The 243,793-nt window shown below is 40.3% G+C and overlaps 3 protein-coding genes across 16 annotated transcripts; 2 read left to right on the forward strand and 1 right to left on the reverse strand.

The window, feature by feature from the left end:
• The first annotated feature begins 28,489 nt into the window (after window positions 1-28,489).
• Window positions 28,490-189,171, forward strand: PPP1R9A (protein phosphatase 1 regulatory subunit 9A). 13 transcript variants are annotated; one of them, XM_068934881.1, is made up of 20 exons: window positions 28,490-28,585; window positions 30,280-31,971; window positions 117,602-117,734; window positions 118,230-118,350; window positions 124,339-124,443; window positions 140,556-140,691; window positions 147,420-147,575; window positions 153,201-153,254; window positions 155,633-155,862; window positions 157,242-157,338; window positions 157,462-157,633; window positions 166,160-166,317; window positions 166,850-167,150; window positions 171,339-171,426; window positions 171,524-171,601; window positions 175,073-175,274; window positions 177,960-178,079; window positions 180,064-180,087; window positions 181,294-181,476; window positions 182,488-189,171. In XM_068934881.1, exons 2-20 carry the CDS (start codon window positions 30,505-30,507, stop codon window positions 182,698-182,700), a joined length of 4,038 nt encoding a protein of 1,345 aa, XP_068790982.1. In that variant the 5' UTR covers window positions 28,490-28,585; window positions 30,280-30,504; the 3' UTR covers window positions 182,701-189,171. The 13 variants fall into 13 exon arrangements, with proteins under 13 accessions (XP_068790982.1, XP_068790988.1, XP_068790992.1 ...); XM_068934880.1 differs by lacking the exon at window positions 28,490-28,585 and adding an exon at window positions 28,669-28,924; XM_068934884.1 differs by lacking the exon at window positions 28,490-28,585 and adding an exon at window positions 28,669-28,924 and having other exon boundaries at window positions 167,054-167,150.
• A 1,503-nt stretch (window positions 189,172-190,674) lies between these two features.
• LOC104143695 (serum paraoxonase/arylesterase 2) lies at window positions 190,675-209,520 on the reverse strand. Its single transcript, XM_068934894.1, has 9 exons — window positions 209,365-209,520; window positions 204,994-205,064; window positions 199,909-199,964; window positions 198,378-198,543; window positions 197,455-197,581; window positions 196,446-196,646; window positions 195,677-195,758; window positions 195,030-195,158; window positions 190,675-194,083 (listed from the first exon to the last, which is right to left on the reverse strand). The coding sequence occupies exons 1-9, from the start codon at window positions 209,436-209,438 to the stop codon at window positions 193,925-193,927; spliced, it is 1,065 nt and encodes a 354-aa protein (XP_068790995.1). The 5' UTR covers window positions 209,439-209,520; the 3' UTR covers window positions 190,675-193,924.
• Window positions 209,521-218,957: 9,437 nt separating this feature from the next.
• ASB4 (ankyrin repeat and SOCS box containing 4) lies at window positions 218,958-235,947 on the forward strand. 2 transcript variants are annotated; one of them, XM_009674291.2, is made up of 7 exons: window positions 218,958-219,162; window positions 223,259-223,648; window positions 224,413-224,699; window positions 228,358-228,657; window positions 231,414-231,904; window positions 233,778-233,891; window positions 235,137-235,947. In XM_009674291.2, the coding sequence occupies exons 3-7, from the start codon at window positions 224,423-224,425 to the stop codon at window positions 235,323-235,325; spliced, it is 1,371 nt and encodes a 456-aa protein (XP_009672586.1). In that variant the 5' UTR covers window positions 218,958-219,162; window positions 223,259-223,648; window positions 224,413-224,422; the 3' UTR covers window positions 235,326-235,947. The 2 variants fall into 2 exon arrangements, with proteins under 2 accessions (XP_009672586.1, XP_009672587.1); XM_009674292.2 differs by lacking the exon at window positions 223,259-223,648.
• The last annotated feature ends 7,846 nt before the right edge of the window (window positions 235,948-243,793 follow it).

Genomic DNA, 243,793 nt, shown 5'->3' on the forward strand with positions numbered 1-243,793 from the left:
AGGAGTCTTTACACCTAGAATGATGGCTGGAGGGGGTAGTGCACAAGTTTGGAGGGTTAGCCTGACTGATGTACATTTGTCATCCTTTCTCTGATACGTCCCCTTTCTGTATGTGCTTGTGAGTACACATGGTCACTCTGACAGGAACTGGAGGTATTTAGGCCTTTATAGCTTGTGTTCTTTGGAACAGTGAAGGTTGCAAGGCAAAAAGTAAGATGATGAGGAGAGAGGAGGCCTGTAGAGCTTGGTCAGGGATAGAAAGCTGAGACGTTAATTAGAATTTGGGGAAAATCAGTGAAAGAATTTGGGTCTGAGAAGCCAATGAGGAATGTGTCTGAAGTTCAATTCTGGATGGGCTGAGGGAGTAAACAAAGTAAGGGGAAATATTAAGCACCTTGTATGTGTTGTTAGTCTGTCAGATATTGTCACCAGCTCTCAGTACTTTCTTTTAAACAAATTAGTATGTTAGTTCTGCACTATCACTACTTTTTTTGTAGGATGTTGGAAAGGAGGGCAGACAAGTATCTGTGGAAATTAAAATGAGAGCACTAGCCTGTAATTACTTCCATGTTTAGCCAAATATCAGAAGCCAAGATAGAAAGCAGCTGCTTGTTTATTTACTGTACTGAAGGTGACAGTTCTGTTTATCTTTTTGCTAAAAGGTTTTATCCAGTAAACAGATAACTTAGCCAATAACATGATGAGTTGTACACAACCTACTGAATGCTCTAGACCTCAAGGAAAGTAGTGATTGGAAAACCACTTTTTTCCATTGCATTTTCCAAGTTAGTAAATGGAATCATAAAAATAAGATGGCAAAGACAGTGGATATTTAGAAGCAGATATGTAATTTCTGCCAAAACTGGTACTTTGCTACATGTTGTTGTAACCATGCGTGTTAAAAACTGTTCAAAAGAGTCTGCGGTATGTGAAGATGAAACAGAGAGGTATCCAATGATGTGACATGCCCAAAGTTGCACTGCATTGTAAGGGACCAGATGGGGAGTAAAACTGAAGTATTTTAAACTTCAGACCGGTTACAGCCCCAATAAGTGACTTTGTACACTAAATGGTTCTTTGTCATAGTGCAGGGGAACACCCCTGCGCTCCTTATTTTTTAATGTTGTTGGATCCTGGTCGGCTGTGTCAGCCACAGGAGTTTTGGGGCAGTGTCATCTACGTAATATTTTTGAGTATTTGTTGGGAAAGGCACAAATGGCTTAATTTGAAACTACAAGCTTGCTTAGGACACAGGAAGATAAAGTTCTTTTTTACTGAATAATTGCTTAATTTTACAAAGACTAGACCACTTAAATTATCTATCTGAAGAACGATTTCAAGTCTTTTCCCGGTACAAGTACAGTTCCATTTTAAGCATGCACCATCCCCTGAATCATAAAATTATTGTGACGAGGCAAGCTAGCGAGTCAAGTCACTTGGTTTAATTAGAGATTTGCTGATTATCTTTTTTGAAGGGGGGAAGGAAGTTAATGTGTGTTGGTTTTTTTTTTGAAGGAAGGGAAAGGCAGGAATTTAATTTGCTTTTACAAGGAATAAATGTCCTGTATTATATGAATTAAAGACATATATATTCTCAGCAAACTGTCAGAACAAAGACAAAATCTCAGCATGGAAGAGCTTACTGTGTAGGAGGACTTTTGTGTAGCAGATCAGCTGCATTAAGCTAGAAATTAGTGTTTAGTTCTGTATGAAGTTCTAATGTGAGCATGTCACACAGACTGTGTAGAAAACTGTGGTGGAGCGCTTGTTGCTCGGCTCTGGAGTACTCAAAAAAAACACTTGGGCAAAGAATATTCTTAGAAGAATGTATATAGAATAACGATATGCATGATAGCAGTTTATTTTGGTAAGGAAACAGTAGATGTTTTCTGCAAAGGGATAGGAAGTGACTCTACATCATAGGAAGCATTAACATTGCCAGAGTGTAGTCAGATTGGAAGTGCCAATACAACTGAATATGGGATTGAAAGAAAAATCAGAAATATCGGAAAGAATAGGATAAGCAAAACTGGAAATAATATTTATTTGTCAGGATGGAGGAAGCTAGTGAGGTGATTCATGGCTTGTAAGAGGGATTCTTTACGGAAATAGTTTGTAGCAGCTGCAGGAGTATCAGATAGTTATTTGAAAAAGCAGCAAAGAGGAGGTAGCAGTAACTTAGGAACTTTAGAAGAAATGCGATCAGAACTCAGACAAAGGTTTCAGCCACAGGGAATGAGAGAAAGGGCTTAGTTATTTTTCAAGGATATATTGTAAAGGAGCAATCAACAGGACTTGGCAAAATGTTCAGTATGGTGGGAGACAAGAATGACTAGAAGATGATAGATGTTTTTTTCTGACAAACAGGAGGATGTTGGAGCTGTAAAAGCACAGAAAGGTATTTCTGAGTAGGGGCAACTGCTGTGAGGTTATAAACATAGTCAGGTGGTGAGTATAGTTGAACAGATCTAAATACTCCCATTGGAATTGCCTGATATGAAGATCCTGGTGTTTAAGTAGGTGTGACATAGCAAATTATGGCTCTTAATTGGTATTTCTGGGCCTTTCTCTCTTTATACATCTTAAAGCTAGGCACAAAGATCCTTTAGTAATTGTACAACAAAGACACTTGGCACATATGGGCCAAGTGCGTGGTTCTTGTACAGATAGAAAGTATAACAAATTTGCGTAAATGTGACAAGACAGACCCTAGGTTTTAGTAAGAGCTCACTTAAATTCCTGTTCAGTTAATGAACAGCTGAGTTTAAGTGTTGATAGTGTGATAGTCACAGCATGACTGAGCTTTATCTTAAAGCTTTAAATACTGGGACAGGAATATCCACAGAAGGTATTCTCTCTCTGAAAGATTCCACTGATTCACAAACCTTTAGAACTGCTAAAGAAACAAAAGTGACTGCACAACTAGCTGTTCTTCCTGAGAATATTTAGTATTTTTGCCAGAGACAGAAAACTTTGTATCATCAGCTCCTTTTGAGTGTGAGTAACTTGAACTCGTTCTTGAACCAATCTAGCAAAGCTTTGGCTTTATGAGTTAATATCAGCAAGAAAAGAAACAAAAATTATTTTCCAAAATGGAATGTAACTAGTGAAATTATATTTATCTTTGAAAACCTGATTTTTTCCCCCCTCACATTTATTTATAAGGAATTGTATTCTTTTGCAGCTACTTACGTGTTGGGATCGCTAAGACTATTTAGTGAGTAAAATCGTGATTAGATGTGAGGTAAAGCTGTCAAATTGGAACCCTACATTCTGCTTGCTCCTTTTCCCCTCCCTCTCCACCCATCCAAAAAATAGTGAAGAGGTCTAAGTCTTTGTTAGCAGTGTGGTTATATTCTCATAAGCTTACAAAGCATAACAACCTCCAAAATGAATTCTGTCTCCTTTGCGTGGCTCTGGACACAGCCACTATAGTTATACATAAAGTGGATTTTGCACTGTTCCTACTGAAATTCAAATGCAACTCAAAATATTTCTAGCCCTTGACCACAGTTTTGCACATCATTAAGTGGGTGAGTGAGCCCTTCTTGGCAATCATCACAGATGCTTCTTTTTCCCAAAGAATAGTAAACACTTGTTCTCTCTTTGCATGACTGACTTTCACAACAAAGAAACAAAGTTCTCTCTCTAAATCTCTTTTATTCAGTATTAGCTGCAAATTGTGTAGGACACTGCACGACTTTGATGTGCTTGTTGAGAAAAAGCTTGTTTTTCTCAATGATGTTGTGTAGCAAGTTATAATGGAAAGGCAGGATAAGAATTGCTTGGGTATAAAGTGTTATACATAATTGCTTATGTATAAAGTGTTAACATCAGACTCTTTGAGTCCAGATTTCTTCTGCCACAACAGCCATCCATTATTACTTCTAACTGTTTCCTCACCCTAACATAAATGACCCTCTACTGAATGCCATCTGCAAGAGCACTTATTTGCCAGAGCCACTGGAGTTATTCGAGCAGTACTTTCTGAATAATTTACAGAATTATGGGTTATTGTGCTAATATGGTTCAGTAAGTTCACTAAGTTAAAAAGAACTTAAATGTTTTCAGGAATGCCTAAGCCAGATATAGAACATCTTTATCTGAAACTGGAACAGCTCAGCTGAGTGGGTTTGTTTCTGTGTTTCACAGTGGCTTTATAGTCTGTGATGAGGAAAACTGTTGTTCTTTAAAGCAGGGTCAGTGCACAACAAGTGGGTGCACGCTATAATCTGCTCCCAGCTTTCTCGAAGGTAGAGAAAAATGGCAATGCGTTTTGCAGGTAGTAAAGTATGATCTTGTGACCAAATCCCATAAATGTAGTGTTATAAGAGATCTTGTGTCTTCCCTGCAGTGCCTGGGGGGAAAAATAAAATCCTGTGGGATTTTCCCCTGGCCACCTAAATCAAAATTTTCAAAGCTAGATGCTTACTGATGAGTATGTAGAACCACACCTAGTCAAAAGTTTTGGGTTTGTTTTTTTTTTTTTTGGTAACAGCAGCCAGCTAAATGTTAGGTATGTAGGCTCCTTTTCTAATCAATGAAGAGAGAGAGGCAGTTCCTACCAGGCTAAGGTGGGTTTCTTAAGATAAGTGAGATGACTGCCTTACTGAAGATGTGTATCATGAGGTTTCTAGCAGTTAACTGGCTAAACTTAAGGGAAATGAATATCTTCCATGATGAAAAGCTTTTTGAACAAGTATCTAAAAATCTAGATGCTATGTTATGTACTTTCTCAAACTTACATCAACAGGTCAGTTTTATTACTATTTACTATTTTTTACTATTTTATTACTCTTTGCTATTACTGTAGTATCTAGGAACTCTATGCATAAGGTGCTTGAGGCTGCATAAGTACAGAACAAGAAGCCAGTGCTAACTCAAAGAGTTTACATCTAAATGTAAAACAAGAAATGACCCATCAACAGCCACATCCACATCATCAGCCTCAAGTTTTGTAGCCATCAGAGCAAAAGAGCTTTGCAGAGTGAACTGAAGGTTAGTTAGGCTTGTAACTTTGAGGCTGTTTCAGAGGAGCAACTCTGAGGGAAGAGCAGCTGTGGGGGGAGAGAAGCATGCAGATGTCTGTTTGGAAAGCTGATAAGCAGCCGCTGTGAGCTGATAGGAGGTATGAATCAACTCCCCAGGACTGTTACTAACCACCCTGTTGACCTACTCAGGCTATGTAGAGTTTTAGAAGAACTGAGCACGTATTTTGTGGATAAAAGAAGGGGGACCCATTGTATATAAGATGCATGATAATTTTTGTTGCTTCATTATGAATGTTTGTCTGTAGGTAAAAGTCCATTTTTCAGTGTAATAAAGCTACTGCTGTCGTCGGCACAGAAATGGCTGGCTGGCTGGGTATCCGTTCCAGACTAATTTTGGGATTCAGTCTTGTTAAAAGATTTTTATTCTATGATGTCAGATTTATGACTTCTGGGGCATGTTTTCTATAGTTAAAAAACACTATTTTTATGAAAAATATTTGAATTAAACTTGAGAAATATGCTACCTTGTCTCCTGAGACCAGCTAGATGAGTATTTAGAAATCCTGTGGTATTATTTTTTGCAAAGGTTAGGTAGTGTGGTGTTGTGGTTACTATTTTCTCTCATAGTAAAAGTTTTTTGTTTTTTTTTTTGGCATGACTAACACGTGGATTAATTAAGGCAAAACATTTTTATAATAGTAGTAGTAATAGCTGTTATTTGCCCTTGCACAGTCTTACTGAACTACCAGCATCTGATTCATGGTTCAGCATGTTGAATACTTAATTCCTCTGTAGCTTTATATTTTTTAAAAAGTGTTGTTTTCACATGAGAAATAACCTTATTCAAAAACACTGTTTCTATTTACAATTTAGAAAGTGTATTTTGTCTATTGGGATGATTTCTTCAGTCACTTAAAGCTCTGAAAATATGTTAGCTTTCTGTATTGTCACTGGAGACTTTGAGGGAGATACCAAAGTATTAATAATTAAAAGAAATTAATAATCTTTGTCTGAAAGCTAAGTAATATTTTATGGGCTCAGTAAGACCTTTTTTCATAAAATCAAAAAATAAAAAGACAAGACTATGCAGCTAGGGTGAAGTATTATGCTAGTTCATGAAAATGTATAATTTTGTAACAAAAATCTCTTTTAGTCCTCTGTGAGCTAACGTGGAGGCCATAAATATAATTTTATATTCTGGAAATAAGCAAATAAGACATCTTATTAAATAGAATTACAGGGTAGTTCAGGTCAGAAGGGTCCTCTGGAGATCATCTAATCCGACTCACCTGCTCAAGCCTGGTCAGCTAGAGCAGTTTGCTCAGTGTGTGTCCAGTCAGGTTTTGAATGTCTCCAAGGACGAAGACTCCGCAAGCTTTCCGGGCAATCTCTTCCAGGGTTTGACAACCCTCACGCTAAAGAAGTTTTTTTCTTATGTTTACATGAAATTTCCTGTATTTCAGTTTGTACCTTTTGCCTCTTGTCCTGTTACTGGGCACCAGGAAGAAGGATCTGGCTCTGTCTTCTTTCCTCCCCCTGCATCAGCTCTTTTTGCATATGGATAGGATCCCTCCTGAGCCTTCTCTTCTTCAGGCCAAACAGTGCCAGCTCTCTCAGCCTTTCCTTGTATGAGAGATGCCGCAGTCCCTTAATTATTTTTGTGGCCCTTCACTGAACTCATTCCAGTATGTCCATATCTCTCTCATACTGGGGAACCCGGAACTAGACCTTGCACTCCCAATGTGGTTTCCCCAGCGCTGAGTAGAGAGGTATAAACACCTCTCAGCCTGCTGACAATGCTCTTCCTAATGTGGCCCAGGATGCTTTTGGCCTGTTTTGCCCACATCTTACAAAGTTTGGTCTGATGGAAGCAACATAATCCTACTGAAGTACCAAAATAGTGAAATTTGGACAGTATTGTCCCCATACCTTAATCCAGTTTTCTCAGACATCAGCTGTGCCAGGTGTATCCATCATGAGAAGTTAGTAGGAAAAAAAGTTGCTTTACACAGGTATTAATCCCATCACCAGGATGGTGCGTATGACTTTTGTGTATTACCTTCAAATGAAAATCGCATTAGCCTCAGAGACAACTCTTGTTGAAGTCAAGGAGCAGAATTGAATCTCACTGATTCTGGAAAACAGCTAAGTTAATCTGCTCACAGTTTATGAATCCTGAACTGTATAGGGGGCATCTTGGCTCCAGGAGAGTAGAGGAAAATAGGCTGCTTGTTCTCCTGTCTGCTGCACTTTGTCTGGATGAGGCAGAGCAAAGGGAGCAAAGATCACATCTTTAAGAGCAGCAGAAGTTGTGCAGCTGGGATGCTGGAGATGTTGGAGTGCAGGGTAGGACAGACAGGGAAGGGAATAAAGATGGCAACAAGCAGGCAGCCTGTAGTGGGAGGGAGATGGGAAGACTCCTGCGTAAGCACTGGGTCAGCTTGCCTCTGAGGTGAAGGGAAGGAGACTTTAAAGGGGTACAGGAGGGGACTGGGTGGAGGTGAAAATGGAAAGCCTTTCAGTTCACTCCCTTGGAAGAGCAGGCGACGGGACACTTTCATGTAAGGCACTGGCTTGATTTGGAGTCCTTCACACTGGCCTGTAGAGCTATTCTTGAACATACCCAGGTGGTGTAAGTGCTGACTATGAGAAAAGCGTGGAAATTTCTTCTGAAGCCTGCTGCTGCTGCTGTTTAAAACAGTTTGAAATAACCCCCCTTTTTTTCAGTATGTGCTGTTTGACCCAAAATTTCTCTCACTAAGCTACTGCTGTTTCCTGACCTTATAAAATGGCACTGCACGGGAGTTACACACTTCACATGCTATTCCAAAAGATGGCAACCTTAGGCTTACAAATTAGGCCCTCTGCTGAATAGCTCTAAAGCTCTTAACACTTCACGATGGTGAATGTTCGAAATTTCTGGGTTCTCCAAAACTGGGCTTATTGGTATCCATCTGTCCTATTTTCCTACATATAAAACAGAGTTTATGCAAATCAGTTGAAAAAAAAGGGGGAGGGGCAACTGTCCAAATTTATTTGTGTGCCTCAGGGAAGGAAAGGGTAGGAAACCCTACATCTGCTGTCTCTGGGTTTCAGTCCTCTGTTATCTACAGCAGCGAGGCTCTGCTATCATTGTGTGCTAAAATGATGTGAATATAAAGGGATGCCGAGGTCTGTTCCTGTGACACACTGATAAAATAGAGACAGGGTAGCAAAATCATGAAAAAGGAACTATTTAATTTGATCAAAACCTTTATTTAGTGCATTTGTTCTTATCTTAATGAATTATTAAGGCTTTATACACATGCTCCACTGGTCTTGTCCATATCAATGTTCTTTAAATGGCAATTACTACCATTCTGAAACTCTGTATGATTCTGGATAGATAAACCTCTTCATGTGAGACAGAAACATGGACGCAGACGTTGCCTCTTCGTATTAGATTCATTGTCACATCTTCGTAAATCCAGCTTTTCTTCTTCTCTTGGTTAGTATTTGTCTTCTGGTTTGATTTTTGCATCCACTTTGTGCTTTATTTTTTGTTTTCATTCGTGAACTTCACTTGTGAGTAGATCTGGAAAGAAACTTCACAGACCCTCTCATCAAGAAAATGCCGTTGTTTTAAAATGTTTTGTCAAATCATGTAGATTTGACTAAAGTCACACTGACAAAAATAGGAAATTTTGATGCTGAAATCAAAACGTTGTTTTTACAGCAAATGTTTCTTTAATTTAACAGGATTGGTACTTATTTGGAAATGAAGCATCTTGCTTATTTTTCAGAAGCGATGTTTGAAAAGTACTGGATTTGAAAACTCATGTCCTTTCTTGTTTTGGCTTAAATCTGGATTTTAAAATCTCAGTTTCTGAGAAGCAGATATGCCATTCTCCAGGCAACTCTAACAGCAAGATTGAAATCTGAGTCCAGCTCTATTTCATGCCAACAGCTTTTCATTTCTGTAATTGTTTATCCTCTTCCCCTCCCCTAATATTTATATCTAATTTTGTTTTTATCAGTTTTTTATGATTTCTCCTTTCTTACTTCTGCTGCACCACTGTGGGGGAAATAAGTACTGGCCTAGGCTAGTACTTTTATTGACTTTCCCTCTTGCAGGCAGCAGAACTGGAAGAGGACTTTAAAGGTGGTGCTGCTGTTTATTCCTTTTGTGCATAAAGATTGTGGTTTTTGCAGTGTAGCCTATAGGGATATTTTCCTCCCACAAGTTGGTTGCTTGGTCTATTTTAACCAATTCAATATTCTGATTGTTTGGTATCACTTTGTGTTACTCTTTTCTTCTTGACTGGGTTTGCTGTCTGCACAGGTGAGACTTCAGACAGTAGAGATCTTACCTGTATCAGGTTTAGCCCATGCCACAACCCTCATTACTGTGGTGTCTGAGCATCTCAGTCTTCAGTGCGTTTATCTTTGACACTCCTGTGGGATAGAAAGCTTATTTTTTCCTGCTTTTAACAAAAGGGAAACTGAGGTCCAGAGAGGTCAAAGGCTAGATGCAATACAGAGCACAGAAATGGCAAAGGGCTCCAGCACATCTCTTTAGGTGTGGGGCATCAGGTGATGTAGGGGGCGTTTGGGGACGTTCAGAGGGGCGATCCGAGAGAGCTGGCGTTCTCAGCAGGAAGCCAGCATGAACCAGTCCATAGGAGCTGGGGCACGTCTGAAATCCTGCCTCCCTCTGCAGCTTTGGCATCCAGCTTGGGGCAGCAGGCACCTCCTCCCGTTGGCACGCCGCCTCTCCTGCCTGCATATCCAGGGCTTGTGCTCTGAGCTCCGCTCCATGTTTTCATCCTTGTCTGCTTCTTACCGTTTTTTATAAAAAGCAGTTGTGGTGGTTTCCCTCTTCTTCACTTCCCTAACACGTGAATCAGCACTTTGAGCGTTAACTCTGGAAGTTACTAGGGCTCACGAGGGTGCTCCCTGGAGCAGGTTGCAGTTGCGTGTCCCAGCTGCTGGGGGAGGGCCCAGCCGAGCAGGCGGCCCTCGCTGGCGCTGGGGTGGGATCTCCTCGCCGGGCCCTGGGACTCGGCGCTGGCAGGACGAGAGGTTCCTGGGGCCAGAAGGAGCATGACTCGAAAGCCTGGGTCTCCCTGTGGGGAGGGCCGAGTCCTGCACTCCACTCCCAGCTTCAGGGCTTGTTTGTGCAGTTTTAACTAAACTCCAAAAACTAGGCCTCGAGGTGGAATCTGCATCTTTTGTCATTCTAGGGCTGCTCTGGCTACTCGGGGATAAGCATGCAATTCTTCGTTTCTTCCGTTCTCCCCCCTTGCCCCCAGCTCAGTCTGACTTCTGGCCTAGCAGGAGACGTAGGGATTCAAACCTCCTCTTGCTGGAACGGCCTCTGACCCAGGCGTCTCTTCTTTTCCGAGTGAGTGTCCTAACCCGTAGGGTACTGTGCAAAAATGAACACTTGCAGCAATTTCTTTCTCTCCGGTTGTGTTTTAAAAGAAAATGTTCCCTTTGTCATTTTGTGAAGTACTCAGGGCTCCTGCTGTATTGTAGGTATGCTCTGAATTCAGGGATTAGGCTCCACAGAGGCCAGAGTGAGACCCAGGGTCTTGGGTCTTCAGCTAGAATAGGCAAGTGACATAGCTGCCAAGGTGCTTCATTTTCCGCTTGCACAGAAACAGAATATTTAGGAAACTTTTAGGTTTAACTGGGAGGTCCCTCTGGGATAAGGCTCTTCAGATGACTGGTTTATGATTTTGCAATTTCTATACAATTATGTAGGTGTTTAAGTTCTCTGTTGAATGTAGCTTTACCTGGCTTGCCCTAGCTCCTATCATAAAGCAAGAATATGATAGAGTACATTGGTGCCCTTACTCCTGTTGCCTATTCTATTTCAAAATCGATAAGAAGACATAAAACAATTACTAATCATAATTTCTGAAGTACTTTATCTGAGAATCAGGTGTCTGTAATATTGCTCATCATTATAACCACTTTTTTCAATCATGCAGCTTGTTTTACATCTGTGTAACTTTTTTCTACAGAAGACAATTAGATTTAATTTTAAGCCTAAGATTTTTTTAATGAAACACTGTCAGTATTGAACCTACTGCCTTTTATTCATTAAGGATCGGAATTTAATAGTGCTCTCTTACGTTTTACAGGAATTTTGTATTTAAATGAACACTTCTGTCTTCTGATTTCTTGAATGAATCCCCTTACCTCTGTATTTTTTTGTTGAGATACTGGGCCAGTTCCCACCGTTATATAAGTAATTCTTGCTCTATCAAATTCATTTATAGCACAGGTTCAATAAAACAGTCTTACTCTTTCAGGGGAGACGATACATGTACTTCTAGTGACAAAATTTTATCCATAAATTTAGATACAAAATCTCACATATATCAAACATTGTCTATTATTGGTCTATTTTCAGCCTACTAGTGTACTCTTAATTTATGTTGATTATATTGGTCTCTGCTCAGAGAAAATAAATTCCCTTATTCCAATATCTTTTTTTTCCCCCTAAAAATCTTATGAACTAAAAATCATCCTGGCGAAATACTCCTTGCTACTTTTCTTTTTGGTAAAAATGAAACTAGTGGATGGACACTTGCCGTCCAAGGCCTAGACGAAATTTTAAAATGACTTCAGATTTCCTGCTGCAAAAACTTAATTCCCTTCGTTATTATTGACTTCTCAGCTGCGCACACAGCCCCTCTCAAACTTCGCTGGGGAGAGTTTCCATGGGAACTGAAGAATGTGCACTGATGAGGCTCAAAACCGACAAATAGCAGTCTTGCTTTTTACCAGTGGGCAAAGATTTACTTCTCTAGTGTTTAATGGAAGGCACTAGAGCTTATTATGTTTTGAAGAAAAAAAAAAAAGACATCTGGAAGGAGGCCAAGTCCGCATTGTATACCTGTAGGGTTCATGATCGCTGTGGTGAAAGAGAAGACCAATAATTTCTGCTGCTCTTTCAGTCTTCCCACATGATGGAAAGGAAAACACTTTGCTAAACGCAAACCTTCAGCAGCCGGGGAAGATGAGGAAGGAGCTGTGGTCATTAGGAGGTTAGATGGCTGGGTGCACGGCAGAGATGCAGAGCATCACAGCAGAGATGAATGTAATATTTTAGAGGCTGTTGAGTGCTCCTGCTGAAAACCATCCTGGGGACTGCTTTCCAAGTGCTACAACTGGTTTATCGCCACAAGTTTAACTCCCTAGGGTTTTCCGCAATGTTGGGTGAACCTAGCAATGACTGAATTTAACGAGCATTATTTTGTGATTGCGATTTGGTGGGAGAGAGGATTAAAGACTGATATTAAGTAATAAATGCAGTCACATTGCAGTACAATAAGATTCTCTGCTAAGTTATCACCTTCAGCGGCATTCTGGTTATTTTCCTGATACACTGAGAATCCACAGGAAGGATCAGAGAGATGGGAACATTGTGGTTCACTCTTGTGGAGCAGTGAAATAGAAAGGATGGAGGAATTTCTACCCCTTTTTAGATCTGTGATAACTGTTACGAAAGACTGCCTCCGAAAGGAGAAGAAGGCAGATTCCATGATCCTGTTCAACCAGGTTCCAGTATATGCCAGTACGCAGGGCAGACTAGAACTGTATTCCTTGCAGAGCCCTAGTCAATCAATACGATGTATTTTTAGAAGAAACACAATTCAAAGCTTGATTTACAGGAGGGCAAATGGCAAGCCAGCTTTTTCTAAGAGTATTTTTTCCCTTAGATTCATATTTTTCTTTAATGTCACTTGATTTTAGTTTTAGTTATTTTTAGTTTTTTAGAGCCTAAGTATTTCATTTGCACTTTTGTGTAATTATTTTGACTTCTATTTCATAAACATAAATAGAAAAAAGTATAACAGAATTTTTGTAATGGTGTTTGGAAATAGCTTTTTTCTTTTTATTTTGCTTTTTTTTGCAATTAGTTGAAATAATAGATCCTGAGGTAGAATAATTAATATTATTTCTGTATATATCATTTATCAAACATAGATATGAATAAAATTTGAATATAATGAAATTAAGAAACCTCATTTCTGTCTCTTAGCAGTAATTAGTATGTTACAAAAACAGAAGACAATTACTATATTTAAAAATCAAGACTCAAATTGAAAATTATTTTTCCTGAAACTTGTGGGTGGGGCTAAAGTGGAACGAGATGCTTACATTTGAAATAAATGTAAAAGGATGTTTTCCATATTAAAAAAAGTATTTTGAAATGATTGTAAGAAAAAAAACTAGTTGCATTACTAGCAGTATGATCAAGTGCAGCTGGAGAATATTTGGGATTGGTGAATTGTTACCCTCTATGTTTGAGTTACTTTATTTGAGCACCTTTATCCACGCACAAAGAGACCCTGCAAGCAGGATGTGTACAGTTTAAAAGTATAAAGCAGTATCCATTTTTTTTCCTGAATTCTAATACCAAATTTTCCAAGACAGATTTTAACATGTCTCTGTGTTTAACTACTGCCCTATGCAGGGCTCATGGTCAAGGGTAAACACAAGTGAAGAGTAATTGCCCTGTTTCTCACTCCTAGCAGAGTTTACTCACCTCTCAGTGCTTGACTGAGACAAGTGTTCACCCACTTCTTTAATGTACTACTAGCCATGTATAGTATGCCGTCCTAGATTTCCAGGAGGGAAGGGCATCACCAAATTTCTCTGTTGCTGAAATCAGTTGACTTAAAGTGAAGTTATGTCAGGAGAGAGACTGGTCCCTCTCCTATTTTTAGCATATTTTAAAGGCTTATTGTTTGTTGTCATAGATGTAGAGTATGGTAACAAGCCACCAAAAGCTAACATTCGTAGGCTGCGTAATGTGTTCCCCACCGCTCTGTGACCTAGGTACCTAACTGCTGACTGCAGATGTTATACAAGGTGACTATTAGAGGAGACACTGAAGACTATTATCACTGATGAATCATAAATCTCACGAACTTCTTATTCTTTTGGGAGAAAGAGACATCAGAACTGCTTCTTGAAGGTCTGGGTAGTGTGATGAGAGAGCATGTAGTGATAATCATATGGAAAAAATAGCAGAAATGGTGGTGGTTCCTAAACATCAGGTAGAAGAAAGCGTAACAAAAGACAGGGCTGATACAACTGACATTTCATCACAATGTGCCCTAATCAAACAGCATCGTTTCCTGGGAGATTGAACAATGCCGCATGCTTTTTAATCACGACTGAAGCTCTCTGCTGTTCTCATGAGTCCTCAAAAACCTGTCTAACTCAAGTGGGTGAGGATCAGCCCACCCATGACATACTGCTGTGGCTTTATCCTACATACAGTATATTACCAAAAATGTTATGTCTGCTGAGAACAAAACCCCCAAATGTGAGAAATGTGGGCAGCATTCCAAGAAAGTGGGCTTGTCTTCATGAGAAAATTATACTTAAAATCACACATTAAGTTGGTTAATTAATTTTAATTAGTCTAATCTACAGACCTGCATCAGAAACTGTTATTTCTTTGCAAATGTTACTGTTTTGCTTGCTGAAATAAGTGTTTTGCATAGATCAGTGTGCTGGTCTAACTGAATTGGTCTGAAATAGCATCTTAAATTTAAAGTGACTTTCTCTGGTAGGTGTGGTTATTACCATAGAGAAGACTCTGGTCTTCTTTACACTGGACTTTCAGTTCCTAGTGTTTATTATACAAATATAGGTGCTTTGGGAAAACCTTCACTGAAGCAATTTGCATCTTTTTCCCCCAAAGAGCACCCATATTTCTACTAAGCTAGCGAAAGACTTGTGCAGTCCTGGCCTCTGAAGCATAGCCATATCCTTCTCAAACGCACATCATAAGACTACGCTAGTGGAATTTTTTGATATGGTGCAAGTCAGAGTTAACAATACAGCCCTTTTTCAGTGAAAATCTTGGAAGAAAAATACTAGTGCAAAATTTGCTCTTGTAATGTGTACTATTGCAATGGAAGGCAAAGTTATCAGATAAATACATTTTTTCTTACCTATGCAAGAAAGGAATGTGTTCCCAGTAAGTAAACTAGGATCTAAGATTCTTTGGAGAAATACAAGCATCAACTGATTTATAATCATTATAATTTTATTTTCTATGTTCTTGCTCTCTGATTGCCAGTCATCTTTGTTTTATTGTATTTTACTATTTGAACTTCATTATGAAAAGAAAAGCTTGCAGAAGCTTTTAAGATGTAAAGAATTGGGTTAGAAAAGGACTATAAAGAATCTTGCAAGAGCTGCTGAAGAGAAGCTTGCTGCTGTGACATTCACATCTAAAGTCAATATGCTGGGGCAAGTTTTTATCTGCAAGGCTAGTCATTTTAAATAAATAAAAGAAAGTCTGATTCCCAGTGAAGGCCAGAGGCATTAAAGTAGAATCGTTTTAATGACCTAGCCAGACAGGTCTGTCAGGAAAGTCTTTATGTAACGTTGTATAAATCAATAATATTTTTTATTGCTTATTTAAAGGATGCAAGGTATGTTTTTATGTTACCTCTTCCAATTATGCCTGCCAAATACATTATACCCTACAGAAGCATTTGAGTTGGCTATTATACAGTTTGGCAAGAAATAGCTTAATGACCATTAAGTAATCTTTCACACAAGATGTCTGTGTTTTTGGAAGATGTTGATTCTATGAAATGCTAACCTGAAAGTGTAAGTAAGGATAGGTGAGAGGGGAATAGAGTGATTTTTGTGTTGAAATAGTTTGACTTCAACTTTCACCGTGGTGGGAAACAGCTCAAGAATTACAACGGCTCTCTATCATGATTCCAGCTACTGCTTGAACTCTTTCAATCTGTTTTTGTATTTTAAGTAGACCTTATAATGTGTATGACATGCACCAGGATTATGTTTACTAAGTAAGCATCAAGTGATAATGTTTGTATCTGAAGAAATATCAGGTCCTCCTCTGACCACATAATTTCGTGAGTTAAACTTACTCAGGTCCCTTTTTAAGGAAAGAAAGGCCTGTTGATTCTAGAGCAATTGGCGAGGCCAGGTCAGGAACGTGGAAAAGCAGCACCCAAGAAACAGATTAAGTGCGTATGATTCAGTATGTATGATTCAGTATGTTGGAAGCATAACATTTCCCAGGACTGATGTGTTCCTGGTTTCGCTGAAATTAAGGATGTCTTGCATTCTGTTGCTGTAGCGGAGGAATTAGGCTCCTGGGAAATCAAGAGATGCCCAGGTGATAGCCTAGTGAAGCTGCTGCAGAATTACACAAGCAATGCTGGCTTAGGCTAAAAGAGGATCTAGTCTAATAAGTGGGGTTACATTTTTGTCCTTGGTAACATGGCCGTGACTTTTACACAGCAGTCTGCGGGGGATTTATGCTGTGTCCGGACTTTTACACAGCAGTCTGCGGGGGATTTATGCTGTGTCCTTTTCAAGAGGCAAAATGTTCCCACAAGCGCTCACAGATGCTCCGTGAAGACTGAATGAGTCCCTGACTGTGTTTTGGGAGATTTGTACCACGATGTGTCAGGACTTCTTGACCTCTCAGAACAAAGGGCCTAGGGGAAAAATGCTCTGCTCACTTCCCTTCCTTGGCTACTTTTCCCTCCAAGGCCCTATGTACCTAACCCTTTTCTGTGTGCATGAGTAAAGAGAAAAGAACAATGCAGGGAGCCTTGCCCCCCGCCTTGTACAGTCAGGCAACGCTAGAGGCTCTTTACTTAAGGGGCACAGAGATGACCTCCTCCTTATTTTCGCAGTACAAACATGACATCCTAATGTGGAAGGCGCAGAAGCTGTTCCCATGCCACTCTCCCCTCTGCAGCCGAGTACAGCAAGACCGTTGTGGGTTGAAATAAGATTATACTTCAGGAAGCGCTCAGTAGTTAGCTTTCCCCTTGTGCGTTTAGTGTGAGCTGTGATTAGCTCAGCTGGGAAGTAGGGGGGAAAAGGTTCCTACATCAACCTACTATGAAGCAGAGTTCTTGTTGGTTGATGGCATTTTGCCACTATTCGGTAGCTATTTACATGGATGCAGCCCCAAGACAGAACTTGCGATTTAGGTCTCTATCCTTTTTCTGTTCAGTGAGTTTGAAAAAAGTTAAAACTTCGCTTACATGGACTTCACTGAATTTGTTTCTGCAGACTTGGCTAAACAAAGAAATAAATGCTTTAAAATTCACCAATTCTGTAACTTTCTACCGCTTGCCACTGGTTAAACATGCAGAATTTAAAGTGTGCATAAAAGTAATTATGGTATAGCCCAACAGTTAAGATTTCTGCTTTTTCAGAAAATATTAGCTTTCATCACTTTGTTACTTTGTACATTGTATTTTGCAGAATCAATTACACTTAAATAAGGCATGTAAAATAAATAGAAAAACAATTATCTCCTCCAAAAACAACCACAATCACTGGTAAGAGTTGTGGATAGTTTCCTAATTACCATGAATGTCTAATTTTAGAACATTTAAGGTAGTGTAGTCTGCAACAATTATTCTTTCTCTAAAATCAATGTCTATTTTATGATGAGATATGGTCTGATCAGTGGAATAGATGTTCTTAATCATAACTAAGATCACCATATGAACTTTGAAAACCTGAATCTTCTCCTTTGTGGCATCTGTTTTTCTTCTCCAATTTTGAGCCCTCCATGAAGAACAGAGACATTTTTGTATGTGTCCTCTTTAAAATTTCTTGTGTAAGAGATGAATCAGTTAGTGAAGAATTCATGACTCATATAACAAATTTCATGAACTTCCCCACCTATGTGGCTTGATCATACCCCCACTGACTTATCTGCTGGAGAACTTTCTGATTTCTTTAGCAAAAAATTATTTATTTACTTTTTGCTATTGCTGCAATCAAGAACTTTTTATTGACTTATTACTGAAATGCATCATAGTCAAGCTCAAGATTTCTAGGATTACAGTCTCTTGACTACTAGAATGACTGGTATGTATCATGGATAATCATATATTCTGTGGCACGAGTATTACAGATAGGTTTAATCTGAGAAATAGTGTGCATTTCTGTAACTATCAATAGCAGATGGTTGGATGTTTCAAGTTTATGCTTTGCTAGCCCACTAAAAATAAAACTGAGAAGGCAGACAGTTAAACAGAGCTACATGGTCAGTCGTCTCCATTACCAAACCAAACGCTTTACATCTACCAAGACAGTTTTGGGGGGAAGTGGAAAGAATGAAGGTGGGCAGTGGGGGGCCACCTTTGCACTTGTCAAAGTAGCAGAGGTCATTCGTTCTTGCAATAAGGTGGTTTGATAGAGCAAAGGTTTTAGTGAAAAAAATGGGGAAAAAAATAAAGGTACCAATCTAGAGACACTGAATCCCTGCAGTTCCTCCTAAGATTGTTTCCCAAGCTGCCATGGGACAGAAAGGATAAACGCCATGTGTAAATGTGGAAAACCATACGAGTTTGTTATGTTCTAATTAAGCCATTTTTTTCTAAAAACATATGTGTTTGAATAGACCTGTAAAATTGAAAAAAGGTGGGGCTGCTTGCACTTATGAAAGTACAGATTTTATGTCCAGCCTCTGTTTTGGCCATGACAGTGTTTTCTCTTTTCAGCTTCATAGTAACAGGAGATGCACGCTGTCCTTCGGAGGATGTTTTACTCACCCTTTTGTAAATTTCTGCTGAAGCCCGGTTTTACTCAGCATATTCAAAGAAATGTCCAAACAATAACATATACCTTTGTATTTCCTTAAAGTGTCTCCTTGTTCTCCTTCATCCCCTCACTATTCAAAGTTTGTTCCCATTTTTCATTCTATTGCCAACATATAGTTCTAGCTATTTAGTGAGTTTGTTGTTATGGCTACTCTATTTGTGAGCTGCACAAAAACTATTTAAAAGAAAAATACAAAATGTTTTAGGAGTTTAAGAGCAATAGGAAATGCTCCAGGCGGCAACCAGAAGGCCAGCCTAAAAATAAGTGCTTAAGCCTTATGTGTGTGTTGTCCATATTTCTACCCCGGCAGTAGAGGCTTAGAGTTCTAAAATTAATTTTCAAACAATCCAGGGCTCTCTGCAGCTTGAGACTTTTACAGTCGTTTCCTATTTCAGTGATCAGGGATGTTCAATATAGTCAGCAAGAAATTCACAGTTCTGTTTAACAGTCCGCAGTGTTACGGAATGTCCTATAATTTTTAAACACAATAAATTCAAGGAAGCTCTAGAATAATTTGATGGTTTAATAATCTTTATCCTAACAGAAGTAGAGTTTGGTGCCTTGGTATAATGCACATTTTGCAATAGTTAGGACAGCAGGATTTAATTCAGTGTTTTCCCTTTGCAATGGAAAAGATTTTTTCTATTTTTTTTTTTCTGGTAAGCTGCCTCAGACATGTTCTTAAACTCAATACAGTTAATTCACCAGACCAACCTAGCGTGCCCTCTGTTCTGACACTTACAAGATTTTTATATTTAGAATTCATGAGAAAATGCTCGTTAAGAAATAATCCATCCATGATAATGCCACCATCTGCTGTCCAAGGAGGAGGGAGAGGAATGAAACTAGGAAGAAAAAAAAAAAATCCTGAGCTCCCTTGCTTGGTGCACACTCCCTCCAGCAATCCACAAATCTGATTGAGGCATCTGCAGGGACTTGGCAGCTTTGCAATTGTGGGAAGTGAAAAATGATCGTAGTTAAACTTATGCCTAGCATTCTCTTATTTTTTACAGAGATAGTAAAATAGTAATGTGGTTCCAGTTTGTAGGCATGCATCTATGTATAGCTTTAGACGGCCTCTCCAGAGCACTCGCAATCTGCTTAGAACATCGTGCATGGGCGAACTGTGCTGGTGACTTTAGGCTGGAGCTGAACTCCCACTCTCTCAGCTGTTTCTGAAGGCTCGGTGCACTGTGTTCTTTTTCCTTCTCTGAATGGCACTGTGCATTACTAGTAGTAGCACCATGACTTACTACTACCTCATACTCTATTAAATATCCCTTTACTTTTTTCTTGAAGTGGAGTAGCAAAGGAGAAACAAGAATTTCTTTACTTGACAAAATTAGCCTTTTCACTACCTCTACGCTCTTGTAGAGCAGTTGTGCAATGCTGATACAATAGACTCTCAAAAGCAGGATACCAGGAAGATGTTGGTTCTCCCCCCTCCCACGCCCTTTCACTTACCCTTTCTTGATAACTTGTGCAGTTTTCGTCCTTAGAAAGCCCACTGTGCAATCGGGGAGGACCTCTGCCGTGCAAGCTACTCATTCCCTCATTGCTCAGCGTGAGCCTCCGCCTTCCTTTTGTTATTTAAAAGCTTCATTCCCTGTTCCAATTATCAGGCCGGCTGGAGCTCTTGGAGTACTAAGCAAAATTGTTTACAAACAGCTGGGATTTTCAGGACTGTCTGAATAGATGGTCTGTCTACCTCACAGCCCAGCCCAACTGGAGCTGGCGACTTCATGCCTGATAGGAAAGGAAGACACTGGAGAGAATATCCATGTTCTAGGCAGAATCCCTATAGAGATATAGGAAAATTTAGTCTTTATTTGTACTGGAATCTATATAACATCAAGACACAAAGCAGCTAGTGCGAAATTAAATTTGTGATTAATGCATTCCAGTATTTCATTCTTCATGTGCCGTTCCTTGCTAGCCTTATTTACATCATTATAGTAAAGGAGCAGTGGGAATCTTGAGCCTGCTGGTATAAAGGCATGGAGACATGCAGCTTCCTTATCTTCTTTTGTTTCAGAGGTAATCTCTTTACTCAAATGCATATTATACCCTATCTGAAAATTCCATTTATTTAAAAAAAAAAAAAGGTCAGGTTCTTTTGTTCCTCAGGTGCCCCTTACAACTTCCACCTTCTCAAATCTGACAGGTTGTTGGCAGTTTTGTACCCATCTGTATTTCCCTTATGCCTCCACCTCCTCACCATCTATTCCTAAACACTGTTTTCTGTTTCACGTGGCACAGCATGAAACTAATCCGGATTGCTGGGTACTAGGTCTAAACTAGCTTAGACCCTTGAAATCTCACTTTTCCTTCCTTTACCCTTTAAGCCCAACCCTCTCTCCCAATTTCTTTACAGCCGTTTTTCTTGCATGACAAGATCGTGCTTGGAGAAGTCAGTCATTTGTAAGAAGCATCTTATCTATAGAAATAGCAGCACAACGCAGAGGAAAAACTACTCATGCAACCTCATTTTAGAAGAGTTTTACCATAACTATTCTACTTGCTGAAACAGGTACAATTCTGCATCCTAATTCTTCTTGGTTCTGCGTCCCTTCCCATTCACTTGTTAAAGGCTCTGGATCTTGGTATGTTTGCTTCTATTAGGCTATCAGATGGCCTGCTTGAAGGACCTGCTTCTGCTGCCCAGATACTAGCATATGTAAATATTTCGGTCCAAGCCCTACTATCAGCTTATTTATGAAGTGATCTTAAGTTATTGTGCTTCCCTCTGTGTGGCTGCAGGCCTGAATGAAAGCAAATTGTCCCCCTTGACAGGGGCCACTGGAGCAGACAGTGGCCTCAGCCCTGTAGCCCTTCATCGCCTGCATCCTGTAGCTCTTCACTGTTGTTGCTATCAAGTCATTTCATGGTAAAGCTTCAAACAATGGGATCAGAACTAACGTGTTCTGTGGAAATGGATGGCATGGCTTGTGTGTAAACATATCTTTGCTTGGTAGCGAGAGTCCTTTTTGCCTCTAACTCAGGCAAAAATTCTCCCAGTGAACCAAGATCTGCTCACATCACAGATGGGACACCCATCCCTGGGCAGACCTGTTCCAACACTTGCTGGTAGAAATCATGGCTTCTACCCATCTAGAGGTGGGTGGCTTTGTCCCTCCTGAGATAGCGTGTGTTTCCTTTCTGGTACTGCTAGAAATAGTTGTCGCACCAGAGTGATGGTAAACAAACAACCGGCCTTCCAGAATGCAGCCCTTTTCTTGCAGGAGAGGAAGTGGAGGCGTTCCAAATAATGGAAGTTTTCCTTTTCCCTGTATCTTGTGCTCCTTTTCGTTTGCACTTACTCAGCATGTCAACTGAATTTTTATTAAAGAAGCAAAGTCATTTTGTCAGTGGTCTCATTCTTATTTTGGATTTAGTCCCTGACTTAAACATCGCTGAAATGACAAGAGGTCCCTCTGGTCTAATGATGCACCTTCGCGTATACACTTACGTAACTAATGGAACATAACTCTTCGGAACAATAGAAAACTCCATATTTTTTCACTCTAAATTGTTTCACAAAATACATTGAAACACATCTGCCACATGTGAGGTGTTGCCTCTTCCATCCAATAGGGAGAGCCAAAGAGCTTCTCTTCAGTGACCTCGATATTTGCATTTTAAGATTTTTTTATATTATACTCCCAAAAGTTTAAGATTAGACCTGTTGTTTGAGGTGTAGAGTTGCAATCTTTCCGTGGCTTAATAGCTTTGCTGGTGCAAAGCTGGCTCCCATTATAGCAGTTATTCTTGCATATTTGTGTCTTAGGCAATGGCCTTCTTCAGTAGAGTTCCTGAAAAGCTGTCTTTTACGACTAACACAATTTCTTGTTCTGTTTTATGCAAATGTTGATGTCATCCTATTCTTCTATAATTCTATACTGTTTATGTGACCATTCCTTCGCTTTCTTAAAGATGTCATTGTAAATTTACAGACTTTGCTATGTTAATGCTTATCTTTTCGTTTTTAAACTTGATGCCAGTGTTCTCTTTTTTTAACGGTATGATAAAGTGGTTACCCTTCTTGACTTCTTTTCTGCTTTACACAAATGCTTTTATTATTAGTACAGAACTCTTACTTACAGATGTCTCTAATTGGTAACTTGGATTTCAATACCATTAAATAATGAAAATAGTTTCTGTACACATTGCTGCACAATGATGTGTTTCTCTGTACCGGCAAAGCGTACAGCTCTTCCAAATTAACTGAATGTTTTTAGCTGGCCTAGTAGCTGATGCCATATAGAACACAGTAATTAAATATTTACTTGCTCTTGTGCACTAAATTAAACTGATTAACAAATCTAGCTTTGAGAGCAAATTTTTCCTGTGGGTATTTTACCAAGGTAGTACTTTTCACCTATCAGTGGAGAGAAAAGCAATCAAAGTATGTGGCAAGTAACCAAAACCTAGTTTTGTTGTACGTTCTGTAAATGACAGATTACTATTTTCAGCTAAGCAGCTGTTTTCTCATTTGTATTTATTTTAATTACTTTTTTTTAAGGAAAAGGGAGAAGCAAATTCCACTAACGCAGTCATAACAGGTCTACATCTATGTTACCAGCAGGGTTTGAACCACAGACTATTACGATGTGAGCTCAATGACAGGCATAGTCATCAGCTTCAGGGTGGAGCAACCTAGACAAGTATTTCCCCGACATGCCAATGTATTGCACACTGCAAGACAGCGCTAGTGTGCTGTATTTCATGATTTCTGGCTTCTATATCTTTCACTGAGGAATCATTTGTTTTTGTCTCCAGAGCGGGAGTACAAGCTCCGAAGTGCCACCAAGTACAAATGGTCAGTCATTTGGAAAAGGTGAAGGCAGAACTTGCTGTCTTACATCTTTCTCATGGCACAGAACACTACTTGATTTGGCAAGGTGGTGAACTCGGCAATCACATTTGCTTGTGTGTTATGTACTGACAGTATCAAGTACACTTTTTAGGTCTGAACATCAAATACATTCCTCCCTCTTCTCCTAGTTTTCCCCTGGCTCATTAAATGTGCTTTCCTTAAGAGTAATAGTGGATATTTACTGCACAATAAATACACTGGAGATAATGCTTTTGCACAGACTGGCAGACCCTGTTAATTTCTGTATTCCCGATTCTGGCTATTGAGAGTAATTTTCTTTTCAACAGAAAATGTGTGTTATAGAAAGTTTTGCTATAATAAAGTATTTATTAATGGTTAATACTATTATGAGATTCCCAACTTTCTACTTTAGATCCAACCATGAAAAATACAACTTCCATATTTATACAGTTAACAGGGAATATATCTCATGCAAATTTGAGGTGTTCTGCTTTGGAATAGTTGAAGTACTAACTTTTCTGACTTTAAATCTTTCTTACTGATGTTGGGATGGAGAGAGAGTTCTCTGTACCACGTATCTACATATGATATCATCTGATGAATCAGATGACTGTGATAGGTACCATTCACCTAGGAATATCTTACTTATTCTGTCAACTAATCGAGGTTAAAGAATGTTTCCTAACATTTTCCCCTCCTGAAGAGCTTAACATTAAATATGTGTTTTGCCAGGGTTTGATTCTTACTAAAAATTTGCATTAGAGTGAACATTTAGTCTTTTCATTTCCTATTTTCTGCAACTAGCTGACATCCTTCTAATTAGGCTGGTAGCTGATGATTGTCTATGTTGTGCTAAAAAACAGAGTTCAGTGTTGAGGGCCAGTGACAGAAGGCTAATGAAATACAGCTCTTTCAACCATTTCTAGCTTTCTATTTTAGCAAAGGCAGTAGTTCAATGTAATTAGTTGTATGTAGTGTGCAACGCTTTTCCTTTTTGAAAAATACTTTCCCATTTTCTTTACTAGCCATAACCGTGCGTTATTTGAACACCTTAAAGTAGAATGTTTAAGAATGGATGTGACAGTATTCTTACAGTAACTCAGAAAGGGATATTGCTGTTCTGAGCTTAGGCCCTCATGATGCTAATATTTGCTTTTCTGTTAAATTGTTAAAACATGAAGTCTTGTTATCATTGCCAGAGCTTCTTTCTTCAGATTTTACAGGACAAAGTCCCCTTTTAGACACTGTTCTTGAGCTTTCAAGTAATTTGATGTTCTGTGTGAAAACAGCACAACCTTCTGAAATTGCCAAATGAGTGATACTAATGAGCTCCCATTTTTAACTATTAATGTCTTCCTGTGGAAGAGATTACAGTCAGAAGAATTACACTCACTGCAACAACAGATTTATAATATTTGAAACTAAATGTTATCAACTCATTATTATAGCTGTGATTGTTGTTTATTTTAGTCTCATGCTACTCTGGTACAGATGGATCCCTAAGTCACCTTATCTTCCAAAATGTTTATATCTCTTTGTTCAGACAAGTTATTTTTCTTTAAATTAGATTATGTAAAAAGAATTCATATTCTCTAACTGGCTGAGAGTGAACGATAAAACTCAGTTCTGCTTATGCTGTGATATGTCTAAAGAAAAAAAACCTCCTTCTCCTCTGCAGTGGTTTGATGGGGCAGCAGATAGACACTTTCTTAGCTGACGATCAGAATAGGTAAATAGTTTCCATTTCTACGTGTATGTACAGATACTGTCTTCCAAGGCTTGAAAGAAGTTGACAAGAGAAAGATGACAGGATGACTTTCTTCTTTTTCCCGGGCCGTGCGGAGAAACTTGCATTACCGCTCTGCTGTGTGAATATATTGCTAATCTCAGTAAATGAGTATCTTTGAAGCACAAGTGTCACTCAGAACAACCCATCAATGACATCCAGATAGTTACGTTCATAAGTAAACATAATCCACACATGAAATGAATGGAAAATTGATTATTTTAAGCCTTGGAGTACTGCATCAAAACTGGTTTAAAAAGAGACTGAGTAAAATTTAAAGTGATGCTGTCAGGTTAAACGACTTGGGTCTCTCTTCCTGTCGTATGTGCACATTCAGAATCATGTGAATGGAGCTGTTGCTCTGGTGCCGTAAAATGACAGCCACGCTCTACCCTATGTAACTATTCAACTGAACAGATCTGAAACTTGCGTTGGTTTGGGAGCAGAGTAGTTCCGTAACTTCAGTGAAGTTATTGAGTTTATCCTAATGTAATAAGGAGAAACTTGGTCTCTTATCTTCCCCAGAGTGTGCTGTGCAGTGTTTTAATGTTGCTTAGGAATTAACAGAAATGTCAATCATGCTTTAACAGAGCCTAAAAATACCTTCTAGTCAAATGGATTGACACAGAAATACTAAAAATGTAAAAGGATCCACAATTCTTGTGGATTTTTATAGTTAGTTGCATGGCCATGCTCATGTATGAGGAGTCTCTCCTGGAAGGTGACATACTAATCAAAACAAGATACATTTTATTATTCTAGAGACTGTATAATACTGTTGGTTTAACATAGGCACTGTGTAAATAAGGACGTAGAATGAAGAGTTTTCGTGAGTGACTAATAAGTTTGAATATCTTAGATGTCAGTAGCCAAAATCAGATCCCCTAAATAAGGTCCAAACTATCTCTGAGCAGCTAAAATTACCAGTAGTTGCCACAAATCTTGGCAGTTGTCAGCATGAGGTGGTGTTGAGAGAACATAAAATTATTTAAAATGGCTTTGTGTTAGCTTCTGTGTCAGAGGCAGGCAGAGTCCTCTTTAACTGCTATGCAATCTACTTAAAAGACATTAAAGTAGAACATAAATGTAATTATAACCTTTCTCAGCGTGAAAAGCTTGAGGTTTCTTGTGTGCTTGATCTGTCAGCAAGTTGCTCCATCAGAGTACGTCATCTCATTCCCTTGTTTTCTACTGAAGTATAATATATGGATTGCATTATCCGGCCATAAAATAACACAAATGTTTTCCTGGATAGATTATTTAAAAAATATATTAATGGGGGGGGGCAGGAGTGCCAATTTTGCTTGAAATTTTTCTGTTAGATAAAAGATTTAAGTAATAATTACAGCTTTGAATATGTGCCACGTAGATACAGTACTGGGTAACTTCTTAATTATTTTCACAGGTGCTAATTACTCTCTTTAAAATTGCTTTAGTTGTTTCATCTCATTTAATGTTGTGTCACCTTTTTTCTTGTGGTAAAATGTGAATTATAAAACTCTTCCATATACATCTCTAGTAAGGACATAGTAAGTTCTTTAACGATTCTGCATGCTTAGTCTAAATTCACAAAATAAAACATTTACATTTCTGCTTTATGTCGCTATTCATTGCTGTTCTCTGTGGAGGGAAAATAAAGGAGACTTGAAGTTCTCTTAACGTATTTTTATCTTCAGAAGTCAAGCAGCTCTCTTAAGTATTCTTATGGTTTTATTTCCACAAAATGATACTAATAGAAAGACACTGTCAAATATGTTGGGCCTCAGATCTGGTATGTTATTTGATGTTAACAATTTAATAGTGAATATCCTGGTTAGTTGTAGCCTTTCTAGTCCTCGCGCAGGGAAACAGCTGTAGGAATCCTCAGCAGAAGAAGCTGTGAAGCAGCAGTTGTTCCATCATCCTTCTGCTTTAGGATACTGTCTCAGAAGTGAAGTTTTCTGCAACTGCTTTTGAAGTTCGGGTATCTATATCCTCAGTCATTACTTACCTCCTGTGATCTCCCTTTCTCCCTGCTGTGCTGCAGCGCTTTGGCATGGTAATGCTGAGCAGCCTTTAGGGCATGCAGCATGCCCCCCCCCCCCCCCCCCCCCACACTCCGTGCTGCGAGCCTCACCTGCCAATAGCCTGAGTGGAAGCCACGCAAAGCATCAGGACAGGCTTCTTCCCAGCGGTGGAAAAAACGCTGTTTAAATGTTCTCGCTTCTGATTCTGCCCTTTAGCATACATTCTTACGGAAATATTCTTTTTCAAGGTGTTTTAAAAGACTGGAATTTTTTTCCCAGTGGGTATTAATGTGTTAGATATTTAAACTCTATTGAGGCAAATATTCCGAGTTGTACCCTTGGTGCAAATGAGAAGACCGACATCTGCACATACCTAGAATGGTATATGGTACACGTGGCTTCTGTCTCATTAAAACTAATGAATTACGTTTGTAAAGCTGTCTACCTTACACCTTTATTTTCAGTCACTTGTATCTTGATTCTGTATACATAATAATGATTTTTCAGTATTTGCAATGTACATCCTCGGGCCATTTCTTGGACGTTTATGCAATTAGTTTAATGAACTTTGCTTGGAGGTTGCTGTGGGATTAGGAGTCACTACCGTCTTGGCTTGCCAATTTTACAGATTCCGTAGAGATCGCGCGCTCCGCAGTTAAGTTTTCTTACTCACTGTTTAAAGCCAAAACATGTTTGTGGCAAATTCACCTAGCTAACAAAACAACGGGAGAAAGCTGGTTGCGGTTATACTGTGTAAGTACAGTAATCTCCTGTCATCCTGCCTCCCTTTCGGCAATTGCCAGAACAAGTCACGTTTACGAGAGTTGTTTAGTGGTTTGTCTGGATTTGTTAGCAGTGCATTACTCGTTTAGGTAGGCTGTGTTACATGCCTTATTTTTTAAGAGCTAGGGCGGGAGCCTGCAAGCCCCGCTCCGCGGCGGAGTCGCGGCGCGCTCGGCTCGGCGCCGCGCCGCCCCCGCGCTCCCTGGCCGCCGCCGCCGGCACCGTGCCCCGCTCCGGCCGAGCCGCCCCGCCGCGCACCCCGCTCTCCTCCGCGGGAACGGGCGGGAGGCGGCGATCGCCAGCGCTGCGGACCCGGTTACCGAGCCGCTTCCTCCGGCCGGGGGAAAACCCGCCGTCCCCGGGCTGGAGAAGCCGGGCGAGCGGAGCCGGGCGCTGCGGCCCGCGGGCAGGCGGCGCCCGGGGCGCGGCGGGGCGGGCTGGGCGGGCCGCTGCGGCCGGGGCCCGGCCTCTGCCGCTCCGCGCCGCCCGCCTCGGGCCGGGCTGCGGCGGGAGCGCGGCCCGCCCGCGGCGGAACAGACCATTGCGGCTGGCCGAAGAGGTGAGGCACCTGTCACCCGCCGGCTGCCGGCGGCCCCAGAGCGGCGGCCGCGCCGCGCCGTGCCGTGCCGTGCCGGAGGGGGCGGGAGCGGGGCTGCGGCGGGGCGCGGCGGCTCGCCTCCTCCCCCGCGCCGCGCCGCGCCGCGCCGCGGGTGTGTGCGCGGAGCCGTGTCGGTGCCCCAACCGCCGCCGCCGCCGCCGCCTGCAATGGCGTTGAGGCGCCGCGGCGGTTGGTGCCTCCTGTCAGGCGGGTGGCGGCAGCGGCCGTTCTCCACGGAGGCGCCGAGCAGCCGGCGGCCGCAGGAGGAGCGGGGGCCGCGCTGAGGCGGGAGGCTGGCGGGTAAGGAAGCGTGCGCGCCGCGGGGAAGGCGCGGAGGAGCCGCCGCAAGGGGCTTTTGTTCCCTGGCGCCCGGCAGGCACAGCCGGGCCCGGCCGCGCCGCGCCGGGGCTGCCGCCCGCGCAGCCCTGCCCGCCGCAAGGTGCTGCCGCCCGCGGCCCGCGCCTTCCAGCCTGCGCGTCGCGGCGCTGCCCTCGGCGCTTTTAAGTTTATTTCCTCCCGCGCCCTTTCCCGCGAGCCGCCAGCGCGGCGGATGTCGCCGGGAGGGCGAGGATAGGGGGCGACTGGCGCAGGTACGCGGGACGGCTGGGCTCCGCTCCGGCCGTTGGCGCGTGCCGCTCCCGGCCGTTGGAGGCCGCGCGCCGCCGCCGCCCCTCAGCTCGGAGCCGCCGCGCCCTGCCCGGCCCGGATCCGCGGCGCGGCCGGGTGCGTTTCGCAGCGCGTTGTGCTGCATCGCCCAACGTGATGTGGCTTCGCCTTGCCGGGGTGGGGGGGGGCAGGGGAGGTGTGTGCGCGTGTGTGCGCCCCCCGGCGCGGTCCGGCCGCCCCGCGCAGCGCGCCGAGCGGGCGCCGAGGCGTTTGGCCGGCCGTGTGGCGCTGCGCGGGGCCCGGCGGCCGCGGGGCCCCCGGGGCCGATCCTGCCGGCAGCTGCCCGCGGGCGGCTGGCGGGGCGCTCCCCTGCGCCCTGCGGCGCTGGCGGCACTGCCGGCGGCCAGGGACAACTTTTCCTAACTAGGTTTCACTTTCTTTGCTGTTTGAGCTGAGAGCGTTAGCTGTGGGTGCAATTTTTCTGTTTCGCTCGAGCTCCTGTTTCATTTTGGAGCAGTCTTTCTGAGTGTGTTATTTGAGAGGGTATTTCTACCATTATGTTTCCCTGAGAGAAGAAGGGTTATCTTGCAGTGCCTCGGGGAAGCAGAACCATCGTGTTTGCATCGAGTTATTTTAGGGTCACATATAAGACACTCGGAGGGTTGTGGGGTTTTTTTGATTCTGCTTTTCTCTTGTCGCTGAGGAAGAGTTTGGTACGATAAAAGTAGTGGTATTTCTCTTGTCGCCTTGTTTTTCCTTTGCATGTTTGTGACGTGATACATCTTTGTGAACAGTTAGACATGATAATCCATGCTTTCACTATGGAGTGATGTTAGAGTTATTTTATAAATTTGCCAATTGTTCAGCAATCAGTTTGAAAAAAACTGTAATTACTTACAAGTGTTCATATGTTTGTGTGCTGCTGGGTTGTATTTTTTCCTTGTTTTGTAAATGTAATTTCAAATAACTATATAAAGGGAAAGTGTCATTTAGATTTAAGGAAGTACAAGTGCATGACATGATTCAGAAAGCCTTACTTTCTGTTGCAGGTTACATCTACGTTTGTTCCCAAAAGCCCTCCTCGGTCTTGCTGCTTTGTCACAATTGACTCCATATGTTTAGATATTTGCCTCCAGATCTTCTGTCAGGCACGGCCCTGCCGAAGAGCAGTGCTGCCTAAGAAACGCTTCTCAACCAGAATCTCAGTTGTAACAGGTTGCTGAGAGTGGTACCTCCGTAATTATGTAAGGTGGTTTTGCACTCCTGAAGTAAACATGATAAAAACAGAGTCTTCAGGAGAAAGATCAACCCTCCGAAGTGCCTCTCCTCACAGGAATGCTTACAGAACTGAGTTCCAGGCGCTGAAAAGCACCTTTGACAAACCGAAATCAGATGGAGACCAAAAAACGAAAGAGGAAGGAGAGGCCTCCCAGAGCAGGGGGAGGAAGTATGGCTCAAATGTCAATAGGATTAAGAACTTATTTATGCAGATGGGCATGGAGCCCACTGAAAGTGCTGGAGTTACCCCTAAAACAAGGGGAAAGGGTGGCCCACCATCACCTCAGAGGCGAATTAGGCCCAAAGAATTTGTAGAAAAAACGGATGGTTCCATTGTAAAATTGGAATCTTCTGTTTCAGAAAGGATTAGTAGATTTGATACTATCCATGATGGCCCTTCTTATTCTAAGTTTACTGAAACTCGAAAGATGTTTGAGCGAAATGCTCATGAAATGGGACATTCCAATCGCTATTCCCCAAAGAAAGAGAAAGTGGTTTCCAGCGAGCTTCCGGATGAGTGGTGCAGCTCTAAATCTCACAGAGGCAGCACTGATTCATTGGACAGTCTTAGCCCAAGGACAGAGACTGTCTCTCCAACTGTGAGTCAGCTCAGTGCAGTTTTTGAAAACACTGACTCACACAACGTAATTGTTTTAGAAAAGTCAGAGAACAATGAAGAATACTCTGTAACTGGTCACTATCCACTAAATCTGTCTTCTACCGTTGCAAGTATCTCCTCCCCTGTTGCAAACCTTGAGGGGTTCAGTCCTTTGAAAGATGCCGGCACGTGGTCTCCGCCAGCCAAACAAAGTACAAGCTTGGCATCCGTTGAGAACTCTCAGCAAAATAGCACACCTTCCCCATCAAGGCAGAAAACGTCTATAGGCACTTCATCGGGTTCAAAACCAACTGAAGAAATAAAAAAGAAAACGGAGGCAAGTGCTGATTCTGTTGATAGCTGTGTGGTGAGTCCACAGGATTTGGTCAATGCACCTGACAGTGAAAGGTCTGTGGACAGTTGTGCTAGGCATAAGTCAAAAACAGACACGGAAGTTTTGTTGCGACAAAAGGAACGATCAGAAAATGCAGAGGGTATCTTTGATAGGCCTGAAGCTTCAGAAATACCAAGAAATTTGGTGTCAGGTGGTGATTTTGCAGCAGATGCCGTTTCAGATGCTGCAGAGTCCCATTTTGATGAGACAGGTGAAAAGGAGGTAAATGAAGATGTGAGCAATTTCCAGAGTTCCCATGTGTACATGCACTCTGACTACAACGTATATAGGGTACGATCGAGGTATAATTCTGACTGGGGAGAGACTGGTACAGAACAGGATGATCAGGATGACAGTGATGAGGATAACTGTTATGAACCTGATATGGAATACTCCGAAATTAATGGATTGCCAGATGAAGATGAAATCCCAGCCAACAGAAAAATACAGTTTAGCCGTGCTCCAATTAAGGTAAAGTTTCCTGCATTTATTTTTTGCGATTTGGTTCATTTTTAAATGCAGCTTTGTTTGAAGCAGATTTTGACGGTTGTCTCTGAAAAGATTGCAGAGCATCTTCAGATGCTCATTTCTGTTACAGTCAGCCAGTGAGCATAACCCCAAGTGATGCAAGGGAGATGAGCTCTGAAGAACTTTGATTATTTCCTAGCATACCTTATGGCTGATGAAGCTAGCAGAAATGAGAATGACAGCTAGGTTTGCAAAGTTTTGAAATTGTGACATGCATGTTTTGATTTATATGGCTATGAATTATAATCCCATGTGAAATGTAGAAGTGGGTATTTGGTGGCCTTAACGCTTGTTGTGTTTTCATTTGAAATTGTAACTTCTTTAGTTTGGTTGGCCTCTCTTACTTTAACTTGCCTCAGATGTTCTTTAAAGTTACTATATTGAAGCACCGTGTCACGAATTACAATGTGCTACTGAAGAGTGTTTTTGTCTCACTAATAGAAGACCGTTAATATTCTATATCTGAATCAATATAATCTTTTCTAATACTATCTTCACTATTCAAACTTGTTCATACCTTTATGTATGTTTAGTATATGTCAGTTTAAGAGGCTACTGAAAGGTAAAAGATGTCATACTGAACAAACGGTGGGTTTCTTGCAGAGTTTTTTGGGTTTGCTTTTAAGTACCTTGAAATTGTAGCTAAGAATGTGGACTGCTCCAGGTATTTCAGCATGGGACGGAATAACTAGTGTAGTGTTTTGCTATACCAGCATTTCACAGCTGAGTCTCAGGGTTAAGTATAAAAGTATTTTACTTTCGAGCTGTTTAATACACGTGGTCTCAATGAACATTGCAAAAGCATAGTCATTTTTCCAGAAATGACTGTTGAAAGAGCCGCATACAGTGGAGTACTTGAAATCTAAATATTCTGAAATTAAAAATCTGAAAATGAAATTGACTTTGTTTTCATTTCATGAGTTTAGGTAATCAGAATTCTTTAACTGAAAGAAGTTTCACTATCAAACTTGAGGTAATGTCCCTTATAAAATTTGTGTTTACGTCATCGGTGGTTTAAGTTAGGGTAAGATGTACTTTTATCAGGAAATCTTAATCTGAATGAAATAACCAGGTTTTTACATCTGTTTATTCCGGGGGGGTGGGGGGGGGGGAAAGTTGCCTTCTGTTCTTCATGCTGTTAAAAGACCATTTTTACACTGAAACAAAATATTCAGAGCCAAGATTATGGATTTTTGCTTTTGTTACTGTTTTATTCAGGCTTGCGTCACTGGCCAAAAATTTTAACAGTGTTTGTGCCCCTTCTAGATTATTCCCATAATTACGCTAACCAAATTTTTTTAAGTTTTCTTGGAGATGAAGTAGCGAGAACTTTTATTACAAGGATTATCGAAGGCCTTTTTTTCCTCTCCCAGGCTGTGCTAACAGGCAAGATGACTCTTCCGTTTTCTCAAAGTCTACTGATTATGTGCAGAAGTTTCTTTAATAGTATTTAACATGGTTCCAGCATATAGGAATTCTGAAAGTGACTATACTGATGTTATTCTTGAAATGGTAGAATTTTTTTAATGCTTTTTGTGAAAGATAAAACCGTGACGTTATTACTTCAGCATATTGCTATGGTCTGTGATCAGGCTGTTTTTGCTCAAAAGAATGAGACAGTTGTGCTAGGTGCTTTAAGTGTATTCTCTCTGAATTATTATTTAGTTATAAACCTTTTCCTTCTCAAAGTTTTCTTGCTGCGTTCGGTTCGCATTACATGTTGTGAAGTAATAATTATAGTCTATCGGAAAAAGCACCCAAAAGTCATGTGTATAAACAATAAAAGACTACGTTTCTCGTCGTTTTTTGGAATAAAGTACTCTTAACAGGCTTACCCAAAGTAAAATAAATATTGTTTTAATTATTTTAGCATCTTCACTGTCCATTGTAGATAGTAGGAAAAATTGAGTAAAAGCTGAATTTAGGGAACAGTGTAGAAGAGAAGGTGATTTTGGAGATCCCCATGTGACTGCTTTTTGTCTTGTCCACATCGAATGTGTGCAGTGTGTCAGTCATGTGGGAAAAACAGAAGTGAGACCATGTGGAGGACTTCTACTAAGAGAGGAAGAACTGCAGCAAAAGTTGTGGAAAATTTGCAGCTGCTAGTTTAGCCTTCCTCTCTGTAATTCCCTCGGCAATGCCAAACAGCGTAAACCCGGGCAGGCTGCCAGTGGCATCAGGTCACTGCCCGGTCAGCTCACAGTGGGCAGAGACCCAAGGGACGGGGAGCTGGAGAACCCCCCCGGGGATCCTTAGGAACTTGGGATTCCCTGGGCTCACGGCATTACCTCTTTGACAGCCTTGCTAATTTGGCACACCACGAGGAGCTAATGACAAATTTTGCCAAGCAGTTTCTGCCCGGCAATATGTATCAGTGGTTGGTTTGCAGGGCATGAAGGACTTGCGTTCTGCACTCTCTCACAGTTTTAGCTTATGAGCTTATCAAATCGTTTACTTTACTCATCTGCTGTATGGGGTTGCTAACTGAATATATAACAATTGTTGAAGAATTTTTCTGCTCTAGGCAATTTATGCATAGCTTATTTCATTAATACTTTTCTGAAACCTCACCCCATGGTTATGTAGCTTATCTGAGAGAGAGGAAAATACAGAGCAATGTAGTAGTATTTTCCATATGGTTGAAAATTGATCCTCTGTTAAAATGAAGTAATTTTTACTTATCAGCTCGGTTAGATAGCAGTGTTAAAAGTCCAATCCAAACAGTTGAACACTCCAGAAGTTTAGTGCTGAGTTTTCACAGTATCATCTCTCTGCTCCTCTTCCACATTAATTACCAAAATTAGATTTTTGAATTTGTAGCCAATGAAACGAGTGGGTAGTTATTGCCTTAAAGTTGTTACTTGAAGATCTTAACAGATTTAGTTAAATACCTTTGGACTGGTTATGGTTGAACCACTTTTTCAAGGGATTTTTCAAGTAGACATGCAGTAAATGTAATAAAAAGAGAGCTGAGACTGAAGAGCAAAAAGCTTTCGTTATCACCAGAGAGAATCCTCCCAGTTCCTTTAGGGCAGACTCTGTGGACTTTGGAAAGTAGTGAAGTCTGGCTAGAAGGATGAGTTAATAAATAAAATCTCATTCATCAAACAGATAAAGATTTCGCCCTGTTCATCATCTGAGCAGGAAAAACCACAGTTACTTAGAAATCTGCTCTAAGGAGAAGCACACAAGTAAATGGTTACAGGAAATTCTGCTCTTATACAAGCTGTAATTTTGCTATCACAGATCCCATGCTCCGTGGGCCATTTACTCAGCTCTAGGATTATGGGATTTGTTTGCTTATCTGATCTCTGTTGAAAATTAGTCTCTTGAGGCATACGCGACTGCCCAAAGGCCGTTGTTGGCTTAGGGAGTTTCTAGGTATTTGGAATGTCACGTCACTTAAGTAAGCAGTTGTACCTATTTTGGGGGGCTCAAGTCAACTTTGAAAAGTAAAAAACGGTCTGTGAGAGTGCGGACATGAGTCTGTATGTTGCTAAAGAAGGTATGTGCATGTTACAGTCTAAGTATTTGTATCACAGTTATGTTCAGCGGCTTCCATCAGCAGTGGTCCATTCTTGTGTCAAGGTATTCTGTATCTGCTCCGTGGTATAAGTGAACCTCTTCAAGGCAAAAGAAGAAGGAAAGAAGTTACATGAGTGTAATGAGAAGAAAAATACGGTCAAACGGCTTTGTCAGGATACTTTTCTACCAGGAACAGAAAAGGAACAGAAACTCTGTGATTTACTGGCTTTCTGTTGAGTTTTGCAGGATTTGCTGAGCGTTCAGTTCCGTGCTGCTGCCCAGACATTGCAGGCTCGTTGGCCAAGGTTTGCCAGCAATACACAATTCATTAGCTGAAGACTTTCCACGCTCTAGCAAATGGAAGTGTATTCATTATCCAAATTGTAGTCCTTTTTGAGCCATGCTCCCTCCATCCTGGCTGGAATTAGGATGGAGGATTAATGTGCACCTTTCTTCGTGTCCCAAGTCCAAAATGTCTGATACTTTAATAGCTGATGGTTGCATCTTCAATTACTGCCCTGTTTCTGATGCCAGGTTCACATTAAACCATTTAAAGATGTGTGCAGAAATCAGCATCTGCTACTGACCTTTCTTTTGCAACTTTCTGCTTTACTGACTTTGCCCTACACAATTGAGGGTGCTAGGGAGGAGAGCGTAGTATGTGATCAGACCCTATGGCTCCCAGGACAGAATTTGTTGCGGAAATAGGGGTTTTGGCCTAAAGGTACTGCTTCAGTCTTCAGAGTTCCCTGTAGCTTCCTTAGGGTGCAGAGGTGATGATATTTGCCTAATTGAGACCTCTCTGCATTTTGGGGGAGGTAGGAAAGGTAAGAAAGGGAAAGGGAAGGCTGTAGCAGTGGCTTTTCTATGCTTCAGCTAATGCTATAGAAGAAGGTTATATGATCACTGGTATCCTTACTTCATATGTTCTTCCTCTCTTTTGTCGTGCAACATAACTGAATTTTATACCCTACAGCACTGCTGTTTTCCAGATTATTTTTTTCAAATTGTGCCTTGTTCAGGAATGTGAATTTGTACTACTTTTTTTTTTTTTTTACAGTGAGCCTTTGAAGAGGTTTTACAAGAAGTGCTGTGATTGTAGTTTAGTATAAAATATAAATGACATTTATATTTAAAAGTTGTTTTGAAGTTTCTTGTGAACTATATGTTGGTATATGTTATTCAAAAACGAGCTAAAGCAGCAAATCTTTCTGTAGTTAGTCCTAGTGAGTTGACTCACTAAAATGTATTCAAGCATGTAAGTGGTGGTGAGGAAAGAATCTAAAACAGTCTGACATTGTAATTACTTTGGAAATCTTTGCTCTGTAAAATGTTTTTATTCTTTGTCTAGTAAACATTGAAATAAAGTATGCTGGAAACATTTGCAAACTGTAGTGTTGAAAAGGAAAGCGTTTGCCTGATTCTATGTTTGGTATAGTGTTTGCCCATTGTTATTAAAATGTTGAAGTATTTAGGATCATAGAAGTCATAAGTGAAGGTCACCTGTTCACAAGCAGTTTGCAGTCCAAGACTACAATCCTGCCAACACTTCTGTTTGTGTTTTAGTTAAGTGAATATGGAGTTGGACTTAGATGATCTCCAGCAGTGCCTTTCAACCTCAACGAGTCTACAGAGTCCCAGTGTGTGGACAGAAAAATAAGGATGTGTAGTTTCCTTCTGAAATGACTAAAATAATACTGTCCTTTTCTTAAATTTAGTTCTCTGCTCTGGTCACCATGTCCGTGCTTTGTTTAAACATTAGGAACAGAAGATAGTTTTTTTTGCTAAAACATGAAACTAGGATTTAAATAGGCTTAGGCTCTGTCACTGATTTGTCCTGTAATACTGAGTAAGTCACTGAACCTTTATGCTGGTATTTGAACTCTGTAAAATGGGCAACAAGTTGTTCTTTGACAGCTTCATTAATTTCAACTTGTGATGCAGTTTGAGATACTGAGATAGAGATTGCTTGTGTAGCTGGAAATATGTATATTCTACTTCATAAGTAGCACCCTTACGCATTTTACAGCCGTTGTGAAGTACAGGAAATTCTACAGACTAAGTAGGACTAGAATGTATTTTATTGTGAAGATTAATGTCTTACTAAGTTTGATTATTTGTAAAAGTTCTGATGATTTAAAAAAAGTTCTTTGTTCTAGTGGTAGGATATATAAAAACATTTCTATGATCTAGTTCTTTATTCCACTTACATCTGCTATGAAGGACCTTGCTAGAACCTTTTATATATCTTTATCATGGAAAGGGAGAAGAAACAAGTATTTTTCCCTGTAAATATTAAGCACTCAGACTGGATGCTCTCAGATGAAGAACGACAGTGAAGAGATAAAGCATTCCAGAACAAGTTGCTGGTTTTGGATATTAAAAGATAAGTCTGTTCTACATGTTTATTGTATATTTGAAGTGTATTATTGAGCTGGAATTGTATGCTTTCACTAGATGAACCTGTTGCACAAAGTTCAAGATGCAGAAGATGGTATTAAATATGATTACTGAAATACAATAGGTGGAATAAGTTATTTGTCTTGCTCAGCACACCATGGAGATGTTAACTCCTGTGTTGGTCACCTAGAAAAAGTCGCTAAGAGTTCTAGAGCACAGTTTTTCCTGGATGCAATGCTTACCAAAGAGTTACTGCACTATACAGAAGTAACATTGCTTTAAACTCGCTTTCGTAAGCATTGAGGACATTCTAGAGGAGGCATTTGTAGAAACCGAGCTTGGGTTGAATGATTGCCATCAGAGGTTTATGCAGCTCAAGTTGGAAGGGTCTTGCAATTTAAGGTTTTGAATTTCAAAAATGCAGACTGAGAAACTGTAGGAAAATAGTTTGAAATTAACTGAACCAAAGAGCTAAGGGAGCTAACAATAGGCTGCTTGGAACTTCTCTGATTCACAGTTAGAACAACTGTATAGGATTTGCATCCCAGGAAAAGGCAGAATGCATGAACAGAAGAATTGCAGACCTGACCAGAAGAAAAGTCAGGCAAGAGAATATCAGAAGCTAGCCAAGAGCATACAGGGAATGGCAAAAGTGATTGCTTAGAAATGAAAGGCGTCATAGAGTTCTGAACTTCTACAGTGAGAGTAAGAGGCTGCCAGAAGTCAAGCTGAGTTTGACCTTGTAAAGGAAAATAATCCAAGTAGTAAAAAGCTATTTATCCATTAAGAATAAAAGAAGAAAGGAAGTGGGGTATTATGCAGTAAGCATGAGGTTATGATTAGAGCGATCATCCCAAGTTTATTTAGCCTTCATTTTTAGCACAGCTGGTGATGCTGAACGTGGAATCAGGATTAAGAGGGCCAAGTGAAATAGATGTATAAAGGTGGAAATTCTTACAGTGAAAATTCTTACAGTGAAATGAAGGCAAAACCTAGAAGTTCCTTGTGCTCAGGTTTGTAGGGAGATAGTTGGGATAAATTGCGTTCTAGAAAGCCTTGTAGCAAACATTTCAAAACAAATAAAGCAATATTTACCTAGAGAAGAGCAATTTGCTATAGCCATTTTTCGGAAAGTAGAGAAAAGGGGATTCTGGCAGCTTGGAAATTATTATTCTCTCTTTCTGTAGATGCAAGGCTGTAGGAAAAACCTTTGAAAAGAATAATCAAAGGCAGGGAGGCAAATGGAAAAACGGAATAAATATGAACAGATTTACGAGAGGTAGGGTATGTCAGACTAAATTAGTATCTGCCTTTGATAAGATAAAAAGAGCTTGTTAAAAACTTCCATAGTCCTGTCTCAGAAAGTTGGAGCGTAGTATGATGCTTGCTTGTGACAGAAAGTGGGGAAGCCCTATCTTTGCACGGAAGGATTACAGTAAAATATGGATGACTGGGAGGTCTTGAGTAGTGGAGATTGTTTTACGGCATAAGAAGCCTCACAGTGGACTAGTGATTCATTTGCAGGGAAAAACAGCTAAGGAGAAAGCCGTTCTGCAACACAGGATGACGGCAGTAACGCGCCGTGTGATGCACTCGTGAGGAAGGCAAAAGGCGTTCTAAATACATGAAGCGAAAGGATTTTTGGTAATGTCATTTTATAACTCACTAAAGAGACTTCACCTTGAAAGTGTCTGTGGGTTCTGCTTAAGATAAGTGAGTTTGCAGGAACAGCTGCAGAAACTTGCTGCTCCTAATCTTTTTTTCTTTGTTAATTCTATCATAAAACAGGGGACTTACGAAATGTATCTTGTTCAGTGACGGATGACAAAGTCTGAAAAAGAACTTAATTATATCTCTGGTATATTCATAAAGAAAAAACACCTGAGGGCTAAAGGGCAGTGCTCCACTTTTAAGGTGGAACTGAGCATTTCCTAGCTAGGATTACAGAATTGTACAGAGTAGCAGGCAATGACACAGGCAATTCCCTTCCATGTGCCTGACAGAATTTTGTACTGTCTTACAGTATCTGTTAATTCTGTTAAAGAGTGGAATTTCCTTCAGTACTGCTGAGCTTACAGGCCATGAAGAATGCATTTAAAAAAGTACCTGACATTCCTGAAGGTAAATGGTACAAAACGATAGCTATTGTTTCGTGGTGTCCTTTTTTATATATAGAAGAATTCTAGCGAGAGCGGAAGTTGATTTTACTCACTAGAATCAATTCAAGAGTTTTGTCAGATCATTTGGATATTTCCAAGATGTCGTGAGGTCAGTGTAAAACGTACGTGCAGAATTTAGCTTTGACAGCCATTTGCCTTGTATTGTCACACATGCAGGAGTGTTTTTTAGGCTAAGCACATCTATAACTTTTTCTTGTTCTCTGCTGTTCTGTCTAGCTCAGTATTCAGTGCATAATCTCAATGGCATAATATGCTGGTTCATGTTGAAAGGATATCTTTTAATAATCAGACTGTGCTGCATTTTGTTTGCTCAAATGTCTGTGTTTCAAATTTATTATTCATATTATGCCTTTAAAAGCAGTAAACTATGGACGCCCTTAAAAATAGCTCTATCAAACTGCTGTCCAGTTTATCTAGATGATGACCTTAATGATAAACAAACATCCCAAGGTTTTACCCAGCTTGTAATCATCTTTACAAGCTTATGATCATCTTACAATCCGATGGACTCTCTCGATTCTGGCATATTTAAATACCTATGTTAGCTCAACTTTCCTACAAGTCCGAAGATACCTATTCATCGAAGTCAACCTGGGAAATTGTCCATTAGAATTTGCTGTGTATGGACTTTTCAAACAGAATACTCTGAATATTTTAATATGGCGTTTTTTTTCACAAGGGCAAACCAGAGAAAACACATGAATCCAGGGATTTAGAGCGCTCCTGAAAAACAATAGTTAGTTATTAGCTGGTGATTTAGAAATACGAGTGCACTAATGAAAAGGAGAATATTTCCGTGTGGCATTCAAGAGCATGAGAGTACCAGGCCATGTAGCTTTTTGTTCTTCTTTGCCCAGTCTTTTTCTCTGAATCTGCCCTCTATAAGTATGGTAGGCTGAGTAGAAATCATCTTCTTGATGATTTCAAGAAGATGATGTTTTACATATTGCTTTCATGTCAGTATTTAAGATTAGGGGGGGAAAAAAAACGCGTTAAACTTAGTTGCAATTTTTTTCTTCTCTCCTTAGAGCCAGTAAAGCAGTTTCCAGCCTTAACATCTTGTAGATCCAAAATAACTTCTAAGACTTGCTGTGTTTTGAGTACAAGTGCCTGACACACTTGTTACCAGGAAGTCTTGACCAGTAAGGCCTCATTTACATTAGAAAAAAGTTACGTTTCTGACAGTGGACTTTGGCAAAGGAAGCAGCTCACTTGCATCCAAGACTACTTCTTTCAATGTTTTCTTTGTGAAATATATTAAATGACTTCTCACATTGAATTATTTATAAAATTGTAAGAATACATGGCTTGGTAAATCAAAGGCAGTGCATCAGTTCCAATAGGTATTTCGTGCTTGTAGTCGTTAACTTTGTTTAAACATGTATGACTATTTTAACAAGAGCTCCGTGAATAGAGTTTCAATTGTTACCTATAGTTACAGCAGAGTGGGGTCAAATAAAGGTTTCTGAGGTGTAAAAGGTGTTTATGTATTTTCTTTCCCCTAAAATACATAAACATTTAGGTAGAGAGGGTCTGGCTTGTTTCTGAGTTGTCATGAAGCTCTATCCCTTCTTTTTTAACGGCAGTAATTTAGGTATAATTGTTAATTGAAGTCTCAGTATTAAGTATGGAGCGATGATATGGCAGCTGATGCTTCCCTGTAGAACACAGTTGTGATGCTGAATTTTCTTAGACTTTGGAAAGGAAATTTAGAAAATGCAGTATTTTACCACTTTGTGAGAAAAACATAAGGAAGAACCTGTGGCTCTGTTGATTTAATGGGACCTTTGCTATTTGGGCACAGAGTGTTACCTTAATTGGTGATATGTGTGGGATGATGTTCTCCTGCATACATAGGCCTATGACCCGTAACAGTGTAGGCCTAGTTTTTAGATTGATAGGAACCTTTTAATGCTTCCTGTTATGAGAACCTAGCCACACCAGTGTTTCCTGTTTGTCAATCAAAATAGCTGTCTAAAAAGGGGTGTTGAAAGGTTTTTTTTGTATGTATTATTTTGTATTCTAACATAAGCAGATTGACCTAAGTTTATAGGTAACATTTAACAATGCAAAAAGATTTTGGAAAAATATTGAAACAAAGATTATCAGTTAAATATTTGTGATTAAGATGATAATTAAAACAGCCTGTACACAAATAAACCTGTTGAGCAGTCATGCTCATTTGCAGCAGAGGCAAAGGCCACTGACATTGAAATAGAGCAGTAGCCTAAATAGTTTTATACATATTCCTGTCACTGTGTTTTTCTTTAGTTGTTTAGCCTCTGTTTAGAATTAGAACCATGAACGTCCAGTTGAGGCCATATACTCAAAAGCTGTAGTTAAACTGATAAGTAATTTCACATTGTGCTGTGCAACTCCAGTACAATCTCAAAATTATTCCCTCCACAGAACGTACTAAGTTGCTACCATCTTCCAGTTTATCTGTGACATCCTTCTGATAATGATGGAAAAGAGCATTTGTTGCTTTTGTAAAGCTCAAGAGCTCTCAGAAGAAAGGCCAGTTTATATTTTTGAGCATGACTAAAAGCAGTTTATAAAACATATAAGAGGTTAGTGGGAAAGGGTTTTTTTTAGTGGCACTTTGAATAAAGGGATTAAAATAGAAAGACAGTAGTATAAAGCAGATTGTTCATTCTTTTGGCCTAAATTTTGATCTATTTCAAGCAGACCTCTTGTGCCTAGGTATGATTTATTTATTTTTATTATTTTCCTTGTGCAAAGGGGTTACTTGTCCCTTTTTTTTAAGCCCTGGGGAGCCCTTGTTGTTAATGCATGGCCTTGAAGAACGCCCGTTTCTAAACTTGAGAAATGTGGGTTCAGCTTGCAGCAGGTGTGTGCAGCTGCCCTTGGCTTGGCGAGGGGTGCGCGGCAGGGCCGGGGCCCTGCAGCCCGGCAGCCCTCCCTGCAGAGGGAGCCCCCGCCGTGCCTCGGGGCTGCCCCCGCTTTCCGAGGCTGTTGCAGGTGCTTGGCGCAAGCGTTGTGCTTGCAGCGTTTGGGATTCGACCAAACCATAGGGCAGGTTTGTGGCTTTTTTTAAGATCTAAGCGTTTACCGCTGCTTCAGTAGCCCCACAGTGTAGCGCTACTTGAGAAACACGATTAAACCCCTTCTTTACCATTCTTGCCTCAGCTGACTTCCTGATGTTATCTGAGCATTGCGGTGTGGGTTGTAGTTTTTTAAATTATTTTTTAATATAGTCTCCAGTTGTCTTCTCTTTCAGGTTTCTTCCTGTATTGATTCTGGACACTTAACAGGCTGCAGTTATTTTTATTGACGGCCTTGGACGTCATTCTAGCATTTATTCTCTATATTGTTGCTTTCTAGGGCTGTAAACTTGACATTTTGCATTACATTTAAAAAAGAAAAAAACTTTTTTCTAGTTGTCAGTTTATGAATTTCTGTCATCGTTTTATGTAGAAAGTGTTTGTTACTTGAAAGACTGAAGAATTTACTGTCTTCTTTTTCTTTTCTAACTGAATTAATTTTGGTACAGTATTATCGGTTTTTTTAAGTCCTTTATTTTCTGTTAATGATATGTGTGCTCTTTTTTCCATGAAAGCATTTGTTAATTTAAAAAGGATTTTAGTTTCTCCTTACATTTTGAGAGATTCAGGTTTCAAATACAGTGGGGGTTTTTTGAATTTCTAGACGATATATATGTGTTCTGCCTGTAAGTGCTAAGCAATACAGTATTGTGCATCTGTGTCCATTAAGCTGTTGGTAGCGATTCTGGTGCGCTTTCAGAAATGCACTTGAAATGTGTTTTTTTCCTTCATTAATTTCTGCTGATTTGTTAACTAGAAGTTTCTTCCTTTTGAGGGAGAACGTTAGTTAAAATGCTGCAGCTTGTGTAACTGGCTATAATTTTGTCTCATCTGTGCTTTTTTTTTTTTTTGATATGACACTGCAATGAAAATGAACTGGAGGACCATGGAAAAATTTGCATTTTTCAGATTTGAACGGACTAAACTTTGTAAATACAAAGCAATTTTATTCATTGTCAGTTCGTTCACAGGTACCTTTTCCCTTTCACTGGCACTGTTTATTTCCTAACTCCTCCTGAGCCGCACATGTTGGCTGTTTCACTCTATCAGAACGCTTCATGTAAATCTCCCTCATTTAGTTTTGTTTGAATTTTTATATCAAGAACTTAATTCAGTCTTTTTATAAGAGATATAGCTGTAAATTATATTTTTTCTCTCTTCCTCTCCCTCTCTCCCCCTCTCCCCCCTCCCTCCCCTCTTCCCCCTCCCCTCTTTCTCCCCTCTCTTCCCCCTCTCCTCTTTCCCCCCCCTTCCCCCCCTCCCCCCCCTCTCTTCCCCCCTCTCTTCCCCCCTCTCTTCCCCTCTCTCTTCCCCCTCTCTTCCCCCCTCTCTTCCCTCCTCTCTCCCCCCTTCTCCCTTCCCCTCTCTCTCCCCCCTTCTTCCCCTTCCTCTCTCTCCCCCCTCCCCTCCCCCTCCCTTCTCTCTTCCCTCTTTCCCCTCTCTCTGCCCTCCTCTCTCCCCCCTCTCTCCCCTTTCTCTCCCCCTCTATCCCTCTCTCCTGCCCTCTGTCTCTCCCCCCCTTCTCTCTCTGTCCCTCTCTCTCTCCCCCCCCCCCCATCTCTCCCCTCTGTCCTCTCTGTGTTGCTCTTATCTGTTTCCAGAAGTAATACATGCAGTTCCTTCTGAACTTTTGCTTGGTGCTTCTTTTTCTTACATATCCCAATTTATAAAATGAAGCAATATTCTTTTTTCTAAGATAATTTGAAAATACATAATGTAAAACCTTCTGTAGGTGGTTACACTTCCTGGAAAAGTGTTACTCCTGAGCAGTATCAGTAATTTGTGGTTCCACAACTGAGCAGCTCTTATTATTAATTTAAATACAGATGTCTTAGGAAGTGAAGTTGCCTCAAGTTTTCTGACTGAGCAAAGCAACTGTTCTTTTGGTTTATATATATTTTTTAAGTGTATTGATTAAAAATTATAAAAAATCTGTGAGTTTGTACAGCTTTATATGCATAGAGGCTTTGTAAATTCTGTTCATTTTCTGGTGGCTCTTTTTCTCTCCATGGATCTTCCTACCTGATGTCACTCTTCTGTGCTTTTGATAACTTGCTGCTTTATTGTGTGAGACAACAAAATACGGATATGTCGTATGTTGCCCTGCAGTTTTCCTTAAACCTCTTCTAGCTGTGGATGGCACCTGAGAGAAGAGGAAGTGTGTGCTCAGGCCCCTGTTGGAGGAGTGTCTCTTTTACCTGGCTAAATCTCACAAGCAGGTGTGCTGCCACATCCTTTTAAAATACACACTTGTACTGCCAAAGAAAGTAAGGAATAAAAGAATGAATTTATTTGCGTATGCAGATATTTGAATAATAACATGTTCTAATTTTTATCAGAAAGCTCTGAAAGAAAATTATTGTCTTAAAAACTCAGTAATTTGGTCTTTGATAATAAACATAATGCTTCCTAGGATTTGGGGCTTGCTTTATCTGCAAGAATGTTTGCAATGCAAAGTAAACCTGCCAGAAGGGTGTAGCAGCAATGGCTCTTAAGGGTATGGTGTGACTTCTCTCTGGTGTAAGGTATTTTTTGTTCTCTTTTAAACAAGACAGCTACTATAATCATGAAATATAAGATCAAATTCTTTTTCTTTTATTAGCACTGGAATTCCATGATACAAATCCACTTGATGACTTGCTGAATAATAGTTGTCTTTTAATGACTGGCTTAAATTACTTTACTCTGAAAATGAAGGTCAAAATTTTACCTTTTGTCTCACCACCTTTGTTTAAAAAAATAATAAAGATTAGCAGCACAGGAGAAAGAGGACCCCCTCTGTTCCCCCTTTAGACCTCAGACTTAATTAAGTTCCTAAAGAGGAAAAAATACTATTGTAAAACAAATTACATATGAAATACCTTGTTTGCTCTGAGATATCTTATCTACTGTGTTCATGCTGTTATCCAGAATTGTGTATTTGGTGCAGATATCAGAGTGTTATGATCAGCCCTTTGTCATGATAGCGCCATGAACTTGATTAGTAAACTAACTTACTAGCTCTGAAAGCAAATTTTCAGTAGTTACAACACCAGCTTTTTCTTCTATGATTCAGTTCACTGAGCTTGCATGCAAGAATTCCTGCCAGCTCATGACAGGGTATCAAACATGTGGTGACAGCTGAAGGAGAGGAAATACTGAATTTGTAGTGACGTTCAGTGCCATGATGTCTCTGAACTAGTGCATCTGCAAAGTATACTGTATCAGATTGGCAAAAGATGGTCCTGGAAACTGTCATTGCAACACAACAATGTCAGGTCTTCTGCAGAAGTTGGTTGGCACACAGGGAATAGAAAATAAGGTATTAGCATACATTCATAACGGAGCAACTGTACAGACATGGTGATGACAATGACTTGAAGTGCACAGGTAATTTTTCTGGTCTTATGCTCCATTTAGTAGCGATAAATAGATTGGGCATGAGGAGTACTGCAAAACTAGCATGCATTGCAGGTATGTGGTAGCACATCAAGTCTAAGAAGCAAATGAGAGTGAGAAAGTTTGGAACATGCAAAAGTCAGTGATGCAGTACTGCAAAATCATGTGGAATGGTTCTTAATATTAAAAAAATTGTCAAATTGAGATGACTTATGGGAACTTTTCTTAAAGATGGACATGTAATTATGACCATAAAAGCTGAGGGAGAACCTCCCCATGAATTGCCTTTGCAGTTGCCACTTGTGCTAAAAACCTATCAGTGATATTGTTGGATATTTTTCAGCTAAAATTGTAACAACATTCACCTCATTGAACTGTGAATTTTCAACAGATTTTTTTTCAGTGATATCCCAGCAATGTAGAAGTTCAGCGTAGACCTGTCTGTAGAACCAGTGCGGTGATTGAGTAGTATTATTTCACCTATTTTACATCTCACCTTACAGCTATCCTGAATCTGCACCACAGACACATTTCTTAATTTCACAGCATGATTAAGGAAAAATTTATAGCTCTGTCTGAAAGTTTCAGCAGCTAATCAGCTAGAAGACAGCCAAATAAGAAAATGACAGCAAAATATTGGTGATGAAAAACCCAAATCTGAGCATTATGTGGTGTACCGATCTTTATTCTTTGCCCTGACTGTATTCCCAAAGCATCAGGCCCTGGAAATTCCGCTCTTTTCCACAAGAAGCCTAAAACAATGGGCTGAAAATGTAGTCTGCTCTCTAAAAATATAGTTACTGCTGAGGTGATCCTCTCATTGATGAGCATTGAGTCAGAAGTATCTACTTCAGGTAGATCTCACAGTAGCAAAACGAAAGCATGAACTGGTGTTTTGCGGGAAACTGATTCACTATTTAGTAGTGCTCAAAAGAATGCAAAGGCACTTTGACAAGATAGCCGATGATTTAAAGTCCCTAACTTTCAGTACTTTTGACGCATTTTTGGATGACAGTTTCTGATAGATGGCATCAGCTCCATAAAAGAAACTGTAGTATCCTCAGTTGAAAGCAGTTCTTGATGAGATTAATCACTAATCAGCAAGAACTTCTTTGCATGATAACATCACAACTCTGTAAGTTCATCAAAGATGCGCAAAAACCCTTGCTTAACAGGTTTGCTTACTTAGTGACCTCAGAGTGCATATACATCACCTCACAAAGTCTGGGAGTTATTTTTGAGGTGTTTGGGAAATCTAGAATCAAATTTCATAAAAAAACTTTAGTTTATAAATGTAATTAATAAAAGAACTTGATCATCTTTGGAAGTTGCCTAGGAAGGGGATTCACACCTACCTCCATCATCATCTGGGAGAGATTTTACCTACATATTACGCTGTAGGTTAATAGTGCGTACAACTATTCTTCCCTTCTTTTTGTTTAGCTGGGGACCAAGACAGTTATTTGCACTGCAAGAATTTGCAGGTCATGGTACTGAAAAGAGAAAGCAAGGGTGAATGTGATTGTGTAGCTTAGTATTAGACTGTTCTCCTTCAACACTGAGGTCAGCCTTGGGATCTGAGACATGCTGAAAGACTCATTAAAATTAAGTATTTTAGGAGCTATTAGAGAAAAAAGGTTCTTTAGCCTAAAGAGGATAAAATTTTAACTACTACCTAGTGAAGGAGTGTTATTACCACTTGGCCTTTTATGTAAAGTGCACCGCTGTCATCTCTTCGAAGCTCTCCTGGATAGGTTTTCAAGAAGAGAGTTAGATCTTTTCCATTCTTTCAGTTAAATGCTACAGTCACCTACGTTGCAGAGAGAGTTTGAGGCTTTGAGTCCTGAGTAAAAGGAGGCATCTGTTTGCAGCTGTTATTAGGCGTGTGAGCTCTAAAATAACAGTAAGTCAGAGAGACTGTGGCGCTTCATGAATTGATTCTTGACTCTAGGGCAGGGCTTTGGTCAGAGTTTATGCTTACTTTGGGGAGCACTACCCCCAGGGCAGCTTATTTTCTCTTAGAATATTATGGAGTTTTTAAGTGCTCACCTCTGGGTTTTTAGTTCAGACAGTACCTATTTTGTTTTGACCAACCAATAAAATCCTAAGTACTTTACTGGACATAGTCACCATTTGGTGATAATCAATAGAGAATGTGTTTGTTTTTCAAACCAGATTCCTGGATTCTTTTCTATGCTGTTTTAATAGCATTGTCAATTGAAAACTGACTTTTTTTTAGGTTTTCTCTCCCACTATGTCATTTGAAAGAGGTAGCCGGGAGGTAACAAAGAGTAACATGTAGCTTTACTCCTGTAAAGCAATTCGAATGCAGAACATAATACCAAATAAAAGCCCAATAGATAACATAGTAGGAAGAGGAACAGTCAGAGGAAGATGAAATAATTCTCAGTTATGCAACTGGGATCAGTGGAAGAGATAGGAACAGAACAGAGACCTTCGCATTTTCATTGGAGGCTGTAAAACTTAGATAACTGCTCTTTGGGAATCTTACGATACTGAATTGATTTAATACTCCTACAGTTCAGAAGGAAAATATTGTTTCCACTTTAAAGTGCATGGCCAGTGATTTACAGGTAAATCATCACTTTCGGTGGCGAGTAGGATCTAGATGTTTTGGGGAAATGTGAGTCTTAGTTACTTACCTAAGAGTACAGATGAAATCTGTGAAAAAGCTAGGGATTGCAACTATATCTTTTGCAGTGCTTGCCTCATGTCTGAACTGCTACTCTAGCATCCTTCACCACTTTGATTCAAGACAACTTCTGTGAAGTTTTCAGCATCTCCCAAACATACATGACTCATTTTATTGGCTCTTCAGTAACTGTGAAACACGGTTTCAAAAATTAAAAAAAAGGTAAGTGATGTACTGTGGACAAAATTCTATCTCCCATATAACTCTTGCTGGCACGAGTGGGTTTATTGTCAGTGATATCTTTGGCAAAACTGAAACTGAAATTAGTGTGGAGGAGGTAAAAGAAGAGAGCTTTTAACCTGCAATTGAGGTTGCTAGTGTTTTTATGATAGTGCTAACTTTCTTCGCAGCAGCAGTCCAAGGTGACTCGATACTTGTTTGAAAATATCAGCTGTCATGGCTGTAATTATATGCTTGGCCAATACAATTAGGAAACAAATTAAAATTCTCAGAATCTTTACTCCTACAGTATCAAGCTATCTAGACATACAGGAAACAAAAGAGATTTAAAAGTAGAGGGAATGTCATGGGAGTATGTGTATGTATTGCTGCGGTATAAATTAGATGTACCTGAATTAGATGTACCTTGTGATGTAGCCATATGCTTTCTCTTATTCTGAATATTACATAAAACTATTCAGCCAGCCAAACAAATTCTCGTTACTGAGGCTGTCTGTCTAAATGGTAATCACTGATGCATGAATATAGACATTTCTAATAATTTTATATTCCTCACAACAAGAGATTGTGAACATCCGCTGAAAATTTCTTTTTAGGAGTTGAAGTTGCATGTTGATATAGTTATACCATTCACCTCCACTCAATCCCTCAAATGTGTATTGGTTCTGTGGATTCATTTATGGAACACCTAAATTATTAGAAGAATCCAATCTAATAGAGAAATAATACAATACTGATTTTTACAGAACTTATTTGATGGTTTCAAAGCATTTTACTTAAGGCAGTTCAAGGATGTAGTGATTTTTTTTAAAAGCCTCTGATTTGAAGACAAAATTCCTTTCATAATTGAATTGATTATCTAAGATCCTGCCTGTGTAACTAAATAAAAGCATGTTTTCCTCTGTATGTCAGAGACCATAACTGGGGCATAGTGTGTGCAGACTCCTGGCAAGCTGTTTTTGTAGAATCCTGTAGAACAACGTTTAAAGAAACAGAGATTTTTCTCTGGTAATTTGAGAAGATTGATTAATCTTTATGTCATGCTGTCTCTACAGCTATATGTTGTTATACTTCTTTTACACATGTTGACTTTTTTTTCCCGTGGCGTCTTAAAGTTTGCTTGCACAGCAAATATTGTGACTCTTCTTATGCTGACTTATGACTGAAAGTGCTGGGAAGCGCGAGGCAGAGGTGTTGAGTGAACCTGATGAACGAAATTATTCCAACCCATTGGTGAGAAGTCAGTGAGACTTTGAGTCTTCGAGAAGTATCGTACAGCGTGAAGAAATAATTACCTAGGTTTTGGTACTGCTGGGTGCTGCAGACTCTTTTTTTTTTTTTTTTTTTAAACTGGATTCTGGGACAGCTGTACAACCACAGTAGAATCCTACAGCTTAGTGAAACCCAAATTACCCCCTTCCCCCAAATGCAGTGAATTCTCATTAGCCAAAATATAAAGGACCTTTTTTTAGCCCTCCTCTGTGGATATCTTAGAAAACGTGTGCCTTATTATGTTCCTTAAGTAGTTTTCAGAGTATGTTATGTAACCTGAAGGGTTTTTTGTTTGAGTGAGCACAAGATATTTTGCCTTTATGCATGGTTATCTTGCCGCTGTATCAAACTTATTTCTGGTACTGCAAATTAAGGAATTAGTGCACAAAATACATCTGTAACAGCGTAGGACAATTTGAGGTGATTTAGGACTATTTACATTGAATGCAAAGCTTAGCAAAGCTGTTTCAGATCCTATTCCTAAAGAAGTCCCCAGAATTTTTCTAGCTTGCATTAGGTGATGCTCTTCCTAAGTTGCAAAGCAGCTTAAAGGACTGATCCCTGAAAAGTATTTCGGATATTATGAGCTGATTTTTTTTTCCCCAGATCTTTTGAAAAGCCTTCAGAAATCCAATTTGGAGCACGGGAAAACAAAACTACCATAGTTTCTCACAGAATGGAGTAATGTAAGAGAATCCATTGCATTTCATACACTATAGTGATGTATTTAAATAAAATCACTACCCAAGTTGGGGCCTGGTGCACAGACAGACTTTGTCACTCGTGTGCCTCTCCATCGTTGTAACCTTGCGCCCAGGCAGTAGGTCACAGTTTCTGCCCCATCTGTTAAACAGTAGATGCTTGGCAGCACCTTACTGCGTTTTCCAGAAAGCCCCTCTTCCAGCTCTACAGAACAAAGTAGTCTTCTCATCCCTGTACTCCCAGTGGGAAAGGAGGAAGTTTTCTGAGCTCCAGGTGGAGCTGCTTCAGTGGGATCTCAGTGCTGCGACCTTCTGTGTGCAAGCTTGCCCAGCAGATGCTGTGCTGCCCTTGAGCATGGTGGGAGGACGCCTGCGTTGGGGAGGAGGGCATTGGTATGTAGTTTGCTTGACCAGTTTATATTCTTTTAGTTACTTTTTTTAGACATTTACCTTTTTCCTACTTTTTGTTGATTATTGCCCTCAAAATCCTCGATTTCCTGTTTTTATACAAAAACATGGGTTTTTTTCAGATTAATCGACGATGTGTGTACATATACAAGTCTTCAGTTAAAAACCTTGTCTGCAAATAAGTATTGGTCTTTTCTTTGCCTCAAATTCAAATTGCACTGTGGACTGATACTGCCAGTTGATACACGTTGTGCAATTTGTGCAAGAGGAAAGAGTGAGCAATGCCAGGAAGGCTTTAAGGCCAATTATATTTATTTTATTTGCCAGTAGTGTTTTAATTTGTTCCAAATGATAGTGTTTTTTCATGGCTAAAACACTCGTGCCTTTTAGTTTGTAAGGTAAATTCAGACATTTGCTGAATCATGGCATCCAAATCAAAATGTGCGAATTTCAGAGACTATACTTAGTGATACTGAAGTCAGCACAAGCGAATTAAGCAGTTAAATATGCAAAATATCTTGCTATGCTCGTATCTAAATGTATTTCTGTGGATTGCAATATCTGAAGCTCTAAATCACGAAAAATTTATCATCAGAAGTTTAGTTTTATTGAGTTTGCGTATTTTCAGTGCCATTTGTTGCAGAACTGAACTTTAGACCTGTAAAGGCCAAAAACTCATATTATAGCCATCTCCTTTGTTTTATAGACTTTTCAAATTTTCTGTTATTTCCCGAATATATGTCACTGATTTATCTTACCTGATAGCGACACAGTAAAAAATTCCTTGTGAGCTCAGAGGGAGTTTGAGTTGTACAAGGACCGAAGAGTTTGATTTCAGGCGTGTGCTTGTAGTTGTTTCAGTTAAAAGCAATGTCTCCTCTGGCTGCCTGTTGGACTTGGAGGCAGTATGCATGACCTTACAGTTTAAACATTAGAAATGCTATTCTAAAAAATCTTTTTCTGCTTTATGTAAAATGAGTAAATCTTAGGCTTATCTGAATAGCCACAGTTCAACAACTTCTCTTCTATTTCCACATGATACCTTCTAAATTTTTTAAATTACTTACCACTCTGATGACTTCCCCATGCTTAGTGCGGTTACCTTGGAAACCAGTTTACCCACACATCTAATCTCTGAACTGATGAAATAATATGTACTGACTGCAACTCAATTTGAAGAAAGCTTTCTCCTTTCTTAATTGAAGAATGTTAATCTCCTTGTTCCAGAAGCCTCAGAATTGCTGTTTTTTTTTTTTTTTTGGTAAGGTTCAAGTAAAATGTTGTGCATGTCATACTAGTGCTAGAAAATGTAGTAAAGAGGATTAACATTATCACAGATTTTTAAAAAGATGTAAATATCTCTTATGACCACAAACAAAACAACATTGAGAGGCACAAAGCTGTTTGCTAATGTCTGCGGTTGAATTATGTGGCTGTTAAGTCAATGTTGTAGCAGAATTTAGCTGCATAGTGGTAGTTCAGCAGTGTCACATTGTAGACTTGTGAAATAGCTCTTGCACAGTGGCACAAACAGGAGTTGGACAGATAATGATAGTGCCCCAAAGTTACTGAGGTAGGTGGGTTGTTTTATCCTAATCCTAATCTTATGACTTCTTCAGACAAGAATTCCTTGGAATTGATCCTTCTGAAAGCAGAATTTTTCTGGTCTTCAATGACATAGGAAAAAAAAGTAAGAATAACATGCTACTTTCTTCCTCTTAGCTTTTCCTTTGCTTTTAGTTTTCACTGTCTGCTTGATGATCTTGTGTTCATTACCACACTCTTATAATTTCACTTTCTAAATCACATAGCAAATGAGCCATAAAAGTTATCCCCAGTTTTGCAAGAATAGTAGAAACACTGATTTTTTTCCTTAGGTCTTCATAGTTAATTCTAATGATATCAAGATTTTTAAGCTGGTTTTTTTAGATTACATACGGAAACTTGAAAATCAGTTGAATAATAGTTGTTCTGAAAATCCAAATAATATTTTGTTTTATTTTCAGTGTGAACTTATTCACCTATTATTTCTAGTGGGGATCTTTCCTGAAAATTAAACTATTGATAGGAGAAGCTCCCTCTCTCCCACCAGACTTTGTTCTGCCCAGAATGTCTGATATCACAACAATCTGTGTTTTTCCATTCTGGAGTATCTGATATCATGCTTTTTGCAGTGTATGTAGCAAAATCATACGCTAAACGTAGTTTAAACTACGTAGTTTAAACGTAGTTAAGGAAGCAATTTTAGGTACCTGCTGAAATGTTGCAAAAATTATTTTATTTACAATGGTACAATAAATAGTTCATTTACTGTTTTCTCATTCATGTTTTTTTCCAGTATGGGCATCCGTTTCTCCCTCTTTCTGACACATTCAGGTCATTGAAACATTTCCTGAGGGAAATCAGAGCTTTCAAATATCATTAGATCTGTGCATGCCAGAACTTGGGTAGTAAAATGGCATCCTCAAAGTTTTTTTTAGAGTCAGAGAGTTTCTAGAATTTTTTTATAGGATTTGTTTCCCCCAAAAACTTGATTAAGTTTAGAAAATGCTTAATTGGGAAGAAAAACAGTAGTGAGCAGGATTTATATGAATTAGCTGGAAAGAAATACAGCTTTTCTTGTTTGCTAAGTCTACTTATGGTTACATGTTAAGATTCTAATAATTAGGGACCAAAGATTTGAGGATGGGATTTAACAGGAAATTTGTATTAGTTGTTAGAGTTCATAGAAGATCTCTTGAAACATTACGATGTTGATGGGAAGTATGTATAGTATTTGCTGTGGTGAATCACCACTTATTTTTCAGTTTACCTCCAGAAGAAAGTAAGTGTGAATGACATGACTTCTAGTTCTTTGTTATTTGGAAAAAAACAGTACTCCTATCGCTCCTTCTTTACCATCCAAAGGGGCCATAGAAGTCAGAAGAAAACATGCTTTATACTGAAATGATAGTATAGTGATTTACACCCAGTTGATGTAAATTTGCATTAAAGCAGATGTAACTATTAATTTGTATCTACTGGAATAGTATCTACAAATGTGAAATGTGATACTTTCCGGAGCTTTAAAAGCTTTCAAAATAAAATGACTGCTTTGAGCATTTCTGTAACTTCAGTCTAAGTGGGTAGCAACATTTTTGTACCTGCCAGTTCTGCAGAAGTATAAGGTAGATAGACAGTTGGGCCTAGAGGACATGTCAGTGAATACTGTTGAAAGCAGAGCTACCAGGGTAGTGAGAAATTACTGCATAGACTTTCTCAGGAAATGAAGAATATATTTGTGACACTGATGCAAAAAGCAAGTGTGGAGATAGTTGATAGTGTGAAAGCTGGAGATGTGGACAATATAGAAAAGGAAGAACGGATTGACCTATAAGAATGATGCAATACACAGGAGGTTAACATCAGTCAGAAGTGAAATTCAGGAGCTTTTGAATTAATGACTGATACCTCCTGGAAGTTCAGCACTTAAAAATGACTGAGAAGGGGAAAATACCTGGATTTGCTGTTGATCGTGAGATTAGTATGATCAGTCTACTGATGTTATGTAGCCATGAAAAAGCAAGTGTGTATTTAGGGATATATGGTGAGATATTTCTTGTAGAGGTAGTGAAGCACTGGGAAAGGCTAACCTGAAAAGCTCTCTGCTATTCTAATGTCTTGCCTTTAAAAAACTTGAAATTTGTATTGGAACAGGCTGACAGTAATGGGATCCAGCAGAGCCATGAGTGAATCTTTGTATTAGAGTAGAGGCATACGAGCCAAATTAATTTTAAGGTGGACTTCAATAAACGCATGAAAGAGATTATAAAATATGATGTCTGCAGTACCAGGGTTTGGTCTGAGGATTAAAAGGGCCCTACTGGTTTATGCTCGTGTTCCAATGCCTTAAATTAAATCTCTTAGTTTCTCTTCATGTGCTGGATCAACCTAGTAGCAGAAGAAATTAGTGCTTGCAGGTGCGTGCTTTTCCACTTCATTTTGGTAGATTTATCACATAAGAGCTCTGGCCTTTTGTAACGTGTTAGAGCTGACAAATGTGTCAGCTGTAAAATGCCACTGGTATCGAGTATGGTTCTATTTGCATAGCTAAGCTCATTCTCGGAGCAACTACAGCAGAGCTACCCTGCTTTCTGTCAGAGAAATTAGTATAAGTGAACTGAGAAACCTTAAACCCAGGACTTTGGATGGGATTGCACCAGCAGAGGCTAACTGAAGGCACAGTTCAGAGGACAGCTGGGCACTTTGCCTTCTTTTGCTGTCTATTTGATCATATACATTTCTGGGCTAATATAGAATGTAAGAAGCCAGCTTTCCATTGTGAACAGCTCATTCACAAACACTGTACAGGTGGTAGATAAGCCTCCAAAATGAGAAAAAGAAATCCTTTCAGTATGGAAGCAAGAAGTTTTTTCTCCATTGTTATTTCAAATTTATCCTATTTTCATGGGCAGAAATGAATACAGTATCTCTGAAGTTCATCCAGACATATTATCTCCTTTTTTGACTGAGTAGTTCTTCATGTTCTAAACCAATCTAGTTTTTATTTTTGGTTTAAGTACAGAAGAAAACATCTGAGTGTTACCTAACTAAAAGTAGATAATATAGGAAAGTAGATAGAAGTAGATCTGAGGTAGTCACCTAAAGGATTATAATCCAGTCAGTACAGTTGGTGTAATTCATGTCATCCTAAACGAGATGTGTGAAATAGATGAGCTGAATCAGATTTTGAGTGGGCCTGTTTCTTCCCTACGTTGACTGTGAAGCCAGCCTAGGAAAAGTAGCTCATCTAAAGACATTTCCATTTTAGATATCTCCAGCTAGTGAAGGAAATGTTGGTGGCCTTAAGATGTTAATCGTTTAATCGTGTTTAACCACCTGCAACTCTAGCTTTGCTTAAATATCATCTTGTGTTTTATCTTAAGTTATCTCCGTGTGAGGAATCTGCAGGGATTTTGCACTTGACTCTCACTCTTGTGAAGCTGTCAATACATTGCATTTATAGGTGGATTTGGTTTCCAGCTTTAGTAGGGAATCGCAAGGACGCCCTGTGTAGAAAAGTTTAATGGGTCTGTAGAAGTCCAGTCCACGGCCAGTTTAATTTGCTTTAGTTTTCAGTGTTTTAATAGCTAAATGCTGTGGATCCATGTAGGTGGGACTTGATTTGGATCAAAGAAAACAAGGTCTGTCCTGGTCACAGTCAACAACTTGTTTAGTATGCTGGTCAGATCAACCAAAGTGGACTTTGTGTTTACTTGTGAGTTTTTATTTTTCTATAAACCTGACTTCAAGATATACCAGGGCTCTGTTTTTAGTAGCATTTGTTACTAAATAAAATGGCAGGTTATAGAAAAACCTTTTTTTCCCCCAGGGTATTAGATTCAATATCTGGACACCTAAGTACTTAAAATTAACATATACTTTTTCAAATTGTGTTATTAATGACTCAGTGCCTTGGTTCTGGGTCTTGTATCACCGGCATGTTGAAAAGATAGTCTGTCTTCTCTAATTCTTGGACCCCACCTGTCATATTCCTGTGACAGGGTTCTTGTTGGAAATACAGTCTTTAGTATATTGCCATCTCATTAATCATCTCATAATGTATAAGCACAAGGAATTGGAAGTTACATTCTGCTGATCTTTTCTAAAATGTTGATTGCTTGTCACTGCAATCGTAACAGAATCAGTTTATTATACCTGGTGTTTAATGGCGTATTTCCACACAACTTTAAAGTTTCTAGGGAAGTGGACACCATTCTTTGTTTTTATGAACAGATAATTTATAGATATATGTTCTAAGATTTAGAAACAGCATTTGAGAAGAACTGAAACAAAAATCTAGTGTTAAATCAGTATTATAATATTTTTGGGAGAAGTTTCTCCCAAGTATTTCACAAGCCTTCCATTTCTTCAGTCTTCAAGATGTTAAAATTATTTTAGGATGCTCCAAAACCACTGTAAAGTGGGATGGGAGAGCTTTTTCTCTTATACTTGCGTTTGATTTACTCCTTTTGCCAATGTGCTTTATGTCTGAATGAATCATGTACTGAGTTACAGGTGGCTCTGAGGTCAAGCACGGATTGCTGCTCAATATAAGCAACATAGGGATTGTAAGAAAATGGAAAAACTTCCGATACATGAAAATATAAAACAGATTCAATATAAATCCAGTTGGTTTTTTTGTGCTCCAAAAGAAGCAAATTTTGCATAATGAAAGGTAAAAGCCGTAATACTTCCCAAGGAGAGACTGTTTAGACCAACTGATGATATGGTCAATCTAGAGGCAGTCTGGAATGGTCTGTAAATTGCTGTTAGATTTGTAAAGCAGCCAGATTATATTTCTTCACCATATCGTCTGGTGGACATGAGATTTCTTCTGCCAAAGTGCCTCTTTTGCTTAATTATAATTTTGATCAATGCTAGTATTAGAACAACGGAGCATTATTCTCAGTAGGATGGACCATCTTGGAAGCCTGTTCTTTGAAGTACGCTGATCTATTTTCAGACAATGGCAGAAACACACAATTATTTTAAGTATTTATTATTTAATTATTTTTAATTTTGTAGTTTTGTGTTATGAACATGGCTTAATTAGATTTTTTTAATGAAATAATACTTAATTTTTTGTCAAAAGCATCTCCTTTTTCTTTAGAGAATGGTAATTACCAAAAATCAAACAATCTTCCATGATTTAATTTGAGTAAAAACAGTTTATAGCTGAGAAGAACTTTTGAGGAGAAATTGAAATGTTCAGTCTTGATTTAAAGTATCAATGGGAGAATGTTGTATTAGTTCCAGATAGAAATGTTTTGAATCAATTTGGCATTAAATCAGCCTTTTTAGTGCCCCAAGGGAGCTGTAGTTAGATACTTCATGTCTTCATCTTCCCTTGTAGGTTAGGTGGCATAGCTAGACTATGTGTATAATGATTCACCAGTGCCAAGTGCTTCCTAGTTTAGCTGTAATGAATCAGCAAGTGAGAAGACCAAGTGCCACAGGAGAGCTTGTTCTGCCAGGCAATATTAAATCACATATTAATTTTTAAGTGTTAATTCCTGATTGCAGATGAAAATCAATATTTTATAGCTATTGTTTTGCAGAATCTTCAGCAAGGCAATTTTGATATCCATTCTGTTTCCCAAGGTTCAAAATCTAAACACCCTGTCTAATAAATAAAATGTCTTTTTGCTGACGTGTGTTAATATTGGAGGGTTAAATTGAGCTTATTCTTGACTTGCTACTTCGATTTCGGGGGTGGACACTGGGAAGCCAAAGTGTCTGGCACAAACTTAGACAAATCTTTTTTGAGAGCGCTTCTCAGTGGCTCGTCCTTGCCTGTAGTATCGAATATAACTTAAGAATCTCTCAGTGTGCGGCATATATCAACAAGTCCATGTATCCATGTTCAGTGCCTTTTAATTTAAGGAGGCCATTTTCAAATCATCTTCCCAACTCCTGCCTTTGTGCTCATCCTGCTTATGTATGAAATGATTTATGTAACCCAGCGTCTAGATTTCCTTCCTGTCCTTCTGCAAATTTAATCAGATTTAAGAGTTGTTAGAACATGAGTTTGGGTAGGCTATTTATGTTGACGTTTACTTTACGTTGCACTGGCAACATAACGGGGCTGGCAGAAATGACGCTACTCTTTTAAGTGAGCAGATCGTGTATTTTTTTTCTTTCTGACGTGTTTGTAATTTCGTGCGACAACTCAAATACAAACTTTTCATTGTTACAAGTATTTTCTTCTCGATCTCAGGGAGACAAGAGGAATCTTTAGCAATGGACTCAGCGCTAGAATTCAGCTATTAGCCCGGAAAGTTCATCTGGCCAAGGTGTATGTTTCAGTTGAATATAATCTTACCTTCCCATTAATATGACAAGATAAGTATGAATTCATATCAGTATAATATGAACCAAGTTTATTCTTAGTTCAGGCATTTCACAGTAACTTTTTCTAACAAATTGTTGTATTACAGCTAGTAAATAAGACCTGTTCCACTTGGCTACATTCACCTTTGATTGTATTAAATAACTAATTAGAAGCACAAGCCATTTAATAAAAAGAAGCCTCACGATCACAGGCCCTGGTTCTCATGGGAGACTTCAACCACCCTGACATCTGTTGGGAAGACAGCACAGCTAGGCACAAACAGTCAAAGAGGTTCCTGCAGAGCATTGATGATAATTTCTTGACCCAGGTGGTGGAGACGCCAACGAGGAGAGGTGCAATGCTAGACCTTGTACTAACGAACAAAGAAGGTCTAGTTGGAGATGTGAAGGTTGGGGGCAGCCTTGGCTGCAGTGACCATGAGATGGTGGAGTTCAGGATCCTGCGAGGAGGGAGCAGGGCAATGAGTAGGATTGCAACCCTGGACTTCAGGAGAGCTGACTTTGGCCTCTTCAGGGACCTGCTTAGGGGAATCTCCTGGGGTAGGGCCCTAGAAGGAAGAGGGGTCCAAGAGAGCTGGTTAATATTCAAGCGTCACTTCCTCCAGGCTCAGGATCAGTGCATCCCTCTGAGGAAGAAGTCGAGCAAAGCGGGCAGGAGACCTGCATGGATGAGCAAGGAACTCCTGGCCAAACTCCAGCAGAAGAAGGAAGTGTACAGAATGTGGAAAAGGGGACAGGCCACTTGGGAGGAATACAGGGACGTTGTCAGAGCGTGCAGGGATGCGACAAGGAAGGCTAAGGCCCAGTTGGAATTAAATCTGGCAAGGGATGTCAAGGACAACAAGAAGGCCTTCTTCAAATACATCAATAGCAAAAGGAAGACTAGGGAAAACGTGGGCCCGCTGCTGAAAGGGGCGGGTGCCCTGGTGACAAAGGATACAGAGAAGGCAGAGTTATTGAATGCCTTCTTTGCGTCTGTCTTCACTGCTAAGGCCAGTCCTGAGGAATTCCAGACCTTGGAGACAAGAGAGGAAGGCTGGAGAAAGGAAGACTCTCCCTTGGTTGAAGAGGATCGGGTTAGAGATCTTTTGTCCAAACTTGACATCCACAAATCCATGGGCCCCGATGGGATGCACCCACGAGTGCTGAGGGAGCTGGCGGATGTTATCGCTAGGCCTCTCTCCATCATCTTGGAAAGGTCCTGGAGATCAGGAGAGGTGCCTGAGGACTGGAAGAAAGCCAATGTCACGCCAGTCTTCCAAAAGGGCAAGAAGGAGGAGCCAGGAAACTACAGGCCTGTCAGCCTCACCTCCATCCCGGGAAAGGTGATGGAACAGCTCATCCTGGAGGTCCTCACTAAGCATGTGGAGGACAAGAAGGTGATCAGGAGTAGTCAGCATGGATTCACCAAAGGGAAATCATGCTTGACCAATCTGATAGCCTTCTATGACAGAATGACTGGCTGGGTAGGTGAGGGCAGAGCAGTGGATGTTGTCTTTCTGGACTTCAGCAAGGCTTTTGACACTGTCTCCCATCACATCCTCCTAGGTAAGCTCAGGAAGTGTGGGCTAGACGAGTGGACGGTGAGGTGGCTTGAGAACTGGCTGGATGGCCGAGCTCAGAGGGTTGTGGTGAATGGCGCAGAGTCAAGTTGGAGGCCTGTGGCTAGTGGTGTCCCCCAGGGGTCAGTCCTGGGCCCAGTCTTGTTCAATATATTCATCAATGACCTGGAGGAAGGGACAGAGTGCACCCTCAGCAAGTTTGCTGATGATACTAAACTGGGGGGAGTGGCTGACACACCAGAAGACTGTGCTGCCATTCAGAGGGACCTGGACAGGCTGGAGAGGTGGGCGGAGAGGAACCTCATGAAGTTCAACACAGGCAAGTGCAAGGTCCTGCACCTAGGCAGGAATAATCCCATGCAGCAGGACAGGTTGGAGACTGACCTGTTGGAAAGTAGCTCTGCCGAGAAGGACCTGGGAGTGCTGGTGGACAACAAGTTAAACATGAGCCAGCAGTGTGCCCTTGTGGCCAAGAAGGCCAATGGTCTCCTGGGCTGCATTAGGCAGAGTGTTGCCAGCAGGTCGAGGCAGGTGATTCTGCCCCTCTATTCAGCCCTGGTGAGGCCTCACCTGGAGTACTGTGTCCAGTTCTGGGCTCCCCAGTACAAGAGAGACATGGCACTCCTGGAGAGAGTCCAGCGGAGGGCTACCAAGATGATTAGAGGGCTGAAGCATCTCTCCTATGAAGAAAGACTGCAAGAGCTGGGCCTGTTCAGCCTGGAGAAGAGAAGATTGAGAGGGGATCTCATCAACGTGTACAAGTATCTGAAGGGGGAGTGTCAAGAGGATGAGGCCAGCCTCTTCTCCGTGGTGCCCAGCAACAGGACAAGAGGCAATGGGCAGAAACTGAACCACAGGAAGTTCCATCTGAACCTGAGAAAAAACTTCTTCACTGTGAGGGTGACAGAGCATTGGAACAGGTTGCCCAGAGGGGTGGTGGAGTCTCCTTCCCTGGAGATATTCAAAACGCGTCTGGATGTGATCCTGGGCAATATGCTCTAGGTGACCCTGCTTGAGCAGGGAGGTTGGACTAGATGATCTCCAGAGGTCCCTTCCAACCTAAACGATTCTGTGATTCTGTGATTCTGTGAAAAATTAACGCTATCTCACGATTTCGTAAGCCAACCAATCTGACAGTTTCTTTAGCAGCAGTGAAGTAAAATTATCTTAAACCCCCAGGAAGGCACTACCTTTGTTATATGGTGGGCTCCAGTGGTTCTGTCAGTGAAGTATTTTGTAGCTGAGAATTGACAAACATCATCATGTCTGCATATTATTTCACCTCTCTGCAGTTATTTGAAAGGAACATTCTCCTTTTCAGTGAATGAAAATTCTAGCCTAAACATTTGAATTCCTGTTATTTTGCTAGTTTGAGTGTTTGTTTGGATCCTTTTACTGATGGATTAAGCTAGCAGCTGCACTTTGATCACAGCATCTATGCCCTTTATTTTGACTTCAAGTTTCAAAATGTGCAATTCGTGAAAGGTCTGAGCAGATGGATTTCTTTGTTTGTCTTGTACAAAAGAAAGCAGTTTGAGGACTATTAAGTGTATTACTGTGTTACTGTCAATGCTGCTACAGTTTAGGATGCCTCAGTGTTTTCCACTGTCAGTACTTGGATGCCGGGTTCTTGGGAAATGACGAGAAGTATTACTACCTGAGAGAAATCATAATTTAGTTGTCCATTAATGACAGGGACAGATTTGGAGTAATTTTGCTAACTGAAGTGTGAATATAGTTTGGTATGATCTCCAGCTAAGAGTGACAGAAAATACAGGAGAATTTTACTGGTGACTTTTTTTTAATACTCAACAGAAGAAATGAGAAGCAAAAGAAAAATAGTAGTCATCTACACACCAAAAAGTCCAGAGGACAGTGAAAATGAAGAGTTTGTAGACCAACTCGGACAGTTAGACAAACCAAGAGGTTGCCTGTATTGATGGAGGGAGTTTCTGGAACTCTGTGTGTGCAGACAATTTTATTTTGCCAAAGAGAGTCCTGAGAGGCTCCAGTTAGAGAACCATATGCAGCTTACTTGTTAGAAAACATGGGAAGAGCGTAAAGAATAGCTCGTTACTACAGACTGTGAGTTACACTACCATGTAGGCTCCAAGTGGATTTGGGTTGATGAATGTGAGATGAAAAGTCAGATTTAGGAGTATCAATTCTTGGGGCTGGGGACTTGCAAAATTTAGTGGCTTAGGTGTATTAAAACAACATATTGAAAATACCAATGGGGAAGAAAGCTGGAAGAACCTTAAGTGGTTTATTTTGTGATTAAGGTACAAATGCTGACAGTTGATCTGAATGAAGAAGTTTAAGAAGAGACTGATGATAGTCGTCTTGAGCAATTGCTTGAAATTCTTAGTTTAGAAACCAAGCCTAAGATGCTATCTCTCCTTAATATAAACTGCTGAAGGGTTTCTTAGCTACTTTCCAGCATGGCAAATAATCTCCACAGTTTCTTTTTTGTTTCACGTAGTTTTGTACTTTTTTTTTCCCTAACTTGTGATGGGGCATTCTTCAGGGCTTTGAGTGTTTTTTATTCTGGTTATAAAGCGTGATACAAGCTTATTACATTAATTAATTCTAATAGAAATTAATTCTAATACGTCTACTTGTCAATCTTTAATATTACCATAAATGTATGTAATTACTTCTTGTATATATATATTTTTATTGTTCTGGACTTGTGTCCTACATGGATATAGTTTATGGTCTGGCAAATTAAGTTGTAAAAAAACCGGTCAAACACAAGCAGACTTAACTGCTGATGCTTAAATTTCACAATACACAATTCACTAGCTTTTAGAATAAGTATTGTGGCTTGCTTGCATGTTAACGTCTAGGATTTTAGATTTGTAAACTCCTGCGTTTGGTTTCATTTCTGTAATTGACAAAATAATTGGAAAAGATTGTCAATATTTGAGTCCTGTAACAGTAGGCTAGTACATTACTAAGAGGAAGTATTTGTAGAAAGCAATTCAGCAACTGTTCACTCTTTTCCTCCCTCACCTCTTTCCAAAACTCCTCTGTATCTCTAAGCACTCATACCATAGAAGAAAAGAAAGATTGATTGTTCCTAGTCCATCCAGCAATGACTGAACTCTACTCTGCTTGATACCAACGTGAAGAGGATGCCCCCAGTGGTCTCTTCATCCCTTCTTTCCCAGCAGCTCACCAGGCTGTCCCTCTGCGGAGAGAGGGGGAAGGAGAGAAAATCCTGATTTATCCTCTGTACAGTAAACTCAACGCTGCTTTTTCTGCTTGCGAGCCTCAGTGGTCACTTCTGTTTCTTTAAACTCTTTATTAACTATCCAGCATAATCTGAATATATTTCTTAACATAATATGTAGTATTATGCTTAAATTCATCGCAGATAATTCATTAAGTAGAAATTTTCTTAGGCAAGTAGAAATTTCCTTAAATGTTTCTTTTGCTGCCTCAGTTCAGCGTTGATCCTGGAATTGTGGTGAGTAAAAGAAAAAATTAAGCCCAGCTAACCACGCACAAAATGGGGCATTTACTTGTACAATGAAGATGCAAATTCTCCCTCTCCACTTCTAACCTTGATGCCAGTTCAAGTCAAATGAAGTCAGCGTTTATTGACTTGCCAGAGTTTACTGGCTGAAAACATTAGTCTTGGCAAATTACAAAACGGCTAAGAGTATCAGACGAAATAACTGATGCCTCACTGCAGTGATATAAATGACCTAAATACCCAGTTTTAGTGGAGGCTTTTCATGTGTTAAAATAGATCTTTCGTTGAGTATAAATTGCATACGGAAACACACAGTGTAGAAATGTCACCATAATAAAATATCTAGCAATCTTCTAAGGAGCTCTGTTAATCAAAAATGTTCTCAAATAAACATAAAGGATTTTTTAATACTAATGTGTTGATGGTTAGTAGACCGTTGTCTGTTGTGACCCCTTTGGAAGAATGTAATTTTTCATCTTTTCAACATTCTGGCACATCCCCAAGGCTATGAAATATCAAGAGTCTGTGCATGCAGAAATTAAATTCATTTAAAAATATTACTTTCTTCCTCCCACTTTCTTTAGAGTGATTTTATCACTGTAGTTTTTTTTTTTTTTTCATTCCAAGACCTTGTTTGTTTTACATTGTTTCTTAAATTGGATAGCAGCTCCTAATTTTAAGTGTTGCAGTTTTAACATTTTTCCTTTGCAAGAGCACTCCCTTGGTTTGTGGAGATTTTGCGCACCCTCCTCTCTTGCTGATTTCAACTGATGCTATAAATGTTCGGCTACCGTGAAAATAGTGCTCAAGACATATCAAGCAGAGGATTTTAAAAGTGTCGCTCCAGAAATCATGGGTAGCTTTTGAAAATGTAATGCTATACTTGAAGTGCTTTTCTGTGTTAATTTTCTCCATTTTAGTCTGTTTGTCAGTGTGCTTTACTGAGAGAATCTGAGTGAGGATGGCAGGTGTATTCCAAGCATGGACTTACCACAGGGGACGTGGAGGACAGGGAGGGAAGATAAACCCACAGTGCTAGCGCCGGAGGCCATACTGCTTGCTCCGGTGTCATCCTGACTTTGTGCCCTCTAAATCATGACCTTGTGCCCTCTAAGCAAACGGCAGCTGTGGTTGCTCAAATTGATTCAACACAAAGGATTTTTAACATTTATCTTACATCCGGAAGAGATGAATGTAAAGAACCTTCATGAAAAATACCGTATTTTAATATCAGTGTGCTTAGATGTGAAAATGGTTCAAATTTGAAGCAGCCTAAGAGTTCTTGGTGAATTCTAGCTATTACAGGCCCTGTATGTTATTAAGAACATTTGAACCATGGTATCTTTACACTAGAGCAATTACAGGGATGAGCTCCTTTTGCAGATTCATTTTGTCAACACAGAGCGATGTTTACTTGAGCACTGTAATATGTTAGCATGCAAGGAAATGGCCACTACTTTAAACTGCTGCTTTGTGATGCTGTAGTGTGTCCACATGAGATGATCTTTAAAGATGGTTGGGGTAGTTACCTAAAAGGGAATTTCAGCAATGGAGACTGGGCCAAAGTTTTCTGTAAGAAAGGTAAGCTGCTAATGTTCAAGTTACTGAGTTTTTGAATAATTCTTACTAAATTTTCAGTAATTAATTGTACAGAAAAACTACTTCGGAAGAGTATATGTCTGCAAATGTAGTTACATTCATACTTAATCCATTTAGGTTAATTTAAAATAAAACAAATTTTAAGTGCTAAAAAGAGAAGGAAAAAAAGGAAAGTTCAAAATGTAGAATTCAGAAACGTGGCTCAGTGATCAACTGCCACGACTTTTGGTCCAATATGGTAGACTTTCTTCTTGCTTGAAGGTGCAGCAGAAGGGAAGTAATATCGTTAGCACTATGTCATCTTTTTTCTCCCTCTAAGCGTTTCTGAGTCATAAACAGAAATGTTAAACATCTGTAAATTTTGAAATAATGTGATCTTCAGTCACTAAAAAGGATGTTTAGGGAAAAGTTTTTTTTTTTTTTAATTTCACTTCAAATTTCAGTTTTCCGTATTAAAATTTCTGCTCTTAGAATTGCTATGTTCCTCCCCCTGGGACTTCTAACTTTGACTCATAACCTCTCCTGATGCTCTTTCAGGCATAGATCCTAAGGAAGTTACTATATCTAGTTACTATATCTAGCCATACATGTGACACCGTAAGGGAATTTTTAAGTCACATTTCCTCCTGCCCTGCCCAGCCAACCATAATACTATGTAGAAATACTCTTTTTCAAGTATGGGAATAGAACTGGTATCTAAGGACTGTTTGTGAAAGTCATCTCTGCTTCCATTTATCGTCCGTTTACTGCAATGATGAGGATGCGTATGCATAAAAAGGAGAGTGAAACTCCATGTTTTCAGCATTTTCTGGTGCATGTTAGTTAACAGTCTGTGGCTGACCATTTTAAAAGCGCGCTGAGCTGAATAACTGAAACTACAGCGCACAGCTAATAATTATGCAAGTTAATTACTCTTGCTTCACTTGTGATGGCTTACTCAAGGGGTTATTTTTTTTAACGTGTATCATTGCCTTGAAGATATAACTGTTATTGTCAGGAGAACGTTTTGTATTATGAAAGTCAAAGAATCTGCTCTGAAAGTTTGCTCTCGCAAAAGGGTTTTAGCTCCGATCCCCTAAATGTAAAATCCTGAGAGCTAGGAACTCGAGTGCGTAAGTGGGAACTTGTGCAGGCCAGGATTTCACTTTTAGGTGGGCTTTTGTTTTCCTTGGGTCGGATGCTGTTGTGCGAGTAGCTTGCCCCATTGCCTAGCTGCCTTGTGTGGATGACTGTCATCATACAGGTGCTCTGGAGCCTCCGTTGCTACTGAGTGGAAAGCTAGGTTTTACTACAGTACGTGGATTAATTCCTGGCACAGCGAAAACTAGTTAGATGCAGAGAATCTGGGGTATGATGCCAGAGGTGCTAACCCGCAAGCCCTGTAAGCGGAGCGCTGCTGTGGGTGCGGGTGGTTGCGTCGCACGTGGCTCTGTGGCGTGCCTCTGGCGAGGTCAGCCTCACGTGTCCTGCCGCCCACGTGCCCGTTGGGCGGCGCGACGCGCAGCGATGCTGGCTGTGCTCCTGCGTTATGTGCAAAGAGTCACCTTGAGCCTTAGAGGCTTGACGCGGTAATAATTTGGATGTAAGAAAAGCAAGCGGGGTTGGGTTCACGGTGAAGTCATGGGAAGTTAAAAATTCCTTTCAAACTCTTAAAATAAAGCTATCTTCTGTTTTACTTTGTGTTTCCTAAATAGAAAATGCTACCTAAAAATCACATAATGCCCCCCTTCTCTGGTTGAAACGTGTGAATTTTATTTCAGGGACCTATGATATCTGTTATTTAAAGAAGTAAGAGCATTTTTTACATTTAAGCACTAGTCTTCAGTTAAAAATAGTTTTACATTTGTAGAACAGTTATATTCAGAATTCAGAGTAACTAGGAAAATTTAAAACATGACTGCTGTGAAGCATATATATTTTAATATATCACAAGCAATTCAAAATACAGTTGTTTCCAGGCTTGGTTTTGGAAATCTAAAGTGATAGAAAAAGCCACTAAATTCAGTACAAAAGCTGTAATTGTATTACCTCTGGAACCAAGCTGGTGTGTAACACAGCTCCTTTTGACTTTTGCTATCTGTGGGTTTTAATGTAGGCGGAAAACTTGCCACAAAATGATAATCGGATAGTACTCGACATTTCTAAAAAATGTTTTTTTTCCCACCAGATTTGCAGCCTACACAGTAAAGTTATGTACTTGCATCATGAGAGAATGTAATTTAGGAAATTAGGAATTCACTGAATATGAAGTCTCAAATGGCAGAGGGGGATACAATTTCAGTATGAGGCTTTTATAAAAGGAAAAAGGTTTATGAAAGTTGTAGTAATCTCTTATTCATGTGGTTATGTCTTGAATATTTACAAATTGATATAAAACAGAATGTAGTGTGGGCACACATTTTTCGGTACCGAGTAGTTGGTACCAAATGCAGAGGATAAAGCAGAGAAAAAGGAAAAGCTTTTCTGACAATCCCTTTGGAAACCTCTTGTAAGAAATGGGATCTGAAATAAACAGCAGTACAAACTTGGCGTAACACAACTGGCATAAAGAAAAGTGACTTCATTCCCCTCCATTTCATTGTAGCGATAAAGATACTTAAGAAATATAAAACAAAAGGGAGAGAAGTCCACACATATTTAAATGTAAATGCTTAAAATGCAACAGAATTGTGAAGGAGGTTTTTTGTTGACAAATGGCAGTATGTTAGAAAATAAATGTCTTATTAAGACTTCTTATTCTGGAGCGCTTGGTATGTTTAGTTTGATCTTTAGATATTACTTAGTTTCACCCTCAAATTCTCTGTTCTTCACTATATATGTCAAAAGGGGGGAATTTGTTGTTATTAAACTTGGGACTTACTGTTCTGTTGATAGTGAGCTGCACTGAGATGAGGATACCCTTTGGCTGGTGTGAGATAAATACATTTTCTTTACCCATAATAAAAATTTTATTACAGGTGAGGTGTTTATAATGATAGTTAAAGTACATATATGCTTATATAGACACAGTTCAGTGCTACCTTTGTCTCATTAGGCCAGAACTCTTGTATGCTGTCTCCATAAAATAACAAACAATTATTGAATTAAGAGCATAATTAAATAAAATAGTGGTTCTAAAACTTTGTGTCGTCATTCTGTTCTTTCAAAGTATTCAAAAAAAAGCCTGCATTACAGAGACTTTGAGGAGTGGAGTATGTAACTGCTGTGTGCTCCCAGGTTTCAGCCCTGCCTCAAGGGTAAAGTGGAGCAAAAGTTGAAGAAATTAACTCGTTGCTGTGAAAACTGAAGTTTAGTCTGCATCTAAGAAGAAATGATGTAAGAAGCAACTATATAGACTGAAGTCTTGCTTGCCTATGATTATTATTTGGTAACTATCACATACTATGTAAAATGTCTGCTCTTGTAACTCCAAAGTGCAGTTGACAGCAGGAATTTATTTTCTGATCTCAGCACGGTTATCGGGGATTTGTGTTAGTAGAAAGTGCATCTGTTGCTACTTCAAGTGATATATTCCGGTCAAGTCTTGCATGAATTCAGCTCCCAGGTGTTGCCAAAAAGAACAGAATAGAAATAAAACATTTAGTATAATATTCTTGAATTTGTCTTCAGAATGTGAAAATACTCCTTTTAAGACCACTGTGAAAGTATCTATTTGGATTTCTTAATGCTTATTTGTTAAGGTTTCTGTTTCAGTGAGGGTATTTTGTTCTTTCTGGACATCATGCTGTGTTTCCTTGGAATAATTTTTAAAATATTATTTTTAGATGACTGATTGTTTATTACCATGTATGTCTAACATATTTTACATTTCTTTGATTTATTTTGGTGTGTGTTGTTATCAGAATCTTCATAAATGTTGTTTGCAAGAGCTGTTAGGTTGTATTTTCTCGCCCTGTCCCGACTTTAGATATAATATGCAGGTTTAAGATAGTCTGGTGACGACTCTTGATGTTACAGTTAGCAGCAACTGCGATTTGCCAGAAATGATACTAGGCAAACTAGTTGTACTTGCTCTGTCTCATAGAGGGATTAAAGCAAGCAGGCTTTAAAGAGAGAACTTCCTGAAAAACATGACGGAAAGAGTAACTAAGGAAAAGAGAGGTATATTAAGTGTGCCGAACTCCAAAGCTGTTATCCCGTTAGAGCAGCTGAGCACGAGGAAGAAACTTGCAGCTCTAAAGCTAGTTTAGCTTCTCTAAATTACAACGGGTGAGGACCTTCAAACAACGGATTGTCAGGTACTGTAATGTATCCCCTTGTGAAGTCATACGCTTTTCCTAAATTGTTGATTTCTGATCACGTTTGCACAATTTTCAGTTTAAATGCCAGGGAAATAGTGAGAAATACACATCCAAGCAAGAGAGTGTGTGGGATCCTTTTGGTAACAGCCAGCAGGTTAGAGCAGATGTTTGTCAAGCAAGTCTTGAAACATCACCCAAGATATAACGTCATTCCTGTGTAGAAATTTGGAGGGGTTGTTGTGTTTGATTTGTTTGTTGAATGTGTGGTAGGTTATGAAGAAAGATTAATTCTCTGACAGGGAAGATCCTTAGTTTTTGAGAGATGATGGAGAATTGAATTTTAGAGATCGTCATGGAATTTGTTGAAAAGAACAGCAAAAGCATGACAAGGTTTTCCTGGTTTTTTTTCCTTCAAAACTGCCTTTTACTAGCTGTAGAGATATTATTAAGTATTATTTTAAAAGGGAGAAAGTAATCCCAGATCAAACTTTCAATTAAAAAAATAATTGTGAACAATATCCAGAAAATTTTGGCTGGCTCAGTGCCACCATGGCTTTCAGGAGATTAAAAAAAATGAAAAAAAAGAGAAGAGTGCTACATAGAATGCAGAACCAATCTCAAAGAGAAGAGTACAGTTATTCATTATTTTTAAGATTTGACAGCCATGTTTGTAAGTGATAATTCAGATAAATCAAGTGTGTGGTGTTCTTCGACTATTTGTGAAACATGCCCCTGTCTTTCAGAATATCTCTTTTTCTAATAATTTTAAAAGCTAAAAATAGATCTGGCTACATATTTTTATACTAAAAAGCTTTTTTTTTTCAAAATTAAAGTTTGACATGTTCTATTTTTTCTCTTGGAAAATTTCAGATAAGTTCTTCAAATTATATGTATCAAAATAAAGAAAAATTCTGAACCTAATTTCTTTGTGAGTGTATCTGGCCAATTTTAGAATAGTGAGAGTAACTCTTAGCATAAATCACATGTATTTCACTTGCCTTTGTTATTTGACTTGTTCCTTGTCACTTCTGGTAGGTATTGTAAGGACATACTGTTATCTTGATCTTGATATCTTAAGTGTTTTAAAATAGCAAAATATTTTAAATGCTTTCGATGGCATAGCAGTAAGCAAAAGAAACTCTCCTTTACAGCTGTTTTTCCAAAGAAGGCCTCATATGACACCACATTTTTCCCCCGTATTGTATAGAAAATTACTCTTCCAGTCCTTCTGCTGAAAAAAGGAAACCTCCAGGAAAATACTTATTTCTGTGAAACGGTGTTAGGCCTTCTCAGTACCCACACATGTGCTGAGAAGGGCAGAAGTGAAGTACATAAGAACTGGTGTTCCAGATAACCCAGTAGATGATGCACGGACTGAATCAGCACCCAATAATGTTGACAGTGAATTGGATGACTGCATTCAAATTCTGAGGTATTGCAATCAAGTGAGTATGAAAATGGTGAAATATTTTCTCAGAGAAGATTCAGATGTGTTGTATTCCCTGGCATATTTTATTTGAAGTTGGAGAAATACACAAACAGCCTTTATTAAAGAAAGTAGTGTTACAAGAAAGTAGTAAAGCAGCTCTTGAAAAGAGAGGTAAGAGAAGTTTGTTGCAGGAAAATTTCCAGGAATTATAGGTAATAGGAAATAATAAATTAAGATTATATTTTCAGGAAAAGGCTAAATAACTTTTTGAGGCCATTTGGAAGACTATTGCGTGAAATAAGGGGAGTATTCCTCTAGTATGTAATACTGGAAAACTTTAATTGGAATGCTAAGGCTTGCAGTGAGAAATTAAGCATAGAAATGGACACAGAGTTGTATCTTGCACATAAATACTGAGAGACTCCATAGAACAAATGTGTATATCTAAATTTATTGAAACTAAATGAATGAATTTCATTAAATGAAATTTACATAAGATAAAGAAAATAGTGTCTGTTGGCATCTTTTGTGAAAATGTTTCTGCTGTTGGAGAACTATGTATACTTTATGCTCTAAAACAGATGAAAAAATTGATAACAAGACCTTTCCAGAATCACTATAAAGGTCTTAAAGAGTTATTGCATTAAACTCAAGCCTGTATATTTATCACTTTAACCAAGATGAATACTGTATGAAAGGTCCTGACCATTCTGTCCTTAAGGATGTGGGAGCACATGAACAGAAAATGTCTATGGGGAAGCCTAGTAGCTGCAGATATTAAATATGACCTTGCTTAAATGTGTCCTGTGGACTCCCCACTCAAATAATTATGTTTGCCACAAAGCAGTTTTTTATCGTTTAGTACAGGAAGCATGCTGATAATATGGAGAAAACTATTTTACATTTTTATTTAAGATATTTGTCCCTTGAAATGTAAATCTTGTGTTTTGTATTGCTAAACAACTTCTTGATTGTCAGTGAAGACAAAAATAATTGTGTGACTCAACGTACTTTTTCTCTCATTTTTTATTGCAAGCAAATTTGCCTTTAAAAGTATCAAAAGCATATTACTGGTGGTGCTAAGAACAGTGTTGTTTGTGGTCAGTAGCAGTTCAAGAACAGCTTTCATATGATCTTGTGTAAGATTAGAAGATGCAGTCCAAACAGGTTTTAGAAAACACTGAATACTGAAAATAAAAGTGAAACTGCACATGTGAGCAAAAACCTTGCTGAAAGGCTCAGCTGCTGTCAGAATTTAGCCTTGATATTTAAGCTGTAGATAATGTTCAGTTTTTCCATTTTAAATTCTGTCCAGGAGCTGTTAATTCAACTGTGAGAAGTTACTTCAGGCTGCAGTTCAGAATACAGGCTGTCAGGATAGAAAACCAACAGAAATTGTTTCATCAGGTTTTGAGTTCTAAGAATGTTATTTGAAGACAGCTGAGATAGGTACATCTGTAAAGGCTTGGTTGAAACAGATGAGAATTATTTTTAACTGAAAAATAAGGTAATATATTTCTTATGATTTCAGCTAAATCATTGGAGCACGTGCCAAGCTACAAAAAATCCAATATGAGGTCAAAGTGTGAGATATTTCAGTGCCTGTTCAGCATATTCTGAGAGGAAAGAAAGTAGAAAAGAGTAATTACCTTTAAGTGAGTAGTCCAAGTAGACCCAGTAAACTCTTCCCATGTGCTTTGACAATGATTTGCAAGAGTCTCAATGGTAGTTATGAACTCAGTGGGATATAAATTGTTCTCTCGCTTAATTGCTTTATAAATTAAGACTTTGAAGCAGTCTTTAAAATTTTTCTGAAATTTATTTCTGACAGATCACTTGTCATACAGACAGGCAAGTCTTCGAGGAGTATACATGTTAATAAAAACTTTTTTTAACTAAAAGAAGAATAGTTTTGTTTAGAATCAGTTTCTATTTCTATGCTTTTCATTCTGAGCAGAAAATTTATACTTTCTTTTGTTAAGAAGTGGTGTACTCTGTATCCTATCTTGAATTATTGACAGAATAGGGTAAGATTTTTTCCTCTTACCTTGTGAAAGAAGTAGGGAACACTTTCAACGTATAGCGTCTATGTCTATCTTGGCTTGTACATACCCTTGTAGTATAGCCACTTGCCATCCCATACAGTATTTCTTCCCTATTAGTCCCATAGCACTCCCTTGCTGTTGCATTAGACTCATTTTAGCCTGTAGGGTTTAGTGCACGCCATGGAGAACTGGCATGATATCCACTCCTCTTTTAAGTCATGTAGGATTCCCCCGCTGGAAGGAAAGCAAATGCTTTCAGGTCACTAAAACTTTCTTCAGTAAGACCGCTTCTGGGCACTATAAGAGGTGATGAGACTGTTGAGCAAGTCCTTCATTTTAACAGTTATATTAGGTAGGTAATAAAATTCATGTTTCTACAATATTTTCCATTAGAGGTGTTATTTGTTCAGAAGACTTAAATGCTCCTGAAGGAGTGGGCGCTTAGGAGATGGGCTGCCTACCTCTAGGTTCCTAAGATAGAAGGCGAGACTTCCTGCTCAGCTGGGGGAGTGAGTGACAGGCTCCTCTAGCGTGTATTTAGATTTATGCTAATTAGGTTTCTATTCTGAATTATGGTCTGGAGTGCTGCTCCTATTGTTTAAATAGGAAAACTAGCTTGCTAACCTGGAATTAAATGGTATGAGCAGCCTTTTCCCTGTAATATCTTATGAGGAGAGCAGGAAAATAGTAGGGCAAAAGAGAAGAGTCATGAGAAAAGAGACAGATACAAGAACAGGGATGAGTGGTGGAGGATTACAGAGACAATAGAACTAATGAAAGATGTAGATGAAAGCAAATGAGAGAAGACAATAATAGAAAAGCAGCAGAGGTGAAAAAATAAGGAAGCCGAAAATGCATCCATGTTTCCTTGATTCTGAACAAGAATTGCCTTCAGAAAGGACAGCTCGTGTTTCTGAGACATGTGGCAATGTCGGAATAACCTACAGTTAAGGAACAAAGGGGAGTAATTTTATCTTATTGGTTAAATTGTTCCCATGCTACAAATATATTAAGCATTTTTATAAATCAGCCCTCTTCTCTCTCTCTCAATGTTCTGCAAAACTTATGCCACATAATCCTTCAAGGTTCCCAGGTGCTATCTGCTACCTTACTTTATTTCCAGAGAGCTTTGTGGTTGTCCCTGCTGTGTAGAAGATATTTTTTTTCTAACTCTGATAAGTTCTTGAACTGTGCAGCTTCATATGTCCACTTCCAATTGCTTTCAGTATTTTGGAGCGAGGCGTTGACGCTTGAGCATGCGTTAGTGTCACAGTGCTCTGGCAGTTTTGTGAGGTCTCTTTTTGGTGATTCTGCCACACCGACATACAGAAACTTTTCAGGTATCTCAGGTGCAACTTCAACTGGTTCACAACTGAGATTTTTAAAAGACCTGCCAAGTTGAAAACTCAGTTGTTTTTAACTGATGCCTTCCAAGAGGAATGATATTTTGACTAAAGGTTAGGGCATAACCTGTGCTTGAAGTTAGGGATTTTGATTAGTGCTACAGTATTTTGTCTTGATTTAGATTCTGGATGGTGTTAGTCGTATCAGGCCACATAAATCAGTTTAACCTTGTTCGTCTAAATCCAGTTTACACAAGGATTTGGATAAATCCGTCATGATCTCCACAGTATCATTACCACTATTTTTCAGAAACCATGTTCTGTGCTGACACATAAAGATAGTTCCTGCTGCAGAGTAGACTCTAAGGTTTAGCCTGTGCTATAAGAAGTGCTTTCCTTGTTTAAGTATGTTGTAGTCCTGAGCTAGATAAGCAACTAGTAACTATCTGGAGTTTAATGTTGTTCTTGACGCATCAATTTCTCTTTCAGAAATACTGATTCTTTTAATGAGGAAACTCTTTCCCCAGTAGGAGCGATGCTCTGGTATTGTAAGACTGGAGCTCCAGACATGCTACGTTGGTAGGTTTTGCAGACATAAGTCAGCTGGCACAGTAAGAAGTAGCCTAGCCTTTCCTTTTCTTTCCTTTCCATTTCACTGCTCAGGCTGTAGTTTCATCTCACCTTTGCTGGGCTTCAGTTGCATGTTTTTACCTAGTAGCACAGACTGAGTCAGAGAATTAATATGGGTAAAAAGTAACCTCGCAAAAAAGGAGTTAATTAGTACAATCTCTTAGAGATTAGTTTACCTGGCATGAAGAAGCAAATTTCTGATCTTTCAGGCTTTTAGATGGTTCTTAATATCCAGAGCATAATTGCAGAAATCAGGTGGTGTTTCTGCTCTATCTGCCGGAAACACACAGTATCAGATGCTGCTGATATTAAAATCACAGTCCCTTTTCAGGAAATGTGACTCTATATCTTTCCAGGCCATCAAACGTTATTTAAAGCACAAGCAGACAGGAAAGGAAAAATTAAAATAGTACAGAAATGAAGGAAAATGTACGGAGCTAAAAGCAAAGATGTCAAACTGGAAGTGTATTCCTATGAAAATAAAGCCGTCATTCTGAAAGCTGCGATAGAATGTATCCCTTGCAGAAGTTCCTTTGCGTTTGTGTCTTTCTAATAAGGTATTTTTGTATTAAGTCCCCCCAAAAAGTAGAAAAGGTATTACTGTGACTAAAGATGTTGAGATAATTCCTCTCAGGAGGATTTCCTTCTAACCAACACCTTTCTGCCTGCAGAGTGACTTGACTTGTTTTCTTTATGGCCTTTACATGAGACCTACGGATTTAACAAAGCTACTAGGAAAGAGGAATGTTAAGTGCGTCTGTTGATCTGTTGTCTATATGGGGAGTCTTATTTTGTTTTACTTTTCTGAAATAACGCCCATTTTTAAAAAACACCAGAGCAGAAGCCAAATACAGGATATACAGGAAGCATAAAAATGTAGTTTATTTGTGTTAGAATGTAATTGCCTGTAGTAAATTATCAAAGCAAGTTTTCGGAGTTGCTTTTGAAATGAGGTTTGAAGAATCAGTAAGATGCCTACACTTCTGCACGTGATGTTTCAGTGCATTGTACAGCAATTAGCTTGTAGAAAAGTGCCTTTCAAGAGTAGCAGCAGAGGTCACGGCACATCCCTTTTGTGTATCTGTTAAGGAAAAATAATAAAATATGTGTGAAATTCATTTAATCTTTTCAAATTAGGAAAAGAATACCTGTCTACTTACAAAAATATAGAACTCATGCATAGCCAGTACCAGATATATAAGATCTTGAAGGCAAATTTCGTGGAACCGAAACCCCAAAAAAGGTTAAATCTATTTTGTACTGGATTTTTTTTTCCCTACATTAACTTTCAAGTGTGCCTTTGTTATTTCATTGACATAATGAGAGGTATGAGATTTGCCTGCACTGAAGTACACACAGCTTAGAATCATAATTAATTTAGGAGTGAGCTTAAATAGCACCCAGAACTGGTATGTTAATTAAAACATACAAAAAATAAAGGCTGTTCTGGCAAGTGTTTTTGCAGTTTTGCTTCTGAATATCCGCAGCGCTAATGCGATTGCTGTAATCTAGTGACAGCTGTCACAAAGAATTAATTATTATTTTTCTTTATTCAGTATTTATAGTAGATAAGTTGCTTGTTAATGTAATTACTCTAGTTTATGGATTCTACTTGCCTTCCTGCCAAACGTTTAGTAACATATTTTGTTCTGGCAATAAAATCTTGGTCTTTTGGTTTCTGCATTTAAGTTTATACCTGATGGGTTGTCTTATCTCCTTAAATAAGAGTATAGTTCATTGTTAAAGATTTTGAGGTGTCTTTTCTGTTTTACTTCCTTCTGTTGTGCATTATACTTCCTTGTTCTTTTTTTATCTCCCTTAAAAGAACAGTTACATCCCTTGTCCTTCTCTGGCATGTATTTCTGGTTTTGTGGGGGTTTCTTAGCCGCTGACAATAGAAGGAAAGAAAACGAAGGGAGTGCAACCTACCACAGCTGACCGTTAAGCATTTTGGTAGCACTAGTAGTAATAGAATCTTGGACTGTTCCTATATGTTTTATGATATTGTCTCTCAGTCTAGTTATTAGGATGTTTACTGTGTGATTATATTGGATTTAAACAACAAAACTTTTGAGAAAGGGATGGGAAGGGGAAATGGTGACTAGAGTTAAGACATTTCTCAGCAAATATTTTAAGATTGTGTGAGAGTTCAAGAGAGTTACTGGACTTTGATCAGTTGGGGTTTTCTGCTAAGATGCTGAACTGATTTTGGAAAATTAAAGCGGATAAAGGAACATTGATGGAACCAAAAAGAGCCCTTGTTCTGGATTAAGATATTAGTGATTGCAGAAAGCCCTTAATGGCTTTATCAGTGGCCTGCTGCAGTGGACAGAGCAGTCAGGTTTACTGTTGTAATACAGACTTTTGTTAAGATAGACTCAAGCAGACTGTTAAATTGTTTTAAAAATCTTTCTTTCTTTACCTTATGCTTTGTTCCTGCTGATTGATTGATTGAGCAATACTTCTATGCAGGCATCTGGTTTGAAAGTAATTGTTGCCCCCTGGAGTATGGGTAAGTGGGGCAGTGCTCCGGGAACCGTAGCCAAGGTGCGCTCTCGGGTCGGAGGAGTCGCCTTCCAGCGCAGGCAAGAGCCAGCGGTGCAGCATCCACGAATGTCACCGCACCACGAGCCTCACCAGCATCACTGCTGTAGGAGCTGTTTTTCCTGATCAACTTCTCTTGCACCGAATGTGATTACCTGACGTTTGCGAAAACAGCGGATTTGGTTTGTAGCTTCCAGCTGAATGTTTGGTGAGAAAAGTATTAAAGGAGAAAAGGAAGTGAGGAACTGGACCGTGGGAAAGGAGTGTGGAGAGCACTGAACATAAGGAGAAACAGTGGAAGAACAGTATTTTCTTATTGGAATTTTGGTTATTTCTAGATAAATGCGGTAATTCGAATATTGTGTTGGGAGAATGGCAGAGTCTTCCTAGCCTGCTGTATGATTCGTAGTTTTCTGGATATCATTTTTCGTTCCTTTTTATATTAAGTGAAATTCTCAATAGAGCACAGTAAAAGTATGTTGCAAGAAAATATGGTTTACAGGAATTAGTGGTTCAATATATACGAGACGATTCCTTTTAACTATATATATATTTTTAAACAGCAGACTATCTTTCATTACATCTCTGAGATGTAATATCTTTTACTAGACTTGGGAAGAAATTGATGGTTTTCCTCTGCTTCTCCCATGCTCAAGGGAGAAAAAAAAAGCTGAAGTAAGGCTCTAATTTGAAATAAGCAGATTAAAAATAAAAAGCTGCAAATTAAGCAACTGTTTGGTTACTGGGAGGTCTCCCATTGACTTGGAGTGGAAGCTAGATCGAATTCTTATCTCAGGAGAAAATATGCTTTACAGACATTATCTCAGTTTTCCAAAATTTTTCTGTCTCCTGGGGCCGGTAGCCCTTCATCTTCCATTGCCTCCCTACTCAGGAATGCAAGCGCTGTGTTCCTTCAGGAGGTTCTTTTGGAGGAGAACAGAGCTTAGGAGGGTAGATTTCTTGATATATGAAAATGAACGATAACGCACATGGAGAATTTTCAGGCAAGTTTTGCTGTAATGTTATGTTCGTGTTGTATAAAGTCAAAGAAATATCCTTATTTTTGTTGTTCACTGCTCTAATTGTTCTGAAAGCCGCAACTGACTATTGTCTTTGAGTCGACTGTGAAGTGATTTATCCATTTAAATACCCTGAATGCTGTTTACTTCCGGACTTTGAGTGTTAATTCTTATGTGCAGAGCTGGCTATTGTCCCTTAAGAAGAGGAAATGAGACCATACAATCTCTTCTTTGCATTCCAGATGTTCAAGCAATCATAGAAGATTCGCTTGTTGTCTGATTGACATAACACCTCTGATTGCTCTAGCAAGAAGCATCTTTATGTTTGAACAAAGCATCTTAGTGCCTACCAGTTGTTTTCACTTTTAATTGCAATTATTAACTAGTATTTTCTTGTTGTGGCAAAAAATCTGTGTAAATGGGTACAGCAAAATTATCACAGAAATATTTGCATACTAAATATTTATTTGGAGTTGAATTTAGAATAAATGTATTTGACATTTTACAATTATAGAAATACTATATAGTGCCATTTTCTTGCGTAATTTAAATATCCATACAGCTACACAGTTTTTGAAGAAGGCACTTAACTCTACTTTCAATGACAGTTATCTACAACCTTTAGATTCTGATCCAGGCTGTTTTTCATACCCATATAAACATAAATATGCATATAAAATTATATACTTATGTAAATGCACATTTATTAGTTGTGCTTCTTTCAGTAAGAAGGAAATGTCATTTAAAATGTGATTTTAAAAGCTTTACAAATAAAACATATATAAATTCAAAAGAGGACATGCTAAGAATTTTTCGTTGTTATTTTTAATAACAACTATCTCACATCTTTACGAGGAACCTCCATTAACCACCACTTCCAGAAAGCAACATGTTGATTTACTTATCAATGCTGTGTAACTATGCCCTTACTTCTTTTCTTGCAGATGACTTGCAGTTAGGATATATTCATGTAACACAACAAGCAATTTGCATATTTGTCTGTTGTAAAGGCGTCTGTAATGATTTTCTTATAGTATCCAAGAACTTAACTTTACTAAACATGGACTTGAAAAATGGAATGATCTGATTCTGAAGTGGAGGAAGGAGAAAAGGAACAAGAGATGTTCCTCTCATCTTTCTGAAAATCTATTTTTTATGCTTTGTCTATTGTAATGATTAAGGGAATCATGTTTTGTAAAAATGAGGAAATTTACAAGATGATTTCTTGTTAGTTACGATTCCCAATAAGATCTTTCATTTAAGCGTGCTTTTTGTCTCACAGGAGAGTTTCCAAAGCCCTTCTCGACTGTTTTCCAGACAGCACTGGACTGGCAGTCAACATAGACTTGTGTAAAGGAGAGAAAGTTCAAAGAACAGCTATTAATCTGTCTAATGAATAAAATCCTTTGTAAGCAGCATAACATTTTGAAAGGGAGCAAGTTCCTGCATACTCAACAGATCTGATTACCATGTGACAATTACAGTAGACTATTGTAGAGAGTGAAAAAGCCTTTAGAGACTTAGAAGCATATAATAATCTACTAGAAGACAGCTTTAGTTTATTGGCAATATTCAATTCAAGGTTAGGTTTTATGGTACCTCGTCCTTCTGCATATGATTAGCTCTTGTTTTATCTTATAGTGCTAGCATTTGTGAAAGTGAATTGTGTTTGATTTGACTTCTTTGTCCGACCCATCCCTTTGAATAAAAAGAAGTCTTGAGCAGGCTTTTGGTGTCTGTTTCTTTTAAATGACTGTAGCCTATATGAGGTCTATAGGGACCTCATAGCTAGCTGTAAAGCTAGCTGTGTGTGTACTGTGAAGCTGAGCAGGGCTAGGGCATAGATCCGAGCACGGGCATGCAGTCATCTGTACTGTTAAATTGTTGGCATGGTCCCTGGCACAGTTTTGGCCCAGGGCGGCTAGGGCTCTCCCAGGCAGTGCCTGGGCATGCTTTGTGGGCTGGCACAGGCAGAGTGATTCCTGTTACGCAGTGTGGATACGGCTATCCTGCCTTGGAAGGTGAGAGATTTCTAGTCATTTTGACAAGAGTCTTGCTATGCCCGCTGTCCTCAGGCCCAGGGAATGGTCCGTGGCACATTTACTTAGCAGTCTAGATACAGCCTGAAATCTATCCTTTTGTGAGCGTGGCAGATCACTCGCAGCATCGCTTGGTCATCGGCCTACCTTTGTGGCAGTTTTGGAGAGCTGAGTGATAGGGAAAGGGGAACGGGCTCCGTGGGTCTGGCCCAGAAAGGGGTAAGGATAGGAAAGGATGCAGAGGAAGCTCTATTGAGGGAGTTGTCTTAGGGACGATGAGTTCATGTACCCGCTCATTAAGTGGAAATGAGCTGATGCTGTTCTTAACCCAAAGATCCTGTGTGATGCTTCATCTTATAGCTGAGCTGAAGTGTTTCTGAACTCTTTCCCAGTCTTTTATTGAGAGAGAAGAGGGACTTAAATCTCTTCCCCTTCTTGTCTCCTGGGTGCATCTCTAGCAATTGGCATGTACTGCAGAGCAGCATTGAGCGTGCTGGCTGCAGCTTTGGGGTCAGTTTAAATAACAGCAAACTTTCACTAGTTCTGTCTGATAACCGTGAGTTCTTCCAGGTTTTAGCACAAGCAGGAGTATTTTAAAACGGAGGTAGACTGATGTACTGCTTTCAGACCCCTTTCATTAGACTGTGTGGTGTTCTGATTGATTTTTAGAAGAAAAATACTCAAAGCCAGCATTGTCACAGTTTGTATAAAAATCACAGTTACGACTACCGGGGAGACCTGTCATACCTGTGACACAGTGCGAAGCTCATTGTGAGGTTATCAGTCTGTTTCTATTTTTGCATCATTACTTTGGCGATGAGAGAATACTATTACAATATAGAGAATTTTGAATAAAATACGAAACTTCCACTAGCGAAACAGAATCTTAATTACGCTCCCAGAAGTTCCATTAAGCTCTGTTTTAGCAGTGACAGGCAGTCACAAGCTCTGAAGCCGCAATTGCAGTTAACAGTACTCTTGGTTATTTTTATTTATTCGTATTTGCATAGGACAGTAGATACTTTTTTCCGCAGTGCAAGAGGTTTGTTTCTTTTCTTATGAAATTAACATTAGGCAGACAATAAACTTCGACTTGTGCCTGCTTTGTAGAATGAGTTCCTTGAAACAGATGCTTTTTACAGCTTGGCTAAAATAACTAAGGGGAGCAGTATAAATGTGACATTTGACAGATACAGTGTGAGGTTCTTTTAAGAGACTGACACTTTGTGCTCTCCCTATCCATTTTGAAAGGACTTGCTTCAATGGGGAGATTTTGCTCTGAGAACTGATAGGTGGAAAGGCTTTAATGACATTTAAGACCTGAAGTGGCATGCCAGAGGTCTCCACTGAGCTGTGTATGAACGTGTGTGAGCATTTGACCAGTGTGTCCATGCAGGGCCAAAGAATTTTCCTGCTGAAACATATGAAAATGTTGGAAAGGTTGCCTTTGCTCGCTTCTGAATTTCTAAGCAGAGAGATCTGTCTGGAAGTTGCAAGTGTCTCCCGGGGGCAATGTTTACATTACCAGAAAGAGATTAAGGAAACAATTGTCAATCTACTTAAAAAAAATACTGTACAGTATTTCATTCCGTCTCTTGATTGTGTCTAATTTTTATTTTAGAATTTTCCTTGCATGTTTTGTAGTCCCAGGAAAACTCCAGTTTTCAAAGAAAACTTCCCTTAGTGTTTACCCCACTATCCATTGTAATAGCTTATTCAGTCTGGATAGGATATGGCTAACATTTTGTTTAGCTACTGAAGAGTTTTCTGAATTATCCGGTGAAGCGGTCTAAAGCTTATGTTTTTCTTGTCTGCTTCTTGGAGAAATTACATCAATGGTGACGAAAAATAAATGTTTTTGGAAACAGCTTAAAATTTTATGTAAGACACTTGGCTCACCTATGTCTCTGACATTTCAAAAGGCCTGGTATTTATGCAAACAGTGATAATGTAAAATGCAAATTAGGACACTGCAGAAGGGTAAGACAGACTGTTACCATCTCACACAACCTGAAATGATCTCTGTTGTTCCAAAGGGTCAGAGAAAAGAGAGGAATGAGAGAAAATCTGCACTGTATATTTAAGAATAAGTGTCCTGAATTTTTTTCTTTGACAGAGTGCATGAGATCCCCTCTGTGGATAGCACAGACAGTGAACAAATGAGAGTCCCCTTCTTTCCGTTTGTTGGCAAAAGTTGAGCTATAATTTGAATCATTTCTTAACTGAAAATTTTCACAAAGAAACAATACTAATAACTTGTCAGTAATGTGACACTGTGATGTGTTTAAAAAAGAAAGGCAAAAAACAAGAATATCTTTGATCCCTTGCTTTTCTGGAGCTCTTGAGCTTTACTCTTCTTCCAGTCCTTAGCAGAGTCCCTCACAAAGAGATTACCCACTTCTTTCTTGTTTCTGTTTTTCAGCTGGATTACAGATCATTCCAGATTTGGGAAAGTGTAGATTGTGGTCCTGCATAAGGAAGTGCAGTGAGAACTGCATAAAAACATGGTATTTAATGTTGCACATGTAGAAAGAACTAAGTTATTAAGCCACTTGCATACTCTAAGGGCAAGGGAAGGGGAGACTAGATTTTTTCCTAACTTGGGGATTGTCATGGGGATGTCATGGGGATTGTATTTATTATTTATTGTCCCGTTAGATCATAGTAAGCTGTGGGATACAAATACGCAGTTTTCTAATGCTGATCTAATCAGTCTCCCCTATTAATCATTAGGCAGCATGCTGTCTGGAACTGTTGAGTTTTCTTTACAGGAAGTCGTAATGTGTTTTCAAAACACTAGAATTGTTTTCCTTTTTATTATCTTTGTAGGTAAATTTAAATAATTATACCACACTCTAAAATGAGTGTATTTTAATTCCAGCCATAGCTATACAATAATTAAAAAATACTCCAAATATTGCTTTCTAGAAATATAGACTTTTAGCAAAACGACAGTACAAAAGCCAAATTCATGCCCTGTGCCAGGTATGTGGAAAGGTAGAAGGTTGCCTTTTTATAGGTAGCTCTGTTTTTATCACCTTGAAATTAAAGATGAGGAGCTGAACTCTTACACAGCCTTTAGATGTTTTATAAATAAAAATTAAAATCTTTTTGAAGACCGAGTTTAGGTTTCTTGATGCATGCTATTGAAGAATTACTCTTGATTCATGTCTTCTGTGAGCTACTCACATTTTACAGAGCACCACTTTAAAGCAACTAACGTAAAAAGCTTCTGTGATTAGGCATTTATTATTTGTATTACATTAAAAATAAAGTAGTGTCACAAAAAATAGATCATCCCAGAGAGCTCACCGGCAGAAAAATGTGGGTGAAATAGGGAAATCATTAACTAATTGATGAGTTTAACTCAACGCAGAATCAAGTGCTGTTGATAGGTGCACATTTTCAGTTGCTTTCGGGCATACGCTTTATCACTGAACATACTGTGAAAACTGTTTGTGGTAGTTGGCCCACGGTAATGGGAAGAGAAAATACGTGAAAAAGCATGAAGTTTCTTAAATGAGAAGTAATAATAAGGGCATTTACGTTCATGAGAAACTGTCAGAGAGAGTTGTGTTATTCTATGCAGAGAATGCTACTTTTCCTTTCGTTATAGTCTTTAACAGAAATTTAGGCTTTCTGTTTACAAAGGGGCTTCCAATATCAGAGGTACAAAATTGTTTTTCCAGTGCCATCGGTACAATATTTATAGTCCCGGTTTCCCTCTGAACTGAGATCGTTTGGTAGCTGAATCTGGCTGATGGCTAGTGCATCTGTAGTAGGGAAGCCAGCGTTAGGTAGCTAAAAATAACAAAGTTAGGGAGAAATTGCTATTACAGAGCAAGGGCCAAAATGCACGTGTGCTTTGAAGGAAGCAGGATAGACAATTGAATTGTGAGTCTAACTTTGTCAGCCTAATTTCCACAAGCAAGAAAGAGGGTGTACAAGGCAGGGCTGTGGGGTAGGAACTGGGGTAGGAACTGGGGAACTGGAAAAATTGCAATATGCGATGTTTTTAGTAAACACTTCAGAAAAGGATGTAAAAGCTCGCTCTTGGGGATTTATCTCAGTCTCGACCACCAGTGCTTTACTAAATGGAGATTTCCTGACACACACATACTAAACTGTTTTCCTGCGTCCGTCCACAGAATAGTATCACGCAGTAGCTGAGCTTGAAAGGGACCTCAGGGCGTCGTCTCGGCCAGCCGCCCTGCTCAGAGCAGGTCTAGGTGGAGCGGGTTGCTCAGGGCTGTGTCCGTGCACGTCCGGAGCATCTCTGAGGACGGGGAAACTCCACGGCCTCTCTGGGCACCCTGTCCCCATGTTTGAGCATCCCCTGGTGAGAACTCAAAACACCTGACAGGAATTTCCCACGTTCGGGCTTGTGTCTGTGGGCCCTCATCCTTCCACTGTGGGTCTGAGGAGCGTCCAGCTCCACGAGCTTTAGCAGCTCCCGCTAGGTAGCCGCAGCCAGCAGCGAGGTCCCCCCCGCGCCTACCTAAGGGCCCACTGGGCCGCGAGTGCTACGTGTGTGTTTTGTGTACTGATTAGGGCTCATTTGTTTTTTCTTGTTAGATTCTCCTTGGAGGTTCTGGGAAAGTCTTTGCATGATCACTTTTTAAGTTAAAAGAAAAAGAAGAGAAAAAAACGACTGAAGAGGAATATGGCATCTTTTATCTTATGTGCATTACTGCCTTATTAATGTTTTATCAAAATTCAGTTTAAAAGTTAGTTATGTTTTGTATATACACTACCTGTAAATATCTAATGTATTAATATAGACAATATTAAAAAATATTAAATATCAGTATGCAAGCATATAAAGTATTTGTGCATGATATGAATACATAAAATAAAATTATGAATCAACATAAAATACTAAAATATAATACAGTTTAATATATTACAGAACTTTACATATATTTCTTATATAACTCACAATTTATTACGAAACTGTATTTGTTGGGGGAAAGGTTATTTTTTCGATTTAGCATCTTGAATGCCATTTTGCTTCTTCCGCCTTATAAATATACTACCTCATAGACTGTAATGAAAGAGAGCTAAGTGCTGAACGTAGGATCACTTTACTGTAGGATTCTCATTGGTGAGTATAGATGATGTGCTGGCAATTTTAACATACCGAATAAATAAATCAATCAGTGCATTAGGAAATAACAAAATTAGCTAATAATTGATGCCCTAGAAAAAGATGCCATTAACTGCAACTTTAATTTCATCTTGCAGCCCTCTCTTCTCCCTCCAAGTTTTTTGTGGGGTTTTATCCAGTGTTTCAGATGGATAGATGTTTAGATGAAGGATGGATAACTAGAATTACTCCTGGTGTTTTTACCACATGAAGGCTAGATAAGTCATCTGTCCTTAGTAGGAAATGTTGAGGGTTTTTTTCTCTAATATATAAATATATAATCATTTTTTGAAAAATGCATCTCTTAAAAATCAATAGAGAAAAAAATGCATTAGTATGATACTGGAAATGTATTTTGAAGACTGCTTGCATAATAACAGATTTGTCGCAGTGTTAAGTTTGCTGTACAGATGTATGAAGCGTTTTATCCAAAGGACTGACTGTCTCACCCAGCAGAGCTTGTACGTTTTCTCAGACTTCCTGGATGAACAAAACTGGGTGGGCAGGGGCTCAGAATATGAGGGTTGCTTGCTGGTCAGCGTTTCTGCTTTTGCTGTCAGAGCGGCATTTGGGTATAAGTTTTGTACCTACGAATGAAAGAGTACTGTTTGCTAATTAGTTGACAAAATAACTTTACTTCACCTAGAATATATAATTATACATAATACATATATAAGATATACAAGCACAATGCCTTAAATGATCTTATAAAACAATTTTATATTTAATTGTTTTTTCAGAGTCAGTACTATTATTCATATTCAAAAGTCTTCATTAGAGGATTTTGCCATGCAATTTTTTACATGCAGTATTTCCAGACATCAAACCTAGTAAAAGCACAATAACAAAACAGAAGAATATGTGATTGAAAATATAAATCCCGTTCTCAGGATTCTGTATGCAGAGATTCAGTTAAGGGAGCATCTGGGCAACCCCAGAACACAGAAATAACATCTGTTCTGAAATGCACAAAACATACATTCACTTGTGCTTCTTAAATGTTGGACTGTTAAATGTTTGATATGGTTGGCAGGACTGAAGAGTTAACAAATAAAGACAAGGAAATGTTTTTTGTGTCAGACATTAAAGGAGGAAGTCACATGGTTGTTTATAAGAGGGTAACTTTTTTTCCCCTTATTTATTAACAGAGAGAAAGAGCAGTGATATAGCCTCGTTTTAATTCCTGTTAGATTGAAAACGCAGAATAGAATTTTGAATTACAAATTGCTTGTCGTTTCAGGGGTATGTAATGTCTCATGGTCCCTTGGGTCAGGTAGCAGAGCAAAAAGGAATTTGTTAAGATCTTTGTACTGTTCCTGCCTGTGTCCCTAAATATGAAGATTCTTGTCTTTGTTTATCATCAAATGCCTATAGCCTTTTCTTAACATTTCATATGCTCAGAATTGGAAAATGTGAAGACTGTGTGCAGGACTAGACCTCCTGCCTGTCCCACTGAGTTAGCAAAGCCCTGATAACGCTTCAGGGGAGTCTCTAAAAAGAGACAGAGCTATGCCTTACCTGTGACCCTTTGGGGTAGTTTTAATGTCTTAACAGGTCATGAACCTTTGGAAGATCGTTAAAACTTTCCAATTCAGGATATACCTGTGGTTCCTGGCTAGGTACGATCTTTTATGCTAGAACAGTAGGCACATACAAACCGCTGGATGTTGGCTTGATGTCGATTGCGTTAAAATTAATTGGAAATTTATCTGTGATTTGTTTGGAAGTCAGCTCTGAGTGCTTTTAAACTGCCGTGATGTTAATGGATTTTTCAGGCAATTGAACTTGTTTCAGGGTATTTACATTAGTACAATGGTACAGAAGTCATCTGGATGGGGAAAGTGAGTTTCAATCTCTCTTCAGACTTTCATTGTTATATTGGGACTCATTTCTCTTTTCTATATTCAGCTAGTGAGAGCCCCGAGGGGCACTGCTAGCAGCTCTGAAACAGCAGTCATTCGGGGCTGTTTAGTCACATGCCTGAATCTCTGCTAAGTTTTGCATCTGTGTGCAAGAAGAGGTGGACCTGAGATTGCCCTGGCAGAGGATCTATATGGGCTGAACTTTTTTTTTTAAAACCAGTTGCTTTGATATACCACATCTCTGTGATCTTTTGTTTCTTTTCCATTTGTTTTGTTTCTTTAACAAAGATCATTCTAGTTTAGCTAATGAGAGGCCGCATTCATTTTACTTTAATTTTTTGATACTTTTTGAATGGTAAACAAAATGAATTCAAAAACAGACGAAAGACAACATGTGGTAATTTCATATCCATTATTTGCCTATTTTATCCATTTCGGTATGTGTCTGTCTCCATGCAGATCAAGGATCTGAGCAGACCAGTCATCCCAGCCCCTTCCAGCTAAAGCTGGAGCTTTCGGATAATTACCAGTTTGTCCAGTTTCTCTGATCAGAAATATATTGGTTCCTGCTAGCTGTGAATGTTTTAGCTTAAATATGCACAACCAACAGTTTGCTTTTAATATAAATTTAGATTTTGGCTGTTTCTGGGATTTAGCTGCTAAGTAATTCTTTTGCATTGTACTGTTAATGTTCGCTACTATCTGTGCACTTCACTGACTTTCTGCATTTTCAGGCTTCCTAATTTGCCTTAGAGGGATATGGAGAAGCAGGCGAAGACATGATTACTTCGCTCAATATTTTTTTTTATGTTCAGGAGGGCCTGTAGACCAAAATAAGGTATTAGGCGATTTGCATGCATTTTTGGAGTTTATAGTTCAAGCAGTAGTCCAATTTCACCCTGTACAGAGTAAATGAGCATCTTCAGACGGGGTACTCCAGTGCACCTTGATGACTTCCAGAAAGCTCCTCTTTCTACAGCCTGTTTTTCTGCAGTTATCTTGTCTATTGTAAGAACTCTTTGGAGAGTCATAGCTTATACGAGAACTTCTGTAACAGCAGTGTCCAGAACTTCGTCATATTTTGTTTTTATCAAAGATCAGCTTACATCAACAATATCCCTTTGTAAAAATCTTATTCCTAAGGCTTTCTGTGCTCTTTTACCTGTATTAGAGTCATGAGTTTCCAGGGAAAAAAGGGATTACCGTGCTCTTGATATTTGAAGGGCAATCAAATTTTGAGTGAAATCTTTAGATATATGTGTGTGTGTGTGTGTCTGTGTGTATATATATGTGTACATGTATGTGCGCACACACACCCATGCGCGCACAATTTCTGTTTGTTTAGAGGGAAGAACCTCTTAAAACACTAATGTTCAAAAGGCTAAAGATATGCACCCTTCAGTTTACAAAGCCAAGGACATAGTTCCTTGTTCTACTAGACTATGTTTGACCAGCAGCTGTATTGTAGGTTTTACAAGGTCAGAAATACTAATGTATTTCTCCTGTTTAGGAAAATACACCATCATGTGTCATCTGCTTCATGTAGGTTCATAGTAGAACTAGCAAACAGATATGGTAGGTAAAAATTAATTTGTGCTGGTGTCTGGATCTGCCAGCCTGACTGGTTAAGTGTCTGTGCAGTGTGTGGGTTATTGATCGCATTGCGTTCCTTCTTAAAGTAAATGAATAGTCCTCTCTTAAGGGGAAAAGATACTCAAGAGTTTATCATCTGATAAAACACAACATCCAAAATGTAGTGGCATTGTTCGACACTGGATGCATTTCTTCAGTGCAGGGATGGAAGTGAAAAGGCTTAGCCTGCAGCAGGAGGTTGATTATTTCCCTTCTGCCCAGTGTTAGCTTGGAGACCAGCTTGAGTCATAGGAGCCAGTAGGCTGGCAGGTGAGACAGCATTTGTGTCATTCACGGCTGCTCAGAAACAAACCAAACAAGCTATCCACTCAGGTCATTTTTTAACAGAACTAAGTAATCTTAATTTTGTACAGAAGCATGTTTGGCTCTGATAAATACAAGCATGGATGAGGCTAGAAAACTAGAGATTATTCTGTAGCCCCCTACCCCTGCCACCAGGCAGCATTGCCGTTTGCCCAGAAACAAATCTTTTCTCCCCGCAGCCTGGTGCTAATATGCAGATACTCAAGTGAGGGATCCAGCAGTAAGCATCCCCCAACCCCTTGCTTTTTTGCATGACAGAAATTACAAATAATTAAATACTTAAATCTGCTCTAAATAACAAGAGCCTATAGGTTTTCTTCTCTAACTTCTCCTTCCAGGCATTGCACAGCTTTCAAACTTGCAAGAGCTTATAGGATATAGAACGTGTGCTAATGATGCTTACTTATTTGTTAGGTTGACTGGTTATAGACATTTTGGCTCATCTTTTACTTGAAAGAGGGGTAGGGTCAGGAAGCAGTAACAAAAATAAGCTATAGTATTAGTGATGAGACCAGTTTTTTTAATTAACAGAAAATTAGTGAATGTATTTACATGTGTGCACAGGTTTATGTCTAAATGAAATGACACTGGCAGTGTTTACATACTCCTCCTTCTGTCAGTAACTGCTAGAAATGTGTGGGAATTAAAAATACCTTTTTTCCTAGTGTTTAGCCCTTGTCTAAACGGGCAATAACGATATAACTTGAATAGCTTTCCCAATATTTGCTTACTACTATTATTAAATAATAATATGCATCCAATAACATAAACTTTATAATAATTGCTATTATTATGTAATAACATATAATATATAATATAATATATAATAGTATGCTAGCTTATGAAAATCAGCCTCTGAATAGTACAATTCAGTTTGAGATAAGGGTGCCAGGATATAATGAATTTGTCATCTGCATTCATTGCATCTTCTAGGAAAATAAACTAATTGATGTGACTTTTGATTTAGAAAATGATGCTGACCATTTCATTGCAATTGCATGTGATCAGGTTACAACACATAGTTGTTTTGATGTTGAAACTTTTCTTCATGAATCACGTAGCCAAGATGAAAGTTAAACGGGGTGAACTCATATGTCTAGCCTTTGCAATCTAGTTCTCCAGATAGTGTCATGCATTTCACTGTTTTAAGCACTCAAGTTTGTCCTCAGCAAGATTTGTTTCGGAAATGCTAAGTGTAGAGGATTACTTGTACTCTGTTCCGTGACTAAGATTGCTTTTCCAATATTTTTATTTCACAGTGTAGAACTTCGGACACTTGTGAAATGTGAGAATATTTTGGATTAATAAAGCTCCCTGGATAATTGCATTAACCTTTTGACATTTATTTGAATAAATATAATGGATTTGTTTGTCTTACATTCGGTGTTGCCTGGAAGCATCAGACAGATTTGGTTGCATAGGCGTTAAGGAGGTGAAGCATTGCCTGCAGCGCTGCCCGGCGGAGGAGCAGCGTTCTGCCCGAGAAGGGCACCCACGGCTTGTCCGCCGTCCCATTGTCCGTGGGGGCTGTGGGCAGCCTGACTGCTGCGAGGAGCTTTTTGGAGAGTGCTGCTTTCCTCTCTACTCACCGCCCGTGAGCTCCATGCTGGAGACAGTGGGAAAAATAGCATCTTCCTTCCCTACAGCAGAGGAAGATACTGTGGATGCCAAGAGGAGCAGGAGAGTCCTCGGGCTTTGTATGCCCTTGAGCTGTGCCCTTTTGAAACCAGGGTTGTGCCTTGCGCCGTTCATAACCAATGAATACCTTTCAGGGATAAGACAGATTGTAGCTCCTTGATCAGATTGTAAGCAGTGGCTAATATGATTAATAAAAACACTTATTTGGGGAATAAGGTTAATATATTACTTTTATAAAACTACTTATTTTTATGAGGGCTGTACAATTTTGATGTAAAACGCAAAATACCCCTTTGATATCTTTTTATCTTTCAGTCATTTAGTTTTTAGTTAATATTCATCCTTTCTGTGTGCCAGACCAAGTTTGCTGGGCTTCTGTATTCCTCTTCTTTTCCGATTCAGTTTCTCTTTGAAGTACTTCTCAATCTCACCAAAAGACACTTCTGTTCTTCTTTTGAAGTTTTGATTTTGCCTTTCGAATTGGAAGCTTTGTGCAGCAAATTGTGCCACTACAGACCCTCTGACCAAAAAAGATTTCTGAGCTGTAATTTCTACTTTTCTCTAATATTGTGCAGTCCTGCAGGCTGTACCCTGTACTAAATGTGTACCTCCAGTCTCTCTGTGAGCTAATAACCCAGGTGCTTATTTGATACACATACTGGGTCTTTCCTCGTTGTAATTTGTGGTGTTGTTAGGAAAAGTTTGGATGGCTTACTGAGCGTTTTACAAAAGCATCTTTCCAAGCTTCTGGGACACCTCATCCCTCCTGAAGACCCAAATTGCAGTCCAAAAAGAAAATATGCTAACTGTGAAGGGATTCTGTCAGATTTTCAATGCATGTGAGACCACTGTGAGAAAATATTTAGTTCTGGAGGAGATTAATTTTCTTCTTAAAAAAAAAAAAAACATTTACGACCTTACTGAAGACAGACAAATATGAAAAAAATCAATGGAAAATGCCAGTATTCCTCTTTACTTAATTAGTCAACATATGCAGACTGCCTTGGTGTCTAGGGACCTAAGCCAGATTTAAGACTCCATTCGCTTTCTGTTTTGTTGCTTTGGCTGAAGGTAACACACATAATTTGATGTGTATTTTATTTCTCCTTATTAATAAAAGATTAGAAAGTAGTATAGACAGTGTAGTTTACTGAAAAATTATTACTTGCAGGTACTACTTTACATCATCCTATTTGACTTCATTACCGTTACTTAAGAAGCACCTTTCACATTGTTAATAGCTTTAAAACTATACACAATTAACGTACTATGTTCGCAACGTTGCTTTTGCTTGAGAGGTCAAGATTTAGCCTGCTGTGTTGCTAGGAGTGTGCTCCTGGTTTTTTATCTCAGGGTTGTTACGGCTCACTTAACCTCTGGAGGGATTGCAGCTGTAGTGGAGGGGAGAAATCTCCATCTTTCATGTACAGGTGTTCTTTTAGGCAAGAGTAATATTAGCTGCGCCTGTAGTCTCCATGGCAACTGTGGCCGAGCCTGCATTAAGGACTTGGCACGGTAACAGTATACCGTCTATCAAGTAGGCTGATGCTTTATTTTGCAGTCACTGACAGTGACAAGCTCTTATGGTAGTAAAAGTACAGCGATTTGAGGTAGTCTTCCATGAAAGAGGGTTAAGCTAGATGCAGTTTCCTTGTACTGAGCACAAGAGTTTTTGTGTAGGTAGTTACCGTACAGCCATAGTCTCTTGCTGCTGACTAGTTCATGATTCCCCACTGAAGTCCCTATTTAATTAAGCATTTTTTGAAAGGCAAAAACACAGTCTTTAAATTGTTCGTACTACTCAGTGGGAGGATTTTTGTCCCGATTTATTTGGCAAAAATCAATATAAGCCATAAGACAATTAAACCTTTGGTAGAATAGGTCCAACGCTCGAGCATGAAGAACCACTCTTCTATTCTTACATTTGTAAACGCACGATTGCACCCATTTTGTGCATGTAGTTTTCAAGAACCTGTCTTTCAGAAGTCTTAGAAAAGTCTGCTGTCTTAATAAAGTAAAAATTCTTTCCTGAAGAGAGATGTGATGGCTGTTCAGTAAATCTGCTTGCTGTTAGTTAGCCCCAATAACATAAAAACATAACAACTATAGTTTGCATTGTGTTGCTTTTGTTGAGTTACATTAATGCATTTACCAGAAATGAAACTAAGCTTAGGCCATGGAAGATGGTGTATCTTCACCAGCTGAAAGGTAGAATTTGAAGCAGATGATGACAGCTGCCCTTCTGGTAAGACAGATGGGCTTTCAACTTAAATGTACGTAAAGTAAGATTACTTTAATACTGCTTTTGTGAGGCCTGCCCAATCAGATAAAATAATTTGTAGGACTAGAGTTGAGATAACACTTTGTGCCTTGAGATAGCAAATAGGCAAAAACATGCTTGGTATGTTCAAGTCGCTTTTAGTTCAAAGTACTTTTGGACATCTTTTTGTTAACTGTCTTTGTTATGAAGTTACAAAGTGTCTCCATCATTTTCTGTAACAGCCATCTATTGTTGATGTTCTCTTTGGTAGCAAAACCATTCAGCCATTTGGAATAAAACATTGTTTGGAAAGTAAAGTAAATAATACCATGCCCTACACTGTCCAGTGCTGCAGTTGCAATTTAAAATTTGAGTGCTTTTTTCCTCCTCCTGCTGCTCTTTTCTGTTATAGCTCCTTCAGTTTATGGTGGTATTTGCAATGTAGGTTCCCATTCTCTTAGGGATTTTTGAATTCTAAAGAGGCAAGATTTTCCCTTGTCTTAGAAAAAAGGTGGGGGGAGTCCGTCTTATATTTGCACAGTCTTCCTGTTAAAACTGTGTTTTGATTTGTCCATCCTGAAGATGGGTACCTGCACACCTCTGTGGGGCTCTCCTGCCATGCTTTCTCACGCCAGGATGGATAGACTCCTGTGCTCAAGTTGCAAGAGTGTCCTCATTGTGACTACTTTATGTGTATGGCTGATCCTGTTATCTTGAGCAATAAATGTATATTACCTTTCAGCAAACACATTTAAAGTGTTTACTCTTGAATAATCTATGAAAGCATTGCTTCCCTTCCTTAAGGTTAAAATTGTTGATAGCGTCTTTTTAAATGCTCTGACTTCTATTCTTATTTAACTGCAAGGGATTCAAAGCTAAAACTCCAGATGACCGTAACAGACAAAACTGTCCGTGTGGTTATTCCATTTATTAGTACAATAGAAAAAGCTTTTCAAGTTAGTCATTTTATGCTACATTTTCAAGTATTTTATTTGCAAATGAACGGTGCTCTTTTGTCAAAGTTTTGTTGAATCTCAGTGTTTAATCAATAACATTAAAGTTAACAAGATTAAAGTTTTACCAACTTGGCAGACTGTGTTGATGTCCACACACATCTTTATTTTCCCACACTCCCAAACTCCCTCATCCAAAACAGTGGGTTTATTCAGGATTGGTTCTTCTAGGTGTAAACAGCAGTCAGGAGTTACATGTGCTTCATAGCAATGCACAGTCTCCCAGTGGATGCTGACTTCACTGCTTTTGGTTTTCTTAACTTAGTACTAACTTTTGTTACTAAAACCAGAGAGGACTTGTTTTTCTACTTTTCCTCATGTTTAATCCACAAAGGTTTGATTAATAATAATATTCATGCAAAAAAGCAACCTTTCAGCCTTGTTAGGTTATCTTGCAATCAAAATTATAAAACAGTATTTTGAAGATAAGCTCCTGAAAAACTTGGTTTGTCCTTTTATTTTCTTTTTACTTAGGGATTCTTAGAAATAGTCGTCCTTGTATTTTTAATTATATTGTAGCAGGGTTTTGTAAGATTAGTTAGTTTGCTGTCTTCCTCTGCTTATTTATTTGCAGCTCTTAGTTTAGGCAGCAGTCACAGTCTTGCTTTTTGCTCCAGACAGTAAACACTAGTTTACATGAAAATACTTAAACGTCAGAATTTTGTAGAAATATTTGGGTATGTTCCCTCTATTCATTGTGTTAGACTAGGATAATTATTAAAATCATGCTAAGATTATTGAAAGGGTTCACTGTACTGGGTTCATAGCATGCTATGCGCAGTTTATACCCGTTTTAATTTGTTACCTGGAATCTGCCCAGCTTCTACTAAATGGTGTCTGTCTGCTTTAAAAAGAAATGTGCAGCTGTTTGCAACCAGAATACAGTTACTGTGGGTGACAGCAATACTCAGCTGTATGTTGTATGCTTTAGCTAGTGAATGACTGAACGACACGCCATCCCTACACATGCATACTCGTAGCTTTACAAGTCTTCATTTCTGCAAATGATAACTAGACTTTTCTCCTCCTCTGCCCAGGCAAATCTGGACACTGTTTTCTCTGAGAAAGAGAGCTAAACCTTCTCTTTTACTTTTCCCCTTGAAGGTGGAATATTTGTCTTGAGCTTCCATTATTTCTGTCTCAAATGGGTCAAGAAGTTGTGTCTGGAAGACGGGAAGTTCAGAGGAAAAAGTCAACTGCAAAGGCCTAGAAGTTTCTTGGCCATGCATCTCCTTCTGTGGCTGCCTTTACTGCTTAGATGTGACAGGGGCAGTGATGGGCCACAGATTTAACCCCATATCTGTCTTCATATCCAATAAAGGACCTGTATGGCCACGGTGCGCCGCCTGCTGCTATACCAAAATGTAGTCACGTGTGGTGGGACATACACAGGGAGATGCTGGGGCAACCCCGAAAGAGTAAAGCATGATATTCCCATGGAAGGAAAACCAAAGCTCACACGCCCGTGTGCATTCCCCATGCGCTGACTGACCACAAAGAGAGAAGCATCCCAAGGAAGAGGAGACTTTGAGCATGGCTGAGGCTGCTCAGCTCTGAACTTCCTCTTTTGAATTTTACTTGCTGCTAGGGGAATAGGGAGGAGCCTGCTACCATTTCCTCATAACAGCCAGACCGAAACACATTTCTTCCTAGAAGAGAGAGAGCAAAAAGAATATATTTTCCAACTGTTTGTTCATTTCACTCCTGTAACTTCTCTAAGCTGTACTCCTCCATGTGAAATGACAGGAGCATGACAGGAGTCAGGACTCCTTCCTCTCCCGTCAGATATCAGTAGAGAAGGTTCACGTTCACCTTTCAGTGTAAGGAGATGATGTCCATGGAGAAACATGGACAGGTCTTCTGCTTTGCTTTTTTGAGACACAGTAATAAGAGCCTTGTCAAACAGCATGCCCGAGCCTTACCTCAGTGTCTGGCTCCCCAGAGGAATAGCCTGACGAAAGAATGGAGGAGACATGCTGAAAGCTTCCGTGATGACTGCCTGGGGTCCTTATATCTCTGGAAGAGCACTGTAGAGACTGCCAGGTCTGTAGATCCAGCGCTAGGTCTGCTTGGCATTCCGTTCTCTAGAATTTCAATGCCATCTGTACAAGTTGGTGTGTAGGAAGCACGTCTATAAAAATGAATTTATGCAGTAAAATTGGACACATACACACACTAGAATTATGCAAATACTTCATGCAATGAAAACTCATTGCAGATTCATTGTAGTTTCTGTGCTCATTTAGTTTATAACTGAAAGGGGTAGAGACAATAGCAATCATAAAATAAATTAGTGATGGACTCCCACCTTTTCCTCTTGGGGTTGATGAAGTCAGTTTTGCTGCTGACTTCAAGGGAGCAATATCAGACTTTGTGCGTGATGTCACAAACAACACTGAAGTTGAAAAATGTCAAAAAATAGCATGAATTGAGTCACTTTAAATGTTTTCATTTTGAATCTCCACTTTGTGGCATTATTACTGTAGTCTTATCCAGATCTAGCATTATTCATTAATACTAGCTTATCCCTATGATCCTTCTTTCTCTTTGTCTATTTGGTCAGCTACACTTTACACACCCATTTGTAATCTTCTGTTCGCTGTTCGGTTAATGCTGTTTTTTAAATTACACTTACAGCTGGTATGATAGAACCAGTTATACAGTCAGAGCAGAGAACCCCTGTTTTTGCCTGATGCTAGAATCTCTTTGACCCTGCATACCATATTAGGAGGCATTAAGGAGACTAAACTCCTCTGGAAATAGAAACTGCCTGATTTTCGAAGCATTGACGTGATTAACAGTAATGTAATACACTCTGTATGAATGCTTAATGGATAAACATTCTTTTGCTTACTCTAGGCAGTTTTACAGCTTACTAGGATGCAATTCATTGTGCTAAACAGAGTGAGAATGTGAAACTGTCATTAGAAAAAATGCAGTCAGCCAGAATGAATTCTGCCTGCAGGTGCAATTAGGGGATTGGTATGTCTACAATATGAAGTAAATGAGTAGTGATCTGGCACTGAGAATACTGCATTGCACTTTACATTTGAAAGCTGTTTGCAAAATGCAGCAAATCTTTTGCTGTGATACTGAAGCTTTTCCTTTAATCTTCTTAGCTTCTGGCCTGTTTGTCCATTTTTATGTCGAAGCAGTGCCATTAATGAGCTGAATGGCTGTTTGTTGGTGGGAATGGGATGCAACACTATCACTACGTTAGTTGAGCTTATATCATCGCCTGGTACTGTTAAGGTGAATATAGCAGTAGGCTATCAAAGGCCTATTTAGTTTCCTTAGGATCATAAGCGAGCTGGTCAATGCACAAAAATATATGTTTGTACTAGAAACCAAATAAATAACTGCTATAGCATATGCCACCTAAGGGTAGAGGGTTACACGTAGCCTGTACCAGAAGGCCAATTGAAGGACTGTCTAGTAGCGAATGTCATACTTAAGCCATGTTTCCAGTCTTAAGCCCTGTATTTAAGTCTTAAGTAATGTATAGTCTGTGTGCTCGCACTATGCAGAGGAAGAGTTTAATACAGTTTTGAATATTTCTTAATAGAATGTGATAGAATTGCACAGAGGCAGCCTCTTTAAACTGTAGAACTATATTTATGTTGCTAATCTGATCTCAATTAAAGAATTAAGTAAGAATTTCTAATTAGAATATCCAAACGTTTCTTCATTTAAGATAAGGGGTTGTTAAATTTCCCTTGAACAAATTTGTATGTGAACTTAGTTATTGTGAAATCGGATGGTTTGACAAATTTAGAGATTCAGAAAGCCTTTGTTTTGTGCACCATGGTTTGGCATGCAAGTGCATTTGCTTATTGTGTCTCAGTTCTGAAGTGCAACTGTAAAGTCTTACCATTTATAGTCCTGGTGTTCATTTTTCTTAGCTCATTCAGTCTTTGCTGTATCCGCAGCAACCACCAGTAAGATGGCTGATTAGTACCAAAAGCAGTATCTGCCAGGATATGAGAGAGTCATAAAAACCTTCAGGCTAATTGCAACTTTACACCTCTTGAAAGCAAGATTTGTGTTGATGATATAAAATTGAGAAAATTTGGCAGTCCTCTTTCCAAATCAGACAATTTCCACCTCACTAAATATGGCCTGCTCTACTAAGGTTTTTCAGTAAAGGGAATAGGCACACTGTATACTAACAGTATAGCGTTCATGTTTGCTCGGCTTAGATGTCATAAGTTCACATGAAAACTAGAGTTAGATGAATTCTCTCTTCATAATTTACTCAGCAAACCCTCTAATTTAATGCCTATGATCACTTTCCTGTGTAGTTCTTCAAGTTATTTTCTTGATTATGAAATCTATACATGAGTAAATGGAATTGCTTGTGAAAGTTGAGTTCTGTTGATTTATTGACTATGCAGATTATATAATTTATCTTTTCTGTTGAGATTTGTTTTAGACATCTAAAACTTTCAGAATCTTTTACGAATATTCAATATTTTCTTTCAGTTGTTTGCTTCTGAGAACATTAGTGGCATTTTTACTCTGTGTTTAGATGTCTTGACTTCTAGACTGAGGGAGAGAGTGATTGCTGGCAGAGGGAATACTGAAGTATTGATTCAGGATGACATTGCCGCTCTATGGCAGTCTGTACTAATTGGTACGAGAAACAGTATTTACTCTTGGTCAGCTCATGTGTTGTTACACTCTTGAAGGCAGAGGAAAAATAGCACCCCCAGTTACAACGTAAATCAGTAATAATGATCTGGAAAAAATACTGCAGAAGATTCAGAAATAATTATTTAGTTAAAGTAATTGGAACTATGCCTCATGCTATCTAATCCATTTAAACTTTTTTAGGCCCTAAAACTCTAGATTCAAGGCTATGTAGTAAGGGTTGTGCTGTAATATAATTAATTTGTCAAACTAAGGCCACTACAAACATTTTCTTTTGTGTGCTTATTTTCATGCTTTCTTCATTTAGAAATACAATAAATCCTTGGACATACTAGCCTGTTACCTTGACAATAGCAGGGCTTGCCAAAAGTGTGATAAAACATACTTACTGCCACATTTGAAAAGAATTTTAGTTTTAAATACTACTGTTGATATTTTTATAATTTTTCATATCATAAGAGCTGCAATCTTGGCATTTCTAGAGGAACACTGTTCCCTCTCTCCTCTCCAAGAATAAATGAAGTTGAGTGCAGAGAGGTGTCCTGAATTTTGAAGGCAGAGAGAGAGAATCACAGAATCACAGAATAGTTGAGGTTGGAAGGGACCTCTGGAGATCATCTAGTCCAGCCCCCCTGCTCAAGCAGGGTCCTCTAGAGCATATTCCCCAGGATTGCATCCAGGTGGGTTTTGAGTATCTCCAGGGAAGGAGACTCCACAACCTCTCTGGGCAACCTGTTCCAATGCTCTGTCACCCTCACAGTGAAGAAGTTTTTTCTCAGGTTCAGATGGAACTTCCTGTGGTTCAGTTTCTGCCCATTGCCTCTTGTCCTGTTGCTGGGCACCACGGAGAAGAGGCTGGCCTCATCCTCTTGACACCCCCCCCTTCAGATACTTGGACATATTGATCAGATTGCCTCTCAGTCTTCTCTTCTCCAGGCTGAACAGGAAAAACTCAGCCTTTCTTCAGAGGAGAGATGTTCCAGTCTCCTAATCATCTTGGTAGCCCTCCGCTGGACTCTCTCCGGTAGCACCATGTCTCTCTTGTACTGCGGAGCCCAGAATTGGACACAGTACTCCAAGGCACGCCTCACCAGGGCTGAGTAGAGGGGCAGAGTCACCTCCCTTGACCTGCTGGCAACACTCTTCCTAACTAGACTCTGTGCCATTCACCACAACCCTCTGAGCTCGGCCATCCAGCCAGTTCTCAATCCACCTCACCGTCCACTCATTGAGCCCGCACTTGCTGAGTTTACCTACAAGGATGTGATGGGAGACAGTGTCCAAAGCCTTGCTGAAGTCCAGGTAGACAACACCCACTGCTCTGCCCTCGTCTACCCAGCCAGTCCTTCCAACAGAGAAGGCTATCAGATTGGTCAAGCATGATTTCCCTTTGGTGAATCCAAGCTGACTACTCCTGATCACCTTCTTGTCCTCCAGATGCTTAGTGAGGACCTCCAGGATGAGCTGTTCCATCCCCTTTCCCGGGATGGAGGTGAGGCTGACTGGCCTGTAGTTTCCTGGCTCCTCCTTCTTGCCCTTTTGGAAGACGGGGGGTGACATTGACTTTCTTCCAGGCCTCAGGCACCTCTCCTGATCTCCAGGACCTTTCCAAGATGATGGAGAGTGGCCTAGCGATAACATCCGCCAGCTCCCTCAGCACTCGCGGATGCATCCCATCGGGGCCCATGGATTTGTGGATGTCAGGTTTGCACAAATGATCCCTAACCCGATCCTCCTCAACCGAGGGAGAGTCTTCCTTTCTCCAGACTTTCTGTCTTGTCCCCAGGGTCTGGGATTCCTCAGGACTGGCCTTAGCAGTGAAGACGGAAGCAAAGAAGGCATTCAGCAACTCTGCCTTCTCTGTATCCTTTGTCAGCAGCGGGCCCACGTTTTCCCTAGTCTTCCTTTTGCTATTGATGTATTTGAAGAAGCCCTTCTTGTTGTCCTTGACATCCCTTGCCAGATTTAATTCCAACTGGGCCTTAGCCTTCCTTGTCGCATCCCTGCACACTCTGACAACGTCCCTGTATTCCTCCCAAGTGGCCTGTCCCCTTTTCCACATTCTGTACACTTCCTTCTTCTGCTGGAGTTTTGCCAGGAGTTCCTTGCTCATCCATGCAGGTCTCCTGCCCGCTTTGCTCGACTTCTTCCTCAGAGGGATGCACCGATCTTGAGCCTGGAGGAGGTGATGCTTGAATATTAACCAGCTTTCTTGGACCCCTCTTCCTTCTAGGGCCCTTCCCCATGAGATTCCCCTAAGTAGGTCCCTGAAGAGGCCAAAGTTAGCTCTCCTGAAGTGTCCACGGTTGCGATCCTACTCATTGCCCTGCTCCCTCCTCGTAGGATCCTGAACTCCACCATCTCATGGTCACTGCAGCCAAGGCTGCCCCCAACCTTCACATCTCCAACTAGACCTTCTTTGTTTGTTAGTACAAGGTCTAGCAGTGCACCTCTCCTCGTTGGTGTCTCCACCACCTGGGTCAAGAAATTGTCATCAGTGCTCTGCAGGAACCTCTTTGACTGTTTGTGTGTAGCTGTGCTAGACACAAGAGGATTGAGAGGACTGGAAATTTAGTAGTTGAGAGAGCTTTATGAATCATGTGCGTCTTCATAATTTTGGCAAAAAACAACTAGTATTTTGTAGCCAATTTCTGTAGAACCTGATGTGTTTCGACTGTTGGAACATTTTGCAGTGTACACTGGTGTCGGAGAGGTAAGCGAATGTCCTGAGAGATCATGAATTTTGTATTTTGGTTTAAACTGTGCTGCACTTCTAGGCTTTAATATCAAGTCTATCAGAAAAATATATCCCTCATTCTGTAGAATCCTGAAATAGCTGTAATTTCACAAGAATAGAAGAAATTAAGTCCTATGATGGTTATTTATTATACTAATTCTATAGTTGGATTTCTTAGCTATTTGGCTTTTTGTATAAGATTATGCAGATGTGGAAGAGATGAGCAGATGAGGAGGGGGAAGTAAGAGGTTTAGCACCAACATTAGGTTTTATACCTAGGCTGTGCAATTCCATGATAACTGATACTGTCAGAGGGTGAATAACAGTGATAGTTGTTCTGTGCTTAAATTTGTAGAGCAGATGTTATAATTTCTTCAATTTCAAATTTAGATATTCTAGAAAAAATAACTGAATAGAGATGCTCATTCTCTGGCTGCTAATCTGTGTTGAAGACTGTTTGCATTTGTTGTTACCCAAACTAGCAGCGTGAAGATAGCGTAGCTATACATGTACTCTGGTTACAATTGCTTCTTCATTTTGCTGGATAGAAACACCCTCACGGCCTCGACAAATGTTTTACTTTGCCCTGAAACAAAAGTGGAATTATAGTCAGCCAAAGCAATTCAGATTTAAAGATCAGTGCTGAACTGCTACAGGCAACAATTTTTTAAATTCCTGTATCTGTATCTTTAGAGGATATCTATCAGAATCTGTGAGAGAAATCTGGGAGGAGAGACCCTAAACAACGCTGAGCTTTATGGGAATCTAATATCGTGTAGCTTGGCTCTTAGCTCTTTTCCATGTGACTGTCGAACTACTGTAGCGAAAAATACAGGTTTTTTTGTTCACATTTATTCTCTATTTCTGAAGTTTGGATAACTAATCAAAAATAGATAATAAAAGATTTAAACAATTACAAAGCAAGTATGTGTTAGCGATTTGCAGTAATACAAAGTAAATATTCATATTGCTGTGTGTGTTTTGTGGTAAAACAGGCTGGCATTCTTCTATTTTGTAATGATGATAATGCCAGTGTAAATGGTGAAAAGGAAGATGGAAAGAAAAAACTCAAAAAATTGTGATTGGTCACTATATGCAAAAAAATTAACTGTGAATATTCAGGTATCATGAATATTCGGATATCTTTGTCAAATTCAAGTTTCTATGCATTATACTCTTTCCCTTAGTTCCTAAGGCAAAACTATACACAGAGCTGCTTTAATAGCTGTGAAAATTGTGAATTCCCTGAAAGCAGTGTTTTGAATAGCAGAGAATGTTTTTAGCTTTGACTAGGGTGAACCTTCTCGAACAAGCACATTCAGTCACTTAATTTGCTTTCCAGCAAAAGCTAAATTTAATGCTTAGATGCTATGAAGAGTTGCACCCCGAAGGTATGGAAATTGGGTTTAAAAACAAAGAGAAGCTTTCTGAAGCATTTTGTGCTTGAATAATGCAATATTTGTCATTGAATGAACTATTTGGATTTTGAGGGGGTTGCCATGGGAAAATACTGGAAGTTTTTCCAGTATTGATTTAGAGGCCTATTTGCCCCCGCCGTTCCAGAAGCCATAATTTGTGGCCTGTGTAGAAAAAAAGAAATGAATTTTACCATCAACCGTGTTTCTCATGCGATGTGCCGCATGGTGTTCCTGAAGTTTTATTTGAATAGGATTGCAACTTTCCAGGCGAACTTTCCTTGACACAAAAGGCTGAGCCCTGCAAGAGCTCACTCCTACAAGAGATAGATCAGTCTCTGCTTTTCACTTTTTGACTCTGCTGGATCAAGATCACTAACAAGGGCACTAGGTATTGTATAACGAACACCTGCGTGCTCAGTGGTTGTGAGACCAGTACTACATTTGGTACAGCTTGTTGAGTATTAATTTGGTTTCAACGGACCTGATCTTGTTCTCCAGTCCCTTGAAAACTGCAGCGTGATTGTGCTGCAGGCCTGCTGTTCCACTTGTTTTCGATGGGCTTTAAATCAACCCATGAGTGGATGCTGCATGGGAAAGTTTATGCTCTGTCCCTGCAAAGTTTACTTTAGTTAAATTTACAACCTACAAGAAATTCCCGTTCAGTAAGCGTTTTCTTTCACTGCCAGGTCTTGGAGTAACCCATTCTTGACCTACAGCACCCGCTCTCGCTTTCTCTCTCTCTCTCTCTCTCAACTGCTCTTGCCAATAGTTGTGATGCTGACTGCATCTCTCACATGTTTTTGTTTGTAAAATTCCCTATTAAAATACTACCCTGGCTTTCTTTGCTTTGTAGCGATCTCACGTTCCAAATCTCTGCAAGGAGGAGGACTCCTTGGCAGTGATGTGGAGTGTGACTAGCAGATGGCTGGAGGTTTTCTGCTTTGGGATGGTTTTAGGCTGGGACCTGTATATGCAGTTGTGAAAGAAAGGGGTCAGAGGCTTTGAAAAATACACTGCATTTTCAAACTGCTGGTGAAATTAGAGGGCTACCTGTCCTTCCCGGCAAAGGAGTCACCAGTGCTGCTACACAAGCTATGCTGGCTTGGGAACGGAATCAGGTGAGAATTGGTATTTGGAGAAAAGTAATTTCTCAGAACTTACCTGTTTTTTGTAAAGATTGAATTACTACATTTTTTCCGTATTGGATACTTTCAGAGTAGAATGGAAAGAGTCCCTTCATAAAGAATGAGGAAATGTCAAAGAGCATCTTTTATCTCCTCGTTGATCCTCTGTATGGTAATACATACAGTATAGGATATTTTCAGCAGAGAAGTCTTTAACTGATATTTTAAAAATTTACTTCTCATCTTCAAGATACAAGGTTGTAGAAAGCATTAATATTACAGCTTAGTCTTTTCTGGAGATCTTGATCTCTTTTCTCATAAAGTAATCATCTCTAAAGATATAATATTTGCCAAACAATGATCTGGAAAATTTTTTAGCATCTTAGAAATTAATCTATAAGGTCAGATCTGTATTAGCATTGCTGTACTCATCCGCCCAGCGCTAATTTTTGCCTGCTAATTATTCTGACATGTCTTAATCCAGAGCAACAACGTGAACTTTTCACACACATAGTATTTCCAACAAGAGTGATTTTGTATTTTTTTGCTGTGTGGACAAATCGTTACATACACTGTAATAAAACTAGTACATCAGCAATAAAACTCGTACAGAATGAGTAAATAGTAAATAGTAGGGTAAATAACTTCATTTGATTTTAGGAAACTTACTTACTAAAAGCAAGTATTGTTAAACAAATAACAGCATAACCTAAGGCAAGTAGCAGTAAGATGTGGGTAAAAATCCCACTTCTACAGAGAAAACTTGAGATGACAGAAAAAATGAAATCCCAGCATTTGACCTTCTACTTCATTTAAAGGTGGCAAGAAGGCCTCACTTTTATACCAACCTGTCGATGTTGTTCTACATAGAGTTTTTATTGCATTTTATCAAAGAAGAAGGTGGAGCTGGAAAAACAGTTGCTGCCTTGCACAATTTCACAATTTCTAATTTCAAATTAGAGCTACAGAAGCTTTTGGTATTCATATCAAACAAAAAAGAATATGTTGGAAGTATGTTTTCATTTTTTTTAAATTACAAAATAAATTACCAGAAAAGGAAGAAGAGAATCAGGACTCTATTGATAATAAATGGACTTATAAGGTTTTCCTTCTCTTTTATAATAGAGTAATTTTATGAATTGTATAGTGCAAATGGGAGGTATTTCCTTTGTGGTATAGCAAGTGTTTATGTGTTTTTCTTTACCTCAGTCCTGTAATTCTGTGGAGTCTTTTTGACATTTGTCAGCGTAGAATTTTGTAGGTACTGCTGGTTTTAGATTGCCTCCTTTATTTAGTAATTATTGACAGATGTTATGAATTTCACCTGAAATTATTACCAAATATAATCTTTTTAAAGAATATAGCAATTAAAATTTTGTAAAATACATTAAGAGGGGATAAGAAATAGATTTTGTTTGGAATGTCAATTCTTTGTGCACAGGTCCACTCGTCTGTATGGCAATTACTCAGCTTGCAGAATAAGAACAATCAGTAACACATCTCTTCTCACTCTGTCATGCTGAACACCCTGGCAGCTCTGCTGTAAGCAAGGCCAGACATCTGTCATGTATATTTTTCTGATCCTCTCCCCAAATGAAGGAGTATGTACAGTGGAGTTTCTTTTCTGGAATTTAGGTGGACAAGTGTGTATTCGAAACATATCCTGTTTTCTCCAGTACAGAGATGTTAATGTATATTACAGAATAGATGTTTGAAAAATGGAATTGAAAGGTGGATGAAATGCAGCCCTTAGTTCCCGGGGAGTATGGTTCCCCACTCTTGGATGGCCTCTGTAAGAGCATTATCTCAAACAAGATATGCCTTTATTAAAAAGCAGAAAATTGTAGTTGTTAAAGGTATAGGGTGAAAATTAAATTTAAGCAATTTTAAAATGTATTGACTAAGGCCATTGAATAACTTGAAAACCCAGCAGCTTAAAATTTTTACGTATGCTAAACTGAGTGGAACAAAATAACTCAGGAGGAAAAAAGATTCTGAAGAACAATTTATTGAGACAAAAAAAAATTTCTGGAATAAGAATCCTGCTAGAAAGTTTGCAAAGCCAATAGACTGCCAAGATGCAACAGGACCAGACAAGCTACTGTCCTAATAGAAAAGCTAATGAATGTTTTGTATTATTGTTCATGACAACAGAAATTCCCCACACTGAAATGTTTTTATGAAGAGTAAATGGAGAAATTGTATCTTAAGTTTGATAGAGGAAGTTTTATACTGTTAATAAGATTGTAGTTGTCTGATGTGGCTGCTCCTTTGCCACTTTTCTAAAAGACTGACTACATCTTTGTTAGACTGAAGAATATTAAACTTCTGCTGGATAAAAAGAAAGGCCCTTCCCTGGCATAACAACAGGTTAAAAGAGAAGAAGAAAAGGAAGAAGAAGAAAAGGAAGAAGAAGAAAAAGAAGAAGAAGAAGAAGAGGAAGAAGAAGAAGAGGAAGAAGAAGAAGAAAAGACTAAGGATAGGTTGCAGCTTTTGGTAATGAAGGAGGGTTAGCAGTGGAGTGTCAGTACTGACTGAGTTTTTTAACCTATCTGGAAAAGGGATGATCAAAATTTTGTCACAGAATTGATGATGATACAGAATTAATCAATGTAATCAATGTAAAATTTGTTGAAGAGTTGCAGAAGAATATGCGAGTAAAATAAAATCTGTCAGTATTGGGACATAAAATGACATGTCAATAAATACAGTGTAATGTAGTTGGTATATTAAAAATGAGAGAAGCTCTATTCATATGCTTTCATGGGCTCCTAACTAACTTCCAGCACTTACGAACAGAGCTATTGGAGTTTTATTGGACTTCAGTGAAAATGTGTGCACAGGACTTAAGCAGTGGTCAGAAAGGTGAAAAATTTTAGGAAGAGCACAGTCTTACAGTTGAGCCAACAGGATACGCAGTCATAAATAAATGAGGACATATTATTGCGCATAAATATTTGACAGACTTCTAACCAACCATAAATGGTGAAATCGATTTTAGATATTACTATGTGAGAACTTAAAAGATGCTGGGGGACTCCCACAGTTAAGGGATCTAGGGTGGAGGAGCAGTTTGCTGCGTTTCTGTACATTAGCGTATCCTTCTTGGAAGGACTAGAGCATTTCAGCTGAATTAGTTTCAGTTCCTGCAGCCCCTCAGAGTTGAAGTAGTAGGGCCTTCTGGTCTAACAATATTGAATGCAGGAGGTCAATAAAGAGTGAAAACTTGTATCTTCTCATAGTTGATACCAGGAGATGATATATTAGGGCCACTAAAACTATTTCACTTCCATGTTTGAAACTGCATTATGTAAAATTTAAGGTATTAGCTTCAATGAAATGAGCTTAAAATATAAGTATGGCTAGTTGTTGAACTACGTGTGTGCTAGAAAGCAAACACGTGGTCAGGTCATAGGCCTAACTAATGCCACGTGAATGGTCCATACGTTTAAATGAGCGTGTTCACTTTAGTGGCGAAAGCATGGTTTGATGAAAGCATCAGTCAGGTGCTTCTCCCGAGAGACAGGTCAGCTGCAGCACACTGCTAGAGTGGATAGGAGAATATAGCTGTATGGATGCCAGCTGAGATATGTTAGCCTCGGTGCCAGACACTGGCACTGTAGTTTTTTACTAGACATAATCTTTATGACCGTGTCCACAGACAGAAGACTTGGATAGTGTATGGTAGTTGGCTAGAACAGTAATATCTGGAGATAATATTTTCCAGTTTTGTATCCAGGAAGTGAATAGTTCTGTTGTGCATGGCAGCAGTTGCTCCTGGCCCTCAGCCATAAGTAAGAAGAGGTGTTTGTGGAATTGAGAAGTGTAGGGCCCAGATACTTTCAGGATTTCAGAAACTAACATCTTTAGAGTTCTGTTTGCTGAGTTTCAGGCATATTTAAACAGATCTTTCTCCTACAGATCTTTCTGAGGGAAACTCCAGACTTGATTTTGGTGTGAGACCGTAAGTTCATTACAGTATTGTAACTGTCTAATTCCCATCTGTGTCTCATCCCTGCAATTGCTTTTTGGGAAGATTTGTCTCCTGGCGCTTCCCTTTTGAAGCATTTGTGACAGCTGATGCCCACGTAGGCTTTAGAGGAGAGTTAAGCCAAGAAAGCTGGAGGAAGCCTGTGGTGGCTCCTCTTCACTGACTCACTCCTTTTTAGTGCAACAGGGAGGGCAAAATCATAAAAGAAAAGACACTTTGAAAGACGAGAAATCACCCGCTTAACGATGTCAGAGCTATGTTGTAGACAGACTTTCAAGCATAAAATAATGGATGGTCAAACTGTGATTTTTCTCTCATTTAGCTTCCTGAACACAGCGAGAAAGGCTATCCTCGGTGCTTCATCTCCCAGGGCTGATGGGAGAAACTGCATCCTCCCAAAGGCAGGAGCCTTTGCAGAGTGCGGTGTAAGAATTAATCATCAGAACGGCTTATACTTAGAGTACAACGTAGTAGATCAGTGTCATGTCCATAAACTTGTCTAATTCTTCTCATGGCTTTTGCTCTTCCTCACTTCTCTGCCTGTGAGAGAATCACGTTGTGCATAGTAGAAGCAGCCCAGTTTTATATATTTAAAACAAAACAAGAGCTGATTGTAAAACTGCTTTAGAGAAATCTTCAGCTACCTTGGAAACACACCTATTCCTCCTTACAGACCATAGGGAGATGCTATGGAGTGCTATTGTAGACATAAAGAACTGAGAAGGTATTGAAAGTGTCATTCACAACGTTTAGTGTTTTTCTGAATGTCCTATGTCCAAACGATTTGATTAGCCACTATATTTCCTTATTTGAATTCTTCCTAACAACCAAAGCAAACGTTCTTAGTATAATCCTTAATATGAGACAGTCCCAAATTCTAGCTGTTAGTATAGTTAAATTAATAATAATGCTTCTGATACAACATATTTATGATATCCAGCTGTACCTACGTTAAAGACTACCTCTGGATTTACAGTCAACAGGGTCTTTGTGGCAGAACCAAAACCAGTGAATTGTTGTTATTGTTGTCATAATTAAGGTTGCATCCATAGTGTCAGGTTGATTAGTTCTCTTTATTGTTTGCATATTTTAGTTTTCTCCCAGTTCCAATGTGGAGCAAACCAGTTTATTCACCTGAGGAAGAAGATGGGTGATGGAATAGATTAGTGTTGATGCTCTAAGGTCCACAGTCTCCAAAAGCAGATGCACACTGTGTCAAATTTTGTTCCCCCTGAGAGGCTTATTCAGCACCCCAGCAAATACATAGCACAACCTGGGATTGATAACATAAAATTATAAGGCATCCCTGTAACTGTTCACCTTCCTGCATTGAATGTTTTCACAATAATGGTGAAAAGGGGTCTCAGGGTCTCTCGCCAGGATATACAGAGAGATGGCTCGTTTATTTGCTGCTGCTATCTGCAAAGAAGGTATAGAAAAACCGTTCCACATTTTTAAAGTTATACAAATGACACACAAGAAGGCTTGTGATACGAGTTATCACTGTGATGGAGCTTACCTCCACTAAAGCAATGAGCATCAAGGTGTTCCTCTGGGAAGCCAGCTGCAGTCCCCTGACAATGCACGAGTACTGTTTCTGGGACCAAGACTCCATGTGAGACCCAGGAAACTATAATTTTGTCTTTAGTCTTTGCCCTGTTCGCCATGAAAAAGGAGAGGATTTTGGATCTTCCTTTGGACAATATCATTGCGTGTTATGCCTGTAGGCATGCCTGGAATTCTCATTTCTCTGCAATGGGATGGGAGGTGTCTGTCTGTGATAAATGTTTGCTGTTATTTTTGCCGAAGGATGGTGAAGAAAGGAAAAGAGGAGGTAGATAGGTTGTTGTGCAGAACTGAAGCAATATGAGGCTCTTGAGCTCACAGACTCCATGCTCTTGCTCATTGACATCTCTGGAGCAGCCAGCAAATACTTCTGAAGAGCAGCCAACAGTCTCAAGTTCAGCTTGCTGGTAGCCAGAAGCAGCATGCAAAGTTATGGTAATGATGAGCTCAGGAGCACGTTGTAATAACCTTTCCATGATGTAGCATCACCTTCAAAATGGCCTCCTACACACTTGGAATATAAAACCTTTACCCTGAATTTTCAGAAATGAGAAAATGTTGGGGAAAAATAGCGGTCTATAGAGCTTACATGGCAGTATCATGGTGAGGTAGTGCCTGTGACACCTCCTCCCCTCCCCGGAACAGATTCCAGAGGAGTGAATTGCTGGTAAAATTCCACTGTTAAGTACTTGTGCCATTTTATGAAGGTCTAGTTTCCTGAGCACGGTGATCCGTCCACCGAGAAATATCTCATCTATTGTCATCCCAGATGACTGTGTTGGACCTCAGGTGGTGTTTTTACTTTTTGAACAGGGGCACGAGGAGTAGGCGTTATGAGAGAAGTGGTGATAGTGGGTGGAAAGCATGGTTTCAGAACAGATATTACACAGTGATCACCAGCATATGTTGACTGTGGCCCCTTATGTGTAAAGACATGGTGTAATCAAGAGTTGTGCATAAGGCAGACTATTTGTGACTGTGCTAGGGAGACTTGCGTAACTGCAGATGCAGTAGAACAGCTAAGAGCTGAGAAGGTGCAGTCCACGCAGTATACAATTCAGGCTCAATTGGTTTCCCTTAGCAGGCACTAGCCATCGTGGGGGAAAAAAGCATAGACAGCAAGGCAGTCAGCAGCACCTGGACCTGGGAACAGGTCTTGTTCCTTGGCACAAGCCACAAAAATGGTATAGACATGCTCAGAATGTTAGAGATTTCTTTAACCCATAAGCTGAGACAGTTTTTATGTTGCAGAGTTTATAGTATACAAGACCAACAATGTGGTTAATGTAGCATAGAGCAGATTAGTTGGGAGGATAGCCCATGTGTTTCTTTGTAGTTCATCTCCTCTCTAACTTCCTTTAACAAAAAAAGTTGTCACTACCTACTGATTAGTGCCAGCAAAATTCTGTAAACATTCTGGGTAGTTGATGGCTTATGGGAAAATGCTCCACACTTGGCTTTGTGTGAAACTGTGATCCTTTTTCAAGAAGAATCAGTTCTCAACTGCTGTGATTTTTTTTTGGTCTTGAGCAAAAAATGGAGTATTAGAATCTGAATATTTTCCTGAATTAGTCTGCAGCATATGTTAGTATAGCTATTGACGCGTCTTTTCTAGATTGTGCTGTCAGTTCTCTGTGAAAAGAAAAGCAAGTAGTGTTGTAGGGGTATATATGATTTACCTGGGAGAGCCACCAAAGGTGCCTAGCAGTATCTTCTGCTTCTTTGATCATATGATTTGACATTATTTTGATGCTAGATGAGTTGCTGATGACCCTTTTTCTTTTCACTTCAGTGAAGACAGAACTATGCTGTTCTGCTAACAGTAGTGTTGGAGTGAGCCAGTCAATTCTTTGGGGTTTGTTTTTTTTTTTTTTTTTTTTTTTTTGACGTACTCGTTTAGCTTTGATATCAGCAAGGTCATCACCACTGTACTGTCACCACTGTCTGTGGTTTTTGATTTCCTGTGTTGCTGGATTTTGAGTGCTGTTATAAATCCTTGTAAATGTCAAAGGTGAATTCTGTAGAAGCATATTTTTTAAAAATACTTGGAGAGGTACGACCAGAGGCGAAGATCATGTATTGAATGATTTGGAAAAAAGCTGTCTTTGAGCAATAGCTCAGTAGATGTTATTGTTGTGGATACTTCAACCAGCATGAGGGCAAAATCAAATTTGTTAAATTGTAGGGAATGGGAGAATTCCTTTAAATTTGAAATCTTATGCACACTGCAGGAAACACAGTGAGAACAGACTTGATGAGGAAGGCTTACTCAATAATCAATCATATTGAGCATACTTAATATGAAAAAAATGTAGAACTATTTATTTTACTTTTAGCCAACTAAAATCTTTGAGCGACAGTTCTCATGCCTGTCCTGAACAAGCAGTTTGTTTCTGTGGTGGACTGACTTTGTTCCTCAAAGAAAGAAAAATTTCAAGCACAAATTTCATTTTCTTCATTTTAACACCCTGAGATTCATTAAAAAAAAAAACAACAGGCATTAAATGTGATTGTGCAAAGTGAGGTAAATGACATACAAGAATTTCTTCCTTCTTCACCTGGGCAAAACACATGTTGAAGGCAGTGGGCAATATCATATAACAAAGTATGGTGAACTTATGCCAGGTAGGAAACATTGACAGTTTTGCCTTGATGCTGTCAGTGATCCTGACATCTTAATTTGGATGCTTAGATGAGAGAAAAATAGCTCTTGAAACTACATTGGTACCAAGCAGCATGGAAATTTTGGAGACAATGGTAACTGCATTCACTACCGACATTATCTTTAATTCCCTTCTCATGTATAACACTAAATATTCTACAAAACAATACAAGATGCAAGAAGCCATCCCTTCTGGCCAATGTACTTCAAGAAAGATCCTCTCAAACAAGAAGTCAATATATGGTTTAATCCTTTAAAAGAAAATTGTCCTGAAGAATATCCAGTCACTTTGCAAGAAATCTGAAATTGTTATCAAAATAAACTAATGCTAGTCATCCAACACAGAAGAAGAATGGGGCCTGTTAACATGATGAAAAGGAATCCATAAACAAACGCATTTGTTTTGTAGCCTATTATAATTTTCCCCATACCACACCCTCATCTGATCTTTCTGTTCTGCAAGCAAAAACTACCTGCTTCTCTTGCTACCCCTAAATAGCTGGTGACTCTGTTTCCTTGATAACATCCCTTTCTCTTCTACAGTTAAAGAACACTTCTCTCTCATCATGCAAATAAGTTAGGCAATCTCAAGCTAAACTCACAGCAGGTATTTTGAGCCTGTACTTGGCTTGTGTGTCCCTGCTGCATTTCAGACCAAGACGGTTTGTGGTCAAACCATAGCTCGCTAGTGTTTTGTTTGACTGTAGCTCCACTGAGGGGTCCTTATTTTCACAAGTATCGATACAAATGAGATTAGATTTGGATATTTCATTACTAGTGTATCCAGAATCTATGGAACCCCCTCCAAACTGTGTGTTAAATTTGAATGCCATGGGACGTCCCACCTACGGTACAGCTTTTTTGCTGTTGAGTGGTGCGTTCATCTATTCCCGTGTCAGGGTAGAGATGTCTGTTGCGAGTCATACATCTCACAGTAAAAGAAAAATGGAAAGGCCTTTTCTCCCATACCTACTTTTTTTTTCTTTACATATAGAGTAGAATCATTAGATCAATAGGTTCTTTTAAAGCTTGATATTGTCTACGTAAAAAAGCGTGTTCATGATTCTTACTCTCCAAGTGTTCAGACCATTTGATAAGAAGCAGACAGGGAGACATTAACACAAAGACTACTTTTTCTTATGTGAAGAGGTCTTTGAAAGACCTGTGAGCAACAGAAGACTTTTCAGAACTGCTCTGTCAGGGTGTTACACAGATATGGAAACCCTCCATTTTGTTTCTCATTTTAACTAGCAGTTCCAACACTGGATGGAGTTAACAACAGTAGCAGAAATTAATAGATCCCTAGATATGCATGCAGTTATAGCATCCACAAAGAGGAATTTTTAGGAACGAGTCAAAAGTGGTCACTTATGTTACTAAATCGTTGCTTGTCTGCAATCATTTGCATGCTCTGTGGCCAAAATTTGCATGCAGATTTTGTGTCTGATTTCAGACTAATTGTTACCTTTTTTAATGCTTATATCTGTATCAGTCTTTTCTCCAGTCTTAACTATACATACCAGAAAAGCATAAAATGCTTGGTAGCATCGGACAGAGTTTAGTATGGGACTTACTTTCCTTATCTTTTGGATATATTTACGGAGGCTTCTTAGCAAGTTTATTTGGCTAGAACAACCTTTTTGTTGTTGCATCAGTGAATATCAGTACAAGATATGTTTATGGATTCTTGTAAAGCAATTATTGTCTCAGTCTTCTTGGAAGAGGCAAGTTAATCAGTGGTTCACACTGATGCAAAATTCAGGAATTAAAATTTCCCTGGAGTGGCTATCATCTTTTCTGTTTCAACAACTTTTGTGTAAAGTTGGATCATTTTTTGTGGTAGCTTCATGGTAGCCGTAATACAGTTGTGATACTTAACTACTGATATTTACTACTAAAGGGAAATTCATGTGTACTAACTTCTTACAACAGCTTCTCAATGAAGATGTTGTTGCATGAGACAGTTGTATCAAGACTTACCTGGTGGTTGCTTCCTCCATTTTCCCAGCAGTATTTGTAAAGGCTTCCTCGACAGTGCTATTAGTTTGTAGGTGATTGAAAGTTCTTCCAGGAAGAGTTGTGACAGATTTACTTTCTCTGGGAAAGTATGTGAATTCCAGGCTTAAATCCCAAGTACTGTTTTGCTATCATTTAAAACATGGAGTACCCACAAGCTTGTAGGCTGTCTATGGTGTGTAAAGATTGGTTACTGGAAAAGGCACGTTTTAGACTCCACAATGAGTGTGAATTATTGCTATTTCTTCTTTTCACGTGGCCTGATGCAGAAAATCAGACTTAGATGGAAAACAGGATTATTTTTCCTTTTTTTTGAAGTAAGTATGAAACGCCACTGGTTTTAGAAATGGAGTGAGTCAGTTGGTGACTCCCTGTGTTGATAAATTGCTAGGTAGAAATGACACAGATTCCAGTATCACTAACAATGTAGGCTACTCTCCTTTTCTTTTCTGAAACCACTTCTGCTGTCATTGTCAGTGAGAGACACTCAAAGCAGTTTGCAGAATTGCTTTCACATGTTTAACGCTGATGTTTAGCTTTTGAGGAGGCAGGCGGTGGCCTGAGATACCGGATCTCTTACTAGCTAGCTGTGACCGTTTATCATCATTTAATAGAAAGAGACCAAACGCTAGTCTTTGTTCTTGAATCAGATTTCTAGTTTGTATTAATAATTCACCGTAAAAGCTAAATGCTGTCTTCTACACGTGGGATTGACACCTGCGCTTTAGGAAAGAAGGAGCTTGCCCGCTACGGCTCGGCTTGTGGCATTGCTTTGGCTGGGAGCTTGCGCAATGGCTATGGGGGCACTGGTTCAGTAGCCTCTGCACAAGGATGTAAGAGAGCAGGCGTCCTGCAACCTCATGAGTATAAGTGTAGCTATATAGCGTGGTGCACTGTTTCATGTTGCAAGAGAAACAGCCATGTAGGTTTTATCTTCTGTGTGGTGCCTGTAAAAGAGGAGGAGGAGGGATGGGAAACAGCATTTGTGTTACTTTATTTGAAGTAATGAACATAATATATGTATATATGGGACTGAAGTTAGGTAAAATCATTACCTTTAATAGTGCATATTCTTTCATTACTGCCAAATATGGACAGTTAAGTGAAGTAGGTCAGCAAACTCCAGCATACAAAAACGTGTTTTTCCTGAGTGTTTGATTGAAATTACTGAAGGTCTGAATAATCTCTGACTGAAGGCCATATTCTATTAAAAGTATGGTAGAAAAAAACAAAATTAGTGTAATTAGATTAATATAGCCAATATGAAACGTACTGCTTTGGAGTTGAAATAAAGCTGTCTGCCTGGTTTGTTTTAAAAATTAAAAGGGTGTATATTCTGTTCTCCTAAAAAGTTAATATATAGCATGTAGGTAATCTTTAATGGTATACATAGGTGGTATGCGTGTAAATTAGTAATCTTCAGGTCTAGCTTTGGTTTAATGGGTGCAAACTGGAACTCCATTAGGAGGGAGCACTTAAACGGAGATTGTAGACAGATCATAATTTTAATATGTTTTCCTTTTTCATACTTACGAATTTTTACTAGTAGTGCATTCTTGATGATTTGCATTATGTTTTAAATATTGAACATATAGACCAACTTATTCATTCAAGATCACCTCCTGCATTTAAAATCACAAACGATAAAGAAGTCAGTTATATTCAGAATTGTCTTTCAGTCCTTAACAATCTTTGATGTGCTTTACTTGAATAAAAAAGCACACATTTTAACATGTGAAATTTGAGTGGACAGGAGAAATTTGTCTTTAAAAAGCCTTTTCAAACTCGGCAATGTCACAGGGCTAAAGCAGGGTAAATGCAGCTATTTTGTTAACTTGACAGTCTTTCTGGAGCAGATAGTTGAGTGATTTTGGTCTGTTTCCACAGGTTTTCAATACATACTCCAATGAAGACTATGACAGGAGAAATGATGAAGTTGACCCAGTGGCTGCATCAGCTGAATACGAACTTGAAAAGCGCGTGGAAAAGCTGGAGCTTTTCCCAGTTGAGCTAGAAAAAGGTGTGTAGTCTATAAGCCATTTTCAGCTCCTGTAAAACTGATTTACCAATCTTGTAAGAGGAAGTCCACTTGCCCACAGAGCATATCTTGAATTCCCATGAATCCATTGTACTTACCTTGGCTTTTTGGACTTAGGAATTGTTCAATAAGGATTTAAGGAAGCAGTTCAAGTATTTAAGAAATACAGTTTTTTTAACAGAATTGTTTTGTGTTACTCCATTCACACATGATTTTACACAGTGTTTCATGTGATGTTTTCCTTCTCTGTTGGAAGAGTATCGATTTGATTAGTTGTTCTAGGTTCCTTGTAATGTTAAAGATAATACTATTTTTTGTGCATAATTACGATGATAGAATATTAAGATTAAAAAAAAAAAAAAAGGAATTAAGTTTATTGACATGGAAAACCAAGAGGAACCAGAGCCTAAATGTTTACGTACCAAATGACGATATAAGTCAAATGTAAGCTTCTGTATTTGCTTGCCTTTTTCACAGATGAAGATGGACTTGGCATAAGCATTATTGGAATGGGAGTTGGAGCAGATGCAGGCCTTGAAAAACTGGGAATATTTGTCAAAACAGTAACAGAAGGTGGGGCAGCAGAAAGGGATGGCAGGTAAACTAGAGTCAATGTTCGGAAACTTTACCAACAATAATTATCATGATTTATGATTTTCTTAGGAAAAAGTTCTTGGCTTAATGTATGTCATGATAACTCAAAGCTGTAAAATTCTGCGACTGAAGTGTTAAGGTCCTGATATTTGATGTGATTATGAAAAGTGTGATTATCACCAGTTTTGTGAACTTACTTGAAACTGTTTAAGGAATCCAGATTTGCCAGAGATTTGTGCTTGTGAGTTCCTAAAAATCAAGATGCTTTAATGTGAGTAGCTGGAGACTCCAAATTGCACATCATTTTGAAGGTAGTTTAGTTCATAAAGGTTTTGAACTCAACATCTTTTGGCTTTGAAGCCAGCTTTAAATAATAAGTACCTAGTAAAATAAGTTCTGCTGAACATGTGATTAGAAAAGTAATTAGTTTTCTGTTTCTGAATAGTTAAACTCAGTAAATACACACCCTTTCAAACTTACTAACATAAACTGGTGTTTTGTATTTCTTGAATATGCAAATTTTACCATCTGAAAGTTCAGTTTTCACCACTGTTGCATTGAAACTGCATTAATCAATTTGAATAGACTCATGCACCACAAATCTTACCTATTAAAGGAACAGACATATTCTTATGTGGTGCTTATGTAAAACCTAGTTGCTTCTGGAATTGCTTAACTGGTTCATATTGCTTTTGAACATGCAGTATTTTCTATCATATGGGATAGAATTTTATCTGCATTATACAGCACCTAGCACAATGAGGACATGATCTCTCATTAAAAGTTTAAAAAGCTCTTTGCTATGTAATCATTTAATAATAACAAATATTCTTGAACATCTTCCCACCCATATAATAATTCATTGTTTTATCCCAGTGCATACCCTTTGTAAATTTGTGCGCAAAAAAAATATTGCTTATCTACTATATTAGCATTTAATCTACTTGCATATGCTTGGCATCTATATATAACAAAACAGTAACGTAGTTAGAATTATACTGACAAGAAGCATAAGTAAACAGAACAGAAGTAAACAAACTGTAACAAAAGTATGTTGTCGTCTACAAAAATGTATTTTAGCACTAAACGTGTTCTTTATGGATGAACAGCTGTAACTTGTCTTCCTGTGTAAGCTACAGAGGTAGTGTGTACTGTCCCTATCGTGTACCAGGCAAAAAGTTGTTCTGATACGGAACTGCCCTACAGGTTAAATCGTAAAACTCGACACGGCAGGATTTGCAGATTTTAATAGGATTGCTCTAAAACTATAGAAGGCAGCTGCCTTCCAGATTGGGCTCGCAGGTATCTTTACAGATCTTGGCAGTCAGGCACCAACTTGAAGGCCAAGTACAGAGTTATCACAGGCTTAACAAAATTATCAAAGGAAGTGAAGAAGCTGACACCTCAGGATGTCATGAATTCATCCATTACTTTAAATTTAAGCAAAAGTTTTTCTGAAAGGTGTGCTTGAGCTCAGCCGAAAGGCAGTAAGCTCACTACTGGAATTCAGTGTGAAGTTCCCTGGTAGAAAATCAGAGTAGCTCACAACTGTTCTGTTTGTTAGGCCATGTTCTGATGATCTGTATTTGCTGTTCCTCTCATTATTAACATATGTGAGAGGGCTACAAAAGTTAATGTTCAGAATACGAGTCTCTTCTTTCATTTCCCTAGATGATATCTCAAAGGAGCTTGTCAGCCAGAGGAAAAATATATTTCTTTGACCATTCTGATTTTTGTATTGGTTTTCAACTGGCTGAATGTTCAGTCAGCTGAGAAATAGCTCTCTGATTTTTTCTTTGAGAGCCTGACTGATCATTGACTGGAGGAAGGGATCTGTAATCCTCTCAGGCAGGAGCAGCTGATTCTCAGTGCTTCAACTGTAAAAAGTCCTGTTAACTTTGCCTTTGTGAAAACCCTAGTTAATCATTAACAGTGATACCAAAACCAAAGTCTTCTGACAGAAAACTGTATTTCAACAGTTACATCAGATATTCTGAATAACTGCATAGGAGTCTTCAGACAGGATCTCTAAAGCTACAATTTAAACTATTACAATATTTTTAGGAAAACTCCCATTTTTTGTTACAAGACCCATCAAATCATGATACAGTGTACTTCCCTCTCATGGAAACCCAAAATTTGTACAAAGGGGTTTCTTAGTGACTCAGCATCATATTCTTGAATCGTGTTCCTGCGGACAAACAAGTATTGTTCTGTCGTCATGTCAAAGGCATTGTATAGCAATATGTAACCAAGGAGGGATGCTTTGAGACAAGTCCAAATTCAAGCATATTGATAAGTAATAAGAAAGAGTATTAATAGTGTGATATATATAAAATCAATATAAAATCAATCATTAGACTGAATATGAAAAGTAAAATCTTTTCTTGGGTATTATACATAGCTTTTTCTTTCAGGTGATAAGCAAAAGCAGTGGAGATGAGTCATTTCAAAGTATTTTCATAACAATTTATCGGAGAACAACTGTTTTGAAACATTACACAGTTCCCAATAAATATTCTAAACTTTGTCTCTGCACAAGTTACATTTTTCAGCCCATCACACAGAGCAATAATTATGCAAATAATTTGTTCAACTTTAGTGGGTTTGCTTGTATAGCTCCTACTTCGTTTAAGTGCTCCTTCACATAGGCAAAGGTTTAAGTCCTATCTGTTAGAAAATAATTATCAGAAATACCAATTGTGTTAATGATAAAAGCAGTTAAACCTTTATAATTAAGATTTTTCAACCCAAGTCGAATCTTTCTTTCATGTTTGAAATTATTTTGGTTTAGATATTACTAATCACTTAATAAGAGATAATAATGTCAAACTTCCTAGCATATCTGAACTGGGAAAAGATTTGAGGTTAGAATCAAGATATGGAAAAAAAGTGAAAATAGAGCCAATAATCATCCCTTATTTCCCTTTGTATCTTTAAATTATCTTCACATTTTTAGATGGAAGGCTGTGGCTGCTTTTTTAAAAATGGTTTAGAGACTGAATTTTTCCCTTGCCTATTTGTCAGTTATTAATGCTGATTTAGTAAAGAGTATGACCTGTGTGCACTATGCACTACTAAACTGATAAAATAATTTTGACAGTTGTCTCCAAAATCCTGGCTCAACACAAAGAGGGCAAAAAAAAAAACCTCTCTGTGAAATAGAGCTTGAAGTATTTTGTTCAGTGATTTTAAAATGCATTGCAAAGTCTATAGGTCAGAATTTATTACAGTTTTCAACAATACAAGAAAAGTTGTAATTTAAGAAAAGTTTTAAAATGTTAGACACACAATTTAGCTCTAAAGTCCTAAGCAGACTCTTGCTTCCCTATCTGTACAGTAGCCATAGCTGCAGAGGCAAAATACATATTTCTACTTGTAAATGACGCGTTATGTGGCAAAGAAGGCATCTGTGCACAAATAACTAATTTGTATGCATAATTAGGATAATTTCACGAACAAATCAGGCAAGCAGATTTGTGTATATCTTTTTGTATTCTGGTTTCCAGACAAGTCAGTTGGAGAAATGGAGATGAACTGAAAGCATTAGATATAGTTATATTTACTGGCATTCATTAGGTGTTGGATTATTCCTAACTATAGAAATGTCTTTATAGTTGAGAGGCAGAGAAAGCCTCAAGCTCCAGCTGAAGTGGAGCTGGAAAGCAGATCCCAAGGACAGGGAAGGTCATCCAGAGAGCTGGGCTGTGAGAAGTTCTTGGTCCAGGCAGCGCCAGGGGTCTTCTCCGGCAACCAGCCTGCGGAGACGCGAGGGGTTGGCTCTGGGCAAGAGGTGGAGAGAGTGCACAGCTGCCGCTGCAGCAAGGCTGGAAAGGGGCTGCGAAAGGCAAGGTCACCAGGAGAACTTTGCTGCCAAGGGGGTTTTAGCCCGGCGCTGGCTGTGCGCGTGCTTGCCTAGGGCTCAGCCTCAGGTGAGGGTTAGGGGCTGAGAGACTGAGAAAGTCCAGAGGTGCTGGCTGAGTGGGGCTGGGCAGGGGCTCCCCAGGGAAAGGAAGGGCTGCCCAGGGAACGTGGCTGTGGGAGTCGCTTGGTCTGGGCAGTGTAGAATGTACATGCTATAGATAGTACACGTCTGTTTGAATTAGATATAATTCTATGATTTAAAGAATTTTAATTATCTGTTGTATGACATATATGCATGTTTATATGTAATTGAAATATGTATATGTATAGAAGAGAGGCTGTTTGGAGGACAATGGCCATCAAAAATTAGAGCTGGGAATGAATTTAGGAGCAGTACGAAAAAGAAAGAAGGAGATCTAAAATACACCTGAAAGACTAACAGAATCAGATTCAGTTGCAAGTGATCTAGATAAAGCTACTTACAGAGTTGCAGGCAACTGTTCTCTAGGTTGGCATTTAATCATTCAGAAGGCTGGAACTATCTGTATGAACACTACTCATCCACTGCACGGTGAAGTATGTAAAATCTTATAGCTGACAATGCCATCAGAAAGGAATAAAGCACTCTTTTTTCACCATTTAGTTCACACCTGTGACCATCTGACTGCAACTCACGTTTGCTGGTTTACAATAAAATTACTGATTTTTAAACTATCCAGATAAGGTACATATTAATGATAGATGCTTCACTTAAAATTGAAATGAGATTTTGAGTTTGGAATGCCTGGTATGATTTTCAAGATACGCATATAGGCTGTAGCAAAGATTTTTTTTCAAGGTTTCGTATATACAGAAGGGAAATAAATAAGCTGTTAGTACGTGCCGGGACCACAGTGATACTGTGTTCTGAGGTTGCCAGAGACAATGAAGTTAGTGTTTCAAGTCAAAACTCTTCAGCGCTCCTTTAAAGCCTGTTGTGCTGTGAAAGTTTCTCTTTGGAATGTGTAGGCAGGAATCTTACCACTAAGCTATTCTAAGATAGTAGATAGTATCTACTACTATCTACATTAAGATATCTTAGATAATTTAATTAAGGTACTTCAATATCATAATTTAAATGAGATTTTTCATGGATGTTTTTCGATGTCTTTACAGACAGTATTGTTTAGATCAGTAGCATCCATGTAAGTACTTGAAGCTTGCTTTCTTTGACTGGTTCTGAATGATATTTTTCAGTTTTTGAAACTGTGGGAGTTTGTGTATTTCTAGAGGAAATGTTAATGTAGCAGTCCTCCTTCCAAATATTTGCAATCCAGATGATTCTGATGCCTGCTCTGGGTTTTCATAGCAGTGCCTATTGCAGATAAACAGCGTTTTTTTATATACCTTCTAACTTTTTATGCATAGAACAGTGTATCTGTCTACAGTAAATTGGTGTTTAAGAGATACTGCTCATTAAAACAGACCAAGACCTTATTTTTGTTATTGTGTGCCCTGAGTTCACTCCTGTATTGCTAGGAGTTCATGTTTTAGAGCAAGTTAGATCAAATTTTTTAAGAGAGTAGGTCATAATTAAATCTGAAGCACAAACTCTTTCCTCTGCAGAGGAGCAGGTTGTTTTAGTTAAATATCACATTTTTTTTCCATTAGTGTGAAATACCAGAGCTATGTTTTATGCTCCTTTTCAAGATTGGCTTAGTAAAAGATGATAGAGGAACTCTTCGAGTTTGTCATTTAAGTCTTACAGCAAATTCAAGACTTTGTGTTGCTGTATTTCTATGCAAGGAAAGTGAGTGCATGATTGATGCAATTAATTGTAATGGTAACTTTGAAGTTGTCTTTTTATAAGATACCTATGTACAAGCTGTGATACTTTTTTCACTTCTTCAATGCTAACGTTTCCTAGTATTTACAAATATTGAATTGGAAGCTACAGTTCCAATTCAGGGAGAAAACGTCTTCTGTGTTGTTTGTGTGGTGTTTACGTGAATCATTTTATTTGAATGCAGTGTCTAGTCATTTATCTAAAGTCAAACAGGAAAAAATTGCGGTACGCTATGCTTCGAAATCACACAAAAACAACCCTAAATTATTTATATATATATTCTTGATTTTTTTTGCTTGAAAGGATCCAGGTGAATGACCAAATTGTGGAAGTTGATGGCATCAGTCTGGTTGGTGTTACACAAAATTTTGCTGCAACCGTTCTTAGGAACACCAAAGGGAAAGTAAGGTAAGTATATTAGAAGAAATATGTTTGTAATTGAACATTTAAGATTCTTTCACAGGCGTATCAGTCTGCCTAGGTAGGAGCAGAGCTTTTTGACCTCTTTGTACCTTCTGTGTTTTTATACCAGGGTGTGAAAGAGCTATGGTTTTACAGTTTTTTATTTTATCTTGGATTTTTAAAATATTGCTATTTATCAGTAAGAAACAAGCTGAAACTGCAGGGAGAAAAAGATTCTTAACGAGTATAAGCTGGTCAAAACTCCACTGACCAAAAATATTTGCATCAGCTGAAATTACTGATCTGTTAGCCATATTGCAATTACTCTTGTCATTGATTGCCTGGAGCCCTCCATGCATTTCTACCGGTAAGACTGGCTGAGTTACCTGTGGCTGGGGTTGGAGGAGTAGGGAGCAAGCTCTCAGTGCTTGCAGGTGCCAGTTCTGCCCAGAGAAGAAGAGAGTGGTGAATGCAATAGCGTTGGGAGCTACTGATTTGAGGAGAGTCACAATCCACTATTATATTCTCTGAGCTACTTGATTCCCTATACCGTCTCTGGGTTTCTGCCTCTCTGTCCCTATGCTCCAGTTAATTGAAAGGCATCACTGCAAGGATCTGTAAAATACTGAACAGGGTAGAAAATATAAAATACAGTACAAGTAAAATTATCTGTGAATATAAATACAAGATTGTAAAATGTTTGTAAATGACTAATGGTAGTGTTTCTCTAGAAATGAACTATTTTGCCATGGAAAAACATACGTTAATATAGCTTTTCTACTTGATAACCTGTTAATTTCAGTAAAGACTTAACTCTACAAAATATTTAGAAAAATATTTTAGGCGTGTTACAATGTAACAGCCTTTCATTAGTCACCCTTTGGTTCTCTCTCAAAATCCTTTATCGTGTGAATACAATTTAGTCCTTTAGTTAACAAGAGTTTGGCACCGTCTTCTTTTGAACCATGGCTAAACTATTCCATGTAACATAGGCACGGTCAGTTCCCCTCAGACTGTGGCGTTGGTGTGGTGGCATGTACGTTTCACCGTAATTTCTTCGCTGTTCTCACACAACAGGAAGGAATAATTTTGGAATATAAATTCTGCAAAGAATCTTAGGTGTGATTGATCAAGGTTTTATTTGAAAGAGGTTATTTAGGAAAAAATATTTAGAAGTTGTAATTACAGGTGAATATACTTTTGTATGACATTTACAATGGTACAATTGTAACTACATCAGTCTTATTTCGGCAGACTCACACATGCTATGAATGTTCCGACTAGGCTGACTATAAAGATCAGAATATATTTAATTAAGCTTTCATATAACTAGGACCTTACAACGTAAAATTCTTGTGACAGAGAAAATGCTTTCCTGTGTTTGGGTACACAAAGCAAAATGTTATATCTGTCTTGTGTTTGATGTTTTAGTTAAAAAATAAAAGAAAAAAGAAGTAGATCCTCATATAAAACATAACATGCACATTAAATACATTTATAATCAGCTTCGTTCCTGTAATGATTATTGAATAAATTATGGGGTAGATGACTTGCTCCCCTGGAAAAATAATGAGTTTGGAGGAAGGAAGAAATACACGAAGATTTTCATGTAGGATGCTTCCAGCTTCTTGCCTTGGTGTTCAAATTATAGTCAGACTAGTTGTAATCTAGACCCTTTTGTCATAAAATAGTATGCTGGAAAAAATACTGCTTCACTGTTGTTCAGCTCGCATTGTCAAACGTACTCTGTCTCCTGTGCACAAGGATCATTGGCTTCTGACAGGTCTCATTTATCAAGGAGAGATATATGGCTTTTTACATTTTTGCTAGTAAGTAGGCTTCAGCTAGTAAGGAAGGAAGTAAGCTTTCACCTGAAAAATGACCAAATGCCTTAGTTTCACAACTGGATAAAGAAATCATTTAAATAATTTGGTATTAACGTAGCTGTATAAGAATCTATGTACACATTGGTATATAGCATGTTTAATAGCCTTTTACTAATGCATATGTCTAATCAGAGGGAAAAACAGGGTAGAATTTGGTGCAGCTCCCTTTTTGCTTCATGTAAAACTTCATTTAAAAAAAAAAAACAGACTTTTTTACACAGGCCAGCTGAGAAACGCATGATATTTTTTACTGGTTTATGATAGGCTGGGAGGGAGACTTGAAGATAGTGCTTGGAAATCTGCGGCTTAGGCAGCCTGCCTGGGTTCTGGTGAGATCCTAAATGGTTAAGTATGTTGTCTAATGTTCTGCTGACACTGATGAATTGTATTTGTCTTTAGCTACTCAAAATTAGAAGTGCATCCGGAAACCTTTATTCTTTGAATATATGCTTGATGTTGGGGCTCTACTGTAGATCTAAATGTTTGCTTGTTAAGTAAGCTGGAGCTCATATTGATGTGTTAGGCTATAAAAGAAAATTACGTATTTGTATCTTGCTGTTTTCCTTCTCCTGTACAACATAAGGGCCCCGCCTGCTACTTGTTTTGTAGAGTGATTGTTTTATGGCAGATCCTCTTTCCCTGTTACACCTGCTGTGACAGAATGACCTCTCATCTTCCACCCCCTTTGACTGATAACATTTACAACATAAGAGGATCTCTTGGGACAGAGTCGCTCACTTGCCCCCAGCCGTTAATTCCTGCCTGTTGGAAGTGTAAAGAGCAATGATGTTGACCTTTGAGTGCAGTCATTCGCTTGGCAGTTGCCCTTAATGATCTACATCACCGTGGGAGGCAGGAGAAGCAGAAAAGGTTGTTTGTTGAGATTTCTGTGGAGAGGAAGAGACTAGTATCTTGCTAGATAACTACCTTCTGCCTCTCCTGCTGTGAGTGTCCCATCTGATCTACAAGTGTGTCGGTGATGAACAGCCATACTCCCAGCCTAATTCAAAACAAGGCAACTTCATGAATCTGCCTTTGACAGGAGAAATCGCATACATACTTACTTGCATGTGTGCTGTTTAGTAGAATTAGAGTTCTGCTGTAATTATTGTATGCATTGCAGTGCCAGTTTAACAGATATTATACAATTGCTTTAATAAGCACAGTTATTTTTGTGATTATAGTGTAAGTTGTGTATACTTTTCTTCTGCCTGGTATGCTGTACGCATAGAGATTTGTATGCGTCCCACTGGCTTTACTTCCTCTTTATAACCCGCAGCATCATACACAGCTGTCTTTCCCATAATGTAGTCAAAGCATGTGCTGGTTTTTGTAGCAAGGTTTATACGTGATCAGTTGCAATGAAAGGACGTTTATGAAAGGAGTGACACTAACGCTACTTCTTAATTCTTTGCAGTAAATGCAGTCAGTACCTCTTCAGCAAGCTTGCATTAATACTGATGCTTAGCGCTTTATTTTTCCTCCTTTGAGCCTTCTGAACGCTTTTGAATGATCCCGGCGGTGGAAGTCACTGACCTAGAACAGATTTTGCAATGTGTCTGCCAGAAAAATGTATCCGAACTGTCTGTAGCTGACATAGTAAAGAGACTGGGAAAATGAGAGCATGGCTTCTACCTTTTGAACTGTTCTACTTCAGAGTGAGGGGAAGAAAACCCCATGAACAGCAAATATAAGCTCCTATTATTATTTTATCTGCTGTTGAAGAATTGAATTTAGAAGAGCTGTCATGCTATAATGGAAGATCATTGACCCAACGAGTTTGGGCTCTCCAGGAGTAATAAACTCTTTGCTTCTTTCACACGAATGTACGATGTTTTATAGGAAGATAATCGGCACCAACCAGATGTACTCTGATATCCTGTGAGACAAAGAGAGGAGGGAGAATTCTTCCATAATCTGAACTGGCAATCAGCTTCTGTCATTAGGGAAGAGAATTAGTATCCCTACTTTTTTAATCTGGCAAATACAACTACAAATGCTGTATCAATTTATGTAGATATCAAGTCTTCTTTATAATCTTGCTTAACTATTTAGCTTACTAATAATATCTTATAGTAGTGCATTTCAGAATTTGGGTTATATACTGGAGGAATTTTCCTTTGAAATACGCTTTATTTTTCAATTTTGTTGAGTGTCCCCCCAGCTCTCAGATTAACGGATCTGTCAGAGGGCAGCACCAGACTAATATCTCTAATTGTTCTGTGCCTTCTCTGACCCCTTTTAGGACCTTATCCTTCAACCTGAAGTCTGCTAGCGGTGCCTTCTATCATGCAATCCTATCCTGTTGTGCAGCTTCTCCTGTGTTTTTTTTGGTCTGGTAGCTTGATGTTTCTTCATGGACTGTGGTGCTGGGTAGAAGACGCAAAGTCCTCTGAAGTTGCTTGGGTGATCGTGAGCCTGTGTGACCCCACTTTTTCCCCTTGTTCTTCATCATAATGAAAGGGTGCTAGGGATCCTAATGTCTTTATCGGAGAAAGTAACTTGGAGAGTTTTGTACCTCCAGGGGATTGTATGTTTTCTGGAACACACCGGAAAACTTTGTCATTTTGCCCATACCAACCTAGTGTCTGTCCTTCCTAGGTCAACAATGTTGAAGCTTTCAGTGGGTTGTGGAAAATGAAGGAACAATTATATTGAGGGAAGGCGGGGGGTACGGGACTTCACTGGATACAAAGACTTATGCCCATGACAGCTCTGGGAAGCAGAGTATCCTGGGAAAGGACAGGGTCCCAGGAATCGTACTGGATTGGTATTACAAAAGGGGCTTGCATGAGAGAGATTCATCTGAAAATCCCAGTCCTTCATGTGCTGTTTGTATGCTCTTATCATTATGCACCTTTTCTCTGAAAGGTTTCTATTAAGAAAGTTAACCAAATTCAGTATTTTGCCACTGGCAGGCAAATTTTAAATTCTACCCTCATATTTTCCAGATATTCCTCTGTCTTTTGAATGTTTGTGTCAGCTTCCTAAACTGTTGCTAGGCACTAAGCAGATGTTCCCATAGTGCTTTCTTAGTGAGGTCTTGATTTTTCAGGGAACCACATGGAACCTGTGCAAAACCTGTATTGTTTCCCATGATTTGTACCACCTTGAAGTTAATTATATTAATTCTAACCGACAAGTGGATTTAGAATTTTTTCTGTTTAATTAAACTCCCCTGGAAGGCCTCAAAGTAAGTCTTCCTCTTTTTAAATAATTAGTTAGCAAATTTTACTGTGTTGCTGTTTAATTCTCTAGATCACTGAAGAGTGAGTTCCATCAATAGCACTGTAACCACCAAACCCTGAGGCATTACACTGTTAGCTATTCTGTGTTCCAGTAACCATTTTGTGTGTTTTGTTATCTGGCCAGTTTTAATTCAAAGCAGGGTTTTGTCTCCTTCCCAAGTTCATAGCTAGATTTCTTTATCTCTTACTCTTTTTCGGGGGGAAATGCAATCTTGCAGACAAAAATGAAGTTTTTACTTTTGTAGATAGCTTTTATGCAAGCAACGGTTGTAGGCCAAGACATTACAATGCACCCTCTTAATTGACACCATCTTTATGTCATGTATTCTTTCTTCAGCTGATTTCTCTCCCCATTTTGAGCTAATTTCTTTCTGGAAAATATACTTTCTGAGAAAACAGTATATTCATGCCTTCCATTAGTTTTGTTTAACCTCATAACATCTGGAAAGGTAATTTAAACAGTTGTGTCTTTTCAAGTAATAAGACAGTATAGAGGACAGATGAAGCCAACAGCAGGATTTAGCCAGCAGCGGTATACCCCTGTGGGGAATGCTATTTGCTCATGGTAGCAATGAACAGAATCATTTTATTTTTATGACTTCTTCCCCTAGATAATCATCTTCTCTTCTTCCATTGAGTGGGTCTGTGCAGATTTTCTCCCTTTCTTTCTTTCTTTCTCTCTTCACCTGTGCTCTTGCCCTGTGAAGCAACTGTGCGCTTTAAATATAAACATCCTCCATGCTTTAAATTAGTGTTGCGGAAGAGGCAGGAAAGATCTCTACACCTTCCCAGTCCTGGATAATTAGATAGGAGCCAAAAGCAAAACATGTCATCCTCCATGTCTTATTCGGAGAGTTGGATTTTATTTTCTTTTTTACTGACTGGGGGTGATGTTCTCCAGTTCCTTGTTGGCTTCTGTTTCCTTGAATCCAAGTACCACCCAGAACCAAGGAGGGAAAAAGAGGAGGAAAGAAAAGTCCTTTGCTTTGCGGTGCTCATTGCAGCGCTAGGAGGTTATGAAGGGCTGTGTAAGAAGCCATTTGTGCTTAGTGCACGTTCTGATTCTTTGATAAATCTGATTGATGGATGTCATTCATAAATTTACCCAGTATAAACTTAACTGGTGGTGCCTTGTAGCAAAAGGGTGAATTTCTCCTGCTCATTCCAGTAGGACGATACTAAAAATTACTTAATTTGGGTTATTTTCTTCTTTCTGGTCTTTGCAAAGAACTCTTAGAAGCACTGGTGATCAATCCATAAGGCTACCAGGAGTAGCATGCTGACCTTAATGTTTAAAATTAATCACTAGCATTCTGAACGCTTAGCACTGATGAGGTAAGACTGCGTTCATCAGTGTTGTGTTGGATGTACAGCAGTGCTGTTTATATTTCTTGGCTGCATCTGTACTTGTAAATTAAATGTGCCTCGGACTGTTCTCCAGCACTGAGGCCAGCTGGCAGCAGCATAGTCCATGCTCATACTATTACAATTTGTTACCTTTCAGAATAGGGTGGCCATGTCCAAATTGTCCGTTGGGAACGTCCATAGCCTTTGCTAACTGCCTGGACTGTGCTTGAGCGTTATTTAGGAGAATATTAGTTAACTAACTTGGGCCAAACCATTCCAGAGACGGTTTAACCAATGTAACAGTGTAGTCTATCAATTGCTAGTGCTTGGGGAGCATTACCTGGCACTGTTGAATTTACTGGCCTAAATAGCCCCTGTGTCCTGACATCCTGCTAATTTGAATTTTGTGGCAAGCTTTTTCATTAAATATTTGCACATTTGGACAGGAAAGAATATACTTAAGCATGAAATATATAAGTAAATATGCATACAAAAGTTTTTAACTGAATTTTAAAACATTTCTCTAGACATCTACAGCATTGTTATTAAGGTAAGGGCAACATGAATTAGTCAGATTCATCAGGCTTTTATTAGGAGTGGGTTTTCTTTTTCTTTCCCAGCAAAAGGAGCAACTTGGCAGGTTTTGAATCACTTCATCCTCAAGTCAGTTGGATCAAAACATAAACTCCTAGCCCTGCAACTGAAATGTCATTATACATGTTTATTTAGCTAATTTCTTTGCTGTTTCAAAGTGCTGTATATTTTGCTGTGTAAGTTCCCACCCAGTTTTGGTGTGCTGTGATTAGCGTGAGGCAACACAGTGACGGCTGGGCTACCTAACTTTAGTTCTTCCCAGATGCTTCAGCAAACCACAGGGATGGTACTGTGGGAGTATTTCGCTACAGCTAGACTATGCTACAGGTGTGTTGCAGCTTGCACTAGAGTCTGGATCACTTAGTCATCCAGACTGAGGACATGCTCAGAACTCAACTGCTTACTTCTGGCCCACGTACCATCGTACCTGGATTTCCATAGATACCAGGAAGGGTGAGGGTAAGGGAAGGCAGATCTCACCCCAAAATGCAGTCAGGTTTTGGAAACATTCCTACCTATTGCTTGCACCTTTTGAACAGAGTCGAAGTATATAGTTCACCTGCATTCAGGTATGCTACAGCTTAGATTTAGAAACGTATTTGAGCTGGCCATCCCCATAAGAAATATGGTGTTGTAGAAAATGCTGTTTAGATGATCATCGTGTATTCAGGAAAACTTTATGCAAGCATTGTATTGGTATTCTGTCAGATTTTCTGGAAGAGGATGAAGAGTTTCTCTTCATGCACTCTCAGAACTGTAGAACAGTGTAAGAACTGGAACCTGAAAGAGTGCCAAAATGTTGACTCTCTTGGCTATTTTTGAAACAGTTTCGAATAAAGCTAATGTGTCAATAAGGCCTTGGACTAGAGTTGATTTCTGTGGGAATAATTAGCTAAGTGCATCGATTTTTTTTTTTAAGTGGTTTTCTAATAGTCTGACTCAATATCCGTTTAGTATTGATAAGGGTAGCTTATCAGGGGCTTGTATCCAAGATGCTGTGGAGAGGCTGCTGAGGCTTTTCTGGCTCTTAAGCTATTACTTTCCTACTCATCCACAGGCACCAGTGATACTGCTGAGGAAGACCCTGGTGTATGTCACGGGGCTCTGGGGGATCGGGTGGAAGGGTATGAGAGTTTGAGTGGTATTTTCCTTCATCATGCCAGTGAAGGAGAAAGGATCAGATAGGATTGGATGCAGAGCAACACCTAGTTGCACAGCTGATGTTGCAGGGGAGGCACTGATTTTTATGACCACAGGACCCTTTTTGAGGAATGAAAACTGCTGGCAAGAGAATAGATCCTCCTGACAAAGTGGGGCAGGAGCAAGTTTGAGAACAGGTTTCCTAATCTAGTCAGGAGGGCTTTAAACTAGATTCATTGAGGGAAGGTCGTGACCTAGCTGTGAATAGCAGTTGAGGCATAAAGGATAGTGAGGAAGTGCCTGGGGGCACTACGTGATGGAGGAGGATCTTGTACTTCCCTATTGAAAGCAGCATGACTGGGGACCTCTCTCAAGTGCCTGAACAGAAACGCATGAGGTGTGAGAAACAAACAGGAGGAATTAGAATTGTGTGTGCAGCTGTAGAACTTAAAGCTCATTGGGATTACTGAGACATTGTGGGACAGTTTGCACACCTGGACTACTGCATGGATGTGTACAAGTTTTTTGGGAAAGAGGCTGGGAAGGCAAGGAAGAGCAGTTGTGCTCTAGGCAGTGGAGTGGCTTGAATGCATGGAACTGTGCTTTGGAACAAGTAGTAGGCAAGGTCAGAGCTCACGGTTAGGGACTAATGGGGAACTTTTACCACTCCAGCATCTGCTAGAGGAACAACATAGTGGGGTACAAGCAATCCAGGAGACTTCTGGAGTGTATCCGAAAAGCAGCTTCTTGACACAGGTGTTCAATGAGCCAGCTAGGGGAGGCAGTCTGCTAAATGTGTTACTTACAAATAGGTCAGAGCTGGTCAGGGATATGAAGGTTAGTGGTAGCCTTAGTAGCATTAACCAAAAAACGGTAGCCTTTAAGAACTTCAAAGAAGCGAAGATGAATACTTGCATTACAACCTTGGACTTCAGGAGAGAAGATTTTGGCATGCTCAGGGATATGCTTGGCAAGATCCCCTGGGAGACTGCGCTGAAGGGTAAAAGGTCCCAGAGACCTGGTTGATCTTTGAGGACAGCTTCCTCAGAGCACAAGAATAGTCCTTTCTGACATGCAGAAGTTTGAGCGAGTGTGACTGAAGGAACATAGACGAACAGGGGACTGCTGACTGAGCTGGAATGCAGAAATAAAGTACACAGCAATTGCAAGAAGATATGGATTATCTGGGAAGAATATAGAGATGTCCGAGCATGAAAGAAGGGAATTAGGAAAGCCAAAACCCAGATGAAGTTGAAACTAATGGAGGATGTGAAAGGCAACAAGAAGGATTTCTTGAAGTACCTCAGCAACTAAAAGAAGACTAAGGAAACTGGACTTGCTGCTCAGTAAGGCAAAAGACATAGTGACAAAGGATTCAGAAAAGCCTGTGATACTTAATGACCTCTTTTCCTCAGTTTTTACTGATGAGATCTGCCCTTAGGCCTCTCAGCTCCCTTAATTTAGCAACTGAATCTGGGGGAGTGAAGCATTGCCCATAGTAGAGGAAGATTGATTAGGGTTCATTTGTGCAAATTATATGTACATCAGACTGTAGGACCGGATGGGGTGCATCTGAGCATACTGAGGGGGCTGGTCAGTGTTTTTGCAAGGCTGCTCTTGATTTTCTTTGAAAGGCCATGACAACTGAGAGAAGATCCTGGTGACTGAAAAAAGACAATTATCACACCCATCTTCAAGAAGGGCAAGGAGGAGGATCCAGAGAACTAGAGGCGAATTAGTCCTCAGGAAGATTATGGATCCTCCTAGAAGCCATTTGAAGTGTAAATTGTGCCTAACCAACCTGATAGCTTTCCATAATGAGATGACTGGCTCTGTGGATGAGGGCAGAATAGCACGTTTTGTTCAAATTGACTTTAGCAAGGCTTTTGACGTGGTCTCCTCCAGTATCTCTGTAGCTAGTTAATGAGACAGGGACTGGATGGTTATTTGAAGATGAGTGGAAAATTGACTGGACTTCTGGTCCCAAAGGGTTATGATCAGTAGTATGAAATCCAGCTGGCAGCCAGTTACTAGTGACATTCTTCAAGGGTCAATGCTGGGGCCAGTACTGCTGAATATCTTTATTAATGACTTGGACGTTGTTGCAGGGTCAGCTACTTCCTGCGTTTTCCACCATTTTGTCATAGGATAGCAACGGTGCTGGAACTCTTTAATGCCTTCTGCCAAATTTTGTCATGTTAGGTTGTGACAGTTGATTGGTTAATATGAGTGTGGTTCTGCCAGAGAAATAGATGACCCCTTATTTAATTCAAATGCATATTAACTAAAATTATTTAAAAATAATAAGTTAAATATGGTAAAACAATAATGCTAATAAAACACTGCTTAACAACAAAAAGAAATAACGCACACATATACACACACATCTAGTGCATTACTCATTACAGTTACATATGATGTACAGCCCATGCCATGCCACATCAAAGAAGTCATGTTCGTGTGCACCCATCCTGACAGCTGACTGGGCCAAGGGCACCCATGTTCGCTCAAATAACTAATAAGGATGGGATCCTAATGACCATGGTAAAATTCACAGTGCCGCACATAGCTTACTTCATCCTAGGTCCGGGGACAAGGATGGCAGCTCCAGGGCTTCTGCACGGTAGTCAGGCTTACTGACAACTATTTCTCCAGGGTCTGTGGAGTATCTTCTTCAAAGTTTACTTTTCTGTACCGAGTTTGTATCTCCAGCCTCCTGGTCTGGACGTGACATGAGTTGCCCAAAGGTTCAATCAATGTTCAACAACCCATATACGTGATCTTACGTGACTTTATTCAGTGGTTACCCCTTTCATCTACTGATGGTGGTTACTTCCTCAAGTTACCTTGTGTGCTAATCTCCAGGCAGAGTTGTTTACTTGTTTACTGCTATTCAGAGGAACCTCGACAGGCTGGAGAAAGCTGCTGGCAGAAACCTCATGAAGCCTAAGAAAGGCAAATGCAGAGCCCTGCAGCTGAGGAGGAATAACCCTGTGCAACGCTGTGGGCTGTGGCCAATGCGCTAGAGAGCAGCTCTGCAGAAAAGACCCTGGGGAGAGACAGAAAGAACTACTTCAGTCTAAAGAAAAGACGGATGGGATGATTGGGATCTTACTGCTGTCTTCAGCTACCTTATAGGCAGTAGAAAGGGTCAACCCAGGCTCTTTGCAGAGGTGCCCACTGACAAGATAGGCAATGAACAGAAGTTGCAGCAAGGAAAACGCTGACTGGATATTGTCAGAAAAAAAAAATCACAGTGAGGTTAGCCAAGCACTGGAAGAAGTTTCACAAAGAGGCCGTAGAATTTTCCCGTCCTTAGAGAGGCGCAAAACTGAACAAGACCACGAACAAGCTGGCCCTGCTTTGAGTAGGGGGTGTGGTTGTGTGTGGAGGTGGACTGGAGGTTCCTTCCAACCTAAATTATTTAATGATTCAATTATTTGTACTGTTGTTATTTTCTCTTTATGGCTATTAAGTTCCAGATCATTTTTATAGGAGAATGTGTAATGGAATCTCTTAGTGTATTTCTTACATGGAATCATTGACCTCTGTATTTGAGGCTGACATCGTTTAAGAGAGCCTGATCTTGTTTGCAAAAAGCTTATGAGTTCCATCTTACAATGTTGTAACTAAACAAAATTGCCTTCTTACAGGCTTTGTACCACTTTTTGCACTTTGGTTTAATTATAGAGTTATTATCTTAATGGAAACGGCTAGGGTAGGTAATTAAAGACATCTTGAAAGAAATTAGCTAAACGGTAGCAGAAGCAGCTCTGCACTTTAAAGCTCAGAGGAAATGCATTGTTAAAACTTATTTTCAAAAAACATTTGTAAAACTCCCCAAATCACAGTGAAATACTATACATTACTGTACATTTGCTGTATGTTTTTTAAGGACCAAACTGTATCTTAGGAAAGGTTAGAAGAAAAAACACCATTGTGAATCATGTTGCAGTAAAAAACTATTCTTTATTTCTTATGTGTCTGTTGCATTCTTACTGAATTTTTGTTGAATTTAAGGAATTCGAGATAAATTATCCTTAACCGAGCATTAATGCATGAAGTATTTTTGGGAGAAAACATGCACTGAGAATAAGTCATTAAAACTACAAGCTATGGAACTTCAGTTTTGTGTCACAGAGTTACAGTGCCTCCACCCGTTTTTCTAATTCCAAAATTCTTTTCAAAATGGAATTTTTTTAAAGTAAATTAATTCTTAAAATAATGTTTCTATCTCCCCTGGTTGGTAAAAATTAAATAAACTACTTTTTATTTTTTCAAGAAGCGTAGCTCTGCAGATCCTCATTTAATAAAAACTACATATATGCAGAAAGCAGTATATGAGGTATGCTCTTAAATCTTAAATTCTTGTCGGATTGCAGGAGGCATAGGTGTTGATGCCAGTTTCAGTAGAATACTTTCCTTAACCACCATTACTATAATTGAATTTTCAATTTCTCTAGATTTTCTATTACTTAAGATTTTCTTATATCCAAAATAGAGTCAAATATTAATCTATTTATTTTAACATCACAACTGGAGAGACTATTTCACCAGAACTGAGTTAGATAATGTATAACTGAATATCAAGGTCAGTTCATGCCTCGCTTCCATGTGTTGTTCTCTCCCTCCCTCTCTGCCTCCCCCTCTCCTCTCCCTCTCGCTCAGATTTAATCTACGGTAATGACTTACGGTACAGCCTCATAGGTTTGCTTGGGTTTCTTTTTTGTAGTTATGTGCCTTAATAATTAAGGGGAATATTGTCATGATGAGGTTTAAACAGTCTAAAACCCACATTTGTCTAATATCCAGAAAATAACCAGCTTCTTAAAAGATATTATTGTAGACAGAATTTATAGTTCTTTGTTATAATATTTTGACCCTTGAGACTAATTAATTAAGTCTAAGATGTATGTGCTTAATTTGGTGAGCCAGAGTGATGGGAAACATAATTAGCTACTTTGTTGAAGTGTGCATATTATGCTTCAGTGACTAATTTTCTGGTCAGTGATTCACAACCTTATGTCCTTTTTTAATATTTAAACACTTCAGATTATGATAGATCTTACGGTTAAAGCCAGTTGAGGCTTAAGGATCTAACTAATATTTAGCATTTTAAGCACTGTCTCTCCTTTTTGGTTTCCTGGAAAGAGAAATATTTATTCTTCTCTCTTTAAATTCCAATTTTTAGTTTTTGGATTCTATTTACAAGTTTAACAGAATTATTTTATGGCATTTAATTTGGTATTCTTAAAGTCATGAAATGTAGTATGGCAAAAGGTTTTGTTTACATTGTAAAAACTGTATTTACTGGAGACCTAATATTCCTTTTTACAACTGGCATCAATCACAGATTGAATACGTCTCAATATTTATTTTCAGATACTTTAGTCTACTGATAGACAACATTTCTTGTATATTTCTGTTTTGGAAAATATTTGCTATATGCTTTGTCATTGTTTTAAGATTTTTACTCCTGTATCATCTAACACCTTCCAGCACCTTGGTATCAGTGAGGAACTAACTTCCTTTTGACGTATTTTTCAAGCCTTGAAAATAACAAAGTATAGACTGTGAGTGCCTTTGGGATGAGAGTAAAAATAGAATTAATAAGCTTTAAAATGTTTATTTCCTACCTAAGCTTGCTTCTCTGTATGAAAATATCATTGCATTACAGTTTAACCTGTGAAGAACGTTCCTGGTGTAGAAAGAGGAGCTCTTCTGCTAGAAACCCAAACTTCCCTTTCTAGTGTTAAAACTCTAAAGTTGTCATGTATTAATCACAAATAATCACCGGATCAGAGTTACCAGGTTTCAGATCTATAGCATATTATCTATCCTAGGCTTTCAAACAGCATACAAATGGTTATATGAATTTGTTCAAGTATCTTATTTTCCAAGGGAGGTGAATTGCCAAGCAGGGGGCAGGAGGGAATATCATACGTACAGCATATTATGTGGTTCCATATTTTACTACATGAGTGATCACCTTATGTATTTACAGATGTGATACACTCTTTACTGTGTATAAATAATATATTCATGCGTGACCTCACTGACTATATTTATTTAAAATAAAATTGATTTTTTCCATATTCTCTTTTATTTTGTTTTTCCGTAGAGGAGACAAGTGGATGGCAAATGTGGGTTAAATACTTCTTTACTTGGTGTACTCATGTCAAAGGTTCGTTATTCCTTTCAGTTGAGCCTGAAAATGTGGCTACTTTAGTCTTTTGGAGTAATACTTGGCTGCAAAAATTAAAATTCAAAGAAACAGGATCTGACTATGAGTCAGTGTGCAGAGCAGACAAGGCAGAGGGGCCATAAACAAACATCCTTTCAGCCACAGGTCTTTGTTATTGCTGTGAACCAATGTCACATTTTGTAATTGTGGGATATGAGTGCCAGACTGTAATGTGCTTTAATCAGGATTAAAATGCTGATGTTACTTGCTGATATTATTCTAGTGTCTGCTGTATTTTCTCTTAATGCTTTTAAACTAAGACTCTTTCTCGTGAATTACTTTTGGAGCACCTTGTATCGTTATTTCAAGTTGAGTCAGTGATTCTCACCTTTCTTATCCTTTTGGAAACCATTATTGGCTCATTGTTTTGTTAGTGTCAAAATAATCTCCAAATTGTATTCTTTTCTATAGCACATGACTTCATAGAGTCTGACAAATTGTTTAGCCTAGGAAATGGATTCAGGTTCATCCACTCGTGGGAAGTTGGCCTATATATAGATGCCAAATCTCAAATGACTTTAACAGTGATAGGCAGTACCAATCAAAATCATTTTCTTACATGGCGTATAATACACGCTTCTACTTCTTATTCCAAATAACAAATTAAATTCATCATTTGTGCCAAATATTTTGGAAACAAACGATTTACCATGTGCAGTGTCTCAAAGTCACTTGATTTTGCTTTTCAGATCTGTATAATAGTTTTTTTCATCTGTAATTATGTAATTGTCTTTCTCACCCGTTAAGAAAATATTTCTTCAGCTTGACACCTTTAAACTGTGCTTTTATTCAGTAGTTTATGATGTCAATGTTGTATAATGGGCATTTATCATTAATACTATAGGTAGCAGAATATCTAATTATGATTCTGCTATTATTCTGGAAATAGTGTTGTAATCAAAGCCAATCTTAAATGTCAGTTGCTAAATTTCGGTTAGAGAAAGCAATATAAGTCTCAGCTAAAGAAAGAGAAACTTTCATTGTCTTCTGTTAAGCCAAAAAAATATGCTTCCACTTTCTGGCGATAGCTAACGCTGGAGAAAAATGCTCCCTAGCAACAGCAGTTCATGAAATAAAAGAAAGATTTAAATGAAGTTTAAAATTAGGGAAATAGTATCTGTCAGATTTTAAAATGTAGAAATAGATTCTCTTTTATAGGTTAAGCAGAAGACAAATATAAAAGCTCAGAAATGTCTTTTAGGCCAAGATGGAGAAAGAAATTATTCTAGTTCCTTTCAGCACAAGCTGTCAGAAATTTCTCTGTATTGTTACTGTTCATCTGAACTTTTATTGGCTTCTGAGAAATGTGTTCTCTTAAGGGAATGGGAGTGATGATACTTACTAAAAATTTGTCCTATTTTCAGTATAAATCCCTAAAATTCGAGTACAGCAGATCTCTTTTACTGATGGAGTGAAGGTTTTAGAGGTTGCCAGTCACCGTCACTTTTTTTTTTTTTGGTAAATATTGTCATTTCCTGACCTGCTCTCTCCCTTGTAAAGAGCGGCCTTCTGGCAAACACAATCCACAGAACGTCTTTAAAACAATCACAGGCGTGGATTTTTGAAGGAAAGGGCTGCTCTCTGTTTTAGACACAGCTAAAAATTGAGACGTTTGGTAAAGCAAAAGGAGTGATATTTTTGCAATTATGTTTTGTATAGGTTTGTAATTGGACGAGAAAAACCAGGACAAGTAAGTGAGGTTGCACAGCTGATTAGCCAAACTCTGGAACAAGAGCGCCGCCAGAGAGAACTCCTTGAGCAGCATTATGCACAATATGATGCAGATGATGATGAGGTAACGTACTTTCTAGCATTTGTCTCTGTGGTATTTTTTAATGTTCTGTTCTGATTTCTACTTCCTACCTTTTAACTGTGACTCAGAGGCCAGCTTTGGGCCCTGTCCGTTACCTCTGCTGCTGATTTTTAAAGATTTTGGTGATAAATCGTATTTCAAGAGCAAAATTACTGCAGAGGTTTTCAGGCTATGTTTAAAACATTCCTTTTGCTCCATAAGAGTAAACATCAAATTGATTGACAGAGGAGAAGTTAAATGCAGGAAGTGTTTTCTACTGATAGTGTCTTTGGATGGTAAGAGAGAAATAAAGGCAGGACAAGCAGTTAACAGAACAGGCTTAAAGACATCCATATATTATGCTAGCGCTCCATTAAGGATGGTGGCGACATCTATGACCACAAGGTGTGTTTTTTGGCCGTTAGCTTATGCAGTGCAAAGGGAACTCTTGCACAGTATATGATGGAAGGAGGAAGAAGAAGGGAAAAACATCTACCGTGGTAGATCCAGGGTACAGTAGATCTCTTTTGGAAAGAGAAGAATTTAGGCATACAAAGCACTGAGGAAATACGTTAGTTCTCAAAAACAGCATTGAGATTGTTGGACGTCATTCCTGTTTCGTAAATGATACTATGTGTGCGTAGGGTGATAAAATAAATGGTCAGAATAAACCACTGGAATGTAGTTACTGAAGTATGCCATGGGATGTATTCCCCTTCTTGGTTAACAGACTCGTCAGTAGATTGTATTGGGAACCTCCGGCAATCCTGAATATGTTTGATTTTTTTGTCACCTGACTGTGCTTTACCAGCAAACTCATATAACTTGCACCGTTCCCAGGCAATTGCCTTTATAGAAGCTGTGATCTGATGTGCATTTGGACACAGTTCAAAGACATTTCTGGTCTGTGAACAAGCACAAGCACTTCTGCTCCATTTGCTATCAAATATGAATGTAACCGCTTCAAGCACACCTTGCTCTGCTGTGGCAAAAGTGGTTGGATTTGTTTACGTTGCTGTATGCCAGACTCCACTACCAGCCTGGCATTCTTTGGCTCTGGTAAGCAAGGCATCTTTTGGGCATGGAAATCACAGTCTACATCATATGAATGAATATCCGCAAATGTGCCGAACAGATTACCTTTTCAAGTCCCTTTCATTACGAAGATACTGATTCTGACCACATGAGGATCAGAGATATTTGGATTGTCAGCATAAGGAGTTTCATACTGAGGTGATATGGATTGCTACATCGACGTACTCAGTTTCAGAACTATGCAACCGACCTATTCATTTTCAGACAGTTCTTTAAAGTCTGGTAGGACAGATCTCCAGCTACACCACCACTTAAATAAGCAGGGAAATCGTTATTCAGCCCTTCATTGAGGCTGCCAAATTCTGAGCCCCAGAAACTTCTCCACAAAGACAGCAATAACATATCAGGTTTCCTGAGCAAGAAATCAGTGATCAGTTTTTGAGTCCCAGGGTCACTGCACATGACTGTGCTTGGTAAAGCTATTAGCTGGTCACATCACGTGAAGAGAGAACGTTCCAGGTGTGTTCAAGTCCTGGTGTTTGACCTTGCTGTGTTACCAGCTGCCTGGCATTCCGCTTCCCTGCAGCTTTAAGACAGTCGTCATCGTAGCCCAGGCAACATCTTCTAACCATTTTAGAAGGATCAGTGTTCTCTAAAACAGCAGCATTAATGGAGAAAGCTTTGATTTCTGCCAACCAACATGCATTGGACTTTAGTCAGATGCTAAATCACAGAGCAGTTTGTTAGCCTGCTGTAGCTCCTCATTCCGTTGTCTTGCAGGAATGTTACGTGCCAGTTATTGGTGGATGGGGGAATATTCACACTAATGCACATGCAAAAAAGAAGTAGTATTTACTATGTAAGTAATGTGACTGGGGTCAGAACTGTTGTTCATCTCTTCACTTCAGGATCTGCTTCCATGGGCTGCAGATTGTCACAAGGTTTTAAGATGCTTCCAAACACTTTAGCCTTCAAGTCCTTGCGTGGAAGCACAAGAAACTTGTGGGGAACTGAAAACACTTACTAAAAGAAAAGGTGCACCCACAGTGGGATCCACACAAAGACAAGGAGGTTAAATGTGTTCACATTTTTTAAAATTAAGCTCCCATGAGCCAAGCAGAGCCAGTAGTATGGTAAGTTACTTCTCAAGTACAGCTTATGGTTGGCAGTGTTAACAGAGCCAGTGCTAACGACAGTAAAGCTAGGAGAGTATGTTATTACAGGTACTACCTTTAGACAGGCTGCTGTAGAATTTACTCCTCCCCAGTTCCTCTGTTTTTCTAAAATCCAACATCCCCTTTTGATTTATTGTATCCTGTCAGAAAAGATGAGCGGAAAACTGTTTGAAGTAGGCACTGTCTTTGTATTTCCTACCTAGTGCACAACCTGAATCTGTATACTTGGCTGAAGTCTTTTGACTTCACTGCATTAACGCAGGGTTCTAGACACATTTTAGTCAAATTACAACATTTCTTGGTGTTTTAATTTGAACATGATATTATCTATCTTCTTCGTGTTTAACAGTGAATGGCAAAATTCACATAAAAGAGATGACATATTCCCCTGAAGTCTGCATATTGTGATGCAAGATGTGAAATTGATAGCATATTGCAGAATGCTATTCACTCTGTGACCATGGACAAGTAGATTTATGCAAGTAACACTTTTTTGTATTTTGATATCACTAATAGTCATTTGAATAATTTTTTTATTTTAAATTCTTATTTAATTCTTATTTAATTATTATTTATCAGGATATTCTGAGAGCAAAATAGCATTAGAACCATTGAAGAACACTACCATATTCTTCAGTATCCAAAACCCCAAAAATACATTTATATCAGGGGAAATCTCTTGGAGGATACAATTTTTCCAATATCATTGATATGAAATGCTTCTGTAAAAGCGATGATCAATATTACACCGTTATATTTTTCTTTGCTCTCGCAAAAGAATTAAGTGTAAATTATAAAAAAAATCAAATGAAGAGATAATTCTGAGTTATTCAAGTGGCATTCCCAGCCTATGCAAGAGTTGCAACACATAGCAAAAGATTTAGCTTAGTGCACCCTTTGTGATTGTGATTTGGAAAAGTTGACTTGGCTGGTGCTCCTCCTTCTTTATGCTTGTGTTAAGCCCATTTCAAGAATTTATAATGTCATCAAACAACACGAGTAACACATTTTCCCTTTTAAAGTAGGAAATTACAATTCATGTTTATAAAGATAATTTCATGCTGTTACCTGTGATAGCATGTAGCAAAATTAAATGGCCAGTATCAGATGAAAACCGTTCCCATATATGGGATAAGCTTAAGTCCTAAGTACTGCTGAAGTGGCCTTTTGCTCACCTCTTTTGTGTGGATGAATTTTGCTCACTAGTAAAGGGGCTCTAGAGACTGAGATTTTGCTTTAAGAGCGTTTAAGTTTTCATTGGCTATTGTATAATTTAATATTGCTGTTGTCAACTATTTTAGAAAACTAAATGAATGGCAAAGGAACCTCAGGCAGTTACAGTAACAACTGTTACCTTAAAAAGCTTTGTTATTTTGAAGTAAAATAATTTTTGCCTGTGCCTTGCTACTTCTTGTAGAACACTAATTACATTTTTCACATAGGTTATTGGCACAGAGTCTGAACAGTTTGTGGTAGTTCTATGTGATGTGAAAGTCGGCAGACCTTATTTTATGAGTGAAAATATGTTTTATGTCATGTACAACAGATAACTTCTTTAAAAGGCCTGTTAGTTCTTATGAACCTGTAATTTTTGCGTCATACAATTATAAGAATCCAAAAGCTTTCTTCTGAAGACAAAAACAAAACTCTTTTTTATTTCTTTGTTCTATACTGTGTTTGCGTCATCCTGGAGTCTTGTTTACTCCAGCAAAGTGTTCTGCTTGGATGACCAGGTTTTTATTAATTGAAGCAAAAATGACCGTATCCATCCACACTCAATATGTACGAATTGAAGCAAGATTTTCCTTTGTGTTCGTTTTAATCTGGCTGATGTCTCTCTTCAAACGCTGTGGCTCTTGAGGACAGTAGAACATTGTCTGGTCTTGAACTTGGCCTCAGTATAACTCAGTGTTTAGAACTGGCTTACGCATAATGCAAAGCCTTTTGCACATACTCTTTTTTCTTTTTGTGAGAAATACTTCTTTTTACCTTAAGTCTTTGAAGGAATCAGTTTTAACTAAAGTCGCCTGTTTTATTCTTTTACTAAAATTGATTAGTTATAGCTGTTACCTTAGAGATACTGAAGTTAGTAACTGTATCTAAGATTTGTAGGTTCAAAAAGCACATGTAGCTGAACCAGATCTATATTTTTATGTAAACTGGCTATCAACTTGCTAGCTGACAATCCTCTCTCTGCCTCCTCTTTTCTGCATACTTCAGAAGTTTCCCTGCCAGTACAGATGGACCTGTCCAAATGTGCTTTTTCCATGTAGAAATGGTAGTTGTGTATCACCTTACAGATTTGTTGGGGATAACGACTTCACAATTGATGGTACGTGAATTGTGTAGTGTTTTATCCCCATAATAATTCAATGAATTGAAATCTTACTGATATTTTAGAGTTAGATGCTCTGCTTGTCACCTCCATGACCGTATGTGAAGGTGCTGTTACGTGTTCCTGGAAAAAGCAGAGAGAGTTAGCGGTATAATCTTAAGTTTAGATAAGTAACTGTATATAGCCAAGGGGGATAAAGTAATAATAGAAAGTTACTATGAGTGTGTTGTAACAGGAGATTTGTTTTATGCGTGTGGGTGTGAGATCTAGCTAGATAAAATCATATATTTAATTCCACATGTTAGTTTGTTTAACGGTAGTGCTAACATGCCTGAAAACTCCAGAGCAAGGTGGATTATGTTCTTTACTTTTGTTTTAAATAAGGCAAAAAGAAGTAAAAACAGCTGCTCACTTTTTTGGTTGAAGCCTACTAAATTTCTCAGTCCTAGTGCATATAAAATATGTAAAATATGGTTACTGTGTGTTTGATTGTAGAATATGTAAACATTTATTTTTAGATACAGCAACAGGTCTCCTAGGAAATTTTTCACATTAACACTGACACGTTTAAAGTATGAATGGGTCGTATATGTTTGTGGTTTACCTTCTTTTTGATGGCACTTTTGACTTCAGAAGTTTTTACCAAATCATTTTGTTTTCTAGGTATTTTGTCTTTCATTTTAGCAGTTTAGAAAAAAGAGACCATAAAGTTTTCTTTCCTACGAAACTTAAATTTGCAATGTGCTATTTATCTAAGAAATAGTGCTGTATACTGTTGCAAATGCATCGCTATGTTGTTGGATGCATACGTATGTCTTTTCTGTTTGTGCGTATCTACAATTAACTTGCTTCCATGTCCTACTGTTTAGTTGAGAGAGATTTACATAAGCCTAAATGACAATTAGGAAGCTTACTTAAGGCAAGAGGCTGAAATTTGAACTGTTGTTTGGACATCTGAATTCTTACCTCCTGTTTTGAAGAGTTCTTTCGAAAAAGATGCCACCAATACCTATTTCAGCATTGCTAGCAGTATATTTTTGAAAATAATATTATGCATCTTCACCTGAGGAACTGAAAGCACATGTAAAAAATTGAATAATTCTATCAAAACTTTGGGTGTCATAAGTATTACTGTATTAACATGAGAAGGACTGCACCCTCCCTGCCCTCCCTTTCTCATGCATTTATTTATTCCTACGCTTTATAAATCCAGATGTAGCCCTGAGGGCTGTGTTTGGATAGTCATTTGCACAGGCACATTTGCACAGCAGAATATCCATGAGCTGTGATTCAAATGCAACATGCTCCAGTTTATAGAGGAAGCCCCGCTGAAGCATTCAGCCACCTTTGATGTGGTTGGAGATGAGCATAGGCGTATATGCAAAAGATTGCCTAGGCAACTTGGATTTTGATATTACAAGCTTTTTATTTTCAGCATTATTGTATTGTATATTTAGGCTTGAGAAATCTGATTGTAGCTTACACTTTTTAGAATTCTGTTTTGTTAGCAAACCCTCTGTCCACACTTCATGGCTTAAGAACCCAAGAAACACCCACATTTTATGTCTGTAACTAGATAGAAGCAGCTCGTTATTCGGGGTGAAAATTCTATAAGGTATGACTTCAGTGGACCTGGATCTGACACTCGGGTTTTTTTGCTTATGTTGTCTTTCTGTATGGATGTGACTTTTCTATTGTTAATTTGTTTATGAAGAATAAACCAACAGATTGTCAAATTCAGCGTAGAGTTTCACCTGAGAAATCACTACCTCCAGATGGCTTACAAAACACTGCTCTATCTGCTTTTATTTCTGTTTGGAAAGGATTCCTTGTCAAATCTGACATTTGGGAGAGAGCTTCCCGTGGAAAAGAAAGCCATATTTGGAAAAAGATGAAAATGGTTGAGGCTGGCCTCTAGAAATCTTTGGTCCTTAAGACACTGTTTTCTCTTTTGTCTTAGCATTCTGAAATACTACTGTGGAGCTTTAGTTCACATATTTAGAATTCATAACTACTTGCGCTAGCGCTAAACAAAAATACAAGTTTTTTTGCATGCAGTATGCTGTATTTGCACACTAACTTAATTACTCTTTGAAGGTTTTCATGTGTTACCTTTTTAACTATGTACAAACAATCTCTGTATAGTAAGAAGATAACTCAAATTTCTTTAATGCTATGAAAATAAGACAGGAGAATATGCTACAGATGAAGAAGATGAAGACATGGGACCTGTCCTTCCAGGAGGTGACGTGGCTATTGAAGTGTTTGATCTTCCTGAAAATGATGACATGTTCTCCCCCAGTGATCTGGACACCAGCAAGCTTGCTCACAAGTTCAAAGAGGTAAGTTACAGATCTGAAAATATTTCTGAAAGATCTCACTGGAATTAGATTTCTAGTAATCTCGTTGCTCAGTGCTTGTTATTTTTCTTGAACACTAGAATTGATCTCTAGCTGTTTGTGTAGTCAGTACTAGTAAATGGCTCAAAAAGTTCTGCTTAAAGGAAGTCAAACAGTTTTTTCTGAGTTATTTTAACATCAGCTGTCAGGTGACTGTAGTGTTGATAGAGGATAATTTGTAATTTAAGTTGTCAGTGCAAAAGTTATTCTGCTTTGGCACTTAGTTTGTGCTTTATGGCAGGGAAGACAAGGTGCAAGTTAATTCATTCCTAGCACATTGCTTATCTTTTTTTGTAAGATTCCAATCAGAAGCGACCAGGAAAACCAAACAACAAACCTTGAATCCCTTACCGTTACACAACACTCATCAATGTATTGCAGTGTAGTATGTTTGGTTATGTGTTCACAAAGATGCTGTACTGGGAAAGCAGCCATATTTCAAACTGGTGTTTTATCAGACCTCTATGGCTGTAGTGAGCGTAGCGCCCGTTGGGACTAAGTGAAGCTTAGCTGCAGTCTTTCTATATGTATAACCTAGCATACCAAGTATTGAGAAATATTTCGGCTGTATTTTAGTTTGTGCTTCTGATGTGGTTCGTTCCTGAACTTTCATGAATTCTGATGCAAATAAAGGCATGAAACAAGTGGATTTATACAAGCCCAGAGGAAGGAACTGATTGTTGAAAAAAAAAAAGAACGTTCTGCTTTTGAAACAAGGTGAAGATGCAAGGGCTGAAAGCAACCAGAGCCTCACAGTTGAGCAGCAGAGCCCTTACGGGCCCAGAAGGCGGTTTTAAGAAAAAGAGAGGCTCCCTTTTTATCTCCCTTCTTCCCCTGTCTTTTCGTCTTCCCTCCCTTTCACTCAAAACCAGATGTTTTATTTTCTGCAAATATATCTTATTGGCAGCAAGAGCAATAGAAATAGAAAACATAGAAAGTAATCAGTCACTGAGCAACCAGTCCTCCCCTTTTCTGCCCGTATCCTTTTCAGCCTTTCGGTGCCTATTGTCATTCATCCTTCTTTTCTGAAAGTTTTTTAGTTCTCTTAAATTTTTCTCACCCGATATTTCAAGTTCCAGGCTATATGCAAGTGAACAAAACAGATTACTTCCTTTTTTAATACTTTGCGTCACCTGTATTGATCATATAGTTGTTCAAAGCGATTGGGAGATTCTACCTTTCTGACTGGTAACATATACCGTTGCACTTGCCAGTGTAACAAAACTATGCAAAGCACAAATGCAGTGAAGGGTAAGACCTGGCCTTTGACTAGATTACCAACTACGCTTGAATACAATTTCCGCCAGCTTAGGGTATTGCCAGACATGAGTATGTCCAAACTGATTTGAAGCTAGTTGTAGACCTGTCTGATCTAATGGTCTCAAAACTCAAGTACAGAGATCAAATTAACGGACTTTGGAATCTTTCAATTCAAGTGCAGATGATGGGGCCTGAGAAGAAAATATTAAACGTTCCTGCCTAAGAGTGGACTCTTTTTCAGCAGCCCACGCAGCTATCACTGTTATGAGCATGCCACTTTTGATTCGCTGATAGTATTTAACAGTACACAGCTGCATTTTGTTGGCTGTTACAGAGTAAGTGCATGTATTTTTCTTGGTATTTGCCCTGAATTCTTTCAACACTAGAGGACTTGTTCACGGTCACGCTGCACAAGCCCACCCAGTGTTTTCTGGAATTGTATTTAAAGAATAACTGTTCTTTCTTGTTCTTACTCTGGAGATTAATGAAAGTATTAAAGAAGTGGGTTGGACATAATCTTTAAACGTAATAGTTTGACCCAATTAGTTGAATTCAGTCTTTGCAATGGAAAAATGTGCCCAAGTGCTTTGAGAGCGCTCTCACTTGAAACGCTTCGCCTTTAGAATGGAAGTCAGAATAGAGCTGGGCAATCTTGGGTGAATCACATTACCTCTGCATACCTTGTTTTCCTGGCTGTAAAGTAGGAAAGATGAGAGTGATTTTCCTTAAGTGCTTTGAAAGAAAGAGCTAGTCATCTGTGATGACTGAAGAGACACAAGATCTGTAGGAAGAGGAGATATCTTATGTGAGTTAGGTATTATATTTTGCATGTTTCAATGAAATGTATGAAAAAAGCATTATTATAAGCAAGATTGTATAATGATTATATAAAAAAATTACCATCGGGGTTATTAGATTCTCTTTAGTACTTTCTTTCCCATTTTACTCCAGATGTTTAACAGTTGCCAGCTTTTCATCCCATTCTACCTTTTGCAGTCTTAGATGAATTCCGTCTATTTTTTCTCAATATCTTATTTAAAAATAGAGGTTTTATTGTTTTGAAGAAAAATTGATCAGCTCTTCAAGACGTCTTAGAAAAGGAAGTGTGCTAAATATCATTCAAAATATCTTTTGTTAAAATGTATCTGTCATTATGCTGACTTTAAAAAATTATAAAAATATAAAATATTTATATAAAATATTTGCCAAAAATTTGTTTGGCATTGTATAAGAGGTGGAATAGGGTATTGTATTTCCCTATCAGAAAACTCGCTTAAAAATTTGAACTGTGGAGTCCAGATGTGTTTGTCAAATCATTCATTTTGCCTGTCATTCAGTGTTAACCCAGAAATGCATATTTCCTGTCTCTACTGCAAATGTGATTAGTTCTGTTTAAAAAAAAAAAAAAAAAGAAGAAGAAGAAAAGAAAGAAAGAAAAGAGAAAGTAGATGTCCAGCTACACAATTGTCTGTAAAAGCAAAGTGTCTTTTCTCTTCTGCCTAAGTGGGATCTGCTGTACCATGTGCTGATTCAATGATATGACTGGGTGCTCGGTAGTCGTATTCTTTAAGTTAATAACAGAGAATTTAAAAATAACTGTTAAAACCATCTATACCTGAGCAGACTGCCATTTATGCAGCAATTTGGAGTTAGTTATGTCATAATAAGCTGTTTAAATGTTGCTGAGTGGTTTGTGGGTTTTTTAGAAGAGATGGGAAGCAGGTAGCCCCTAAGGCTTTGAATTGTGTCCTTTTGGTTTCATTATTAACTCTGCAAAGGGCAAAGTCTAACTAACTCATTCATCTTCCCCCCGATTTTACCTCACTCCAAAACAATGAACTAAGTAGCTGAACTAAGTAAAGGTCTGGGCATTTTGTAAACTCTATGAAATTTGGAGATGGCTCTTTCATAATTTTTCCTCATTGTCTTTCATTATTAGCAGAAATTGAGTTATTAGAAAAAGCAATCCCTCTGAAAGTTGCAGGTCAAGAGTTGGCTTGAGTGAGCTCAAAAATTGCAAGTAACCTCTAGCAAACGCCAAGTAAAATATTTCCCTAAAGTTGCCCCTAGTATTTGCTAACCAAACTAAAACACAGTATTATGTATTCTTCCTGGCTTCCTCTTCTACTGGGTGGAATAGCAGCAATAGCTGGCCTCTTACCAGTGGTGCTGAGTGCCTTATTTCCAGCTGCACTGCAGCTGCTCTGTTCTAGATCGGTACTCCCTTGCTCTCTTGTGGCGCATCCTCAGGGACCCTCCGTGTGATCCACAGTTTATTTACGTGCTTGGGGTAATTTCCCTTTGGCTTCTGGTCCTATTCTTGTTATGCTTGCTAGTATGCCAGATGTGCCTCCACATTCCACGTGCTTCTGCAAGCTGTATAGCCAGCTACTGTTTTCACTTAAAAGGAGATCTGATATCTGCTCTTACTGGGCACAAGAATATTTGTAGTACTTTTCAGTGCAAAGTCAAAAGTACCTGCTGAAGACTGTGTGGATTAGAAGTGCTCACAGTCAGTTTCTGAGTCTCATCTGGAGACGGTAACCAACAAATGAGCAGTGGAAAGGAGAGTATCCCTCAGGTGGAACTGTTTGTATGAGTACCTCATTCCTTCCAGCATAAGTTGAGTAATTTCCCACCAAGAGGGACTAGGATTATTCACTAGGTCAGTTAACAAGGGCAGTTAGGTTGATCTGCAAACCAAAGAGTATTATCTAACAGTATATATTTTTTTGTGCAGTTGCAAGACATGGGTCCAAGAGGTCCTGTGAAATGGAAAATGGAATTGAGAATCAGCTCAGCACTTTTTCAAGGATACTTGTACCGATCACTGCTGTGATAGCGCCTATTATTAAAACTATTCCTCCAAAGAAAGTGCTTCTCTTCTGAGTTGTTTATATTTTTCTTTTTTCTTTTCTTTTCTTTTTTCTTTTTTTTTTTTTTTAACTAAAAGCCTGGTGTTAAAGAAAGTAGCCATTGCTTTACCAGGGATGATAATTTCTGATTCAGTATAATTCCCCCATGCACTGCATTAGCTCAACATACACGCTTCTCAAAGGCTTCAGTCACCCTGGTAAGAGAAGTAACCGTCATGTAAAACATGCTTTTCCGTAACTATTCCTGGTATTCATAAATAATAGACTAAGGCTTTATCTTCACTGCAGCGTTAGCTCAAACTGTAAATCAGGTTTTACCCTGGCCCTCGCTCGTTATCCAACACACACAGGCCTCTGATTCAGATTAAACAGTGCTTTAGATTTAAGATTTTGGCCTGTCCGTAAGTTTGTCCTAACAGCTAACAGCTTTAAATAGTAAAGCAGAAGGGAGTCAAGTGCAAACCTATTTTGGGTCACATCTACATGAGCATTTTGAAGCTGTGCTTCAATTTGTACTTCAGAGCATTCTCAGAGCAGGCAAACTGTAATCCTTTGAGGTGAAACTGCCCTCAAAGGTGTTTCAGGAGGGTGCCAATACACTCAGACAGCTGAAGGGCATTCACTACACAGGATCAGACTAATCTAGGTTAGTCCAAAAGACCTCCCCCCTCCTGCAAAAATGTATCTATGTGGATGTCGGGTCCTCAGTACCGACTGTTTCACTGTACAGATCCACTCTTATTGTGGCACAGGGCTTGGTAATGTAAATATAACTTTAAGCACAATGCATCAGCTGTTAATCTACTTGCAGTCCTTTTGTGTGCTTGAATGCTGTTTCCTGTTTTTTACAGTTTCCCAGTGTAACTGCTCTCACTTGAGATTACCTAGCTTGAATAGAATAATTCAAGCTAAAGGCTGATAGGAATAGCATCAATTTTAACTTTCTTCTTGCATGCAGTAAACTCGTGGAATCTTCCCTTCAAGGTTTTCCTGACTTCTTGAATTGTCAAATCACTTATTTCTGTATTTGCTCTTTTGTAAGATGCTTGTTTTAATCAATGCAGTAGGACTTTCTAGCAGCACTTGGACCTATTTCATATTCACATCAGAGAGCAAAGCCCAGCAGAATAGCATCTTTTTTTTTTCATTTTTTTCTTTTCTTTTTTTTTTGGCGTAAGACATTTGGTTTTGCTAAACAGATTGGATGTTCTGATTTGAAATTATGAGTGGTTGGGCGGCATCCTATCTTTAATTAGGTTGCACAGACTGAGTCATTTTGCAAGCTAGACATTTTAATTTACAATCTACTGCACTGCAGCACTCTTCAAGGCCTTCTGCTGTGTAATAAGGTATTCAACTTGCAACACAGGCTTTAAAAATACTGGAGTACTCCCTGTGACTTCACTTGTTTATTTTATATTTTCAATTTCAGTTACAAATCAAACATGCAGTTACAGAAGCTGAAATTCAGAAGCTGAAGACGAAGGTAAGGATCAATATGCAGTTAATACACACTGGTTTTTTTCCTCTCTTCCTCATACAAAATCAGATCTGAAGACATGTATCTTTATGTGGGTGGAAAAGTCAACGTCCTTATTAAAGACGGTTTAAGAAACACAGTGGCTCAGCTAAATCTTATCTTGGTATATATCCTCTATTCAAAGTTTCAGTAAAATCTTAATTGCTGTTACTAAGAGAAGCTGCCAACTTGTATAGCTTAAATTAAGCTTACATTTTAAAGGATGATATAATGACTAAATGGCAGATTTCTAGTTTTACGATTCCTAATGCCTTTTCTTCATTTGTAGAATTATGTTTTGATTGAATATTTGCATCTGTATGAGTAGCTTTCTAATTGATAGTGATGTTAAGGCATCCTGTTTATGTTAGTTTCCTTTTTGGGGGCATTTTTCTCATTTTAAAAACTAATTTATTTAAAGGTATTTAGTAGAAACTATTTTTTCTGTACAGGAAAAGAAGAATTGTTCCTATTGTTATTGTTCTCTTTAAAAGATACTCCAGAAAGGAAAAAGCTTGCCAGTTTAATGGAAAACATCTCAAAATTGGTTGCTAGATATTAGATTGAATTTACTATAGCAATAAAAGGAAATTGTACTTTTTATAGTAGAATAACCTTTATGGGAAGTTCAGCTGATAATTCAGTTGTTGAGTAATACTAGGTTTTATAATAACATCCTTCTCTTTGAGTTTGAGCAATTTACAGAAGGAAATAAAAGGAAGACAGAGAAATTGTTACTTCAGAAAAGGATTTGGATGAATATTTCTTTCTAGCAACCATTTGCACTCACCATATATTTTGCTTAGTGATTATCAAATCCTCATAAATTATTGTTAAAAACAAATTCATAATGCAACTATTTTCTGTAATGACAATTTCTGTGGTACTCCTTCAGCTTATAAAGTCAGAAATCTTTTCTCCCTTCTAGTTTCTGGTTCCAGTCTAGCAGTCGGAGCTGCATGGGTAAACCATTGGGGTTGTGCTGATCCCCATTGACTTCATGGCAATGATGTGTGGGTGTAAACGTTCAGCTGTGCAAATCCATTTGCAAGATTAGGGTTATTGTACCTTTTTATGCTGGAGTTCTTTACCTGGTGTTTTGAATAGAGCCAAAGAAAATGTGGCTGGTGTAGGCAAATTACCACTAAAACTACGAACAGGTTACTCTTTTTGCACATGCATCCTTCCTGATACCAGCAGAAATGGCCTAGAGCAAGTTAAATAGTGTTGGTAAGTAAACACGGATGGGTAAAGCATGGTTTCCTTTTGTAAATTCTGGGAACTGAAATATACAGTATGTCCAGCCAAACGTTCAAACCTGCAGCTAGCTTCAGTGGGAAAGTATGAGGAACTTAACAAAGGAGCTAAGGATTGCTTTAAAATCAGTAGTAAAATTCAGACTTCTCTGAAGCCCCATGGAAAAGGTCGATTGACTTCATTGGTGCAGAATAGTGGAACCGTTAGTGGAACTACGCTGGTCATAAAGTTCAGCAGTGCTGATGTGTTTGGCAGAATCAGCACCTGAAAGGGCAGAAACCTACAACAGCAAGGGCATGTTTTTTTAATAGTAGCTACTTTTAATGTTAGCTACTTGCAACTTGGTAAGCAAGTTTAAACAAAACAAGAGTAATACACTTAAAGAGATTCTCTTTGTCCTCCTAATAGTTCTAGAACAGTTGCAGTGTTGGATGTAAAACTCTCACTTCTTAAATGAAGAAATGACTCTAGGTTAAAACTTGATGTTAAATTTTGCATTGTTCTCCCAACCTCTTTTGTTTGGCTTTCTAGATTAAGAAAGATTATGACATGAAAATAGGCATTGTAAGAGTTCAAAATAGTTTCTAATTTTGGGAAACAAAACTAGATTGGATGAAGTTGGCTTTTTTCCTTTGGTTTTCTAAATTGTTGATCTTAAATCAAATAGAGAAACTGGAACAGATTCCCAAAAACTAAAAAAAAATCTCAGTTTATGAAAGTGTATGAATGTTTTCTGACACCTGGGCCAGATCCATGGAGCAAAATACCTTCCTGGTGATGACTGATTAACCCAGCAGTTTGCCTAAACAGTCCACTGTTAAAATGTTTAAAGCATGCTAGTATATCCCTGAGAAGCTTAGAAGCTGCACTGGAAAACAGAGCCAAGGTTCTGCCTCATTTTTTGAGGAAGAATAACATACATATCAGCCTATTCTCCTTGTCTTTGAATCCTCTTTTCATTACTAGCACATTATTTTTGTAGTTATTAATTCACTGGTTTTCATTGTTCATGTTATTTGACTTCACCCCGAACTATTAAGCTGTATTTTTCACCCTTAACTGACAGGCGTCTCTACTATTTTGTGCAGCTGCAGGCTGCTGAGAATGAGAAAGTGAGGTGGGAAGTGGAGAAGACCCAACTCCAGCAGAACATTGAGGAGAATAAGGAAAGGATGATGAAATTAGAGAGTTACTGGATTGAGGCACAAACGTTGTGTCACACTGTGAATGAGCACCTCAAGGAGACGCAAAGCCAGTATCAGGCTCTGGAGAAGAAATATAACAAGGCAAAGAAATTAATCAAGGATTTTCAGCAAAAGTAAGCAGCTACTCCAAGCTCAACGAATGAATTAGTGGCCAGATAGGAAACATACGTGTGATATATTTTGAAATATGAAACCCACTTTTAAAGGCTTGTAAGGTAGACAATATTTTTCACTTTTAACATGAGAACCTCTAGGTTCTTTATTAGGGAAAAATGTGAGCATTGTTCAAGTAGTAGTTGAAAAACATTGTTGAAAAATAATACTGTAACTAAATGAAGAAATAATCTGTAGTATTCCAGGTTAGACTATTTCGGAATTACTAGATCGGTAAATGTGATTGCAAACAACCAAGAGTAATTGTAGTAAAGGATTTGATTAGAAATGCTAGCATCAATTTGTAGTGATGTTGTGTCAGCTGGATTCACTCCTGCTGTGTACTAATGCAACACAAAAAAGCAAACTGTGCTGTTACACTTTTGCATTTTATTTTTTTTCTTCTCATAGATGCCAAGAATGTTTGAGCTAAGTTGAGCTAATTGATGATTACCTGGCCTCCTCTGTTTCATGTGGTCCCCTCTCCCTGATGGCTAGCAAGAATAAGAACATCTTACGTTTCTATAACAGCTTCCATTCCCCAAAATTTCTTTTGTAGTGTTTTTTTCAATTACTACTGAAATACAGTCATTTAGAGGAGAAAACTCATTTCTTCAAAACATACAGCAATGTCAAGTGACAACTGGGAAGTGACTATCCCATTCCATTAAAAAAGATGCGAAGATTTTAGATAGTCAAAATGTCATTACCCATCTTGGAATTTCATGACTGTTACAGAAGTAGCTGACATCTCATATGCTTTGTATCACAAACCTCTCAGATTTTCAAAATAAAAGGAATATCCCTAGTTAGAATAAGCCTGCTATTCTAATTTGTATTAGTAAAAGATCTAGTGAATCATTTTTGACTACCTCAGCCTCCTAAAACCACCCAACAGATTTCTTTATAACTTACTAGAAAATTATGTCTGTCCTTTCAATGAAAGTGTGTGGTCATATTCCTATAAAACAGAGATTCCATCCCATCTCCCACAGCAGAACTCAGCATGAACTGAGCTACTGTTGCTTCCATTGTAAATTCAAATTATGAAAAATTGAGTTCGGTTTAACAGTTCTTATTATCAGTTAGAGCAACTGAGAATTTTTCCTTTTTCAGCTACGTTCCCCTTACTATGTTTATAGTGCATTCACTTAGACTGATAAGTAACTGTTTCGGTTTTTGTCCTATTCACAGTTTAATACTCATTATCAGGTTGGTAGTAATACATGTTAACTAAATAATTTTCTGATGCACATTTTAAGATATAATATATCAGAACATTTTATTTTCTGTTTGACTCTGGTTGATCTGATGTCAGCAAATATGTCTTTTCCCTAAGAGAACTTGACTTCATCAAACGCCAGGAAGCTGAACGAAAGAAAATAGAAGATTTGGAGAAAGCACATCTGGCAGAGGTTCAAGGCTTGCAAACTCGTGTGAGTAGTATCTACTCGAACGCTTGAAGAATGAGATAATTCTGTCTGATAATCTGGAAAAAAACAGGTTTTACAGATGTTTGTGTGTATGCTGCGGGTAATAATGGGTTATACTTCTTTCAGATACGAGACTTGGAAGCAGAAGTTTTCAGGCTATTGAAGCAAAACGGGAGCCAGGTTAATAATAACAACAACATTTTTGAAAGGCAGACGTCTTTTGGAGAAGTTTCTAGAGGAGATCCAGTGGAAAATCAAGATACTAAGCAAGTGTCCTGTCTGGATGGCTTAAGTCAAGGTTTGTTTGAACCAACCCATAATTCCTGTTAATGTATGTGTTAATAGTATGGTTGTAGTTTAAGATGTAAAGAAAACAATGGACCATACAGGGATCCTGTTATTTTTCCAAAGTTCAGGATCTCATGGCAGCGGTAGCAGTGGTATACCAAATAATGACAATATAGAGTCCCAGGATAGCTGTGCAATGTTATATCCTTTAATGAATGGAAGTGACTAATACCTGTTAATAAAGCAAAGATCATTCTTGATTTCTTAAATGAATTTTCAGTGGGATGCTGTCAACATTTAGGTTTAATTCAATGCTTCTGTTATGTTAATGAAGTAGGAGAAAACTGTTTTCTCCTGTGTTCCTACATCTGTCCTTAATTACCCAAGCACCAAAGATCAAACAAGAATAGGATTACCACAGTGAGAAAAACAATGTTAAATCTCCCATTTTGAATGGATCTCTTAGATATATTAAGAGAAAGAAGTTACTTGTATATATCTGCAATGGACCTATCAAGGTACCTACGTAGAAAACTCTGTACTGGTGTGCGCGTACATGCATATGCATGCTATTGTACATGAGAGCACGTGTCTTACTCTTTCTCTGCATACTACTAGTAGTAAATAACATGAATGAACTACGTGAATAAATAGAGGAAATTGCATAGGCAACTGAATTATAAAATTATATGGACATATCTGAACACACCTGTTAACCATGGTAGTGAAGTACAATGGACTGGCAGACCTTTGAGATACACTTTTAAAGTCTCAGTTGCTGTTTTCATGGTTTTGTTTTATAGCTTTGAAGAACATCATGAAATGTAAATACTTTTTATTCAAGCCATATGCTTGAATGTGCTTTTGCTCTTCTCCATGGTGCTTATTTCTCTAGTGAACTTTTTTTTGTAATTTGTAGTGAGAAGTGTGTTAAATACAGATATTCATTGCTGGTGGTTGCATCGTGGCAGTGAAAATAACAATCACTAAGACAAAGTTGGTTCAGTTTTTTCCCACTAGCCTATCATCTAAACTGCTACGTCCTGTGGTTTACTTCACGTTTATGAAAAATCCTATTTCACGCTCTAGTTGTATACCTTCCCTACAATTTCATAGGTTCTTCCTCTAAAATTCAGCAAGCCTAAAAAAGTGAAGTTTGTTAATAGTGTTTATCTATATGATTATGTAAGTAAGGAGACCCATATGCGAAATGGGGTGAGATTGAATAGGAACTGCTATTTCAAAGAAGAATCGTGTACAATTTTATAGGGGTGGTAAACTCTACAAGTAAGTTCCTATGCCATAGGATAAGTAGGTGAAAATAAAATTTGTGAGGTTTGGATAGATCCTGTCAGCAGGGTGACTGTAACCTTTGCTTGGTTTGCGTAGAAAGGGTGATTTCATTATTGCATATTTAGTGACATTCTGTGAAATCAGGTATTGGGCTTATGACAAGGGAGCACCAGACTGTTTCTATACAGATTTTCATTTGCAGTAAACTGTAATATTATTTATTTCTCTAGTGTAGAATTATACATTACATTACCAGATAAATTGATTGCTAGCAGGCAGAGATGTTTTATTAAAATTGATATTTTAACAGTTATTTCATTTGTGGACCTAAGCTAAATGTTGCTCTTCAAACAAATCAATATGAATTACATTTTTTTAACATAACGTGTACATAAAAAAGAGCTTGTCCTGCTGAACATGTATCTGTGTGATATGCAGACCTTGTGGAATTAGTTTTCACAGATCTCCACAGAGCTGTTTCTTTCTACCAAGTGTTTATTCTACTGAAGTCTCTGAAGTTTAGAGGAGCGCTCATGATGGCAAGAAAGTCTGCATTTCTGCTGTAGAGACTCAATAAATGTTACAAAAATGTTTAAAATTTAGCAACACTGTTAATAGAAGTGATTGCAGTAGTTTGCGTCAGGAAAGGGAAGTGTGTTTTGTTTACCTGCCTGACAAAAATGATATTTACTGTCTTAACCGTGTTAACACACAACCGAGAATAAGGAGCTGAAATCCATTCTAAGACATCTCTACCATGTGTCCTTTTTGGGATTCACTGAAACATTGTCTTCAAATAAGACTACAACATTTCATTCTGATTTGACCTTTTTTTTGTGGTATAATTGGAAGGGGATTTCTAAATATAAAAAAAATCAAGAACTTTCTTTGTAAAGTATTAAAACTCAAGGTGACAGTACTTTCAGATTATTTTTTTTTCAATTGATATTGAAAGAATTTCCTTTCTTCATTGAGAAATTCCGCTGGAAAAATGCTGCCCAGTATGCAGTACTTCTGAAGAGTTAGAATATGCTTCCTGTGAATTTAAATGTTCAAGTTTAAGCATCTAAACACAAATATTTGATAGAAGAATGAATAGCTTTTCTACATAAACATCAATAACATCTTGAAAGCAGAAAAAGCATCGTTAAAGCAGAAAAAGCATCGTTAAATATTGATTCCAGATTGAACTTGCATTGTCAACAAGAGAAAAATAAAAGCTCCTTTTTAAAATAAAGAGATCCCCAACACGTAATATGCTTTGACTCTATTCTTTTGTCAGTAAATTCCACATCACGGTCTCTGAAGTTTGTATGAGGCTGTAATGTAGTGATGCTTGGTGTTCAGAGAAAGAGCTTATCTGTCTGTCATCATTCTTGCGTAAACCTTTTAAGAAGAGGATTTACCACTGACTAGTAATACATGTATTTACTAATGAGCCTGTGCATGTTTACAGAAGGGTCTGTGAAGGGCAGGGGGGAAATCCTCCTGATGCCTTTGGAAAGTGAGCAGATTTCCACAATGTGCAGTGTACAGTGCAGTCTCTGTGACGTTCGCACGAGCATCTCTTCTGGTCTCTTTTTCAGTTTTTATTCTAAGAGTAACACACTTTTCATTGTGCCTCAGTATTAGGTTTGTGGGATGGGACTGCTTATAGGATCCACATCCTATAATTTTTACTCCATAGTTGGCAGGTGTGTGTCTTCACAAAAAATTAGGATATGTAAAAATATATTTTTTGTATATCCTGTTAATTAAAATAATACTAAATATGTTTTTTGCCTCAGTGTGAATTGAGGTGTTTATTATATTCTTACGTGGTAGTAGGTTTGGGAATAACTAATGGCTGTGACTTGACTGACACATACATGCAAGCTTAGCTGTCCCTGCCTCCATAGGTGGCCTGGCACTGTTTAACATTGTGTCAGACTACCTGGCTCCTCAGTGCTATTGCAACATAATCTCCTATTGATAGGCTTCCAGTGACATCAGTGGAAGTTACAAAGAGAAAATCAGAATCAGTAAGGCCACCAAATTCTGTCTTTGTTTTGTCTTAGAATGCTAGAAGCCTGAGAGTTGTGTTTCTATTACAAGTATTTGATTTATTCTGAGATTCCAGAAAAAGAGAAAAAATGCACTGTAGCTTTCTGTTTTAATGGTCATGAACTGTGGCAGTGCATCCAAAACAGAGAATCAAACTCTTTATAGATGAGCTGTAAGTATTCAGTGTCTTGCAATCTAAACATTTCAGAGTTTACGCTGAGTTAGATAATATTTGCTTACCTCTGTGCAGATGCCCAGTCAAGCCATTTTGATTATTAGGCCTTGTGTGAGTGTCTTGGGATATCCAGGAATGCATCACTTCACAGAGGGAGATTTTGAAATCTATTAGTGTATAATGAAAAGACAGGGGGAGAATAGACGAGCTGTTTCCTGTTCCATAGTGGTACTGAAATAATTCAGACAGAAGGTCTTCAGAGTGAAGAGTTTCTAGGCCTGCTGAAAGAAAGCCTAATTAAATTGTCTCTGTGAGCAAAATTTAACCTGTTAGAAGTTTTATGTGAGCTATCTATCAGGCTCCCCAGTGGGCTGGAAGATATCCAGAGGGATGCTTTGGGTTTGTGTCAGGGAGCAGGTTTGTGTCAGCTGCCCTGTGTGGAAAAGGAAGTGGGGACCTGAGGGTTGCACCATGGCCGGCAGGGGCAGACACTTCACCAGCAAGGGCCCAATCCCCCTCTGCCGAAGCGCAGCAAGCAGGGCAGGTCTGGCGATGGAAACGAGGGTCAGCTGAGTGTCCAGATCATCTGCCGAGCTCATAGTGACCGACCAGGTCCGAGGTCAAGCAGGGAAATGAGTCTGCAGGTCAGGTTTGTGATGGTTGCCAGCGTCAGCCACAGCCAGTTCCGTGGTCACCAGGCAAGTCCCCTGTAGCAAGGCTGGTCTGAGGTTGAGCTGGGAAATCAGTCCGCAGGTCCTGGTTAGCAGGGTACATGGCCAAGCAGAGGCAGGGCTGCAGTGCAGCTTGGCAGGGACCAAGGATGAGAGCCCAGCTTAAACGCTGCTTTGAAGAGAAAGGAGGGGGAGCCCCTACCGATGCTTCTTCAGCTCTTTTTGACAGCAGGCTGACCCAAGATGAGGGACCTGCACCATGTCAGAGTTGCTTGCTTTGACAGGACCAGTATGACCACTCATGTGAGTGAGTGCTTGCAGTACTGTGTCCAAAGCTTGCATAATTTGAGCTGTAAAAGGAACGGATATATGGAAGTGTATGCGCTTGAAAGAATAAATACAAGCAGTGGAAGTCATGACAATGTGCAGTTATCTTATTGAATACTGACAGTGGGAGTGTAATTACAAGTCAGACAATGGTAATGATTTTGTAGTGTCATCTGTATATAGACTTTAACCCTTAAGCAAAGAAGGAAAGCAAAACATGTTGCTGGAAGTCTTGTGGTACTAGAAGAAGAGAACATCCATCTGCAAAAATAAAAATGAGTTTGAAGCCCTGTCTTACCCTTCAGTTATTTCATGGCATGCTAACTCAATCTGTGACTGAGATTTCAAGAGTTTGAGCTGATCTAGCAGCTCAGTAATGCTGAAATGGAGAGACTCCGCACAGTCCCTCCCTGTATACCTTGCACTGTTCGAGCACTTACCATACACTTCTGTGAACTCATTTGATTCAGAGGACGGCAGAAGACTGACCTAGGAAGGAAAGAGGTTGGAGTGCCAAACTAAAACAGGATGGTTTCTACTGGGTTAATCACTCAAATCAGTCTGCAGAAGAACTGCAATGCAAATCCTGGGAGGGAGGACAGAGCCAGGTTTTGTGGCAGCAGAAGGGAGAGCAAGATCTGTCCTGTTTGGCAGTGGCAATAAGTCATTGAGTTATTTCCGCCCTTGGTGGAATCATACTCTCTAAGAGAATCAGGATGCTATGGAAAGCAATGGGAATTTTTTTCCACTTTGGTGAAGTTGATGGGAATTTTTCCATTGGCTTCACTGAGACTAAGATGTCTCCATTTATCGTTTTTTTAAGGAAAAATGTCTATAAAACAATCAGCTTCTAATTTCTGATTTGAAGCAGTAGAGTCAGTCCACGTTCTGGTTCATTCTGTACAGGTCACGCGCCGTAAAACTTTTTGCAGTTTCTCTGAGGGGTTACCAGAATTTCTCTCTTGCCCTGTTAGAACAGAGGTAGGATGATATTATCCATGAGGTGAGCGTCCTCTTCGTGATCAGCCTACAGCATTCCTGGCTAGAATATAACTTGACATTTTCATAGGATTAGCGCAGTGGAAGCCAATACAGGAAGTGAAAAGATCCACTGAAAAGCTTGAATAATTTGTTGTGGGTCAGATGCTGAGGTGCTTATTTAGATCTCATTCAGGCTTTACCAAGTCTTAAGTGTGCACATCTGAGTCAAGTGACTCTAGAGACAATACATGTCTCAAGATTTGTCCCTTGTGGTGTATATGAGATTTCTACATTATATTTTATTTGTATCTTTCTTACACTCTATACTTTAATAAATACCATATCTCTATGCATAATATCTGAGCTTTGTTCTAGAACTTCATATCTAGACCTCATTTCAGACAGAAATACCACTTTTTTAGTGTCTGTTTGTATTAGAAGAGTGCATTTAATTATAGCGTGTGTTTGAATGCAGTACTCAGACAAGTATATTAGTCTAATGGATACTGATTGATTCCTTTAGTTTGTACTTTAATGATTGCAAAAAAAAAAAAAAAAGAAAAAGAAACTATAAAGAATCTGTTCCTTATCTGGCATAAAATGAGAAAACGCCTTTTAAAATGTATTTTGCTTATTGCATCTTTGTAAAATGTTAAGTTTACTGAAATATTCAGATTTCATTCAAGAGGAAAGCAGCTTGAGAAAACTGCAGTTAAGGTAGCTTCCTTTGCAGAGGAAAGTCATATATGCCTAGTATACTCGGCTCACAAGACATTCTTGAATAGAACAGCTTTGAAACTGGGCAAATAAGATTGTTTCATTGTTCCAGTTTTTATATGAAATGTTTCTCCAATTTTCATGCATCGCATAAGGGTGTTTGGGCAGTAGATGCAAGGGGAAAGATCTAAAATGGCCTTTTCTTCAAAACCTAGCAGAAAGGTTTTCTTGATTTTTGTAGCAGAAAAGCATATGTGCAAAGACAACAGAGATTAAGTGTGAGTGGCAGGGTCTGGCTCTTTTTTCATGGTTTATGAAAATAATGCAGTCTTGTGTTTTTTTCACTTTGATCTTTTGAATTGTCTGTAGTAGAATACATCATCTCCTGCACAAATTCCAAACGTTCAGAAAGTACACCAACTTACAAAGAGTTAAGACGTTGGTAGTAGAGTACATCTCCCAGCTTTCACAGAGCTCCTTTCACAGAGCTCCTCCTTCATTATTTCTTGGAGGGATAATTGTTGCAACTGTTGCTGCAAACCTTTCAGAGGGCTTTTGAGCTACTGGATCAGCATAGGGGCAGATCTCGTGGTCTGTGTGCTGCTGCACAGCGCAGTCATTCTTCTGGTTAATCACGTAGAACGTGGAGTCCCCTGCTGTCCTGTACGGATACAGCACATGGCCTTCCCATTAACCCTCTTGAACCGCTGTGGTTCAGGGTGCCTTTCATGGACCTCCTGGGTGGATTAGTTTCAGTTCATTTTCACTATCATGTTAAACTTAATGTAACATCACTAACAGTTTGTTGCAGTGAAATTTTATTTCAGGTCTCTCAGGTTCTTTCTTCAAAACTGTAATATTACCTTGCTAATTGTTTTGTCAGAACATGTTCCTATTGGGAAGTTGAAACCAGACAACTGCAGCTGGTATTGATAGTCACAGTAATGATTGCTTCCTTTAGATTCCTGCTAAGGAAAGGTGCTTAACAGAGTGTCCTGTGATGTGATCTGAGTGCAAATGAGGCAAGACTGTATTGGTATTAGGTCAATCCTAATATTCTGTTTGTAGTAGGGACCATGATGGTTGGTTTTGACAGAGGTGTTTTACTTAAAAAGTTTTAGGAATTTGAAGGTACTCTGAATAAAAAAAACCAAGGATCTACAAAAGGAGGAGATAATGGTTCTGAGGACAATGCAGGAAAGGAAGAAGGAACAAATGAGATTGCCAGGTACCAATAAAAAGATGCTTTTACTTGCAGAAGGCCTGGGGCAAACAGTTGGAGCACCTTATTTGTATTGTGCATAACTTTGAACACCAGATGCCCTCAATATCCAGAGAAGGACTGGGATTCCTTTCTACTTTCTCCTCCTGAGAGGGATAATATGATAGAGCAATCAAGCTGCTCCACTGTAGGCCCGAAGGAATGAGTTTAACACTTGTTTCATAATCCTGTGACAGGCTGCCCACAAGTCAATCCAGTTGCAAATGATTATCTGATTATTTAGACACTCACTGTATCACTCTTTGTCTGCTACTTACAGACGCTGGCTTCTTTATTAGTCACGTGTATTGTATGAGGTTATTTGGGGGGACAAAAGTTACAAGTTACATTCTTTAAATTTTTAAACTATTCTGGGAATGATAACATGTAGAGCAGCTTGAGGATTGCTGTAGATATTCCTTTTCCTTTGTAACATGACCAGAAGCCTGCAAAGCTGGTGAAGCTGCAGGGGAAATGCTTAGTGGGGCAGCAGTGGGGAAAAAAATGCCAGTCCAATCCGTCCTCTTCAGGTGACTTAAAAGTTGGGAACAAGCAAATTGGCCCACTGAGTCTAAACTGATGTTAGATGATGTCTTTTAGAGAGCATTGAGATAAGGATTACTTTACTTTATGCTACTTATCTGTTCCTTATTCTGTATGCTGTGATGAGAATTCTCTGTAGCTTGAGCATATACAGGGAGGTCTGAGGGAGTCGGTGTACTTAGTTTCCAGGCTAGTACCCTATATTTAACAGCAGGAGATACTATTTGTGTGTATGTGTGTGATCCTTCGTGTTGCACTGCGAGTCATTTGTTGGATTTTTAAATATTTGAAGTTGAGCATTGATTTTTTCATTATGCAGTTGCTGGATCTGTGCAAATAAATTTGCTAATTGTTTATGTAAAAAACTAGCTTTTTTGCATGTGCACTTTAACAGTTCTGAAGATAAAGGTGCAAGTAAAACATGCAGAAGTGCATGTTCTCCAGTTACAGGTCGTATCTCGGAAGCAGTAGCTTAACTCCAGAAGATTCTCTTGTTAAGTACCTTTAAATTGTGTTTTCATACAGATTTCAATGAAGCGGTGCCAGAAACAGAGAGACTGGACTCTAAAGCTCTGAAAACTCGAGCCCAACTTTCAGTGAAGAACAAACGGCAGAGGCCTACTAGAACAAGGCTCTATGACAGTATCAGTTCAACTGATGGAGAGGACAGCCTTGAACGAAAGGTGAGAAGGACTTTTCCCTCTCTTTTACACTTCCTATGGAGTGCTACTTTGCCATGTAAGTCGTTTCGTTCTCTGTCTTTATTCTTTCACTGTAACACAGGCAATATATATTTACTTTTCTGTGGCCAGCATGCTGTGAATAGCCTTGAGTGATGTGCAGGTCCACTCTCCTTTGAGTCAGCACATCTGTTTTGTTTTGTTTTTTTTTTACAGGAATCATGGGTTTTCTGATTGAGGTGTGCTTTATGATGCAGAGTGGGTCACTATTTATGCAGGAGATGAAAGGAACTTGAAGCCTGCATTTCTGTATTTGCTAATAGATGCAGTAATATTAATACAATATTTACTCATTGTTTTGTCTGATTCTGGCTTCTGAACAGAAGGTCATAACAGATCATAACGTGAATTACCAGAATATTTCTTAAAAATAGGAGGATAAGTAACGAAGAAAAGTATTGCATATTCAATGTAAATCTTGCTGTGATGGGTTACTAAAAGGCATAACCTGCTTTATAATCTCTTATACCAACAGCCGTCAGACAGTTACAGTAGTCCCATGCACATTTCCAAATCACCTCTGCCCTTATGTGTGAGAACATCCTCACCAGCATCAGATTCTGGTGCTTCCTCCCTCTCCCCAGTGGCTAGCAGTGCAGCATTCTCATTTGACAACCCAGCTGAAAACCAAGAAGAAGGACAGCAACACAAAAGAGGTGTCTTTTCCCCTCTTGTTCAGGGACACACTCCACTTCCCTCTCCTTCAAAATCTGGGCACAGCTCTGAAGCGTCTCCTTTCCATCACCCAGCTGGCAGGAATGTTTTACCAGATGAAGGTATTATTATTTTTTACAATAAATGGGTGCATCATTTTGCTCACTTATATTTGCTTTGTGTGCTTGTGTTGTGTATTAGGACTTAGCAGCTAACAGGCCATCTTCTCTTATCTTCCTTTAAGTACATTGAAATCAGAAAGTTACAGTTGTCCTTGTGTGACGTTAGGAAAAAAGGACAGTTTAAGTTGAGATCAGTAATGACTTTCCTTCTTTTTTCACTTTCTTAGAACTCACTGAAAAAGATAGGGGGAAGTTACCTTTAGGAAATTATTTTCTCTTTCTCAAAACACAAAATTACTTCTAAAATGACTTTTTTTCTTAATATTGAAAAATCTTCAGCCTGTGGTGCTTTATTTTGATTAGCGCACACAAGACTAGCCCGTGGGAAATTTTTTTTATTAGAAACATGGTTCATACAGTGTGCTTTCTTGAATTATGTGATTTTGGCACTGCTAGATGCTTTTTTGGAGGGTGGGAAAAGGAGTGTAAACCAAGAATAACAGATTTTCTGTAGCTTTTAATTGCTGAGACGCAGCGTAGTCTAGATTAAACAAAAGATCAGTGACTGAGGACTCATCATTTGTAGACAACACTTTCCAAGCGGTGTGTTAGGAAGCTTGGCCATGCTACTGTTTGTTTAACTCAGATTCTTTAAATGGAAACTGGAGAACACATGATCCATCATATCTAGCTCAGATGTCTTTCTCAAATATTAGTTTTTAGGTGCACTAATGCTACAATATGGCACAGCATTCGGTGCACTCCTTTTCTGACGTCTTGGGAATTCAAGCTTCCCCATTTTACACGGTTTTACCATTCCTTGCTGTGCACCTTGTATTCCCTAACTGTGACATAAGCTAAAATACCAGTAATGAGGGTGAAAACTGTTAACAAGTGAGGACTTCAGGAACAAATCTGGAGTGGTTCTTAATTAACTGAAAAGGACAACCTGTTCAGGATTTTTGTGTGTTTGTGTAACTGGAAAAGCTTGCTACTCATTTGCAACCTGATATTTCTTCCTGTCTTTGTACAGGGCTCCCCCGCAGATTCTTACAAAGATAGATTAATACAGTTTTGTTGGATTTAGAACAGATTAATTTACATGCTAGCATTTTTACATGGATTCTGAAATTGCTAGTCTAATAGTCTATAATTGCTAATGAATCAAGGTTAACTTCAAAGCCTGAATTTTGGAAGTAAAAATAAGGACTTTCTAGACTCTTACTTCAATATGTGATGAATGTTCAAAAGTGAAGTCCTAAATCCTGCATTTTCATCCATTTCATGCATGAAAAATATGTTGATGAAAATTTGTTCTTGTAGTGTAGTAGGGTAACAAGGTAGTATATTGCAGCATTATGCTGCTCTGTCCTCCCCAATTTAGGGTTGAAAAATAATCTGTAGCTAAATGAACTGTGTCACGCTTTGCCTACCGTGACCATTATGTAAACTACCAGTGCTTTTGAGTGTATCCAGGTTCTAATGAGTACATGAAAATTAAAGCATAGTAATTTAGCTTCAAATGGAAAATTTGCAATTTAGTAAGTTCTACAGAAGAGAAATATCCTCAAGCAGTTGTTTTGCAACCAGTGTTACAGTGATATTGTTTTAATTGATTATTAATTTGGCTGTCAAACTTGCTGTGCAGGAAAGTGAGAGGGCCAGTAACTAAGTATATTTATTTCTTTTTTTTGTGTATTTAGCTAGCTTTTTTTAGAAATAGAAAGAGAATACATTTGTGGACGTGACTTTGTGGGCTGGTGGCCGCTGATTAGTTGCTGATTAGCAAAAGTGACAGTTTTAGCCGCATGCTTCCCCCCCTTTTTTTTTTGTATGAAATCCTGCAGTGTTGTGGAAGGAATTGAAATAGCATGAGATCAATTCCATTGCAAAATGGTGGGGGATTTTTCTTGCTTGTCTTTTAAGCACTACTTTTTAATGTGCAAGTATGATTAATTTTTTTTCTTGAGTTCTAGCAGTTTTGTGCATCATTTCATAAGGCGGCTAGGTTGACCACTGATGAGCAATCTCGTGTTGATGCTAGGCTGGCTTAAACTGTTTTGTCCTGTTGTGGCTTTGGGAAAAGAGTTAGATCTAGTCTCCTTTAATGTTCATCAGCCACAGATTGCTTACACCAGCTTTTTGCGGCTGCCCATGATGGATTAAATGGCTACTTTGTGAATTAATCTGAGGAACCAGCTCTCCATCCCGTCTCTAAAGACCTTTAGGGAGTCGGGGAAGATGCACTCGTAAAGGATGGTCAAATGTCTCCTGTGCCCCGGTGGCACCTGCAGTTTGTGGCCAACTGGGCACTGGCACGGGCTGAGCGGTATGTTTCTCCATGTATGCTGGCCCCTGTAGGTTAAACTCTACTCCACTTCTGAGGCTGGCTTTGGGACCTAGTCCATCCACCTTCCCCCTTATCTCTTGACCAGGATGACTGCTTTTCCCAGAAGACCATCAGTATTGGCCCAGGGCTGAGCTGAAGCTTGGGATTAGCTCTCCAGAGCTCAACTGCAGCAGCAAAACTTCCACGTACTAAATGCTTTTATTATTTTTCCACTGCAAACCCTGTATGTCTTATGGTTTCATTTACTTTGATTTACTTTGATTAAAATATTCCTCAACGCCACCCCCCCCCCAAGCCCCAAAACCCCACTTGCCTGTGAATAACTAATGTGAAAATAAACATCACAGTCTTTTATTCTGGAAGCTGACAAGTTTGACAGTGGTTAAATGGAAAGGATACATTAAAGATGAGAGAGGAACCACAAGCAGATCTTTGAGGAGTAACAAGAGGCGTGTGTGTGTACAGTGTCGAACTGATGCAAAGTACGCGTTGCCTAAAACCCTCCTCAGCCTCTGTATGGAATGGGTTTCTTCTCAAGAGATTTTGGCTTGTTTTTGTCAATCTTTGAATTACCTTTTTTTTCCTTTTGTTACTCATGGAACTTTTGTGTGTTTTCTTTTTTGGCATCAAGTTACATGTCAGTTCTTCTTGAAAGCTTTTTTTTACTTAACATAATAACTTGTGTTAGTAGAAATAATTTGGCTTTTAGAGCGTGGGAATTGTAGAAGACTTACTTTCCTGCCTTTTCCATAATGATTTGAGTAGCTTGTACGTTCACTTTTTTAGCTGAATTAAAAATTGGTTAAATACTGTCCGCAGAGCAACATGCAGAGTTTTTCTGTATACATGGTAGACTGTCCTGTGATAGTGCTGTGGTAAAGTTTTGGGTTAATTCTGAGGCTTTCATTTCTCTGTATTAAGAGAAATCACAAACCTAGCGGTACTTTCAGTTCAAAGTCACATTGTAAAAGTCACCAAACTATAAGTGACATAAAAGACTGACGTTCATTTGCTGCCTGTAGAATATTTGAAGGCACTCTTTAAGAATCACAGAAACCGTGTCTGAATTTTTCAACTTCTCTATGTTTTCTGTTAGCTTCCATGACAGATTTCACAGGATGTTTTGCATACTCAGATTCGTTGTTGTAACTTTATAGGTAGTGCAGCTTGTTTCCTCTTTAGATTTTAACAGTGTACATAAAGGAAGACTGTATAGCTCAAAGACCAGAAATAGGTGGAGGTCTCAGGGCAAGTGTATTAATTAAGCTACATTTAATTTTTTTTTCATTAAAATGGTTGGATTCACGTTAAATGTTCATTTTAACAAAGATGTTCAAGCTAAACAGATTACTATTACGTAGCATCTCCACCATAAAAATTACCCTCTACTCCAAAGTTCAAAGAGGGATTTCAGCAAACATTTTTGAAATAAAGCATGTGTACCAAACAATTCCGAAAAGAGAAATAAGCTCTTACTGCAGAGTCTAAAGGTGGATTCACTCTGATGTTTCTCTGTTAACCTTGTGTTGTTTGTCTTACTGTACATTCTCTCACTAAGAGACAACCAAAATAAACTTTTTATTTTTTGCTAATTAAAAGAAGCTTTCTTCATGTATATTTCCAAATTCTAAAACTTTCTATTTAATTTAGTTCCTTTTCACGCCGTCTTCTTAAAAATGAGAAAACCTCACTTAATTAAGTCATGTACTCACACATGTACACATACGTGTATCTAATTTTGAACAGATGAGCTAACTGTTGTGGATGGAAAGTAGAATAGCTGTCAGTAGCAATTAAAAATAATAATGTCTATTCTCCCACGTACGAATGTATCCTAGATGGTGCCACATGTGCTCAGGCAGCAAGAACAGCTAGCCCTACTATGGGACAGGCAGAAAAACTAAAGCGAAAACTTGCAGATCTTGGGTAAGCATTTTGTTATTAAAATTTTTTTTTAATTAAAAGAGATGATTGAAAGTAAAATTTCAGAGGTGCTTTCTAATGTTTTCTGATATTGTTGTAGGGCTCCCTTGAGAAGGAGTTCAAACAAGGGAAAGAAGCGGAAAGAGAAAGACGCTGTTAGGGTGACCTGTGGCAGTAGGTATGGGTAAAAGATTGAGGATGCAAGAAATGTTATGCCAAAAACACTGGAAAAACTGAATCATCCTAGCAAATGAACACATTAACAGTCCCACTACCTTCTTCTTATAAATAAATTTTAAGTTTTGAAGCCAACTTCTGATCTTACAATCTTAAATTTTTTAACAAACAGAAAACTAACAAATATTCTAAAATATTTTAAGATATTTATCATATCCAGTGCCAGTACTACTGTTGTGTCCGCTGATGGGATTTGCAGAGGTAGGTTACTGGAGCTGACCCACCAGATGCACATGTAGAAGGTTAACAAGACCCTTGATCCAGATATCTTGACACAATTCCACACAGTTTTTGAAAAAAGCCCCCAGCGTGAGGATGGGCAGCAGGCCTTCACTGCAGCTTCGCTGTACTCGCTTCAGAAATCCTTCTAGAAGGGTTTGTTTCTGAAAAAGAATACCATAAATTGAAAGGATAACGGAAAAATACTGGCTGAATTGGCTGTGTCACCAGCTCTCAGGAAAAGAATTGTGAGTTGCTTGTGAGATCTGATGAGACAGCATCTCCAGCATCTGCACTCTAAATAAATAAATGAACATTGAAAATGGCCGACAGCAGTCTTTTCTGCAAAAGCTAGTGTAGATTTTTATTGAAGGTCTGTCCTCATGTACTGGTGAGTCCAACGAGATCACAGCTCAGGGAGGTGAGATCTGGTTCCAAGTTCAAAAGACAAGCATTCAGTTAAATGTCAGAAATGCCAGGCAAACATTCTAACAAGTCTAAAAAGGACGTATCAACTCCCAAACTCGCCGAACATAAAATAATGCAAAAGAAAGCCTACACCATAAAAGAGCAATCTAAGTAAGCAAGCTTTGAATGGTATTTGGAAAGACTTTGTGATTGAAAACCAGTGTGTAGAAATTTGTGAAGTGTTGCTTACATTCTAATGTATAGACCCGCAGTGACAACTATAATACCTAGTTCCTTAAAATCCTAGAAGCAGAAGAAACCTCAGATTTCTAGCTTAGCCCTTCAGGCACACTGCATTGAATTATGATGTTCTGCCTCAGCATACATTTTTGTCCTGCAAATACCTGCCAAAATTCTTAGTGCGTGCTAGTCCCCTCTTTGCTGGTGTCAGTAAAACTGTATCAGTTAGTGCAATTGGCGTATCTGCTTATCATGTGCCCTGTAATTAGTAATATTTATTGTAGTGTTTCCCTAGTGAAAGAAAGAGATTTATAAAAACAAATTTTCTGCACTTATGTGTATCTCTAAGGCAGCTAGTGTCCTTAGTGCTCCCAGGTAGCATTTTAATACAAGGAGGTACAAGGAGGAAAATATGAATATATACTTGTTTGTAAGAAGCAGACCTTATGACACTTGTTATTTTCTTATACTAACGTAGTATGTTATCTAGTGGACTTCACAGATGTCTGTATCTTTTTTTGAGGGAATAGATCTCAGAGCAGAAAGATCAGTTGCTTACTTGACCATACAGTGAATCAGTAATTTGTATGATTTGTTTGATAGCTTTTCATTTTCTCAACTGAATTTTTCTGAGTTTGGATACAGATATTGGAAACAAAGTTTAATGCTGTTTTCAGTCTCAGAACTCATAAGCATTTATAATTCTCGCTGTGCCTCTGTAAACTGGAGTGTGATTACTGCAGTATAACTTTTTAAAGACCTGTTGTCATTTCCTTTGTTACTTACTGCAAATAATTTGCCTCCGAAGAAATGTGAGGAGGCTTTCTGTATAGCCCAAAACTGACTAAGTTCTTTGAAAGAAGGAAAATGATGATGAGAAGACAGCGTCCTATTATAATTTTTTATGTCCATTCGAGTGACTGATTAATGTAGCATTAATCATGTTGTCAGATGGATGTTCCATGCATTATTTTACCGTTGCCAAAAAATAGCACTCAGATGTTTAGAAGAAAATCCTAGTTTATTTCTTGAGGCTACTACTATTTATTTTACATAAATACAAAATGCCCCCCTTTCAGCAGAAAGACTAGAAAGCATGTGTTCCCCTGCATGGAAATAAGTGAGTTGGGCAGCATCATTTTTTTTTTGTTGTTTTTTCTGCTTTCAAGCAGAAGACCTGAACGTGAGAGAGGGTGTAGTCTGAACAGAGAGATCTACCAGCCAAAGGGAGAGAGGATTCTTCTTTTATTTCCTCGACTGGGGAGCCGTTCATTCATATTTGAAAGTGAAGTTGAAGGTGGGATGGACAAAATATTATTTTCCCGTATTAAAAATGCTTCGACAAAACTCTCCTGTCCAGAGTGCTGAGGAAGTTAATTTGGGGATATAGTTTTAGGTGATTTGCAAGTGTTAGGAATGCATCTGGAGTTGATTAGTTCAAAAAGACTTCTCCAAGCAACTTAAACTCTTGTCAACCTTAGGATCTAAATAGTGTTTAAGTTAAGACAAATGTAAAATCATCAGCAAAATCTTGTATACATATGAGAGAAGTATGGCTATTTGAAATGTTAGGCTGTAAGTATCTGGCGGATACAGTTTAAATACAGAAAAGAGACTTCACAATATACAGAGCTGGTGATTATGTTAATAATGATTTAGAAGCTGTCCAGAAGGTAGAAGTTGAGGGAGACTTACATAATTGTGTTTTACTGTTGGCTTCTAAGAGCTTTAGAAATTTCAAGCCCTGAAACAGATTTTATTAGCATAAATATATACATTGATATAAATAATACATCAAATTGTATATAGAGAATGTGATGTATTCATGAATTATTTGGGGCAGATACTTTCACCAGTTATTTTTCGTTTACAGACTGTACTGTTGACATGATACAAATACTTACCTAATAATTCAGACATTTTGTTTTGTAACTGTTATGTTTTCCTTGATCACAGTATCTACTGCAATATGTGTTATTACAAAGATAAAAGGTGATAGTATCGCCTAGGCATGTCTTTCTTTTTTTCCTATAGTCATGTTTTTCAAATCAAGTTCTCTGTCAGTATTTATCCCTTATACCAAGGACCATCTACGTAGATGGATACAGACGCGCAGTTCATTCTGCCTGTGCTCCAAATCCAAGCTAGACCTGTCTGGAAACCGGAACTTGCTTGGGTCGGTGCTGAGTCTAGTCTGTTTAATTATGCTGAGATACCCCTGTGGCTCTGAAATGTACCAACACAGCTCTGTAGCTTCTGGACTGGAGCTGGTTCACATCCAAGTAGTGGGAGCACAGGCATTTTGAGTTGGTTTCCATCTCTGTTTGTTGGGTATATGTCACCTGAGACAGCTTGAATTTAAAACAAAACAACAAAAACCTTTTTTGTCTTTGCTGAAAGAGATTTCAAGGATGCCACTACCAGCTGCATGCCATTGTGTTCTTTAGTCACAGTTACACAGAAAGTCACTGTTTACAATTAGCCACCTCTTTAGAATTTTTATTTTATACTCTAACACAGATTCCTACTCTTTTCTCTTAAACAGGACCACCAGAGAGATGCTGCAGAAATCAGCAAATACGAAACCCTTATTAGAACGATCCTCCTCTCTCCCACGTTGTGTGCCATTCACGTGGTATGGAGAGAGTAACAGGGGATCCCACTCCTCTTCTAGCAACCTGCCATCACCTACCAGCTCTACTGAACCTTCTTCTGAAAATATAAGTCCAGCAAAAAAAGGGGCAAAGGTAGAAAATAAAAACGACCTTATTCCCACTGTGTTGAGTGGTATAATTGGCTTAATGTTTCTGGAGAAAGAGAAGACCAATATGTTAATACTGCAATAAACAGCGCATGATGTTCATTGTGCAGTAAAAGCTCATGTGAACAGCCCATCTCTGTCACTGTACCATTCCACATTCTACCTTTGTACTCTGTCTTTCTCTTAATGTACATTAATTCAGTAAAGTAGATGTGGTGTGCTGTACTGTACCAAAAACAAGTGGTGCCAGTGGAAATTAGCATTTGGATCCACAGAACAAATGCTAGATTTGTGTATTCGATTGTATATATTTTTCTGCATCCTTCCGGACTGAATACCTACCCATGTTTAATGTATAAATGGGATGTTTGCAAGTGATGAAGAAATGTTGTATGCTGTCAGTCATTTGCCTTTTTTTCCCCCAATAATAAAATATGCTTGTCATGCATGCTGGATGTTGGACTTAATTCCATATATGAAGATCTTCGAACTAAAAATATGAAGTATTACAATTTAATACATCTGTGTGATTCTTTTCTATATGCATGAATGTTTCAGCATGTAACTCATTAAATAACCCTTAGTTACAGTAATATACTTAGCTTTTTCATGTTGTTTATTATCACTTCTGTAAAATATTTATCTGTCTGTATGCTCTTATGACTTCTAGCAATTTACTTTTTATATGGCTCTGGGAAAAAACCGTAAATGGTTCTGATTCTTATATTCACGAATTTGAGTGATAATCAGAAATCTGCTCTCTCCTTCTTCTACAAGACACACACATGCACATACATAATAGCAGTTTTTACAGGCATTTCTTATGCTTTTGGTGCCATAAGCTCTAAGTGTCTTACCATGCAGCAGCAAGCTGTGCGAGATCGCAGTTGTGGTATGAAAAAAGAATGACGTTGCGTTATATGGTAGGGAGACCAATACAAGGTTGACCTGCCCAAATCAAACTGATAGAGAAGACCACAGACAAAATCTGTGAAGGTAAAAATAAACTAATCCGTTACCGTTTTTAGAAGAAAGATGAGGGTTAGACATGTAGATCCTATTTATGCCTTTAGAGAACATTTTTTTAAAAGTAACTTTCAATGGGGAAAAAAACCAACCCTTTTGCAGTTATTATTAGGTTGATAAGGTGGTTTTATTTTGTTTTTCTTTGTCCTGCTCCCTCATTATTTTTATTATTAGCAGGCCTTGACTATCTTGCTTTTTTCCACAGAAATTTTAAGAGACTAAAATGAATCAAGACTGGTACTTACACAAGATGAAAGAACAGTCAGAGCATTAAAAAAAAAGAAAAAGAGATTCACACTACAGGAAGTAGAGCTGTAAAGCTCCTTGCCTATGAATGCTGTAGAGGCTAACGCTTACTCACAAGGAAAGCTGCTCAGGTGTCCTAGTCCTCTGTAAAGAAATGGGAAAAGCAGAACATTCTGAATTCTAAAAGTAGATGTAAGAAAACTGAGCACAAAAGCTTTTTGATGTTCTCTGTGAAGTTTGTAAGTTCTTAAGCTAACGGTGTCTGTACTGCAATTTAGATTTTTAAAGCATGGTGTGATGTCGCTTTTCTCTGGGATTTCCAGCAAAACTAAGGGGATCAAGACTTGGTGTCCTTGCTTTCAGAAAAGAGAGCTCAAATACCTTTTGAGGCATAAAAGGATAAAGTAGTATTTTTTTATTTTCTTTTTGGTTTTGAATGGTATGAATGGTGTTTGGATCCATTTTTTTAAATTGAATATCAGAAGTGAATTGAATTTGCTATTCAATTAGGTGTTATATTAAAATAGACACCAGAGGTCTCAGTAGACGGTAGAGGTCTCAATATGAACTGTATTTTCAATTTAAATATTAGATGTCCTTAATTTTTTGTTTGTTTGTTTTATTATTGTTCTCAGATCAGACTGTTTCACTCTAATGGAAAATACTTGTTATTTTTTATATTCTTCAGATGGTGATTTCACTTTATTGCTAGAAAAAATGTGCATGCTTTTGCTATTCTTTGCTATGAAATGTGATGTTTGTCATTACATACTTAAGACAAAACAGTGTTTGTTTTATGGTTTTTGTTTCAGTGAATAATAGTTGATATCACAAGACCTCTTTTACCTTCAATTCATTTTTTTTCTAAAGGTATAAATGAAAAGGGAAGATCCTTTCACTTTTCTAGGAGATTATTTGGGACTCAGAAATGGATTTACAGGATATTCTCCTTGTTCTTTCAATAGCAGTTTTAACTTCTCTCTGACAATTAAGCCTCTGTCCTAGTCTTTGTGCTACTGCGTGTGCCTATGCTTGTCCTAAATATGTGAAGAACAGTAAAATGATATTGATGAACCAGTGGAAGCAATAATTTAGCATCAGGATGGTAGCCAACATCTGTAAGGGAAGTCTGGAAATTGCTTACAAACCCTTTTGTTATTCATTGAGACATTAAGCTGGCAACAATGTCTCATAAAATACGTAGTGGTAAAAATATTGCATATTCTATAAATCATTAACAGTGCTGAAGATTAAGATTCATCATGTATGTTCTCACTGGTCTGAGGAATGATCGAAAGCGCTCCTAAACTATGCCAACCTGGAGGACAAAAAGAAAATTTCCCTTTTAGATACACATCTGAGATCATTTGTTCATTCTAACTCATCTTTTTCTCTACAGAATTTCACATTCAACGATGACTTCAGTCCCAGCAGCACAAGTTCAGCTGATTTGAGTGGTTTAGGAGCAGAACCCAAAACCCCAGGTTTCTCGCACTCCTTAGTACTGTCATCAGATGAGGTATGCTGATGAAATTGTTTAAGGTGGGAAATAGTTGTCTTTCTCTAATGGCATTTTTCTTGATAATTACTGTAATAGTAAAGGGGGGGGAGGGGGAGGCTTAGGGAATAGAAAGGGAGAAGAACCCGTAATGGGAGATTATATTTTTTCTTCATATGATAATCATTTGAAGTAAAGGTCCTTTGGTATTATCATAGGAAAGCAAAATGCTTTTGGTTTCCTGTGAGATGCTGTATCCTCTCACATTTTAATACGCACTTCCTACATTTTAAATATGTACGTGTGAACCTATATGCATATATACTAAAGTAGGCATAATTAAGATAATTTTGAGATAATAAAGATACAGTATAGGTGGCTAAATGTAGCTGAAGTGTAAGGCGCCTTCCCTAGACTAATTTTTACCCTGGCATACTAAAATGATAATGACTTGTACATGTATTTTCTGTACATTACCACACCTGAAAGTATATCTAGTGGTTAGAATGTGTATGTGTTAATCCAGTCCGCATTCTCTTTGTGCTTGCTTTGCGTATACACAGTGGTTTGAATTCAGTTCTACCAAACTAGATTTTTTTGGAACACTGATAGTGTGCAAAAGGTTTCATAATCCTACAAATTGGTGACAGAACTGAATTGAATATGATATTTTGAAAATATATCTCTAAAATATTAGCTCTGTAGTTTGACAGCAGCTGATACTGCGTCTCGTTGACTCAGGAAACCTGTGTCTTTGTTCTCCTACAAGCACTGAATAAGAACTTAATATTTTTCACTTGAGATTTGAGCCAGTAGTTTTTCTAGTGAGGAAAACCTCGAAATACCTGTTTCTTTTCTTTCTCTCTTCCTTTTCCTTTTCCTTTTCCTTTTTTTTTCTTCTTTTCCTTTTCCAATTTCTTTCTCTTTCTCTCTCTCTCTCTTTCTCTCTCTCTTTTTCTCTTTCTCCTTCTTTTTCTCTTTTTCTTTTTTTATAACACTTAAGTTTGTTACTGTTGCTTCCTGCATGCTTTGCATAGGTTTAAATAGACAGCTGTTCTGTGCAACCCCTTTTGCCAATATGCAAGTCTACAAGACCAACTATTCTATAGAGGTTACTTACTGCAGATAGTAAAAGACAGACAGTTGCAAGAACCATAGTACAGTAGTAGACAGGAGTTTGTAGATTGTTTGAATTACTGAAAACAACAAAGTAATCATTTATTTAGTATTAATACTATCTTGACAACACGTTTCAGTCTCTTACCATTTTTTATTCCCATTGTGTTATGTATTTTATTGTGACAATGCCCTGTTCCTGGTGGTATCGAATTAAAAGTTTGTCAGTGCTTCCACCTTGCTTGTTCAGCCTTCTACTTTGTTGATTCTAAAATGCTCAGTCTGAACAGATCTATAAAAGTAAATATGTCTTCTCCATCCTCTGCTGTGTACCAGATTGCAGCCTCTGACCGAGGCAGCGTGTCCAGTAGGAGCTGCTGTGGAAACCTGCCCTTACTGGGAGTTAAACTAGGATTGCTCTTTAACCTTTGATAGCGTATTGCTGCAAGCACTTCTCTGTCATTTCCACTTCTCTGGCAGATCTAACATAACTACTTGAAAGAGACAAAGGAATGAGAAGGAGAGGGTGGGGAGGGAACCCAGTTCTTGCGCTTCGTACTCCTCTAATTAAGGAGGTTTTGCTCTTGCACTTGATGCCATCAGCAAAGTTGCCATTGATTGCAGCGTTTCAAGACCAGGATCTCCAAGGGGTTTTCTTTGGCACGGTCTCAGGCTTAGCTGCCAAATCATGTGTGTGTTGAGCTTTTCAACATAACCTCTCTGCTTCTGGAAATAATTTTTTTAAAGAAATCTCTTTATTTTTGAGTAGCCATATCCGTTTGCAAATCTTAGTGCTGCCCTTGCCTGAACTCTTACTTGCTGTTACATGTTCTGTATTTTGTTTCTATAATGCTTTTCTTTTCCATTTCTTTGTTGCTCCCTCACTCAGAGCCTGGATATGATTGATGATGAGGTGAGATACTAGTGAGCTGTTTGTGGTGAATTGTGTGACCATGGCGTGGCAATGTATTGTCTCATTTGCAGATTTACATTTCTTGCTTTACTGCGTTGCGTGGCAAATCCCCTTGTTTAAGCACAATGCACAGATGTCACTGGCTCCTCTCGCCTTGTCTTCAGTACCCCTCTCCTTTCTGCTGAGAGTTTTCAAGGCCATAGCAAATTGCATTTTTTGTGGTGTGTTGGAAAGTGGGGGAGGGTACATTTCAGACTGAAGCCACTAGGCCAAGCATCAGCTGGACTGAGCTCATGCTGGCTTTAAGAGAAGGAAACGATGGGTCTTTTTCCCATCCCTGAGAAATGGCCAGCCAGAAACTGAAACGGCTCCCAGCATCATTTAAACCAGTGTAAAAGCTGTTCTAACGTAAGACAGCTGCTGCAGCCCGTAGCAGCTGCCTTGCTTGACCAAGGGTTGAACAGAGTGGCTTTTGTTTCAGGCCCTGCTGGCATGCCCCTGGGTGAAATAAAGTGGCAGAGCGGGGGACACGGGGCTGGCTCCACCAGCTGCACAACACCGCCGAGCCCCCAGCGGCCTCTCCTAGTGCTGTTCACGTGCAGTTTTCTCAGTAGCACAGTGTGTTCAGAAAAGGGCCGAGGCTGGAGGTTCTCTGTGTTTTCTTTGCTGTTCCCTTGTGTTGTCTCATAATCTTCCACAGATAGTATCAGTCTCGCTGGCTATTTTGCGTCATCACTTTGAACTTTAGAATGGTTATCTGAGAGTTTTTTTTTTTTCCCCTGAATTTTGTGTCTGGGGAGTGGAATGCAGAATTCCCTGCATCCTTGAGAAATGTTCTAATTCAAAGGATTAAAATCTCAAGAGGGAATGGGAGCATGCCTGTATTGAATTGTGTCGCACAGCCATTTCAGTCCCCGTTTGGATTAAAAGTAACGTCAGTTCCTTCTTCTTCTTTTATTTATAAATAGACAAATACATGTATAAATTTATAAGTATTTATAAATAGAAGACTCTGTAGGTACCTTGTACCAATTCGTAGATAAACTGGGTGGATACAGATGTAATACGATGGTGCAAAATTGCTAATACATCAGTATAAAGATGGTACAGATACCTCTCCTCTGATTGCTGGTGGTTTGTACGGAAAAGTGCTGTTACTAGTCAGTGTTACCCTTTTAATAATAATGCAGCATGTTTTTGTCACAGATCCTTGATGATGGACAGTCTCCTAAACACAGTCAGTGTCAGAATCGTGCTGTTCAGGAGTGGAGCGTGCAGCAGGTTTCCCACTGGTTAACGAGCCTGAACCTTGAACAGTATGTTTCTGAGTTCAGTGCCCAAAACATTAACGGGGAGCATCTCCTTCAATTGGATGGGAGTAAGCTCAAGGTAATTGACTGTCTGGACTTGAAGAGTAACTGTATTATTTATTGTCACTTCAGATTTTAAAGGAAATAAGACTTCTGCCAGAAATTAGAGAAGCCCTGTGCATAGAGTGATGACAGACTGGAATAATAAACTCAGAGTAGATAGCCACAGCATCGCTTCACAAAATTCCCGTGCGCATTTCAGTGCAGAAGCCTCAGAAACAGAGGGCATTTGCTTTGTGAAAACTCTGGGTGAATATAATGTATCCACATTTGCATGCATTAATCATATAGCAAGCATGTACAAGTGGTATTTGCATGCACATAATTCTTATCCAGATCTGTTTTGCAAAAGGTTGTTTCACAGAAGGTAGTAAATAGAAACACATCAGAAGTAGCTACTGAAAAATGCATTACTGTGATACTGGAGGCGTAAGTTGGACAGCAATTGTGCAGTGTTAGAGCTAGATACACTTTTGATATATAAAGTGTATATTGTTTCTTGCAGTGAGAATATGAGCCTACTTTCCTCAAAAATAATTTCCGATAGGCTTTGTGGACTGCTTAGCATATCTGAAAGTCAAAGTTCTGCTGTTTCAAGTTGGGAACCCTTCCATTATGAAATTTTGTGCTGACCATTTCATTCACTCTAGGATTTTTACGAGAGTAAAAAAGACTTTTGACTAAGGGACACCAGTGGGAATTGGGAAGTCTTCTCCTACATAGACTTAGAAGACTCCAGGCAAATTGTTTAATCTTTCTGTGCCACATTTGATCAATGAAATCAATATAGTAAAACTTTGGTTGCAATGAGATCTAATTCTCTAATATTCTAGAAAGGGAAGGTATGCAAAGTACTACAGAAGTATAAAATGATGTTACTTACACTTCTGTAACGTGTCTGAGTCTATTTCAGATTTGCTTAGTTGCAATAGTCTTCTGCTTAAGAAGAGTTGTTATTAGAGTATGAAAAAACTGGTGATAGATTGAAGCATATCAAATACTTAATTTAATTTGTTTTTCCCCATCTCAGGCTCTGGGTATGACGTCTTCCCAGGACAGAGCAATCATTAAAAAGAAACTAAAGGAAATGAAAACATCCATGGAGAAAGCTCGCAAAGCTCAAGAGAAAATGGAAAAGCAGAGGGAAAAGCTGAGGAAGAAGGAACAAGAGCAACTGCAGAGGAAATCAAAGAGAACAGACAAGTCTTCATCAGATGCAACAGAGGGCACTAATGAGCAGTGATAAGCAGAACTACTACTGTGTTAGCAATGGGGAGGCACTTCAAGGGAAGAGAAACTCTCATCCACTCTGGTGCCCCTTCAGCCTTCTTGTATTCATTACACAAGAGTATGTACACAGAAATGGGGCTATACATAGAATGAGTAGGGAAATTTGTATTGTGTAGTTTTATTTTCCCGCATATTCAGTTCACGCTCGTTATTGTTGCCATGCTAAACAACCCCAGACCCTCAGTTTGTTTTGTTGTTGTTGAAAGCTAGCAGATTTCATGTTTGTGTGACGGTGTTTCCTTCCAAACTACTCTTCTCTATTGAGCTCTGTGTGTTTGGTCACTTCAGTACCCAGCATGATGCTGAGGAGCATGGCCCACTGCTTCACATGTGTGAGTAGGACGGCCAGTCAGAACGACTGGCGAATGTTTATTCAGCTGAGTAAAAGGAGTTGTTCTCTCTCTGATAGAATTGACCTAACTTTCTAACTGGAATTTTGGCTTCTGTACAGTGTTTTAATACTCAGTTCTGTCTACTGGAATAAATTTCATCTTGTGTCAGTACCTTGAAGTGACACTGCTCTGGCAATGCAACTGTTCGGTGACTTCTTATCATACACTGGAGATAAAGACAGGAGAGTCAATATTGCCCCTGGGTAAAAGACAGGAGGTGAAACTCTTTCTGTTAACTGTACAATAGTTTAATCCAGGAAGGAGGCAAAGCCTTAAATAATCATGTGGGTTTACACAGAAATCTGAGGATAACATTTATCCTTTAGATATCTGAGCAAGGATGAATTTCTGTCTAGAGCACAGCATACAGATCTGTATAAATTTCATTGTGCTCCCAGTGTGTGTAGGCAACTTTCTTATAGCACACTCTGCTTTCTTTTTCATGTATTTTGAAGAGGAAACTGGATCTGTTTTGTTCTGTTTTTTCAAGGAAAGCACCACATCTTCAGATTCGCTCTCCAATAAGCATTGGGAGGATAAGCTTTGTGCTGTGCTGTTATGAAGCTGTCAGTTTATCGAGTCTATTAAAGACTTTTCAGTTTTTAAAGAAGTGCACTTTAAGAAGAGGAAGAAGAGGCAGTCTGGTTAAGATAAAATTCAGTACATTGCTATTAAGATCAATGCTGCCATGGAGGTGAAGGTTACTAAATCCAAAGCTGCCATATGTTAACTGTTTTGATTAGTGTGTTTAGCCCCACCAAAAACTGAATTTTTAGGCATAGGCTGTAGAATGCTTGGGTGGTTTAGCTGGTGGCTGTGTTACACGCTTCAGAGATTTCTATTTTCCTGGTGTATGAGGCCTTTGGTAAAGCCTGGTGCATAGTTTTGACTATGACAGAAGTGAACGGTATATCTTGCACTGTATGGTGTTGCTTCCTCTTAAGAAGAGTATTAAAATATTCATTATTTCTTCAAAGGAATAGAAAGACAGCAGGCAAATATCCACAATGAGAAGTTAAAAGTATTACCTTATATTGCTTTATGGTCAAAGCTAACTGTGTAGCAGCATTTATGGTTTAAGAGCATCACTTTCCTTTCATGCATTTTGGAAGTTGCAGTCTCCATCTAGTCAGTCCTGCTAACATGTACATTTTTTAAGCTATTGATACAAAATCAGAAACTTGAACTTAAAAATTTGCCAGCCTAAAAATTAATTCCAAATATTGAATTCTTTTAAAGGAAATGCTTGTTTTAGTTGGGCTTGGCTTTTCTTCTGCACTTTGACATTCAGATTTTTGTCTGTAAGGCTCTCGGGAGCTCAGAGATTTGAAACAGTTGGGGTGCAATGTTTATAGTTAAATATGGAATGATAGATTTTCAGTTTAATCTTAAAAATTTCTTTGACATTTGTAAAATGGTCTGTAAACTGATAGAGCCTAATTCATTTAAAACTAGTACACAACAGGTCTGCTTAGTTTTATTTTGCCTTCCACATCCAATTTCTGCAAGTTTCTGATGTATACTTTATTCAGATGTAAAAATGAAATTGTGGTAAAAGATACTTCCTCATATTTCTAATGACTTGTGATATTTTTCTTGAGCTAAAAAGAGACCAGTGGCAAAAAAATATACCTGTTAGTGAAAATTCCATATTGAAGAGAATCTTTGTGTACTCTTTGTAGGAAAAAAAATATAAAAATATAATGTAATAGGAGCTCTGTGAAGCTAGCATTCAGTTATTTTAGGAGATTATAAATTTATATACAAGTAAGAGAAGTTATCTGGAAGAAACTGGAAATTGAATATTTTAAATACAAAGTTGATAAATGCATTCAATGTTGATTTTCTTTTTAAGTTATGTTTACATTATAGTAATGTTTTAAGTGGTTGTATATAGTAATCTACAGAAGTGTCCCTGTTTGTGTTATTCATTTCCTTAGCAACCTGAGCAGAATGTTTGGCATTATACATTGAGTTTTCTTTCTTGCTGCTTAGAACAGTGCCTAGTTACTCTCTTTGTAAATCGGGTTCTTATTCTGCAGAATAACTAATTTGACTTAAGTCCTTCAAGTATTCAGGGTTTTTTTATTGCTTTGTAGAAATGTTCTTTTGTTATTCTCTGATTAAAAAAAGTAACTTAAAACAATAGCTTAGATTTAAAATGAAATCATAAAATGCATATCAATTAACACCTAAAACAGAGCAAACTAAGCAATGTCAAGACCTTTGCTCTTCCTTCTCTGATAAAAAAAAAATTATGTGGTTCCTTTTGTTAAGTATAGCAACTCAGTTTTGGGACATACAGAAATGTCACTGGATTACAGATGTAAAGAAAGACCAGTGCAATTTGAGACCTTTATTACTCTTCTATAAGATCTTTAAAGTTATGATGTTGCATATTTTCCCCTTATTTCTGGAATGACTTACATGAAACAGAAAATACAGATGTCTCTCATCATTCTCAACTTAAAACTTCCTGTAAAAAATGCTAAGTCAGACTGATGTGTGTTTTTGTGTAATAAGAAGACACAAACATCCCATGGTAAATGACTGGAAAGATTTTCGGCTCACCTGCAAATGTAACTGCAAGCTACTTCTGCATCTTTATTTTTGGGGTTAAAGCAGTTTTGCGTATGCTGACTGGTCTAGCTACCCTTAAACCTCAGTCCAGGCAGTTTGGTGTTTCTGCTCTTCTAGCTAGGCCTCTGTGCTAGCTGTGCACCTCTGTGATCCTCGCTGCTGTCAGTGCTGACTTTCCCCATTACAGTTGGTAGCCACTTCTGTAAATTGTGGTTCTGCTCATATTGTTGCGTTACTGCCATGTGTACGTGCATATATCTAGCTCAAGACAGGGTGAAGAGATGAGCTGCAGTGAAGAAAGGAGAGTTAATAAGAAATGGGACTTTGAAAGAATAGAAAATAAGAGGTGCAACATTGCTGGTTTCTTTAGTCCTAAAAAAGCTAGTATTTGCATTGAGATTCTGGAGTGAGTGGTGGCTCTTTGCTCTGTCCAAATCTGCCAAACATCCTGGCATTATTCACTTCCACTGAGCAGTTCCCTGTGGGTGGTTGCCTGCAGGCATGCAGCATGAGCATTAAAGCTTCTAATGAGGTTTCAGTCTGCATGGGCAGATCGGGACCGGGGAGTAGGAGCCCAACCTGCTCTGTGCAGTGCACGGTAGTGTTGCTCACTGGTGCTTGCATTTCACCCACCCGTCTGAGCAGGTCTGGTGGGAGTCATTGTAAGCAGAGCCTGTTCTAGATCATAGGTTAGAATCAAACAGTGGAGCAAAAGCCCATAATAACAATAAAGCTGAACAGAGCTAGATGATGTTTGTATGTCAGTGTACACGAATGTTTTTGCTGTTTTTGTTTGTTAGTTGTTTTTTTTTTTGAAAAGGCAGCTGTTGTGCTATGATTCTCATCTGCTTCAGGTATGCAAAAAGAATCGAGTTTTTACAAGACTTACTGCCCAGCCTTCCTTGGCAGCTTGCCAGTCCTTGACTCTCCCTGATAGTCAGAGGTGCTTGACCCTGAGCAACATGGGATCCTATACGTCAGCTCATCAAAGCAACTGCCACCTCTTGAAGCTGCTCCACCTTCACCTCCTGGCCCACATGCTGTTGAGTAGGAGGTGGGCAATGTTGTGTACTGATATTTGAGGATGAATTGGTTTCCACTTAAAGTGAGTGAAAGAAATCCCACTGTTGTCTGTAGTGCAGAATCCAGCCCTACTGTAAGAAGGAGAAGGCTAATCATTAACTGTGTGTACGACCAACAAGTACCATTCTGGGTACCCTCACCACACTCAAAATCAGAAGGAAAAACTTGCACATATTCAGCTGTAGTTCTTTCTTTAAAAATCCATAATGCAGTCTGTACTGTTTGTTATAGCTGGAGTTAAAGGAAGGTTTGCAAGAATAAAGTCATGTCTTAATTTTCTTAGTAGTGTATTTACAGAGCGAGAATATTGTCCTGTCAAAGAGAAAGCGAAACATGTTGTTGTTCTTCTTAGGTGAGGCTTCTTGCCCTGCAATATCATCAAACTAAGCGATAGAGGGGCTGGACCCTTTTAGGAGCACTTCCCTCATTCCATGCTCTCCCTCACTTTAAAACCTCAGGAAAACTGTGCTGTGGTCCAAAACACTGAAAGAAATAGATGTTTGAAAAAAGTAGGCACATGTTTGATTAACTTATAAATTTTAGGCAGTTGAAACGGGCAAAGTGCACAAAGCAGTTAGATGTTTTTGGTTTAGTTTTGTTAAATTAATGATTGAGAATAACGAAATCAGTCTTTCTAGAAAGGAAAACGTTTAAGTGATGGGGTTTGTGGCTTGCTTCTTCTTTAAATAAATACGTATGGGTTTGTGTGTGTACATACCTATGTACATACACAGCTTTTCATAAGATTTACACTGAGATTAGTAGCAGTGCGTATGTAGGTAACTGTGAGTTACAGGGCTGTAGGCACATAATCTACACATCAAAGGGTCCAGATACCATCAGGGAACTCAAAAGAGCTAAGCTAGCAATTGATCTCGCCAGTGTGCTCCCCCTTAGCTGTGCTGATAGCTTAACTCACCGTTTCCTTGTAATGATGTTCTATGTATTTTAGATCACAAGATTTTAAATTTTTGTTAAAACCATATACAGAATTGTCCTCTGTATGTCTTTCTGCATGTTGTCCTCTTTTTTTTTTTTTTTTTGCAGGATTGATTTATGAGAATGTTAGTATTTTAGGAAAATTTTCTTTATATATTTTGTAAACCTAACTTTGATTTCTGTTGGAGTTTTTATGAGCAGCTTATTATTGAGCAGGCTTGTAAGTGATGTTGGAAGTGACCTACCCAGTGATCGCATTTGACTGAAGGTCATTTGCAGGTTGCACAGGCGTTTTGGTTAACCTCCTGCAGGTATTTTATTCTATTTTTTCCACCTATAAAACTGTTGCAATTTTTTTTTTCAGAGCTGTGACACCACAGGTAGGATATTGAGCCCTCTAATCCCTCTTCAAAAAATGTGTTTTCTGTCACTAACTGGTAGTGGGACTCATACTTTTGCTGTAGGCATTAGGTAATGCTCACAAGGTGTGTCCTAGTGAAAGGTTTGGTTTTAATAGTGGGTGCTGCCCCTTTCTTTAGAAGTTTGGACTCTTGGGAACTAATCGTTTCATTTATGAAACCTGATTTTCTGTGTTGGGAAGGGTTTTTTTCCAGACTGGGGCAATGAGATGAGGAGGGCCAGCAGCCCAGGAGATCAGTCCGAGCTGAATAACCAAGAAGCCTTGGTCTGGTAACATCGGTGTCCATGACACCAGTGGAGGCAGGCTCAGGCCCCAGCAAAGGAGAGTCCAAAGGAAACAGGGATCACAGGGCACCTACTGTAAGGAATAAACAGACCACTCTAAAATGGGGAATGCACAGTGACCCTCTTCTAACTATATATACTTTCCCTTATGCATTTGCCGTCTTAACTACTGCATATGTATTTTCTAGTCATGTTGCAATGGTAACTCACTGGTAACTGAGAAATGTTACAGTTACACATATTGCTAGAAGACCAGGCAGCTAAAAGACTAAACTGCACTGTGCTCACTGTAAAAATTGGCTTCTTACCTTGTTTCTTTTTATATGATAGGAAGAGGTCGTTGTGCTTCTTTTTTTTTTTTAAAGAGGTCAAATGTATATGAAATGCATGTTATCCTGAAGTTTTTGTTTGTACATCTTGGTGTCTAATCATCTGCATGGAAGACACAGTAGTGCCATGTCTGAGCTTGTTCTCTTGTGCTTGGTTAATATGAACTTCTCTAGACTGTTGAGTTTTCCCAGAAAACAACATTCTTTAATATCTAGTTATTTGGAGGCATTAAAATAAAAAAAAAATGATGGCCCTTTGTTTTATTACAGTTTAAATACAAACAACAAAAGCCTTGTGGTTTGAAGTTAATTTGTTAGTGTAAATAAATTTCCTGCCAATGAGTATTATTGTTGTTAGACAACGAATGCAATAAAATGAGAAATTCTGAATCTTTATTAGAATTTGTATTGAGTCCTCACTCTTCTACTCCTTCGTTGGTCATTCTAGAAGTAATAATACATTGTAAGCACGACTGGACAGCCACTTCTGATTTTGGGGGGGGAGCCTTGCCCTACTTTTTCCTTCCTTCTACTTAGTGCTGAAGATTATTTTAATTGTAGCTGTTAGGCAAACTGGTGTGATACACAGAGCTCAGCTTTGATCCCTTTTACAACCTATTATTATGTAAAAAGACATAATAATTAAAAAAATAGAGCAAGGAAAGGGAATGGCCATTTTCTTAATGTGGGGATGAAATGTTCATAACTACTGCATGCTACAGGTTGATGTAAAAATAGGCTACCTTCACGTTGCTGTTAGTTAATGTTTGTTTGTGTTTTAAAGAGAACTGCATTAGTTTTGATATGTAGAACGTTTTATCATTTTATACTCAGGTAGAGATTACTGGTAATTGCAATGGCCATTGCATAGATTCAAAATACAGCGGTGCTTCTGATGAAGACATTTAATAACATCTTTATTATATATTTTTTTAATTCTATTTTAGCAAAGCATTAAATTAGGGAGCAACAAAAGGCCCAGGCTCTCCAATTTGTCTAATCATTTCAGTGGATTTACATCTGGCAGAATCTAGGCCAAATATTCTTTACTGAACCTGGATGGGAAGCATCCATAACCCAGACTCTGTTTCCTCAACAGCTGCATCATAAATGCTATCTTCTACTAATATTGCCACCTTCTACTAATACTGCACCTGTGAGAAGATAAAAGAATCCTCAATCCACACATAAGATGAAGCTTAATTAAATACAGCAATGCATTAAGACAGTTAAGTCTAAAATAAAGACTGGCACCATCTGTGCTAGCTAGACCCTTCCTTGTTGCTTGTGACAGTTGTCTCAGATAGATACCTGCAGTTCGATTTCTGGCATGCCAAAACTGCTGGGGCACGGCGACAGTGGCTCTTGGAAGAGAAAGCTGGTGAGTTATGAGGGCTGCCAGGCCAGATTCACTGCATCCAGGTTAACCTTGTAATTGGGAGGCCAGGCTTGAGGTCCGTCTTCCTCCACTGCTGTTCCTGCACTGAGGCTGCCGGTGTGATCTTCATCTAATGATTAAACAGTGAGGGGCAGGAGCTGTGCCCCAGCATTGCCTTTGCTACAAAATGCGTGCTTTTGCAGTCTTTCCTGCCCAGCGCTGCTTTAACGCACAGTGGCCCAGCTTCAATTCCTTCATCGCGCCTGAAAGGCTGGGACGCTGTGGGAAGGTGGCAATGGGCTTCAACCCTCCCTCCATCACATTAAAAGGAATTTAGTCCTACCTACTTGTCTTCGTCCTCTCAAAAGCTTTAGGAAAAGGTAAGGCCTGCCAGTGCATGCACTTCCGTATACCAGCAGCCCACAAGCAATTTTTTCATTAATGTTTTTAAATTAAAAAAAAAGGGGGGGGCGGGGGGGAGAGAAAGACAAGCCAGTAACAAGTGAACACATTCAAGCCAGTCACAAATGAACACATTCTTTATTTTCTGAATGGCCAGAAACAATTTAAAAAGTGGGAGAAGTTTGACAAAAACCCAACAACTTGTAGATTTACTCATCAGAAGGTTACTGGAAAATGTAAAATTAAATTTTCCATCCGTTACTTTTAACAATGCTGAGGCAAACACTGATTATTACACTTACACAACCACAAAGGAAACCGGTCAGTGTTTTAGCTGTCTCGCTACCATGCCTTTAAGATGTTAACTCTTTAGAATATGGCACTTCATTTCAGAACAAATAGTGTCACAAGCCTAAAATAATTATTAAAAAATGCTACCACACAAGCTTTTTAGCTAATCACAAATAAATTAATATCCCAGCCTCCCTATATTTTGAGAACTTCCCTCAGAACAATGTTAGAATATTTGCTACGTAAGCTCTGAAAACGGGGTGTTCCTCAGTACTGAAAATGGCTCACAGCTTCCTCTAGGAAAGCAGGCTGCTTCCCAGGGAAGGTGAAGAAAATGCCCTGTAGGGAGAGAAGTTGCTAGGGAAGAAGAAACAAAGTCAGAGTTACTGTAAATTACATTCTTGAGTCCATGGTACAGTGGACTGATACCAAAGCCAAGTCTGGCAAAGGGAGGAGACAAAAGCCAGCCTTATGCGGGGCCAGCTCTGTACTACTGCAGGGAAGGGTTCGCTCAGCTGGCTACATGCTGTTGGTTAGCAAAAAGCTCGTGTCTGTGCGCCAAATGCACGAGTCCCTGGTCACCCAAGCCTCCCAAGGCAGACAGCAAGCCTTGGGACGTGCTGGGCAAACAGCTGGGTCCCCAAATTCAGCTACAGCCATTTCTGGAGAGGAGCAAAGACCACAGGTTCTGCAGAGACCAACTCATGCCCAAGAGACGAGGCAGTTTGCTTAGCTAGCTTCACTGCTAAAGCTCAGGTTTCCCCTGCTAGCCATCACTAGACCCTTGCAGCATGTGCTGTTTGCATACCAAACACCACGAATCCAGGCAACTGCTCTTGCTGCAGGGCTGGGAAGCCCCGGCGTGAGGCAGGGCACAGCAGCAAGCCACCACGCTGGCCTGGCGGCAGCAGCCCTGTGCTCACGCCCCACACAACGTCTTGCACTCAGCAGCATGCCTTAGACAAGAGCCTCTCTGCTGGCTAAGCCTGCAGCAGACGTCCTCGGGGCGCACCAGGCAATGCAGTACCACCCAGGGCAGCTCTGCGGAGGACAGGGAACAGCACTCCCATAAGCCCAATCCTGAGCGCAGCCTCTGCGCTCTGTAGCGTTGCCCTGCTTGCCTCCAAGAAGGAACAGCAACTCCATGGGTTATGTTTATAGCAGGGGGTGAAAGGTATTAGGTTGACTGTCTTGGCAAGGAAAAGCACAGGAGCCAGGAGCTGTCAGCACCCAGCCGTACTGCTCACGGCCACGGCCTACCCAACTCTCATCCCACAGCAGCGCTTCCTCTCAGCCAGGACTGCAAAACCCGAAGACAGGCAAAGGCTAGCTCATACACTGGGTCCCACCTTGGTGTTGGGGGTGCTACAGACCAGATTATTTGCACTATCATCTCAGAAGAGGTCCCATGTTTTGGGCCTACTGACCTCCCCGCACAGCGCTCGCCAGCTCGGCGGCAGCGGCGGCGGCTGGTGGGGAAGCAGGCTGCAGCAGGCAACAGCAAAGCCAGACTAGCAAGGAGCACCCAGGGACTAGCTCTTTCAGCGCCTGAGTCTGCACTTGCATGCCCAGCCTGCCTTTTCTTCTCCACGCAGCGGTGCAAGAATAGCAGCGAGGAAATACCCTCCCGAATCAGCTGAGGGCTGCACTAGCTCTGCAACACAGCGGGTTTCACAGCCTGCCTCCCCAGAAGGAGAAACTACCGGCACGTGGGGCACTCTGGCTGGTAAAACTGGTCAGAGGCTGAGCCGAGCCGGCAAGGAGCGACGGCACCAGCACTCGCAGGAAGCGCAGCAACACCCCCGGCGCCAGAGCAGGCACGGGTCATACAGCACCGTTTGCTGCAAGTCAACATCTTGCACGAAACCGGAACAGGGGTCTGCGGCGGGAGGACAGAAAGAGCCGCAGGGACTGCCCTGCAGTGAGGACACCCATCCTCATGAAGGAGGCACTCGCTCCACAGGCACAAAATTAAGTGTAGTTAAAGCAGAGGTTCCTGCAAGACCAGCGTCATGCTGTGAAGCACAACCCTGACTTCCAACTTGGAAGGACACTTAAGTCAGTTTATTGGCAGTGATACTAACTGACGCCATTGTAAAAATAACATTTGATGGAAACCTGGATAGGTCTTTTAACGCTATACAATACAGTGTTACCAGTAACTCCCTAGGCATAAAGGTGACGTGAATTAGACGCTTTCTGCACAGAAACACAGCTGCAATCAGCTCCATACAGAGTTGAAATTAGACACTGAAGGCGCATGAACCACACGCGCAGGTAGTCACTGCAGCAAAGCACCCACAGACGTTCCCCTTGCTGCAACAGAGCACAATAATTGCTAATACGCTTTTCACTGAAGATATTCGGGAGGTGCTTCCCACCCCTCAAGATAAAAAGGCTTTTTTAAACTCCCTTTGGAAGACTTATTCAGAAATCATTCCCAAAATGATTCTTCCTCTTCAGAAAGGTTTATGAAACTAAACTAACATCTTTAATCTTTTAAAACACTTAAATGTAAGCTATTTTAATGGCTTTAAAAGGGGAGAGAAAAGAAATGGGACTGAAATAACATTAATTCTCCTTCCACTGTGTCCTGCAGCGTTAAGGGAAGCTGGCAGGAAGGTTTAGAAAAAGAACCCCTGGCACAATCCTTGGGAAAGCCCAAGCATCAGAGACAGGAAAGGGCATCAGACGTGCAGTTAGCAATTCTCATGTAGAAAACCAATTTTCTCCAAGAAAAAAAAAAAAGCAGAGATCCAGTCACAGTGGATAATTCCAAGTCTGACAGTTTCAGCTATTTGTAATCGCAATTTGAACTTCAAGTTTACCCTTTGTTTCTGACAGTGGGTCATCCACCTTAAAGAAAGAAGCTCTAATGTCTCACCTTAAATTCTATTATTTCCTTTACTATTGCATAAAACTCTCATTTCCCTTTTGGAGAGGAAGGCTAAAATACATTTCCATGGCTCTGGTTAACGTTTATTGGAAGAGTCTTGTAATTAGCAAATTTAGCAGAAACTAAGTGAGTTCGCATGGAATTAAACCCTTTCCGCTGCAACAAATCTCACCTGAACCAGGCTATAGCTTGCAGTACAGCGCTCTGTGAAACACTGTGCCAATCAACAGCTTTCCCTCGTAGACCGCCGCCACTGAGCTCCCTTGCAGCACTGAGCCGTTGTCGGCGTACACGCGCGTCACCGTAGGCTTCTCCGAGAGGATGTTCTGGATACGAAGCACCTGCGGGGGGAAGGGAGAATATGCCCACTGAGACTGCTGCGCACAAACATTTCCCACAGATGGAACAGCAGTACGTTAATTTAAACACATTATTTAGATTGATAAGCTGCTGATAAGTGCCACAGTTTCACCAAGGGATTCCCGTGATAGGGCCACCTATTCAGTGAAGCATGGTCCATGAAGACTGACTTTTTTTTTTTTTTTTAAAGTATTTATGCAACAGAGAATCCACCCGACTAAGTAAAGCAGTCAACCCCAGCGTTAGGGATGTGCACATTTTTTCCAAGCTAAAAGTTGCCTAATATCTACTTGTTTTCATACCTTTTCCAGAGAGAGTAAACAACTGCCTGATTTTAGAAATCTACTGTTTTTAAACATGGTAACTTTGACAAGTGTCTCATGGAAAGTTTAATACACCACTAAAATCAAATGAATGCTAATCAGTCCCCTGCCCGCGCAACAGCGAGCGCTATAATGCAAGTTCCTCCTTGATTTCAAAAGGAAAAAAAGAATTAGTGTCACCTACGGCAGAGCTAGACCTGCACAACTAAATCTTCAGGGTGAGAACATCTCTGATCTTGCTTTGCACTCAGTCAATATTTTTGTTTTGCAAAGAGATGCTGGCTCAGTAATTAACACAGTTCATCAAAATCTGATTGTGCAGCCACAGCTGCACAGATCGCAGCGTAAGGAATCCACAATGACTGAACTGCTAAATGGAAATTATGCTTTTGTCTCCTAAGCAACTGAATAGGTGTTTGTTAGCTGGGTAGGTACTGTTCACGTTTTCCATATGAGACCAGAAGCCGTAAGCTGGGTGACAGGGAGGTCTTTGCTTTCACAAAGGCTGGTCAGGCATCAGTTAGGTTATGCCAGGATAAGTTGAACAATGCAATTTTCTGGGACAGACAGATCCAAGAGACCAGTAAAGTCTCCCAGAACACACCTCAGAGGCAGGGAGATTTTCAGGACTGTAGTAGATCAGCTTCATCCCATTGGGATGACATCCCGTCCAGATGTCTCCAGTGTGAGGATCAATAGATAAGTTATCGAGAAGAGTATCCAACTGCAGCGTCTACCCAACACAGAAGAAAAACAAAACAAACAGAGAAGTTAGAGCTATCGGAAGTCCTGGAAGCTAATACAACACTATTGTATTTTCAGTCATTATCAATAGACTTATCCAAAACCCTTCTTTAACTGAAGAAATGTTTCTCATTATTCCCCCCACCAGGGCTGTTTTTATTTTTCACCGTACACTTTCTGCTCTCCTCCACGCCATGTGAAACCCACTTGCTGCTCCAAGCTCTGCCCTGTGGCTGCTTTCACACCTATGTTCACGTTCGTTACTTCTGTGCTTTGCAGCTTCACCCGCACTGAGAGAACGAGACTCCCACTCGGGATCCCAGGCTGGCTGCTGGTGTGACGGCCAAAGACCCGAAGCTCTGTCAGGGGAGCGCAACATCTCCGCAAGTCCGCAGCAGGAGCCATTGCAAAGCACAACGTCATGCGTGAGCAGGGGGGGATCTGAAGCGTACGTGGGGACTAACCCGCTAATTCGCACATGACTCTTCTGAAACAGCAGCACCTTACCTTCACATGGGTTAAATTCCAGTTAGCATGTTTTTCCATAACATGGACATTATGATCAAATATATCTGCAACATATATGTACCTTCAAAAGAAAGCACCTCTTAGTAAGGTATATAGGTAAGCAGATACCACAAACCGTCAGTTTCCCATGTGTAAGCCCAGCTCTTTCTACGAGGAATTCCAGCCAACAACTCCTACACGGCAAGAGAAATTTAAAGCAGGCCTAGGGGCGCTGAACTGAAGCCAACCTGCTGAGGCACTAATGTAGTTTCCTGCCATGTCGTTCTTCCCTTACAACACGTGTGAAACTGGCCCTGGATCATTAGGCACACAAATATACTTTCTTCTTCTTTTTTTTTTTTTGTTTTTAAAGATCACCTGTCTAAACCCCATAACTAGTTAATGCACTCGTACAGACTTTAAGACTGTAGAGCATTCCCCACTTTCAGAAGAAATGCTTACCACTGCTCCTTGCAAGCAATATATACAAACTTCTTTATCAGCCAGTTAAAATGCAACAACCTTTGATATTACTGCACATAAAACACTACATAAAGCAGAAAACATTGCCTATAGTTAGAGAGAGAAACATTTTACTTTTGCTCTACAAACACTTCGTATTGCTTATATTTTCAGGTAGCACCTTGCCTTACGTGAGCTTTTACACGAGCCTTTAGACGCTTTAACCATAGAGGAATTGCAAGTACAAATTAGGATTTCAGGATTCTTTCATGTGATCCAACAAAGCCAGAGGCCAGGAGAAACTTACTTTCCATTGGGTGACATATTAATTCCATTGGCTGAATAAAACCCAGCTGCTACTTCTTTAACTTCTTGTGGACTGTAGTAAACAACATTTGACCAAGTTAAACCCAAGAACATCTCCAAGAATATCAAGATGAAGTCAAAGAAGTAGTGGTCATTGGTTGCATAGAAGCTGTCTGGTCCCACAGCTACTATATCATTCACACTAAAAAAAGAAAAGAGAGAGAGAGAGAGAGAGAGTGGGAAATAAGAAAAGAATTAAATTAGAGTTACGAAAAAGTTTTGCAGGATTGCCCAGAATCCAGTCAGGATACAGTTACCCAATAGTTATAAAGGTGCTGCAATTACAGATGGCATTTCAGATACACACTGTGTTATTTAGACCACTGTTACTTCCATTTTGTTTTACACAGGGCAGAACTATAAAGTGCTGAGACTTGAACAAGACCATGGGGCTTTAATCAGTGATTTGGCTACCTGTTTACAAGCCCACAGAGTTCTTCTGCTCTCTCTATTACACTCAGCTGGAAAACAGAGAACTGCTAGGAGTTGTGACAACTTACTTTTTCAAGCTCCCTTCATATTGCAATCATTTTGCAGCACCATAGACCAAGAAAATGTTGTAGGTAGCAAAAAAAGAAAAAGCTAATAATATACGTTTTCTACAGTGCAGCAAATTGAGGATAACAGAACATCTGAAGATTCCTATATGCAGTGAACTGGGTTACACGAGAGGAGGAGAAAAGGATGCCAAACTACAATAATTCACTGGCATCAATCCGCAGAGTTTAAGACTGATTTAGTGATATTTCACAACTACTAAAATTGCTCATTGGAAAAACACAGCACTTGATTACACAAATAAGAATTAATTAATGAGAGAAACAGAAAAGCCATGTGAAAGAGAAAAGCTCTCTTATTAATATTACCCTAAAGATAAAATTATCTTACTTTGGATTTTACCACAAGAATCCTATTCTTAGATGGGGGAAGGCTGTATTTGAATCCAATACCTTGACAGAAGGTCATGTCGAACGGTTTTCAGGTGTACAAGAGAATTGTCATCTTCTGAAAATTTAAACACTTCTACTGTGCTCTTCTGATGCGGATGATTCACAACAAAGAGGTACACAGAGTCATCTTAAAAGAAAGAAAAGGAAACAGCTGAATTTCACTAGGTCTCTGCAACAGCTTGAACGTCTAAGCATCCACAGCTCTGAAGCAGCCTCGTTACAGAGCACCTTTTGGCTCATGGCTTTTCAGAGGCAGAAGGACGAAGTACCACAAATCTGCCGCTCCATACAGCAGGACGTCAATGCAATCAGAATCCAGATCCCCAGCCCTCGTTTGGCCTTTCTCCCTCCTGACAACTGCCATGTAAAATAAATTTTTACTATTTCAGAAAAGAGAGGAAGAAAATAAGGCTCCAACTTTGCACGCAAGTTGACGGGAGCTGCAGTCAGACTCACTGTAGTGCCTAGTTGCATGCGATAGCCACCGCTGGCTGGGAAGGAGGCCTTCTGGTGGCCTTGCTAAAACCTCAGCAAAAGGACAGAGGGAAGAGAGAGGAAGGAGATGGTAATAGCCTTCCATGGGAGAACATTAGTTGCTCATCTCTTGGCCACAAAGTACCCTTTAGCCACAGCAGTCCCCGTTCTGGTCACTACTTGACTGTCATGCACGTCTCTTGAAAATCCTTGAGCTCAAGGGTGAGACAGAGGTAAGTGGCTAAAATAAACTTGAGGTGGTTTCAACACTTGAAACATTTCCTGTGTTTTCTTTCCTTTCAATTTATGGAACACCTTTCTGCCCGAAAACCTTTTTCTCTCCCTCCAAGTGCAGGCTATTGGGAGTGCATCGCAAGGTAGCGAAGGCCTTTCTGCTTGCGCTCTCTAGGTTGAGATTTGCTACCATTTCCAATCAAAGGTCTCTTTACCTTCATCTACATAAGTGCTCATCCCATGAGGGCTAAACGATGCCAGATCAAACCCACGGCTGATTCGCAGTTCAACTGCTCTTGGATTTTCTTCATTCAAATCCATCAAAAATATTTCACCTGGCTTGTCTGGTACAAAGCTGTGCATTCCTGGATATTTCAAACCCTGTGAAATCACAACGTAGTAAGATCAGCCTGGGAGAAAGGTAAGAGGAGCATAACAAGGTTGAAAAAGGTGAAGCCTTGCTGAGGCTTGCAAGCACGCACCAGGATCTCTCCGGCGTCAGCCTGCTGTGCCCCAAAGCAGGCAGAGAAGGGACACGCTCTGTTCTCCCCAGCAACCCCCCAATTCACAGTGCAGTGGGTGCCAGCCACACCAAGGCCGTGAGGAGCTGTGCTCCTGGGCACGTGGCATCACCTACCAGCCGTGTCAGGCTCCCGATCAAGTTGCCCTCCCCATCACCCTGCGCCAACCTCCTTCCTGGGGAGACAGGGAAGGATGGGGAGACGAGGCAGGCGGCTGCATATGGGCCAAGTCCCACTACCAAAATCCCTCCTTTCTTCCCCAAAGCAGCTTAACAAGCCTTCACTGTTCAGCCTCTGCCAACGTAGGCTACAAGCTCATCTTGGAGAGACTCTGCTGAGCACCAGCACCAGGAAAGGGACTGATACGTGCAGGAAGACACCAAAAACCCACCCTGCTTTCGATGCCACAGCAATGACCAGCTTCCCCCCAGCCCTTCGCCCTGCACGAGGCTCCCCGCGATCCTGCGGCTCCGGGCTGCATGGCTCATCCCAGCTGACTTCGGCCCTGCAAAACCACGCTGAGGGAACACCTTTACCCTCCCCTCGTATTTTCCGTGACTGTTTGAAATCACCCTTTGAACAATCACACTGGGGGGAAAAACTGGAAGCCCAACACAATTAAATGCATCCAACAGAGACACGGTAAAGTCATGGTGAACAGCGGCAGTGTGACAGCTTACGATTTCCGTCACGAATTTTGCCATGTTACTGTTCTCTTGATGTCCCTAGAGCACATGAATGAAAACAGCAGCTTTTGTTTTAGAAAGCAATTCTTAGCCCTCTTGAGGGCAAAGAAAAGCTTGAAAACATAAGTCCTAAAGGCCAAAACAAACAAACCAACGAACCCACAGGAACAGCAAAATCAACACACAAAATCTGATTTTTTTAAGATAAGAAATTTACACTCATTTTTAACAAGGGAGATGTTTGTCATTTCAGCATGTCAAGTAAGCAGCATGAGAGAAATTCAAGGTTACACAGGGAGATAAGCAAGTGCAGTAGGATACACGTGATGGAGCCGCCACCACCACTACCACCATTTCTAAGTTGAAAAAGGCACTTGCTCAAAGAGGGGGAAATGCTGGTTAAGCTGACTCAGGCAAGCCTGCGCCATCGCTCAGGAGCCACGCTTGCAGGAAAAGAGTCCGTCTGGCAATTTCCATCTGTTGCTTCTGTAGGCAACAAATCAGGCGAGCCCTGCACAGGGAGGCGCGCAGACACTTACGGAGCTGATGAAGGCCAGCCCGTTAGGGAGAATGTCGATGTCTTCTGAACCCCTTTCTGCAAGGACAGAGAAAAACAGTTTTTTCAGATGATGTTAAGCATTCCCTGCTGAATAACCTTCTGCTTACTGCAACTCCAGCTCTCACAAATGCTCCTGGCTGGTATGACGGCACAACGGGTAAGGTGCAGTACAGAAAGCAGTAGCAGCTGCAGAAATTATTAAAAGCAATAGCAAAAGCCCCCTCCCCCCCACCTTTGGCCTCTCATGCTCCATATTATGAAATAGCACTTAAATTCACCTCTTGCCTCTCCTCCCGCCCCGGCCACAGACACAGGCTGCCCCCTGAGCTCGGGAAGTTTCTCTTCCAGCGCTGCACTCCCCTGGGCTCATGGGCCAAGTCCACACGGGATGAATCACTCATTTTTGACAATTATGATGTTCTGCAGCAACCAACTAGCACCTACTTTAGATTAAGTGCTTTTCATGGCAGGACTATAATGATCACTTGGTCTGTACACTCCGGTAACGCAGCCCGGGAGAATTTCACACGCTAATTCTTGGGGCTGAGCTGGGACATTTCATTAAGATGGATAGCCAAATATTTAGTTAAAGCTCTCAAGTAACAGTGAAACTACTGTATCTTTAACAGCTAAGAGGTTTAATAGTTAGACCATATTTTTAACCATGGGCAATCATTTCCAATTTTGCCAGTTCCTGTAATATATTTCCCTGCTGGAAAAAACAGCCCTTTAGTAAGAACACTAAGCAATTTTAGACTGTGATCAAGTACTCTCCACAGTTTTTAGTCCAATGCTCAAGTATGTTTGCCAGCCTGCATTTTCATAGCTTCTCCCAGAAGCCTCCCCGCTTTTCTCCAACATGCAGCCAGAATTCCAGATAAGCCGGTTTCCAGAAAATGACTGTACTAAAACCCACCCGAGAGCTTCTACTTCAGCAGGAAATTGTTCTGCAGGTTTTATTTAACAAGGCAACCCAACTCAGAGCTTTTCCACCCAGCCTTCCCCTCCCCTCTGCGCCACGGGTTGCCCGCGTGACCCTCCACATCTCGCTCCAGCCCTGTTTTCCCTTTCTCCCTCCACGCCAGGAGCCGCAGCCGTGGGTCCGTCCCAGGGAAGACCCCAGGGCCCTGCAATTCCCCACATCGCGCATGGCCAGCAGAGACGTGCTGACGTGGCGATCCCAAAGAGCTGCCTGCGGAGGAGGAAGACGCCGGGAGCTGGCTACGCAGACATGGTTTTGGACCTCCGTCTCTGGGGAAAGCAAAGCCGTCGAAGCCAGGACAACGGAGAAGCGCTTCTGCCCGCACAGCCTCCTCCCGAGGGAAAGCACCTGCAAAACCCTCGGGTTTCTTGTTTGCTTTTCTGTAACTCCTAATTGTCCCAGCACGAGTCTGGCCAGGTTATAATTTATCCAGGGGCCACCAAACAGCATTAAAATACATCAGTGTCTTAGGGGGAGAGGAACCAGATCCTAAAACTCATCCATCCAATCACATGCGGTAATCACCAGACTACAGCGGGACGTCTCCCTCTAGAAAGGCCCTGGGAAGACGCGGTGGTGCAACCCCCCCAGGAGGAGCGCTATTTCTGGGTACGGTTTCTGAATTTTGACTGGGCTCAGGCAGGAGGCCTAAAACATTTAGAAGTGCCCTGAAACACTTAGACCCTCATATTTTTCAGCTAAAATTTTGAATTCAGATGTTTCAGCTCTATTCATACCCTGGTCCCAAAAAAAAGTTCCTTTCTTTTTTTTTGGCCCCAGCTCACTGTCCCACCAAGCCTACCTACATTTATAAAATGGGGTTAGTGGCAATTCCCCACCTCCCAGGACTGCTGCACAGATAACAACATAAATACGTTTGGAGAGGCTCAATTACCACGGTGACATGAGCCGGACAGACAGCTTTGCCGGTACAGCGCACCAGTGAGTGAACAAATCGAGTGCGATATAATCATTTATCTCTGCTGAAAGAGGCTGCCAAGCAGAGAGAGGAGAAAGCTAATTGGAAGGGGGCAGTTAAAAAGCACAGGTTTATGACAGCAGTTCTGATGGAGGTAAGAGAGCACCGCACTGAACGACCGAGCGCTACTTAACAAGAAATTGCACAGCCAAGCAAATTTTGGCCACTTCTCAGCTAGATTCGACTATGTGTGGAAGAGAGCAAAAGCAATCCAAAGGCCAATGCAACGCTTATTCAGCTTGCTCTTGCTGGGCCACCACCGCCAAGACAGCAGAGGAGAAGGATTATAGACACAGAGCTGCAGGGAATGTCCCAGCCTCCTCCTAAGAGGACCCACTCTGGGCCGCCTCTGCGCTGCCGCTGTCCCAGGGCTGCGCAAGACCAAAGAGCTAGCAACTTATTTACTAGGTATCCGAAAGTTACCTGCATTTTACTATTTAATTGTACCACCTAGCCCAGTTTGTCTATCTGGGCTATCTGAATAGGCAGTTCTAAAAAAAAAAATAAAAATTAAAGATAACAAGAAAAAAAATCACTGTTTACCCTAGAAACTTTATATTTGATTCTTCTTTATTTTAACATAGTACGAATTATTCTGCAGAAGCACCTAACAAAAAGAAAAAAGGATTTCATGCCCCAAAGCAAGCAAATTTCATCAAAGCAAGCAAATTTCATGTTTATATCCCATGTACTGTTCTAAGATGCAAGTATTTACAGAAATTTCTATAGCAGCTTCTTGAACTTAGGGAATTACTTCAAGACATGTAGTTCATTTATTAGAAACCACTAACATGATTAGGGCACCCTAAAATTCAGAAGATACTGTTTATTCAACAGATACAGAATTTTCTACATATTTTGGATGAGGTTTAGGACAAACTGCAACTTTTTATCAGTTTGTTCAATGTTTGCAGCTGTGCTTATATTGCACAATGTTTGAAAAGCAAAACAGATCAAAGTCTTAAAAAAGAGAGAGATAGAGAGAGAGAGAGAGAGAGAGAAAGAGAGAGAGAGAAAGGAGGAAATCGTGCATAAAAATAAGGGTCCACTAGAGAATTTTTCTATTTACTCTGGGTTTGGTTTCATTACTACTGATGCATTGCTTTTAACATAATTACAATAGACTACACCAGATGCTCCACCTTTTTCCATGTACAGAATGGGTAGTTTAAAATTATTTTGTACAGAGCTGATCCAGCTCATTACCCATGGTCCTACTTAAGAGACCAGCAGGATTACTTTAATGGTTAAAGTAAAGATAGTGCTTATTCAGTTTTATCATAGCATTTTAAAGCAAAAAGGCCCAGGAGGACCAAGATACACATGTAGAAAGATACCTTACACAGCTACAGCCACTCACATGAGCAACCTCACAGATCTGAGCACAGCAAAATCTCTGGTTTGAACTGCATTACTCATGCAATACCTATGTGCTAGGGCTCCCTGGGCTACCGTAGTACTCTAACCTGCCCCCGGTCATATTAAGCGAATTTTGGAAGACATCTGGGGCAAGATGAAAACTTTTTAAATTGCTTCTGTCCTTTGTTATCTCTGTTTCTGCCACATCAGACCGATGGAGTTAGCTTCTTCATTTTGCTTTTTCCTAAAGGCCAGCAGATGACTGCCTGAACCCAAGACAAGGCGCACAGCTCCACGCGAAAGGACGGACACTGCTACAACAGCAAAGTGAGAAGCAGGAAGGAAACTTTGTAAATTGATCAGCTGCAGCCCCTGAGTAAAGCAGCGCTCTCAGAATTCACCTAATCTTCAGGCAATGGTCAGGCACCAAAAATGAGATATTGCTCATCATTTTGCTGGGAAATTAAACAGAACTCTATTTGCATTTCCCAGCTTTCCTTTTTTCCTCAACAGAACAAGTATTTTGCGAAATCTTGTAAAGAGTGAAATAGTGATGCGCTTAAAAGAATCACTCAAAAATGATTCTTACATGAATCATCATCAAACAAGCATTATCCTGAGTCTTGCATGAGTAAATCATAGCTCAGTCTAGAAGACTTGGCGAGTTCCTTCAAATGTGATTTCTAGAGACTTATTCTGCACATAACCCCAGGCAAAGGAATACTGCATACATTCATTCATTGCTGTAATTTCACTTGACAAAGATTTTTGATTCCTGAAACAAGGAAGAGGGAAGATTTATGAAATCTACACTGTGACTCAGCAAGGCTGCTAAATCTCAAAGACAAGGCTGTTAAATCTCATCCAAAACTTTTTTTTTTTTAACACATGCAAAATCCCAGCAAATTTCAACAGAGTACAAACATTTCTGAAACACTAAAGGGGAAAGTACCCTAGGCGTTAAGCCTGTATTAAGCTTAAAAATCAAAATTTGAGGGAAGGGGAGACACATCGCATGTTTAAAGCTATCAGTATCATACTCTGGCTTTACTAAAGGGAGAAAAAAATAAAGATAGGAAAAAATTTCCTGGTCTAAAATGCATGACCTGAAGTACAAAGTCAACATTTCAATCACTTTGTTAAACCTCTCCACAAACTAGACTGCAATCACAAATACGACCCCTTGGTCTTTGCAACCGAAAGGTTAAATTGTGCAACCGTGCCGAGCTCCTGTGTACAGAGTGGTACAAGTCCTCTCCTAAATCTCCATGAAATGGGGCATTAGGGGAAGCAGTCCTGGCTGGCCTTGAACAAGCCGGCCGCTATCAGCCTCTCCTTAGCCATCCACCTGTGCTGTTCCCCAATAGTGTCCGCCCCCGCACAGATCCTCTCGCAGAGGCGGCACTGATAGCACCTGCCTCAAGAGCGGGCGCACCCTCATCTAAAAGCCAAATAATTTCCTAAGTGGCTTAGCAAAGGAGAAACATTTGCAAAGCACTGATTTGCAAGAAAAGGCACAGCAACGTTAAATGCCAAAGGCAAAAGCCATCATGCCGAAACAGCTAGCTTTTCAGTATAATCTTTTGCCTGTCGCTTCTCTCGACCTAAGAATCCAAGTAATACAATATTTCTGAAAGCTAATTTAGCGTTTTATTTTCAGGATCAGGCTCAGAAGCTGGCTTTAACAACCGGTTTTAAATTAAGACTGGACAAAAGCAGTGGACTCGGTCCTTTTGAGCACCTACCAATGCCTTTAATGAGCTGGCAGTTCGGGAGCTCTACTGGGTCTACTTCCCGTGAAGCATTGAGTCTCTTCCTGCAAGCAAAAAGAGCAGAGTTAACCGCACACAGGCAGTTTTAAAACAACTTACACTCCCAGCATATCTTTATTTTAGCTTTATTGCTTGCCATATCCCAGCAACATATCCTCTGTAAAATATCACACAGCAAAACCCAGTACTGACAACAGCAGTTTCTCCAAATCTCTGCAATGGTTACACAATTTCAGAGATTGATTCTCCTATTCTGAATAGCTATTCATGAACTTGACTTTGTTCATGAGCTTCAGGAACAAGTTTTCATGAACTGATGTCACTCTGTACAGCTAAAACACACAACAAAATGATGTGATCGGTCACACTTGTTCTTCAGGTCTCAGCTGCCTAAATATAGTAGCATTCTGCAGTTAGGACCACTTTTTGCGATGAGGAAAGGGCAACCTTTTACTCCATCCCACTGGCTATTTTTGCTGACTAGGTCACTGGCAATTGCACTTTCTTCATACGTATTCTACATTCAGATTTAGCAAGAGTATTGTTGCAAGGCAGGACTACTCACTTCTTAATGACAAGCAGTACCCGGTATGAGGACTTTCAGCAATTACCCCATTCCTTTATCTTCTCTCCAGCTTCCCACACACAGCATCATCGATGCTTCAGCTGTGCTTGTGACACCCCTGAATACCTGTAGTGTTAGATCTAGGCAGGTACTACTGGACTCGAAGTAGGTATAACGCATATACAGCCAAGTATCTGTTAGCAGACACAAATGGCTATCCACATATTAATTCCTATTTCTCCCTCTCCTCCGTTATGAGATGTGTATGATACTGTATGAAAGGCACCTCAGTACCAGGACCATGGTGTTTGACCGTGGGATCCGCAGTACTGTAAGCAAATACTTGTACTTCCACATAAAAATGTCAAGCAAGTGTACCAGATTTTTTTTCCAAAAGAAAGCTTTAGAAGTAATGTATTCTACTGTTTTGCACCCCTGTCATGCACGCGTTTTGAGGATGTACTTTCTCCAAGCATAGGCAATTCTGTATTTAAAGATCTTGTACCAAAATCTAGCCATGTTTATGCTATAGTTTTAGGCATTAACTTAACAGCAAAATCAGTCTGTGGCACGAGAAATATGTGATATGGCTGAGCACTGTATAGCATTTAAGTCCTGCACTTTTTTAATGACCTTATTTATAAATTCTAAATTGATTCAATACTGTATCTTTGACATATAGGAGCTATCAGATTTAACATAAGGCAAGGAAAAAAAAAAAAGGGCAAAAAAGGCAGGGGAGAGCAAGAGAAAGGAGTCAACTTTAACTCTCCCAGGCACTCTTGTCTACCCCAAGGGTCCTGCGAGCAGGTTACTGCCGGCCAGGGCTGGCACACAGCAGGGAAGGGTCTCCCGCGCTCGCCCCCGTCGCGTGCAGCCTCACCACCTCCCACAGCCTTTCCCTGTTTCCTCCCCCGGCGCAGCCTAATCCACGAGGCCCCGGAGGTTCCCGCGCGACCGCCAGCCGCTCAACAGCGCGCGCGCCGCGCCGGCTCGGGGGTCATGCCCTACGCTAACGCCGCCGCTGCCTCGGGACTCGCCCCTCTCCTGTTTGCACCCGATTTTACGGAGCGATCCGCAGCTGCCGCCGCCGCCGCGCTAGGACAGCAGCGGCTCAGCCAGCTGCCAGCGAGCGATGATAACATCCCGGCGGCATTCCCAGGGAAACACTTCATGAACTGGAATGAGAGTAATTCGAAAGGACACCGGTCACAAGCCTACAGCATATAGAGAGGCTTTTTCAAAATGTGTCAGTTTATCCAGCTCAGGCAGCCTCAGCTACTAAGCCAGATGGCCTAGATAGCTAACTGGCCTTTCTGAAAGTACATCAGAGCTGCAGACCGCAGGGGATGCAACTTCCAAAAAGGCGGAACTCCGCTACTCGGTGCGACCCCAGCGGAGGGGACCTTTTCCCACCCCATCTGTTATTCTAATTACGTCCTCTACCGCCCATCCTCCTTCCTCAGACCCAGACAACAGGCGCTGCTTTTCTTTGAGCAGCAACCTCTTACGTATTCAAAGCCCATTCCCTCTCTCTCTGTTTCCTCTTCTCCAGACTAACCAGTCCCAGATCTTTCCTTTTCTCCCTGACAGGACTGCAAAACACAACTTCCTATTTTTCTTTTTGCTCCCAATTCTCTTCTAATGGTCCGACTCTTTCCTGCAGCACACTGCTGTTTTGCACACAGTATCCAAGCAGACAGTCTTATCAACACAGAGTGTTATGAAATGATAACCCTGTGTCATATACAGGGCCATATACAGTCATATACCCTGGGTCACATATGTGTGATACCCTGTGTCATATACATATACCCTGTGTCATGTCATATACGCATATTGTCTGAGGAAAACGGTAATACAGTATTACTCACTTTCAAGTTTTACAAATTAGCCAGGGCCTTCAGAAAAGAACTAGCCACTTATAAAAGTCAATGGCACAATTCAGTGTAACTTCAATCAGTAGCTCTCAAGAACTTTACTTACCAGGGATTTCAAAAATTCAACTACATGAAGAAGATGTGGAATTTAATACCTTGAATGATTAACATATCTGAGAATATAAACTAGACAGTTATATCCAATCCCGTTTTTCAGAGAAACCTAGTAATTGAGAACTGTTACTATCGTCAAACCTGAGCATGTAAATAAGATATCTCCTTTTCTATAAAGGAGTCAAAATTTACAGGAACAGGTAACATCTCTTTTGGACCACTAACACCCCTGGCGGACGAGGAGCCATCTGTGGAGGACTGCAATCCCCCAGGCACACCATGGCACGAAGAAGCTGCAGGACTCCCCTCTCCTCCCAGCCCTCTGGGAAGAAGTCCAGGAATATATCGGCATGTTTTCAGCTGCACAAGCCGTGAGCTTGAGTCTGTTTTGTAGCGATCAGCAAAACAGCAGATGTATAAACAAACTTAATTCAAAAGAATGAGGTTTCTAAGGTCCTGAAGACTTGTAATAACTCCTCTGGTCTTACTATCTCCTAAGCAGCTCCGGGATTCTTGTGTCCTAGCTTTTAGAGGCAGCGTACCAAACCCAAAAGGAACAGCAGAAAGGGAACCCCGCCTGCTGGGTTCCTGCGGGGGCTGCTAACAGACCGGCCTCGCAGGAATTAAAAACATCGCCCCACACTTTCTCCTCCCAAGGCTGCAAAAAGTGAATTCAGAGTACATTGTTATCTGAAGTTGTATGTTTACAAACTCTGCCAGAGTCTTGCAGCCGGCTGCTATGGTACAGCTTGCTGAAAACGCAGGGAAAAACAGGAAAAAAACACAGAGAGCTACTGACACCGAGTAACTCGCTTCTAACAGGAGAGTCTACTTTACCGGATTCCCAATACTGCATTTGTGCATTTGGTTTGGGGGGAGGGACAGGACCGCCCCCCTCACAGTGCTTTGAAACGCTCCCCCCAACTAAAGCCTGGGAACGTGTCCCAGCTCCACCTTCCCAGCTTGTGAAACTTGGCGGCAGGAGGGTCTCGTCACCACCGCAGCGACCGCTCAAGCCGACACCGGTGCTGCCGTTAGTTGGGTCCAGTGCAAATACACCTATATGGGGTACGTTGTACCCCAGCGAGTACAGACCTCCTTCTGCAGTTAGCTACAATTACTACAAATCCAAAAATCCGTTAGCTGGATGCTGTTACTTGGACACTTCTCCGGCCTAAAACAACCAGTTGTGCATTTACTTGTTTCCAAGACAGAAAGCGCTGTAACGCCAGTGGTCGCGTTCACATCTCGCGGCCCAGCAGCTGGGTGTTTCGGCTCAGGGTGGGAGAGCTGACGACTTGCTCCCAGCAGCGCGTGCCCTGCCAGGGGAAACCTCACGTACCGGGGGCCGTCATGAGCCAGAGGTCGGCCTCAGCAGGAAACAAGGCAAGAGTTTTTAGCAACGCGATTCCCACTCGCTGTTTGGCCAACGGGCGGGACAAGAGGTGAAGCCGCAGACACGGGTTTCGGCAATGCAAGCGTGCGCCCCCATCAGCAGCAGCCTCGGCGACCAGGCGGGAACCAGCCCCCGACCCCACGTACCAACCTGCCTTGGGCCGCCCAGGCCCCACCGCCCCGGGGGCGATGTCACATCCCCCTTTACATCAGGTTGAGGCCTGGCTGAGGACGAGGAGCGCGCCCAGGGTTATCGGGGGAGCGCGGTGCCCGGGACCCCGCCGGCCGCTCCCTCGGGCAGGACGCTCCGCGGCGGCAGCGCCGCTCCCCGGCCCCGGCCCCGGCCGCCCCCTCGGCTGCGCCGCGCCGCCCGCGCCGACGGCGGCTCACCGCAAAGCCAGCAGCCGCTCCCCCGCCAGCGCCACCGCGATCCCGACCACAGCCACCGCCAGCAGCTTCCCCATGGCCGCTCCGCGCTCCGCCGCGCCGCGCCGCCCAGCTCCGCTCCCGGCGGCGCCTGCAGCCCGCCCCGGCCCGCCCCGGCGGCCGGCCCCGCTCCGCGCCCAGGGGCGGGCGCGGCCCCGCGGACGCGCCCCGGCAGGCGCTGCCCGGCCGGCGGGAGGCGGGAGGCGGGAGGCTCGTCCCAGCCCCGCCGCGCTGCCGCCCGCCCGCGGCCCGTTCCTGCGGGAGGGCCGCGGGCGCCGTCGGGGCGCGCCCCGCACAGCGCGCTGCCCGCCTCGGCCCCTGCCTCGCCCTCCCTCCGCAGCGCGCCTTTTCCGCACAGTGAAGCCCCTCGCCTTCGAGTCCCACCTTTCGCCCTGTCCTGAATGAGAGGAAACCGCTAAAAAAAAACCGCTCTTCTCCTGCTCTCGTTGCCCTCCAGGCTGAGCAGAGGCTCCGCGCTCACTAGCGCTTCAGGTTAAGGGACCCAGGGAAGAGGTGAAATGCAGATCGTTATTGCTGCCTTTTATGGCAACAATAGGCAAATATTTATGAAAATATTTCTTCCCCCTGCTTTTCAAATTTTCGCTTTCTGGTCCTTGATTACTCTGAAATTAGAGGTAGCTTTCTTTGCCAGTGCATACAAATCTCACTCTAATAAACTCTGCTTTAACACTAGAAGTATGTGGTGGGATGCATAGGCAGCAGTGTTTAAAGTTTAGGATACTGGGATGACAAAACAAATAGCCAAGGGCTTTCCCTTCTCTGTTTATGATCTAACTCTGAAAAACATATCTCATGGCATAGACAAGATTGTGACTGCACTGCACCTTGTTTTTACTGTATTTTGCAGTAGTGTAAAAGGACTTGCAAAAGAATGATTTCTGATCTCATCCAGCTCAGTGCCATTCGTTGGCATAGTATTTTCCATTTATTTATTTATAGCACACTTTGATACAGGACATACTACTTACTGTCTGGGTCTCATTTTTGGCACATAGTGGGTGCAATTCGTCTGGCAAAATGTAGATGTCTGTGGAGGAGATGCAGACATCAGACTTGGTCATAAGATCATAAGAGTGGTCATATTGTGTCAGACCAAGGGTTTGTCTAGCCCAACAGCTGGTCTTCAAAAGAAGATGCTTTGGAAAGAGTAACAAGAAAGGGAGCAAACTGGATAAATCCCCTGAGTTTCTCTCCCAACTTGCAGCTATTTTCAGCTCAGCTTGATGTTATTTCTACCTATGTAGTATCTCTTAAGAGATCTACCCATCTGTCAAATACTTTCCGGTCTTCCCTTGAAGTGAAAAACTCATTTACCTTATTCTTTGCTAATGTCGAGGCATGTAGGCATCCTGTATAGTCAGAGCAGGTAAACAGTCTGCTCTGAGGTAGCAATTCACATGAAAAACATCTAAAACAGATCAAGAAATCTTCCCTAAAAAGTATCCGTTTCTCTGCATTCATTGTAAAGGGAGCCGTTCAAGTGGAAGAATCTACTCTGTAGGTGCCTGGAGGCAGATGTAGTGAATCTCCCCTGACGTCTCTGCTCATCAAGTTGTCCTGGAGTGAAGGAAGAGCCTGGCTGTCTGGGCAGCTTTCGTCCTGAGCACAGTCCCGGCCAGCCTTGGGTCTGCTGGCAACACTGTCAGCGTGTGCTGCGGCTTCCCCTCTCTAGTACCCCATGGGCCTGTCAAGTTGCTGGAGCAAGGCTAGAGAACGTGTTTCTGCTCTTTGGTCTCTAATAAACCTCCCTGAGCTCTTGACCTTCGGCACACTCCTGGGAGCAACCTCTTTCTACCTAATATAATAATTAAAAACAGGAAAGAGTCGTGTGCACGTTATCAGCTGTAGGATTTCAGTCAGGTGAGGCGTGACAAGCCTGGGAGTGGAGGAACGACCAGACAAGGGAGACAGGAAAAGTCTTAGTCCAGTTTAATCGTGTAGACTCCTCTACAGTCAAAGAAAGGAGAGAGGCACCTGTAAACACATCCAAGGGTGGGTTCAATCATTTTGCAAGAAGCACAGGTCAAGTAGGATGAGCAGCACGCTGTGAGTGCCTAGGCTTGCTTGCTTTCTCTCCCCTTTCGATAGAGGGAAGCTAGATGCCAAAAGGTAGTGTTTACATGGCTAAAGGTAACGGGAGTAAATTCTGCTCCTAAAAACTTTAGAAGTCTCAAACATTTCACTTGTTAAATATATGCCCTTTACATCTGCTTTTCTATCATATATCATCTTTTTTGATAAAATACAGAAGATCAGTACATACAGATCTTGATTTCACAACAAACCATTTCAGAACACATCATGCCCAAGTCATTAATGAAACAATGTGTTACTAAACCAACTTTTAAGAAGCTAAAACTCTCTTTTTATCCAGATTTTGCTCTCACTTTACCAATATTATTCCAAAGTAAATTCACTGATATCTGTATAGCTGAAGTACTTACAATGGATTTACAGTAAAGAATAAAGGTCAGAATAGGACTCCAAAGCACTCTGGGTGGGGGGAGGGGGAGGTCATCTGACTAAATACAGAAGCCTACAGTGTAGACGTGAGAACCTTAACTATACCGTCAAGACTACATAAGAATGCATCATCTCAAATGACTAACAATTTAGAATGTCACTTAATGCACTGGCTGACTGTTAGGTGGAAGAGGCTTACAAAAATGCTGAGGATTAAATCATTATTGCACTGACTATAGTGCATGCTTATGCAATATAGGAACAATTCTGGTTGGATCTCAACAGCATCACAAAGACAGTTCAGTGAAACACCTGACTCATCATTGATGAGGTCACCAAGTTTGGAAAACATCCTACACTTGGGTAGTATCAATAAGAAGAACCAAGGTAAAATCCTCCCAACTGTGTGTGCTGAAAACTTGATGATCATTACCAGCAATGTCCCGTTAATTGTCTGGCACAAGACGAACTGGCCGCATCTGGGATCCAAGCACAAGCGGCTCACTGCTTTTGCCACTGTGTTGCAACCGAACATTTGCAATGTCAGAATTGCCCAAGCTGGGAGAACCCTGAGGACAGATCTGATCTGCAATGAGTGAGGAATCAGACAGCACTTGCTGTCCGAGAGTTGCTCTGCAAACAGTGAATCAAATACAGGAGATGACATAAGGACACAAAGACAAGGCAGATGTGAGGAAGCAACCAGAGGCTAGCCTCGATGCTGCCACAGCTCCACTGCAGAAACAGAGGGTAGATGTCCAATCAGTGTGGGAAGTCTCAAAGATGCTGCACTGAGTTCTTAAAATGAACTCATCAGTTGTGCCGAATGCGGACATCAGGGCTGGGTTAATGAAAAGGATAGATCCATCACATTTCTGTTGACATCCATGCAGGTGCTGCGCCAGCTTCAGGTAAAAATAAAAATTGGCAAGTAAGAAAGCTGCTTACCATAAAACCAGGCAGAAAGCACAGCAAAGCCTGGGCTTTGCATCCTGCAGGATACAGGGCCAGAATGAGGGAAAGCGCTTCAGAAGCTGCAGACCGTAAAGATTATAAGAATTTCTGCAAAGGCTGTGGCCCTGTAACAACTTTAACCCTGGTAGTCAATCAAAATGAAATTGCAGATTGTGCACTCCAAGATCCCAGGAATTCAATAAGCCCTGCATCCTTCAGCTCGGATGGAGTTAAAAGCGCTTTCGAGCTCCCCATTCAAGAGCAGGGAGCAGGGAGATTCCTACAGCTATCTAGCAGCTGCCACAGGGCAAGGCAAAGTCCCTAGTCATACCCCACTGATACCTGAAAACAGAGTCACCATCTGGTTATAAAACTGATATTTATCATGATGCCTAATAAGGACATGGTCCCTCAGGAGGTTCAAGAATACAGAGGCAGATTGCCTTTTGCACACAAAAAGGTAAATACTCCTGCTGTGACACCAAGATACATTGATTTGCTCAACTGCTGAGAAAAATCCCTTCCAAGGTAATACCAACGGATCTGTTACTGAGGGCATTGAAAAGACTCTTGCCGAAGCACAGTCTGGCTCTCAGCCTAGTCTTAGTTCAAAGAGAGCAGAGAAAGGGTCTCCACCTGGCCATTGCAGAGCCAACCAAAGCCTCCAGCTCTGTCTGCCATGGGCAGCGCAGAGGCATCCGCATAGATTTGGATGCCCAAATAAGTTTGTGAACCTCTTTTGCTTCTTTTGTGGCAGTGTGGGATAATGTAAAGCTTCTCCATGAGGACAGAATGTCAAAGCCTGTCACTATCAAAAAGAGCCCCAAGCAAGGCTGTGTCCTGGCACAACTCTTATTTACCATCTTTTTTGCAGCAGCGCTTCTTGCTGCATTTGGAAATAACAGCGAAAGGAGCTGCTTGAATTATTTTATAGGTAGTGGAGTTGCTAAACTGGAGAGATGCCAGGCTAAATCAAAAGTCAGCGAGCTGCTCTGAGGCACTCTGCCCTTGGCTGCTGACAGTGTGCTGGGTGTGCAGAATCTTACTGATGGCTTTGATTGCACTGCCGTGGTTCAGCGTGGTCACCCACACAAAGCAAATAATGCTGCCCCTTTTCCAGGCAAGAGCATGCTGAGCTAGTAGTGTGCCTTAGCAATACAGCACTTAAGTCTTGCAGGTGAAATTCTGCGCTCTTGGCAGCAAGCTGCCTCAAACACTGTGACTGATAACGGTCATGCAGAGGAGGGAGAAGACCAGTGCAGCTTTTGAAAGATTAAAGCCATGTGTCTGTAGTGAAAGGGGCGCCTGACTTCAAATACAAGCAAAGGTGAGCCGTATTCCTTTCATCATCACTCTTGTGTCATCACGTGGAGAGTCTCAGCCTGTTCTATGTGCATGACTTTCAGGTGCTTGCTGGTAAAAAAAAAAAAAAAAACGCCAGAACACCCTCCTGAACGCTGAGATTGGAAGCACTGTCAAATATTAACCACTGTCAAAGACTCCTGCAGGCTCAGCTACACCAGTGTGCACCCGTGTCAGGCAAAGCATTGCACACAGCTGTGGTCTGTGGTAGAAGGCGAGGTGTAGCCCAGCAAAACCTCCCAAGCAGGCTCCCAATATCAATTTTCAATTGTGGAGTTAGTGTCACAACACAGGAGGCTCACCACTGTCTGCTGTGGTAGATGGTGATGTACTGATGCCGCCAAGCTTCACACTGAAGTGGAACCACCCAGTGACATAACAGGAATGAGAAGGAAATGTATAATTAAGCAGAGCTAGTCCTGTGCTACCCCTATTTATTTATGCATTGCAAATATCGGGCAAATTTCTCAGAACACTGGATTTTCTGAGACAATGTCCACAAAAACTGATTTTCCAGGATACAATATTTCAGTAAAAAGATATCAAGTCAAATTAAGAAATTCAACAGCTTTCAAAATACTTTACTAACACAAAGAAAGGAAGGAAATTGTCCTGCCACTCAAATTCTTCAACAAACATGAAAAATTATTATACATACTATACTATGATGTTTTGTGCTAGAACAGACATCCTCTGGTTAAGAGTTTTAGTATAAAGAGTTTATTTACAAACTGTGGGCTTCTTAAATTATGTTAATACCATGAAGCATAAAGAAAATGAGGAAATGGAAATGGAGAATGAAAGCAGTAATCCACATTTGCTCATGAATTTTGATTTGAGCACCCGGAGTCTCACTTTTTGGACCGTCCCACATTTACAGCCAGGTCTACTTTCAGATTTACATCGATGTGAGCCCCGTATAACACCACTAAGGTCCATCTGCTCTTGTCTCACACCCCCTCACAAACGAGGGGTGCTCTCACTTTACTGAAGTTACTTCAAATGTACGTCAGGGTACATATGGCTTCAGAAGCTCTTACACAACTCAAAGGAAAGGAGACATTCAATTCAGTCTGTTCTAATGGAGCAATCAGCGATAATCTGGTGCTATGGGAAGCGCTTTGTGCTCCTTGACAAGAAAGATTTATTTTTTTCTGTGTTTGAGTTTTTCCTGAATTTTCAAGCCCTGCTGATAAAACTAATGTGAAAACTAAACATACTGTCATAAAACCATGACCTAAAAAAAAAATCTGTTTGGGGTATATAGAGGTGGGACAGACTCCTAAAGATTGCAGAGTATGCAAGTAACATCTGTTCCCTACATGTAGGATAATTACCCACCCGCCGTTAGAATTAAGTTGAAATTAAAGTGCAAAAATCTTTCAGCTGAAGGTTCACTTATTAAGCTATAAGCGCAAGCTGAAAGCAATACTACTTCCATAGGAAAGGCTGTCTAAATTACACGAGTAGTAAATCTCAAAAAGCCAAAAGATTCCTGCAGTTGTACTGCTAAAATATAAGACAGTTTGCCTGTTGTGGTTATGTTCTTACTGTTTAGCTTTAAAAATACTTTCATTCAGGTGTAAAGGTATATTGGTATTTATGGAAGAATACTGTTATAACAGTATAGATCCCTATAGAGGTATAATTCATATGGATTCATAAGCTACCTTACTCATCTTATAAGCCTAAACTGTCAACGCATTGTGCAAAAAAAGAATCTAGGACCTAATCCAATGCTCACTGAAATCACCAGGAGCTGCTGCATCATAGTCTCTCCTCTGGAAATACATGCCGGGGAGCAAAGCACATGGCTTTGGCAGAACCAGAGCCTTTGGGTAATCCAAAGATGCCTGTATACACACCACTTTTCGGGAGGAGGCAGGATATGAGGGCAGATTGACAAGGTAGTGGTGGGAGCAGTGCTGGAAGTGGGCATCCACCCTTCTCTTGAGGGTGGCTTTCAGCTCAGGTGGTATGTGAATCCCTCTGGTCTTGAAGCAGGATCCAGAAGGAGCTTCTAGAAAATAAGCTAGACTGTGTCTTTTCTGCCTCATGTGGAGTCCTGGGCAGGGACAGGGAGGCCCAGGGGGATGGGCAGGCAGAGTGAGGGCTGGCAGTGCCCTCAGAGCCCCGACGCTCAGTTAACTTAAGATGTCTACAGCAAAGATACCCATTTCAGAGCTACATTATATTAGGCTTCCTTTATAGTTAGCGGAAGAAAATTAATATTTCTAAAGTATGTCTGGTCCATTTTTGACCTCCATCGTAGGGCAAGTGGAATTGCACCCTACAAGTGTCCCCTCAGATTTTCCCAGGAGATGATGTGACAAACCAGGAGGTACTGTAGGTACCTATGTTTGAGCAAAAGGAAAAAAAAGTCTTCTTGCCTAATCCAATTTTGTCATGCTGCAAGGGTCACATCATCTTCCAGGCTATCTTACTCCTGCTTGTATCTTTCCATTCTTTGCTTACCACTTCTCTGTGCCTACGAAGGAAATAGAAGTGCGTCTTGAGAAAGGTAATGGCAAAAATGAGTAGCATTTCCTGCTTCCCCTATCTATTCACTCCAGAAACATCCTCGCTGCTTCACTCAGTGCAGAAATCTTCCACTAGCCTCAAACAGAAGATGCAGCGGTGGGCGGGCTCTTGATTCCATGTTTCTCCTTTGGATAAGATACATACATCAAGGAGGAATAAAAACAGCACTTTGAGTCACTATTTCTCAAAAGAGAGTGCATTATTGAGGGGATTAGGGCTGCAATTGAGTGATAAATAGGTTGATTTTTTTAAAGGCTTGGTTATAAAAAAAAAATCTCGAAATAAGAAGGCTTTTCTATGAGTGCTTTTCAACTGTAGATGCAGTTCACCATATCTTTGACATTACTCTTAAATTGATACTAAAAGGTATCAGCCTTTCAAGGCTTTTGAAACTTCAGAACTCTTTTGTGTATTAACTCTGGGTGATCTGTTAACGATAAAGAAAGCACACAGCGTGCAGCATTATGTTTTTCCGATTCTTGCATAATTATTATTGAAGAGCCAAAGTCATGCTCTTTATTTTAGACTCAGTCAGAACTCTTATTGGCTTAATTGAGAATATGGTTGAAAAAGAACAGGCTGTAGATAGAACAAAAATGAGTCAAATGGGGACTTGGTCCACAGAACACGGAGGGAAAAAATAAAACAAAGCCACAATAAAACCTACATCTAATTCCTAGACAAAGCTACTGAGAAAGTTGTGATTGGTCACTATGGCAACCAATTTTTAAATAGCAATAAAATGCCTTTAATACTGCAAGCACATTTTCTATATAGATTTAGTAAATGCACTCAGACCTGATTAGAGTGAATATAATTTTACAGTAGATAGTCTATAATATTACAAAACCAACACAAGCAGAATCAAAATACAAATCGTTATAAAATGTTAATGTGTTAACCATATTAATGGCTCGATCATTTAGCACAAGAGGTAACTGGTAACCTTAGTTATTTTCTTTCCTCAGAAAATCTTTTAATAACCGATGTAACTTAAGGCAACTCTGAGTTTAAATGAGGAATAGGTACTTGTTTTCTTGGCTTTTGTACTAATGCACTCAGGATGATGGATCAACATACTGAGGTCTTTTCCCTGTGACATGGGAATTTGTTCCCACTGTCCCAGCTCTGACGGCAGCTGGGAGAACAACAATTTGATTCTCACCCCCTTTGCTCCGCATCTTTCACAACGGCACCGAGGTTAGCTCTGCCTTGCAGCATTCACGCGAATTGCTGATGTCTGTCGATAAGGCTGGCACTCCCGCAGTATAGGCAAGATTTATCCCGCACCGTACCAATAAAAACGGCATCTAATATGCACATTCTTTAGACTAACATAGTTAAATTATTACTTCTGCAAGTAAGGATTTGGTCTGTCATGTTCTGGGAAGGAAGATGTCAATACTTGCAAGGAGTGAGCTTAACAGCTTACGTTGCTTAGAAATGCAGCAGACAAGAAGTGCTGTTTATCAGTGACTGATTTATCCAGAGAGGGTGGGAAACACAGGCAACAGAGGAGATCAAAAACAGGCATCCAGACCACTGGCACAGTCATACGAGTGCACAACGGTTTTATGGAGCCACCAAAGGGCTGCACATTCCCTATCTGCTCCATCACCATACCTAACCCTGTGTTTGCTGTGCGCTGCCTGTTTTAGCGATATCTCGTCTTCCCTCTGCACACGTTCCTCCCTCTTGGCGGATTCTTCCATGTGTCTCGTCTTGGCATCACTTCAAATTGAGTCCTTTACAGCAGGAACAGTCTTATTCTTAGGCTGGCAAACAGTACTGCTACTACTGAGTGAGTTAATATTCCCTTATGTGTCAGTATTTTGATCCAAGAGGACTGTATTTTGGAGCATTGCCACCCTTGCAAAACTGAAGAGCCTTCCACACTTTGGCTGCTTGCCTAGCTGAAAACCGCTGTCACTTGGCTTGATACGTATTTAATATATAGGAAACATCTCATAATACACCAGCTCAGCTCCACACACAGCTTTGCCCAAGTTTCACTTCGCAAAAGTTGCTGGGAACGGCCCGATGAGAGCTTCTCTTCCCCAGCCAAGGACTGCCAGAGCTTGGCACTGGCCGCCCTGCCGGGAAGCACGGCCAAGCAGCGGGCAGGCGGCCCTGGAAGAGGAGAGGAGAGACATAGCCTCCTGCAGGGCTCTTTCTATGGGCAGTGAATTATTTTTGTCTCGCTGCTGTGAGGCAACACTTGTCTCTACTGAGCTGCCTTCCACAGGCTTCATTTAAACCCATAGTTTATGCCTCTCTTCAGCGGAAGGAAAGAACTCTTAGAGATTTACATTTGGTTTTGGATTAAGTTTGGTTACAAAATCCCCCAGGTTTAAGTACTGCCAGATATTATGACGCAAAGCTGCAAAAATATGAGAAGAATTTTCCACTCAACATAGCTAGGTAAGATTTATTTTTTCCATTCCTTGAAAATACTGACTGCCTGATTTTAATTTCCCTATATCAGAGGACAGGCATCTTGTTTGCAAATATACATGCCTTTGAACCAAAGAACCTAACAGCATTGTACCTGGGTAAAGGCGGTATTTGTATTTGTTTGAACTGTTTTGCAAATAAGGATATTCTGTGTATACTTTTTATATTCAGTACGTTGTCTTAATGGGCATTTTGGGGAGACTATTCCTCATTTTAAAACATCCTAAACTCAACACTACCACTCTGCCATCAATAGCTAACCCAACTATAACACCCAGTAGCTTCTGGCTATCCGGATGAATACATTGATAGCAGGATGTGGAATGCACATAAACAAAAGAAATAGATCCCTGGAGCTGAATATGGAAATAGTACACATCAAAACCAAAAAGAAACGCATGGAAGAACGTGCTAAGCCTTTTCCATGAAGTCTTACCGTGAAGTTCAGGATTGTTGGCATCAAGCTTTAATTTTATAACGTACATGTGCCCCAAGACTAAGCATCTCTCAGTATACTTTTCAAAATTGTGTTTACTTAACTAAAAGCAAAAATAGAAGGTCAGACTCTCAAAGATACATAGGTTCCCACCTCCGAGGAATTCGACTTCCAAGGAGTTGGGACATAAATATCTAAATACTTTTGAGGATGTGGGACTCCCATTTTTTCCCTCCTGTCCCTAACAAATGAGAACAAAAGCAAAATAATTCAACAAAGAACAAGAGGAGGATTCCAAACTGATGACACTAAGAAGGTGAACAAGCTACAGGGATTAATTTACAGAGAGAGCTTTTCTCAGAAGAGCTGAGCACCTGCAAAAAATAGTTTGCACTTGGCACAGCTAAGGATTTTTTCCCCACTAAGAAATAAAGCGAGAAGAATGGGAAAGATTTATGTAATTTTTATACTTAAGAGTCAGCATTCTAGAAGGATATCAGATAAAATATAGCAGTGGCTAAAGCAAGCAGAAAGATGTATAAGAATAAAAAAAGGCAATATTAACAGTAGCAAAAAAATGTGTGATACAGCTAAGTAAAAGGACTGAGCTTAATCCATTTTGGGAGCTAAGAGAGGTTGGGAAGAAACAATTGATTTGTAAGCAGCCTGGGTCGCAATGTGGGAAACTTGGGCTGCTGCTGCAGAGGCTGTAAAGGCCCCGGAAAATAAGGGAATTGTGACCATGACTGCAACGGTATTTTCAAGAGCCTGCACTGTTCAGAAGAGATGAAAGTGTGGGATTAACTCAAGGATCCATTTCTTGCTTCAGGGCAGCAAATCTGGTATTCAGCACATTTCCAAACTTAGAAGGCTGCTGAGCGGGACTGACTGCTTCACACGGAGGCTGTATTTTTACTGCTTAAGTAACCTACTCTAACCAGTGATCCGCTGCGGGAAGGAAAGGGTGCTTAACTCACACAGCTGAGATCTAGTGAGCCAAGCGCACCAATACCTGCCTGCAAGATTGAGAGCTGTGGGGTGCACACAGTGTTTCAATACCCCCTGTACAGGGAGGGCATTCGCAGCAGCCCTGCTGAAGCTGCAGGAGGGTGACACTGCATCGGTCAATGCTCTCCATGCCCACCCCACCAGCGTGACCTTTTTGACAGCATAGCTGTAGCACAGGCTGATTTGCGGGGCACTACAAGTCCCTCGGCCCTCTACCGGGAGAGTTTCCCAGGCTGCAGCTACTAACAACTGCCTTGCTGCTCCAGTTGCCTCACAGCCACTCTTTTGGAGCTGTTCTCTTTTTTTTCTGGCTCTCTGCCTGCCCCTGCGTAGAGTTCAGGACGTTGCTCTTCACTTCCAAAAACCTTACTCCGCTAGAGCTGTTCCCAGCTCTGCTGCGGACACATAAGCCACGTAGCTGCCAATATATTATCGCTCCACAGCGGTTAGTGCCAACAGAGGGGCCCCAGCTCCTCCGATCTCCTCAGGAGACACACTTTTCACAGGCTACCAGGATATCTTTTCTCATATTCTCCTTTTCTTTTCTCCTTAAAATTGTCTTTGCCTCCTATTAGCAGTGACATCTTTGACTTTCCTACAAACCCCTGTGTCACCAAGCCCTCCTTCTCATAAGACCATCCTCCCCTCATGTGAAATTCCCTTCATGCACCCACCTCAAGGCAACTTTCCCCAGCTCAGCTCTGCTGTTTGGTGCCCACCTAGTAAAGGACATGGCCCCCTAAGTGGAAATGCTTCCCTTGACTTCAGCCGATTGTGGATCATGTCCACAATAACCTGCTACATCTGTCAGAGAAGGTCTTCAGCAGCCCATCTGAGGTCGTCAACAAGACTGCCATTGACTAAATTGAAAATCTGTGCACACCTGAAGGGCTTTGCCTGCTCTCCTCCAGCTTGCTGCAGCCCTTCTCACCTGTTTCTTCACCATGACTTATGAGAGGCTGATCTAGCCCGTCCTGGGGAGACACAGGTATTTGTGTGCCTGTGAACATGAGCGTGCTGTGTGGAGCACAAGGAAACACTGGGGGCAAGGTTTTGTCTCGCCAGTAAAATTATGCCTTTACACTAGCTGTCTAATTTAGACAGTTGCTTCTGAATGTGGAAACCAGATTTTCTTAGTGGATACAACATGTGAGTGCTGTGCAGTGCCCATCACAGCGGCTACAAGCCTAACCTTAAATAGCCGTAGTAAATGTTAGTACTGTTATTTGTGCTAAACCAGTGATGTACTATTGTTTCACAGTAAAATGTTGAGAATACTTGGCAGCTTTGAGACTCGGATGCCATCAGTTTTGACTTTCAAAATCAAACTGCCACCTTGTGGTATGGTGGAATATAAAAATAAAAATAAAAAAAAAATACGGATATATGGGAAAAATTGGTCATTTTGTCCCACTAATGATTGTCAGTACTTATATATTCTTAAATATATTTCACAACACTATAAGTAAAGTAATAAAACTTCTTATGTGTTTCCTTAAAAAATCAGTGAAGTTTTATGTGATTGTTTGTCAGTGTAAAACATAAGGCCATTTCCTTATTCTTGTACATAATCCTATTGAAAGCAGTAGTGTTTTCGTATGAGTAGGTGTCTCAGAATTAGGCCCAAATGCATTGTACAGGCAAACACTAACTGCGAAGGAGGCAGGTGTCTATATTTGTTTCCTTTTTCTCTTTGAAGTTCATTAATGTTAAGAAAGATTTATGTCAAAATCAGAGCAAGGCCACACAAATTACTGAAGGCGAGCAAGTTATAGCACAATGGCTGGTCTGAGGCACTGTCCCTGTGCATGCCTCTTGGATCTTGACAAATGTGAGGTGATTTTAATGAACTTTCTCTTTGACTGTGGGCCAAGCTATTGCAAATGGCTTCACATTGGTTGTCAACCAAGAGCAAACCCAGTGGATCAGCAGACAGGCTGTGATTTGTTACCGTAATCTGTTAGTGCATCTGAAGTTTCAGATGGCAGAGCAGCATGGAGACGTGCTGGAGAGAACCTTTCAATACACAGCTAGGCTGAATGACCTTGCATAAATCTAATGCTGTTTATCACAGATAGATGAAAAACTAGTCCACTTCATAAGGAAAAGCATAGCTGAGATGAGCTACTGATTGTAGCCACATATCAGTGCTTTGTGCTTATATAACTTTTTGGATTTAGTGGTTAAAAAAAAGATGCAAGTAACAAGAACTCAATAAAATCCAAAGTTCACATCTTACCCTTCTGCTCATGGCAGATAAGCATTAATATGTTTTTTAAAGCGTGGAGTGAAGTCATCCACTACTGAGAGTAACAAAGAAAGAGGGAGGCAGTCGTGCAGGAGAGTAGGTAAAGGTACTAAGAACTAAGTTGGCACTGAAACTCAGAGTAAGGCTAGAAAGATGCAGACTTGATGCCTGGAGCATTGGGGTTAGTCTTTTTCCTTCCCCCGAACTTTATTACAGGTCTGAACACAATACCTCAGGAAAGCACTTCCATTTACGATTTTTATTTAGTTTACATATTTTATTCAAATGCAGTTAGGTATGAGGTAGTCATAAACTTTACAATTCTCCATGAATTGTTCCATAACATTTCTACGGCACGCTGGCCCTACCAGGGATCTGGGGAACACTGCCGTGGATGGACGTCCTGCAGGGCTGGCTGAGGAGACTGGACCCCGGAAACCTGAGGAACACAGGGGCTGCCACAATTTCCAGTATCACCCAGCTCACATCTCCTCATCAGCCCACTTGGCAGCTGAACTTGCAGGAGGTCAGGAAGAATAAGCATGAAAATATCTTCTTAATGGTTGCAATACTGGCCCATTTAAACCAACAATGGGAAGTCTCCTACCGGCTATGGTCCCATCCAGGAGCCCAAGTGGGTGCAAGTGCCATTGGTGCTGCGTGAACTGCATGGTGCATAGCAGCAACTCATAGCAGCCAAGTTTGCATCAATCCTCACACGCTGCTGCCAGCCCAGGGACAGGGCTGGCAGTGCATGACAGGTAATGACAAAGGAGGGAGAGGGAACCATTCAGTGGGTGATGGCATTGTGAGGGAGAGAGAAAAGTATCCGGAGGGAGAGGAAGAACTCTCAGTTTGAATGAAGGGTAATTTAGGCGATGCGGGGGAGTGAAAAGAGCTGATGGAGCCGCATTGCCTCCTGGCACCTATGTGGTCTAGGGAAATCCTGCTGTTCAGGATGTTACACAGGAGCTTGGGCTAGAGAAACAGGATGTGATCCCTTGGGGCTTTGCAGGTTGGGGTGAGACCTGCATGGCAGGGGTGCTGCTCCAGAGGCCTCCCTGGTGGCTGCAGGAATGTAATCAGGACCGACGCGCCAAGTGCTGTCCTGGGAGGGAGTGAGCAGCCTCCCCCAGGAAGAGTACCTTTTTGTTAAATGCACTAGTTAAAAGGCATCTGCAGAGAGACCATCATTTCTCGCTGCAGTCAATTAATCAGCAATGGTAACCATGAAAAGAAACATGAGTGTTTCTCCAGCTGAGAAACAATGGCCAGGACTAGTATCTTTTAACATGAATGGATGGCAGGAGCAGAGGGTAACCATATGCTTAATGAAGCTTAAGGTATATAAAGCCCATGATGATCATTCTTATTTTGGTGTTATTGCTAGCATGCCTGTCTTTGCTTTCATAAAAAGAGTGTGGTGATATCCAAGAGTGGCATTTCAATGCCTGAAATGCTCCTTATATAAATAGAACAAGCAGCTCAGCATGACTTAGCGATAAAATTACCTTCTGGTCTCCAGGAACTTCAGCATGCAGCTCTGCTCTAGGACCTCAGTGCACCCCTCTTCCCCACACAAACAAATACGTTTGGAAATGGACCTGGAGGAGACATACAAAGAAGAGGAGAATACGGAGGAGAGAATGACTCGAGCAGCAGCTGCCAAGTTGGTGAAAAAAGCTTTTCTTGAAGCCTTGAAGTCAAATGACTATGAAACACTAGACGAGCTCTTGAGCCAGAAGAAAATAGATGTGGATACGGTGTTTGAAGTGGAAGATGAAAACTTGATTCTGGCCTCCTACAAACAAGGTAAACACAACGGCAGGAAGTAGGCAGGTTTGAGTAATTTAGAAGAAACCGTGGCCATTTGTCCTTTCAGACCCTGCCCATGTATGTCGAGTCACAGGCTGTAAATCGCGGTAGGTTTATACAGTGGCCGAGGGCCGAGGAGGAGCCTGAGTCCTCCTCCGTGGAGGAGGTGGCAGCCGGGGCTGCCTCCCGCACTGCGTGGGCACCGCTGGAGGGGAGGTTGCTGGCCTGATCCGTGGGCTCGGCCAAGGGCAGGCTGGAGACCCAACCCAGCCTCTGTGTTGCTGGTTCGGGGAAGCCTAGAAAGAGGAGTCGTTGGCATTGCCTCACATGAATTCAAGTGGAAAGTCCAGAATAGACCATGCAGCTAAGCATGATATATAAATTTCTGACACGTACCCAGTATGTCACATAAACAGATCATTTAGAAACATGAAATGTTCAGTCTCTTCAATTTTCAATTTACAATAGTAGTACAGTGAATTGTCCTTAGCTCAGTCCCCAGGGAGTCCTGCGGACCTTGAGCATCGCTGAATGGGAGATTCAGTTTTCAAAGTGCCATTGTATCTATCAAATCAAAACAAACTATCTATAAAAATACCATGAGGGGACACAACCAGGAAAGAGCTTTTCCAGGGTACAGAAATAACAAACCTGTTCTCAGCCACATACTGGCTGAGTTTCTGAAAAACTTACAACTCAAAGTAATAAAATAAGTTTGGTCGCAATTAAAGTCAGCACACTTCATTATTTGCTTGCCATCAGATTCTTCATGTGAATCTAAAAAATTGTAACCACCAGCCTTTGCCAGAAATTAAGCACACATGGAAATAAACCCTTCCAGTTCCAGCAGCACAACAAATACACCTTTTTTCTGTGCCCTAAAGAAGGGACAACAGTCCCAGCTCTCCTCATTTGCTGTGTTTACCTCTTATTTAACAATTAGCTTGTGCTCTTTTGATTTCATAAGGGTGAGAATGATGCAGCCCTGGCTCGTTTTCCTTGGTGAGAGGGTCTGAACTAACTCTCTCAGTGCTAAAAACATCTTAAAATAGTCTTTCTTCTGTCCTCCGCAAGCTAAAATGCATTCTTGTGTTAGTCTTAGGCCACAGAACTAATGCATAAGTTTTTAATCGTAGATCATCTGACTGCAAGCATTAACCTGTCTCTTTAGGACACCTCCCTGCTTTCTGCTGAGGTAAATGCACCCAATGGCCCAAATCACAGCAGTGATTCATTTCCTTTCTGCAAAAGGCGCTCTACCAACTCTTGCACAAATCTTACTGTTATTCTGAAGCCCAGCTAACTGTGGTTTGAGAGGAGGACTTCCTTGAGCAGGGAGAGGGGAGAAAAGTCATGCCTCAGTTACGCACTATCCAGACAACCTGTGCTTTGCCAGGCCCGAAGCTGTGAAGTGGAAAGGTAATGCCACGGCATGGCATCATGGCATGGTAGAGCTGCTTTGCGGCCCCTCTGCCGAAGGCTGCGGGCTCGCAAGTCCCCTAACCTTGCATGCACCATTGCTTTTTTATGTGTTCACCCCAAGCAAGCACAGAGAGGCTCCCACAAAGCCCACGCCACATCCAGCTCCATGCCTTGGTGGCCATTCTGCTGGGCTCAGGGATGCCTGGGGTTTGGGCAGAGAGCAGGGAGATGCTCCCAACACCCACGAGGGAGCTCAGCCACAGCAGCACAGGCAAATGAAATCCATGGTGGTCTCGGGCAGGAAAGTGGTGGCTTTAAGAAGTGGTAACCTGGCTTTCTGGGATCGTTTTCGTGCATTTAGCGCTCACATTTGTACGTTTTCTGGCAGTCCAGCCATCAGGCCTGGCTCTGTGTGGGATAAGTCAGCTCGTGGCTAACAAGAAGGAATAGGAATTTGGGCAGGGAGTCGGTTTAGGAGACTTGCTCTGCCATATGCATAGGCCCTGGGACAGAGCCCATCTCATGTGTGCCCAATTCGGGAGAAACTAATGAAGCAGATTTCCTGCAGAAAACGCCAAAGTTAGCTGTACAGTCAATAGCTTGAGAGTTTCTGAGTGGCTCCTAAGGAGAGACTGTCCCCAGTTTAGGCATGTCGGTGGACTTAGGGCTACCTGCTCTCTCCGTTGACTGAGCGGGTTACTTTGGCAAAGGTTTTGGTAGTCCCCAAAATTTAGACCTAAAGGGGGTGCCACGAATTATAGACAAGTTTCTCACAGCCCTCGTAGACTTCTTCTCACCTCTGAGATCTCATGTGCTGGCAGAAATAAATGCTTATATTTTTCAGCAAAATGCCACTGAAGACATGCCAGAGCAGCAGGTGCAGCTGCTGTCTTGACTGTCAATTTTATAACCATACCCTTTAAATTGAAACCTAGCATTTTTCAAAGGCTTACAAGAACTGCATTACTGACGTCTATTTTAAGAGACATACTTGCAATTTAACAAGGAGGGGAAGAGGAACTTTAATCCAAGTTCCTCCCTGTCCCCAGCTCTTTGTTTCTACCTCTTTACTTCCTCCCCATCTCCCTTTCTGTCTAACTCAATACATCTGATTACTGTAAAAACTGTTTCCATGTGACACTAAGGATGAAAAGCTATATACAACTAGAGATTCAAAAATAAAGAAAGATTTGAATTAATTTGATCTCTTTGTACATCTTTAGTATTTTCCTGTCTTTTACATGATAACAGTATTTAACCAGGCAATTGTTCACGGAGAAATAAATACATCAAATGCAGAAAATGTTATATGTACACATTCTAGCTAAGATGCAGCTGCTGTGCCTAAAAACCCAATGTTCTAGAATCGTGCTGCTCTTCTAGCGGTTTTTATTTTGTTTTACTTTTTTAAACAAATGATTATAGTAATCACTTCTGAGACTGTCTCTGTGCAGTCATTAAGCGTGTAGTCCTATCTTGGGAGCAGAAAATTGTTATTTGGTCTTACACCTGTTTGTAAGCAAAAAAAAAAGAGAGAGAGAGAGAGAGAGAGAGAGAGAAAGAGAGATCGCTGTGAATTTTGCAGAGAAAAATCATCAGACATTTTGGAACCAAATTTCATGCTAAAGTGTCACTGCTGCCACTTGGCTCTTCAAGGTAATTTGCATTAGCACAGAGACCTCCAGCTCTGTCGGTGGCAGGAGGCCTGACCCAGCTGCAGCCACGCTGCGAGGGGCTGTCTGCATGCAACGTAGCACTGCAACTCTGAGCCCAGCTCCTGACACACAAGAGCCTGAGCTCTGCCATGCACAAGCAGCATGATGTGCTAGCTGTTGAGTCACTGGCCTAAGTAAACGCTGGCTTCTTATTCTAATGTCGCCTTTGTTCAGCTGTCGGCAGGCTAGAGATCCCATTTCCCCCATATTTTTTAGTTGGTGGCATTTCAAATGCTCTGAGATTTTTTTAAATTCAGTCTACAGAAGTCACGAGAAAAAAAGAAAGCTGCCTTCAGAGTACAGCTACATGGGAATTATCTATCCAAAAGCCAGCGCACACCGTAAAAGTGCTTAATGAAAAGGAAGTTATGCTTGAGAGAACTTTGTGTACTCTAGCTGGTGAAATTATAGTAAATGAAAGCAAAACTCCAATCCTTCCCTCCCAATTATTCTCAGTAAGTAGGTGATCCAAAGAAAAGTCTTAGCCAAGGATGGTAATACAGTTTCACTTTCTACAGGGTATTGGCTGCCTAGCTACAAATTAAAAATATCCTGGGCAACTGGACTTCATCTCGCTGTCATGTATGGGCATCTGGAGTGTCTTTCGGTCCTGCTCAATCACAAAGCTACCATCAACTGCCGGCCCAACGGGAAAGCTGCGATCCACGTGGCGTGTGAAATGGCGAATGTTGAGTGTCTCAAGATCCTTTGCAACCATGGAGCTAAGCTGAATTGCTTCTCCATGAGCGGTCAGGCGCCCTTGCACTTCTGCACGACGCGAACCTCCATGCCATGCGCCCAGGAGCTGGTTTGGAGAGGTAAGGTAAAGCAAAAGGTCCTCATGAGTTCTGGAGAGGCTCTTGTGGCCTTGCCTGTGATGGGATGTGACTCTGTGGTTTCTCTTAAGAGGCAAGTTGTCAAAGTATGGGTACATTTACCAGTCCAGCTGACTCCTGTCTTCTTTCCTCCACCTCCTTGAGCAGCTGAGGTTTCTCCCATCTGACTCCTCACCTTCCCTCTGCCTGTCCCTGCCCCTGTCCCTGGCTCGTGTCTCCTTCACAGCCACCAGCCCGTTGCCCATCCTGGCTTCCCCTGCATGCTCCCTCCAGTTACACGGGAAGGCTCCCGTGAGCTCCCGTGAGCCTCTGTATAGGGCTCCTCTATCAGGGAGCCTCTATTTTTTTTTCTCTCTTCCTCATCTAGGCTTGCTATTAAAATATTTTCATATGAAAGTGTGCCCCTCCGCTCTTCTTTTGTGTTCAGACTTCCTTGATCTTGGCAAAATTCTTCCAAGTACTTGTTTTTTTAAGATCTGGCTTTGAAAAACTGGATGCAATTTTTCATGCTGTTAACTTGTCAGCAGCCAAACTCCTGCACCTCTACAGTGTCTAGGCTACTGTATAAGATTATGCTTTCCCGAAGTAAGACTCATTTTGTTGCTGATCATCTGTAACAATGAACCTATGAATAGTCATAATTCCATGGATAAATATACTGGTGTCACACGCTGGTTCCTTAGCACAAGGAAGCTGACTCACGACACAATAAAAGATAGTCATAAAGTGTACAGCAAAGTCAGACATTCGAGAGTCGTAGTTGCAAATAGACAGATCCCCCTAATTATCACACTCTGTCTTGGCAAGTACGAATGCTTTTGGTTTTTTGCTACACGTGTTATTATTGTAGGCTTTTCTTGAAATGTAGAGTCCAAGTATGCTTTGTGGGCAAGGCAATCTGCAATCCCAAATGAATAACCACATTGCTTTTCTTCTGCTGGAAAGATGCATATTATTTTGTTTAGTAGAAAGGAAAATAAATGCTGCCAGTTGTAGCCTGCCCAAAGCAAGCAGTCCTGACAGCAGGAGTTAAATTTGCTACCATGGAAAAGCTTAGGAAGTCCAATGTACTCTTACAGAATGTAGCAAAGGATGAATGCAAACGAAAGGATGTATTCTGAAGGCTTTCTCCGCCCTGCCATCAGTAACAGAATAATACTGCTTCACAAGCTGCCTTTCCTCCAAAAGCACTCTGCAAACTCGAATCCCCATGTGAGCTAAATACAGCGGCTCCAAACAAAATGGGGCAGGTTCTGGAGCAAAATGGGGCCGGTGTTGACATACACGTTCTCATTACTCAATAGCCAAGGTTTCAGTTAATGTCATTGCTCCAAAGTTTTCCGGGCAAATTTTCCCCCTGCTAGCCCCCCTCAGTGGTGTCACACCAGGCCGGTTCAAGTGAATGCTGCTTAATCACTTATAGTTTGGGCAACTCACCAAAAAGGCAAAACCGATCCCATTTTTGTTTGGCACCTGCAAACTTAGGTTGCTGGTGCTCTCCTGGAAGTCAGCATGACTCCATGTGCCTTGCACGCACTGTGGCTAGCGCTCAGACTTTCCAGTCCAGAGGTAATTTTTGACTCCCTTTCCTCCTCCACCATCCTTAGACCTCAGTTTTAGTGTAAGTACGGCCATGTAGGGGCTTTCATGAGATTGGAGAGACATGGGATGGCAGCCCAGCTTGTGCTTGCTCTTGCATGAATACTTCATTGCCAGTTTACCAGAGTCCCAGGTTCAAGGAAAGAAACAGAGGTGCGTGACGCCTAGCTGCTGTGGTCACCCAGCTTCAATATCTTCCACCTCTCGACAAAGCCCATTGGCCCCCTGGCCCCTCTGTGGTTTTATATTGACTGTGGTTCCACTTTGCTCTGGGGAATGGGATCTGGTTAACCTTTTTTCTTTTCTTTTTTAGCAAACAGTGTTTGGGATTATTCCTGTAGTAATTTGTATTCTTTAGAGTAAACTGCTGGTAGCTGGCAAGTAGCACGGTAGATAGAAAGCCACGCTGCAGCAAGCAGAAAATAGGTCTGTCACTATTTTGGCAGAAGTGATGCAAAGGGCAAGGCAAAATTTATGCTCCTTTTCCTCCTGCAGCTGAAGCTCGCTTTATTGGCCAGAAGATGGTGCTGTTGTTTCAGCCGGAATATAAATTCTGCACCAATTCAGCGGTTTTAACAGTCCTGCTAACAGCTTGAAAACAGGATCCAGACCCTCAGCTGGTGACTTCAGCTATGTCGCTGTTGTGTTTTTTTTGGTCACCTATGGAGCTATCATAAAATGTCCTTTCTTCCCAGCTCCCAGTTAATGAGGTGCTACAGGAAGCATTCTCAGGGTACAGATTTGAGCAGAGCTATTCTCTGCAGTATAAATAAAGCACTCCTTTTGCCTTCAGTTCCTAATTTATAGGAGAAAGCACCTCACACAGAGACTTGGACCTGAATGCTGCTCAAAATAGAGTGTTCAGATAAGGTCTTCTAGCAGCTTAGATAAGGTCCTCTGTGTGCTTCGGGCCAAGCTGTTACATCTGAAGCCAGATCCAAGAATCTTAAGTGTCTGAGGGTTCCTCTGGAGGCCTATGAAACGTGGAATCCATGCCCCTAGCTATCTGCATTTCCACGTGCATCTCTCAAGCTAGCTGCCCATCCTCGCCCTCTCCTTGCATAGCAGGGCTCAAGTAGAGAGATGTCCGAGACAGAATTTTGTTGTGTTGATTTTTTCCCCTCATCTTTCTTTGGCAGGAGCAAATGTGAACATAAAAACAAACAACCAAGATGAGGAGACTCCCCTGCACACAGCTGCACGCTTGGGTATCCCTGAGCTTGTGGCCTTTTATGTGGAACAAGGAGCACACGTTGATGCTGTGAATGCCCACATGGAGACTCCCCTGGCCTGTGCTGCCTATTGGGCCCTTCACTATAAGGATCAGATATACAGCCCAGACCATCACCTTATTTGTCGGATGCTCCTAGACTATAAAGCTGAAGTGAATACTCGTGATGAGGATTTCAAATCACCACTCCACAAAGCTGCCTGGAACTGTGACCACGTGCTGCTACATATGCTGCTGGAGGCAGGAGCAGAGGCCAACATCATGGATGTCAACGGCTGCGCACCCTTACAATATATTTTGAAAGTGACATCTGTGCGGCCAGCTGCCCAGCCTGACATTTGCTACCAGTTGCTACTGAATCATGGAGCAGCTAGGATATATCCCCTGCAGTTTCACAAGGTTAAGGACTACTCTGTGCGGAGTAGAGATAGTGGAGAGAGGTGATGTCTTTAACAGGAATGGCATGAGAGATGCAAACTGCAGAGTTAGGTGGTACCTGGATTTGCTGGAGTCTTGCTAACTGTCGACCCAGAACGCCCAAAATCTTGCAAGATCAGTTGTTGTACAATTGACATCATTTAACGGAAGCAAAATTACATTTGCTAATTCTAGAACCCAGACACAGATCCCATTTTCATTCTTAGCCAACTTGAAACCAGCACTCCTTAGAGTGCTGGTTCAGGGCAAACAGTTCAGAGCTGATTCACTCTCCTCATTTCAGAAAACCTATATGTCTTTGTCAAACCCGGTTCCATTCAGGCTTCACTGGGTGGAACCATATTTCATGGCCTGCACCAAATATTGATCAGATTAGACAGTTCAGTTTGTCACTTTTAACCTTTAAAAATATATAAATCTATTCAAGCTGAAATAGAGCTAAGTAAAGTTTTGGCTCGCTCCCAGGAAAAATGTGAGAAATTAAGGGGAAAGGTTGGACCCGCGTTCGAAGTTGATGAAAAAAAGAAAAAAAAAAAATTGCAGGATCCTTCCCAATGCATTTCTAAAGTTCTGTAAAGCACAGGCAGAAGTAGCCGACAGACATATCTCAGGCAACTAAGTCAGCTTGTTGTAATCAGGACTCATTCTCTCCAGTCCTCTGCCCTAAACAACGTTTTGCAGCTCCTCTACTATATTTGTAAAATGTCAATAGGCCAAACAACCAGAAATCTTTGAGTAAAATGCCAGATCTTCTGTGGTACCTGGGCTGGCTGTGTCTCTAGCAAGTGAGGAGCACGGTCTGGGCCAAGCTATTTTTATGTTATAACCAATAACATTCATTTTCCTAGAGTGTGTCTGAGAGTCAGGCCAGGGGTCTCCTCTGCCCACCTCTGTCTTTGATGCACTGCCCGGGCTGGGTCTCACTTCTAAAACATCATTTACCATCTGTAAAATACGTAGAGTGATTTTTGTCCAGAGGGATCTTCTGCATCTTGTATAAAAACGTACCCAGTGCAGTGCAAACGCAAAGCGTTACTCCATGCATATGGGTAACAGCAGACTGTGGCCCATTTCTCCTGGAAAACCCACCCAACTAGGGTGACCGGGCAGAGCATGGGCCTCAGGGGCCTCGCATGGTTGCCAGCCTTACTTCCGAATTGTGCCATCTCCCAGTCTTTTCTAGTAGCCATGTATTTTTGGTTCAGATGAGGAGATTTGTTCTCCCTCTAATGAATGAGTGAAACTCCTGTTATTTGTAGCAGCCGTGCTGTAGCCATGCTGTTGTAGCTATTATGGTCTTGGGATAGAAGTAAGGTAGGGAGAGATAATTCAGTACACTAATATAACTGAAAGAAAAGGCAAGCTTTCAAGCATGAGGCTCTTCCTGACCCTCATGAAAGCTCTGTCCGTGCAGAGGGGACATGTAGTGGGGATGAGTAGCCTTGATAGCCCAGTAGGGACAAGCTCACCACTCCGAAAAGCAGAGTCTAACCTTGACGGGAAGGGCTGGAGAGCGGGGAGACGCGTTCCTGTTCCCTGTGCTGCATGGCCTGGAACGAGCGTGGCTTCGGCTGGTGTTGAGACACTCAGCCTAGCTATTAAACGTGTTATCTCCAGGTTCAGGTGATAAAACTCCCCCCATCAGCAAGCTACATCACCCTGGGGACCGGAGCCAGCGTTCCCGTGCGGTGTTAAGCTGGGGTGCGCGCAGCTCCGTGGGGTGCTGGCCAGTTGCACCATGCCGTGCGGAGCTGCATGCGTGGGCAGGGCTGGCTGGCTCCAGGCCCCAGGGGCTGCACAATTTAAACGTTCCTGGTCTATGTCTTGCCCGCAGGTGTTACAGGCCTGTCACTCCCACCCGAGAGCTGTGGAGATTGTCATCAATTCTTACGAGCACATCACATCGACATCCAAGTGGAAAGCAGCCATACCTGCCGATGTCTTCGAGGTCAGCCCTTAATGCGTTGCAACTGCCTTGACTAGAATTATCATGTTTTTTTTTAATCCCTTTATTATTTTCGCTTTACTTCAGAAACCTGCACAGTTCCAGCGTCCCGCCTTACACCTATTTTTGACTAATCCTGGGCTGTGTCAAAATTTACAAATCGCACTGAAGGGTGCAACAATATATGCTGTGCATTATCAGTGGCGTTTAGAGAACCAGATCTATACTCTAATTCAGAATTACAGAGCCAGATGAACTGTGAGACTAACTGCTTTTCCAGGTCAGCTTTGTTTGGAAAAAATAAGTCAATTTAGATAAACACAAAATTAAATGCTAAGAGTCTTTTTTCACCAAAACAAAAAAGAAAAGCATTGTGTGAGTTGAAAGTGTGATTAGAAAGGAGATAACTAATTTCATTTCCAAACAAACATTTTAATCTAAAATATTGAAATGTTATTTTTTAGAAAAGTCTGTAGTTATTCTAATTTTTGTTGCCATTGCTATTTTCGTTGTCAAAGTCACTTGCCAAATTTGACATGAGACTGGAGAAAACGTTTTGTTAACACAAACCTGTACTTATCGATAAATAAAATACCCACCTGAAAAAATGTTTATCCAGGTCTGTCAAGTAACAAGAATATCAAATAAGGTCAAGTCACTGGAGAAGTGTTCATTATTCTCACATATTTACCATTTTCTACTTTTATTTCAACATTATTAATTTGTAATACTTGCATTTTTCTTTTGTGGAGACATAATTCTATTTATTCTCAAAGGATAGTAGGGCAGTGACCAAGACCAAAGCTGGTTTATTTTTCTTAGCTTCAGCTAACTCATCAGTAACATTGGTCATTTATTGCCTAGCTGCCTTGCAGTGAGGTAGGTTTAGATGATTAACCAGTTAATTTGCACTGACCAAGTCAGGTAAAGCTCTTCTCAAATTAGGACAACTAACGGCACTTAGCAGAGGAACCCCACCTCAGAGTGATGGACATAAGACATATCAAAACCTAAAGACGTGGTCAGGCATTCTCTGTAACTTAACTAACACTAAGTATTTGTGACAAGTATAGGAGTTTCATGCAGGCATCTGGCTAAACCAAGTAAGCCCCGGCTGCTCGATGAGGCTCTAGGGCATCGGATGGCCATGTATGCTAGTTTACCTCATTCTGCAACAGTGCACATGTTGGGGGGCAGAGAGGGGTGGAAGAAAGCCTTATTGCTCTGAAATACTGTTATTTCTTGCAGAGATACCAGGACTTCTATGACTCTCTGTTTGCTGTGTGCAGCAATTCACCGCGGTCGCTCATGCACTTGTGCAGATGCGCTATTCGGGAAACGCTGTCGAAAAGGTGCCACAGGGGAGTCCCTTCGCTTTCCATCCCACTCTCCCTGAAGAAGTACCTGCTGCTGGAGCCAGAAGGAATCGTCTACTGAGCCACAGCAGGGAGGGTGCTGCTCCGTGCGTCCTGCCGTGCCGCCGTCCGGGCTCCGCGCCCCATGCAGGACTGTCCCTGCCCTCCTGCCTGGAGGGGACCTGGCACAACTCTTGCACAGACCTTTGCTTCCATACACTCCCAGGCCGGCTAGAAGCTGGGCAGGGATTTGCAGGCTGCTCTGGCAGTTGTTATCTTTCCGGGTTCACTGTGCTGGGAATGGGATTTGCAGTCTCCTGGTGGAGCTCGGGAAGGCACAAATGCAGGACTCCAAACTTTCATGCTTTCTTCAGTCTGGTTTAAACGACCCCAGCAATGATGCTTCTACTTCTTTTGGTAACTATTCCATTGCCCATTAAATATCATTAGAGTCAATGCAAACAGCCTATGATACTGTTCACTTATTTTCTTCAGCTGTCATTTTAGAAGTAAAAGAAAGGCTGTCATCAAAAAATAGAATACTCATTAGACCCAGAGAAATACTTTCCCAGAAAGAAATGGGTGAACTGCTTTGAATCCTGACCATGGACAGGATTTCAGTAATTTCCTTATTTTCCTGTGGATTGACTCTGAACGCAATGTTAGTTCATTGTTCAGTACAACTGTCTGTAACATATAAAGCTTTGTTATAAGAACATCCCTTTTAATTGCAAGATTTTTTTCCATTGTTACTCATAGTATGTGAACAGGATTGAAATTTGCAGCAATGCAATTTCTGTGCATTGCCGTTCATGCTTGGGTAACTTGTAGCGTTCCCTAACGTGGGTGGGCTGTGCCATAGGGCAGCGGACGTAGTGTCTGTCTCAGCTCTCACTGTGACCAGTGATAAATTCACTTCTTGATGTCAAGAAACACAGACAGAGCAGACTTACGCATGCAACACACACAACTGTGCAAATACCTGTCCCTGTATATCCTTTGGGGTGGTATTCAGTGGGATTTGTGAAGAATATGAACATTTTTCTCCACTGACTTTCAAAGGAACCTAGCCCACTAACATGGACTATATACCCCTATTTTTGACAGCTCAGCTCAGGTGAGATGACTGCCCCCTTAAATGAAAAGTGTTTAGAAGATTATGTGCTGGCTGTGCTGTTACTGATCTGCCAGTTCTTCCAATTTGCAGGCCCTGTGCTCTTGGACCTGCAGTGTTGGGCAGGAAATGTGTTTTCCTGGCTGAGCTGGTTATCTCCTGCTCAGGGGAAGCAATGCAGGGAGTGCGTGACTCAGTGTCCTACAGCACGGGCAACGGTGGTGGGATTTGACCTACACGTGCAACCCGTTCTTCCCTTTTTTCATTTGATGTCATCCATCTGAGCTGGTCCACCTCTTCTGGACTCTAGTCAGGGCTTTATTAAAGGAGAAGTGACCAGAGCCCAGTCCTGGGAGCCAGTAACTTCTCACTTCTGATTGCATCTCTTGCCGTGGCACCCTTGGTCTCCATCATTAATATTATGTCTTTGGGAGAGAGCCCACAGCATGCTAGGCTCTTCCCAGCAGGACAGGAGTGACCCAGCTGTTCAGTGTCTCGGTGTCTGCAATTTCAAAGTGGCCCTAACAGCACTTGAAGGAATGTGCAGATTATTCAGTACTATAGATCACTTTGCTGACAGAAAGCACGGTGATAAGAGCCATTATAATTAATAACAGGCCTAACAAGTGTTATATCAATATCAAAAGCTGTCCTAGCGTTAAACCCATCCTCTTGATTCCTGAGAGAAAACTTACTTTTAATGTAGCCCATTTTTTTTCAACAAGCTTTTATACGAATTGCTTTCTTTTCATCTCCGTTTTCATGAACCAAAGCTTGTACGCTGTGATAGGAGAGGATCCTAGTTCATGGGTTTCTTCAGGTTTAGCTGGACAGCAATGCTAGTTGTTATTCAATAGTTTTCAGTTCTAACAAGCAGCTGCAAAGACAGCCATGACAAAAACCATGTCAAAATGTTTTCCCATATGAATAAAAGGGAGTGCACTGTAGTATAGGTTCCCCTTCTTGACTGAACTGGCCAAAGATTCTTGCAAAGATTAAAAGCTTTAATATCTCTATCTGAGGCACTGCAGTAGTTTGCTGGAAAACGTGCCATATCTGGGGCAGTTTACAGAATAAACTCCTACACAGAGAATAATCTCCTTGAGGCAGTTCCAGGTTAATGTGGTCCACTGAATTCTGCAGGGAGGAAAGTCCGTGGATTTGGAAGAAAGACCGAAAAGCTTAGGTTATCTAAAACCAAGGCTTTTCTACGCAATGTATCTATGTAAATTAGAGATGAGGGAGAGGATCTGCAAACTGGACAAGGCACAAAAACATTTGTTGCTTTCTGAGCAGTCTGACAAGGGGTGAGCTGGGTAGTCCAAAAGAGACAGATGGAAGTAGCTGATTTTATTTGGAACGCATCCCTGTACTCACTGGTTCTGCAAGTGAAATTCTGCATCTGCAAGAGGGAGATTTACGGCAGAACAATAGCAGGGATTTTTTGACCTGCCGTAGTCAGGACTTTCTTGCTGAGAGAGAAGAAAAAAAGCTGTCACCAGTGTTCCCTAAATTCCCTCGGATCCTCCCCCTTTGCAACGCACATACTTAATTTTTATTCTGTGGGCACCCAGCCTTACTTGCAAGCTTTGTACCAAGCAGGTGCCAGATTATAGCCATTGTGGGATCTGACAGGGAGCACAGTGGGATCAGGCTGATTATAGTCATAGGAATTTGCAAGCTGTTAAAAACACTGGAGAACATCCCTATTACAGAGAAGAGAAAGACCTGATTGATGCAAATTAATTGCTTCTGTTGTTGGAGTTTGAAAGACCAACAGTAAATGAGCCTTATTATTTGTTACCTTTTAACATTACTTTCTTTTTTCTCATAGTCTATTCTCTTCCCACACACTGGATAGAGTTGCCCATGTGAGTCCTCGGGGTACTTGATAATAAGGTCATCATTTATTTAATTTACAGGATGCACAATCTTATTATTCTGATAGATTCCTAGAAATTTCGCACCATCGTATAACTCTTGATCATGTTTCTGTATTTTCAAAGCTGCTACAGATGGGATGGCTGCAGGTGGAAATAATAAGAGACTGAGCTGTCCCCCCTGAGCTGCAAGTCTGAACCTGGTCATGCTCTATAATGACGAGAAAATTGTTTTCAGGGTTGCTTGATGTCTTCTGTGAAATGAGTCGCCTTTTGCCATTTGGCTTCTCAGCAGAGATGTAGCCATTTTTGAGAAATTTCCACTGCAATTCATGGCCTGTTAGAATATTTAAAGCATGGATAGGCGCAAAGAATGAACTACCTTTTTCTGAGGGGTGGACTCTTCCCCACTGACAAGTGGTACCACAGCTCCCTTTATGAGTAAGTGTTTTGGCATCAGTGAAAACGTATTTATTCAAAGCCGCTGGTGCCATCTTGAAAGGTCAGGTCTCTTCTTCCCAAAGGGCAGTCTGTTACAGCTTTACACCAGCTGTGGCAAAGTCGAGTTAACTGACGTGACTATGAATTTATGTAAGTCTCCAACAGAGCAAGGTAAACATTGGTAAAATGCTGGTAAATTAATAAATCTTAGGAACACAAATAGCAGGGGATGCGGACAGGGTCTGGCCTCCCTTGAAAGGTGGCAGCCTTACTTATAGCTGTACAGCACTGCCGGCCCAATTAAAATGGTCACAGAGGCTCGGCTTGGCTCATTCACATTTCAGGTACGTCCTTTCAAACTGGGCTAAGCCTTTTGGCAAGAAATTCTGCTCTTGGGACAAACGCCTGTAAACTAAACATGTAAGAGTTCAGTATTTAAGATTGGAAGGAAGATTGAAACAGTCTGGGGTGGCCAATGTTATTACAGACCTTTATTAAACTCTCAGAAGCCAAAGAGACATGCCAGCTTTTCAGTGTGCTCGAAGGTTTGCAGGGCTCTTGATGGGATGCCGCTGCTTTTCCGAAATGCTGCAAGGTATAGATGGGCTGGACACAGCAATATTTCCATTTACCTTCAGGATATGGAAGTAGAATTTCCCCATGCTCCCCAGGGTTTGCTCTTCTACTAAATGACAGTGCAGAGCATGCTATTAGCGGAGATACCAAAGCCTAACTAGCGTCTGACACCTTAACCTCCCTAAGAATTATATTAAGGTACTGGAAAGATCTGCCACAGCCTCAATTTGTGGAACGGCAGGGACTGCTGGTACAGCAGACGAGCGGGTCATAAAAGATTGCTATGTGCAGCAACTGTCAGGTGGAAATTGGCTGGCTGCTCAGAAATTTGTTTCTGACTATTTCTCCAAAGGCATCTTAAGCTTTGTAATACACAAAGTGGAAAGGTGACAATGTATATTACGTATCCCAATGACCAGTTTGATTTTAATACATGGTTCACGTTTTCTTAGCTCTTGGCAGCTATGTTGTTGTCCTTTACCTTGCACAGGCACCCTGTGGAGCGCTGCTAAATTACAATCAAGGCATCTGAAACAAGGCCAGCAGAGCATGCAGCGACTTTTATATCACTGATGAGTTGTTCTGTTCTGTTATTTGATACCAGAGCTGGCTACGGATGCTGACGTTAGCCCTTTGCTTAGTGCCACAATACCAGTGCTTTTTAGCCTGGTAACAGCGTAACTGAGCTGGCTGCAGAGACAGCGTGCACTATCTATCTTTTTGGTTTTTTGAATCCAGATAACTTTGACCAAGAAAAGGGACCTTCACCTATTCCTCATAACCCAATAAAAGCTACTAGTTAGCCAGGGACTAAGAATAAGGGCATGGCTCCTAACACGGGAGGAAAAACAAGCAGGAACAGAAGAGCAGCAATACTTGCAGAAAGTTGACTGGGTAGCAACGCTCTCTAAAGGAGGGAACAGACTTGTGTGACCTATGAATACAGGGGCAGGCTCAGGCAGCACCGACAGGCAGGCGCTGCAGAAGGGCAGGGCGGCGCTCGGGCAGGGCGCCAGCACGCAGCACACTGCAGGGCGCAGGGGAAGAGAAAACGCTGCGCTCAGGGCAAAGCCGTTTCCTGCCAAAACGTTAACACAGGTATTTGAACGTGCACGCAGGGTAAAACTGACCCGAAAGACTGAGCGGCGGCGAAGGCCGCTGAATTACACCTCTCTGTCTAGTGCCACGTTCGGTGCGGAGGGAAACGCGCGCGGCGCCCGCCGACTCAAGGGCACGCGGTCCGCCTACGTCCGCGGTGAGCACACCTACCGGTGCCAGCAGCTCTGCGCTGTACCTCGCTGGAGACCTGGCTCTGTGCTCTGGGCCCGTTTCTCCCACGGCCCTGACGTTTCCTCCACCATAAATCCACGGAACTACGACGATTTCTTTTCCCCCCGCCTTAAAGCTTTTGGGGTAGTTTTTGCTTGAGGCGATTTCTTTGGCGCCCGGAAAGGAATTTATCCCAGCTAAAAATAATCGGAACTGAATTGCACCGGCACATGCACACCCAGAGCGTAACAAGACATAAACAAAGTCAGACTTCTCTCAACTAAAGGAGCCTCCACCAGCTGGAAAGAACAGATGCAATAAATGTTTATACTTATACTGCATTTTGACTTTGTATTGCGCGGTCTTACACAGACGGTGTCATCTGCAGCCGTTGGGTGGATGGGGTACGGTATGTACCGTAACGCTGCCCCGGCCTCCGAGGTTTCCAGTGCAGCACCGCCTGGTGCGGCCAGCAGGACACGCTGCTCTCCGGGCTCTCCATGAGATGCAGCTGCCTCCTTGTTTTTGCTGGAATAATTGAGAAATTATTTGGAGAGTTTAACAGACGAACATTAAGTTTTTCACCGTCCTGCTGCTTAGCGTAATGTTTGTATATAATTTAATGGCTTTCCGAATGTGCTCTCAGGTGGTGCTCAGGGGGTGCTCAGCTTCAGCGGGAGGGATGCAGTAGCTAGCAAAGCCGGTAAGCAGTGGCACGGGGAGGGCTTTGGTTTTGTGCCATGCTTAACTGCTAAATCATGTCAAGGACACCAAACGGAGAGGGCAGCGTGGGGCTCACCCCCATCCCTGGACGGGATGCCTTCTATGCATTTTGATGTATCATTTGATATTAATGGCTTTAAAATTGTATTCTGCAGCTGCACTGTGTTTACCACCCAGGTACGGAGAGCCCTGTTTTGCCAGAAATACGTGTTTTGGGGCAGCAGAGGGCAGCCAGCGATCGCACCGGGGCAGCCCCTGCTCCTCCAGTGGGAGCTCCGAGGCTGAGCTGGTGGCAGAAAAGCTTCTCAGGCCACACATGCTACCCAGAAAGTGGGGGGAAGTTTAAGGCTACTCCCAAACGTTAAAAACGCCTGCTTTTGAATGTTTTTTAGTGAATTTCAGTATCTCTCAGACCTCCTCTAGCAATGCTGTAAAGTTCCCGGCCCCCCCAGGACGGAGCCTGAGCCTGAGAGCTCTGCTGGACGCTGAGCCTGAGAGCGGCAGCGGGAGGCACAGCAGCCCGGGAGCGGCATGCCTTATGCTTATTTTAGTTTATATTTTACTTCATTTTGAGTTTGTTATTAATGATGTCTTTCTGTTTTACTCAGTGCAGAAAGTCAATAGACCTAAGCACAGCATAAGCTTTTAAGCCTGTGGCATGTCAGATGGTGCTTGACCTCCACTGCAACTCCGTTACTGCATCTTCTTCTGAGCAAGTGCAGTCAGCTGGGCACTGCTGGGCCCTAAGCTTTACACCTCTGTGCTCCCCTTCAGTTTTTCAGCATTTCTTCCACCCTACATTGCATTTAGATTTCCTTACCAGTAAGCCGCAGCGACCTATTTAGCCATTCCACTAAAAGAGTCTTCAGTCAAATATCCCTCGCTTTGTGCATTCATGAGGATCTTCAACGTGACCTTGAGCCTCCCGAGCCTCAGCAAGGTGGCACCCAGGGGTGCACGTCCACAGGTTCCCACCACGGCTGCCTGGCACTCGCTGGGAAGCACAATGCCTGCAGAAGGGGGACACAGCTCTGAAGCAGGCACTTGGCTTTGGAGAACCAGTCTGAGGGTTTGCTGTCTTCGAGCTAAGAAAAACACTTCCTAGTTTGATGGCTGATGTCATTGTGCTGCCCTTCACTCATATTTTTAAATCTGTATATCTTCTTGCTGACGTTTGAAAAACACTTTTGCTCTTCCCACCACCCCCCTCACCCTTGAAATGGTGCCTGGATAGCTTTTACCTCTTCCAGGCACGGTGCTCATGTGGCAGGGGGATGGAGAGAAAGCACCATATGGATTTGGGGGGACAGGGAGCTGTGCCTTGCTTAACTTAGTGCCAGCTGAGGCAAGCTGTGCTCACACGTTTTATCTGCCAGCATGGTGGAAGGCTTCCACCCTACAACTAGAGACGGTGGAGACTCCCTGGGCTGCCAGCTTTCCCCAAAATCAAATTCTGGAACCTCCCATGGTGTGGGAGCGAGTACAAACCAGGGACCTGCTGGTTTCCTCAGTAGCTTCTCACTCAACTTATTTCACTGTTGAAGCTTGGCTGGCTTTTATATTCCTTAAGCAATGGGGATCCTGCTGCTCATCCTGCAGTTTTTGGTGAAGAGCTAGTTGTCACACCCAGTCCACCCCTCCTCGTGGTGCCTCATGACCACTGGTCTCTCTGGGGCGTCCAGTGCAAGACACTGATCTAGCAACATACAGAATCCCTGTGGGTCTTGGCATTTACCCAAGATAAGATTAAATTGCCTTCTTCATGGGCTCAGCTTCTCTTATGTCCTGCTTAGTTCCCAGTTATCTCTCACTTCCTGTGATAAACAGAGCAGGGATCCCCCGGAGAAGTCTTTTCCTACCCGACCTTGACTTGTACACCCAATGCACAGGTTGTGGGAAAAGAGAGCAAGTGATCCCATTGCGAAAATCTGAATAGCACATGTGCAGATGAACTAAATTAGTGTAGATAATCTTAATTCTGGTGTGGGGTTTTTTTTTCTTTTATTGTAACTTTATGTTCTAATATGCAGGAATGCAGAATGCCAGCTTTTTTTAAAAGGTGAGCTGAAAAGAAGTGCTAAGAGAAACGTCTTCGTGTGGCATCGCGCTGATGCTCCTGAGGGCGAGCGGTAGTGCTGAGCCCTTGGGTCTGCAGGCTGGTGGGGCTGCAGGTTGTCCTCCTTCTGCCAGCTCATCACTCAGCAACACTGGGACCAACATCGGGTTTTCCTTGAGGATGTTTCAGTGATTGCTCCTCTCTTCTTTGCCTCCCTCCCAGCCTGGCCCCTCCGTCTTCTCTATCTAGTTTCATTCACCCACTCTTCCCAGACCCCGCTGATTTCCCTCCCGTTGCTTAGCCTCCACACCTGGGGCTCCATGCCCCCTCTAACTGCCTCTTTTTGCCCGGACGTCCTGGTGTCATCTGTCCCACTTGCCGGTGGAGCCCGGAGGGCAGCCAGAGCTGGTCCCCGCTCGCAGCCTGGGCAGCCGGTGTTGCTGCAACAGATCCGGCAGGGCGCTGGGCGGGCCCTGGGGAGACGCAGGAGC

Source organism: Struthio camelus, chromosome 2 (genome assembly GCF_040807025.1).
Source record: "Struthio camelus isolate bStrCam1 chromosome 2, bStrCam1.hap1, whole genome shotgun sequence".
In the NCBI taxonomy this organism is placed as follows: Eukaryota; Metazoa; Chordata; class Aves; order Struthioniformes; family Struthionidae; genus Struthio; species Struthio camelus.

Bases quoted from the DNA above. Each gene is read 5' to 3' on its own strand.
- LOC104143695 (XM_068934894.1), bottom strand. From the start codon at position 209,438: ATGGGGAAGCTGCTGGCGGTGGCTGTGGTCGGGATCGCGGTGGCGCTG. The intron at 198,544-199,908 runs GTAAGTGTCTGC...GTGATTTCACAG, and splicing joins GGCTGGCCTTCATCAGCTCC to GGTTTGAAATATCCAGGAAT. The intron at 197,582-198,377 runs GTAAAGAGACCT...CTTTCTTTTAAG, and splicing joins GAGCACTTATGTAGATGAAG to ATGACTCTGTGTACCTCTTT.
- PPP1R9A (XM_068934881.1), top strand. From the start codon at position 30,505: ATGATAAAAACAGAGTCTTCAGGAGAAAGATCAACCCTCCGAAGTGCC. The intron at 166,318-166,849 runs GTGAGAAGGACT...TTATACCAACAG, and splicing joins AGGACAGCCTTGAACGAAAG to CCGTCAGACAGTTACAGTAG. The intron at 175,275-177,959 runs GTAGAAAATAAA...TTTTCTCTACAG, and splicing joins CAGCAAAAAAAGGGGCAAAG to AATTTCACATTCAACGATGA.
- ASB4 (XM_009674291.2), top strand. From the start codon at position 224,423: ATGCAGCTCTGCTCTAGGACCTCAGTGCACCCCTCTTCCCCACACAAA. The intron at 224,700-228,357 runs GTAAACACAACG...CACTTTCTACAG, and splicing joins TCTGGCCTCCTACAAACAAG to GGTATTGGCTGCCTAGCTAC. The intron at 231,905-233,777 runs GTTAAGGACTAC...TCTTGCCCGCAG, and splicing joins ATCCCCTGCAGTTTCACAAG to GTGTTACAGGCCTGTCACTC.